The sequence below is a fragment of the Sarcophilus harrisii genome, chromosome 1 (assembly GCF_902635505.1).
Source record: "Sarcophilus harrisii chromosome 1, mSarHar1.11, whole genome shotgun sequence".
Classification (NCBI taxonomy): domain Eukaryota; kingdom Metazoa; phylum Chordata; class Mammalia; order Dasyuromorphia; family Dasyuridae; genus Sarcophilus; species Sarcophilus harrisii.
The window spans coordinates 536,029,678-536,273,364 of NC_045426.1; the positions used below are offsets into that span (position 1 = coordinate 536,029,678).

The 243,687-nt window shown below is 35.6% G+C and overlaps 4 protein-coding genes and 1 long non-coding RNA gene across 9 annotated transcripts; 3 read left to right on the forward strand and 2 right to left on the reverse strand.

Annotated features, from left to right (window-relative positions):
• Nucleotides 1–59,109: 59,109 nt before the first annotated feature.
• LOC116420628 lies at nucleotides 59,110–68,612 on the reverse strand. The gene is made up of 2 exons (XR_004231001.1): nucleotides 66,386–68,612; nucleotides 59,110–60,841 (listed from the first exon to the last, which is right to left on the reverse strand). It is a non-coding gene; the product is annotated as an uncharacterized LOC116420628 (long non-coding RNA).
• A 37-nt stretch (nucleotides 68,613–68,649) lies between these two features.
• On the forward strand, nucleotides 68,650–82,084 carry C1H6orf62 (chromosome 1 C6orf62 homolog). Its single transcript, XM_003760128.4, has 5 exons — nucleotides 68,650–70,066; nucleotides 71,839–72,015; nucleotides 75,494–75,616; nucleotides 77,855–77,989; nucleotides 80,840–82,084. The coding sequence occupies exons 1-5, from the start codon at nucleotides 69,938–69,940 to the stop codon at nucleotides 80,963–80,965; spliced, it is 690 nt and encodes a 229-aa protein (XP_003760176.1). The 5' UTR covers nucleotides 68,650–69,937; the 3' UTR covers nucleotides 80,966–82,084.
• A 372-nt stretch (nucleotides 82,085–82,456) lies between these two features.
• On the reverse strand, nucleotides 82,457–91,127 carry ACOT13 (acyl-CoA thioesterase 13). Of its 2 annotated transcripts, XM_003760129.4 has the most exons (4): nucleotides 90,906–91,122; nucleotides 89,871–90,002; nucleotides 85,862–86,046; nucleotides 82,457–83,666 (listed from the first exon to the last, which is right to left on the reverse strand). In XM_003760129.4, exons 1-4 carry the CDS (start codon nucleotides 91,014–91,016, stop codon nucleotides 83,510–83,512), a joined length of 585 nt encoding a protein of 194 aa, XP_003760177.2. In that variant the 5' UTR covers nucleotides 91,017–91,122; the 3' UTR covers nucleotides 82,457–83,509. The 2 variants fall into 2 exon arrangements, with proteins under 2 accessions (XP_003760177.2, XP_023352083.1); XM_023496315.2 differs by lacking the exon at nucleotides 89,871–90,002 and having other exon boundaries at nucleotides 83,492–83,666; nucleotides 90,906–91,127.
• Nucleotides 90,393–108,917, forward strand: TDP2 (tyrosyl-DNA phosphodiesterase 2). Its single transcript, XM_012541607.3, has 7 exons — nucleotides 90,393–90,614; nucleotides 90,698–90,786; nucleotides 98,137–98,310; nucleotides 99,317–99,408; nucleotides 100,203–100,321; nucleotides 103,613–103,783; nucleotides 106,981–108,917. Exons 1-7 carry the CDS (start codon nucleotides 90,471–90,473, stop codon nucleotides 107,260–107,262), a joined length of 1,071 nt encoding a protein of 356 aa, XP_012397061.1. The 5' UTR covers nucleotides 90,393–90,470; the 3' UTR covers nucleotides 107,263–108,917.
• Nucleotides 108,918–116,362: 7,445 nt separating this feature from the next.
• On the forward strand, nucleotides 116,363–243,356 carry KIAA0319 (KIAA0319 ortholog). Of its 4 annotated transcripts, XM_031946777.1 has the most exons (22): nucleotides 116,363–116,944; nucleotides 145,744–145,861; nucleotides 149,947–150,113; nucleotides 166,532–167,295; nucleotides 175,999–176,191; nucleotides 178,544–178,642; nucleotides 182,235–182,332; nucleotides 183,948–184,035; nucleotides 185,214–185,306; nucleotides 188,126–188,258; nucleotides 194,201–194,429; nucleotides 199,001–199,124; nucleotides 202,221–202,353; nucleotides 204,504–204,652; nucleotides 206,113–206,264; nucleotides 211,801–211,939; nucleotides 215,945–216,104; nucleotides 221,213–221,355; nucleotides 222,959–223,081; nucleotides 226,077–226,167; nucleotides 238,759–238,850; nucleotides 242,669–243,356. In XM_031946777.1, the coding sequence occupies exons 3-22, from the start codon at nucleotides 150,047–150,049 to the stop codon at nucleotides 242,842–242,844; spliced, it is 3,246 nt and encodes a 1,081-aa protein (XP_031802637.1). In that variant the 5' UTR covers nucleotides 116,363–116,944; nucleotides 145,744–145,861; nucleotides 149,947–150,046; the 3' UTR covers nucleotides 242,845–243,356. The 4 variants fall into 4 exon arrangements, 2 of the variants coding, with proteins under 2 accessions (XP_031802637.1, XP_031802638.1); XM_031946778.1 differs by lacking the exon at nucleotides 145,744–145,861; XR_004231003.1 differs by lacking the exons at nucleotides 116,363–116,944; nucleotides 145,744–145,861; nucleotides 149,947–150,113; ... (15 more) ...; nucleotides 222,959–223,081; nucleotides 226,077–226,167 and adding exons at nucleotides 227,451–227,852; nucleotides 228,117–228,225 and having other exon boundaries at nucleotides 242,669–242,796.
• The last annotated feature ends 331 nt before the right edge of the window (nucleotides 243,357–243,687 follow it).

Consider the following 243,687-nt stretch of genomic DNA (forward strand, 5'->3'; position numbering starts at 1 on the left):
AGGGATATTATGACTTATTCCTTTATTTTCTGAGAAAACTGAAAGTCAAAAAAATGAAGAGCCTTGTCCTATGTCATACCACAAATTGGTGGCATAGCCAGTTCTAGGGGTCATGTGAAACAGTGAAAAAAGTACTGGCTTTGGAATTAGAAGAACTGGGATTGAATTCTCCGCTCTATTTATTATTCTATGTATTAATATTTATGTAAATATTACATATTTACATGTAAATATTGATAGAGCTTGGAGGGGGTGAGTAAAAATTTCTCAGGTGAAAAGGAGCTGCAAGTGGAAAAATTTTCAGAAGCCCTGGCTTAGAGGAAAAAATTTTCATCTTCAAGGTACGTTTAATGAGAAAGTTCTGCCCCAAAATGTATATCCAAGACTCAACTCTTCCCACCATAGTAAATATAAAATAGACTCACTTATCCTGATCAATAACAAACAGAACTCAAAGAAAATCTTGAGATAAGAAAATATATTAAACTAGGCACACAGAGTGAATGAATTCTCCTTTTGAGAGTGAAATGTACCAACCAAGAAAGTCCCTCAAAGGGAAATTCCCTCAAGTCTCTATTGTATTAAGCTGGCAATAGGGATGTGATCAGTGCTGGCTCTATCATATATCTGCTTCTTCTCAGAGTCTTTCCCTTCAGGAACCTGAATGGAGTCTTTCTCTTGGATTGAAAGACAGAGGAACAGGCTTTCCTTCTAAGCTCACAACTATTCTACCCCTCATGCACGGATGCAAACATTCTCCACCAGTGAAGAGAGTTTTATGCGTATAAGCTTTGAACTATCGGTTACCTAAGGTAAATAATAAATCCTCTGTTACTTCCAAATCTGAAAACAACACATTTATACGAAAATTTGCTTTAAAAATAATGATTTGAAGATAGGCCACATGCCTGGCAAAAAGTCATCCAGAATCTGCTTGAAGATTTCCAATGAGGTCTTAAGAAGCATAAATATGCTTATAGGAAGCATAGTTATAACCTTCTTTGAGGAGATGATATATTGCTATTTATTTGAAGTTACCAAAAATAGGAAACAAATCCAAAAAGGCAAATGTAATTGATTGGACTGTCCAGTGAGAGCCTACTTCTCATAAGTATGTGCAGCATGCTCTGCCAGAAGAAATCTCCCATGTTGGGGGCATACATAGATTGTCAATGACTGTACCTTTCTTGCTTATTAAGAGGTGAAGAAAAGGCCTTTTTGACTGCCTACTTGAGTGAGAATTCCTAGTAAAAGCACCAACTGGCCAAATTAATCTCTCTGAATATTTACCCAGAAGCTTAAAGGAATTATTTATCTTCTCCCTTGAACAAAGCTAGAGGAAAAAAAATGAGTTTGGCTGGTTAGTGCCATTTTTATGCAAAGTTCCAATTCAGCAATCAACAAAACTCCTATTCTTTACAGGCAAAAGTGGTCTAGTGATATTAAGACAATTAAAATCATACCCAGTATGACAGTTGATTCTAGACAAATGGGATGTAGGTAAACTCTTTTGGCTTTTCTGCTCTCCCTAAGCCACACAGGTCTCATAATTTACTTACTTAGAAGTGAGGCAATGCAAGGGAAAGAACACTGACCTGGCAGCAGGGAGACCTGGTTTCATAGTTCTAGTTCTAACCCTACTATTAATTCTGTTAGACTGGATAAATCACTTATTCTCTGGGGCCTAAGGTTCCTTATATGTCAACCATATGATTTTTCAAAGCCGTCCTCAATTGAGTCATTACATACTTCTCCTTAGACTACTTCTTCCTTCAAACTTTAAGAATAACCAAAGGGTAGTGACTGGTCTTAATCCTACAGAAGGGAAGAATCACAGCCAGTGGCTGTATTGAAAATAACTGTGAAAGCTATTAACAACTCAGTCACTATTTGAATGGCCATTACTGATTATTAAGAACAAACAGTACCATCATCTAACATATTTGGAGAGGCATACAAATCGAACTGACTGTGATGTGATGACAATAATAAACAAGAGGAAAGGAATTAACTTGTACAAAAAGCTTCATTAAAGAAACCCAGAAATGACTATTGGTTAATGACAAATTAGGGCTCTTGATATATGGTAGAAGTCTGAAACTAACCAATCCCTTTTATTATCCCCAGAGTTCCAAGAACTGGCCTTCTTACACATTAGTGGTCATTCTGTTCAATTCTATTGCACTAAAAATAAATTTTTAGTTTTTTTAAATTGTTTTTTTTCCTTTGATCAAAGCTTCTCTGGGTTGGGTATAAAATAAATTCAAAGGAGAAGCATTTTGGGGTGAAAATAACAGAGGATTTGGAAACTGGTATGGATTCAAATCCAGCTACTTTTCCTTACTACCTGTGTTAATTTGGGAAATCACTTATCTTCATGTACCTCACTTGGCCTACCTGTGAAATTAAGGGGTTGGACTAGATAATCGCTCTCAGGTTTCTTCAGGTTCTAAATCCTTTGATCAGTTAATTTATCTGATGAACTAATAAATGTGACCATGGTAATGAGGGAGACGCAGAGGAGTGATTTATAAAATGGTAGGTGATATAAATATACTCAGGGAGTTTATAAGAAGAAACTTCGGAGAGTAGTAAAAAAAAAAAAAGAGAGAGAGAGAGAGATTTCTATTTATCTTTAAAAAAAAAAAAAAGAAAGAAAGAAATTAAACTTGACTAACATTTTATATATGGATTGCTATTAGCACCCTCACTCTGTCCATTTGTCAAGTGGCCATAGTACTTGAGATATCCTGAGAGAAGAATTGAGTGTTCCAAAACAAGGAATGGTTAATAATAGTTTTGTTCACTTTCAGGGTATTGGGAAATAATGTAATTTCCAAGTGCCTGGTTAAGTAGATTTGTGGATTATATTATCTAGCTTTAACTAGATCACAAAATGGAAACATATCTTAAAAGATGATCCTTCAAGCCTTATGCTTCTGTTACCCTGAACTATCTCAGAACGAGAGGGAGGGATCTGAGGCCCCAGCTACAGGAATCTGAGAGCCAGAGCGACAAAAAAAATCTAAGACCTGGAGCAACAAGAAATTCAGAGCCCTGCAGATCCAATCTTAAATTTCTAGTGAAGAAAGAAGAAACACATCCACAAACAGAAAAAAATGAAGGAGCTGAGAAAGTAGCTCAAAAAATTCAAGTGGCAGGCACAGTAGACCATTAGCCACCTGACCACAGAGTATGAAAAGATGAATATAAATGAAATTACTCAATTTTCTGATTTTTACTCATCCAAAAAAATATTGAAAGGCTTGCAGGAAGCACAGTATCAAATGGTGACGGAGATGCAGAGGTATACCATTGATTTTGCTTTGCAAAGTAAAGATGTGCTTGGAGCAGCAAAAACAGGATCAGAACAGGAAAAATTTTGGCTTTTCTTGTCCCTGGTCTGGAGGCAGTATGTCATCTGAGATAGACATCAACAGATGGCCTCAGTGTTTTGATAGTAAGTATCACCTACCAGATAGTTAGCATAGCAAACCTTTGGGAAAAGGTCAAAAAGTGGGCAAGAGTCATGACTTTTCAGCTAGTCTCATTATTGGTGGAAAGAATATGAAACTTCAATCTGAGAGCATCAACCAAATAAATATACTTATTTGCATATTGGTGGCTACTTCAATGTGTGAATGAAACATATTTTCATGCCACCAATCTCCAAAAGTTGATACTTGATGAAGTTGATGGAATCCTGGACATGGGCTCTGCTGACACAATGAATGCTATTGTAGTAAATGTTCCCCCCAAAATGCCAGATTTTGCTTTTCTCAGTGACACAGATGAAGTCTGTGAAAGAACAGGCATCTCTAAGCTTGAAAGATCCTGAATATGTTTGGATCTATGAAAAGGCAAAATATAGTATTTTAGCCATTTTGGACCAGAATTATATCATCTGTGAGCTGCACCAAAAATCAGTGTGCTTTAATCCTTCCCGAGGAGCCATCTGAAAAAACATACCGATTAGGGTTTAAATAAAAAAAGTTAGGAAAATGCACTTTAAAATTTGAGGAAAGATATTACTTAAAGTAAAACATGCAAATTAAATTTTTTTGAATAAAAATTATTTCAAGTTTTAAACATTTCATCCCTATTTTTAAAAAATCATGAAAACAATAATGTAATGGCAATTTACATAAAAAGCATGTCTTCCATTCTTCATGATATTTAATAAAATTGAATATCAGATATCAAAGCAAATTATTGATTGATGTTGAAATCATGCACTAGATCATGTTTCAGATGAATAAGATTACCTAGCTTTAGCTATTTTAATTTATGCAGTAAATCTGACTTATTTTAAAATATTTTAATTTCTTGCTTTTTTTTTTTTTACAATGGTCACGGTATTTCATATTAAATATTAGCTGTATCTGATAAAGCACAAACTTGAGTTCTGTGGACATATGATTAAGCTGTTTCTGCCTATCTTTTCTGACAGCCTTTATTATCTGTTAGTGAACAGTTAGTGAATGAGGAATATATTTCAATAGAAAAGGACAGGTAAATGGCCTTGTAGACACTGCATTAGTCCACTCTCCCTAGAGACTGAGGTAGTATAGGAAAAAGTGTGCTGGTATGGGGAGAATGCTTATAGGTGTTGGAGAAATATGTAACTTCTGTTTTTGTTGGATTTTTGCAATAAATATCCTTTTGTAAAAGCTTAAAGAAAAAGAACATATTTTGGTTTTATCTTTATTGAATGCAAACATAACTAATGGTAAGAGAGTCAGTAAACTTATCTTTTATTGTTAATATTTTGGCTGGGTTGAGCTCCCTAGGCTTCCAATTAGAAATGCAAAATTTATCTCAAAGACAGTAAGATCCTACCATGACCTTTTAACAGTTTTGGAGAATAATTAGTTAGTCCTTCAAAAGATTATATAATTTAATGGTTTGTATGGAATTCAGTTTAGGCTAACTACCTTAACAAATGATTTTTTTCAAATGATTTTTCCTTGTTTTTCATATAATGTGTAGTTATGTGTGAAAACTTGCATCCATTACTCTATGCTAAGTTAATAAAAAAATTGTTAGTAAAAAGGAAATATGACACCATGAAAATATTGCAAATAAAAAAATAAGCAACATGTAGTATTGAAGATGGTTCCTAGCTACCATCCATTAATCTTTTCTGAGGTATTATATTCACTTCTAAGTAGATGAAGGACATTGACAAGCTGGAAAGAGTCCAGAGAAAGCCCACCAAAATGGTGAGAAGACTTAAAAATTCTGCTGTACAAGAACTGAAGGAAGGAACTGATAATGTTTAGTCTGGAAAAGAAGATTGAAGGAGACATATGTCATCAGATATTTGAAGAATTGTCATATGAAAAAGGATTTAAAACTTTTTTTTCCCTTTGGTCCCAGAGGGAGCTAATGGATAAAAGTTACAGAGAGGCAGATTTGTTTTAAAAAGAACATAAAGATGTTGAAGGACTGATACGAAATGTATCTGAAGAAGAGAAGATGCCAAAAGTGTAAAAAAAATCTGATTTTATTAATACCCAAAAAAGGAGTATTAAGAAAACAATAACTACTAACCTACATACTCACTCCTAAACAATGTTATCTAGGCACTTGTCTGCTTTAAAAACTCATCAAATCCAAATGCTTCAACACTTGATATTTGTTCACACTTGGTTGTCGCCTTGGTTGGGCTATAGAAATATGAGATTGGCCAAGGGTATTGCCAATCCCTCACTACTGCTGCAATTATGAAGGGTGTTGTGAAAGATTATCAGGTTGGAGTTCATAACATTGAGGTTGTGTGTTCTGGGAAGATCACAGGGCAGTTCTACAAAATTATGTGGGTAGTGGTGGATATGGAGGACCCCGGACTCTTGGCAGCCCTGCACTCTGGGCAGCAGAGGGCACAGGAACCTAGCTCCTATCTTCACATCCAGGCTGCCCTACCACCAGGAAATTTTGGGGGTAAGGGGGGGACTATAAAGGTCACAGTTCCTCTCAGAAGTCAAAAAGGAGGAGCTGGCTTGGTTCTCTGCAGCTAGAAATCCCACTTGCTCCTTTGGGGAACTGGGTGAGGAGGGATGGTTAAGCTACGGACAGGATATATTCCTTATGGGAAAAATTCATTCGGTACTCATGTTCACCACATTGTGCTTTCTGGAGCCAATTAACATTGAATATCAAGGTGCCACTGTAGATCAAAAATCTTTGAGAGTTCTCAATATAAATCAAACTATGAGCATATTAATAAGGGAAAAGCAGGTTTTAATATTCAACAGTAGACCACACTTTTCCATTTCACAATTAACTAGAAAATGTAGATGATAAAATCCCACTGTGCATATTATTTGTTAATTATGAAAAAACATCTAATTTGGTAGAAAATAATAATACTTTATACGCTTTTTTTACAATAAAATCTCTCAACAATATATCATCATTAAAGATTACTTTAAAGGTATAGCAATAGAAAGAACCTTGTTCAATTATTACCTTGAGATTTTGAATAAAGAACTTCCAAACTATTAAGAGATATTCAATAATGAAATAAGTTGCCAAGGAGGGGTGATGGAGTGCCTTTTCTCCTAAGGTCTTTAAGTGGATGATCATTTTTGTAGGGAATTCGTCATTTTGACATAAATATTAGGTGAGAGAGGCATGAAAGGGGAGGGGGACAAGAGAGTATGCTTGCCAGAAGTATTCACTACTATGATGGAAGATATTCAAAGGAGTGCAATTTGAAAAGGGATTCTCTATGGAATCTGAGGTCCCAAAGATGCTCCTGCCTGAAGATGACATGGTGTTGAATGCATCAAATTTCACAACACTGCAGAGCCTTCTGAAAAAGATTACCTGCCCAAATGAATTTGGCTTGATTATCCATGTAGGAGAGGCCAAGTGGATAAAGAATGTCTCTTGCCCAGAATATAATATGCTTTTGGATGGAAAAACTCTAAAACAGAAATGCTTTATTTAATATATGTATCTGAGAGAGACATATAGAGAAAATAATTGGGACCCAGGGTTGAACAGGTGCAGAACAATGAGCTGGATTGCCTTTGGTGGTTATAGAACCCTTTTAACGACCCCATGTTTCTCATGAAAGATAAGACCCATCTTTTTATTACCAATATTCTCTAATTATTGCTTTTTGATAGGGAGGCATGGAATTCAGAAGTTTTTGAAGAATTAAAAATGAATAAGTAACACTATCTGTTGTGCCACCAAGTTGCTTAAAATAGCCAGTCTTTCCCTGAACTTCAATTCCACATCATAATATGTTTATTAATAATCACATTATTAATTTAAGACTGGGTTTCCTGGATACACTTTAAACTCTCTATCTCCATCCCCAACTCACCCTCCTTCTGAACTTACCTATTTCTGTCAAAAGTACCACCCTTCTTCCAGTCTCCTAGAGTCTTATCTTCAGCTTTTTCTTCAGCTCCTCACTTACCCTAACCTCACATAATCAGTTATTTGCAATCTTACATTTGTATCTCCTCAAGATCTGTCATCTGATTCCTTCTTTTGTCATACAGCCACTGCTTAAGTTCAGATTTCCCACCTATATTATAGCAACAGTGTCTTATAAAGTAGATCTAGTCTCCTCTTATGCCAATCCATCCTCCACACATCTGCCAAAAAATTTATGTATTAAGTGCAGATCTGACCATGTCATGCTTCTACTCAATAACCTCCAGAGATTTCCTTATTTCCTCTAGGATAAAGGATAAATTCTTCTATTTACTTTTTAAAAACCCTTACAACCCCATTCTATCCTAACCTTCCAGTTCCTTGTACATTACTCCTTTACTAGCCTTCTCTGTATTCTTCATATGGCAATCCTCCATTTTTAAAACCTTAAAATATACATATGCACACACAGCTACAATACCCATTATAATAAGATGCCTATATCAAGGATTATAGAATGCAAAACAAAGTGCTACATGAGGGCTGAAACAGTTTTTGTTAACATTAGAGAACTTTTCGTTGAGAAAATAACAATTGTACAGAACTTAAGATGTTAGAATTCAACAACAACAATAGATGAAAAACAGGACATAGCATGTGAAGGGAAGGAACCTTGGAGAAATATACTTAAGGCTCAGTATGATTGATTTAAACAAGGTGTTAACTCAGTGAAATTGATAATACAGTGGTTATCTACTTTAGCATGTGATTTCTCTAGTTCAGTATGATTGCCCTAGTGATATGATTAGTTTATATTCAGTGTACTGTAATGATGTAATTGTAATAAAGCATATAAACTGGGGCAAACTCAGCCAGAGATAGACTCAGAGAAGACAGAGGACTGGAGGCTGGAGCTCAAACTCTCAGACTCAGAGAGATTTCAAGGGAGAGACTTTCCGTCTCTCACCATCGTGATGGCTGGCCTGTCTTCCTTCAATTCTCCACTGAGACCAAGGCCCATCTGAAGGCCCTCCAGAAAGCTAGCCAGGCCTCAGGCAAAGGAGACAGACTATGAAGGAGAAAATAACAGACTGTGAAGGAGATAATAAAGACATTTGGACTTTATCCCTGGCTATTTTCTTGGTGATTACTCTGCTGAAATGAAGGCTGGCCTCAGACCTCCAGAAAGCTAACCAGACTACTACAATAGAGAAGCAAAAATAAAGGTCAGAAAGTATAGGAAATATTTTCTCTAAACTTTAGAGGACAGAGAGTAGCAAATTTTCAATAGGGTATGGATTATGTGAAAATCAATAATGTAATTTCTATATTTGTTTAATAAAAAAGGCTGCTTATTAAGTATGTGGTATAGGAGGTTGAAGTAAATAATTCCCATCTGGGTTTGGAATAAATGATTTCTATTATATCCCAAAGAGATTATAAAGAAGGGAAAGGGACCTGTATGTGCACGAATGTTTGTGGCAGCCCTTTTTGTAGTGGCTAGAAACTGGAAACTGAATGGATGTCCATCAGTTGGAGAATAGCTGAATAAATTGTGGTATATGAAAATTATGGAATATTACTGTTCTGTAAGAAATGACCAACAGGATGATTTCAGAAAGGCCTGGAGAGACTTACACGAACTGATGCTGAGCGAAATGAGCAGGACCAGGAGATCATTATATACTTCAACAACAATACTAGATGATGACCAGTTCTGATGGATCAGGCCATCCTCAGCAACGAGATCAACCAAATCATTTCTAATGAAGCAGTAATGAACTGAACTAGCTATGCCCAGAAAAATAACTCTGGGAGATGACTAAAAACCATTACATTAAATTCCCAATCCCTATATTTATGCACACATGCATTTTTGATTTCCTTCACAAGCTAATTGTACAATAATTCAGAGTCTGATTCTTTTTGTACAGCAAAATAATGTTTTGGTCATGTATACTTATTGTATATCTAAGTTATATTTTAATATATTTAACATCTACTGGTCATCCTGCCATCTAGGGGAGGGGGTAGGGGCGGGTAAGAGGTGAAAAATTGGAACAAGAGGTTTGGCAATTGTTAATGCTGTAAAGTTACCCATGTATATATCCTGTAAATAAAAGGCTATTAAATAAAAATTAAAAAAAAAAGGAATAAATGATTTCTGCAATTCCTTTCATCTCTCATAATCTATAATTATATATTATATCAATTCAATTTTATCATGGGTAAAATGGAAGGGTTAAACTAGATGGCTTTTAAGGTCCCTTTCAGGTCTAAATTTATGAGTCTATAAACCAAAAGAACAAGTCAATAAATTAGTAGAGAACAGAACATCCAAGGAAAGCAAAAGTAAAACTAATTTGTATTTAAAAAAAAAAAAAAAAAAGGAACACTCCACAATGTAAGTAAATGAACCATCTCATATTGTTTTTTTTTTTTTTACTAGAGTTGTTATCTTTTGCTTTTTCATATAATTAACTCTATAAATGTCACTTGTGTCCATATTGGACTCATATCCTGGCTTTTGGAAGATGTATCCTTATTATCAAAAGAAAATGCAGTGGGAAGCAGAGGCAGAAGAAAACACAGCTGGGATGAAGTGGGAATTGATTGCAAAAACACTTATTCCAAAGCTTGTAATTAGAGTATTTACAAGAGTAGACAGAGGCAATGAAGCTGGTTTATGCTTATGTAAACTGGCTTATATGCAGTTAAATAGGGGATGTGGAAAATGTAGGCACAGAGATCAGATGAATCTCAGAGAATCTATGCAGTGGCACCTTTGTTAGGCACTAGGATGTGATGGTTATAGCAACTTACCATGCAATTGGCTTTTCCTCTTGTTATATTTAGGAATTGTACAAAAATAGGACGAGCTAATGAAGCATTAAAAAAAAAAAGTGAAACACATTCACAGATGAAGAGATGTCTCCAAAGGGGGTATATTCAAGCTATTTTCTTTTTAGGACTCATGCAATAGCTTCCTATTTAGTCTCCCTACTTCTAGTATCACCTTATTCTAATTCATCTTCCATATGGTTCTCAAAATGATTTGCTCTAAGCCCAGATCTGACTATAACACACACACACACACACACACACACACACACACACACACGCACATGCACAGGTGTGCATATACACATGCATGTGTATTATAATGCCACTTTTGGCATTTAAAAGTACTCAGAAAGGACAAGCATCTCTGGTGTGAGGCTTTGTCAGGCTCTTTTCAGGACTGCTTATCTACCTTTGGTGTTTACCTGTGACCTCTCACCTGTGGCTCCAAGAAGCTGTAGCATGCACAGGAGCCACACTCCTATAAAAATCTTCTTAACAAATGGGCTAAACTAGGTTGAAGGTAACCCACAGGCCTCAAACAGTTCAGTGACTTAGGGGAGTGTCTGTCTCAAGCATGGGGAGACTTATCCCAGTGGAATGGGAAGATAAAAACAGTTTATTCCAATGACCATGAATGTGGCTGAAGCAGGCATTGTAAAGAGCTTAGAACTTAGCCACACATGAAAGACACCAAGACCATCTGCTGCCTCCTGGGCCATTGTCAGTCATCCTCACTTTTGTCTTGTCACTAGACCTTGATGCCTCTGGAAGAGCTCAAAGGGCTATCAAACTGTGAATACCCTTTGATCCAGCAGTCTCTCTACTAGGCCTGTATCTCAAAGAAATCTTAAAGAAGGGAAAGGGACCCACATATACAAAAATGCTAGTGGTAGTGCTTTTTGTAGTGGCAAGACACTGGAAACTGAGTGGGTGCCCATCAGTTGGAGAATGGCTGAATTATGGTATATGAATGTTCTGGAATATTATTATTCTGTAAGAAGTGACCAACAGGATGAATACAGAGAGGCTTGGAGAGACTTACATGAACTGATGCTGAGTGAAATGAGCAGAACCAGGAGATCATTATACACAGCAACAACAAGACTATATGATGATCAGTTTTGATGGACATGGCTCTTTTCAACAATAAGATAATTTAGTCCAGTTACAATGGTCTTGTGATGAAGAGAACCATCTACACCCAGAGAGGATTGTGGGGACTGAGTGTGGATCACAACACAATATTTTCACTTTTTTGTTGTTCTTTGTTTGCATTTTGTTTTCTTTCTCATTTTTTTCTTTTTGACCTGATTTTTCTCATGCAATATGATAATTGTGGAAATATGTATAGAAGAATTGTACACGTTTAACATATAATGGATTTCTTGTCATCCAGGGGAGGAGGGAGGGAGGGAAAAAATTGCAACTCAAGTTTTTCCAAGGGTGAATGTTGAAAATGATCTATGCATATGTTTTGAAAATAAAAAGCTTTAAAATAATAATAAAGTAGACCAGGAATTTTTAACCTTTTTTTTTTTGTTATGGACTCTTCGGCAATCAGATAAAGCCTATCGATCCCCTCACAGAATAATATTTTGAAAAGAATAAAATAAGATATATAAAATTACAAAGAAAACCAATTTTATGGAAGAAAAGTTATCAAAATATATTTTTAAAAACAAGTTCATTGGCTCTAGCTTCAGAACCCCTGGAGTAGATAATGACTGAAATTCTTCCTTCTCTAAGAGTCTCATGCTGGCAAGCAAAGTATAGTAATCACTTTACCACTTAAGGAAGCAATTCCTATAACTACTGTGGAAGAAAATTCTGTTTTAGGTACAAGCCTACCAGGAAAAACTTCTGTTAATTTGAATTATTCTAATAAGCATTTCTGCTTAGAAAGAGAAGAGCAATGATAGGCAGAGTCGTTCCATGGTTCTGAAAATCTCTCTCCCTCACAAGTTATAATTTTCCTGGACAATAGATTTCACAGTGAGATAAAATATAATTACAGCATGGACAAGCATTCCCCTCACCTCTCCTTTTGTGAACCTTTTTTTTCTGAATATGATTTGGAAGGGTTTTTTTTTTCTGAAACTTAAAAAGATTTATTTTAAAAACACCTTATGACAATGCTCAGGATAAAGTTCAGTTAATATTTACTTCATCAAGTAGAACAATAGAAAATTAACTTTTAACATATTTGGAGAATTATTTCCCTAATACTCCAATCCCTCTTTAACCACTTTTTTTTAAAGAGTTCTAGTTTTTCCTATCTATTCATCTGTAATTTGCTTTTTCACCAAAAAGGAAAAAACAAATCTTGGAAGACATTTAGTGGACAACAATTCCAACCCATTTGGAAAAAGCATTCTTATTATAGCATACCTGCCAATTTTGCAAAGGTTAGTTGTGGCCATTGGTGTTAAATACTTTCTTTTTTTTTCTTTTTTTTTTTAAATAGCTTTTTATGTTCAAAATATGTACAAATATAGTTTTCAACATTTATCTTTGCAAAATTGTGTTTAGCCACTCTTTTTCTTTTGAGAGACAAATGTAGTTAAATGACTTGCCTAGGATCAAACAACTAGTAAATGTTCTATCCGAGGGCAAATTTGAACTCAGGTCTAGGACCAAAGCTCTATCCAGTGAATCATTTAGCTGCCCCTTTAGCTACTCTTTTCAAGTATTCTTCTATCCAGCTGATGAATGATAAAATTGAAAGTTTCTTTCTCTTTCATCCCTTGCCTCTCCTTCTCACTTCCCCATTGTCATATCAAGTAAGAGTTAGCCCTTGCATACAGTCAAGATCATTGGGAATTGGACTAGTAGCAGACAATACATCCACCTGGGAGGGGACTCACCCACAGAAAGTCAGCATCAGAGAGTAGACCCCTTTTGACAGAAATGTCAGCTATGGACTATATATATTTACTGACCATCAGACTTCAGTGGAGAGCTACACCTATAAAGCCCTTCATGCGAAGTCCACAAAAGAACAAAAGGATTTTTATTAAGTAGGTGTTTTTGGAGGGGTTTTGTTTGTTTGTTTTCTGCATGTGTGTATTACTTCCTTTGTGCTTAAATTTTTTGTCCACTCTATCATACAACACTGTTTTGTGAGAAAACATGTCTCCGACTACCAGCTTCATGTAGAAACAGAGGAGATTAATAGTAATAGGAGTAATCCAGGACTGAAGTAATCAAGAGAAGAAAGAAAGTGATAAGGGGGCAAGAGAATCAAGTACAAAGAACACTGTAGAGTTAAAAATGATTAACTATTATTTTGAGGTCAAAGGATATAAACAGACAATTTTCTTTTTTTTTTTTTATTAAAGCTTTTTATTTACAAAACATATGCATGGGTAATTTTTCAACATTGACCCTTGCAAAAATTTGTTCCAAATTTTCCCTTCCTTACCCCCCTCCCCTATCTGGCAGGCAGTCCAATACATGTTCAATATGTTAAAATATGTGTTAAATCCAATATATGTATACATATTTATACAGTTATCTTGCTGCACAAGAAAAATCAGATCAAGAAGGAAGAAAAAAACTGAGAAAGAAAACAAAATGCAAGCAAACAACAATAGAGAGAGTGAGGATGCTATGTTGTGATCCACATTCAGTTCCATTTGTTCTCTCTCTGGGTGTAGATAGCTCTCTTTATCACTGAACAAGTAGAACTGGTTTGAATTATCTCATTGTTGAAGAAAGTCACCACATCCATCAGAATTGATCATCATCGTATACTCTGTTGTTGCCATGTATAATGATTTCCTGGTTCTGCTCATTTCACTTAGCATCAGTTCATGTAAGTCTCTCCAAGCTTCTCTGAAATCATCCTGTTGGTCATTTCTTACAGAACAATAATATTCCATAACATTCATATACCATAATTTATTCAGCCATTCTCCAATTGATGGGCATCCACTCAGTTTCCAGTTTCTTGCCACTTCAAAAAGGGCTGTCACAAACATTTTTGCACATGTGGATCCCTTTCCCTCCTTTAAGATCTCTTTGAGATATAATCCCAGTAGAAACATTGCTGGATCAAAAGGTATGCACAGTTTGATAACTTTTTGAGCAAATGAACAGACAATTTTCAGATGAATAAATTATATTCATTTCAAGTCATATGAAAAAATACTCCAAATCAATATTGATTAGAGAAATACAAATTAAAACAACTCTAAGGTACCACCTCATACCTCTTAGGTTGTCTAAGATAATAAATGTTGAAGGGCATATGGGAAAACTAGAACTCTAAATGCTCTAAATTTCTGGTGGAGTTGTGAAATAATCCAACCATTCTGGAGAACAATTTGGAACTATGCCCAAAGGGCTATAAAACTGTGCATATCTTTGATCCAGTAGTGCCACTATTGGATTTGTATCCCAAGGAAATCATAAAATAGGGAAAAGGATCCACATGTACAAAAATGTAGCAGCTCTTTTTGTGGTGGCAAAGAATTGAAAAATGAATAGATGCTCATTAATTGGAGAATGGCTGAATAAGTTATGATATATGAAAGTGATGAAATATTATTGTTTTATAAAAAAATGAACAGGCAGATTTTTAAAAGGCCTGGAAAGATTTATATGAACTGATGCTGAGTGAAGCAAGTAGAACCAGGAAAATGTGTAATAATCAGCTATGGCAAACAGTTCTTTTCAGCGGTTTAGGGATTCAGGGAAATCCCAATAAATTTTGGTTGGAAAATGCCATCTTCATCCAGAAAGAAAATTATGGAGACTGAATGTAAATTAACACATGCTATGTTCACTTTTTTTTTCTTCTGTTTTTTCCCCTTTCTCTTGTAGTTTTTCCTTTTTTGTTCTGATTTTCCTCTCAAAATGATTCATATAAAAATATGTAAAAAAGATGAATGTACATGTTAACCAAAAAATGTTATTTTACATGTAATTGAGGAAAAAATATTGTAGTTTTTTATTTTTCAAAATACATGCAAAGATAGTTTTTAACATTTACCCTTGCAAAACCTTGTGTTCCATAAAACAGAAAAATCTTTAAAATTAAACAAAAAAACTATCGTTTTGAGGTTGGAGAGGAAGGAAAGTAAAAGCAGAAAATGAATAGTAGAGGGAGCAGAAGTCTCAGTGATGGCGAAAGAATAAAACAAGAACAAGAACAAAAATAGTACTAAGAAGGGTGAAGTATAGGTAGAGGTGGAATCAATGTCAAGTTATGGTTAGTTAGGGAAATGTCAGATTTTCTAATTAGAGAAGTAGAACATTTATAAATAAAGACAGTATCTAATGTGTGACTATCCCTATGTGTGGCTGAGACAAATTGAAGGAACAGGTTATGGGATTAAGGAGGCTAAGGAACTTTGAGGGGGCACCTACATGGTATTAAAGTTCCTTAATATGAAGAAAGCAGTTGGGGAAGATAGAAAGATTGTGAATTAGGCTGTAAATTTCTTGAGAAAGGAAGGAGAATGACCTGGGGTTCAGTTTACTTCAGGTACCATAATTTTGATTGAATGGAAAATTTGTCTTGTGTAGATTTCAAAAAAGGAAAGATTACTAAATGAAGGAGGAAGAGGAAGAGTTTAGAAGTAAGAATGGGAAGAGAAGAATAATCCAGTTGGACTTCCAGGACCAGGGTAATGGGGGTAGAGTCGAGAAGGCAAAGCAATGCTGAAGAAGATAGCTGGGGATACAGAGTCATCAGAGGGTAGCCAAGTTTAGGTGAAGAATAATAGACTGAAAATATGAGAGAACGAAGTTTAGGATGATGGGGAATTTGTTTTTGTGGAAACAGAATTCCAGAAAGTACAACGGAAGAGGTGGTCAGTGTTGGATTTCAACATGAGGAGAGGGGAAAGATTAAATTAAATTGTATAGGGTAAGGATATAGGCATTGCAGATCAGAAAAGATGAGGATAGTAAAAGGAACTATTTTCCCCTAAATAGTGGCAACTAATTCATAATTATGCAAATAGAGAGAGAAATAGGAGAAGCCATAGTAGTATGATGGGAAGAGAAAAAGGTAGATCAGAAAAGAAGTTTTCTAACAGTGTTACAGAGAGAACTGATTTTGCTCTAAATCTGTTTTTTCACCTTGGAGGCTAATGGAGGTGGGTAAATTATCTGAGAGGACTAAGATGTTCCCCATTCCCATCTCTAACTTTAAGAAGGCACCAGTCTATGGCCAGATCTGGACCTTTTTCTCAGCTCAGAATCTGTCACATATGAGTGACTCTGGTCTCCCATTGCTGTTAAAATTTTCTTAGTAAATTACATATTTCAATTTGTTTTCAATATGCTAGTAAACTTAACTAACTACCAATAATATAAAGTTTCAGTTATTAGAATTTTTATGCTAACTTGTTCAAATGACAATTTTTTAAAAATTTCCCACTAGGTGGCAATGCTACATAATCTAATTTAAAGCAATGGCTTGATTTTGGTGAAGCCGTTTTATAGTCTCATGCCCCTGTCCTAACTTTTTGATACCTATGTTCCTAACAACTACTCCTACTCATTGATCAGTTTCCATTATTTTTTGTATGCTGAAGATTTTCCTAAGATAAGCAATACAAAAACTTCAACTACATATCCCATAGAATGACTAAATTCAACTGAATAGAATCATTGGAATGAAATGTGTTCATATTATACACACACACACAAACACACACACACACACATAACACATATACATACATATTGCCAAGAACAAGCAAAAACCCTTGGGGAGGAAAAATCCACATTTTTAGTAGTCAACTCCTCTTTAAAACCGAGTTCTTCCTATGTATCAAACCTAATTTATAGATATTTCTCAATTCAAAATATAATATTCCAAATTCATTTACCATTTATGTAAGTTTGATCTTCCAATTATATATTCAGTTTTATGTAAATTATCTATCTAGCTATCAAGTTATGCAGTCCCCTGAAAGGCACACTATTTTTAATGAGTGATTAATGCTTTCTTAGTTTATTGGGAATTTGATAATGGCTTCTTCACCTGTGATTTATTGGAAAACACACCTTGCCAGAGTTAGCTCAGTGTTTGGAAGACTCCAAAAGAAAGTGTAGGAAAGAAATACTAGAGTACATACCAAACTGAAGGTTTATGGAGCTATTGTGCTGACTTCACTGTTGTATGCTGGTGTATTATGATCCTCTGACTATATGATTTCTAGAGTGATTTCCTATTCTAAATTCTATGATCACAGAAAGTAGTATTCACAATATATTTTGCACTAATCAGACCACAATACAAGAGAACTGTCTAAAAGGCTAAGCCCCACATTTCAAGAGAAACATTGACTGATCAGAACATGGGTGTTAAGGGTGATGATGAGTCTGGAATTTATTTCATTTGAAGAAACTAAGGATGTTTAATCTGAAGAAGGGAAAACTATAGGAAGATGTGATATCTTACCCAATAATTTAAAGGATTACCAATAGAAGAGTCAGATGACTTGGTCTGGATTGCTTCAGAAGATAGAAATAGTATCACTGGATGGATTATAGAAAGGTTTCTTCAGGCAACAGCCTAGTTTCCTGGGCTGGCAATATGCCTTCTGTGCTGGGACTGGTGGCTGCCCTACTGGTCTGCCGTGCTTCTAAGGCAGCATAGAGTGTCTCTGTCACGATTCTGCTGTGATTTAAGACTCTCTCATTGGCTTTCCTGGACACCATCTGAGTCCTGAGCTGGGCTGAATGACCTTTTCACCCCAATGAAACTAACCTTTCTTAAAGTTCTTCTGATCTATTTTGAGCTGGAGAGTGGTTTCATTCCATCTAATTCTGTTCAAAGGCATGGTTTTATGTGTTTTCAAGGAAAACTGGTAAAGCTCAAGCAGCTTCCTGGCTTCACTCCATCATCTTGTCTCTGCCCTGGAACTTAAAACAAACATTTATTAAATACATACTATGTTCTAGGCTTTGTGGGCAAGAAAATATGTAATAATAAAGAGAGGGGGGGAAGCTAGGTGGTGCAGTGGATAGAGTACCGGCTCTGAAGTCAAAAGGACCTGAGTTCAAATTTAGCTTCAAATACTTAACACTTCCTAGCTATGTGACCCTGGGTAAGTCACTTAATCCCAATTGCCTCACGGGGTCAACACTCTGCTGTGATCAAGACACCAAACACAAATGGCATGTGTGTTCAAAGCCAAGGCTCAGAATGACACAAGAAGCTTGGGATAATGCCCTCTGTGCCCCAGGAACAAAGCTCAACCTTAAAAGTCACAAAATAGGAAAAAAGAAAGAAAGAAAAAGAATGAGCAGAAAATAGAAAAGAACCTTAACTATAGAAAGCTACTATGGTGAGAGGGGAGACCAAAACACCCATTCAGAGGAGGGCAAAATCTTAAAGAGTGATGTGAATTGGTCTCAAAGACAAAGAGGCTTCTTTATTGTGCTCATAAAATATTTTTTTTTCCTGAGGCAATTAGGGTTGTGACTTGCTCAGGGTCACACAGCTAGGAAGTGTGAAGTGTTAAGTGTTAGAGGTCAGATTTGAATTCAGGTCATCCTGATTTCAGGGCTGGTGCTCTGTCCATTGCACCACCTAGCTGGCCCCTCATAAAAGATTTTAAAAGGCGAATAAGAAAGGTAAAAGAAAAATTGGAAAAAGAAATGAAAGTTATGCAAGAGAGTCAATAGCTTAGAAAAGGAAAACAATCCCTTAGATGAAAAAGTTAACTGAGGAAAATCATACATTAAAAACTAGAACTGGGCAAATGGAAGCTATTGAAACATCAAAAATCAGTCAAAAAAAAAAAAAAACCTTTAAAAAAAAGAAAAGAAAAAATAGAAGAAAATGTAAAATACCTCATTGGAAAAAAAAGCTGACCTGGAAAATAGATCCAGGAGAGACAATTTTAAAATTATTGTTCTACCCAAAGGCTATGATCAATGAAAGAATTTGGATAACATTCTTCAAGAGACCATCAAGGAAAGCTGACCTGATATGCTAGAACCAGAGAGCAAAATAGTCATTGAAAGAATCCAATGATCACCTCTGGAAAGAGATCCTACAAGGAAAACCCCAAGAAACATTTTTTTGCAAAACTCCAAAACTATAATCTCAAATTAAAAACACTTCAAACTGCTAGAAACCCCCCCACCACCAACTCAAGTATCAATCAGCTCCAGAAAGAGATCACGCACACACACACACACACACAAAACCAAGAAACATTGTTTCCAGAACTTTCCAGAAATTCCAGAATTATAATCTCAAAGGAAAAATTACTGCAAGCTGCCAGGAAAAAATAAATAAAAACAATTCAAATATCAAGGAGTAACATTCAGGATTACTCATGAGCTGGCAGCTTCTACAATAAAGAATCAGAGGGCCTGAAATACTATATTCTGGAAGGCAAAGGACCTGGGATTATAACCAAGAATCAGCCACTCAAAGAAACTGAGCATCATCTTTCTGGGGAGGAGATGGATCTTCAGTGAAGTAAGAGACTTTCAATCATTCCTATAGAAAAAAAAAACCCAGACCTAAACAGAATATTGATTTCCAAACACAGGACTCAAAAGAAATATAGAAAGACAAGGGGGTATATATAGATGGAGAGTGTGAGTATGAATGGCCTTTGATGTGATGAAAACAAAGAAAAAAACATTAAGAGGTGGAAAAAGGATTGTGCTGGGAGAAGAGGAAAACACAAGTAAAATGAAATAAATTAGATCACATGAAGAGGCATAACGACCTATTACAATAGAGGGAAAAATGGGAGAGGGTTGAGCATTGTCTGAGGCTTAATTTCATCAGTTTTTGGCTCAAAGAGAAATTAACATATTCACTCAATTGGGTATAGAAATTTATCTTCCCCTATAAGAAAGTAGTAGGAGAAAGGGGGGAGAGGGGCAGAACTGGATAGAAGGAAGAATAGAAACACTAGGTAAAAGGAACGAGAGAAAAGAGAAGGGATGACAGAAGGGAGTATAGGTTGAGGGCAGAATGGGTTAGAAACAAAATACTACAAGGAGGAACGGGTAGAAAGATAAAACAATAGTGTATACAGGGGAGAAAATAGGATGGAGGGAAATACACAGGTAAATCATAACTGTGAATATGAATGAGATGAATTCTCCCATAAAACAAAAGCAAAAAGCAGAGTGGATTAAAAAGCAAAATCCTACAATATGTTGTTTACAAGAAATATTTGAAACAGAGATACATAAAGAATAAGGGGAAAATGCTGGAACAGAATATGTTATGACTTCAGCTGAAGCAAAAAAAAAAAAAAAAACAGGATTAGCAATTTTCATCTCAGATAAAACAAAAGTAAAAATAGATCCATTTAAAAGAGATAAAAAAGGAAATCACATCTTGTTAGAGGGTACCATAGACAATGAACTAGTATTGATAATAAATGTATATGTACTAAGTGATATAACATCCAAATTATTTTTTTATTAAAGCTTTTTATTCACAAAACATATGTATGGGTAATTTTTCAACATTGACCCTTGTAAAGCCTTCTGTTCCAAATTATCCCCTGCTTCCCCCCATCCCCTCCCCTACTGGCAAGTAGTCCAATACATGTTAAATATGTTAAAATATATGTGAAATCCAACATATGTATACATATTTATACAGCTATCTTGAGGCACAAGAAAAATCAGATCAAGAAGGAAAAAAAACTGAGAAAGAAAATGCTTTGCATTTTCAAAATGCAAGCAAACAATAACAGAAAGAGTGAGAATGCTGTTATGGTCCACACTCAGTTCCCATGTTCTTCTCTTTGGGTATAGATGACTCTCTTCATCACTGAACAAATGGAACTGATTTGAATCATCTCAGTGTTGAAGAGAGCCACGTCCATCAGAATTGCTTGTCGTATAGTCTTCTTGTTGCCATATACAATGATCTCTGATTCTACTCATTTCACTTAGCATCACTTCATGTAAGTCTCTCTAAGCCTCTCTGAAATCATCCTGCTGGTCATTTCTTACAGAACAATAATATTCCATAACATTCATACACCATAACTTATTCAGCCATTTTCTAATTGATGGGCATCTACTCAGTTTCCAGTTTCTTGCCACTATGAAAAAGACTGCCACGAACATTTTTGCACATATGGGTCCCATTCCTTTCTTTAAGATCGCTTTGGGATATAAGTCCAGTAGTAATACTGCTGGGTCAAAGGGTATGCACAGTTTGATAACTTTTTGAGCATAGTTCCAAATTGCTCTCCAGAATGGTTGGATCTGTTCATAATTCCACTAACTATGTATCAGTGCCTAGTTTTCCTGCATCCCCTCCAACATTTGTCATTATCTTTTCCTGTCATTTTAGCCAATCTGAGAGGTGTGTAGTGGTATCTCAGAGATGTCTTAATTTGCATTTTTCTGATCAATAGTGATTTGGAACACCTTTTCATATGACTACAAATAGTGTCAATTTCTTCATCTGAAAATTGTGTTTCATATCCTTTGACTATTTATAAATTGAGCATCCAAATTCTTAGAGAAGAAATTAAGTTAGTTACAGGAAGAAATAGACAACAAAACTATACTAGTGGGTGCATTCCCCTCGCACAATTAGATACTTTAACCATAAAATAAACAAGAAAAAAATTAGGGAGGTTGATAGAATCTTAGAAAACTTAGATAAAATTGAGAGCTCTGGAGAAAATTGAATAGGGATAAAAAGAAATATACCTTTTTATCAGTAGTACATGGCACCTACACAAAAATTAACCATATATTAGGGCATTAAAAACTTCACGATGAAATGCTGAAAGATGGAAATAGTAAATGCTTCCTTTTCAGATCACGATGTAATAAAAAAATTAATTCAATAAAGAGCCACAGAAAGGTAGACTAAAAACTGCAAGGGTACGGGATTTTGCTGAGAGGGAGTACCGAGGCCACCTCGACTCTTGATGCACACAATAAGTTTTCTGCCATGTTGCAGAAATGCCCTTGTTGAGGAAAGAGCATTGATTTGTGATTGTGATAACAAGTGTAAGCTGAGGGTCACAGCCAGTGGCTACATGAACAGGGATGCCTAAATAGGACCTCTCACCTATGATGGAGCTGCTGAATTGGTGGATTGGCTCTCCTCCCATTGGTAGATACCATGCATACACAAAACCCACACGCTGCTTTTCTAAATGGTGATTGGGGATTGCCTACTGTTCATGTGCTGATCACACTTGCAAAAATGTATATCAACAATGCTGTTCGGCATAATAAACTGGAGCTTTTTTCACACTCTGAGTCTCCCACCTCATTTGGCTCTGAGATCAAAGTGATCATATGCCCTGAACTCTAAAAAGATGGACACAACTACAACAACCAAAAAAACAACTGGAACTTAATCTAATTTTAAAGAATGAGTGGGTCAATAATTTCATCCAAAAGAATGATAATAATGAGACAACATACCAAAAACTATGGGATACAGCCAATGCAGTTCTTTAGGGAAATTTTCTTGCTCTAAATAGTTACATGAATAAATGTTTGTTTCTTTTCTTTAATCCATCTTTTTTATACTCTTCTCTTTGTCATGGTCTAATCCTTTTTTGGATTTTACTGGATTGTAAGATAAAATAAATGGAATTATTAATACTTGTCTCAGTATTCTTTTTTTCTTGCCCTACTGTAATAAGCTTCAGGTTGCATTTTTGTAGTATTTATTTAAGTATGAAAAGAAATAACCCAATCATAAAATCAAATTATGTAAAAAGGTTGTTTTGAAAAAAAAATTTAGAGGCACTATTTCCTTTATTCTTCCATCAGATGGCACTGTGGCATTTTTTTTTTTTTTTAGTTCCTTTAGATGACATCTACAGATGATTATAATTCCAGAATCTAAAATATAGGTACAAGGAATATAGGAAGAGATGGGGTCCCCTCACTTCCCTTGTGCTGTTAGGCTATGGATCTAGTTTCAAATGTAAACATAGGCTTGAAAGTAGAAAGAGAATTCAGATCAGTGTAGGCGGGAAAAGGCAAGGAGAAGCAAATGTGGTAAGCTTGCTATTGCTATTTGGATTACATTTACTAGTTATTTCTACAGACATATAAAGAGATATTTTATGAACAAATCCAATAACAATAAAGTGTTTTTCTCATGAATTCTACAGCGTTTAAAGGAGAAAAAACCCATAGATCATGCAGTACAGTATTGTTGGGCCACATGTGGTCAAATGACATTTTCAATTAAACTGTAGGAAAGCAATTAATTGCACAGGACAAAAATGCCTCTGCCAACACCTTCTAGCTCAATCACTAAAGTAAACATTTTGTTATTGTTCACATCCTCTCTTCAGCCCCACCCAGTTGGCCCATTATTTAGCTTCATTTTCTTTCCTCAGTGTTGTCCCTTTTCCTGTTTCAGGTACCAGGGCTCTTTAGTTCCCTATTAGCCTCCCCTCCAAATCTAACAATAACAAAACTATGCAAGCTATGTCTTGCCTATTACTACTTGATTTTTTTTTTAACAGAAATTAATCTGAGTTGCAGTGCTCAATAGTTTAGCCAGACATTTCCTCTTTATTTTGAAACATGAAAACAGGTCAGAAAGCTTTCTTTAGTAAGAAAGGGAAAGTGAAAGGGATGATTCCAGAAATCACCTAGAATTATACTGCATTAAAAACTTGCCCTCGCGGTTAGGGTCTTGAAAATAAGGCTGGCACAAGCCTCTCTTACTCCCACAGCATCCAGAAACATCCTCAACTAAGGTGGCTGAGCCAAAGAACTGCTTCCTTCCTGACCCTTTCTTTTCTTAGGTTTCCTAAAAGAATTAAAGTGATTCAATACAAGGAGAGCCATGTATGTACATATGATTTTATGACCTATACCACCACTCCTTAAAATGTCATTTTAATTATCATCTTAAATAGGGAATTGACAGAGGAAAGAAATATCGACAATATTGTAATTGTAGCATCTTTGATCAAAACTTAGATGGAAAAATTTAATGACATAAGAAATTTGGTGTTTTTCTGGGGATTCTTTTATCTTTGCTATCACCATATTTAAACTATGTTATAATAATAGTTGCATTTGAATATATTATATCACTTACAAAATCATACATCTATAACTGGAAGATATCTTCATTCCAACCCCCTCATTTTGTAGATGAGGAAACTAAAATTTAGGATTAAGTGACTTGCCCAGGATCACATAGATAGTAAATGACAGATGTGAGATTTGAATGTTGGTCCTATGAATCAAAAACCAGTGCTCTAGAATGCGTATGCCTTCAGTATATATAGGTGATTTTTAGTCCTACCCCATCAAAAACTGGTTCTCTCTACCTAGAAGGAAAAGACAAGAGCTAACATTTAATCCATTTACCAAATTACTTAAATGCCTGTCACTATTAGTTGAATAATAGCTGTACAAGAATTAGACTTATAGTGAAATGAAGCAGATCTGAAGATTGAAAAAGGAAAAGGGAAAAGAAAAAGAGTAAGAATAGTTGATAGTACTTAGCATAATGCCTGGCACATAGTAGGCACTTAATAAATGTTTATTGACTGAAATCATAAAAGGAAAAAGAAAGATGAATATGGTATTTTATTTTATTTTTATTTTTTTTGCTGAGGCAATTGGGGTTAAGTGACTTGCCCAAGATCACAGAGCTAGGAAGTGTCATGTCTGAGGTCAAATTTGAACTCAGGTCCTCCTGACCTCAGGGCTGGTGCTCTGTCCACTGCGCCACTTAGCAGCCCCTGAATATGGTATTTTAGCAAATGCAATTAATAAAATAAGATTAAGAACTTCAGCTTTTTTAATAAACTCAATAAAAGAGACAGAAAATACAATAGAGTTTAAGAGGAGTAAATCATCTTCAAAAAGAGAACTAAAACAAGGAAATAGTTGTGTATGGATTCTCCCACAAACATTTTCTGTTTTAATAGAAGTGAGAAAACTTCATTAGGAGGTAAGAAATACATTTTTTCCCTTGATCATGGTAGGCATTTGGTATGTAGAAAAATTATATTTTTTTTCCTAGGTTTACAAAACAGATAATCTCTCAAGTTTTTTTCTAGCTCTATAATTCTATAACTACCCTGGGTTTTTTTTTTTTGTTTGTTTGTTTTTGTTTGTTTGTTTTTAGATTTTTGGAAGTATAATTGACAAGACTAGTAATTGACTGAATGTAAGGAAATAAGTAGAAGAAAGTCGAGTAGAACTGCATGGATATAAATCTTACTGTCTTGAAAGATGGTGCTACTCTCAAGAGAAATAGGGAATTTAGAAGGAGGGTAAGTTTCATGGGGGAAAATGATTAGTTGTGATTTGTATGTGTTGAATTTGAAATGCCTGTGGGACATCCAGATGGGGATGTGCAGTGGACAACTGAAGTAGGATTGGAGTTCTGGAGAACTTAGGACAAAGGATTTGTGACTTGTTTGTATAGAGATGATGAATTATGTCGTTAGGAGCAGATGAGATCAATAGGAGAAGTAATATGAAGAGAGAAGATTTGAAGGTCCTTTGACTCCAAAGTTCAGGACAGAGCCTGAAAAGATCCCTTACTTAGTAGATAAGATATAAATGATCAAAAAAAAAAAAAAAAAAAAAAAGACTGATAAGTAGTAGTTAGGTAAGTAAAAAGATAACCTGGGAAGAAAATATTAAAGTGTGTGGAGTGGTCTTTAATATCTAAAAATTACACAAAACTCAACAAGTATGAGAAGTGAGAAAAATTATGGGATTTAGTAAATAGAGCACTGATAATCTGAAAAAACAATAAAATGAGTAGATCAGAAGCTATTTTTCCTAAGGTCAAAAAGTGAGTGGGAGATAAGATAGTTTTAGTAGTTTGACTTCAAAAGGGAAGAGAGCTAGCTTGAGGTGATTGAAGTTTTAATGAATTTTGTAGAGGAGTTTTGAGCTGGGAAGTACAAGAGACAAGAGAGATCATTTGGATGATCCTGATTTTCTAGAATGAGACTAAGTCCTCTGCTGAACTAGAGGGTAGCACAAATAGCTTGAGGAATAACGTTTGGAAGAGCCTCTTTTGGAAGAGGGTGATGGAGGATCAAGCAAGGAATAATAAAGAGTTGATTGCTCATGATTATAGAAAACTGGTAATGAAGGATGTTTATTATCTCTCTGATAATGATGTGACAGAGTCAGGGTAAAGAATGAAATGTATTTTGAGGCATATGATCAATGCAGGAATTTGTTTTGCTTGATTGCAATTTGTTGCAAGAATTTTGCTTTTCTTTTTTATTGGGGGGCGAGAAGAAGGGCAGACAGTAGGTAGAAAATATTTTTTGCTAATAAAAATAGAATTTAATTAAAAAAAAACTTTAAAAAGGGCTTTGTAGTAGCAACAGCCCATCTATGATTAAACAACATAAATATGTAATGAATCTAGTTGGTGCAGTTGCTTGATATCAAATACACTCAGCAGCACAGGTGTACGAATGGCAAAGATAGATGGTGGGAACATCTGCTGTTGAGGTTTGGCAAGGCCTGATTACTGACTGATGAGACCAAAAAAGGTATAGATTTAAGAGTAGATTGTTCTCTATAAATATATGGTATAAATAATGATGAATTGGTTCAATTCTTCTCCCTCAGTGGAAGGAGAAGAGTGAGATCAGAGGAGGGGTGATGAAATGGAAAAGCAGGGAGAAGGTAAGGAACTGGAGCTAGGAAAGAAAATGAAAAAATAAAGTCAGGACAAAAGAAGCAGGAAAGCTGGGTAGAATGAAGATTATAAACAGAGGAGATTTTCCCAGTTTAAAACAGTGGAGTGACACAGTGAATGTTATTGAAATCTATGTATGGCCACTCCTGTGGGTAGCTGAGATTGAGGTAAATTGTGGGTCATAGAATTTATGAGGGTAAAATTTGGAGACCAGAATATTTGAAAGCACATCAGTATGTATACTGAAATCCCCCAAACTCAAGAATAGGAGTTGGGGTGGAGAGGAAGATTATAAACCAGGTATTGAACTCCTTGAGAAACAAAGAATGGTGGCCAAATAGATTATGGAATGAAGCATCTGGACCAAGAAATATAAAATACGGTGAAATTTAAAGAAAGAGAGGTTTATGAATGATAACAGAGGGAGGGAACCTCAAAGTTCAAAGGGACCTATGCAGCCCAAAACATAATTGAACTAAAGATCTCTCTACAACATACCTGACAAATAATCTTCTAGAATTTTCTTGAAGACCTCCAAGGAAGAGAAATGACCTTCTTCCTGAAGAAACTCATTCTGCTTTTGTACAAGTCCATTATTAGGAAGTTCTTCCTTATATAAAACTTGAATATGCCTCTATACAATTTCTATCCTTTACTATTAATACTGCCCTTAAAGACCAAGCAGAACAAGTCGATCCTCTCATGCTTGAAGATAGTATGACTCCATTAAATTTTCTCCTCTGTAGATGAAGCATACACAGTTGTTGTTGTTGTTGTTTTTTTGATGAGTCCCCTTTTTCTATAAATTTACACAGAATTTCCTTGAGACTGAAATAGACATTTTCCTGACATCTCTTTCTTAGATCTCTGCTTCTCCTCCCCTCCTTGGCCCATCAATAGTCAAGACAACTCATTTTCTATCTCTGGTGAGCCCTCTTTTTTCCCTTATATACTCATTGAACATTGTAATATATAGTTGAAGCATTCTAAAAATGAAAAAGTTAAAGTAAATGTCTTCTCCTTGAACAATATGGAAGGCAATATCTGGTTTTGTTCTCTATATTGTGACTCATGTCTTGCCACTCCTAGTCTCTGGCTCCTGTTTTGGTTACCCAGTTTGGTGCTTACTCTATGACCTAATATATACATGAAGCTTTTTTTCTTATTAAGAGGCTAAGTACTCTCTTTCAACTGTTTTTCTCTCTATTTTTTCCAGTTTCTGCCAACTTTGAGAGTATAGTTCAGGTATTCACTCAATCCACCATTTCAAAAATGCTATCAGTAAAGAAGGGAGACTCTCCAATCTGGCAAAATCTTAATTTGTTTCTTCATCCCTAAACTAACTTTATACATGAAATGCTGTAGGATTGAAGAATCTTGTCCAGATCACACCCTCTGTTATTTTATAACAAGATATGGTTTAGTATGGTATGGTATAGCATGGTTTTGGTGGCATCTCATTGTATAAGGCAGGCAGAGAAGTAAATACTGGAAAAGGGATTACATTAGATGTATTCTGTAGGCTAGAAGTGCAAAAAATAAAGTTTAAGAAAGGCAGACATGAGTGGATACCTTTGATCTGGGCAGGAAAGAAGCTGGGATCAAGTAAGTTGTCTAAAGCAGAAAAAAAAGAGTCTCACCATAAGTCATTCAATAAACATTTTGTTAAGTGCCTTGTTATATGCCATGCACTATGCTGGGGATACAAATACAAAAAAGAGGTTCTCTATCCTCAACAAGAACAATCTAATTGGGGAAGAGAATATGCTGAAAATGAGGGAAGGAGAAGGCCAAAGGAATACAACTGGATGAGGAAAAGATGGGTGGATGACCTCTTTAAATGAAGGTTTTGGGGAGAAGAGCTTTGCTCTGCCTTCCAAACAGGGATGAAGGATACTGATGAGGTTTGAGTACCTAGGGTGATGTAACTTTTTTTTTTTTTTTTTTAATAATTGTACAACTTATATGAGCTTTATTTATTTATTTATTTATTTTTTTAAACAACTTTTTATTGACAGAACCTATGCCAGGGTAGTTTTTTACAACATTATCCCTTGCACTCACTTCTGTTCCAATTTTTCCCCTCCCTCCCTCCGCCCTCTCCCCAAAGATGGCAAGCAGTCCTATACATGTTAAATAGATTGCAGTGGATCTTGGATATAATATATGTGTGCAGAACCGAACAGTTTTCTTGTTGCTCAAGGAGAATTGGATTTAGAAGATATAAATAACCTGGGAAGAACAAAAATGCAAGCAGTTTACATTCATTTCCTAGTGTTCTTTCTTTGGGTGTAGCTGCTTTTGTCCATCCTTGATCAATTGAAATAGGGTGATGTAACTTTAAGGATAATGCCGGATGATGAAATTTCTGTGTATGTATTTCAGAACTCCAAAGGAGTGCAGTTGGGTGGGAAGAGAAGATTAAGACAGACAGATTACACAATCCAGGAGGTCAGAAAAAGTTAACAAGTAGGCATAGGAGATAACAGCTCTGAGCTTTGAATTCTAGGACAGAGGGTATTTGTGCTATCTCCTTTTGTATACTGCTTAACTAGGTGTAGATAGCTCTGAGCCCACAGATATTGATTTATAGGCAGAAAACAAGGTCAGGGTTTTGCTGATAAATACTGATCGAAGCAGGGGCAAAGGTGTTAGGCTCTCTGGGGAGCCTGAACTCTTGACTATTTGTGCAGTGTTCCCTAAAAACCAGCTATGTTCTATCAACTATTTCCATACACAAAATTAAAATAATAACTCACATTGATATTGTGCTTTATAATTTACAATGTGAATTCCTTTAAACAAATCTGTGAGGCATATATGTCCAAGCTCACACAGCTAGTAAGTGGGCTCTTCCAAATGTACAGTCCTTCTTTCTATATTATTTAATAGCCACAATTTCAAAAATGTCTCTGGTTTTCTGGATCTGGACTTTTTTTTTTTTTTTGACAAATCATCTCTGATCTTTCCTGACTTTCACATGTGTTATCTTAATAACATTAAGAATTAAGAAGCTTTCAGCTTCTTTAGTATCTCTTTGTGTGGCCATCAGAAATAGAAAGTTTTTTGAATTTACAATCTGGCAAAATCTTAATTTGTTTCTTCATCCCTAAACTGAGTTGATACATGAAATACTGTAGGATTAAAGAATCTTGTCCACCAAATTAGAAGTCTCTAGATTTCAACATAAATGAAGTAATTCAAAATGTGATCTCTTGTGATAAACAACTATTGTTCCTTTTTGCCATGATCTGATTGAAAAAAAAAATTATGCAACAGAAAACAGACAACAATCCCTTTATAAATTAAATTCATCACAAAAAGTTAGTTCATGATTAATGTAAAAAAGGACTGAGTTCTTAAAGTTTGGCAGTAACATTTGCTATTATATTTGACCAGAATTTTGTTTCTCCTTCATGTTAATTTTATTTACATTGTCACATGTTGCTTTTCTTTCTATATCACTTCATGTGTGTTTTCATGTTGCTCTGAATACTTCACCTTGTCATTCTGGACAAAAGAGTAATATTCTACTTGATTCATGTACCATATATACAGCAAGATTGCAAACTCAATTGTTCCAAGAGTTTCTTTAATCCTTGTGGGTTTTAGAGCTAATCCTGAGTTAGTAGGGATGATTCTCCTGTTGCTATCAGCTTGAGGCTGTCTTTCTGTGTTTTTTCCATTATTAACTGCAAATTAGTATTTCCCTTATATCTGATTTCCTCCAAGGACTAGTGTCCTAATACCATTTAATAGGAATGGCAATTAGTTTTTTGCAAAACCTTTTTAAAAAAAATATTTATGGGGGTGACTAGGTAGCACAATGGGTAGAGCACCAGCTCTAAAGTCAGGAAGACCTGAGTTCAAACCCGATTTCAGACACTTAACACTTCTTGGCTGTGTGACCCTGGGCAAGTCTCTTAATCCTAATTGCCTCAGGGGGAAAAATTTACTAAGAAATCCATAGCAATAAGTTACAAAGATTTCTCCCTTCCCCCGACACTAATGGGACAACCTCTCTCTTTTGGTCTCTAGGCTCAAACTTTAAAAGGTTTCTACACCAAGTGCACTTCCAAATTTGACACAGCCAAAGGTTTTCTGACTTTCTTTTTTTGTTTTTAAGAAGCAATTGAAGTTAAGTGTCTAAGGCCAGATTTCAGATGTTCCCAACTCCAGAGCCAATGTGCTATCCCTGCACTATCTGCTGCCCCTCTTTTGACCTTTCAAAGCTCATAAAGTTAAAGCCCAGAATGTCTTCATTTAAAAGCAGGAAGGAACTGAGAGAAAAGAGACAGAAGCTGCAACGGGGGCTCCTATGGCTACTTGCTCCTACCACTAAGCAACTACAAGTCCATGTGCTCACAGATTAACTTTGCCCCCAGATGGAAGAGTACATAGGGCCCGGCCCCACTCCAGACACATAGCTAGGGGTGTTAGCATCCTCGTTTCCTTATTAAACAGAGACAGATGGAAAAGAGAAAATGCCTTCACTTGTTAGTGCTTTCTGAATGCATTCTCAGTTCTTGCTCACCAGCCAAATAAAAGATTCCTCTTTTTCAAATAGTAAGCAAACTTGAAATAATACTCTTGTTTGCTCTTGTCCGCATGGGGTTAACTCATGCAAAACATTCTCTTACTGTCAAATCCTAATCTCCCATGACGTATAACTTTTTTTAAAATTATTATTATTATAGCTTTTTATTTACAAGATATATGCATGGATAATTTAATAGCATTGACAATTGCAAAACCTTTTGTTCCAATTTTTCCTCTCCTTCCCTCCGCCCCCTCCCCCAGATGGCAGGTTGACCAATACATGTTAAATATGTTAAAGTATTACATAAAACTTCTTTAGCCATTCTTCATTCATTGGGAACATAATTTGATTATAGCTTTTTGCTCTTTTTGTCAATATTTTTGTGCATGTGGTTTTGATTTGCTGTCAATCACTGACTTAGGGTATGATCCTAAGTAGTGATATCTCTGAATAAATATGTTTTCAAAAATATGTTCTTGGAAATTGTCAGAGAAGTTCAGCTCACACTCTTATAGGAGGGCCCCTCCATGATGTGCTATTCTCACTGCACATAAATTCTGATTTTTTTTTCCAGAATGGTAGAACCATTTCATAGCAATAACAAAAATGAGTTAACATGTATACCTAGCCATAGCTCATTCAACAGTCAACTTTCTCATTGTTAATAGTATCTTTGCTAGCTTCTAGGTTTTATGTGTAATAATTTAGACTTATTTAATTTTAATTTCTCTGATAATGAATGATTTTGAATTTTTTCAAGTAATTATTAATAGTCTTTTTTTTTTTTTTTTTTTTTTTTTTTTTGTCCTTTGACCATTTGTTGGGAAAGTGGTTCTTAATCTTTTATATCTCTATTAATTTCCAATATGTGGTATTTTGAAAGTCACACTTCAGATATTTACTGTGAAAATTTTTCCCAAACTATACCTTTTCTTCTAATTGTTAGATAAACTACTTTTATTTGGGCAAAAGTCTTTTAATTTCAGGTAACTGAGATTTTTTTATATAATAATAATATTAATAATAACATTTATATAGTACTTTATGGTTGGAAAAACACTTTACAAATATTATCTCATTTTGTTCTCGACTGTCTCAGAAGGTAGGCATTATTATTCTTATTTCATAGACAGCAAGTTAGGGATTTGTCCAGGATCACATAGGATCTAAGGCCAAATTAAATTCAGGTCCTCTTGGCTTCAAGCCCTATCTTCTATTTACTGCACCAACCATCACTTTTCTATTATTTGCTTAATTACATCTTTTTGCTAGCTAGAATTATTAAAGCTATCTTCTCTAATATTCATGGAATGATTATAGTTAAATAATCTATTTGGAATGCATTATAATATAAAATATAAAGTTTTGCTCTAAATCGCTCCATTTTAAAATTTTTTGTTCAAATTACTTTCCATTTTTTCCCCCAGCAATTCTTGCCAAAAAAGGAGTCTCTTCTCCAGTATTTTGTGTTTTGGATTTGTAGAGTATTAGACTGCTAGATACATTTGTTTCTAGGTCTTGCTTATCTAGCATGTTCCTACTGATCTATTTTCTAATTTTTTAATCTAATACCAGCTAATTAAGGCTTCAGAGTATAGTTTGAGATCTGTTAGCACTTAATCCTTCTATTTTTTCTTATATCCCTTGATATTCTTGACCTAGTATTTTTTTCTAAATGAATTTTCCTACTATTTTACCTAAGTCTATAAAGTATACCTTTAATGTAGCATTAATACAAAATTCAGTTTTGGTAGCAATGTCTTTTTTTTTTTTTTTTTACATATCCCTATCATCAACATAGTATATATCTTTATTTACATTTTCTCTTATTTTTTCTATAAAAAAATTTTTTTTTTATAGTTGCATTTCTAAGTCTTACTTGAATCTTATAGTAGGTTGCTGTCCTAGTTAGCCACAATTTCTTTGTATATTGTGGTTTCCTTTATTACAGAACTAACAATATTGATATGATATTCATTTTCTACAATGATATATTAATTCAGATATTATCAAAGGATCTCACATTTATGGTACCATCAGTTAAATTAATGTTCATACGTAATCTAAAAGTCTTTGATTCTTACCACCTTCTTAATTTCTAATATTCTACCATAATTACTACAGGAGTGAAAGGGACCCTGAAGGACTGGGGTGGGAGGAAGAGGAGGGAGAAGAGAAAGGGTATTATGAGTAGGAGGGGAGAGTCATTTTGTATTTTTCTTTCTTTCATGGATTTCTTTGGCCAAAGAACAGATGAATCAGTGGGCAGCCTTTTGTAATCTTAATAAATTAGCATGATGTTTGGAATAAAGATACAATCTGTACCCCACTAAATTATAATGACAATAATAGTAACACCAATTTCAATAGCCTCAAAGACTATAAATGCTTTTATTATATTTTAAGAGGCAATACAATATTGGATAGTGTCAGCTTCGTTGTCAATTTATGGGAATCTGTGAAAAGATTAAGCATTCAGAAAAAGAGCTCTGGGAGATGACTAAAAACCATTACATTGAATTCCCAATCCCTATATTTATGCACACCTGCATTTTTGATTTCCTTCACAAGCTAATTGTACAATATTTCAGAGTCTGATTCTTTTTGTACAGCAAAATAACGTTTTGGTCATGTATACTTATTGTGTATCTAATTTATATTTTAATATATTTAACATCTACTGGTCATCCTGCCATCTAGGGGAGGGGGTGGGGGGGTAAGAGGTGAAAAATTGGAACAAGAGGTTTGGCAATTGTTAATGCTGTAAAGTTACCCATGCATATATCCTGTAAATAAAAGGCTATTAAAAAAAAAAAAAAAAGATTAAGCATTGAATTCTAATTCTGGAGAATCTGATAAATGTAATAGCTAAAGAAAGACTGAAAGAGCTGAGAGAAATGAATAGAAGAATTTAGTTTCTCAGAATTGATTTTACCTTTAGTTTGCAAAGAAAGATGAAGATAATTTTAAATGTATTTATAGTCCATATTTATATTCTCATAGGAATATTTTTGGATATAATAATTTTTTCTTCAACCATTCAGTGTCCTTCTTATGATGCTCTGTCCATGCTTTTAAAATCACTTTTTATCACATCTCTATATTTACTTAGTATAGTCTAGTTGTGCTACTTGGCTTTGTTTTCTTGTGAAGAGAACTTTTTTATTATCATTATGGCTTTTTATTTACAAAGCATATGCATGGGTAATTTTTCAACATTGACTCTTGCAAAACCTTCTGTTCTAAATTTTCCCCTCCTTTCTCCCACCACTTCTTCCCTAGATCGCAGGTATTCCAATACATATTAAAATATATGTTGAATCCAATATATGTATACATATCCATACAGTTATCTTGCTACACAAGAAAAATCAGATCTAGGAAGAAAAAAAAAATCTGAGAAGGAAAACAAAGATGCAAGCAATCAACAACAGAAAGAGTGAAAAAGCTATGTTGTGGTCCATACTCAGTTCCCACAGTGCTCTCCCTGAGTGTAGATGGCTCTCTCCATTACGGAACAATTAGAACTGATCTGAATCAAGTCATTGCTAAAGAGAGCCACATCCATCAGAATTGATTGTCGCATAATCTTGTTATTGCCGTATATAATGATCTCCTAGTCCTGCTTATTTAACTCAGGATCAGTTCATGTAAGTCTCTCTCCACACCTTTCTGTAATCATCCTGCTGATCATTTCTTACAGAAGAATATTCCATAACATTCATGTGCCATAACGTATTCAGCCATTTTCCAACTGATGGGCATCCACTCAGTTTCCAGTTTTTTCCCACTACAGAGAGACCTGCCACAAACATTTGTGCATATATGGGTCCCTTTCCCTTCTTTAAGATCTCTTTGGGATATAAGCCCAGTAGAAACACTGCTGGATCAAAGGGTATGCACAGTTTGATAACTTTTTGAGCATAGTTCCAAATTGCTCTCCAGAATGGCTGGATTCATTCACAACTCCACCAACAACGTATCAGTGTCCTAGTTTTCCCACATCCTCTCCATCATTTGTCATTATCTTTTCCTGTCATCTTAGCCAATCTGATCAAGAGTGATTGGAACACCTTTTCATATGACTAGAAATAGTCTGAAGAAATTGAAACTTGTCTGTTCATCTGACCATTTATCTATTGGAGAATGGCTTGATTTCTTATAAATTAGAGTCAATTCTCTATATATTTTGGGAATGAGGCCTTTATCAGAACCTTTGAATGTGAAAATGTTTTCCCAGTTCATTGCTTTCCATGAAGAGGACTTCTAAGAGATTTTAATTAGCATTCTGAGAGAGCTAAGTGGAAGGACTGTATTTCCAGAATTGAAAGAAAAGTCAGCAGTTCTAGTAAAGGTTAAAAATAATTTTAGCAGTGATGTTTCTCACAGCTGATACATTGAAAATAATTATTTTTCTTTGTCTTAGTGTTTGTTACACTGCTAATAATTTATATGACCAATAGCATTTTTTAATTAAACCTGGGAAATTAGGAGATTTTACAGGGCAACAGCTCACGGAAAAAGACACTTCTCTAGTTTAATGAATAAATAATATATAATAACCTGGGATAAGACCCAGAGCTAATTGATTATTGAGATAAATGTTTTAATTTCAGTAATTAATAGGGGGGTACAGCACATACTTCCTTAATTTCCCTGGAATCAAGGATAAAAATAAATAAGAAAAATAAACCAATAAAAGTTGGAAAGAGTGGTTATTAATCCCAAAAAGACTACATATGAAATAGCTGGTTTTAAATCCCTATTAAACCAATATAATATTAATTATAATAATCTCAAATTATTTGAAAAAGAAATGGGTATACTTACACTAAAATTGAAAAAAAATTTTTTTAGTTTAATCACATGAATTTAACTAGCAGCCCAATTACATTAAAACAAAGTAATTAAAAATATTTGGAATGAAGTAAAGAATATTTTAGGACCTGCACAAAACAAAGAGGTCATTGCCAAAGTAAAATAATAGAAAGAAAGGTAAGGTATCAAGGAGTGTCTCTGTAGATTGCATCAAACCTCACAATAGTAGAAATAACTTGAGAATAGTAGTAAAGATATATTAAAAGCCACTAGAAGATTATGTTAATGCAGCTGGTATATGTAGATAATTTCAATGCTATGTCTCTCAAAGGCAACAATAAATATGTGAAATGAAACCCAGAAAACAAACAAAAAAAAGTTAGAACTTCTAGATGAAGAAATCATCAAATAAAAGCAAAAGTTAAAAATTTAAGATGATATAAATATCAGCAATCAATGAAAAACAATTTTCTCTATAATAATTTTTTTTATTTTCCAAAATATATGCAAAGATAGTTTTCAATATTCACCCCTGCAAAACCTTGTGTTTCAAATTTTTTCCATTCCTCCCTACCTGCCCCCTCCCCTAGATAGCAAGTAATAATATATGTTAAACATGTGCAATTCTTCTAAACTTATTTCCACATTTATCATGCTGTACAAGAAAAATCAGAAAGAAATACAAAGTAAGCAAACAACAAAAAAATGTGAAAATACTATGCTGTGATCCACATTCAGTCCCCATAATCCTCTCTCTAGATGAAGTTGGCTCTCCATCACAAGTCTATTGGAATTGTCCTGAATCATCTCGTTTTTTAAAAGAGCCATATCCCTCATAGATGTCATCATCACATAATGTTGTTGCCATGTACAATGTTCTCTTGGTTCTATTCACTTCACTTAGAATCAGTTCATGTAAATCTCTCCAGGCCCTTTCTTAAATCAAACTGCTGATTCTTTCTTATAGAACAATATTTCATTACATTCATATACCATAATTTATTCAGCTATTCCCCAACTGAGGGGCATCCACTGAGTTTCCAGTTCCCTGCCAATTCCTTTTTTTTTTTTTTTTAAAGGACTGCTACAAACATTTTTGCACATATGGGGCCTTTTCACTTTTTTGATGTTTGGGATATAGGCCTAGTAGAGACACTGCTGGATCAAAGGATATGCACAGTTTGATAGCCCTTTGGCCATAGTTCCAAATTGTTCTCCAGAATAGTTGGATTAATTCACAATTTCAACAACAATGTATTAGTATCCTAGTTTTCCCATATCCCCTCCAACATTCATCATTATCTTTTCCTGTCATTTTAGTCAATCTGAGAGGTACATCAGAGTTATCTTAATTTGTATTTCTTTAATCAATAGTGATTTAGAGCAATTTTCATATGACTAAAAATTGCTTTAATTTCTTCATCTGAAAATTGTCTGTTCATATCCTTTGACCACTTATCAATTGGGAAATGGCTTATATTCTTATAAATTTGAGTCAATTTTCTATTTATTTTAGAAATGAGTCCTTTTTCAGAACCCCCAGTTTTCTGCTTCCCTTCTAATCTTGTCTGCATTGGTTTTCTTTGTACAAAAACTTTTTTAACTTAATATAATCAAAATTATCCATTTTTCATTTCATAATGTTCTCTAGTTCTTTGACCATAAATTCCTTCCTTCTCCACAGATCTGAGAGGTACACTATCCCTAATTTTCCTAATTTGCTTATAGCATCACCTTTTATGACTAAATCATGAACCCATTTAGACCTTATCTTAGTATATAGGGTGTTAGGTATTGCTCAGTACCTAGCTTCTGCCATATTATTTTCCAATTTTCACAGCAATTTTTGTCAAATAGTGAATTCTCTCAAAAACTGGAATCTTTGGCTTTATCAAATGCTAGATTTCTGTAGTCATTCACTATTGTTTCTTGTGAACCTAATCTATTTCACTGATCCACTACTCTATTTCTTAATCAGTACCAAATAACCACTGCTTTATAATATAATTTTAGGTCTGGTACAACCAGGCCATCTTTGCTTACATCTTTTTTTTTATTAATTTCCTTGAAATTCTTGATCTTTAAGAACAAAATAATTTTACTTTCATAAAAAATCAGACATAAGAAATAACCCCCAGAAAAGAATGACATAAAATTTTTTCAGTCATCTACATGATTACAAATTCAATATAATAAAAATGCAAGTTAGATCAAATGAAAAACAGTAACTTATACATTGTTAATATAATGAATACTAGAACAGTCATGTCCAGAAAGATAACTGTGATGTTAGCCTCTCAACAAAACTGGAAAGCAGTTTGGCAATATAATATCCATAATTATTGGCATATATATATATATATATATTAAAGTAGGACAAGAAATATTAGTAAAGAAGCCTTACCAGCTTCCTTTCTAATCAAGCCAAATTTCACTTAAAAAATATATATCTGCTGCTGAGAGATGTGAACATTAGTAACCTTTCTAATTAAAAGCTACTAACATATTCATATACTTTATACAAAGGGATATACTTATTATATATTTCTGTGTTATAGGTATCTAATGTTTCTACATATATACCTATATAGTAATAAGTCTGTATACATATATATATATATATATATATATATATTATATACACACACATAAATATAAGGAAAAGTATTATGGCTGAGAATGGAAAAGGATAAACCCCAAATTCCCAGGAGTATAAAGAGTTATTTATTTTATATCCAGTAATTATTCAACAAACTGCCCCAAAGTACTGTGATATTCATGTTTACCTTTTTTTGATTATTACACCCTATTTTTATTCTATCTAATTTATGTACTACATGTATGTAAAATCTTCCCAAGTAGTGTGGTAATGTATATTTTGTGTCCACCTGGAAAACTATTGTCTACTTAGTACACACTATCAACAGAATAATGTTAAGAATCTTCATGAAATTGTAGCTTTCCTCCCCCAGGAAAATAATTGAAGTCCATCATAATTCTTCATAGCTTTAAATCCATTGTAATCTCTCATAAATAGAACTAATTATGACTTCCAAATTAAAGACAGCCATATCAAAACATCTTATGAATCACTTGGAGTACATGGATGACATCAGATTTTTTGGCTCCACCAAGAAACACATTAAATAGTATCTTAATCTCGTGGAATCTTTTTCCATGAATATTAAAATGTGGTTTCAATTCAATAGGTATAAAATTCTTAATGTATGACAAGGAAAAACTGAGACAGAAGGATTTGAGCTTGAATGTGGAGGTCAAAGTGAAACAATGGATGAAGGCAATATTTAATAAATACCTTGTTCTCCTTTGATCCAAGACCCACTGAGCATAAAGCTATAAAAGAAAAAGCTGTGGTTGAATATATTAATATACTTAGTGGCATACTGAAATCAAAGGTCAGTAAGAACATGTATTAAACAATAAATAACTATACAGTATCAATTTTAATAAAAACTACTAGTACTATAAAATTAATAACAGGCTAAGAGTTATTCTAGAGGAAAACCATACTATATTAATGTGTCCATCACCCTAAGGCAGTTCTAGAAAGGTGAAACGCTTCTTTATCAAAAAGAAAGAAAAGGATTTATAAACATTTTAGTGAACATAATAGGTCAAAAACCTCCAGATATACTTTTCACTTCACTGAGCCCAAGTGAAGGCTGATAAAAAGATTTACCTTTTAGATTTGTTAAATGTAACTTAAAGCAATTTTCCCCCTGAATGACACCTGTGAAATAATAAAGATCCAAGAATGGCATCAAAAAGCTCTCCAGAGTTGACATCTGTCAGTGATAATCAGAAATACATCAACAAAAAAGTATCAAACAAATGCCAACTGGGAAGATGTTTCTGGTGAGGAAGAAAGGACATCAGAGGTTTTTTCCTAAACTCCATCTACCTGGAAGTGCTTCCTTAAGATCTTGATCTGCTTACTACAAAGGAAAAGGGTTTGGGGGGATTGGATTTGTTGCTATTTTTAATTTTTTGTGTAGTTTCGACTAGTGTGCTTTAATGCTTCATTATCACAATCATTTAAAATTGTTTTCTAATTAATGAATGCCTGTTATATATTTTTTCATTTGAATTTGTTAGGTTAAATCAAAATTAGGCTTTAACCCACCGCAGCTTTAAAAGTTTAACAGAAGACTATATTTTTAGTCTAGAGATAATAGAGAATTACTGGAGTTTAGTTGCTTAGGAGTGACATGATTAGATCAATAGAGTGGGGAGAGCAATAACAGCAGTTAGAGAAGGTTATTTCAAAAACCTAGGCAAAAAGTAACGAAGTCATGAACTAAAGGAGTAGCTGTGTAATAGACTGAAAGGGTCAAGTGTGAGAGATGTGGAAGTTAGAATGTCAAGCTTTAGCTTGTATGTGGTATTCAGGAAGTTGAGAAATCAAGGAATCAATTACAAAGCCTAGACTTACCTCCTTTGTTTTTCTTCTGAACCCCAAAAAAGAATCTGAGAAGCAGAATTCAAGCAGTCTCCACCCTTCACACTGGTGTGTTCAGGTTCTGGCTGTGATTGTGTGTCGTGATATTGACTGCATTCATAATAAACCTTTTATTCTACTTATCAAGTTCTTAATTCAACCTTTCTAACTATTTCTCCCCTTTTTGACATCCTTTGCTACCTCTTTGCTTTATAACCTGCTTTGTTCTCCAATATATAATGTTCTTAAAAGTCAAATCTTGGGGAACTAGGTAGAATGAAAAAATTGTGATACTTTTGATAGAAGGTGGGAAGTTTAGAAGAGTAGATTTGGATGAAAATGAGTTCATTGGGGAGTAGGTTGAGTCAAAGAGGCAATTGGTGATATGGGACAGAAACTTGGGGAAAACACCAGGTTAGATATATAAATTGATTTATCAGCATGGAGATAATAATTAAACCCATGGAAACTGAGAAGGTCGCTAAAAGAAAATGTAGATAAAGAAGAATGGGGGAGCCTTGAAAAGCATCTTCATACTTTTCATGACATGAGAGAGATAATGAACCAACAAAGGAGACTAAAATTGGTTAGACAAGAGAACTAGGAGAGAGTTGTGTTCCAAATGAGGAGAGTACCCAGGAAGAGAGGATAGTCAATGGTATCAAATTCTGCATATAGGTTGAAATTAGATTTGGCAGTTAAGAGATCATTAGTAACTTTGAGGACAGAGGTTTCAACTGAGTGATGTGATTGGAAGACATTATAAAAGAAGAGTAAGAAGTGGAGACAAGGATATATGGAGAGATTTTTCTAAGATCTTGACTAAAAAAGGGAATGATAGCTTGAGGGATTATGTAGTCTAGTAAAAGGGGAGACTTGAATGTTTGAAATTGGAGAAGGAACCATTAGAAGATTATAGGGAAAAGAAGAGATAATTGACATTAAAATGCATGTTCCTTGGAGTAGGAATTATTTCATTGTTAATTCTTATGTCCCCGGCCCCTATCCCAATCCTTGACACATGTCAATCATGTAATAGTGAATAGTGCATTAGAACTTGAAATCAGGAAGTTCTGAGATCAAATCTAGCCTCAGATACTTATTGAAAGTCTTATAACTCTGGACAAGCCACTTAAATTGTTTCCATTTCCTCAACTGTAAAATGAAGTTTAATAATAGTACCTATCTCTTAGGGATAATGTGACCGTGATCAAATGAGATACTCTTGACTCAGTGCCTGAAACATATTAGTAGGTGCTAAATAAATGTTTATTGCGCTATTTGATGTTCCAATGTGCTAGAGAAGAAAAGGGGGGATTTATGTCATGCAAAGTTCTTTGCTATAGACTCTAACTCAAATGATTACATGATCTTTAAGAAATAAGAAAACAACAAGAAGCAGGATGGTGTAGTGTAATGAACTTGGAATCAGAAAATTCTATTATTAACTTATTAATTGATATAACAAGATTCTTATTCTCTGCTTTAAAATGTAACTTTATCAGAGTAGAGAAAGACCAATGAGAGCTTAAAAAAAAAATCTGAAAGCCTCATAGTAGAGCTGGGTCTTAATGGGGAAAGTGGACCTCATTCATAAGGCAAATTTATCCTGTGCCCTTATGATCTACCTTATCACCCATTTGAACTTCAAACCAGTCATACTATGTCTGAAATACCCTTCTAAGCGTTATTCCACCCAAACAGCTCATAAAATTTCACCTTTTGAGGGATTCCAGTCTTTTCTCACCATCTCATTCTCTGGAAGACTGCACACAACTTAGAGAACATACTGACAACTTAATGATTCACTCTAAGAAAATATATTGGATAAATACATTTTCTAACAACTCTTTTAAAACTGATTATTTAACCTTAATCTATGAGACCAAACTCAAAATACCAGTTCCTTTATAAATTTCTCTGAAATGAACTAGTGTGATTTAGCACCCTTGCTTTTTTTTTTTTTTTTTTTTTCCTTCTTACCTTCAAACTTTACCAGAAAAGGTTTCCAGAAACTCCTACTCAGCAAATCTTCCTTTACAGTGTCAGTCCTTTGCCCTTGTAAAATACCTGGTTTTTTCCTTTCAAACAAGGCCACAACATGGCAAATACCTACTTCAGTGCCATCCCAGTCAGCTGGCTGCCTGGCTATTACTTCTGATTTATTTGTCCAGGAAGAGTTGTGATTGAATTTTCTCTGCTCTAGAAGTTGTAAAAGTAAAATTGTAATTCTGTCTCCCTCCCCCTTCACTCCCTCTCTTTCTTCACTCTTTTTTCCTTCCCTCTTTTCTTTTTCTCTTGCCTAGATTCCCAAATCTCCTACACTTATTCCCTCCTTTCTCAGAATCTTTAGCTTCTCTCTTTTCCCATGCTGCTTTTCCAATTATCAATCACATGTTGTTTTCCCATGAAAAGTGAAAATTTTCACTTGATGTAAATAAACTTATGTCCTAATATTTGCTTTTTTGTTTCACTGTTATTTTGGTCCTCTTTGAGCCTAAAGGACAACCAATGGAGTATTTCTCTGCCAAGGTAGGGCTGACTTCTGCTTCTGAGTTCAGTATTTCTTCTTTCTCTGAGAGTATCATCAGGCCAAGAGTTAATCTGCATTTTCCCCCCTCATCAAACTGGCCCTCTAATAAGTTATTCAGGATCCCCTTATATTTAGGTAAGAATATTTCTTTCAACTCCCATCATAGCCCTGTCAATTTGTGTTAGAATTAGTCCAATTGTTCTGAAGTTTCAATAAGCCTAAAAGAGGCACTTAGTAGAGGATTAATGTGTTGAGCAGAACTGGTCATTTTTATTTTCTAATTTCTACCCCTACACCCATGTTACTGTCTCTTTTTAAAATACATCTAAGAGATATGCTATTATTTATTTCTACTTTTTGAAAACGGTGAAGCAAAAAAGCAACTATTTATTGAGTACCTACAAAAGCTTGTCTCTATTGAGGATATAGAAGAGTAAAATAAATAAGCATGGCATTCATGGATCAGAGTAAGTAGACTGACCTTATTAGAATGGAAGATATATACTAAATTCTGTGCCAGTGTTTCCCACGTCTCACATTTTATTCCAAAGTTCTTCACATTGGAGTGTGGGTTGCTATGTCATCTCTAAAAGGATTAAGGCTCAGACCATCTCCAAATCAAGCAAGGGCATTTATTTGGGAATTTACTTGGGAGAAGTAATGATGTAATCTTTGGACTTCCTCTTTAAGGGAGAGGAAAACCCAGCAGAGTAAGGTGAGGGTTTATGTGAAGGGAAAGTAAGAAAAAAACAGGAGAATTGGATGATCTCAGAGGAGATTCTGCAAATGTTTGGGCAATCTCAGATAAGGTATGTATGGGAAAAGCGTCTGTGATTGGATTAAGTTATGCATGGGAAAAAATAAAAGGCCATTTTGTTCCATTGAGGTAAAAGATAAACGGTTCTTTTTTTCTAATGAAGTCCATGGGAGAAAGTGACATGATTATTGGGACTATGACAGCAGTTAAGAGTCTGTCAAGACCTTGAGAAGATCTTTATTATAGCTTTTTCCGACCTCCATGTGAGTGCTTTCCTCGTGAGTTCTCCATAAAATAATCTTTTAGGAAAACATATATTTGGCATTAGAACAATTGACTAGTCTATCAGAATTGTGCTCTCTACAGGTAGAATTTGAGTACTTAGCAGTTCAACTCAAGAAAGGACTTCAGTGTTGAGTACCTAATCTTGCCAGGTGATATTCAGAATCTTCCCAAGACTATTCAAATGAAAGTGATTCAGTTTTCTGGCATGGCACTAGTATACTAATCAGATTTCACAAGCATACAACACTGAAGTCAGCAGAACAGCTCTGCAGACATGCAGCCTAATAATACTCACACTTTCTTTTGGAGCCTCCCAAATACTGTCCTACTTCTGGAAATGTATGGGTCATCTTCATCATCTATGCGTACATTGCTGGAAAGTATACTACTAAGGTAAGTGAACTTATTCATGGCATTCAAAATTTCTCCATTTGCTGTGACCCATGATTCCACATATTTGTTATGGTGCAGCAACGAGAACTTCTGTTTTCTTGGTGATGTTAAGCCAAATTAGTACAAGCAGCAGAGAATCCATTCATTCTATCTTGCATCTCAGTATCAGAGACTACAATGTATATACAATTGTCTGTGAACAAAAAGTCTCTCATCTCTCTTCCTCCACTTTCGTCTTGCTCTTAATCTTTTCAAGTCAAATAATTTGCAGTTGGTGTGGTAACTGACCTTGATGCTATTTTCATCCTCACTGAAGGCATCTGCCAACATTGCTGAAACCATCATGCTAAAAAGAATGGGAGCATGCACACAGCCCTGCTTCATTCCATTAGTGATTGGGAAAACACAAGAACATTATCCATTATATAGAATGCTTGCAAGGATGCCATCATGAAAAGGTGAACAATACTGATGAACTCCAGGCAACCAAATTTTGCCATGATCTTCCACAAGTCCTCAAAACTGAAAGTGTTCGAAGGCTTTGATCAAATCAATGAATGTTGTATATAGACCTGGGTTTTGCTCCCAGCATTTCTCTTGATATTGCTAAGCAGCAAACTTCTTATCAATCTTTTTTCAGCCCTTTCTGAAGTCACACTGACTCTCAGGTAACTGCTTTTATTTGCGATGTAGATTTTATTTGATATCTTGAGTCCATTGCCCCTCTATTAGGAGATAGAGAGTATACTTCATTATCAAAACACAGAATAGTCAACCAGCCAGCTAAACAGGCCCACAGGGCATTTAGGGTATCTCTGAAACTTTCCCTCTTACTCATTAGAATTAGTACTTCTATCATAAACCTCTCTGATTAGGAGTTAGAAAAAAAATTTTTTAATCTCCATCAATTCTTGATTGATACTCTGAAGCCCTTCATTATTATTGTTGGAAGTTACCTTTCAACACACACACACACACACACACACACACACACACACACGTTTCTTGGATCTAAGATCCTGAGGTTTTCTCTAAATTCTGCCCCAAGATTCCTCCATGCAAATGATGAAATGGAGAAAGGAAAGCAAAAACAAAACATTGGAACAGGAACTGGCCTCATAGGTCTCCAGTTTAACTTTTTGTTCTAACTCTTGTCTTTGTTATGTCCATGTAGCTGTTAACACACCTTTCTGGTTAGAGGTGCTCTGTATTTTGTTCCTGTGTGTGTGTGTGTGTGTGTGTGTGTGTGTTTTCTTAATTGCATCAGTTCATAAGTCTTCCCATGTTTTCCTATAAATATTTTAGTATATACAGAACTTTTATATCTTAAAGTTTCTTGGAATGTATTTTCAGTAGTGGGATCACACTGTGTTAAAGAGGATGAACATTTTAGTATCCTTTCTCACATAATTTCAAATTGCTCTGTAAATCTGACCTTGGACACTTACTAGCTGTGTGATCTTAACCATATCACTTTAACTTCCTGGGCCTCACTCTCCTCATCTGTGAAATAAGAATAAAAATAGGACCTACCTCCCAATATAGTTGAAAGAATGAAATGAGATGATAGTCGTAAGGCATTTTGCAAACTTTGTGTTATGTAAATGCTATTATTATTTTTCATAAATTTTTGTTGATATCTTCTGTTTCTTACATGGTCAAAATTATCCTAAATATTCCTCTCATGCTCTCTGAAAGAGACATCCCTTTTTGAAAAGGAAAAAAAAATCAGAATCGATCAATACATTGAAAAACAACTGATACTAAGTGAAGTGAATCAAGAACCAAGAAAACATTATACATAATAACAAGGTTATGTGATGATCAAGTGTGATGGACCTGACTCTTTTCAACCATGAGATGATTCAGGGAAAATTCCAATAGTCTTGTGACAGAAAGAGCCATCTGCATCTAGAAAGAGGTCTATGGGAACTGAATGTAGATCACAACATAGTATTTTCACTTTTATTGTTATTTGCTTGCTTTTTTCCTTTCTCATTTTTTTCCCTTTTGATCTGATTTTTCTTGTGTAGCATGATAAATGTGGAAATATGCTTAGAAGAATTGTACATATTTAACCTATATTGTATTGCTTGCTGTCTAGGAGAGGATGGTGGAAAAGAGGGAGAGCAAAAAATTTGGAACATAAGGTTTTGCAAGGGTAAATGTTGAAAATGATATTTACATGTATTTTGAAAAATAAAAAGCTATTTTTAAAAAATTATATCAAAAAAGTAGTTTTTTTAGAATTCATCTATGAATCCATCAGGACTATGAGTTTTTTTTTGTTTTTTTCCCCTTTGGTAGTCAAATCTATTTCTTTTTCTGGGAAAGGATTAAGATCTCTATTTGGTCTTCAAAAGAATTTAGGAATGTTATGTTTTTGAAGGTATTCCTCTATTTTTGTGTGTTCTTAATTTTGTCAACATATAACTGTACATAATATATTTTGATTATTAATTTAATTCTCTGCCCTTTTCTTTTAAATCAGATTAGCTTAGAGATGTATCAATTTATCAGTATTTTTAAGAAACCAGCTTTTAATTTCACTTATTGATTCAATAGGTTTTTAAATTTTTTATTTTATTTCTCCTCTAGTTTTTATCTCCTCTTTTGTGCTTATTTTAAGATTATTTATCAGTTTTCTAAGCTTTTAAAAATACACATTCAGTTCATTTTTATATTTTATATTTTGTCAATATGTATTTATAGGGAAATGATTTTTTTCTCCTGAGGACACATTAGCTACAAATTAGAAATATTGGCATATTATTTCATCATTTATATGATTATTGTTTTTATAATTTGTTCCGTGACCCAGCATTATTTAGAATTTCCTGGTTAAGTATGCATTTGGATATCTTTTTTTTTGTCACCCCAAACCAATTATTCTGTTTGTTGCATTATCATTTGTAAAAGACATATTAACTATTTCTGGCTTTTTATGTTGTTTGAAGTATCTCTGTGCCCTTGTACACAGTCATTTTTTAAATAAATATTCCTTGTGATATTACTGAGAAATACATTCTTTTGTAGTCCCATTTAGGAGATGCCACATCTTTTAACTCTAGTTTCTACAGCAATTTGTTCAGTTTCATATTTTCTCTTTTGCTTATCTTTCTTTTAGATTTATCTAAAACTGAGAAATGTAAATCAAAGTGTACTGACACTATTTTGTTGCTCTATGTTTTCTTATAGCCCAAGAAGTGCTTCCTTTCTGAATCTGCATACTAAGGCATTTAGCACATAAAGAGGTGTTTTTTTTTTTTATTGTTGTTGTTTTTAACTGATGTTGGTTTCTTGTGTGGTTCCTTTCAGAATTATAGTTTTCTTGTTTATTTTTTATTTTTTGAATTTTTGTTTTTCCTTTGTCAGCATTATTATTACAACTTCTGCCTTTTTGGATTCACTTGATGCAGAGTAATTTTTTTTTTCATCCTCTCAGTTTTAGTTTGTATATCTCTTTGTTTTTTAAAATGTGTTTCTTCTAAACAACAGATTATAGAGTTTTGCTTTCTATCCAATCTGTCATTTTAAAAAATTTTATTGGATTATTTAAATCTATTCAATTCATATTTAAAGTTATGAGTTGTCTTTTCTTCCATTTGTTTCCATTATTGTTTTTCTTTTCAAGTTATGATTATTCCCCCCCTCTTCTGCTGTAAACACAATACTACATTCCTTCAGTTACTTTTATCTGAAGTGGCCCTATTCTCTTTGGCTCTCTTCTCATCATTCCTGATTCTCCTCCCTTTTATTTGTTACCCTTTTCCTTTTGGTATTTTGCTCATTAGTTACTTTTTCTTTTCTATTTTTATCTGGTATCCTACCTTTTTTTTCCCTCTTAAATTTCCCTTCAACCATTTCCTTTTTTTTTTTTTTTTAAATTTCTTTTTTTTTGTGTGTGCCCCATTTTCACTCTCTTCATTATCCATTCCTTCTTTTTCTACTCTAGACCCTAATCCTGTAGTTCATAATTATATAGTTTCTATTCTTTGTATTCCTCATCTAATCAAAACTTCCAGGGTAGCTATTATATATGGGTTTATCCCCTCTGAAAAGTTTCTGCCATTATTTTTGTATGGTTCGCCCTAAAAATTTCCCTTTTTCATTGTGCCTCACTCCCAGAGCTGACATTGATCAGTTCTTGTATATGTCAGAAAGGATCTTGCTCCAGACCCATGCCTTCTCCTACCCTCATCATATATCCTTTATTTTGAGGCCTACCACTTATTTGTGATGTAATAAGGACTTTGTGTCTCCCTGATTTTTGTGGAGAGTGGGCCACCTGGCCTTGGGAAATTCCTAAAAATGATCCCTATCTTCCTACCTAGTTCCCAAGGTAATCTCCCACCTTCAATTAATCTGGGAATCACTTTGGTCTGGGAAACAATCACCATTCTTTATTGATTTGCAAATTAGTTCTCAATCACTCCCTAGTCCCAAACCATGGAAGGCTAATAAAAGATGAGATTCTGTACCAAAACCTTTGCTAATTCTTATCAGGAATAGCCCATTGAGGGAAGTTGTTTCTCAATGTAATAAACTTTTTTTTTTTTTCATGCCAAAAACCTCTCTTGGAGATGTGGACTGCAAATTCTTTCACAAAAACCTGTGATCCTTGTCTGGGGACCCCATAGCTGTTAAGGTATCTCTCACCCCTCATTACTCATCCCTCAAAAATTGTGCCCTACTTCTGTTTACTGTTTCCCCTTAAAAATAGCTTTTCTGGGTCTACGCCATCCCAACTAGTAAGAGTTATAACTCCTCTTGACATAGAATAAATGTTCTTCCAAGCATCAATTCCCCAGACCACTTTCAGTGCCAAGGTCCCTTCATAAAATATCTCTCTTCACCCATAAGAATACTCATCAGTGATACATCCAGCCATTCTGGAGAGCAATTTGGAACTATGCTCAAAAAGTTATCAAACTGAACATTCTTTGATCCATCAGTGTTACTACTGGGCTTATATCTCCAAGAGATCATAAAGAAGGGAAAGGGACTGTGTATGTGCAAAAATGCTTGTGGCAGCCCTCTTTGCAGTGGCCAGAAACTGGAAACTGAGTAGATGCCCATCAATTGGAGAATGGCTGAATAAATTGTGGTATATGAATATTATGGAATATTATTGTCCTGTAAGAAATGACCAGCAGGATGATTTCAGAAAGGCCTGGAGAGACTTACATGAACTGATGCTGAATGAAATGAGCAGGACCAGGAGATCATTATATACTTCAACAACAATACTATATGACGATCAATTCTGATGGACCTGGCCATCTTCAACAATGATATGAACCAAATCTGTTCCATTTGTTCAATAATGAATAAAACCAGCTACACCCAGCAAAAAAACTCTAGGAAATAAGTGCAAACCACTACATAGCATTTCCAATCCCTCTGTTTTTGTCCACTTGCATTTCTGATTTCCTTCTCAGGTCAATTTTACATTATTTCAAAGTCCGATTCTTCATGTGCAGCAAAATAACTGTATGGATAGATATATATATATATGTAGTATTTAACAACAATATATTATATTGTATTTAACATATACTTTAACATATTTAACATGTATTGGTCTACCTGCCATCTGGGGGAGAGAATGGAGGGAAAGGGGAAAAGTTGGAACAGAAGGTTTTGCAAGGGTCAATGCAGAAAAATTACCCATGCATATATCTTGTAAATAAAAAGATATAATTTAAAAAAAAAAAAAAAGAATACTCATCAGTGGAACTACTGGGGTACTTGGTCTTTGGTAGCTAGGTGGGTGTTGACAGGAGAGAGTCTGGATTACTGTCCAAGCTACTTTCTGAGGCAATCAGGGGACAGAACACTGATAGGACTATCTCTTAAAGTGGACCTTTTAAAAAATTTTTTTTAAATTAAAGCTTTTTATTTACAAAACATATGCATGGATAATTTTTCAACATTGACCCTTGCAAAACTTCTGTTCCAAATTTTTCTCTCCTTCCCCCCCAACCCCTTACCCTAGATGGCAGGTAGTCCAATACATATTAAATATGTTAAAATATATGTTAAATCCAATATTATGTGCATATATTTATACAGTTATCTTGCTGCACAAAAAAAATGGGATCTAGAAAGGAAAAAAAAAACCTGAGAAGGGGAACAAAATGCAAGCAAACATCAACAGAAAGCGTGAAAATGCTATGTTGTGGTCCACATTCAGTTCCCACAGGCCTCTCTCTGGGTGTATATAGCTTTCTTTATCATTGAACAATTGGAATTTGTTTGAATCATGTCATTGTTGAAGAGAGCTATGTCCATCGGAATTAATCCCATATAGTCTTGTTGTTGCTGTGTATAAAGATTTCCTGGTTCTGCTCATTTTGTAATTCCAGAGAAACTGAGGCAAGATAGAGATTAGAAAGTTTTTAATATTTTAAAGGAGAGAGTTACTAGGGGCAAAACAGAATCCACATTGACTTCAGCAGGCTGGATTGGACTCATATCTCAAAGCATCCAGCAACAAGCAAGTAATTCCAGAGACTTTTATAGAGTTCCAGTGATCTGAAATCATCCTGCTGGTCATTTCTTAAAGAACAATAATATTCCATAAGAAACACTTAGGCATATGTGGGTCCCTCTCCCTTCTTTAAGATCCCTTTGGGATATAAGCCCAGTAGAAACACTGCTGGGTGAAAGGGTATACACAGTTTGATAACTTTTAGAGCATAGTTCCAAACTGCTCTCCAGAATGGCTGGATCCATTCATAATTCCACCAACAGTGCATCAGTGTCCCAGTTTTCCCACATCCCCTCCAACATTCGTCATTATTCCTCATTATCTTTTCCTGTCATCTTAGCCCATCTGAGAGGTGTGTAGTGATATCTCAGAGTTGTCTTAATTTGCATTTCTCTGATCAATAGTGATTTAGAGCACCTTTCCATATGATTAGAAATAGTTTCAATTTCTACATCTGAAAATTATTCATATCCTTTGATCATTTATCAATTGGAGAATGGCTTGAATTCTTATAATTTTTGAGTTAATTCTCTCTATATTTTAGAAATGAGACTTTTGTTTTTAAGTAGGCTTTTTGTTCTTTATCAAATCTTGGAATTGATAAAATTATCACAATCCCATAGTTACTATCCAATCAGAAAGCTGAGTTATTATGAAGTTATTTTTTTCTCCTTCAAAGAACCTTAACCCTTTCTAACTTCTTTAGGAATTTAGTCTGCTTTGTCTTGGTGCCTTTCCCCTAATTAATTGTGAGTTCCACTAGGGAATTTGTTAATAGCTAAAACAAATTAAGCTGCTATCAACAGCATAATATCTTTGAAAGCTTCTTGATTTGGATAAAATCTAAACCTATCAATTCTTTTGAGACACCTCACAACACCAATCTGAAACCCCCAAATATTTTCAGGGTCTCAAGCCCTGCCCCCAAATTTTGTTGAATTGTGCAGAAAAGTCATGAAACCCCAACATATTCTGGGGTTCAGGGCTTCTGCAACCCCAAACTCTATCTGGTGACCCATACAGAGAGAGCTTAAAACCCCTATATATATATATATATTGGGAGTCCAGAGTGTCTATACCTCTGTACCGCATCAGAACCCTTCCCATCAACAAAACAAGTCCTTTGCCCTTTCACTCCACCTTTCTCAGTTCTTTCCTTCTCTCTAGTCATTACCCCACAGTTTCTTTTCCTGAGTCCAGGGTCATCTTTCTCTTGTTTCTAGCCTCAGTTTTGACTCAGATAATCACATATTCTCCTCTTATCTTCCTGTTCCCTTTCCTCCATCTTAACATACTCTCCCATTTTCTAATTTAGTTATACTCCCCCCACCCACACCACTCCCACACTGATTCACCTATAGGCATGGTGTCACCAGATTTTGTTCATAATGCTTCATGCCCTCTTCTTTCCAGTTTTCTTCACCAGATGGTTTTCCTTCATCCTGTCACCTTGTATAAATTTGGAAAGATGTTTCTTAATACTGTCACTCTGTTGCTACTGCTGATTCTGCAGGACAATAAATAGTGCTGCATTTTATTCACCCCTCCTGCATTTTTGTTTTCTGAGGGATTCAAGAAACAATATCTCCAGTTCTGATTTTCTTTCTAAGAATGTTTTAAATGTCATTTTCTTTTTGAATGTTCAAATCTTTTTTTCTTCATGCTCAAGATTGGAATTGCAGGGTAGGTCACTACTGGCTACATCCTGAGCTTCTTGGCTAATTGAGCACAATATATTCCATTCCCTCCAGAATACTCTGGAGGGTACTGAATAGTCTTGTATTATTTGAATTTTTCTTTTCAATTTGTATTTGAAGACCTTTCTCCAGATCACTTGCAGAGCTTATTATTTCTGAATTTAATCGTTAAATTTAACAATTACATTTCTTGTATTTAATATGTATCGGTCAACCTGCCATCTGGGGGAGGGGATGGGGGGAAGGAGGGGAAAAATTGGAACAAAAGGTTTGGCAATTGTCAATGCTGTAAAATTATCCATGAATATAACTTGTAAATAAAAAGCTATTAAAAAAAAAACCAACCCCCCCCCCCCAAAAAAAAAAAAAAACAACAATTATGTGTCTTAGAGTTTTTCTGTAGGCAATCTATGAATTCTTTCAAATGATTTCTTTTTCTGTGTTCAGAAGTTCCGAGCAATTGCCTTCTATTTTTTACATTATGGTATTCAGGGTTTTTGTCTTGTTATATTCTTCTCAGAGATCTGTGATCTTTAGATTATCTTTACAAATCCTTTCTTCACAATCAGTATGTTTTGTTTGCATAGTGAGAATATTTTCTTTTATTAAATTTTGCTTCCCTTTTTCTAGATTGTTCTTCACTTGTATATATCTCTAGTTCCAATATTTTGTTTTCTCTTGTTTCTTTGATGAGATTTGCTACTGTAGATTCCAGTGTTTCTCTTCTGCCCCTTAGTTTTGCTGTATAGTCCATAAATTTTGCTCTCACAATTATTTTTTTTTTTGGGGGGGGGGAGGGGAACGTTCAATAACAGTATGTTATGGTTGCATGTTGTTATATTCCAGAGAGTCCTCTGCCTCATTAAGTGTGAACCATTTCCCTTTGTTTTGCTGTATTTATTTATAGACTCCTGAACTTAGTTACTAGATCTGGAGGTCATATTTCTCTCTGTTGTTTATATTTTCCTTGTTGATTTATCTGTATAGGCTTTTATGGTTTTTTTCTTTCCGAGATCTTTATTAATTTCAGTCTTTCTTCTCCCTCTTTCCCCCTCATTCTTCTCTTTCTGATTTCCCCTCCTCTGTTTATAGTTTCTTTGGGGCTGGATCTCAAACTTCCTCCCACACTGGGCAATTCATGATTCTAGCCTTAGTTTTCTGTCCCAAGTGACTTTTGGGTGGATAGATCTGGTCCCATCTGGTTACTGAGTTATTTCCTTTAAGCTTAGTGAAAGTATCTATCACACACACACCCATACATCCTGTCCCAGTGTCCTGTTCTGTTCTTCCTCAGTTCTCTGGCTTGGCACCAGTACTTGTTCAGAACATTGCTGCAGGTTGTGTGGGGTTGATTTCTCTAGTGTGAGTCTCTGAGTCTCTGGGAGGAGAATTGTGGTGGGGTGTGGTGTTGAATTCTACTTCAAGCCCAGACATATGTCCTGGGCTTTTTCCTGTGTTTCTTACAGAAATCTTTTACAACAGTCTTTTGCCTACTAAGGTACTATCTGTTATAGTTCAAGTAAGCTTCCACAGCCTCAAGCCTCACTCTCCAGGACACTAGAAAAAGGAAGAGGAGACCTGGGTGTTGCAAAGTATATGTTAGGTACTTGGGTGGACTAGTGTAGCCTTACATGGGATGGGGGGAAGAGATTGTTGGGTGAGTTAAAAGTAGATGTTGATTCATGGATTTTTTTTTATATCTTCTTTTGGATTCCTGGTATCCTAAACCATGGCTGAAATTTATCTTTGTTGCATACTTTCTAAATCTGGAGAAGTTTGAGAGGTGAAGATTAAAAAAAAAAAAAAAAAGATCTGGTCTCCATTTGGTCATGTGATTAAAAGAAAACTATTGTTATTAATGAGTCAAGAAAAACAGTATAATTTATTTATATTTTGCCATTATTTTTGAGTTTGAAGATTAGAGGTAATGAACATAATTGAATGACATTGTCCAAATTCTTCTGGATGAAAATCAGCAAGGTTCTTAACCTTAGATTTGCTGATTCTGACTTTGATATATATTAAGTAGGTATATGGTAGACTAAAAGCATAAAGAAGAGGGGATGGGGCAGCTAATTGGTGTAGTGGATAGAACACCAGCCCTGAAGTCAGAAGGACCCGAGTTCAAATTTGGCTTCAGATATTTAATACTTTCTAGTTGTATGACCCTGGGCAAGTCACTTAACCCCAATTGCCTCAGCAAAGAAAAAAAAAGAAGAGGGAGAAATGGGAGAGAAAAAGAGACAGGTAGAAGCATGAGGGGTGGTAGAGTAAGAGAAGAATGAAAAGAAAAGGAGATCTGGAGGAAGAAAGGAATGAAAAACAGGAGAATAAGGAAGGGAGAAGAAGAAAAATATAGGAAAATTAAAAAGTATCAGAGAAAGGGAAAAAAGATAAGAGAGCATTTCTTACAGCTAGGAATGGTGGGATAGTATTAGCAATTCTATGAGATTTAATAGGTTATGTATCTCTGCCCAAAGGGAGGAAAATGTCTCTGCCTCAGGTAAGTTATGTTTTTTAAACATTCAGTGGCACATTATAAGCCCTCAATAAATATTAAATCCGCAATTTGAAAATAAATGCAAGTTTATTTACCAGGCTTGTAATTAAAACAAAACATGGACAAGTGACATTAAACAACATAACACCAGAATCATTCATTATTAGGAACTTTACACATAAAAATTAGATATTGACCTCAAGAATTTTTTTCTTTCGCTACTTTTAAGGTTTTATTGATGCTTTTTTGCTTTTACATCATATTCATTTCCAAATATACCTCTCTCCTCATCCAGAAAGCCCTGTATTATATGAGGGACATCTATGGAGCATGCTTAGAGATGGCTTTCACATGTTAGCCATATGTTGGCTGAGCAATTTTGGGTATGACAGAAATGATGATTCAGCACTAACTTGGCAAACCCTGGGTGGTTCTTTGTTACTCCCCCTTATTGTCTGGGGTGCTGTATCAGGGAGAAAAAGACAGAGAGAGATAGAAACAGACACAGAGAGTTTACAATTATATTTTTTTGCTTCAACTTTCCCACATGATAAGTAAATACACTTCATTGCAAAAATATTGGAATGGTTTGTCATTTTCTTTTCCTTTCTAAAATATGATGCAATTAAATTGCTGTATTCAATATTCAGGTAAATTTGGAAAACTCAACAGTAGCCAAAGATTAGTTTAGGATACCAATCCTAAAAAAGGCAATGCCAAAAAATGTTCAAATTACTGAAGAACTGCCCTCATTTAATATGCCAGCAAAATTATGCTTAAGATTCTGCAAGCGAAGTTTTAGCAATAAGTGAACTAAGAATTACTAGAAGATTAAGCTGGTTTTCAAAGAGGTATAGGAACTAGAGACCAATTGCCAACATTTCCTGAATTATGGAAAAAGGGAGTTCCAGGAAAAAAAATCTACTTCTGCTTCTTTGCCTATATCAAAGCCTTTGCCCGTGCAGATCATATCAAAAGGTGGAAAATCTTCAAAGAGATGGGAGTATCAGATCATCTTACTGGTCTCCTAAGGAATCTATATGCATACTAAGAAGCAAGTTAGAATGAACTAGAAACAACCTGGTTTAAGACTGGAAAAGGAGTACAAAAATACTGCATTTTGTCACTTGATTTATTTAATTTCTATGCAGACTCCATCATATAAAATGTCAGGCTAGATGTATCAAAAGCTGGAATTAAGGTTGCTAGCAAAAATATCAATAACCTCAGATATGTAAACAATACCACTCTGATACAGAAAGTGAAGAAGTTAAAAAGCTTCTTCATGAGGATGAAAAAGGAAAGTCTAAAAAGTGTCTTGAAGCTTAACATAAAAAAAAAAAAAAAAAAAAAAAAAAAAGCAGCAAACTAAGATTTTGGCCATTGGTTCCATTACTACCTGGAAAACAGAGGGAGAAGAAATTGAAGCAGTATCAGATTTTCTATTTTGGGGCTCAAAGATCATTGCAAATGGCAACTGCAACCATGAAATTAAAAGACATTTGCTCCTTGGAAGGAAAACTATGGCAAATCTGGACAACATATTAAAAAGAAGAGATACCACTTTACCAACAAAACTCTGTAGAGTCCAAACTATGTTTTCCCAGGAGCAATCAATGGCTATGAGAGTTAGATTTTAAAGGAAGCTGAACACCTTAAAATTGATGTTTTTAAACAGTATTATTGGAGAGGACTCTTTACAGTCCCTTGAAAACTCAAATCAAATAAGTCAATACTTAAGGAACTCAACTCAGGTTCTTCACTAGATCAAATACTGAACCTGGAGCTTAAATACTTTGGCCACAAAATGAGAAGACAGGACTCATGGAAAAGACTGATGTTGGGAAAGATTGAAGGTAAAGGAAAAGGGGTCAGTAGAGGATGACATAATGTTTTGGAAGCTATGATCATGAACTTGGACAGCCAGGCATGCTATGGTCCATGGGGTTTCAAAGAGTCAGAGATAAAAGATATATATAAAATTGTATAGAAAAATAAATATAAAAAGAATAAATACAAAGTAATCAGAGAGTACTAGCAATTAAAGACATTATGGGATTATGAATTTAGAACCAAAAGAACTCTAAGCTGCCATTGAATCTGATATGGTTCAGCCCTTAGGATGTAGCAAAAAACCCAAGACTATCTGACCTTGAGAGTGATACAGATAGAAATGAGATATTTCTTTTTTCCTTTAGGCTATCCTGCCCCACTTTACTCTATATGACCAGGATGCTAAGGCCACAAATAACACTAGTAATCAGATAACAAGCAAAACAATAACAGATATTGGTCAGTGGTAACAGGGTTTCTGAAATTAATGAACAACATTAATGAAGTACTTAATGTCAAAGCAGGTACAGAACAAAAAGTGGGTACCTGCCACTTGATCTAGTGACATTTCAGGACTAAAAACATACCTCTAGAAGGTTCCCGCTGGACCCAGATCTACATACAAAGTTAGAATCAGAGCATTCCTCAACTCTACTTCTAAGCCATAAAGTTAGCATATCAATGATATGAAGTACCTTGTCTTTCTAATTTTTCCCTACAAATTTACTTTCTTGCTCCTGTTTTTTTGCTAACTTTTTGGAATTTAGCCCATTTTAATTAACATTAAAATTAAAATAAACTTTGTCCTTTGACTTGGAAATAGATCTGAGCTGCAAATTCTAGAGACATCTCGCAACACTGATCTGGAACCCCAACATTTTGGGGTCCTCTTGATCCCCAAGAAATCCAGTTCTCTCATTTTGATGTAAACTGTGTCCCCTTTAATCTTTGGGGAGGAGGATTGGAAAAGAATCTTTGGGGAAAAGGTGATCAGGGGTCTCAAACCCTCCTGGCCTCTGGGAGGGGCACACCCTTCTGTTCATAAAAGAAACTCCCAGATAAGTAATCTCATTCAATTGGAGATCTTGGTTTGAGGCATAATCACCACCTTCTAGGATTGAAGATTAGTCTTTCCAACTACTCCCCAGCTCTGGGCCAGGACAAACCCAATAAAACAAAAGGCCTGTCAATCCATCTCTGCTAATTCCTAATCAGGAAAGCCCCCTAACAGGATAGAATAAATAAACTCATTCTTGCCACAAACCTTGAGCCTGTATTCATTGGGGTTTGTGAAGTCTTTTGCAAAGCCTGCCACTGGCCAAAGAGGAGGATCCCATTGCAGTCAGGGAAGCTCTCAACCCTCAATTCTCACACCTCAACAATTTCACATATGAGGAAACTGAAGCACAGAGAGGTTAAATGACTTGTCCAGGATCATGGTGCAAGTAAATGTCTGAGTGAGGATTTGAATATAGGTCTTCCTGATTCTAAGCTAGTGCCCTAAACCATGCTGCCTTGTACCTACTCTTTTAAGAAATTTATTATTTATTTTTAACATTCATTTTTAAACTGTTGAATTCCAAATTCTTTCCCTCCCTCTATTCCTTTCTCTACTCATTGAGAAGATAAGCAAAATGATATCAATTATACATGTGAAATCACGAAAATCACATTCCTCCTCCCTCCTCCCCCAAAGCAAGAAAAATAAAACCTTGCACTCATTTTTAACACCAATGTGAATGTATGAACAATGTGGGTGTCATTGTGGAGGGTAAAGTTGGCTATCTGGTATTAGATTTTTTTCTGTGGAACACAGCTGAATTCTTCCCAGACCTTTCCTATCATCTCCCTAGGGAGAATGTCTTTTCTCAGTCTTCTCCTCCCTACCCTGCTCCAGAGCTCTAATCAGCCACACCCAGTTCAAACAATTAGCTTTTTTTTTTTTTTTTTTTTTTTTAAAGCATGGGGCCAATAAAAGACCAAGGACATGTGATTCCTTTGATTTTGTGAAGCAAATAAAGAGGAAATGTACTCAGGATGATGAGAGGATGGCCATTTCAAAGACCAGAGAAAGCATGCCAAAGGTGATAAACAGAGAAAAGCCTTGTTTGGTTGGATCACAGGATATAGGAAAAATGTGTATTCTATAATGAAACTGGAAAAATAGGTGACTATGATACCTGTCTTCTGGAAAAATTGTAAAGAAGCTTAGTTTTCTCTCTGTATTCTGTCTTGTAATCTCCTTACTTATTTGGTTGGATCACAGGATATAGGAAAAATGTGTATTCTATAATGAAACTGGAAAAATAGGTGACTATGATACCTGTCTTCTGGAAAAATTGTAAAGAAGCTTAGTTTTCTCTCTGTATCCTGTCTTGTAATCTCCTTACTTATTTCTCACCAACTACTTGACCCATGTGCCATTGCTGGAGGGTAAACTAATCCAGTTTCTTATCTCCAATTGTATTTCAGGACAGTTAAAATTGGATGTCCATTAGAAATCTTAAACTCAATACAGTATGTCCAAAACAGAATTCATCAGTTTTCTTTCCTCCTTCCAAACTTCCCTATTATCAAACAAAGCATAGCCCCTAGGCTCTCAATTTAGGAGTTATCTTTAACTCCTCGATCTCTTATCTGGCCATCTCCAACTTATTGCTAAGGCCTGTCAACTTTACCTTTGCAACATCTTTCTAATAAATTTCCTATATTATGATACTGCTATACTACTCTAGTGCAGGGCCTTGTATTCCCTGAACTTGGTCTATTTCAGTAGTCTACCAGTTAGTCTCTCCACATAAGTGTCTCCTTCAGTCCATCCAACATTCAGTCACCAAAGTGATTTTCCTAAAATGAGGGTTCTACTACATCATCCAGTAAACTCTGGGAGCTTCTTATCACCTTCAGGATCAAACACAAATTCTGTTTGGGTTATAAAATCCTTTATAACATAGCCTCCTATTTTCTCTTTGTACTTTTTCAATCTCTTTATACTCTTTATCGCTCTCTCCATCTTCTTTCCATTCTCTTTGATCCAGTTACCTGCATAAGATACTTCATCTCTTGATTTCTCCATGCCTGGAATCTTTCTTTCATACAGATGCCTTCTGGTTTCCTTCAAGTTCCAGCTAAATTGTTCCTTCTACAGGAAGTCTTTTCTGATCCCTTTTAATTCTTGGGCTTTTCTTCTGTTGATTATTTCCCATTTATCCAGTAAATAGCTGATTAGTACTTCTTTGCATGTTACCTCCTCCTTTAGACTGTGAGCTAAAAGGAGGTGTTAAGCGAGAACTAGTACCTCTGATATGTGGGCTTGTTGAAACATTTCAGGGCTGCTTATCCATATTTGGTGTCCAACCTGATACCTAGTTCTCATCTGTAGCTTCAAGAAGCTATAGTATGTCTATCCGCCACCCCCTGCTAAAACCATTTTGGCAAATAGGCTAAACCAAGTTGAGGGCAACCAACAGGCCTCAAACCTGTCAGTGAGTTAGGAGGATGTCTACCCAAAGCATGTGATGAGAATAGTTTGTTCCAATGGGCCATGAATGGGGTGAAGCAGGCACTGTGAAATGCTTAGAGCTTCGTCAGACATTGAAGATGTCAAGGTCATCCACTGCATTGCCAGTTGTCCTGACTTTTATCTTGTCCCTGGACTTTGTTGACTCTGGAAGAGAGAAACAGACAGAGACAGAGAACAGAGACAGACAGACAAAGAGAGAGAATGATGATTTTTGCACAACTCTACCTCACTTACATGCAGTTCACTGGGAGATATCCAATTGGTTTGGTTTGTTAAAAGGCAGTTGGGGTTAAATGACTTGCCCAGGGTCAGACAGCTAGTAAATATTAAGTATCTGAGGTCAAATTTGAACTCAAATCTAACTTGATTGATAAGAGCTGATGCTCTTATCTATTGTGCCATTATTTGAAAAGGAAAAATAAACAAATAAATCCTAGAAAGCAGAGACTAGCTTTTTCAATTTTTTAAAATCCCTATTATTTAGCAGTCCTTGTGGAGATATTTAATAAATGCTTTATTGACTGATTAATTCACATAAGGCCTTAGTTGACTATGATTTAAAGGCATGACCTCTTTATGGGGAGTTCCTGAAGAACCAAAAGTCTTTGAAATTGGAATGGTAGACTTTTTGCACTCATAATAGTGAGGGAGATTTTTGTATATGTATCTGAGAAAGTGTCTCCAACCTACTATTATGGCAAATATGTAATTTAAAACAAAATACAGTAGTCTTATGCATATCTACAGAAAACATGACCTAATGAACCTCCAGTTACTAAATCTAAAGGACTTATATCAGTTATCTTTCTCCTTGACCTTTCAGCAATATTTACTATTATTAAATATTCCTCCTTCTCAATATACTTTCCTTCAATTCTGCAGCACTAAATTCTCAATTTCACTCCTGCCTGGCAGCTACTTTTCATTCTTCCTTACTAATTTTTCATCTTACTTCAACAACTTAAATGGGAATGTCTCTCAAGGTTCTGTCTTAGCTCTTTACTTTTTTTAGACATTCTTTTACTAAGGTCTTATCCACTCAGATATCTTTATTACCTACTGGTTAAATGACTCTTAAAACTATTTTCTTTGAACCTAGTCCTACATCTCAAAATAGGGTTTTCTACATAGATGATGGAAATAATTTATAATATCATTTAGAAAATATTATATTGTTTAAATTATTATATTGTTAATTATTATTATATGGTTTAAATCTAAACTTTATGCAATTAAAGATAGTTCATATCCGGAATGTTGCTTGAGTTCCTTTAGGTCTTAGATCTACCCAAGATATTCTTGCTTTGGATCCCCACAACAAGTCTAGCAAGTGCACCCAAACTTATGTTTGAGTTCCTTTGTCTTTTGTTATTTAGTCATTCAGTTGTGGTATCCAGCTCTTTGTGACCTAGCAGACCATAACATGCCAATATTGTCCATGGGTTTTCTTGGCAAGGCAACTGGGTATGCCATTTCCTTCTCAAGTAGATTAAGGCAAACAGAAATTAAATGACACGCCCAAGATAACATAGTTAGTGTCTAAAGTCAGATTTAAATTCAGATTTTCCTGACTGTAAGCCCAGAGTTCTATCCATCTTTTGTCTTTTGTCTTTGCCCAAATTTTATTGAACATTTAGTTTCTCAATCTACCTTGCTTTCAAGTTACCCTCTGCAACCAAATGATTCTAAGGTCTTTGTTCCAGTATCCTTGTCTAAATCCTTTCTAATATAAAACTTCCAGAACTTCCAGACTAGAGAGAGCCTTTCTTTCCTCTACCAAATGACCTAATAAATTTCATTCTAAAACTATCTCAGGTAACAATGTCATGTTGTCACTACAAACTCAACATTTCTAAAACAGAACTCATCTCCTCCTCAAAAACTGTCCTCTTCTTTTAAACCTCTATTTCTATTCTCTAACTATCCAGCCTAAAAACCTCTTGTAAATGCTATGCTTGAAAAAGTTCCTTTCCCTTTCCCTGATCCTCAATTATTTAAAAAATTTTTTTTTCTTTAATGATGATGTAGGTCTGTTGCATCTATTCATATTCCAACCTCCTATTTCTCACTCATTACGTGATTTGTGATCCCCTTATACTACTTTGTTTAAAATTCTCCCATATATATTCATCATTATAACACTGTTTATTTTGTGTTTGTCTAATCTATCCTTTTAGATTTCTTGGTGTTCAGGTACAAGCTTTTTTTCCCCTGAGACAACTGGGGTTAAGTGACTTGCCCAAGGTCATACAGCCAGGATATGTTAAGTGTCTGAGGTCAAATTTGAACTCAGGTCCTCCTGACTTCAGGGCTGGTACCCTATCCACTACACCAATTAGCTGCTCCTCAGTCTTTTAGTTTTATCTGACTCTTTGTGACTTCCATTTGTGGTTTTCTTGGCAAAGACACTGAAGTGATTTTCTTATATATAAGGAAACTGAGGCAAATAGGGTTAAGTGACTTGCCCAGGCAGTATTCAAAAATAGATTTGTTCCTGACTCCAGGTCATGCATTCTGATGTTTTCAGGGGAGTAATTGCTAATTTCAAATGATGTGTTTGGGGTTCATCACCAAGCGAGATTGATATAGCATTAAGTGTGGGGGGTTGGTCATGTGAAAAATTCACAATGACCATTGTTTTTGGCAAAAAATAGTTTTATTTAGGAGCATGGTAAACATCAAATACATTTGAGAGAGCATATACAGTTAGCAAGGAAAGGGGTTTTAACAATTAACAAATGGAAAGGACAAGTTCCTTAGTGGAATTCACAATTAACCAGAAGAAGGATAGACTCCATGAGGTGGGAGTATGCCCTTAATTGACAGACCAAATCCATAATGAAGCTTAGCACCCTAAAAGAGTTAGTTAACTATAAAAAGAGAAAAACACCATGAAACATGGTGGTGGAAAGAGGAAAGACACCATGTGGCATGGTGGGGTGGGAGTGGGAGGGGAAAGACACCACAAGGCAGAGTATGTGGTGGGCTATAACTCCAAAAGGGATTCAGCAAAAATGGCACGTGCTCAAAGCAGATTTATACAGGAAATTTAATCTCAGGGATTTGACATAACTTGGATTTCTGACTGTACCTAGCAAGATGGTACTACCCATAACCTCCACAGAGTACTATAGGTTAAACTGGTACCCATTAATGTCCTTCCCTGTTTGCTTCAGGGAGTAATTTTACTAATACTTCAGGCTCTGCCACCACCTAGGGACCCAGAACCTCATTATATCTACACCTAGCTGCCCCTAGTCCCCTTTTAAACTACAAAAAAAGACAGGATTTGTGTCTCCACTCACTTTTGTATATATACACACTATTGTGTATAGTGCATTATATTATACATGTATGTGGCCATGTTTGCTGTTAAATTTAATTTTTGAACTATCCTCCATCTTTTTGGTTTTGGGGATTTTTTTTTTTTGAGAGTTCATATAGCCTTTTTCTTGCATGAATTCTTTCAGTAGTGAAATCACAAACTTAAATCAAGGACAATTCAGGGAGACATGAATCAGTGCTCAAATGAATCATGTGTTAAGAATGTCTTTTGGATTTTCTCCATACACTGAAATAGTCTGGCTGATTTTTTATTGTTACCTAGAACAGCATTGTGGTGACACTATCAGTTTATGTTTACCAGAGAGTAAAACATACTTCATGCAAGATTCTCTTTATTTTAAATTAGGAGTGGATACTGAAAAACTCATGAGTTCATTTCTTCAGATTGTGGGCAACAGTACATTCAACAAATATTTATGAAGTATGTATTAGTGCAGTAAAATACAATGTGACTTACTCATTTTAGAGGATGAGATGGTTTTCTCTCGGCTAAAGTTAACACCTCCTCTGTCTTTGATCCTATTTTACTTGTTTCCTTGGGAAATAATTCCATTATCATTCTCTCATCACTCTCTTCCTCTCTAGGAGTTCCTTCTTTGCTTACAAACACTAGCAAGTCTCTCCATTCTAGAAATTTATTTCCACCCTTGAAAATGGGAGAACTATGATATTGTATTTCTTGGAAAGAAATCTCTACCAGCTTCCCTTATTTTCTCACTATTTATTTATTTTTTAATTCCCTGTAGTCTGGCTTCTGTCCTCACCTTTTTAATGAAACTACTTTATCCAAGGTCATTAATAACTAATTTTTAGATTAAACATTTGACTTCATTGGTATTGGAAACACCAAATGAGAAAACTATGCCAGTGAAGGAACAATGCACAACTGCTCTGCCTAGGATCCTGAGAAATTAAAGTGACTTATAGTCCACTCAACCAGCATGTATATTTGTCAGGGACAGAATTTAAAACCCAAATTTTAACTTCCAGTCTGGTCTCTAGCCACTAGCTCTGCTGCCTCAAATCAGTTACTTAAAATTTTTTGAAATTTTAATTCTCCTTGACATGTGACTATAGCATTTGACACTATAGATTATCTTGTCCTCTTTTTTTTTTTTTTTGAAACAAAAAGGATCAAGTGACTTGCCCAGGGTCACACAATCAATAAGTATCTGAAGGCAGATTAAAATGCAGGTCCTCCTGATTCCAGGGTTAGCTGTTTTATCCCCTTCTACATGGATCCCCTCCTAGGATTGCCTTCATGACAGCTTTCCTCACTCCCTTGGTTTCTTTGTTCCCTTTTTCTGATTTCTTTGTCTTTGCTGATGTACCTTTAATACTCTGTCCTTGCTCTCTTCTCTCTACATTCTCTTCCTCGTCAGTTTTCATCTAAAGTTTCAATTATTTCAATGCAAGGAATTCCCACATCAAATGAGATATGTTTCGAGTGCTTTACAAACCTTAATAAAGTGATATATATGTTATTATTTTTATTAAATCTATCAAGAGAACTTCAATACTGCCAGATATCACTTAAATATATGAAAATCAATATATCCAAAACTGAACCCACCTTTTATCCTAAACCTTTCCCTTTCCCCAATTATCCTCTTACCAAAAACTTCAGAGGCAACTTTATTCTACTATTTTCCTCAAATTGTAAATCCCTGAAGATAAAGATGTGTTATTGTTCATCTTTGTATCAATGAAGGCTTGCACAATATCTTTTCCCCAGTAGGTATGTTGTAGGATTAAAACATCATGAGTGAAATTTGAAGAAAAAAAAATATAGTGTAGAGCTGATTAAAGATCCTAAAGATTATTTAGTTCAGACCTCCCACGTCGCTGCCACAGACCTCTCACAGAGGAGGAAACTGAGGAACAGAATGGGGAAAAGTGGCTTTGCCTAAAGTGGGGAAGATGACGGTGAGTGAATTTCTATTCAAATTAAGTTCTTTTAATTTCAAATCCAGCACTTTCCTCACTTTATCAGAGCTGACTCATCTGTTAAATTGACTAACATTATTAGGTGCCGGGAAAGATGTAAAAATGATAACACAGGTCGCTGCCCTGGAAGAGTTTAAAGGTAGTAAAGGAGATAGGATATAACTACTTGAATGACTATAACTCACATAAGAATATAAGTATTAAAAAAAAAGTATGTATATTAGGGGGTGGGGTGGGATCATAAAATTCTCCTTAAGTGGACTGATAAAATGGATTAAAGGTTAATCATGTAAGATATTAAGACTGTACATTAAGACTGTAAAAGCTTAACGTTTTGAATTATTTCAGGGACTTGCATAAGAGTCATTTTAGCATTTGTGGTTTTTGTGCATTCACCTCCGTAGGCTCCCGTTAGTGCGGTGACTTGAGTATCTTTACGTAGAAGGTGGAGCCACTTTGGTGTTTCGGCAATAGCCGCTTCTTTTGAGCATCTGTGGGCTTAAAACTAACTACATTTCCCCGCCCCTCCAAGATTGCCAGGTGTACTTTCTCAAAGCCAGCGGGAAGGAGAAAGGCCACTCGATTTACCCTGAGATCCGATCAGATAACAGGAAAACCGAAGTTGTGGAAGAGCTTCTCCATTAAATCGCCACAATTTATCTAGGAGAGTGACGTTTCTGAGCTAGTTTCAAGCACAAAACAGAACTTTAGCCCGGGGCAATTTGGGTGTAGGACAACATCTGATCACCGGCTGCCGACCGGGGCAGGACCTTGACTGTCTTCCTCCTACCCGTCTCCTGCGCTTTGGGATGCGACCCCTTCCGTTGTACAATTTAGGGAACTGAGGCTAGCCCGAAGTCGGCTACTCGGATCATCCGTAGCAGCACAAGCCTAGCCCGGTTCTGACTCCAAACGGCGCGCTTTGCGCAAGGTTCAACCCGCGAGGAAAAGGCCAGCGGCCTGCAGCGGTTTCTGCGGAAGACGGTGAAGGAATTGAACTTGAATCTGGTTACAATAAGCTTCCCTCCGGTCCTCCCCTTCAGCTCCTCCCCCCTCCCTACAACACACCGCTGAGCGGTTTGAAAGTGAAATATCCGGAAGGGAGGGAAGGCATCTCCTCTTGCCCGCTCCCAGGCCCCTCTCCTATGAGTCAAACTTCCCAACTCAGCAGCCCAGCCGTGGACTGATTACTTTCTTTCCCCTCCCCCAGCCGTCCTCTACGGTTCCATCCGGGTGCTTCGTGGGGGGTGGGGGTGGGGAGAAACTGGGGGTGTTCTGACGTCACTAGGGGGAGGAAGCTGGAAGCTACACGCGACCCCTCTAAGGGGGGAGCGGGAGGGAGTGGCGGGGAGACCCTTCACGCCCTTCGGAGAAACCATAATGGAAGGGGGTGATGTATTTTATTAATTTCTTCATCTCCTAGGCGTTTGGCTCATGGTAGAAGCTCGATTTACGACAACACTTCAGTTTAATAAATTATATATATTTTGCTCATTTTAGTTTTTTTTTCCTTTATCATCTTCTTATCCAGAACATCTCTCACTCTTGACTTCCTCCCCCTTTGCTTCGGCGTCAGTGATAGAGGCTGGAGGGACGCGCAGCCGCGGTGGCCTCGGGGCGGCACCGCGGAGGGGCGGGTGACGCAGCGGCCGTCGCTGCCATTTTAAGTTGTTTGTTCTCGCTTCTTTCCTCAAACGCGTTACTGCCCCGGCCCGGGAGGCGCTTGCCGCCGCCGCCGCTTCCGCAACCACCGGTGGGGGTGGGAAAAAAACCCAAAACCGAGGCTGTGCCACCGTCGACGTCTACCACCCGCTGCTGCTTCAGCCTTTTTTTTTTTCCTCCCCCCAACATCAACCTCGTCCTTCTTTTCCTGAGAATCCGGAGCCCGCTCGTAGGGGGAAGAGAGAAGCGAGAGCCGATGCTCGGACAGGAATAACTTTAATCCTTGGGGCTCACTCGGCTGACGGACCTCTTAGTGCAGGATCCCCTCCCTTCCCCTCCCCCACCGCCAGCGCCATTCCCACCCCCCTCTCTCCTCCTCCTCCTCCTCTTTCCTCTTGTCTTCCTCCTCTCTCCCTGCCTACTCCCCAGTCGCAGCCAGCGCCTCCTCCTCAGCTGCCGCCCGGGGTGCCGAGCTAGACTATGGGTCCCAGGTGGGGGCTGAGCGGCGGCAGCAGCGCGGGCGGCCCGGTCACAGTGCGCACTGCAGCAGGGATGGAGGGGCTCAGTTGGCTGGTGGTTTTCTCTTGACATGGCTCCTGCCCGTGCTGCTAGCAGCGCCCCCGCCGCCGCCGCCTCTTCCGCCGCCGCCGCCACCGCTCCGCCCGCAGGCTGCGGTTAAGAAAGCCCGAGCCCAACCCACCCGAGAGAGAAAAGAGAGAGTCGGTCAGTGAGTCCCGGTCTCTTCGGGGACACAGAGGGAAGGGGATCCCAGCCCAGCCAAACTGCCCAAGCCTGCCCCCAGCCCTCTCCTGTTTTTGTTTTCCTAAAAGAACAAAAACAATAAAAGAATCTTTTCCCAGCCCTCCCCGAACCCTAAACCAATATTTGGGAACATGATCTGCCCAACATGAGGGAAGACTAAACGAAAACCGGGATTTTTTTTTTTTACAAGGGGGGGCGGGGGAGGGTCCGTTTTGTTAAACAAATTTTTTTTCTAACTTTTATTTTCCTAATTGTTAACTTTACTTTTTTTTTTTCCATCCACCCCTACCGGGGGTTGGGGGGCTGGAATCGCTTCCACGATGAGATGAACGAAACCCCGAGTGACCCTAAATTTCCCGTGGTGCGAGTGAGTCGCTGAGGAAAAGGGGGTGGGGGCGGGGTAGAGGGCAGGTGGTGGCCCTGGCCATTGCCTGGGACGAGAGAGCCAACCTGCCCTGCCATGCTCACCTACAGCTAAATCGCACTCCTCGCCCCCTAGAGTGAGCAAGGGCTGTAAGACGGAGAGGGCCAAGTTCAGTAAGGAACCCTGGGGAATGTAGCACACTCTTCGCTGGGCTGGGGGGAATCTGGATCCCGGACTTAGATCAGATCTCACAGCAGAGCGGGAATAATCATTCAACGGTATTTCTCTATCCCCTCTCCTCCTGCCATCATGATCCTCCTTGGCAGCAGCTGCAGCCGCCTGAGGGTGAAAATGTGGGTGATGGGGAAGTTGGTAATGACTCCGCTGATTTTTCTGTTGGCTCCTTTGGGTAACAGCTGCCCGCCCCCGGTGTACACTGTAGTTTATTGCAGGGAAATCCTGTACCTCTCTACCTTCTCTACCGATTTCGCACTTTCCTCTTTGCTCTCCACCAAGTGTAATCAATAACAAGCACTGGCGATACATAGCAATAGTGAAATCTGAAATACTAACCATAATTAACTACCACAGCCATGGGTCTGGCTGGGTAAAACCCAATTGGATATTTCAGTTTCATTCACTTACCCTTGAAAAAAAATTGGGGATCAGTTCCCCTTTTACCCTTCTGATCCTCTAACTTTTTAAACGGGCCAAAAACCAAACTAACCCCACCAGATGGATTTAAAGGATTGGGCTGGTGTTAGCTGCGTTTTATTGTACACCTAAATCTTGATGAAAGGCTTCTAATTTTATTTACCTCTCCCCTTTTTATTTTGGCAATTAAGTTGTCTCCCATAAATGTGTGTTCAAAATTTTTGATTCAAACTCTTTCCTCTCTTTTCTACCCTTCCCCATTCCTATCCATTCCAAAATCTTATTGTCCAAGACACGATTGGATGGCAATTTTTTTGTTAGCCCTCTAATATGATAGTCTCCTAATAATTGCCTGGGGTGCATTTTTTGGGTTACAGCTATTTTAGCTATTCAATCATATTAGCAGGAATAAAACGACTTGTTTCTGTTGTACTGAGTCTTAAGAAAAAGTGCCCATAGTTTAGCGACAATTTCCAAAGGCTTTAGTACCATCTGTATTTTACAAAATGGGGGACCCAAACTCCCGGAAGAAACAAGCTCTGAACAGACTTCGTGCTCAGCTTAGAAAGAAAAAAGAATCTCTAGCTGACCAGTTTGACTTCAAGATGTATATTGCCTTTGTATTCAAGGAGAAGGTAACTTAAAACTTTTGTTCCATGAACACTTGGGTGACTTTATAAAAGGATAACAATAAGTTAACTGTTAAAAAGTATGCATACTAATATTTGAAAAAATTGTTTAAAACTGACATTGCCCCTGCTCCGTATTTCTCAGTTCCAAAGTCATTATAGTCTATATCCCAAAACACATGTACTTTGGTTGGGGGGAAAAGGAGATATTTACTCGTGATCAGTTTTGTGCACTTGTAGCATTCTTGAATTCATTGTAAGTTTATAGTCATATGTAAATTACTGAATACCAGGTTAAAAATAACATTTGAATTACAGGTCTTATTATTATTTAAAGAGACTGATTGGCACCAAACTCTTGCTTTACAAAAGCCAATAACTACTTTATGAGAGGATTCCAAGTGATCTTCCACTTAGTATAAAAAGGGAAATATCCACAAATAGCCATTATTTCACAGAAACAAATCAGTACCACAATTGGTTAATATTTGGAAAACAATTGTAAATTTAAAACAATTGCTTTTAAGGCCAACTTCCAGGATTGGGCAGTACAAAGTTTTGGAATACCGAATATTCTGAAGTTTAAACATAACACAATTTAGTTTTAAAAAGTATCTTGGTTTAAATTAAACAAAGTAGCATTTTGAGTGAACAGCCACTGTTGAATTTTAAAATCTTTTTGTCAGGAAATGTTTATCCTCAGTAACAATGCTGTGCACATAGTAGGCACTTTTAACATTTGTTGAATGCCATGTGTGACAGTATATTTATGTTTCTTGCATTTGTCTGTAGATCACAATCCTATTAGCAAAATAAAATTTGGCTTCATGCTCACCTGTAACTCTCCAACAAAAAAGTTCTTGATTCAAGATTAAATATGCATCAGGTGCCAAAGCAGTAAAGTTAGACCTTTTTGATTTTTGAAATGCTTTTGAATTGTTCCAACTTAGGTGTTGGCTACCATTATTACCCCATTTCCAATAATCAAATACACAAGTATATTGAACCTTTCTTTTGGATTATTTCAGGAAAAGCTGCTTTAATATGAGATAAATTAAGAATGAAATAAGACAATACAATCTAGAAACTAAAATATTAGACCTTGAATTTGTATTTTTCCCTAGAAGATGGCTCAAACAGATAAGTTTTGACATGGAAATCTCATCTGGGATTGACCCCTTAGTCTGAAGTATCAAGACAATTACTTTGACTACTATGGTAAATAGTTTGCTTAGGGCCTTTGGATTTTAGCTCTTGGAATAATATTGTAGTTCTTAAAAATGTGCTACCCTTTGAGTTTTCATTGGTATTTGGTGTCTAAAAATGTTGACACTAGGAGCAAAGACCGAAACTGAGCCATCTGCTAAGTGGTAAAAGTTATGTACTTCCTCTTTAATTAGTCTTATTTCTGCTAAGTAGTAAAAGTTATATACTTATTCTTTAATTAGTCTTAATTTTTTTTAATAGATGGAGTTTGTTTGGAATTTTGAGATCAGGTTAAATTCTACTTGAAGGAGGCAGACTGCTGCCTTGCTAGTAATATGAACTGACTTTAATGAAGATAGAGAAATGTTAGGGTATAAATTTAACTGAGTAAAAATAAAAATCGTTAATGTTTTTTCTCCAAAATCTTGAATTTTTTTTGGGGGGGGAGTATTTTTTAGCTATCTAAGAATGTTGCTGGTTTAGAATGATTGTGTTTCACACTAAAGTTTTAATTGTCAGTAACCAAACTGTATAATTGAAAACTTAAGCTAATACAAAAATTTTTTTTTTAGAAGAAAAAATCGGCACTTTTTGAAGTGTCTGAAGTGATACCAGTCATGACGAACAATTATGAAGAAAATATTCTGAAAGGTGTGCGAGATTCCAGCTATTCCTTGGAAAGTTCCATAGAACTTTTGCAGAAGGATGTAGTACAGCTCCATGCTCCCCGCTACCAATCCATGCGAAGGGTGAGAGTCTTTATTTTTCCTTGTGCTTGTCTTGATAATGGGTAAAGATTTAGAAATAAGTTGATTAAAATAAATTTTTTAGATGGAACTAGCTACTTTGTATTTAGAGGAGTGAACCAGGTTCATAGTTGTGCAAATAGTATTTTTGGGAAACCAATTACACTATTGAATGACTAATACTTTTTTAAGCTCAAAGATTACAGTAGTATACCAAAATAAAGGATAGCCTTTTTTCCTCCCTTTTTCTTCTTTAAGCTGTTCAGCCTTCTTGTAGCTTTGTTTTGTACTTACTGGTTTTGAAGTTACTGGTTGTTGTTTTTTTTTTTTTTTTTTAAATGCCAAATGGTCATCCACACAAGGCTTTAGGATCTAAAGTGAAAATCTATTTGGAATAATATGGTCCTACAAAAAAAAAATCTCTTATATAGTAGATAGAGAATAAGCTCTTAAAACTTGGGACACTTGATTTCAAGTACTGCCTTTGACCTTATTAGCTTTGGGATCCTTAACCTACTTAACTTGTTAAGTGCTCCAGGGCAACTCTGAAACTGGAATTGGGGAAGTTTCCATTTTTGGAGTAACTATGGATAAAGTCAGGTCTGGAAACTAATCCTTTCCCCTCAAATAAAAACTTTATACTCACAGGAATTTTATGATGATAGTTTCACATAATTTTTTGGTAAAGAGCTTGCCTGCTTAGCAGGGCAAAAATATTATGGTACAGGGACTCAATGCTTTTCAGACTTTTTAACTCTTCGGCACATGTAATAATTTTAAAAGCATTGATGGTTTATCTGGATTGGGGGAAAGGGTCTCTATTCTCATTAAGATTGTGGCCAAATATAAAATAAATCTTTGCTATTCCCTCAGATGAACAGTACTAACTGTTACTGATAAATGTTTTCTTGTCATTTGTAACTATTGTCTATATCTTTCTCTAAAATTGCCTACAGAAGAGCCAGTTGGTGTCCTAAGAACCTTTCTCTCTAGTTTGTTTACCTTTAAAAAATTAATCTTTTTTCATACTTGGATTTTTATTTTGAATTTAAACACCAAAAATAGCACTTCCATACACAGCAGAACAGAGATCTTATATGGAACTGTTAATTGTCATTTCATAATGCATACTTTAAAAAAATCATATAATAAATTTAGTTTCAAAACTGTTCTGTCTGTGCTTCCTTTTTCTTTGCACTCTTAAAAAAAAAGTTTCAATGGGCCCCTTCCTTTTTTGGTATTACTGTTGCCAACTATCCCCATTTCCAAATTAAGAATCATCCTTGTGACAATAAACATAGCCAAAGTGAATCCACACAGTAGCCATGTTTAAAAAAAATTGTCTCTTTCTGTATCTTTATCACCTCTCTTCTCCCCCCCCACTTAATAGTATTTTATTTTCCAATTACATGTAAAGATAGTTTTCAGCATTAACTTTTTTATAAGACTTTGACTCTTACCCCCTCTCCAAGAAAGCAGGCAATCTGATATAGATTATACATGTACAATAGTTTTAAATCTATTTCCATGTTATTCATGTTGCATTACCTTTCAGAAGATGGATAATATGTTTTATAATGAGTTTTGGAGACTTGGTTAGTTGCAGCAATGAAAGTCCTTTCAAAATTGTTTTCTTTACAATGTTACTGTTCTGTGTAAATTACTCTCCTGGGAGTCTCCAAAATCATCACTCTAACATTGAAGTGATGTTCTTTTCTATTCCATATACATTTCTTTGCCATTCCCCTGTTGTCTAAGGGTTGATCCTAAAGCACAATTTTTTTTCTTTGCTTTTTTAAAAAAATATGTTTTTTACTCTTGGCAGTCTTTCTTGACATTGACATTGATATTGAATGTGTATTATTAGTCAGATACTTGGTTTGTTGATTTATTTCTTCTCCTGCAAGCTCTATTCACCTCTTTTTTTGGTTGTACATTTTTCTAATTCTTCCCTGAATTGTGTGGTAGTTAGTAAGCAGTAGCTTACGATGTAGCTTTCTGTTGTCCTTTGCATAAATTACAACTTTAATTCTTCAGAGAACATTTAGTAAAACTTAAGGTGCAGTTGGATGAATAGTCCAAATAGCTAAAAATGTTTTGAACGGATTTCAGAATAATAATAATTGAGAGGAGCAAGTAGGGCTTAGTTATAGATGGGGGGGGGAGGGAAGAGAAGAATATAGGATAGATATGTGATCTTATTAGTGTATGGAGCAAGGAGAACTTCCTCTATTACTGCAGATTGGGATCCTCTCCGCAACTTAGCCACTCAGTGAATGCTAGTCAAGTCCCTTACAACTGGGTGATTTGTCCAGACATACAGCTGATGTGTAGGACTTGAATTCAACTCATTCTAGTTCTTGCACTAATTGCCTCTTACCTTTTTTTTTTTTTTTTTTTAATAGGGGGAGAAAAATCTACAGGTTTTCAATATAGATTCATATTTAGGTTGTTCAGAACTTTCAGTCATGTCTGATTCTTCATGACCCTCTTAAGACACTGGATTTCATTTAAGACAGTGCTTCCCCTGTTCTCAGCTTCTTGAAACAAAGGCTGTGTTCTTTAACTCTGATATTGGCTGGTGATGCTTTGAAGCTTTGAAATGTGGACTGATGAGCACAATGAGGCTAGGCTTTTATAAATAATATACTCTTACTCTGAGAAGGAATGGAAAAAGGATGAGGTTATGCATATAGAATTTTGAAATGAGAGTTCAGTTGTGCAATAACACTCCTTGACATACATTAGTTGACTAACTCTATAGGAGTGGTTCATATTATAAATCATAGATCACCCAAGTTCGTCAGAAACCTGGAGCTAGGTTATGATTTAGAAATAACTGGACTAAAAACTCCATAATTTTTAATATACATTTATATATATATTTATATATACATTAATATACATTTTCTACTTTTATATCTCTCGGTGGCCCCATTTGTAGTTTTCTTGGCAAGGATAATAATGGTTTACCATTTCCTTCTCCAGCTCATTGTGTGGATAAAAAACTAAGGCAAACAGTGTTAAATGACTTGTCCAGGATCACACAGCTAGTGTTTGAGACCAGATTTAAACTCACTTCTTCCTGATTCCAGGCCAAGCCCTCTTTGCTATCAAACATATAAAAATGTTATATTAAAGAGTAATTGGAGTAAGAGTGATAACAGTGACAGTCTAACTTGGAGAAGATAATTATAGATGTGATTTAGGGATAGTGTTGCTTGTCCATTCAACTCTTGGATAGAGACAGGACTACTACTGTATTTAGATATAAAATAGATATATTAATACATGTAGTGATTTTATTTGCATATAGATTCTGTGGTAAAGCCTAGCAGCCTTTAATATGTGAATTAAGTATTTATGCAGCCCTACTAACTTAAAATTTATAAAATATTATATGTTTTCTTCACTTTAGGGATTCTATAGCTGAACTCTTTTAACAGAGGTGATGACTTAGTGTTTTCTATCTTTTTTATAGGATGTAATTGGCTGTACTCAGGAGATGGATTTCATTCTTTGGCCTCGGAATGATATTGAGAAGATTGTCTGTCTCCTATTTTCTAGGTGGAAAGGATCTGATGAGCCCTTCAGGCCTGTTCAGGTTTTTATTTCCAAAATTCTTTGAAACATAATAACATACAACATAATAAAATACAAGTGCCTTAATTAAGTTTTTTTTTTTTTGTTTGTTTGTTTGTTTTTTTGGATTGAGCAATACTATGTGTCATTTAGGAACAATTTTAAAATATTAGGAACACTTAGAAAGGGAAAGCAATCCCTGGGAATTTTAAAAGAAAAACCTGAGAGAGGAAATAGTGTCTGATTTGTGCCTAGATCTTCCTAGATGAGGGAAAATAAAGGACAGCTTGTTTTCTTAAAGGGAAAAAAATAGGAATCCTCTCAGCAGAGGACAGTGACTGATTGCTGAGGGGTTATATGGGAATATATTTCACATTATTTGTCTGAAAGGTACCTGTTCATTTGAGGAGATTGATCTATTTGTATGTAGGCTCTTCCTAGGTTGGAGGGAAGGCAGGGGGCATTAAGAATGTTGAACCATTAAGGGGGGGTTCAGAAAATGAGTGCTTGTTAATATTAATGAAAATAATAATTACAGATGAAATGTAATTCTCTGAAAAACTCGATACAAGACAGACATATACATTAAAGTTGCCTCTAATGTTAAGATATTTGAATAGATGATAAAACAAGGATGTCTAATAAATGGTCCACTTGACTAAGATTGAATTTTTGTGGGCTGCTCAAAAAGCCTGACACTTGAAGGGATGAATCACTTTGGTTCAGCAGCTTAGACAAAGATGAAAAAATAACTAAATTGTCATTTTGAAAGTTCCATTGATAATTATTAACATCATGATTTAGGAAGGTAGAATTAAATAGTCTTAAATTTAATAAGGTGATTTTTAAAGAATATATTTCTATACAGTAGGGGAAATTGCTTTATTGATGTGTCAATTATAGAAAAGTATTCTCAAAAGTTTCAGAAATCTTTGCCTGTAGTGTTAAAATCTGAGATTCATTGAGATATACAGCACAGCAGCGTTTGAAAAATTAGATTTGGTGTATTTAGTATCCTATTATGTATTGCTACAACCTTTAATTCCAGAATTAGTTCAGTAGACCAAGGCAGACTTTATTACATATTTTTTAGCTCCAATACTATAGGAGAAATGAATGTAAAATTTAGTATTTTTAATTTGAGAATGAGGTGTTTTTTTTTTTTTGTTTAACTTGAAATTACTTTCTTCTACATGCCTATATATGTATATACTGCACACTGTAGCTATAGTGAAATAATAGCAACATAGAATATACAGACATTAGGTTGTAGATTTGGAATTTGAAAACTATTAGGGATCTTCTCCAATCTTCTCACTTGATTGAAGAAATTCATAGTTTGAATATGATTTGCCCCAGTAGCATAGCAAGAATTGGAGCTCAAGTTCTCAAGTTTGAATCTAAAAGCCAACCTTAAGGGAACAAAAGATGGATAATGTCAACTCAGTCTTTTAACCCATATTGGCGCATTTCTTCATGCCCCAAATTCCTAATTTCCTTTAATGTGGTATGCAGATGTTTTAAGCATGAATTTAAGCTTTAAATGTCTAATTTCAATTTTATTATCTGTCAACAAAGCATTTCACAAAATTTATCATAGAACTTTGTGGATAAGAATAGCTGTGTACCAAAGATAATAATACATTTGGGTGGATCTGGCATTGGTTGAATGACTAGATCCAAAGTAGAATCCATAATAATCGTATAGCTCAGTGTCAACTTTGAGGGTGGTATATATTTACTGAGGACTCTTAAGAATCTGACTTTGCTTGATTTTATATATTCTTCAACAATTATGAATGACATGGCTTAAATATAGATGACTTAATTAATTTCCAAGAGACAGCTTTAGAAAGGCAGACATAGATTTGATATAAGGGCAGATTTCTTGATGATTAGAGGTATTGAAGAATGGAATGTTTTAGGAGGTATAGTAAATTCTGCCTTAATTTTATTTCATCTAGCTTTCACTTTTAAGTAATAAGTACAAGTTGGACCAAATAGTATCTGTGTTCCCTTCTGATTCTAAAATTCTGTTAAGAAAAAGCCAGAATTTTAGCTCAGGACCTTTTGCCCCAATATAGTATGCTTTCTGCTGTGTTCTTTCTACTGTGTTATAACACCTTTCACTAAGTCTTTTGATTTGATTTATCAAATGTTTTTCTTAACCCCTCTGGGTTTTTTAGGCACCTTATTTATCACTGTTTCCTGTTAAAATGGAGTGTAATGTATGATTGTACAGCATTCTTTCTTATAATAGGCCAAGTTTGAATTTTATCACGGTGACTACGAAAAACAGTTTCTGCATGTACTGAGCCGAAAGGACAAGACTGGAATTGTTGTCAACAATCCTAACCAGTCAGTGTTTCTCTTCATTGACAGACAGCACTTGCAGGTAAAAAAACTTTGTAAGATTTTGTTCGAAGATCCTCAAAACTAGAGATGTGTCCTTTGCCCTTGAATTAATGTTTTACAAGTAGTTAACAGATGTGTATTTAAGTTTTATAATAATCTGCAGTCCTTCCTAGTATTATGACAATCTTATAAAATTTACCCCTTCTAAAGTTGAGATAAATAATGGTTTGGATAAATTGCAGAGTTAATTGAAACTTAAAAGGCTTAGAGACATAACACAAACTTTAAGGCAGATTTTCCAGATCAGATTTAACACTTCTATTTGCCTTTAAGCTTATATAGTATTAGTTTTTAAAAGTCACCAGCCTGCTGATGACAATGGAGTCAGGAAAATCTGAGTTCAAATACAATTTTACTTAATGTAGTTATGTGACTTTGGCCAAGTCACTTAACCTCTGCCTCAGTTTCCTTCACTGTAAAAGGGAATCAAAATACCTACCTTACAGGATTACTGTGAGAATCAAAACAAGATACTGTAAAGCACTTGGCTCAGGGAATGACACAGTGTAGGTTCTTAATTATTGCTTGTTTTCTCCCTAGAAAGCTTAACTATTAATGTTGAACATATAATTATTAAGAGTTTTACAAGTAAATGGTATCTTAAAAATATGAAGATTCTATTAAAATTCTTGCTAGTGCTTGGTTTATTCCTAGTTATGCAAATAGTCAGAATTTTCTGATTTTCCTATCTTAGGGTGAAGAATTCTATAAGCTAGTTTGTAGCTTTTGGAATTGGAATGAATACTTTATTCATTATTAAGGACATTCTTACATTAAGCTGTTGCCTTCCCACTACTTCTACTTCCCCATTTGATATTTTCTTCCCCTTATAGGTGCCTAGTTATGTCTTCTCCTTTCCCTTTCCCCTTTCAAAAATCTTTCAAGGAAGGATCTAAAATTCATTCACATTAAGGTAAAAATGATTAATATATTCTTCTAAGATAATACAATTTTTTTTAAAAGACAAAAGTTTTATATTTCACCATGAGATTTTTATTTTGGCTATGGCAACAGCAATTTTGAAGCATAATTCTTGGCACATATTAGGTGCTTAATAAATGCTTGTTTGATTTGAGGCAAAAGGATGATTTAGACTCTGAAGTCACCTAGCGTAAGTATTTGCAAGTATATAAGTATCTGATTCAGAAAGTTGGCCCTGAAAGTAATATTTTGTTGAACAAGTTAAATTTTTGGAAATTTAGAATGAAAACTTTTTCATCCTAATATTTGCTACGATTAGCACTAATTACCTAGGATGCACTGCTCAAACTATTTCATTTCTCAAATGTCAAATTAAATCTAGATCCATTTCTTTGTTTTATATCGGCTAATGTATCTCCCTGTCTAGTATTAGCACTAGATTCTAAAATTAATCTCCAGTATCTATTTCATGATTGAAAGTTGTCCTCTAGTTTTTGCTTCTAATAACCTGATTTTGTTGTTGTATATATATTTTTTTCTTCTGTAGATATTATTCAGTAAACCAGTCTTTATTAAGTGCTTACTATGTGCCAGGCACTATGCTAACCACAAGCAATGCAAAAAAAAGACAAATATTGCCCCTGCCCTCAAGGAGTTCTACTGAGTAGATGGGAAGTAGTGTAGCTCTTGGCTAGGCTTATGAGAAGACACTTGTAAGGGAGATTCTACCCTTCTTTCAGAGAGTAGAATTTGAACTAAGTCTTAAAAGGAAACCAAAAGCCAAGTCATGGAAGTGAGGAGAAAGAAGATTCCATGTATGGGGGATAACTAGTACAAAGGCATGGTGTAGGGAGATGGATAATACGTGGGCCAGTGTAACTATAGTAGAGTTCATGAAGGGGGAGTCTTAAATGTTTTTTTGGTGAAGGGGGAGTCTTAAAATATAAGAGAAGTGGAATGGTGGAAAGGGGTCAGAACTTAAAAACCCCTAAATGCTAGTAGAATGTTTTATATTTGCTCCTGGAGGCAATAGGGAGATGCGATTACACACACATTTTTTAAAAAATCACTATAGCAGCTGTATAGACTGGAATGGGGAGACTTGATGCGGAAGTTCAATTAGAAGGGCATTATAGTATTCTGGTGAGAAAGATAAAAGGGATGTATATGAGAATGGTTGTGAAGATAGAAATGACAAGATTTGACAATGGATATCATATGTGTGATATGAGTCAGAAAGACATTGAAGCTGGGAACCTGGATAAGTAGAATTATGATGCTTTGCTTTAAGTAAGAGGGGAAATTTTGAGGGAAAGGGAAGGAGAATGGGTTGTTTGGACATGTTGAGTAAGACCTCAAGTTTGAGTTGTCTAAAATACTTGTGACAAGGGGTTCAAGAGAGACTAGTGCTGGTGTATAGATTGGAGAACCCGTTTGTGTAGAGGTGTGAAAAAAGTCCAACCACAAAACCTTAGTTAAGGAGTTTGAAGTGGGGGAAGATCCATCAAAGCAGATTGAGAAGGAACCATCAGATAAATATGAGAACCAAGACAGACTGATATCAAGAAAATCCAGAGAGGAGTATCTAGGAGAATGAGATAGGAAATGCAGCAGAGATCAGGAAGGATGACTAAGAAAAAGTAATTAGATCAAGCATTTGGGAGATAATAACTTTAGTAAACTATTTCTGTGGAATGATGAGTTTGGAAGCTATACTTTTGTAAGTTCTGTCCTTATAATTAGATTGTTATTTTAATTAAGGCCAAGACAGTTTTAATTTCTTCAATGTGAAGGTCAGTACTACATGGGCTTAACAAATGATATTTGATGTTATTCTTACACTGTAATGAGTTTAAATATCATTTTAAAAAAATTCATTAATAAAAGCCTTTTTTTTTTTTTTTTCCAGACTCCAAAAAACAAAGCTACAATCTTCAAGTTATGCAGCATCTGCCTGTACCTGCCACAGGAACAGCTCACCCACTGGGCGGTTGGTACCGTTGAGGATCACCTCCGCCCTTATATGCCAGAATAGAGTACTGGCCAGCAAAATGGGGAAGATCACAGAATGCAGCAGCGATTTTTTTTCTTGTTTTCTTACCATTTTATTCTTTCAGAGTTTAGAAGAAAATGGACTCATGCACAGAACACTATACATTGTGAAACTTCTTCATCCTGGATCTTTCTTTTATCATTTGTATCTCGGAACTTTAAAAAAAAAAAAAGATGTCTTCTGCATGGACCTTGTGAAAGAAGATGCTTTGCATATTTCTGCATTGCATCAGCATCTTACTAAAATGTGAAATGAAAGGACTGTTGTACACTGAAATGCTTAAATGTATCTGAAAGCACAAGGTGAAATTCATTTGTGATGGTCTTCCCATTTGTGCTGGTTATGCCTCCCCAACATTTTGTCATCAGTATTCAGAGGGTGAGAAGTGAATGTAACAGGTATATACATTTTTTTAAAAAGCAGCCTTAGCTTGCTGTAATCAGTTATAGACCACTGTCCAATTCATTCTAATGAACAGAAATGATTGCTACAATAGTAGTGGGGAAAGAAATCTCACATGAAAAAAGAATCTCATTCATTGTAGGCATTTGCCTCTTATTTTTGCTGGGTCATGTTTCATTTCCTAGCACTTCAATGTGTCTTTTTCAGATCTCTTTCCCCAAGTTGCTGTGTAAAAGAGTATTCTGCTGAGTGGATACAATTATACACATTAAAGCAGACCTGGAGTCTGAAGTAGCTTAAAGCAGCTGTTAAAATTAAGACAAAATATATTTATAGCTGCAAAAAAAAAACAAAAACAAACCATACATGATAGAATTTTTGTTTTCTTGAAGAGATGACACTTTTTAAAAAGCTGGTAAATTGTGCAGGAAATACTGGTTTCTAAAATGTCATAAAAACCCAGTAAGGTGTTTTTTTTTTTTTTTTTTTTTTGGTTGGTTTTTTTTTTTTTTTTGGGTTTTTTTATTTTTGAGTAGAAATTATAAAACAGTTGTGATCTTAAATTGTAAAATAGTGTTTTTGGAGTGTCAAAGTTGGTTCCGACAGAACATATTGTTAAGATTGTGCAATGAACCTAAGGAAGACTACTGTATAGGGATTTTTTTGTTTTTGGGTTTTTTTTTTTTTTTTTTTTTTAAATGAAGAAGGCTTTGCTTAAGGGTTAAGTACTTTATTGGAGTAAATTTGTATAAGCCTGCTCCCTTGGGGTAAAAATTAGTGCTTACCTGTTTCAAATTTATATTTAGCTTTTGTTTGGAATTGGAAAAACAGATCTAAATAAAATAGGTGAGAAAGCTATCTGACTTTGTATTCATGTGAAACATATATATAATGATTGGTTATAGCAAGTAGTTTGAGAAGGCAGGCTGGCATAAGAGATGCCTCCCATAAAAGTCATGAAGAACTGTGTTTAGGTGTTGGTATCTGATGCATAGTGGCTCTGCATGACTTTAACCAGTTTTCTCTATTATTTATATAATGCTTTATAAAAATCATTGGAGCCTCACAACATTGAGGTGTAGGTGCTATTTATTATAATCTTACAAATGAGTAGGCTGATTAGTTTAAATTATTTGTTCTAGGATCACACATATTTAGCATATGAAACAGGATTTGAATTAGTATTTTCCTGACTCCAAGGCCAAAACTCTTATCCTCTTTCATTTACTCTGGCATGTGGTTAAAGCATCAACTTGAGAAAATTGTAATGCTGGCCTTATTGGCCATTACTTTATTATCTCACTTTTTTTAAACGTCAATCTTAAAACATTTCATTTTAGATGTTACAGTATTTCATGTTTAAAGTAAAATGAAAATTATAGTTAAACTAAGTATATATTCAAATAGTTGCTTTTTCTTCTAAAATAGGAAAGCTACTCAAATCTTGTATTAAAGGCTTATGTCGAGAGCCTCAAGGTATTGATTCCACATGACTCAGTTAATGAATTTAAGTGGAAGCTCCAATAGCCATATTTACCTAAGATTTTTAACAAGATTTAAATTATTTAAGGAATGAGATTTTTGAATTTTTCTGTTACACCGATGGGTAATTTCCTACATATAGATAAAATGGGAAATTTGACAGTATATGGGGATAAAATCCCAAAATCTACTTTCCTGTATATATGTTGAGGGAAATGAGAGTTTTATTAATAATCTACATTTTATTACAATCTACATTTTTGACTTGGTGCCCTTGATAATGAAGTTTTTAAAATGGTATCCTTAGACCCTGAACATTTGCAATTTTCACCTTCCACTAAAGTAATTTGTATTTTTTGAGTCATGTAAGGTTGATTAGTTCTATAACTAAAAGGGATCACCCCCTGCATACATTTGTCCAAAACTAAGTTCCATTTTATAGTACCCCACCACAGTTGTCAGCTGGATATTCTGCTTCAGTTTTAGATAGTTTTTGCTTCTTGAACAGCTTTCACAGAATTTCACAGCTAAAATCATTTATTTTCAAAGTTAAGCTTTTACAAATAGGTTACTTGTTCAAACAAATACAATGAAATTATGACCAGCTGCTTTTTGTAAAACCGCTTTAAAGAAAAGGTATGTTTAGCTTCCTAGGTGTTTCGTGTGTCTGCCTTGTGCTACCAACTTTCCGGTGGTCTTGTTTGTCAGGTCCACACTTGCAAAGGCAAGAGTTTTTCCTTGCTTCAGAATGTGAGCAGCAATCAATATTTCTTCTCCTATTTTAGCTGGGGACAAATATCTTGAATAAAAACATAACAGACATAATTAATGGAAAGAGACAAGACTACAGGAATAGTTCACTTCACAACTGCTAGGCATTGTTCATTCTAAAATAGATTTAGAGCAGTAAAAGACCTTTTTTACTTTACCTAGATTGTCATCTAGAACCCAGTTTCTTAAAACTGGTTCATGAACCTATATGGAATCTCTTAGCTGAATGTGAAGGTAGAGGAATTGATTTACTACCAATAGATGTTTGATTTTACATACCTATATATCCATGATCACATGAAAATTTCTCAGGTGAAAAGGAGTTGCGAGTGGAAAAAGTTTTTAAAGTTTTGATCTAGGAAGCCTTACAAAATCATAAGATGAACTGAAGCTCCAGGAGATTAAGTGACTTTGCCTAAATTTAACTGAAAGTAGAACCACAATTTTAAGATATGTTTACCAAAATAACTTTCTAAGAAGGGGTTTTTATACCATTGGGAACATAAATTATTTCTGTTTTGTCCCCATAGACTTATCTTCTTAACCTTAATGCAACAATTCTTAAATTTCTTTGTTGGCAAAGCCCCTTTAAGTTCTTAAAAACTGAGAACCCTAATGATTTATTTCTGTTGGTTATATATGTATTGTGATGAAAATAGTTTTTATATATTAACCTCCCCCTCACCAGAGTCCCTGCTGCCCTATTTCAAAAGCAACTACTTTTTCTTGTCAACAAGAGACTCTGGGGCAAAGTAAAAAAAGATTCCACTTATTATTTTAATTACATTTTAATTTTATAGAACCAATTTAATAAAGAAAAAGTTTAGACTTTTAAAATGGAATACAAACCTCAATATACCATAAAAGTCTTACCGGTGCTTGTGCCACTGTGGCACATTTGAATTTGCTGTTCATTGAAATGACTTCTAAGTACAAATAACTCGGACTAGCCTAATTTCCCTTTCAGGTGAATCAGCTTGACAGCTACCTCCAGAGGTTGCCCAGCTGATATTTTTGGATATGAACACTTTCACAGAACGAAATTATGCTGAAAAATTTTTAGGGAGTAATTTTTTTTTTTTTTTTTTTTTGTAATGAGGGATAAGGGATAGACTGCTTGGTTAAGAACCATGCTCGAGTCCAAGGAAGGAAGAAGTGTTAATACCATTTCTTGCTCAGATGAAATAAAATAAGAACCAAGAAAAACCTTTCCTTCTCAACTTTAGAAACTTAAAAAAAAAAAAAAGCATTAACTTGAACCCTGCCCTAGTGTATTTGTAACCTTAGCCAACAATTTAAAAGAATTTGTTTCTTCCTATTTTTATTGATGAGTGTGGAAGTCCATCCACATTTTTCTGATGTTTAGACCAGCATTTTTCTTTTTTATGCTTGTATGTTTCATTTTAAAAAAAATAATTATTCCTTTATGGGAAAAGGTTTGATTCTAGTTTATATATTTGCCATTTGGCAGATATTCTGACCTGAATACCCTCTCCTCAACGGCAAAAGTATGGATCCTTCTTCTACTCTTGAAATGGATCTTTTAGTAATGTCTACAGATAGCAGGTCTTCATAGGCTCAGGAAAAGATGCAAGAAATCCAAGAAGCTACCTAATTTCTATCTTCTCTTTTTTGCTAGGGATGTCCTTATTTAAAATATTACTATTATTTCAACTATTTCCAACATAATTCTTTTTCTTTGGGATTTTATTTTGAGGTAATGTTCCATATTTACTTTGATAACTTATAGTACTGGATGGATGTTGTGGAATTTATCGATACTTGGTTGTATATGAAGTTATCCTTATGAAAGAAAATAAGGTATCCAACATACACAGTGGTAAAATTTATAGCTTAAATATAGGCCAGTTAGGATTCTGTGGGTGGTCTTGAGATTTTTTCCATTTGCAATATATAAATTAGGGGGTAAGATGGTTGTTTTCATGGGCAGGGTAGCTATTCTTAGACCTAAAGCCATATTGCATCTAGAAATTTATAAAACTAGTTATTTCTCAAATTTAGTTTTATCTTAATAGGTCTTTTATCTCGATTGTTATTAAAAATATACTAAGTGGGGCAGCTAGGTGATCAGTGGATAGAGCACCAGCCCTGAAATCAGGAGAATCTGAGTTCAAATCTGGCCTCAGATATTCAACACATCCTGTGTGACCCTGGCCATGTCACTTAACCCCAATTGCCTCAGCAAAAATATAAAGTACATACGTTATATTCATGTCCACGCTGACTCCAGGTTTTCCACTTTCTGTATTCATCAAAGCAACTGTAGATACAACATCTACCAGAGTTGCTGTTAAACCACCATGTAGAGTGCCCATCCTATTGGTATGTTGTTCTTCAACTTTCATTTCACAAACCACCTTTCCAGGACTTGTAGAAAGGATATTAACCTAAATGTACCAGAAAAATGAAAGCTGTTCACTAAATCAGTGCATAATTTTATCAGATCAAATAATAACAATGTATTTCTGGGTGAACCCAAAGTTGAATCAGGCATTAAATTTGATTCCCAAATATTGCATAAATTTTTAATCACAGATTAAAAAAAATCTTAAGGAATTAAAAATTAAAGTAACAAAACAAAACAGCCTCAACAAAAAATGGTTATATACAATTCTGTTAGACACAAAAGTATTTCTTGTATTAAAGCAGTAAACAAAAGTTATTGTTGATATAACATGTTCATTGCATAGACAAATGAAGCTAATAACAGCATCCTCACACTTACGACCTGTATAATATTTAGCTGTTGCTGGAGAGCTTTGCAAATGCATCCATATTCAATATTGTTGATATGACAACAATCACCATTTATGAAATAATTTTTATGAGCATTTTTTTCCCCACTTCTAGGGTGCCAATTCAGCTTGTCAATGAATCCTCCACTAAACATTTTGTGTTTTAAGTGATGTGCCTGTATGTGGTGTCACAGTATTCCTTACCTTGAGGAACTTACAATCTGGTTGGGATGACAATTTAAACGAATCAGAAAACAATCTTTCTTTAAAACTCTTAAGAAAATGGAATCAAATATGATTTAAAATCCTCAATTGTAAATGGAAATCATTAATGAAATTAAGTTTGTTTTTATACCAGATACCAAATCTTGCGGAAATTCCTGTTTATAGAACTCCTATCTGGTCCTTCAGGAGGGCTAACAAACATATTAAATTTTGGCCATGTTATTTAGAGCTGGTATAATATGGATAGAGAGGTATCTGTGGAATATGCTTAACTGGGGTTTAAGACCTGCTTCTGATACATACTGTCTCTGTTACATGGTTAAATTTACTTGACCTCTTAGGACTCCAGGCAATTCTTTCAGTACAATTGCTAATCTACATTGCTGACTGGGAAGGGGTACTCATCTGGAACTTTTCCTATTTACCAGAATGAAGCTACAGTCTGGATACACTCCAAAGTGTTAAAAATCAGCAAGTAAGCATACATGAGGCACTCTTTACTATATACCAAGGCATTATGTTAAGCCCTGGGGATACAAAGAAAGGCAAAAGTATTTCTTTTGTTTGAACTGTTTCACCAAAGAATCAAGATTTGGAAAAGAGAAGATTTTAGTCAGTATAGGAGTGCCGGCCTGGAGAAATATTGGCATAGAAAGATTATTGGTTTCTTTGAGGAAAAAGACCAGGGTTAAAGGCTATAAAGTATAAGGTGGAAATAGTCAAATATGGTCAAAAACTGACTAGTTAAAAGATTTTCAGTTAGTGAGCATGGAAGTGGTACATTTATGAATGTCTGGAGTAAAGTAGAGAAATAGGTCATGTGAACTGAGTAGATCGAGAATCCTGGAAGCTAGTCATTAAAAGAGAGAATTCATGTTTATTCTGGGGGCCAGTTAGGTGGCAGAGTGAATAGAGTATTGGCCCTGAAGCTAGGAGGACCCAAGTTAAAAATCTAGCCTCCTAAATTTACAAGCTGTGTGACCCTAGGCAAGGCAAGTCACTTAACACTTCTAACTCAAAACCCAAATTATTCTGAAGTCCTATAATATGAAGATAAAAGTTGGAAAAGAGATAGACTGTAAACCAGACACTCAACTCATTGGGGAAAAAAAAATGACTTAAGAAAGAGGCAGTGGTCTGGATTGAGTGATAAATTTGGATATCACAAAATTCAAATAAGTTGATGAATGATGGTGGATGAGAGTCTGGAGGTGGCAATGGGGAACAAAGACTATTTTAAACCCTCTCTTCCCCATCTTGACCAATTAGTTGGGGAATATGATAAAAAGAACGGGTGGTCAGTGCTGAAAGGGTGATGGGAGAAATAATATTGCCAGGAAGCACTTAGAGCTTAGTGAATAATAGAAGACAGGAGGGAGAAAGGAAGAAGTTTAAGATAAGGGATGTTAGACATTGTAGAGCAAGCATTCCAAAGGTCAGAGAGGGAGGAGTGGGCAAATCTGGAGGGGGACACTGTAAGGATAATGGTAGGTTAGAGTTGAGATGGGTAAAATAAAGGGAAAATAGAGCTACAATAGGAATCCATTATCAAGCCTCAAGCACTCAAATTTAAAATGAAAGTTAAAATCCATGTCATTTGACCTTCACCCCTATTATTGGTATTTTTTTTTTTTTTTTACAAAAAAGTAAGCAGGTGTTTTTTTCTAATGTCATCCCCCATAAACGTTCCATTTCTACATTGATAAACAATGAATTCTTTTAACTGCTTAAACAGAATCTGACCATTTTTGACCAAAGTTTCTTTCTCTACACTTTACAACCTTTAATCCTATTCTTTTTCTTCACTGAGATCACTATACCGCTGAGCCCTCGATACTTTCCTAGACCATCACCCTTTATACTTTGCTAAAATTCGATTCAGAAAGTGAATCACGGTCATGGTCATAGAACTGGAATTGACCAGGGGAGCCTGAAACTGAAGGGGGAACCCAGAAACTCTCTCTCTGAAACTCCTTCAAGGAGAAAGTCTTCTTGAATTCTGACCTCTGTAAAAGACCCCGCAGCAACCCTCAGTGCTGAAATGATATTCTCTTTCAGCATTACCCTCTCTTTATCTTTCTCACCTATTTCCCTAACAAGACATTATACTTCTCTGTCGGGATTTCTCTGCTAGAAACTTCACTTCTCTGTCAGGACCTTGCCACCACGGAATTCAGCTGTCTATTTAAGGATAAACAAAGGCTGACTTCTCAGTACCTATAATAAACTTCTTTTACCAGTCTAGCTTTTAGGGTTTGTAAGTTCCTTTAGGAAGGACCGCAGCGCCCCCCCAAAAGGGGTTCCCACAACTCCCTACCCTGCCCCGAATCCTAGGGGAAAGGTTCTCTGGACCCCAAATCTACCACTAACCTCATTATTTGGTTCTCTGACTGGGAAGCCCTTACTTCATCAGAATTAAGAGGCAGGATTCAAATTCAAGTCTCACATGTTGACTCAAGTCACTAACATCCTACATGATGGATGACAAGGTGCTTCCATCTGGAATGTACCAGTTTCCTAGGCTTCTACCATATACTTGATTACTCATGTCTGGAACGGAGTATAGGCAGCCCTTCCATTCGCAGTGATGCAACAAATTCCTTATTTTAGCAGATGATTTATTGTGGTTCCCAAATCTGGTCACCGGGTGACTATTTAGAAGCCTCCCCGTAGGGAGGGTCGCCAGACAACAAAGACACTGCACTGGCCTTTCCCGTTTGGCAGACGTGGTCTCAAAGATGCTAGGGTCACCTTTCTACCGTACTTGGCAATATGGAAAACAGGAGATTCATTGGGTGGTGGAGAAGACATCCCTAATGGAAAAGGGATTCTAGAATCTGGGAGCTGCCACCTCACTGGCCCCCAGAATAAACATGAATTCTCTCTTTTAATGACTAGCTTCCAGGATTCTCGATCTACTCAGTTCACATGACCTATTTCTCTACTTCACTCCAGACATGCATCAATGTACCATTTCCATGGTCGCTAACTGTGAAAATCTTTTAACTAGTCAGTGCTTGACTAAAAATACCAATAACAGGGATAATACCAACGATAAGGGGGAAGGTGGTGCAGAAGAAAGCCATCTGGTTACCGACGAGCCTGGCGCGATAGGACCAAGCTGTGTCGGAAGGAAAGAGGCCTTCCGCGGCTCTCCGGGAGGGATGACTGCTCCGGAGATGGGGACCCCCGGGCCGCAGCATGCCCGCTCCCGCTCCCTCGTGCACGCGCTCTGCCGGGGCTTCCGATACCTTTTCCATGACTCTATCAAAGCCGCGCGTCTCCACGAGAAACTTCATCATCTCCCGCAAGTTCTGCAGAGCCTGAGGACCCATCGCCAAATGCTGCTCAGCTTCTCGGCCCCGCGCGGACGGAAAAGAGGACTGACAAACCAAAATTAAACAAAACCTTTGCAGCTAACCTTCGGAGCCGCGGCAGGTCACGGCCGCAACGCTCCCAACACGACCTCCAGACTGACTCCAAAAGTCAGATGCCCGGGCAAATAAAGGGTTTCCCCAGTGCTACCCGTGTCTTCCGGTTGTGCCCGCAGGCCGCGGCTCCCGCGTTCCGGAGCGTTCCTCCGGGACTCCCGGGCAGCGGCCAGAACCTCAGCCCCAGCTCCTGCCACCCCCGCCTACACCTGCCAGCCCCGCCCGGGGGGCGCCCCGTTCCCTTCCTCCAAGGACGCGGGAGGCGCTGGAGGAGGAGGGAAGCGCTGCGGTTTCCCAGCCGGGCTGTTAGCGCGACTCAGCGCGCCTGCGCAGAAGGGGCGGAGGAGGAAGCGGCGCCTCCGGCTGGAAGCCGGCGGCCCGGGGCTACGCGGGAGCCTGCCGGGAGGCCACGCTACGGAGATGGAGGCCGCGGAGGCGCCGGCGGATCCGGAGGAGCGCGTGGTCCGGGAGCGCCAGCGCCAGTGCGCCGAGTTCGCCGCGATTACGGGCCGCGAGTGCGGTTGGGCCCAGTGGTACCTGGCGGAGAACGACTGGCGGATGGAAGTAAGCCCTCGCCCCCCCTTCCGGGGCCCCGGCCGCGGGCGCCGGGGCGGGGCCCGCTCCATCCCTGTGCCTTTGCTTTTCAGAGGGCGCTCAACTCCTACTTCGAATCGGCTGGGGACGAGGGGGCGCCGGACGCCAGGCCGAGGACGCCCGCCCCCGCCGCGGGGGTCTGGTGAGTGAGGGCGTGGGGCGGGCGCCGGGGGGACCCCGGGAGAGATGTCGGAGGGGTCACAGCGGGGGCCGGGCCGGTGCTTCTCCTCCGAGTCCGCGAGCAAATGCTCGCACGTTTACCTTAGCGAATCCCGTTCCGGCGCTGACGGAGGGCGGGAGATGGAAAGGGGGGAAAACGGAAAGCAGCCCTTGCTCCTCGCCGGCGCTGTGAACCCGCAAGATAGGGTGCATCCGGGCTTTGCTTGTGTATATGCATCACGCATACATAAATGTGCGCACGGAGGGAGACAGCTAGGTGCCGCGGGGCATGTAGGGTGTTGTGCCCAGAGCCCGGAAGAACGGTATTCAAATCTACTCCTAAACACTCTGTGTGGCTGTCGCTATCCCGCCGCTCTAATCTGCGACAGCCAATGGCTCTAGTATTTTCTGCCAAGAAAACTCCGTACAGGTCATAAACTACCGAGCAACGACCGTATATATGTGTATATATGCGTGCGTATCCGTCTTTCCTTGCAGCGAGTTAGGTATATAGGATTACAGCTGATCTGAGAGGGAGAACAGGTATCCATCCATCTTGAATTTTGATTTGGAAGGAGCTTTGGAAAGCAGGGATTCTTAAGTGGGGGGAGGGGAGCACACTCTTAAGTGGCCAAATCAGATAAATTTCGGGGGTCCAGGGAACTTGAATGGGGGAAAAAATTACCTTTTTTTTTTTTTTTTTTTTTTAACTAAACTAACAAATTTAGCATTTCCTTCAATTCAGTAAGTAAACGAAACATTATGAGGGGGGATATATATAGGTTTATATATAGGTTTGCCTAAGCTTCCACAGGGGTTTTTGATCTAGGAAGGGTGTGTAGAGCCCCAATCTATTCCATTCTCTTTATTTTTACTAATGAGATACTTGAACTCTTAAGTTTAAAAAAAAAAAAAAAACTTGGTTAACTCGGGAGGATATACGTTTATCTGTAAGTGAAAGAAGGTGAATTTGAATGTAGGTGCAAATTCATTCTTCCAGATTCACTTCTTGATAATTGACTATTCATACCCATTCTGTTGCCAAGTCTGATTATTCCTATCTTCCACAAAGTCTCTTGTAGCATATGACTCCATTACACTCACACAACTACCTTTGAACTAGATGATTTCCAAGGTTTACACATCCTATTTCACTCTCACTCCTTAATTCCTGAATGGTTGCAGTTGCCTTGGATTAGATTTCTTTTCCTCAAGTCTTTCTCCAAACCTCAGTCTATATTCCACTCCTCTGCCAAAAGGATCTTCTTAAAGCACAAATCTGACCATGTCACCTTTTTACTCAATAAATTCCAGTGGTATGGTTACCCCTAGATCAAATAGACAATCCTCTGCCTGGCCTTTAAAGCTTTTTACAAGCTGTTCTCTTTGTGCTTGCCATTCACAACTTGTCTGCTTCCTCCCTTTTCTGTCTTCTTAGACTTTACTCCTCTCTTCATATTCTTAAGATTCAGTGACACTGGTCTTCTTACTGTTCCTCACAATATTTCATTTCTCTACTGTGTTCCTTTTCACTGGCTTACCATCAGGCCTGGAATACTCTTCTTCCTTGCCTCTGCCTTCTGACTTTCTTTTTTCCTTCAAGGCTTAACTCATATCCTTCTTTCTTTTCTTTTCTTTCTTTTCTTTTCTTTTCTTTCTTTCTTTCTTTCTTTCTTTTCTTTCTTTCTTTCTTTCTTTCTTTCTTTCTTTCTTTCTTTCTTTCTTTCTTTCTTTCTTTCTTTCTTTCTTTCTTTCTTTCTTTCTTTCTTTCTTTTCTTTCTTTTTTCTTCCTTCCTTCCTTCCTTCCTTCTCCTTCCTTCCTTCCTTCCTTCCTTCCTTCCTTCCTTCCTTCCTTCCTTCCTTCCTTCCTTCCTTCCTTCCTTCCTTTCTTGTTTCTCTTTCCTGTTTTTTTTTTTTTTTAATAGCCTTTTATTTACAGGTTATATGCATGGGTAACTTTACAGCATTAACAATTGCCAAACCTCTTGTTCCAATCTTTCACCTCTTACCCCCCACCTCCTCCCCCAGATGGCAGGATGACCAGTAGATGTTAAGTACATTAAAATATAAATTAGATACTCAATAAGTATACATGACCAAAACGTTATTTTGCTGTACAAAAAGAATCAGACTTTGAAATATTGTACAATTAGCTTGTGAAGGAAATAAAAAATGCAGGTGGGCATAAATATAGGGATTGGGAATTCAATGTAATGGTTTTAGTCATCTCCCAGAGTTCTTTCTCTGGGCGTAGCTGGTTCAGTTCACTACTGCTCCATTGGAAATGATTTGGTTGATCTCCTTGCTGAGGATGGCCAGGTCCATCAGAACTGGTCATCATATAATATTGTTGTTGAAGTATATAATGATCCTCCTTGTCCTGCTCATTTCACTCAGCATCAGTTCGTGTAAATCCCTCCAGGCCTTTCTGAAATCATCCTGTTGGTCATTTCTTACAGAACAGTAATATTCCATAATAATCATATACCACAATTTATTCAGCCATTCTCCAACTGATGGACATCCATTCAGTTTCCAGTTTCTAGCCACTACAAAAAGGGCTGCCACAAACATTCGTGCACATACAGGTCCCTTTCCCTTCTATATAATCTCTTTGGGATATAAGCCCAATAGTAACACTGCTGGATCAAGGGTATACACAGTTTGATAACTTTTGAGCATAGTTCCAAACTACTCTCCAGAATGGTTGGATTTCACAACTCCACCAACAATGCATCAATGTCCCAGTTTTCCCGCATCCCCTCCAACAATCATCATTATTTTTCCTGTCATCTTAGCCAATCTGACAGGTGTGTAGTGGTATCTTAGAGTTGTCTTAATTTGCATTTCTCTGATTAATAATGACTTGGAGCATCTTTTCATATGACTAGAAATAGTTTCAATTTCTTCATCTGAGAATTGTCTGTTCATATCCTTTGACCATTTTTCAATTGGAGAATGGCTTGATTTTTTATAAATTAGAGTTAATTCTCTATATATTTTGGAAATGAGGCCTTTATCAGAACCTTTGACTGTAAAAATATTTTCCCAGTTTATTGCTTCCCTTCTAATCTTGTCTGCATTAGTTTTGTTTGTACAAAAACTTTTCAGTTTGGTATAATCGAAATTTTCTATTTTGTGATCAGTAATGATCTCTAGTTCTGCTTTGGTCATAAAGTCCTTCCCCTTCCACAGGTCTGAGAGGTAAACTATCCTGTGTTCCTCTAATTTATTAATAATTTCATTCTTTATGCCTAGGTCATGAACCCATTTTGACCTTATCTTGGTGTACGGTGTTAAGTGTGGATCAATGCCTAGTTTCTGCCATATTAGTTTCCAATTTTCCCAGCAATTTTTATCAAACAGTAAGTTCTTATCCCAAAAGCTGGGGTCTTTGGGTTTGTCAAAGACTAGGTTGCTATATTTGTTGCATATCCCACTTTCTAACAGAGACTTTTCAAGGTTCACTCTTTTCCCCAGCTCCCAATAATACCTTTTCTCATTACCTTTCATTTATACTTATGTGTATATGTATGTATTTACATGCATATATGTATATACCTGTATATATAGATACATATTCATATATGTCTTGTATGTACAATTTTTTTGCTTGGTGTTTCCTTCTTTAGAATGTGAGCTTATTGAGGACAAAGGCCTATTGTTTTCCTCCTTTCTTTGTATTTTCAACCCTCACCTTCAGCATACCTATCTAGCATGTTTGTGAAAGCTTAATAAATTCTTGTTAATTGATTTCTCTTTAAGGATAAGGAACATGTTGAAAGTACTAAAGCTTCAGAAGGAATAACAATCACTTTCATTAGTGCTTTAAAGTTTGCACTTGGTTTAGATTAAGTGATCTCATTTGATCCTCACTACAGTTCTTTGAGGTAGGTGCTATGATCATTCTCAATTTACAGAGAAAGAAATTGAAATCCAGGGACAATTACTTTGCCCTGGAATACATAACTAATAAATAGCTGAGGTTGAATTAAAACTGAGGATTTCCTGATGCCATGTCCAGGACATTGTCTGTTACAAAGCCAGGGGAAAAAAAAAAACCAAAAAAGCAAAAAACTTTGACTTGGTAACTGCGAGGGATACATAGGAAACTGGAAAAATTTCTTTGAAAATAGAGTTAATATCATATATTTTAACATATTTAACATGTATTAGACTACCTGTCATCTAGGGGAGAGGGTGAGGGGAAGAAGGGGAAAATTTAGAACAGAAGCTGTTGTAAGAGTCAATGTTGAAAAATTACCGATGCACACTGATACATTGTTGGTGGAATTATGAACACATCCAGCTATTCTGGAGAGCGATTTGGAACTATGCTCAAAAAGTTATCAAACTGTGCATACCTTTGATCCAGCAATGCTACTACTACTGGGCTTATATCCCAAAGAGATCTTAAAAGGAGAGAAAGGGACCTGTATGTGCTAGAATATTTATGGCAGCCCTCTTTGTAGTGGCCAGAAACTGGAAACTGAGTGGTTGCCCCTCAATTGGAGAATGGCTGAATAAATTGTGGCATATGAATGTTATGGAATATTATTGTTCTGTAAGAAATGACCAGCAGGATGATTTCAGAAAGGCCTGGAGAGACTTACATGAACTGATGTTGAGTGAAATGAGCAGGACCAGGAGATCATTATATACTTCAACAACAATACTATATGATGATCAGTTCTGTTGGATGTGGCCCTCTTCAACAATGAGATGAAACAAATCAGTTCCATTTGTTCAATATTGAAGAGAACCAGCTACACCCAGTGAAAGAACTCTGGGAAAGGAGTGTGAACCACTACATAGAATTCCCAATTCCTCTATTTTTGTCCGCCTGCATTTTTGATTTCCTTCACAAGATAATGGTACACTATTTCAAAGTCCGATTCTTCTTGTGCAGCAAAATAACTGTATGGACATGTATACATATATTGTATTTAACGTATTTAACATGTACTGGTCTACTTGCCATATTGGGGATGGGGTGGGGAGAAGGAGGGAAAAAATTGGAACAAAAGGTTTTGCAACTGTCAATGCTGTTTTGTAAATAAAAAGCCATAATCAAACAAAAAATAAAAACAAACAAAAAAACCCCAAAAGTATAATGAATACAAACACATAAAAAAAGAAACTCTACATGACATCTCTGAATAAAAATTATGCAAACATTTGTTGAGCAGCTATACTTCTAAGAAGCAGTGATATGAAGTAGACATATACCCAAGAAGTTCATAATCTAGTTAAGGAGATACATGACACATATGCAAATACCTGCAATATAAAATAGGAACATAAAATGGTACAAAGTGGTATGTGAATCTGAGAAAGTAAAAATTACTGGTTCCTAGGGAGACAAAAGAAGTTCTTGGAAGAAATGACTTGAAAGGTTTGAGGAGCACCTGATCAGATAAGAAGTTGTTCAGTATATTACTTTTTTAATCAGCTATTTCGTGAATGCTCATTGCTCTTTATTTTATTTTGTCTTTGGGTATTTATTTTTTCAATTTATTTTAATATACATTACTTTAGGAATCATATTGGGAGAGAAAAATTAGAACAAAAGGGAAAAACCATGGGAGAGAAAAACAAAACAGAAAAAGAAGTGAACATAGCCTATGTTGATTTACATTCAGTCTCTATAGTCCTTTTTCATGATGTAGGTGGCATTTTTTTGTTCAAAGTCTATTGAATCACTGAACCATTGAGAAGAACCAAGTCTATTTTAGTTGATCATCACTTTCTTGCTGTTATTGTGTACAGTGTATTCCTGGTTCCGATTGTTTCATTCAGCATCAGTTCATATAAATCTTTCCAGGTGTTTCTAAAATCAGCTTATTCATCATTTTTTATAGAACAATAATATTCCATTTTCTTCATATACCATCACTTCAGCCATTCTCCAATTGATGGGCATCTACTCATTTTTCCAGTTCTTTGTTACCACAGAAAGAGTTCCTATAAACATTTTTGTGCATGTAGGTCCTTCTACCTCTTATATAATTTTCTTGGAATACAGACTCAGTAGTGGCACTCAAAGGGTATGCATAGTTTTATATGCTCATTATTCTTTAACCTTTTTTTATATAATTTATTTTTTTTATTAAAGCTTTTAATTTTCAAAACATATGCATGGATAATTTTTCAACATTAACCCTTGCAAAACCTTGTGTTCCAAATTTGTTCCCTTCCCCCACCCTCTTCCCTAGATGGCAAGTAATGCAATATACATTAAACATGGTCGAAATATATGTTAAATCCAATATATGCATACATATTTATACAATTATCTTGTTGCACAAGAAAAATCAAGTGAGAAAAAATGAAAAAAAAACAACAACAACAGAAAGAGTGAAAATTCTATGTTGTGAACCATACTCATTTCCCACAGTCCTCTCTCTGAGTATGAATGGCTCTCTTCATTGGAACTGGTCTGAATCGTCTCATTGTTGAAAAGAGTCCCATCCATCAGAATTGATCATTGTGTAATCTTCTTGTTGCCGTGTACAATGATCTGATTCTGATCATTTCACTTAGCATCAATTCATGTCTCTCCAGGCTTTTCTGAATTCATCCGATGGTCTTTAACCTTTTAAGTCAATTATACAAGCAAAGCTAATGAATTTTCCCTAAGTTAATCTTTGAAAGGCATGAACAATAATAATTATTTGTTAATTTGTGAAAGTGACCAAAAAATTCTAGTGGATCCAGATTAGTTTATTCCTTATTGTTTTTTCTAACAGATGACAAACATTCCTTTGATAATACACATTGCGCTACCTATCTCATTTTCTAAAGGAAACGTGATGAAGAAAAATTAAAATAGTTGATAATAAGCTCAAAGAACAAGAAAGAAAGTTTGGGCTTCCACAAAAATCTCAGAATTTAATGGCATTTAAACATACTATCGAAGGATGTTCAGATAGCTGTCTACCTAGCATAAATGGTCAAATATGTAGAGAAGACGTTCTTAACCTGTGTTTCATAGTTCCCTGAAGAGTCTCATAGACATGGATGGGGAAAAAAAATATTAATTTTTTATTCTAATTTAAATTTAGTATTTCTTTCAATTATACATTTTAAAAATAGACTAAAAAGGTTCGTAGACTTCACTAGCCTACCACAGATTTAGAGAACATAGTTTAGATTCTTCACTGTTTCTTCAGTCATCTGAATATATTGCATATCTTTAGACAAATGCTTTAAGTCTTTTCTATTTTGATATATTCCTCTGCAAAATGAAAGCAATAAAAGCTTTTAAAATAATTCCTAAATTTCTTAAGTTATCCCTCATTTATAAAATTATTTTTCTTTCTATTCTTGCTAGTGTTGACCTGACAAAAGAACCAACAAATAATGTCAACAGTATCTGTGTCGATGTAGAGAACTGTGGCCAGAAAGAAGATGACAGTACATTTTCTTTGATTACATGGAATATTGATGGATTGGATATACACAATTTGCAAGATAGGGCTAGAGGCGTGTGTGAATATTTAGCTTTGTAAGTATTATTAACTTCCAATTATAGTAATCCTATACATTTGCTTAACAACCTAATATTTTGAAGTATTTTCATATCTATTTTCTCATAGCTGTGAGATATATCAGACATGTATAATTATCCCCATTTTACAGATAAAAATTGAAATCTCTTAGGGAGATTAAGTATGTAAATGTCTTTGGTCACAGAGTTAAGTTAATAGAAGAGCCAGAACTGAAAGCTAATTCCCAAATTCTTTCCACTAAAATGCCTCTCTTTTTGTATTTATAGCTAATACTCAAATACTTACTTTTTTTTAAAGTACAAAGTATAATTATAGAAGGAATATAATGCTTATGAGAAAATTTTTGCAAAATATGTCAAGTGTTCTCATAAGTCAATATCAAAATATCACAGCTTGGGATACAAAATTTCCCATGGAAAAACTTATAAGAGGATTACATTTAGACACATTTTTGAAGTTAACATCTTTAACTACATTTAACATGGCAAGGATCATTTATGTTGCTTACTTGTTTATTGAATATATTATTGGAGAGTTAATAATTCTAACAATTTCAACAGAAGTAATTGCAGGATTATTTTTGAGAATACAGGTTAGATGGGTAAAAAGGTAAAATATTTGGAAGAGAACTGTACTTTTAAATTTCATTTTATTTAAGTTGGAATATTTAAATTTAGATGGAAGGAAAGGAAGAATTGATTCTCTATTGGTAACTTTGATTTTAAACTTTCATGAATAATGTTAATAAAAACCATATATTTTATTTTTCCAGTATTAGAAAAATGAATAGTTGGTGCTATAATTTCTTTCCATGAGTACTCTTCAGTAGCCAATAAATTTCATAGTAAATTGTTAACATTGTCTTCATTCTGGTAACTCTGGTAAAGTGACAGCTTGTGTTTCTCTCAGCTATACAGCAGTAAGTTCTAGTTTGTTTCCTTGAATTTCTTCATGACGTGTTATATTTGTTATTAGTCTTATAATATTCATTTTTAAAATTAGGTACACTCCTGATGTGGTATTTCTTCAAGAGGTGATTCCACCATACTACAATTACTTAAAGAAAAGAGCAACCAGTTACACAATTATTTCAGGTAACACCTTTCCAGTAATTTAGTTTGCCTGTTAAGAGAGTGATTTTCAAAATATCTACCTCTTTAAAAAGATGTTTTACCCCGTTTATTTGGAAAATTGTCTCTTTCCTTAGTTGAAATATTTTAATCATTGATGTTAGCTATATAGTAACTGGGGAGAAGTGTGAGTATTATGTAATTCTTAGAATGGGTCAGCAGTAGCAAATTCTTTTTTTGATAAATGACTAGTTTCTGGGAGCCATGAAGTCGAAACAACTTCATTTTTGAATTGATTTTATCTTTGAAAATAGAGAGTAATTACACTAACAGGCAGTGCTTTTCTTGAAAGAATCTATGTGAGCATTTATAACTGTTCTTTGTGTAATGTGTGATAAAATATGAAGATGAAGATATGTTGGATTCAAGAAAGTACTTTTGAAATTTTAGTAGTCCTTAATTCTAACATTTAGTAATTTTCTAGATCACAAATTTCAAACACAAATGCTCCCAGATGCAGCTGAAGCGTATTAAAACATAATTGAGAAATATTTAACAGAATAAATTATAATACAACAAAGCAGAAACTTTTTAATTTAAAATTTTTATTTTCAGATCAAAATTTCCCCCCTCCTAGCCATCCTACCATTAAAAAGATAATAAGATATCCATTATAGATAATACATTATGTTTTAAAACTAAGTCAGCATGTAGTTCCATGCATATTAGTGACTCCCATTTCTATTTGAATTTGACAACACTACTCTAAATAACTTATTCATGGAATGGAACTTTCTTTTTGTAAAAAATATTTTAAGGTAATGAAGATGGCTATTTCACTGTAGTAATGTTGAAGAAGTCAAGAGTGAAGTTAATAAGCCATGAAATTGTACCTTTTCCAACTACCCAAATGATGAGAAACCTTTTGTGTGTGCATGTAAGTGAACTTGTAAAATATTACCTTCGTTTTTGTAATTTCATTGTGTTGTGTTTTGATAAAAGTTTGCTTTTTACTTTAAAGTAGATTCCTTTCAACATTCCCAAACTTTCCAACCAGTTTAGATGATTGCTACAGCAAAATAAACTTTTGCATATCTCTCCTGAGAGAGATGAATTTAGTTTAAATCCATATTTGCTTCCTGAAATAATTTGATACCTTTATATCAAATGGTAATTACCTTCAGTTAACCAAATAGCTTTTGGAGAAGAAAATATCTGAGGGAGAGGGCAGTAGAGGGGGATAGATATTGGCAAGCATGGCTTTTGTGGCTTTCCTGGAGGCATCAGATGAAACTAATTCAAATGACATTTTCTTTAGGAAGTAAAGAAGACTTTTCGCATTTGGACCTCAAATAGTACCTCTCATTACACAGCAGTCTTATTAATGTTTATTATTAGATTTAATAAACAAAAAAGACATTGGCTGTGTGACCCTGGGCAGGTCATTTAAGCCTGTTTGCCTTAGTTCCCCATCTGTAAAATGAGCTGGAGAAGGAAATGATAAAGTATCTAATATCTTTGCTAAGAAGACCCCACTGATCCCACTGAAGAATGACTTAACAGTTATCCTTTTCAAGCAGCTAGGTGGTATAGTGGATAGAGCATCAGCCATGAAATCGGGAGGATCTGAGTTCAAATCTGGCCTCAGACACTTAACTAGCTGTGTGATCCTGGGCAAGTCACTTAACCCCAATTGCCTTAGTAAAAAGAAAAAAGAACAACTATCTTTCTTCACCTATCTGCTGTCTTTGATACTGCTAGTCACCCTTTTCTCCTGGGTGTTATTATTGTTCAGTCTTTTTAGTCACATTGGACTCTTTGGGGCCTACCATTAAGCTTTTTCTTGACACAGGTACTGGATGGTTTGCCTTTTTCTTCTCTAGCTCATTTTACAGATGAGGAAGGCAAACAGAGTTAAGTGATTTGTCCAGGCTCACTCAGCTAGTCATTGCCTGAGGCCAGATTTGAATTCAGGTCTCCAGGCCTAGCTTTCTATCCACTGTGCCATCTACCTGTTTCTTCTTTTTAAGTTTTCATAATATTGGTCTTTCCTGGTTCTCCTTGTTTTTTTTTTTTCCCCTTACTAATAGCTTTTTATTTTTCAAAATACATGCAAAGATTGTTTTCAACATTCACCCTTGCAAAACCTTGTTTTCTTAATTTTTCTCTCTCTTTAGCCCTCCCCAGACAACAAATAATCCAAAATAGGTTAAACATGGGCAATTCAATTAAACATATTTTTATTGTTCTCCTTGTTAATTTCTTTTTTGCTTGATCTCCATTTGTGATAAGGCCGTTAATTGTGGGTATCTCCCAAGGCCTGAACCTTTTTCTCTTTTCCTTTCTCTTTTCCAATTTCAGTTGATGATTTCATTAGTTCCCATGAGTTCATCTCTGTGCACATGATTCTCAGGTTATGTATCCATTCCTCACTTCTTTCCTGAACTACAGTCCTGCATTATCTTCTGCCTTTTGGACATCTCAAAAGTGAACCTGAGATGTCTTTAGGCATCTCAAACTTCAACATGTCTAAAATATAATCCAACATCTTTCTTAAAAGAAATTTCTTTGGGCTATTAAAAATTGTTTTCTCCCCTTCCATTCCTACCATTGGATGGGAGGAGAAAAAAATTGCTTGTATAAATATGTATAATTAAGCAAACCGTATTTCATACTTGTTATATTGCCACTCTTTCTCCTAAGCTCTTCTCAGATATTGTTACCGAGGGCACCACCATTCTCTTGTCTCCCTGGTTCATAACTTCAGCGTTATCCTTGACTCATATTCATCCCACAAAACCAGTCTTATCAAATATTGTCCTTTCTCTTTCACAACATCTCCATCATATGTCTATTTCTCCTCATATAGATACCACCCTCATATGGGCCCTTGTCACCACATGTACTCTTGCAGTAGTCTTCTAATTGGTCTCCTGCCTCAAGCCCCTTGCCATCTTCTACTCAGCCGCCGAAATTATTTTCTAGTGAACATCTGACCATGCCACTCCTTTTCTCAGTAAATTTCAGTGGCTTCCTCTTATCTCTAGGATCAATAGAAAATATGCTTGACATTTAAAGCCCTTTAAAATCTAACTTCTTCCTCCTTTTCCAGTCCTGATACGTTTCTCCCTTCTATATACTCTCTGTTCCAGTTATATCCCTGTCCTCCCTCCAATCTTGCCTTTCTCTGTATCTTTAGTGTTTAACACAACACAAATAATAATCAGTTAATAATGACTGAGTACACAGAAAGAGAGAGAGAAAAGAGAGGGTGTGTGTGTGGGGGGGGGCGGTACAGGGGCAATGTAGCAATCTATTTTGCACGGGGTAAGATCTGAAATACAAGAAAAGAATTGTAAGTTTTAAGTGTTATCTGGGCTCGGTATGAGAATGACATGGTACCAAAATATCAACATTACCTTGAGCTGCATGAAAAGAGCCATTGTGCCAGGGTGAGAGGGGTAGTAGCTTTTCTGTATCTCTCCTGGTCAGATCCTGACTGGCACTTATGTCTGTTTCCACATTTTAGGAGGGATACCAATAGGTTCAGGGGCATGGACAGAAAAAGGCCTCCAATGTAGTCAAAGACTTAGAGGTAATGCCACATGAAAAGGAGCTGATGTCATAGGAAAACTTTCTTCTTGGCTCCAGAGAGTAGAACTGAGAGTTAGGTTTGATAGAGGGGAATTTTTCCTAATAATTAGTTGTGTCTAAAAGTGTAATGGATTACCTTGGGAGGTTGTGGCTTCTTTTTTCTTCAACGGAATTCGATGATTGGAGGCAAAGCTAACTTCTTGTCAGGGGTGTTAATAGATAAACAGTTCCTAAATTTTGTAATTTTTCAATTTTAGCTTTAAAAGATAAAGGAGTGGAACTCATTGCACTACCTACCATTTCATTTCTTATCTCTTCTCCCTTTCATAGTCAGATCTTATTGAGAAATTTGTTCACTGCCCTTTCTTACTACTTTCTCTTTCCCAACTCCTTATGATGTGGCTTCTAGACCTCCCTCTACCCCAATTCTATTATAAACACTGTCCTCTTTTTATATCCTGTGTTTTTACCTTCTTATCTTTGTTGATGAGGGTTCTAATTTGTTGATAGTAATATTGATTTGATGATTTAGTGAACTTTTGAATAATCCTTAGTTCTTCTCTGGTTAAAATTTAACATTGGATATTAAAGTAGTCAGACTATAACTTAACTCGGGGGTTCTGTTCTGTTACAGGTGACTATATGTGGTAATGAACTTTGCCTTTTGAACTCACACTTTGAGAGTACCAGAAACCATGCTCGGGAACGGATGAATCAGCTAAAAATGGTGCTGAAGAAAATGCAAGAGGTTCCAGAGTCAATTACAGTTATATTTGGAGGAGATACAAATTTAAGGGACCATGAAGTGAGTTACAGTGTATCATTTCAATGTTTCATGTGGTAAACTAGTTGATTTGTTTATCTTTTTTCTCTTATGTGATCATAGAATTTCAGACTTATAAGGAACCTTGGTGGTTTTCTACTTTAGCCTATAACTGAAAAAAGAATCGGCTCTGCAGCCTACTTGACAAGTGGTCATCCAGACTTGACTTGAAGAGCTCCAATAAAGGACTTATTTTCAAGAAAGTCTATTCTACTTTGAAGTAGCTCTAGTTGTTAGAAAGCTTTTCTTATGTGAATCAAATCAGCAAATATTTCTATTTTTTTTTTTTCCCCAGCAAGTATTTCTTAAGCCTTTCTTGTGGGCCAGGGACTGTGCTAAGTATTGGGAATATACATACAAAACAAAGGCAAGTCAGGCCTTGCCCTAAAAGAGTTTACATTCTACTTGAGAGCACTTTACAACAATTGTTTGATAATTTGACTCCTTCTATTAGACCCATCTGTTTTATGCACCTAATTTTGTAATTATTTATTGAGTTGTCTTCTATGGGCCAAATGCTCTTATAAGTAAAATGGGGTGTGTAAGAAAGTATAAGACATGGTCATTGACCATAAAGACCTTATAATCTTGTTATAGAAACAAAATATGAAGTAGGTAATGATCTGAGAGTTTATGAGTAAACACCTAAAGAGCTCATTCAGACAATAACTGCAATAGGGGTTCACAGCATGGAGAACAGTCAATGTGGACTTGACTGTGGCAGTGAGTCCTTGTGGATAGAACATTAGATATGGTGTCAGAAAGCCTGGGCTACCAATCCTTTCTCAAACAAGTCGTGGATGTTTGACCACAACTTCTGGGGCACTAAACTAAGGTTCTTTCTAGTTCTGAATCCATGGTCTTATGAGTTGAGATGGTGATACTTCATCTGAGCCTTAAAAGGATGGGTAAGAGCTGGAGAAGCAGAGAATGAGGAGGTGGGAAAGGATATTCCAAATCAGAAGGGAAGGAAGGAAACAAGCATTATTAAGGGCCTATTATATGCCTTGCACTATGCTAAGTACTTTGCAAATAATATCTTATTTGATTCTCACCCTTGGGAAATAGATGCCAATATTATTCCCACTTTATAGATGAGGAAGTAGATAGTTCTTGTGACAGCCAGTGAAGGACTGAGGCTGGATTTGAACTTATCTTTTGACTTGTGCTACTTAGCTTTTAGGGAAGTGTGTAAGCTAAGAGCTGTAGGTAATGCCCAGCAGGATATGTTTAGGAAAGAAGGTAAAATCTGCCCTGATTGAAGCAGAATTGGTATAGTGGAAGTGAGGGAGAGAAAGCTGAATTAGGTACAGTCAAGCTGGTCATGGCCTCCAAGCAGCCTGAGGGCTCAGACCCTTGAGTTTATGTAATGAATCTTTTATATTTCCATTGGGAAAATGGTGGGGCTTCTACCTCACAATGGAGCTTAAAACAACTGAAACTGCTGCTGTTTCTCTCTAGTTTCCCCCAAATTATAGCTAATCCATTAAAAACTGCTTGAGAGGAATCTGAGTAGGCATGGTATAAGTGAAAAGTATCTCCAATAGAAAGGCTTGTTTTTAAAATATAAACTTCCTAGAAAACAGAACTGTGTTTTTTGTTTTGTTTTTGTTTTGCCTTTTGTCTATTATCTGCCATGTTTGTCATAGGATGAAGACCCCATAAATATTGTCGGGGTAAACTTGGCTTTACTTTTTACTTCTTGATCTGTAGTTTACATAAAAGTGAAATTGAGCCAAATAGTAGGGGTTTATTCACTTGTGCTCTGTTGTAAAAGGGAATTCCAGGTAAATTAAATTTCCCATTCTGTGTCCAGAGGCCTCTTCAAGTAAAACAAATAATTTTCTTCTCCAGTCCCAGTAATCTTATGTCTTAGCTCACATATCTTATACTGTTTCAGACCAAACATTTTCTGGAACTCCTGGCAGTCCTTGTTGCCATGTGTGCTGAACTTAGCATTGGGTTTGACCTGGGGTCAAATTCAGACCACAGCTAGACTAGACTGGGCCTTTGCACATATCACTTAACCAATGTAAACTTATTTCTTTATCTATAATGTGAACATTAATCAAAACAATATTGAGGAAAGTGCTTTGTAAACAAAGTGCTTGATCTCTCCTTATACATTCTCATTAGAGTAGGCTCTGGGTATTGATGCTCTGATGAATTGTGGCTCTCTTCCTAGTTTTCTTCAAAGTTCAGATCAAGTGCTACATCTTCATGAAATTTATCCTGATTCTCTCAGCTTTGTTAACCTTTGAGTTCTCAAATCACCTTGGATTTATTTTGGCCTGACTTAGAGGCGTGCATGTTGTCTTCTTTGTAGAATAGAAGGCAATGATTGTTTCTTATCTTTGGATCCCTATTGTCTAGCATAGTACCTGGTATATAATAGGCATGGAGCATATGCCCAGTAATTGCTTTTAAAATTCTAGAGAATTAAATAGAGTAAATCTTAGGAAAACTGCAGGAATCTTGAAGGAGAAATATAACTGGAGCATGCTTAGAACAAAAACAGGATATCACTTTTTGAATTTTTATTTAAGACGGAGTTGAAGATTTGCCTTTTTCATTCCAGACCATAAAACAAAATACTTAGAATTACACAGAAAATCTATTATTTTGAAATACAATTATCAAAAAAAAAATTTTAAAGCATGTTCATGGACTGTAAGTCAAGAAGCCTATGTAGTACTCTCCTTAATCCCTGCTATTATGGGAAGTTGTGTCTGGTGGATTGCTGAAGTTTGAGAGTTCTGAACTGGAGTCTGCTAAACCAATTGAGTGATGATATGATGATGCTCTGAGCCCCAGGGCAGAAGTGTTCTAGATCACAGCTTCTACATCCATCAGCCTGATTGAGATAGGGAGATCAAGTCTCTTAAAAATAAAAATTAAAAAATAAAAACAACAAAGAATCCCTCCTCTATAATGAAGAAAAGGAAGAAAATTTCACAAAAATTAAGTTTACTTACCCTTTTTTCAACCTAGCTATGGTGCTTTTTCCTATGATTGATTATGTAGCAGAGTTATTTTCCCATTGAATCATCTAACTATTTTGTATGGGTTCATTAAACTAATGTTTAACTGTTTTAATATTAAATGTTGCATCTAAGCAAAGTAAGCAGATTATTTTAGACTACAAAAAATTTGATCAAAGGTTTCCCTTTCTCTTTTAGGTTTCTAAATCAGGTGGCTTGCCAGAAAAAATTTTGGATGTTTGGGAGTTTTTGGGCAAACCCGAACATTGCCGTTATACTTGGGATACACAAGCCAACACTAATTTGGCAATAGAGGCTACTTGTAAACTACGGTTTGATAGAATATTTTTCAGACCTGCAGCAGATGGCTGTAACATTGTTCCACGCAGTTTGGACCTACTAGGGTTAGAAAAACTGGACTGTGGTAGATTTCCTAGTGATCATTGGGGTCTTCTTTGTGGCTTTGATGTAATACTGTGAATATTTTTTCAGATGTATATTTTTAAATTTGTTGTATAGTTTTCTCTCATATTCCTTGCAAAGACTTGATAATGTTTTGAACTCTTTGGAAATGTATGTTAATATCATCTAAGAGATTGGATCTTTGCTGCTATGTAATTATTTCTCTTTGTAGATTTATCCCATAGATTTTTCAAAAGTCCATTCCCTCCCCCCCTCAAGAACCTTTGAAGTAAAAGAACTTTTGGAATTGGCCTTTTGTTCAGCCTAATTGGTTGATTTGAATGAAATGAGGACATGGCTTGCTTAGTCCCCTGCTCTGGTCCTGTTTCTGCCATTGCTGTGAACTTTCTTAGTTGTGGGACTATGGCTTTTCTTGTTCTTCATCTTCATTTTGACCACTTTGTTAATTAAAATAGAGTATAAGAAGAAGAATGGTAATATAAGTATATGCCATTGAGAAATGAGATAACACTTATTTTCATTTTTGCTTACCTAAATTAACAGAGGAAATAACAAGTAATGATAAAAGGCAAATGAAACTTACAAATCACTATTTCCTCTGTAGTGATGGTGTAGGAGGAAAACGTAAAGTATTAATAATAATAATAATAGTTTAACATAAATAATTATATTGGAAAATTGGATAATGCATTTAATCCTAGTCATTTAATAAGCTATGAAGTGTGTTAGAATTTTAAGTTCATGAGAAACCAATCTTGTATTTTTAATTAAAAAGTATAAAAGAACCACTACTGCTGTCTACTTTTGAGTCACAAAGAATCTAAGCTAATCTAAGCTTTCTCCCATTATTTGACCCTAGAACAAAGATGAAAAAAAAAAGATTGAATTCAGGTAGTGTTAAAAATGAAACCATTTTTGAACAACATATTTTGGATAATCTGCTTTCATGGGTAAATGAGTTAGTGACCCTATCCTTCTTTTCCTTCTTTAGAGAAATAGAACCCAACCTTTGGCATGCCAATAGATGTTTTATATTTTAGGTTCTTTGATTTAAATGCTTGTTGACTTGGATCTGTTGAAATTTTGCTAGATTGTCATGTTTACCCAACTGCCTAAATGTAATTTAAGAAACTTTCTTGTTCAACAGTGTTTAGAGATTAAGTTGACTCTGTAGCATAGCACTAGAAATGTTAGTTTTTCTCCTCTTTTCTGACTCAGAGTGGGGAATAAATTAATAAGCAGATCATTTAATTTTACCATGTCTCCCCATCATTCAAGCTGGAATAATATTTTACTGTGTTTCATGAGGCCGAGTCAATTTTTACATGCTTTAAACTATTTGAGAGGAAGTTCACATGTGCAAAAGATACGAAGAAAGTACCTTTCTCTACTGTTTTAATATTTTTCCTTTCTTCTCAATTTAAATCTTGTCTGAGGAGAAAATAATTATTTTTTTGGCTCCCAAACTGACCAAGTGACTTTGAGTAAGTCATCTCAACATTCCATGTCATTTTGTTGTTGCTGTTGTGACTGTCGTCACAGTAACACCTGTGTTGTCTGGGTCTGAAGACTAGGACCAGGGTATGGACCAAAAGAGAAGAAAATTATGGATGAGAGCTAAAAGTCACAATAAGTATATGGTCATTGTGCCTAGTGTTAAGTTGTTTGTTTGTGTAAGGAAGGGAATGGAGGGCAGAACAGAAAAGATAAAAGACAAGATTGACCTTGATGCAGTAGAATTTTAAACTGTTTTGAAATAGTGCTAGTTTAGGAGTAGTCTTTATTAATTGGTTGATAGGTGTTGACTATCTACTACTTCTTTGATATTCTACCATTAGATGTTAATTACTCAAATGAACTTGATAGCTTTTGGCCCTCTGTAGATCTTTACTAAAATTAAACAGTGATAATGAAAGCATAATGTAATGAATGGAAGTCATCCTTCAATTAGGACAACCTAGATTCATGTCTATCCTCTAATACATATTGGCCTTGTGAAATGGGACAAGTCACCCTCTCATTGTCCTCGTCATTCTAAAACCAAATTGTAGAACAATTGCTGATCTACATTTAAGAAGATTTTACTCACTAGGAACTTCTTGGAGAATCCCAGGTCCAGACAAAATAATAATAACTTATCTATATAGCACTCTCCTCCACAACTACTCCTGGCTAGTACAATATTCCTCTCATTGTTATTTTTTACAACAAGGTAAGCTGAAATTGAGAAGACAGTTGGGAAATCCTTTTATCCCTTCAGAGGGAGGGTTAGCTAACACCTTCCTGCGATCTAGTGGCCATCAAGTTGAGATCAAAGCTTTGTGGGAAGGAGATTCAGAAGAAGTGCTTGGAGCAGAGTGAGAGGAGGACAAAAACTAGAGGCTGCACTTTTTATCTTTCACAATTTGGACTTCAGCCATAATCTTTTTAATTCTCAGGTCCCGAGTTATTCAATTGAAAGCATTTTTTAAAATGTCTCCATTTGTTGAGAGGAAAGCTAACTAGTGAGAATAAAGGAAATGTAAATTCTTTCTGATAGAGTGTTCAGAAATCTAAAAAAATGACGTCCATCACAGTTGATCATCACATAATCTTGTTATTGAGTACAGTGTTTTCTTGGTTCTACTCATTTTACTTAGCAACAGTTCATATAAATCTTTCTAGTCTTTTCTAAAATCATTCTGCTCATCACTAGATCGCAGGAAGGTGTCTAATTTCTTATAGAATAATAATGTTCCATAATATTCATATATCATAACTTATTCAGTCATTCTCCCACTGATGAGCATCCACTCAATTTCCAGTTTCTTGCCATTATAGAAAGGGTTGCTACAAACATTTTTGCACACGTGGGTCCTTTTTCCTCTTTTATGAACTTTTTGGGATACAGACCCATTGGAGACACTGTGGAACAAAGGGTATGCACAATGTGATAGCTCTTTGGGCGGAGTTCCACATTGTTTTCCAGAATGGGGTCATTTCACAACTCTTAACAACAATGCATTAATGTACCAGTTTTTCCATGTCCCATTCAACATTTTTTAAATTATCTTTTCCTGTCATCTTGACCAGTCTGAGAGGTGTGAAGCAGTATCTCTGATTGTAAATGAGCAGTCATGTAAAATATTTCAATTGTATAAGTTCTTAATAAATGTTGCATTTAATGGATTTCAGATTGTCTCATTTTCTTCATTTTGTCTAAAATTCTTAAGCAAGAAACAAAATACATGTTGATATTCCACCCTGTATTCCTGCCATAACTTTTATGATCAAATACTTTTATTTGTATTAGCTCTAAATAGTTAATTGGGTTACTGAATTGGGTTTTTTATTATGAAGAAAATATAAGACTGCATTAATTTCACAGTGTCTTTCAGATGAGACCTTAGAAGTTATGGCTCTTTGAATTCAACCTTATGTAAGTGATTTCTACATGTGTGGAAAGAGCTGAAGAAATTTTTGGCATTCAAAACATTGACTTTTGTCTAAGTGTTGCTAATTAGGTAGCTCTGCATTTGCTCTGTTAAGGTTTACTTTGTTCTCCTGTAGAAATATTTAAGATTCTGTGAGAGGGATTGGGGAGCAACAATTTCAATTAAGTGACTTGGTCAGATCACATAGCTAGTAAGTCAGAGTTGAACTCAGTTCCTCCCAACTTAAGGGCCCTAAAAACACATATGCGTTGTCAAATAAAACATTTTTATGTTGATCATGTCTCGTTCTACATTTTAAGTCTATAAGCTTTTGCAGGAAGTGGATTTTAGCATGCTTCATCTTCTGCCATCATCATTGGTCATTGCAATGCTCAAGAATTCTCAAGTCTCTTGAAATGGTTGTTCTTTATAATATTATTATTTACATTATAGTGACCTCTTTGGTGTATCAACTCATATATTTCCAATTTTTCTCTGAAACTGCCCATTTCATCATTTTTTTATGGTACAGTAATACTCTTATATTTTATAAGCCATTTCCAGCTTCTTTGCTATTATGAAAAAACTACAATTAATATTTTTGTGCATATGTCTCCTTTTTCTTTTTTTCTCTGCTCCCTTTGTGCTATATGTCTTAAAGTAATATTACTATCTCAAAGTGTATGTACACATTAGTGACCTTTTGGGTATAATTCTAAATTATTTTTCAGAATGACCTTACCAATTTGCAGTTCCACCAACAGGTCATTGGCATGGGTCTTTCCTCTATTCTCCAGTATTTTTCTGATGGGTTTAAAGTAAAATCTAAGATATGCTTTAATTTTCATTTATTTCATTATTAATGAATGATTTAGAGCATTTTAAAAAATGATTGTTCATAACTTGGATTTCTTCCTTTGAAAATTGTCTTTCTAGGATACAAATACTTTCACCATTTCTGTCTTGAGACATAAAAAGTTCAAGACAGGTTTTGGATAATTAATTGTTTTATGAATCATGTTAGCAATAATAAAACGGGTTTCAAAGACAGAAATTCACTCAATACGTATATGTCCTTGCAAAATTAGGTGTTCCTGAAGATGACAATCAACTCTGGTTTATAAGTAATAAAGAATGAATATTATAAGGAGAGGAGCCCTTGTTCTAAGAGAATGTGGAGGACAAAGTCTTGGTCAAAGAGACATTTCTATACCCTTATTATCCCATCTAAGGAAATTTAAACAAAAGGAAGAATCCACTTTCCCCCAAAACTGTCTGAATAAAACACAATGGGCCAGAATCCATCAATTCACCTAAACTAAAATTTCCTTACCTTTGGAAATTTTTTCAACAGATTTGAGTTTTCTCTCTTATTATCAATCCTGAGTTTTATTTATTTATTAATTTTTTTTATTATAGCTTTTTATTTACAAGTTATATGCATAGGTAATTTTTCAGCATTGATCCCTGTAATACCTGTTCTAACTTTTTCCCTTCTTACCCCCACCCCCTCCCTGAGATGGCAAGTAGACCAATACATGTTAAATATGTTGAAGTATATGTTAAATACAATATATGCATGTATATCCATACAGTTATTTTGCTGCACAAGATAAATCAGACTTAGAAATAAGGTAAAATTAACCTGAGAAGGAAATAAAAAATGTAAACGGACAAAAACAGGGATTGGAAATGCTATGTTGTGGTTCACATTCCTTTGCCAGAATTCTTTCACTGGGTGTAGCTGGTTCTATTCATTATTGAACAAATGGAATTGATTTGGTTCATCTCATTGTTGAAGAGGACCACGTCCATCAGAATTGATCATGAACCAAATCAGTTCAAATAGATCAGTATTGAACTGAACCAGCTACACCCAGTGAAAGAACTCTGGTAGATGACTATGAACCATTACATAGAATTCCCAATCCCTCTATTTTTGTCCACCTGCATTTTTGATTTCCTTCACAGGCTAATTGTACACTATTTCAAACTCCGATTCTTTTTGTACAGCAAAATAACTGTTAGGACATATATGCATATGCTTTAATATACTTAACATGTATTGGTTAACCTGCCATCGGTGGGGGGGGAGGGGAAGGGGATGGGGGAAGAAGGGGAAAAACTGGAACAAATGGTTTGGCAATTGTTAGTACTGTAAAATTACCTATGCATATAACTTGTAAATAAAAAGCTATAATAAAAAATTAAAAATATATATATTAAAAAAAGAATTGATCATCATACAGTATTGTTGTTGAAGTGTACAATGATCTTTTGATTTTGCTTATTTCACTCAGCATCAGTTCGTGTAGGTCTCTCCAGGCCTTTCTGAAATCATCCTGTTGGTCATTTCTTACAGAATAATAATGTTCCATAACATGCATATACCATAATTTATTCAGCCATTCTCCAATTGATGGGCATCCACTCAGTTTCCAGTTTCTGGCCACTACAAAGAGACCTGCCACAAACATTCTTGCATATATAGGTCCCTTTCCCTTCTTTAAGTTCTCTTTGGGATATAAGCCCAGTAATAACACTGCTGGATCAAAGGATATGCACAGTTTGATAACTTTTTGAGCATATGGCTGGATGTATTTACAATTCCACCAACAATGTATCAGTGTCCCAGTTTTCCTACATCCCCTCCAACATTCAGCCTTATCTTTTCCTGTCATTCTAGCCAATCTGAGAGATGTTAGTGGTATCTCAGAATTGTCTTAATTTGCATTTCTCTGATTACTAATGTCAGTTCTGTACTTTAAAGGCTACCTGAATAATCCATGGGTTGATTTCTAAATGAGGAAGTAGAAAGGAGAAAAAAAAACCTTGTTTATTAATGTAAGAGTATCATTTCTCTGAATCTTAAATCATATAAATTTGTATCAGTTCCTTAAGTATCTTAGATTAAGACCTTACCAGAGAAACTTGCAGGAAAAAATTTTTTTCCCCAGTAACATCTTTCCCTTTTATGGACCAGGGGTGAAAAAAAGATTAAAAATGGAAGGAAACAAGCATTTATTGAATATCTACTATGTGTGGGGGATACAGATACAATGATAGTTCCTGCCTTTAAGTAGTTTGAATTCTGATAGGGAAGGTCAGCACAAGAAAAGGAGCTGAAAAGTCAGATGGTGTCCGGCATGGTTTTGAAGTCTGGAAAGAAGTCAGGATCAAGGGTTGAAACAAACCAGAATAGAGACCTCCGGGAGAACTCAGCAGTAGTAGAAAAGGGCCAGCATGGTGGAAGGACATTCCAGGATGAGAAGACCACAAGGGTTGTTTGATATTTCAGGTAAGGGAAGTGCTGAACCAAGTTCTAGGATGAGACAGCAATTGGCCTGGTTTTTCCAAGTCTCAAAAGATGTTCGGTGCACAGTTGGAAGCAGAATGTTCTTAAAAGAGCATTCTTTAATTCCATATGATACTGCCTACCTTAGTAGAGTACCAACTCACTTATTCAGGGGCCAGATTTCTGATAGAAAAAGAGAAAATACCCAAACCTCAAAAGTTAGGGAAAGTTTTTTGAGTGCCAAAGCTGATCAGGGGCTACTACCTCTACAAAAATTAGAAAAATTCTCAGCTTGGCTCTTGAAGCCCACCCCAATTTACCTAGCTTTCCAGAGATACTTTTCATAACCAGCTAAATTGGCATATTCTTAGAAGACCTAATATTTCACCTCTCATCTCTCTTTTCAATGCCTTTGAACAGGTCCTCCCCATTCCTAAAAAGCGCCTTCTCTTCTCCTCTTAGGATTCTTAGCTTCCTTTGAGAATTAGCTTCTATGATATCTCTAAAATAGCTCTTCCAGATCCTAGCAGGTTTGCTCTTTTTTTCCCTCTAATTATGTTGTATTTTCTTTCCAGTGGAAAATAAGCTTATGTACAAAGATCTTTTTTGTCTTTCTCCCCAAGTACCTTATGTTGAATATAGTAGCTTTTAATGTTGGTTGAATTAAATTGTTACAGAGCCTTTGCAATAAAGCCAAACTTGTTTCTTTGTGTTTTGTTGTTGTTGTTTTTTTTAGAATTTTATTAACTTCACACTTATATGGTTGATCAGCTGGAGAGAATGTAAATCTTAGAGTAATCACTGTTGTGGTTGTTTAGTCATGTCTAACTCTGTGACTCCATGGATCATGGGATTATCTTGGCAAAGATACTGAAATGGCTTGCTATTTCCTTTTCCAGCTCATTTACAGATGAGGAAACTGAGGCAAGCAAGATTAAATGACATGCCCAAGGCCAGATTTGAACTTGATCTTTCTGATTCCAGGTCTGTCTAGCTCTTTTTTTCCCCTCAAGCCTAGTTGAGCCATCTAGCTGCTTCTATTAGCAATCATTGCTTGATTGCAAAACAAGTACTTGTATTATTTCCATTGTACAGATGGGGAAACCGAGCCTGAGAGAAGTTAAGTGACTTGCTCAGGTCACACAGCTGCTAAGTGCCTGGGAGACCTCTAAGTCCAGTACTTCATTCATTGTTATGTAGAAAAAAAATTTTTTTGAGTTTAGGGGCTATTGCCTTCTCTGTTTTCTTCCCACTCTATGATGTTGGAAGTGTTTGTGCACTTTGAACCTTTCACATTTCAATGGGAAGCATAGAAATGGGAAGGAAATCAGTGCCATTTTACTGTGGAAGAATTTGTCCACTTTTCCATACTAAATTATTGTAATGAGTTTTACCCTCGACCAACAAATATTTAGTCACTTGTGATCTGAATCTCTTGCTCATTGTCACTTACTATAATGTAAAAATTGGTACTAAAACAGCACCGATATATAGACTATCTATAAAACAGACAGTTTAATATAGAAAGGAATTTAGAAATGACTTCTGATTCTAGATTCCTTCCAGAGGAGTGGGAGTATCTAAGGCTTGATCTAAGATATGGAATTCTAGAATATAGAACTAGAAGGGACCATAGAGATCATTTAGTCTACCCTCTCCTACTTATGAAAGTTCCAGACAGAAAATTTTGCTTAAGGTCACAAATGAAATTCAAACTGGATTCAAAATGGATTCGTGCTTATCCAATATCTTGGGTGCTTATGTGTGTGTGCATCATTTTTTTTTTTTTTTTGCATGGTTGTGGTGTTTATGTGTATTTTGTATGTATATGAAATAATGAAAATGCATTTACATGCTTATTAGATACCCAACACATTGCTCAGCTGCTAGTATCACAAAAGATAAAAATAAGATACAATCCTTGCCTGAAGAAGCTTAGATTCTCACAGGGAGACAAGTATAGAGGGGAAAGGTTTAACCTTAGAACAACCATTTAATATATCTTTTCTTTCTTCTTATAAAGTTTTTTTAAATTTTTAAAAATGTTGAGTTTCAAAATCTCTCCCTTCCTGCAACCCTTCCCTGTCTTCTCCCTCCCCCACTGAGAAGGCAAGCAATATGTCTACCATACATGTGAAATCAAGTAAAACGTATTTCGATATTAGCCTTATCAAAAAAGGTTAGAAAAATAAAATGAGGAAAGTACTTCAATCTGCACTCAGAGTTCATCAGTTCTCTTTGTGGAGGTAGATAGTATTTTTCATCAGAAGCACCTTTTCCAGAAACAATGTTAGTATTGATTTGATGATTGATGATTTAGACCAGAATTGGAGATGGTAATAGTAGAGAATTTGCAGGGGGGGAGGGAAGGGATCTACTGAGAGAGAGGGAGAGGGAGAATGTGCGTGTTTGTGTGCGCGCGCGCGCGTTCAGGTGTGTTGTGGTTGTTTCTCTGGGCTTTGAGACAGTGTATCTATAACTGGGTGTGTGCTTAGGGCTGGAGGGGGGAGAAAAGAGAAGCTCGGCGTGCTCGTCGTCTTGGTAACAGTGATCCAGGCTGCATCTCGCGCACGCAGGCCGGCATCTGCTAAAGCTTTCGCGGCTAAGGGGTTCAGGACGCGGACTGCATCCTTCTGCGCCCCGGAGCTCCCCCCTCCCCAGTTGTCCAAGCTGGTGTGGCCGGCGCTGGGGGAGGTGGGGCGGTGCCCCTGCTGCAGCTGCTGCTATCTCGGTCTCGGCTGCTGCTGCTCCCCCTGACCTAGGTAAAGACAGCAGCTGCCGCTGTTTTAGCACCGCGGGAAAACTACTCCGGGGACCCGCCAAAGCAGCCTTCCTTCCAGAAGGAAAGACTGGGGAAGAGGAAGCGCGGGTTGCTAACTCCTTTAGAATTCTTGCCCGCACCTGCACGCGAGAGTGTATGGGGAGTTGATGACGAGGAAGGAAAGGAGCAGATGCTGCGAAGAATGACGCTTCCAGGCCTGGAGGTTCAACAAGGAAGAATATCCTCTGACTGAGCAGCCCAGATGTTCAGGTACAGTATCGGAACCCCCTCCCCAGTGGGAACTCGCGAAGTAATGAATACGCGGAACCCTGAGAGTGGAGGGCTACTCCAGAGATGCAGAATAGTTAAATGGAGTATAAGCCTAGGAGATGGGAGCAAGCGCTGTGGGTTGTTCTGGTACCTGACAGTCATTAACTCCGAGTAGAGGCGCTGATTGCTGCAGAGAGAATAATTGGGAGTGGGGTGGAGCCCAGTACATGGAAAGAGCTCAGCGGGCTGCCCAACATCGTGGAATTAATTATCCTTAGATTTTAGTTGTTTATTTTTTCTTAATGCTCTTGTTTTGTTTTACTTGTCTCATCTTGTCACACTGATTGAGAAATCAGGAAGCCACTGTGATCGACGCTGGTGTTGGAAGCTTCCACACCGATGGAATCAAGGATCCATTGAAGTATCTCTTGTCATCAATTAACTTCATTGCATTCTCTTTAGCTTAGCCCCCGCTGTAGCTTAGAAATTTGTAAGATTTTAATTTTTCTGCCTTTGAACTTCATAAACTATTGGGACATTAATCTGAAAAGATGAAAGACACCATTTTTTCTGTGAATTTGTATTTCTCTTAATGATAAGGAAGGAAAATTATGATTACAAGTGTTTATGTATAATTATCATCTGTTCTGTTTCACTGAATGGTTCTACAACATGGTCGTTTTGTGAGAAATACGAATTCAGAACAAGAATAGGAAGGTTATAAGCAGGATCCACAGAAAAATAATTGAAACCACCAAATGTATATTTTCAGATATGTATTTTATTATTAAAATAGCAGCCTCTGCAAACAGTTATTCAAATATATAAACCTCTATCAACACATATTCACATGTACAAAAAAAAGAAAAATAGAAAGGATTTTATTGTTGCTATTAAAGGCAAAGGCATTTACTGCTATCTTTATTGTTTTGTATCTAGATGCATAATTGTTGAAAATATTTGCAACCTGTTGTCTAGAAGAGCAGAACAAAAGGAGATACTGGAGAGGCATACCCAGAATCCAGAACTATTCTTGTGATTATTATTTTAAACTTATGTTTTGATTTAAAGAACCTAAGCACATTGAAAGTATTAATTCAGATTAAAACTGGAAAGATAGCATATGCATGTAGAAAAAAGAGCAGGCAAACAGCATCCTAGGACTTCTTGGGGTAAAAGCTGTTTTAAATATTCATCATTGCCAACTCATAACTATGAAAGTGACATACTTTCATAAAAATGAGTACAGCTTAGTATATTCTCAGCTAGAATTTAAAATAATATGGCATCCATATAAAATATAAAAATCTATAATTGTGTTGTGAACTTAAAAAAAGATGAGCTTGTTATTTAAACTTTCATAATTTACTCAAACATTTTTGTTTCAACTAAATTAAAGGAAAATCTGCAATTTAAATTTCTGTCTTTAAAGACTGTGCATTTGAAATGGACTTTTCCTGACACCATCAGTATCATTTATTAATTATGCCCAAAGCTTGGTCTCACACAATCTGCATATCAGATCACCTTAAAATGTGTAAATTGGTTGGTTCCTAGAATGTTAATTAATACAGTTACGTTTACTAAATATAATGTCGATTACATTTTAAATGGGGGTGAGTTGGGGTGGATTGGGGAGGGCAGTTCTTGCTTAGGTAAGGAAATTAATCTGAACAACCTGTTTAAAACCTTTAAAAAGTCTATACTTTAAAGTAGGCTCTATTTTTATGAATGCCTAGTGGATGGTGATTTCTGTTCCATCTCCCTCCATTTTTATTTCCATGTTAGAGTAAAAATGGTGGAATCCAATTAATTTTTTTTACATTGAATAATATAAATTTTTTTTCTAATAGTCTAAGATATAGTCTGTCTCTGGGATTTAATTTATAGTTAGATTAAATAATACGTCTGAGTGTTTCACTTCCTTTCCCTCCATCCTTTCCTTCCAATAACAGTATTTTGCAAAAGAATGAGGTTGTCTTGCTGGGAAAATTCTGATTTTTTTCAACCCACCTTCTTGTTTTTGACCAAAGGCCAACTATATTTAGTAAGGGGCAATTTTGACCATTATTTACACAATTTATTATTTATTATTTATGTTATTATAGAAATAAATTGATTGGGACTTTTTAATTGTCTGTTTTAATTAAAGTATCTTCACTGTCTTTATCTCACTTTAGTTTGAGAGGCAGTGTGGTATAGTGGAGAAGAGTTGAGGGTCAGGGAGATTCGATCAAGTCCCATTTCTGTCATATATTGACTGTGACCCATATCATATCATGAAAAGATTAAATGAGAAAAATATGTAAAATGCTATGTAAACCTCTAAACATAAAGTAAATGCCAACTATTAGGTAGTTAGATGGAACAGTAATAGAGCATTGGGCATAGAATCAGGAAGACCTGGATTCAAATCAGGCCTTAGACACTTATTAGTTACATGACTCTGGACAAGTTACTTAACTGCTGTTTGCCTCAACATTTCTTTCATCTATCACATGGAGGAAATAATAGCATCTATTTCTCAAAGCTGTTTTGAGGATAAAATGAGATAATATTTGTAAAGCAGCTTATAAACCTTAAAGTGCTACATATAAATGCTAACTATTGCTATAAATTATGATTACCTGTATATCCCAACTTTTCAGCATTTTCTTCTATTTTGGAATCAGTGACCCCTAATCCAGCTATCTTTCCTTTTGAGCCATTGTTCTAAAAGAAAGTGAGAGGTGAGTTGCCAATATTATGAGATTTTTAAGTCTTCTTGTTTGACTTCCACGTTTGCCATTGTACCAGAAACTTAAAATCATAGACTTTTCTAATTCAAAGGGAACCTTAAACTAACCTAAATCTGTTTCCTTAGATGGATTTCTGGGTGTTAGATAATCAAGATTTTGTTTCAGTGTAAAAATATTTATATACATATGAATGTTTAGGCATAGATCACTTGGTACAATCCAAGGAAAGGAAGAGCTATTAGCAAAGGAATTAAGATATCGCTCACATTTGCGTTACTTGGTCTAATCATTTATAAATAAGATCATTGAATAAAAATGTGCTTTATAGATTCTTTACTTGACATTGTCAAATATCCTTTGACAGAATTGTTACCTGCAACATTCCCAAGTGTGGCCTGAACCACATTAAAATGTAACTGGGAAATATTTAACGAAGTAGATAAAATATAATAAAACATAGTTAATATGTAGTTTTCTTAGCCAATATGTAGCTTTTGGAGATCTTTATGTATAAATTAGCAACTCCAGTTTCTGTTTGCTGTTGTTACCATATCTAACTATCCCTCTGTCTCAGTAATCTTTTCTGTACCATTTAAGCAGCATCAGACTGAGCAAAACTGGACAACTGTTATAGGGCATTATTCTATAGACAATTCACCATCTCACAAGTATGTACATTCTATAACATTCCAAAATTGTTAGAAAGTTTTTTCTTTAATACTAAGCCCAAACAGACTTCTTGGTAATCTGCCAATTATTCTATCTGATTCAGCCCTCTGGAACTACCTAGGATACCTTCTTCTTTTTGATCATGTTTTTGATTTTGAATCTAGCTCTCATGGGTTCTCCTCCCCTTAAGTCTTTTCCCCTCCAAACTAAATACCTAACTCCCTCAGTTATTCTTTACATGGTGGTGTTTCAATCTGTCTTGAATATTTGTAATCTCAGTTTTTTTTTTCTCTCTAACATAATCAAACCTTCTCAAGCATTGAGTTAATAAAATTCAAAAAGAAAACATTTTCTTTATTTTTACTTTTAGGAATACTTTATTGATATCTTTATCTTCTTTTTCATTCAAAATTTTTTCCAGTTATATGTAAAAGAATTAACATTTATTTTTTAAAATTTAAAATTCAAATTCACTGCTTCCCTCCTCTACTTGTTTTTTTTCTAATCTATCTCAGCCATACTCTTCCCAGAGAGCCATCCCTTAAAACAAAGAAGATAAAAAGACAAAAGGAAATCAGCAAAACTAAGCAATACATCTTACATATTCAGTGATGGCTGTAGAGCCACAGTCCTCCATCTCTGCCAGAAAAAAGAAAAAAGAAGAGTTAATGTCATAGTTTTTTGGAGGAGCCAGCTTTGGACATAATTTCAAAACATTCAATTTTGATTGTTTTGTCGTTCTTTCTACTTACAGTGTTTTAATTTTGTGTTTTTTTTTCTGGTTCTGCTTGCTTCACTTTGCATTAATTCATATAAATCTTCCTGCGTTTCTTTGTATTCTTCATATTCACTGTTTCTTATAGCACAATAAAATTCCATTTATATTCATAAAATAAATCTTTTCTTTTTTTTTGGCCACTACACAATCCATAAGCATCTACTTCGTTTTCTGATCTTTGTTACTATAAAAAGCAATCTTTTAGTGTATATGAGATCTTTCTTTTTGTCATTGCTGAAAAGTTTTATTTTATAGGTCAAAGAAAACTCAGAAGGGCTTGTGGAAAACAGCACTTGCAAAAAAATTACAATTCTCTTGGCTTCTGCATAGCTTCAGCTTCTTAGAGTCTTGCACTAGATAAGGCTTCTGGCAGTTATTAGTGGCAGGCATTATGGAACCACCCCTGAAATTCTCTGTAACTCCCAGTAAGTTGCTTAGTCACTACCAGACCTATACCTAGGTCAGGGCAAATGGAACTTTGCCCCCAAGTGCTGAAATTTTGAGATTTTCTATGTCTGTATTTCTTCAGCAAGTATAAAGAAATGAACTGAGTGCCTAGGTAGATAAGAGTGATTAATTAAAACAGAAAGTTGCTTTATGATACAATTCCTCTCTCATAAGGGAGTTTTTCTCTAGTCTGTTCCCACCTTTTTTTCTTCCCTCATGGTCCCCCTCCCAGCAGCAATCTCAGTGACCTGGTTCTTCTGAGTCTCTGCCTTCCTTTGAAGCAATGCCCTGAGATTAAAATTTCTTCAGATCTCTTATCTTTTGTCCTTAGCCTCCCTGCTGCCCTCCTCAGTTGAATTTGTCTTTAAAAAGTTTATTTGTGGTTATCCTGTCCTAATGTGCTTTTTTTGTGGTATTTTCCCCAGGTGCTAAAATGAATAGTAATGATGGCTCTGGATGTTGCTCTCTTATGCTTCTCTACATGGTTCCCAACTGATGACACTGGCATTACTTCCCCTTGTCACTAACCATTTTTCAGAGCTTCTTTGTGGTGATCTGAACCACAAAAGGGGGTCAAGTTTCCCTGTAATGGCAGGAGACACAGTTCTCTCTGAATATATAGCTCAGACATGTCACCAAATGTGGCCTGTTTTCTGTGTTGGTTTTCCCCAGACCTCTGACCTCACCTCTGTAGTCAAAGACGCTTCTGCCACTTTCATTTCCTAGAAAGTATCTTTTACCAATATGAGACTGGAATATGATTATTCCAAAACCTAACATATTCTTGCTCCAGGCACCCCAGGCACTATGTTTCATGACCAAGGGCCCTTTCCCCAGAGGCTCAAGGCTTTCTAAAGCAGCCCAGTTTCAACTCAGTTTTTTCCCAACTCTTTCTGGGAGACATCATTTAAATTACCCAGTACTGCTTCTTACCAGATTTAGGTTAGGAGTGATGGTCTGTGGAAGCTACCCTGCTTTGACATGAAGAATTGTGGAAAGAAGTAAAAAACATAATCCATTATTTGTGTTCATAATATATCCTCTAAGATAAATATGAGGTCTTTGAGGGGAGAAATTGTTTTATTTTTGTCTTTGTAACTATAGCTCTAGCACTTTTTCTGGTACAAAGCAAGTTCTTAATAACATTCCTTGTTGAAATAAGATGATTGATATGAAGTACTTCTAGATGTCGATGGTTGCAATATTTGCTGATCTTAAGATCCCTTGTAGCTACAATATTCTTTTTATTATAATTATATATATATGTATATGTGTGTGTATGTGTATGTGTGTGCATGCATATATACACACACATACACACATGCCAGTTTTGGTGGGTAGCATCAGAAAAAGAAAAGATTCCTTTGATAATATGGATTTTGGGTATCTGACATCAAAATGATGGTTATTCTTCCTTATACAAAGCATCCATTATTTTATCTGTTCTCTTACTCTTAGTTGCTTTCTTTTTATGGAAATACATTTTGGGGAAGGGATTGAGTATAAAATTAAAGCCCTTAAGTGATGTTGGAGTCAGTCACATAGAACATGTACATTCTCATACATTTTTAATTTTGCCACTTGGCACATATTATATATTTTGTGAAGAGTTGCATTACAGTAGCCAGCATTTCTTTTTGGCAACATATTCCACAAAAAAGCTTCATAGTACTGATCTCATTGGTAGATCAGGATTCTGCTTTCTGGAATCCTCTTCTTCTCTTTATCTCATTCTTTATGTTTCGGAGAGACTCAGCACCTTCAGTTTCCTTCTACCTAGCTCCAAGTTCGGTACCTAAGTGCAAGAGTAAATTTAGATAGCAGTTCATCTGAAAAAAAAAATGTAATGGACTTGAAGAGGTAGCTGGATGGTGTAGTAGATTGTTTTGGGCCTGCAAGTTAGGAAAATCTCAATACAAACCCAACTTGAAATATCTGATAGTTGTATAACTCTGAGCAACTGTCTTAACTTCTGTTTCTTTGAAATATCTGATAGTTGTATAACTCTGAGCAACTGTTTTAACTTCTGTTTCTTTGGGTTTTTTCAACTATAGAATATCCAACTCCATTTGGGGTTTTCTTAGCAGAGTGGTGTGCCATTTTCTTATCTAGTTCATTTTACAGATGAGGAAACTGAGTCAAACACACCTAGTAAGTATCAGAGGCCAGATTTGAACTTAGGAATTTGAGACTTCATGACTTCAGGCCCAGCAATCTATCCACTGTGCCACCTAGCTAGGCTAATGGTACCTAATTTGTTTTTGTGAGGTCAGATGAGATAGTTGTAAAGTGCTTAGCACAGTGCCTGGTACATAATAGGTAATATATAAATGGTTATTTCCTTTTCTCCCCACTAGAAGTTGTTAACGGTATGATATAGCAGCTAAAAAAGCTCTAGTGATTTAGGCAACATTAAGAAATGTAGGGGCTAAGAATAAAGAGATGATGGTCTCCTTGTACTCTGCCCTGATCAAATTCCATTTCTGGGGGCACATTATAGGGGGGACTTTGATAAACTGGAGAATATCCAGAGAAAGGCAACAAAGATACTGAAGGACACCATGATCATTATATTTAATTTAATTTAAATATATTTAATGAGAAGTTGAAGAAACTGGTGGTGTTTAGTCTAAAGAAGAGAAGATTTTGGGATAGTGTTTATATGCTATCTTTAAGTAGTTGGAAAGGTTAGCATGAAGACTAGTAGAGATTCAGAAGAACCAGGTCACTGAGGGAAGAGGACCATAGGGGAAATAGATGAAAATTATAAAGAGGTATGTTTGGGCTTGATTTAAGGGGAAACAAGTACAGCTGTCCCAAAGTGGATTGGACTACCCTCGAAAAATAATGGCTTATTCAAAACTGGAAGTCTTTAAGCAAAGATTGGATGATCATTTGTCAGGTATGTTGTAGAGGGGATTTTTCAGACATAATTGTACTAGATAAGTCTTTTCTAATACTGAAATTCTGTGCTCTGATCTGTACAAAGCTCCTAGAAGTTAGGTAGGGAATAAGAGCATTAGAGAGTAGACATTAAGAAGTTAGTGGGTTTTTCTCCATCATTCTTCCTTTCATGAGGAGGGACTGATGGTGGTCTTTAATCTTTTCTTCCTCTGTGGAGGAGCCTGGTGGGATTTTCATTTATATGGAATTTTAAACCTCCAAAAATTTCATATGTAATCAATTTCTATTCTTTTATTGATTTTTCATTGAGAAATTCATGGACTTGCAAATTCATAGAACCTCAGTTTGAGGGGATTTCTGAGACCAGTAGGCCTACCCCATAATTACAAAAAATCCTCTTTGCAATTCTGTTCATTCTTAGTCTTTTTTGGAGAACACTCATGGTGATGATTCTGAGGATGATTATAGTGATAATGACAACCATTATTGGTTTTGAATCTATAAAATGACAATTCGATTTAACTAGCATTTAAGTGATTGTTTGGTGCCAAGCATTGTCCAGGGTGCTGGAGATGCAAAAACTAAAGTAAAGCAATCTTGTCCTGAATAGCTTATATCCTAAGTCATCTGTTTCTAGGGTATTGGATATCTATGAAGTGTTTGGAATCTATGTATATACTACATGATCTATATCTGTGGAATACCAAGGATCAGTTTTGAATGTGAAAACAACCTCTTCTAAAACATGTTCTATGGGTTTTTTGCATTTAATTCGATGGGAAAAAAACCTATAGTACATTTTTTAAAAAATGATCCATTTATTGCGTTATCATCAGGAAGATTGGTCTATCAATTCAGTTTTCTTTCCCTCACTTCTCTTATATCATTTCAGGTAAGCCAACAATAATTTCCTTGCCCAATGTCAGGGAGTTCTATTTTTAGGTGAGAACTCTCTGGCTATTGATAAGAAATCAGGAATATAATGTAAAGAGATTTGAAAAGTTTATGAATACCTTGCTAATTTCAGGTCTAATTACTTTGTAGATATTTTGGGTGAACAAAAATTCACATTTCTTAACATTTGCATCTATCATTCCCCTTCCCCCCAATCATTCAAAGAAGTTTAACATATAGTTTGCTAAGTTCAAACTTACAACCTATTTTTTTTAGCTTTTTATTTTCAAAATACATGCATTGATAGTTTTTAACATTCATCTTTGCAAAACCTTGTGTTCCAAATTCTTTTCTTCCTCCTTTTCCCCACCCCTTCTCTCTCACAGCAAGTAATCCAATATATGTTAAACATGTGCAGTTCTTCTATATATAGTTCTGCAATTATCATGCTATACAAGAAGTCAGATCAAAAAGGGAAAAAAAAGAGAAAACAAAAAGCAAGCAAACAACAACAAAAAAGGTGAAAATACTATGTTGTGATCCACAATCATACTCACATTCCTCTCTCTTGATGCTGATGGCTGTCTCCATCACAAGTCCATTGGAACTGATCTGAATCAACTCATTGTTGAAAAGAGCCACGTCCATCAGAATTAATCATCACATAATCTTGTTGTTGCTGTGTACAATGTTCTCTTGATTCTACAAACTTCATTTAGCATCAGTTCATGTAAGTCTCTTCAGACCTCTCTGTATTCATCCTGCTGGACGTTTCTTACAGAACAATAATATTCCATTACATTCATATACCATAATTTTCCCAACCATTCTCCAATTGATGGGCATCCATTCATTTTCCAGTAGCTTGCTACTGCAAAAAGGGCTGCTACCAGGGCAGTTAGGTGGTACAACGGATAGAGCACCAGCCCTGAAGTCAGGAAGACCTGAGTTCAAATCTGATCTCAGACACTTAACACTGCCTAGCTATGTGACCCTGGGTAAATCACTTAACCCCAATTGCTTCAGAAAAAAAAAAAGGGACTATTACAAACATTTTAGCACATGTAAGTCTTTTCCTCTTTTTTACGATCTCTTTGAGATGTAGGCCCAGGAGAGACACTACTAGGTCAAAGGGTATGCACAGTTTGATAAGCCTTTTGGGCATAGTTCCAGATTGCTCTCCAGAATGGTTGTACCAGTTCATAATTCCACCCACAATGTATTAGTATCCTAGTTTTCCCATATTCCTTCTGACATTTATAATAATTTTCTGTCATCTTAGTCAATCTGAGAAGTATGTAGTGGTCCCTCAGAGTTGTCTTAATTTGCATTTCTCTAATCAATAGTGGATTTAGGGCATTTTTTCATATGGCCAGAAATGGTTTTAGTTATTTCTTCATCTGAAGATTGTCTGTTCATATCCTTTGACCATTTATAAATTGGAGAATAGCTTGTATTTTTACAAATTTGACTCAGTTCTCTCTATATTTTAAAGATGAGGCCTTTATCAGAACCATTGTATGTAAAAATTTTCCAGTTTTCTGCTTCCCTTCTAATCTTGTTTGCCTTGGTTTTGTTTGTACAAAAACTTTTTTCAATTAAAGATTTTTATTTTCAAAACATGTGCATGGATAATTTTTCAACATTAACCCTTGTAAAACTTTGTGTTCCAAATTCCTCCCCCTTATTCCCACTCCCTCCCCTAGAGGACAAGTAATCCAATATATGTTAAAATGGTAAAAATATTTGTTAAATCAAACATGTGTATACATATTTATACAATTATCAAGCTGCATAAGAAAAACCAGATCAAAAAGGGAAAAAATAAGAAAGAAAACAAAATGCAAGCAAACAACAACAAAAAGAGTGAGTAGTTATATTGTGATCTACACTCAGTTCCCACAATCCTCTCCCTGGGTGTAGATGGCTCTATCCATCACAAGACCATTGGAACTGGTTTGAGTCATTTTATTGTAGAAGAGAGCCACGTCCATCAGAATACATCCACATATAGTATTGTTGACGTGTATAATGATCTCCTGGTTCTGCTCATTTCATTTAGCATCACTTCATGTAGGTGGCTCCAGGTCTCTCTGAAATCATCCTGATGATCATTTCTTTACAGAACAATAATATTCCATAACATTCATATGTCGTAATTTATTCAGCCATTCTCCAATTGATGGGCATCCATTCAATTTCTAGTTTCTTACCACTATGAAAAGGGCTGCCACAAACATTTTTGCACATGTGGGTCCCTTTCCCTCCTTTAAGATTTCTTTGGGATATAAGCCCAGTAGTAACACTGCTGGGTCAAAGGGTATGCATACTTTTGACAACCTTTTGAGTGTAGTTACAAATTGCTTTTCAGAATGATTGGATCAGTCCAGAACTCTACCAACAACAGTATTAGTGTCCCAGTTTTTACACATCCCCTCCAATATTTATCTTTATCTTTTTCTGTCATTTAGCCAACCTGAGAGGTATCAAGTGGTACCTCAGAGTTGTCTTAATTTACATTTCTTTGATCAATATTGATTTAGAGCATCTTTTCATATGACTAGAAATGGTTTCAGTTTCTTCATCAGAAAATTGTCTGTTCATATCATTTGACCATTTATCAATTAGAGAATGGCTTATATTCTTATAATCAAAATTATCTATTTCACATTTTATAATGTATTCCAGTTCATTTTTGGTCAAAAATTCCTTCCTTTTCCACAGATGTGAGAAGTAGACTAACTTTGTTCTTCTTAATTTGCTTATAATATATCATAATATCATTCTTTATGTTTAAATCATAAACCCAACTCGATCTTATCTTGGTAAAGGGTGTTAGATATTAGTTAGTACATAGTTTCTGCCATACTATTTTTCAATCTAAGTTCTTATCCCAGAAGCTGGAATCTTTGGATTTATCAAACACTAGATTACTTTAGTCATTGACTATGGGGGTGTTATAAACCTAACTTATTCCACTGATCCACTACCCTATTTCTTAGCCAGTATCAAATGGTTTTGATGATCACTGCTTTATAATATAGTTTAAGTATTTACCTTTTTTTGCAAAGGTTTTCTCTGTGATAGCCTTTCCTCTTACGTCTATCTTTAAGCTTCTGGCTCAATCATAATACTGGATGTAGCAAAGAACAAAGCATCTACTCAGCCAAGAGTCAATATTATATCTATAAATTTTATGTGTTTAGATAGGGAGAATTTAAAGTGAGTCTATTGAGAAATAAAAGTGCTGAGATGATAAAAAGCTAAGCATTTCCGAGAACCGCCAATCCATTTGAAGGCCTAGGGTACAAATGCAAGGTTTCATCTTTCAGCTATTTCCTTCTTAATGTGAAAGCAACATCTTCAGTAATACGTAATCCTGATGTTTTATAGTATTGAGACTCTCATACAGATAAATTAAATAATTAACCCTTCTCTATAAAATGGTAATTATATTTCTACTGCCCACTGACAATGTTATTGTAAGGAAAACACTTTGGAAACTTCAGAGTTATGAAAATGTGAATTATCATTATTAATTATTATTGTCATTATTTTTAAATTTTAAGCTGAAAAATGCAAGCTGAAAATTTTCACTTGAAATCTGTTGGTTTTTCCCTTGCTTTCATTTCAATGAAATGTACTGTTGCTTCTTTCCAAAAATGACTCACAAACTCATCCTTTTCCATCCATTTCACTCCACTGCATAAGTTTGATCCCTTGTCACCCTCTTGTTTACATTACTGTGCTTGTTTCCTAATTGATTCCTCAGTGTTATTCTTCCTGCACCCACTAATCAAAGCATACCACTATCCAATTAATCTGCACAGAATACTGCTTTTCTCATGCCACTCTATTGATGAGAACCTCTGGGGATGTTGTTACTGGAATGGATTAAGTCCAGACTTCTTGACCTTATGAATAAATTACTATTTTTTCCACTTTGCCCCGCCCCCCCACACCCCTTACCCATTCAGCCTTAAATTTTTTACTGTTATTACTTTTACACAATTGCTTTCTTGCCTCTCTAGCTATTATTTCCTTCCACCTCCAAATTACCTTTAATTCATTTTGCCTAAATTTAGTGAACATGTCTCCCCTGAGAGAATGCAAACTCCCTGAAGAGCAGAGGCCAGAGAACAAGAGCTTTATAAACATTGGTTGCCTAAGTTGATCTCCTTGTTGCCCTCAATTTTCTACTGTCCCCTACTCAAAAATGATTTCTTCTTTATTTTTCTTCCAATAAACTCAATACTTGGCACTTCCTTCAGGTCAATTCCTTCTTTTCCATGAAGCCTTTCTTAGCTATCCTAGCACATCATGAACTTTTTTTTCTCTGGATCCCTAGAATATAGCCCTAGCATTTGTTTACCTACTATACAGTTCTGTGATTTTATTAGAGTGATTTCACCAGTGTAGATCTCAAACTCTGTGTGAGAAGTAGTCAGGTGAAGAAGGAAGGATCCTGGAATTGAGATCAAAAGACTGGGGTTCAAGTTTGATTATTTTACTTACTAGCTATGTGATTTGGGTAAGTCAGTTTTCCTTTCAGAGCTTCAGTTTCACCACATGTAAAATATGAATGGTCATACTTGTGGTATAGTAGAAAGAGTATTGGGATGGGAGAAGTGGAGAAAGAATGCTGGACTTAAAGCTGAGAAGCCTGGGTTCAAGTCTCTCCTCTGACATTTACTAGCAAAATGTGACTATAGTATCTACCTGACTAGAAAAGAAGATATATGAAGTGCTTTGGAAATGTGAAGACAACCTATAAATGTCAGCTATTATTATCTACTTTTTATTATGTTACTTTATGGAGAGTTTTTTGTTGCTTAAGGCCAGATTTGAATTCAGAAAGATGAGTCCTCCTGACTTCAAGTTCTGCACTCTATTCACCATGCCATCTAACTGCTTTTTATGGAGAGATAATATGACAATGGATAGAGGATCTGCTTTGGAGTGAGGAAGGCTGAGGTTTAAGCCTGTTGTTTTAACTCTTGCTCTCTTTGAACTTCTGTCTTCCCTTTTCCTACATAGATCAAAACTAAACAAATAGTTCACTCTGGAAGACTTGGAAGGTTTAGATAAGTGATTGAGTATGACTGTAGTATTTTTATAAAGACTTGGAGGTCTCCGATTAGCTATCCTAGTAATATAGTTATATTGTAACCGTAGTTAACATAGTTACATTATAATGTGATATAGTTGACTAATAATAAAAGCTAACATTTATGTAGCACTTTAAAATTTTTGCCAAGTGCTTTGCATAAGTTATTTCATTGGTTCTCACAACAACTCTGTGAGGCAGGTGTTAGATATGCTTTATCTATAGATATCCATAAGAATATGCTAGATAAAGTAGAATACAGGAATAGGCAGCAATCATTTCCTACAATTTTTGGATGTATCATTAAGAATCCTTTTGGCCCCTGGGCCTTTAAATCCAACAGAGGCTTGTTTGGTTTTCAGTTGCATGCATGTTTTGCAGCTTACTGTGGAGAGGCAGAATAGTCTATACACTAGCAAGACCACTTAGATTTAGCCAACTTAAGGTGTGTGTGTGTGTGTGTGTGTGTGTGCGCGTGCGCACTAAAGATGGAAGTAAGAACTACCAACCTTGACTCATGTGACCTGTATGACTTTAGACAAGTCACTTCTCTCTGGCGGGCTCATATATAAAATGAAATATTGAACAAGATGATTGCCAGGGTTCTTTTCAAGCAAGAGTTGTCCAATTCTGTGTTTTCCAGGCTGCGGACTGCTTGGTCAGACCCATGTCTACTATTTAGGAGCTAATATAGATTAATATTTCTCTGCCCCATCCCTCAGAGCTCCTATATAAGCTAGCCATGTAAACTAGAGCTTAATCATCTGGAAGGACTTAACAATATCTGTACTCAGTAGAGTATCTTCTGTTATCAGATGAGTGGCTGTAGAAGTTCAGTAGGGTATGCCTTTCTGGCAGTAAATGGAACAATCAGATAAACTCAAGAGCCAGGTGGGTCCTTATGGGTTGGAGCCCACTGGGCCAGCAGAGAACGAATTATCCCTTGATAGAAGGCTGTGTTAGCAGTGATATGTTCACTTGGGATGCCAAAGGTTCACCCTAAGATAGTGACAGACATATAGAAGGTCTCTTTGAAGTCTTAGTATTTCAGTTAGTTTTAAAGCTTAGAACTACTTTAAGACTTTTGGGACACCCAATATAATCAGTGAGGGAGGAACAAAAGAAAAGAAGAATAAATGATGGGCGTACCCTGACTAGTGATGTTAATTGATGCCTTTAAATACTGCAGTGGCAGGTTGTTATTTAACGCCATAGGAACGACGTTATATATATTGTCAGTGTGAGAAAGCATGCTGCCCACCTCCTGACAGAGAGGTGATGAATTCAAGGTACTTAAGGAGATATACATTTCTGGACCTTGGGCAATGTGAGAAATTATTTTGTTTTACTTTTTTTAAATAAAATACTTTTTCTAAAGAAGATAGCAATATAGTTGCCTCCCTCTCCTCCCTCCCCCCCAAAAAAAGGAAGTAGAAAAGAAAGAAAAGAGGGTTATTGAAGCACTATCTTTTCCTAGGACTACCTACATTCTCCTATATAGTTCCACGTTATGGTGGCCCGAAAACTGAAAGAGGCCTCCCTTCCTGGGGGTATTGGTGTGCCCCACTATATTGGTGATAAAATCTTGATCAGGTCAGATGAAACTACAGTGGCAGAGGTAATAGATTAGATATTGGCCCATTTTGGAGACTAGAGGTAGGAATTTAACCCTTAGGAAATTCAAGGTCCAGCCAACTCAGTCACTGAAATATAGTGGAGGGGGAAAGCCCAGAGGATTCCAGGCACAGTCTGGAATAAGTTACTGACACTTGGGTTCCCTACAATTTAAGAAAGACACCCAGGGACATATTGGACTCTTTAGATTTTGAAAAATCCACATTCCCCTCCTAGATATCCTAATGGATATTCCATTCACTTAATCAACTACAAGTCAGTGTCTTTCAAGTGATATCCAGAACAGGTTACAGCCCAGAAATATGAAAAGTCCAGCAGTTTTCCCCCTTCAAGATCCATGTTTCTGAGATCTCTGTGAATATAAGTAAAACAAGGGAGAGCTTTTAGCAGACACTAAGGATGGTAGCCCCTCAATATATTGCTTTGAAAAGCATTTGCTTGCTTCTTACTTGTTGGGTCCTAGTTACTACTGATTTAGGTGACAGAGCGTCATACAATGACCTTTTGTCCAGAGTTATCTATTATAACTCGGGTAATGCAAAATGGTCTCTTTTAGCAAGATAAGTAAAGCATATGATGTTTCTATTGATAAATGAAAATATATTAGAAGTCATGCTCACTTAGGTCCTTCTAGTATTAGTGCTCTTCACAAATGGGTAGTAACTAGGCCAGGGAATGAGGCCTCCAGTATAAACTCTATAATCTTGCCTCTAACCTATGAGGACCCAGCTGGCTGCTGAGGAATGCCATTTTTTACTGGTTGTCTGATGGGTCCATTTATTACCAGAGTGGACATACACAACTGAACTTCAGTAAAAACTAATATGGTAACAAGCTAATGAGTCCAGGTCTTGGCAAATCCTTCCAGATAACTAAGCTGGTATATGAGAAAACTTTGAGAGATGGGGCAGAGAAGATATTAATCTATACTAGCTCCCAAGCAGTGGCTACAGGTCTGGCCAACCAGTCTGGGGCCTGGAGAACACAGGATTGGACAAATCTTGCCTGCTAATTTAGTAAAAATATGTTATTTTGAGCACTTAAAATGTGCCAGAGTGCTGTTATAGGTATTTTCAGCCATGGCCTCAGCCTTTAAACAGCCTCATGGACCAGATATTTGTAAAGCTTCTGATTACTTGAGGAAATTTGTAAGATCCTCTTTCTACTATACTGAAAGCCCAAAGAAAAAAGGTCAGAATCTGTTGATTTTTTTTTAAAAGCATCACATTTTACATTCCCTCTTCCAATATTAGGATCTGAGTCGTTTAACATGTGTTTTCCCTTGGTTAATGGAAAGGAAAATTCCTGTTTGAATGTTTATAAGTTTGGATTTGGGAACCTTGAGTGTTTTTTTGTTTTTTGTTTTTTAGTGAGGCACAATGATATTGTTTTTATTGAATAATATCAGTTATGATTAGAAGTAAATATTATATTAATGATATCTTGATGTTTGCCTTCAGTTTATACTTCATACTAATATGCAAATTAGCATTTCATTATATTTTCAAAGGTTCTGTTATACAGTTCATTTGCAAGATTTGTATTTCAGTGGTTGTAAAACTGAACAGTAATTATGTTTGCTTAAATTTTCAAAAGAACAATCACCCCGTTCATTGATTTCATTCATTCATATATTTTAGATAATTTTTCATTCATATTTCATATAATTTAAATAATTTTCTCTTTGGTAAACTAAAATATTCAAGTTAGGGATTGTTATTCCTAAAAACTCTGCTGGTGAATATCCATTTCACAAACACATTCATCTGTAATTCTGCTATTTTTGTCCCTTCATTGAATGGTCTTAAAGCACCAAAATGTTAATGATCGTTATTACCATAGATTCCTCTTTCAGATTATCTTTGGTATGTCAGCCAAAGATATTTTACTTGATACATAAGCTGCTTAGACAAAATGAAATGAGATGATAAAGGCCTCTTTAATATTTTTTATTTTTCTTGACCTTCTTCCCACAATTTTTTCCTTGTTTTCATATCAAATTAAATTTATACATAGTAGATTAAAAAAAAAGCTTTTATGGTCACAGCATTTTAAAAATTTACATTTTTTATTTTAGTTTATCAGAAATTTTTTTTTAAATGAATAGTGCCAATTAAAGAAAGAGAGTTGAAGCCACATTGGACATCCTCTAGCTTCTCTGGAGCAAAGGAATCTCTTTTCCAGTATCTCTGACACAGTTTGTTATCTAGCTTTTCCTTGAACAGATGTAATGATGATGAGCTCATTCTCTTAAAATATAGTACATAAATGCTATTAAGTTCCTTTTTATTGAATAAAAATCTACTCTTTTGTTAGGGAGTTGGTCCAGCTTCCCATCCTGGAAGGCACTGAATGTAATCACAGAAAGAAAAAAGACAGATTGAACAAGGTTATTAACTGGAAATATGTAGCTACTCAGTGGTGGTCCCTTTACTGAAGCATGAAAAAAATTCTCTGATTGAAAAGGGAGCCTGGTCATTGGTTGGGCAAACTATTAGCCACGTCCTCAGGTGACCCTAAAAGACAAACAAACAGTTTGAGAACAGATTTGAATCAGTCCATGCTGGAAACAGCTTTGTGTTTTTAGGAAGTGGCAAGTGGGTCAAGGTTTATCTTTTCTTTTCCCATGTTGACTATGGCAGCTAGCCAGCAGAGCCAGTAGGAGGTACTCCATCTACAATTTGAGAGCTTGTCATTTTGGGAGAATTTAGGGAGAAGCCATCTATAGAGCAGACATTCTCTAGTTGTATGCAGTCTGTGTCTCCAGAAACAATGGCAGTCACTTAACAAGAGACAAAAATTTCAGGGGAGAACTCGTACTTTTAATCAATAGAGGGACTATAGGAGGACTCCATGCAAAGAGAAAGAACTTTCAGGCCCTGCAGTATGGGCAGTATGAGTTGCCCCATATTTTCTTTCCACAGCCTTTAGGTTTATTTGAGGGAGGTTGTACCTCAGGTTAATGAGGAAGGATGATATTTTATAGTTACTATTCTTACTATCCATAATTTATCGCAGTACCTGGGACACAGCAGGTGGTTAATAAATGCTATTTTACTATATCATTTTTAGTAAATGTCATAGCTTTGAGTTAATTGTGTCTACTAGCTGACTATAGTTTTGGCTTACAAGGTATCCTTTGAGGCATGGTATAGTTGACTCCTTCCAAAGAGTAACCAAGAGGGGATATGACACTTCAGTCGACTGTTGCTTATTTTTCCACTTTGGAGCTATTTAGAAAAATTTATTCTTTTTTTCACCTCACTTCTTTTAAGCATTTCAAGATAACTCTATCTCCCTATTCCAAGTTTCTTCTTTTCCAGGAAAAGCACCTCTAATTCCTTCAACTATTGATATGACATGTTTTACAGATCTTCCATTTCATGAGTGTTCCTGTATTTATCTTAAAATGTGGCTTATACAACTTAGTACAATACTCCTGATTTTCTACCATTGTGAAGTTCAAGGGCAATATCATGTCCTTTGTTTGAATAATATATTTCTATTATTGAAGGCTAAAATTAGGTTTTTTTATCAGTCACCATTGAGTCATTGAACTTGAAGGCAACTAAGATCCTTACCTTTTTTGCACATGAAATACAGTTAAGCTATGTCTCCCTATGTTCTACTTTTATTTTAGATAAATATTTTAATTTTTTCCATTATTTTAAAAAAATTATGTTAATTTATATTGTTTGTTAACTTATATACACATAAATATAATTACAATTTTGATATGCTATATTTTGTTTGGATATAAAAGCACTCTTTAACTCTCCCCCACCGAAAAAAAAATTTACCTTCCTGAAAACAGGAAAATCTTAAAGAAAATCTTCTCCTCCTTTTTCTTCCTTCTCCTCCTCTCCTTCTTCTCCTTTTCTTCCTTCTTTTTCTCCTCCTCCTTCTCTTTCTCCTTATTCTTTTTCACGGATGCAATGGTCAAAAAAAAAAATTTGTCATTGAATGGACAATCTACTGATTACAAGTTTCTTGATATAGTTAGTCTGGTCTTTAGAAAGCATCCATAGGCTGTTGCCAGAATTTGACTAAAAGACTTTTTTTCAGAAAGTTACAAACTGCCAGAACCTACATTCCACTGACATAATTTTTGAAAACCTTCACTTTGCAATTGGAGTAAACATTGGAAAAGTAGCATTGGAGTAAGACTTGGAAGGAGCATGGGACTTAGGAATCTACAGAGAGTATTTGGGCCCAGTGCCTAGACAGAGGAGGGGGGATTCCTAGACATCGCCTTCCTGTGGTTTCCCTCTGAAAGAGAACAAACTGGAGGTTGCTAAGGAGGCACCTCTTTGACCTCCACAACCCTTTGCATTCCATTTACTCCCACTTTCATACCAGGGAAATATACATTCCCATAATCTTATGGCACTATCTATAGTAAGGGCTTAAAGTCCTCCCAGAAAGGAAAACCAACTTGGGGCTGCTAAGAAACTTTTTTCCTCATCAAACTTATACTGTCTAATTAATTCTTGATAATGGCAGAGAGCAGAGTCCTCCTCTTTCATTTTCACATATTTGTCTATTATTTTGTTGCTCATCTGATTGCAAGGTTATGGACAAGAGCCTCTTCTCTCCAAGAGAAGACAAACATGACAAAATACACAGAAAAAAGCAAATGAAAGTTCAGATGAGGATACAGACAAGCAGGGAAATATTATTACTATTGTGTTAAATTTAACATTTATTTGTTAAAAATCATGCATAGTATTTCATAAGATCATATAATAGTTTCCTGGAGCTGCCCAGGAACTTATCCTCTCATTAAAAGGTCTTGTTTCAGAACTCTAGAAATTGGAGTTGCTAGAGAGTCTATCATAAGCTTGATCCTGCCAAGCATTCCCATATTCTTTCTCTAGGAAGCTGAGATATGAAACTTTCCAAGAATCAATATTGTCTGGGAAGTTTTTCCTTATCATTCTAAAAAGCTGGAAACTATTAGACTGGAATGTGAGAATAATATGAGAAAAGCAACAAAATTAGACTGTTTTCTCTGAGAACTATATATAGATGAATATAATTAGTTTCTAAATTTATCAATCATAGAAATTCAAGCTTTCAGTATGTATTGGTAATATGTTCTAAGGTTTTGTTAATTAAGGATTAGTTGAATTTCTTACATAAATTGTGTTGCTAATGGTAAAGAATGTGAAATTATTTTCCTATTTTTTAGTATCTATCTGATAATTTTAAAAGGAAGAAGAAAAGACCATAAATGAGCTTCCTCAGAAAAAGCACTAGAATCATACTAATCTACAAATAAATTCTATAAACCATTGTGTCAGGTACAGGATTTAGGTAAGGATAGAGATAACATGATATATTAACTGAAATGCTCTAAAGTTTCAAATTGGAGAACCATATTTAAGTGATTGGATTAGATTAGGTCAAAATTTCTAAATGTGGAACCAGAGAAACAAAGTCCCTTTTAGAGTTTTCCTGAAAATAAAGCATATTGTTCAAGAAAAGATAGGTAAGGACCAGATAATTATAGGAAACATCTGGGACTATCCTTCCTATTTTTTTCTGTTTCCTTAACCAATGGTTTCTGCCTGCTTAACTCCAGCTTCTGCAAACCAGGAGCCTTTTACCTGTTTCTGTCCCACCACAGGCTAAAAGAGTGTTCCGTTAGCTCATGACTCTATTCAATGGGACTTCATATTAATGCTTAAGTTTTCTTGGTTACTTTGGTGAGTCCTTTTAGTAATTTGATCTGTATCTGACTTAATGTAATAGTGTAATTATGAGAATTGTGAGAAAAGACTTTATATATTGTTTAAACCTATCCCTGTGTGACTGGGAAACTAGATGATCTGAAGAAAGTCCCTGCTTCTGAGTGGACAGACCCAGAAGCAGCTAACATCCCGATGAGACAGCTCTTCCAAGTATCCGGACAAGGGTTGAATCTTCTGTCCAAGTTTCCCCTCCCCCCTCCCCCCTCCCCTTTTGTCATGTATCTAACCACTAAGGTCCTGATTCAAGCATGTATTGGTATTTTCTCACTTGAACATTCTTGGTCCCCCAACCCCCAGTCCTTTTCAAACAATGGTTAGCAATGACACCCCCAATACAACCCCCTGAGCAATATCTCTTGGTATATACTTGCCTCTTTTTTATTACACTCCTGTTCTCATCACAGAATTCTGATTCTGTACCCCACACTGTGGGCATGACCCCCAAAACTTGAGTTAATACTGCTCCCACAGGGCCCATAGGAACAGTAACTTAAAACCTAAAAATGATTTTGTCAAAATCTAACCCATTTGTGGTATAGACTTACCTTTGGTTCATCATGTCAAGCCCTCCTTCTTAGGAGGGGGAACTTTCATTTGTAAATATCATTTTCCTCACTCCGAAATAAATTAAACTAATGTTTGTGTCCTGATTTTCCTGTCTCTGTCCTGTTCTACTTTAGTTATGGCCACCCACAGGTTAGAGACTAATTTTGGTCTGGTTGAAAACAGAAATAAGTAATATGAAATAGGATTAGTCTTATGGAGAGGCACAAACAGTATTAAGGGAGAAAGATCACTTATAAATGAAAAGATTAGGGAAGATTTCATAGAGGAGGTGGCATTTAAGGTTAAGTTTAAAAATTTTTAATAATAGTTTTTTTTTATTTTTCCAAACACATGCAAAGATAGTTTTCAGCATTCACCTTTGCAAAACTGTGTTCCAGTTTTTTCTCCCTCCTTCATCCTGTTCTTGCTAGACAACAAGCAATCTACTATAGGTTAAACATGTGTAATTCTTCTAAACATATTTCCGTATTCATTAAGCTGTACAAGAAAAATCAAATCAAAAGGGGGGAAAAAACACAAGAAAGAAAAAAAACAATTTAGCAAATAAACACCACCATCACCAAAAAAAAAAAAAAAAAAAAAAAAAAAGGTGAAAATACTATGCTTTGATTCACATTCAGTCTCTGTAGTTCTCTCTCTGGATGCTTATGGTTCTTTCCATCACAAGTCTATTGGAAATTGTTGAAAAACAATTTTTGTTTTTCATTATTGAAAAAATTGTTGAAAAGAGCCAAGTTAATGTTTTTTTTTTTTAATTTAATAGCCTTTTATTTACAGGATATATGCATGGGTAACTTTACAGCATTAACAATTGCCAAACCTCTTGTTCCAATTTTTTACCTCTTACCTCCCCACCCCCTCCCCTAGATGGCAGGATGATCAGTAGATATTAAATATATTAAAATATAAATTAGATACACAATAAGTATACATGACCAAAACGTTATTTTGCTGTACAAAAAGAATCAGACTCTGAAATATTGTACAATTAGATTGTGAAGGAAATCAAAAATGCATGTGTGCATAAATATAGGGATTGGGAATTCAATGTAATGGTTTTTAGTCATCTCCCAGAGTTCTTTTTCTGGGCATAGCTGGTTCAGTTCATTACTGCTCCATTGGAAATGATTTGGTTGATCTCGTTGCTGGTCCATCAGACCTGGTCATCATATAGTATTGTTGTTGAAGTATATAATGATCTCCTGGTCCTGCTCATTTCACTCAGCATCAGTTCATGTAAGTTTCTCCAGGCCTTTCTGAAATCATCCTGTTGGTCATTTCTTACAGAACAGTAATATTCCATAATATTCATATACCACAATTTATTCAGCCATTCTCCAACTGATGGACATCCATTCAGTTTCCAGTTTTTAGCCACTACAAAAAGGGCTGCCACAAACATTCGTGCACATACAGGTCCCTTTCCCTTCTTTATAATCTCTTTGGGATATAATCCCAGTAGTAACACTGCTGGATCAAAGGGTATGCACAGTTTGATAACTTTTTGAGCATAGTTCCAAACTACTCTTCAAAATGGTTGGATTCGTTCACAACTCCACCAACAATGCATCAATGTCCCAGTTTTCCCGCATCCCCTCCAACAATCATCATTATTTTTTCCTGTCATCTTAGCCAATCTGACAGGTGTGTAGTGGTATCTTAGAGTTGTCTTAATTTGCATTTCTCTGATTAATAATGACTTGGAGCATCTTTTCATATGACTAGAAATAGTTTCAATTTTTTCATCTGAGAATTGTCTGTTCATATCCTTTGACCATTTTTCAATTGGAGAATGGCTTGATTTTTTTATAAATTAGAGTTAATTCTCTATATATTTTGGAAATGAGGCCTTTATCAGAACCTTTGACTGTAAAAATATTTTCCCAGTTTATTGCTTCCCTTCTAATCTTGTCTGCATTAGTTTTGTTTGTACAAAAACTTTTCAGTTTGGTATAATTGAAATTTTCTATTTTGTGATCAGTAATGATCTCTAGTTCTTCTTTGGTCATAAAGACCTTCCCCTTCCATAGGTCTGAGAGGTAAACTATCCTGTGTTCCTCTAATTTATTAATAATTTCATTCTTTATGCCTAGGTCATGAACCCATTTTGACCTTATCTTGGTGTACGGCGTTAAGTATGGATCAATGCCCAGTTTCTGCCATATTAGTTTCCAATTTTCCCAGCAATTTTTATCAAACAGTAAGTTCTTATCCCAAAAGCTGGGATCTTTGGGTTTGTCAAAGACTAGGTTGCTATATTTGTTGACTGTTTTATCCCTTGAACCTAACCTATCCCACTGATCAACTAATCTATTCCTTAGCCAATACCAAATAGTTTTGGTAACTGCTGCTCTATAATATAATTTTAGATCTGGTACAGCTAAGCCACCTTCATTTGATTTTTTTTTCATTAATTCCCTTAATTCTTGACCTTTTGTTTTTCCATATGAACTTTGTTGTTATTTTTTCTAGGTCATTAAAATAGTTTTTTGGGACTCTGATTGGTATAGCGCTAAATAAATAGATTAGTTTAGGTAGAGCCAAGTTAATGTTAAGACAAACATCAACAGTATGTACAAAGAATGGGAAAGAAAAGGATTGCATGTGAGATTATGCAATATTATTTATAGTTTTAAAAATAAATGTTAAATTTAACATGATAACAATATTTTTCTGTTTGTTTCCCCATTTGGATTTCCTTCTATTTTCTTCTGTGTATTTTGTAGTGTTTCATTGATACTTTTCTTCTTCTTTTTTTCTTTTTTTTTTCTCTTCCTTATTTTTTTGTTATCAGGATCACAGTCCATCCATTTCCCCTACAACTTCCTCGGTAGAAACACTCTCTTGTAACAAAGTACAATTGAATAAAACAATCTACCATATTGACCATCAATTAAAATGTATGTCTTATCTATAACTCTAGTTTAGTCCATTACTTTTTGACCAAAGGGTAGGTAACATACTTTGTTATTAGTCTTTTGGCCCTGTGATTGATCATTCCATTGATCAGAGTTCTGAGTTGTTTTCTTTTGCATTATTGTCACTTTATGCTTTGTCTCTTGGTTCTGTTAAGTCAAATCCTGAAGGATAGGTTTTTAAAAAGTATAGTTGGAGGGAAGATAAAAGGATTCTAGACTTGGGCAGTAGTCTAAGAACCCTCTCTATCCTTTTTGTTTTTCTTTTTGACTCCTTTCTGCCCTTATGAAAGATACTAATTCCTGAAAAGAAGGCCCAACCCATATTTCTGACTTCAAAGTGTGCAGTCCTTGGGTTGGACATGTGCCAAGAGAATGCACATTCTAACAAAGATCTATAATCAGAATTCAGCAAGGAGATAGCCCATATATAGCCCATATACAGATATGCAGTATTCAGTTGTTTTTTTCCTTAAATACAAAGCCTTGCACTGTTTTTTTCAGGCCAGGCAACAATGATATTGTCAAGCATTTGATTTTCACCCTTTCTGAGGTCCCTGTCACTGTGCATTCCTAAACCAACAACTAGAAAAACAAAATCTGCACAACCGGCATTTGCTTGTTGTGGCTTTGGACCAAGTGCCCTGGAGTAATCTTAGTCTATTTTCTGTTCTTATGACCTCTGTTTGCTAGTGACACTGAATGGCAATGACTATCAAAGAAGAAAAAAATTGAGTAGAAATGTAGAAAAAGAGACAAAGACAGAGAGAAATGTGAGTCATATATTTTTCCCAAGAAGTAGTTATTTGCCTGGGACTCAGCTGGATAATTCTGGCTAGAACCTCCCAAAACCCAACATGGTTAGGAAGCAGCAAGGAAAAAACATGAGATTCTGGCTGCCAAAGAAGAGATTTCGTTTCATACTTTTATCCCCAACTGAGATGAAAGCTGTCAACTGGCTCTGAAAAATAATTGACTTTCAGAATAGAATGGAAATTCTGTCCATATGAAATGGGACCCATTGAAAACCCAGAAATAAAATGAGATTACTGACTTGGGTCATATGAACAAAAGTTGCAAAATCTAATCCTAATGATAACTTTTTTAGTCCTTGTGCAGTTTTAAATTTAGGGTCAAAAACCCAAATTGTTCATCTCTGTCTTAAAATGATAGCTTTTTTTTTTTTTAAATAAATCAGCTTACATTTCAGTACTTTATATGCTTTTTTTTGTTTTCATTTTTATTTACTGTTTCAATTAAGTTTTTCTTTAAAGTTTTATTTATGTCTTCTGATTTTCCATCAGTCATTTCTAGAAATAATATCTTCTTCCTTTTGTCCCAATCAAATTCTCCCTTGTTAAAAATAAAGTTTAGGGGAAAAACCCAACTGAGTATCTGATAAAGTATACAACACTCAGTCTTAGTTGATTCTTTCTCCCTTGCTATTCTCTACCCCTTCTTAGAGGAGAAAGGCATGTTTAATTATATATTTACTAAAACCATTGTTGATTTTTCAGCTACTTAAGAGTTCAGACTTCCTTTTTGTGATCTTTTTGTTTATTGTAGTTGTTGTATACATTTGTTGTTTTTCCTTTAGACTTGACAAAATGGTTTATCCTTTTTTTTTTCAGATCCTCTTCCATTACTAATTATTTTGACTTTGTACAAATCTGTTAACCTGTCATTATAAAAAAGGGAATAATAATAATATTAGCAATTGAATGGACAGCTAAGTGGTGCAGACAATGAAGTTCTGGACCTGGAGTCAGAAAGACTCATCTTTCTGGGTTCAGATATGGCCTCAGACACTTATTTCTGCATGATCCTGGACAAGTCACTTAACCCTGTTTGCCTTTTCAGTATCTTTTCCAAGAAAACTTCCAAACTGGGTCATAAAGAGTTGAACATAGAGGAAATGACTGAACATTAACTTGTTTGATCCTCACAATAACTCTATGAAGTAGGCACTGTCCCCATTTTACAGTTGAGGAAATTAAAGTGAACAGAGGTTAACTGTCTTGTCCAAAGTCATACAATTAAGTGTCTGAAGTAGGATTTGAACTCATCTTCCTAATCCCAGGTCCAGTGCACTGAGTCACTTAGCTTTCTTATTTATAAGAAAGCACAGAAAAGAGCTATCTAAAAATGTGTAGCATGGATAGGTAGGGACCCACATCTTTAAGAGGAAATATAAACATTGATGAAATCAACATTCTTTTCAGTTATTTAGTACCTTGATTTAGAATTGGAAGGGACCTTCCAATACAATCTTTTGATTTTACTGATTAAAAGAATTGGGGTATAGGACAGAGAAATAAGTTATTTTAAAAATAGAATTTGAGAATTTCATAAAAGGTAAGCAAACAATGTTATTATGTTCCTAAGAAGGGATGATCATTTGTGAATGGAAGGATCGATAAGACTTAATTGAGGGGGTGGCATTTAAACTGGTTCTTGCAGCAATATATAAGAACTCAGCTGAACAGGGCACAGTGGATAGAGCATTAGCCCTCAAGTCAGGAGGACCTGAGTTCAAATCTGGTCTGAGACATTTAACACTTCCTAGCTGTGTGACCTTGGGCAATCCCAGTTACCTCAGCAAAAAAAAAAAAAAAAAAAAATTCAACAGGAGGAATTGGAGTGAAATTTGAGACAGAGGGTGTTCTAGGAATCAGGATAGCATGAGCTCTCAGTGGTTTTTGTCTTGTCCTCCATCCTTTTCTTTGTATATTCATATGTACACACATACATACATACAGGTGTATATATATATATATATATATATACACATATATTTTGTTTAGTTAAATGCTTCTCAATTTGATATACTTTTCATGTAAAACATATTTTCATATTAGCCATGTTGTAGAAGAAAACACAAACACATACACGCAAACAAGAAAACTAAATAAAGTTTGAAAAGTATGCTTCAATCTGTCCTCAGAATTTATCAGTTCTCTTTCTGGAGGTGGAGACTATTTTTTATCACTCCATCCTCTTCTGAGGAAGCCAAATGAGGGACAGAAAATGCTTTCTATTCCTTGAAATGCTACCTAAATATGTTTTGTTTTTGTTTTTGCTATTAAATTTGTAAAAGGAGTCTTGCCAAAAGTTATTTCACACTTTAGTGACCACAGTTCTTTATGCCATACCAGTTTTGTAAGTTTTGTAGATTAGTTATTTCGACACTACTCTGAACCAAGTGAATAGAGGACTGCTGAATCTGACTATCAATGTGGGGGGTGGTATAGGAAATGGCTTTTGAAATTACTATATGATATATCTTTTGTTCTAGATTTTATTTTCATCATAGTGTTGGCTTTTCTTCCTTCTCTTATTATTAACTTTTTTCTAATTATATTAAGAGTTCACATAAATGAATATTGTACTGCTCAGGTTCCTGAGACAAAATTGGCTTGAATTGTCAATCAAGTTGAGGAAGCTATATTCCATCTTGAATCTTGCAATCTTCTTTCTTTGGGAAGGAAGGGATCATAGATAACATAAAATAAATAAATAAACATTTCTCTTGTAAAACAGGTATTCAAAAAGGAATACATGAGCACATGAAAAAAAAGTAAGGAAAATAAGCATCACAATATAAAAACCAACCAGAGGATATAATTAATGACTGTGCCCATCCATCTTTTTGCTAACCTTATCCAAAGATTATCCACTGACTTTGGTTACTTTTCTAAGAACCAAGAAATGTTGATAAAACCTATAGTGAAATAATAAGCAGTTGGTAAAATACCCTTCCTGGTATGAAGATCAGGAAATGATTATTCTATTCCCACTTTACTTTACTGCCAATGTCCGGACCAAATTCAGCTTGATAACTCCCTCCAACCCCAGGTCTTCAAGTAGCACTTTTTTATTTGGCCTAGGATTACAAAACTATCTTTTCTGTTATATTTGATCCTTATTATGATAGAATCACAGAAGTTGAGAGTTGAAAGAAGCCTTAGTGTTCATCTAATCCAACCCAGACACAAAAGGGATTTTCTCTTATGATATATATATTTAAATATTTTTATTTTTAATTTATGGAATAAAATATTTCCATAACATATAATAAAAAACATGATTGCACATGAAAATGTAATTCTATTGTGTACAACTTGCTACTTTTAAAAATATATAATAAAGTTATCATGTACATTATTTCCTTCACTCTTCCCCTCACCCTAGAAGTGGCTACCTATCATTAGACACATATTAAACAGAACCTGTCTAATCTCTTCTTGCAATGACAGCTGTCATGTACTAAATATGCCCAGGACCTTCAACCTATGCTCGAATATCATGGAATCAAAGCCTTTCACCATTCTGGTTATGTTCCTCTTGGCACATCCCAGCTTATCAATATTTTTCTTAAATTGTGGTATCCAGACTGAACAGAGTGCTCCAGATGAAGTCTGATGAAGGAAGAATGTAGTGGGACTCTCATGTTCCTGTATCTGGAAGCCATGCAGGCTCTTCTTAATGTAGCCCTAAATCACATTGACAGGTAACTGTCAACTTGAAATAAGTCTTTTAGTGGTATGTCTTAAGGACCTGTGCTTGCCTCTTTGCTATGATTGCTATTATGAATGACTTGGATGATAAGCATGTTTGTCAAATATATATATATATATATATATATATATATATATATATATATATATAGGTTATATGCATGGGTAACTTTATAGCATTAACAATTGCCAAACCTCTTGTTCCAATTTTTCACCTCTTACTCCCCACCCCCTTCCCCAGATGGCAGGGTGACCAGTAGATGTTAAATATATTAAAATATAAATTAGATACACAATAAGTATACATGACCAAACCGTTATTTTGCTGTACAAAAAGAATCAGACTCTGAAATATTGTACAATTAGCTTGTAAAGGAAATCAAAAATGCAGGTGGGCATAAATATAGGGATTGGGAATTCAATGTAATGGTTTTTAGTCATCACCCAGAGTTCTTTCTCTGGGCGTATCTGGTTCAGTTCATTACTGCTCCATTGGAAATGATTTGGTTGATCTCGTTGCTGAGGGTGGCCAGGTCCATCAGAACTGGTCATCATATAGTATTGTTGAAGTATATAATGATCTCTTGGTCCTGCCCATTTCACTCAGTATCAGTTTGTATAAGTCTCTCCAGGCCTTTCTGAAATCATCCTGTTGGTCATTTCTTACAGAATAATAATATTCCATAATATTCATATACCACAATTTATTCAGCCATTCTCCAACTGATGGGCATGCCATCAAAGGGCTGCCATAAACATTCATGCACATACAGGTCCCTTTCCCTTCTTTAGTATCTTTTTGGTATATAAACCCAGTAGTAACACTGTTGGATCAAAGGGTATGCACAGTTTGATAACTTTTTGAGCATAGTTCCAAACTACTCTCCAGAATGGTTGGATTCATTCACAACTCCACCAACAATGCATCAATGTCCTAGTTTTCCCGCATCTCCTCCAACAATCATCATTATTTTTTCCTGTCATCTTAGCCAATCTGACAGGTGTGTAGTGGTATCTGACAGTGTGTAGAGTTGTCTTAATTTGCATTTCTCTGATTAACAAATGACTTGGAGTATCTTTTCATATGGTTTGTCAAGTATATTAATCAGATTTGTTCTCTACTCAAAAGTGGGAGAGGTTGACAGAGTCAAGATTCAAAGAAACCTCAATAGGGTAAAATAATAAACTAAAAGTAAAAAGATGAAATTTAATATACATAAATATGAAGACCTACTTTATATTAAAAAAAATCAACTTAAGTACAGAATGAGGGAGATGTGATTAGCCAATAGTTTGTCTGAAAAAAGTCTGGGAATTTTAGTGGATTGTAAACTTAATATAATGTCGACATAAAAACTAAGAAAGTTAATGTGATCCCAGCAGCATTAAGAGTGGCAATGTGTCCAGAACACAATGTATTTTGGTTGCAGTCAAACCACACCCAGGCTGTTATTGCATTCATTTGTGAGTTCCATATTTTAGAAAGGACATTGAAAATCTGAAATGAATCCTAGACTAGGTAGTCAGAATGATGAGGAGACGTAAGACTTCTGTAAAAGAATTGGTTGAAGGAACTAACTGGAAATGTTTGGCCCTGAGAAGTTGGGAGCAGGGCAGTGATAGCGATCTTCTGGTATCTTAGGGGCTGTCATATGGAACATGCTTGGCAAAACAGGGCAGACTAAGAGAAGTGACTAAAAGTCAGCAATTGGCAAATTTTAACTTGATGTCAAACCAGACTTCCTAGTGATCAGAATTATGCAAAAATCAAATGAATTATCTCTGTAGGCAGTGGATCACTTTTCCCTAGGAATCTCCAAACAGAAGTTGGATGATCCTTTGTCTTCATAAACTATAGTTGATAGACTTGGGGAACATGTTGTGAAGGGATTATGGTGTAGGCATTTATTCACCCAGATGATTCCAATGGTACTTTCCCAACCTCAAGATTCTGTTATTTATAGTTTTGGTACATGATCCCCTGGTTTAGATGACTCTAACAACTGGATTGTATTATGTAAACACCTCTGTTACTAAGATGGGGGACAAAAAGGCCATCTCCACTCCCTGTCCTTATGTTTCATGGCAGTTTTTGAAATAATGAATGATTAGCCTTCTTAAATGATCTTCAGATAATTGCCTAATGGACTTAGTCTGCCTTTGGCAGGTAAGTGGCACAGTGAATTGAGTGCTGAGATTGGAATCAAGATTAAGTCAGCACTTTTTGTAGTAGCAAAGAATTGGGAACAAAATAGATAGCCTATCTACTGGAGAATGACTAAATGGATTATAGTATGTGAATATTATTGAGCTGTAAGAAACAATACATATTAAGAAAAGAATGGTTTGGTAGAGATGCAATCTGTGGTAATGAAGAGAACAGATCTTCCTATGAAAATGGTCTGCTTAGAGATTGAATTGTGATATCTTCAAAGCTAAATGTTATTTTTTTATGTCTTGTCAAGAGTGGATACATATTTATATCCAAGAGACTACCATCACATATAGTCTCATAAAATAAATAACATATTGTGTGAGACATGTCTCAACTTTTCCAACTTTGTTTCCTTTACTCAAACTATTCTAGGTCTGGAAAAATGGTCTCTAGACTTTCTTTATTTTTTTTTTTTGAAAAGGGATAAAACTTTGCATATGAACTTCCAATACATATATTTACATAATTATAAATTATATTAAATATATGATTCTAAGTTCATTTTATTTTGATTCTTGGTTTGGCAAGTGGAAGTGAAAAGAAACTCAAAAATATAGGTAGCTCCAAATAGAAGAAACACATAATTAGCTGTACTTACTAGATTATTATAGTAATTTTTAAAAAATCCCATCCACCAATTATGCAAAAGATTTTATTGAATTCTGGCTGATAACTGTCCTTCTTAACAGTAACCCGTTATTTTTACAGACTAACTTGAAGGCTTTTTTTATGTTTCTAATAACCTACTACACTCTTCATCTATAAGATTTTAAACAGGTTAGAAAATTTTGTTTCCAAATTTAAGTATGGCTCTTGAGTTTTATAGGTAACATGTTTTTAGCAGCAAAATCTTATATATTTCCCAACATCTATATTTTATATGGATTGTGTATATTATTTTTGACTCCATTTCACTCTGCATTACTTCATGTAAGTCTTTGCATGCTTCTCTGTCTTTATCACATTTGTTATTTCATTTTTAAAACATTTTAATAATAGTTGTTTATTTTCAAAATATATACAAAGATAGTTTTCAATGTTCACCCTTGCAAAACCTTGAGTTCCAAATTTTTCTCTCTTTCTTTCCCCACCTTCTCACCTAGACAGCAAGTAATTCAAAATAAGTTAAATTCTTCTAAACAATTTTCCACATTTATCATGCTGCACAAGAAAAATCAGATCAAAAAGGAAAAAATGATAAAAAAAAGCAAGCCACAACAAAAAAGATGAAAATGTATGCTGTAATTTACATTCTGTCCCCATAATCCTCTTTCTGGGTGCAGATGGCTCTCTCTATCACAAGTGTATTGGAATTGGCCTGAATTACCTCATTGTTGAAAAGAGCCACGTCTATCAGAGTTGATCATCATATAATCTTCTTGTTACTATATACGATGTTCCCCTGGCTCTACTCACTTCACTTAGCATCACTTCATGTAAATCTCTCCAAGCCTTTCTGAAATCATCCTGCTGGTTGTTTGTTATAGAACATTTGTTATTTCTTACAGCACAATAATATTCCATTACATTAATGTGCCATTTTTTCCCTCATTCCCCAATTGATAGTCATAAACTTTATATCCAATGTTTTTGTTATCACAAAAAACCATTGCTATAAATATTCTGTATATATGTCTCTCTATAGCACAAACAGAATTAGAGTGACAGAGTTGTAGGCTCACACCTTCTCTGAAATTCCTTGATTACAGTAACAAGATACTAATGGTGAACAATGTTTCTTCTACTGCACCATACTGTGATACAAATAGGGATTTTTGCACAGGTATAAGTAACAGAGACAATTTACCATGCTTTTCCATTCAATTACTCTTCTGTTTCTTTCTTGTCTCTTTGTCTTTACAGTTGTTTACGGCCAAAGTTATATATTAAACATCATTAAAGGAAACCATCTACTGTGTACTCTCCCAAGGTCAGGAGTCAGAAGACTACGGAACAATTGTCTATGCAGCACAGAAAGATTATGGATTCAAGTGTATGTTATGCATTGTTGTTGCTGGGAACCATTGCAGGTAGGAAGCATTCACTTTTTAAGACCCATATATACATCATCCTTGAGCATCTTGAACATAGAATAAAAAGTAATTTTTTTTAAACTGAATTTTATAGTATTTCCAAGCAAAGATCATTCACCTCTCTCTCCTTTCTACTCTCTCCTTCCCTACCATATTGGGAAAGTAAGAAAGACAAAATCCTAGTTACAAACACGTATAGTTAAATAAAACAATATTGTTATTGGCCATGTCTTTAAAAAAAAGTCTTCATCTGCAGTTTAAATTTATCATCTCTGTCAGATGTGGGCAACATATTTCATCATGAGTCTTAGGAAATTGTAGTTCATCATTGGTTTCATCAGAGTTCCAAAATTTGTGTGTGTATGGGTGTGTGTGTGTGTGTGTATGTGTGCATACAAATACATGTGTATATACATATATATGTACACACACAGAGGAAACATTTTCTTAATGTATATGCATGTATATATAAATAAATATGAATTTTCTTTGTGAATATTATACACAAAGCATTTATATATATAGATACAAATGTAGATATACAGATATGCCTACAATATATATATAATGTGTGTGTAATATGTATTATATTAATGTTTCATAAATCAGTCAAATTATACCTTCTTACTTTCCCACTCCAATCTTTTGAAAACATCTCAGTCATTGAAAACACAAGAAAAACAAAACCTATTACACATGGGTTGTCAATCAAAATAAATTATAATAGCTTTTTATTTTTCCAAATACATGAGAAGATAGTTTTCAACTTTTGCCTTTGTAAAACTTTGTGTTCCATTGTTCTCCCTCCCTCCTCTAAATAGCAAACAATCCAATATAGGTTAAACATGTGCCATTCTTCTAAACATATTTCCATATTTTTTGTACTGCATAAGAAAATTCAGATCAGAAAAAGAAAAAAAAATAACCAAACAACAACAACAATAAAACATGAAAATATTATGCTTTGATCCACATTCAGTCTCCATAGTTCTCTCTTTGGATGGGGATGGCTCTTTCCATCACAAATCTATTGGAATTTCTTTGAATCACCTCACTATTGAAAAGAGCCCACTCCATCACAGTTGGTCATCACATAATCTTGCTGTTACTCTGTACAATGTTCTTTTGAGTCTATTCATTTCACATAGCATCAGTTCATGTTAAGTCTTTCCTGGCCTTTTTGAAATCAGCCTAGTCATCATTTCTTATAGAACAATAATATAAAATAAATTTTTCTCTCAGATTTCATTATTTATCACTTCAGAAAGAGTTATAAGTATTTTGTACATCTTTAGAATTTATTTTGTTTAGGATTAACCCCTTCCTTAATTAAACGTACCTCTAATTTCTCCTCTCTATTTCTTCCTGTCCTCTCCTTTAGTGTATGAAACAACTTTCCTCAATTTGCCTCTCCCTTCTTCATTATTCCTCTTCTCAATCTCTCCAGTGCATCACTTTTTCTTTTTTTTTCCTTTATTAAGATCATCAAAAAAATAACAGAACAACTCCCCAGCTTTGTCAAATTAGACGCCCTTTATAAACCTTGGTAATAGGGATCAGAGTGACAAATGTATCATGTAATGTAAGCAGCTTTTCTGTTCAGTCATTTATCATTGTTCATTCCTTTTAATATTTCTCTTCATTCCTTTGTTTGTACTTAAAAGTTTTTCCACAGCACTGGTCTTTTCAATATGAATGTTTGGGGGGCAATTAGGTAGTGCAATGGATAGAGTACTGGCTCTGAAGTCAGAAGAACTTGAATTCAAATCTGGTCTTAGACACTTCACAGTTATTACCTGTATGACCATGGGCAAGTCACTTAACTCCAATTGCTTTGCAAAACAAAGAAACAAACAAACCTCTCCCCCCTCTCCCCCCCCCCCCAATGCTTGGAAGTTCTCTATTTCATTAAAAATTCATTTTTGTAACATTATACTCAGTTTTTTGGGGTAAATTATTCTTGATTCTAAACTCATATCCTTTGCCTTCAGGAGTATCGTTTTCCTCTTCTTTATAGTGGGACCACCACTATAATTAGACAGGTAGGTGGCAAAATAGATAGTCCTGAGCCTAAAGTAAGCTCATCTTCCTGAGTTCAAAAAATCTGATCCCAGGCACTAGTTGTGTGACTGGGCAAGTGACTTAACTTTGTTTTCCTCATTTGTAAAATGAGCTGGGGACATTTCTTTGCCAAGAAAAGGTCATGAAGAGCCAGAGTGACTGAAATGAAGAAAAATAACTATTGAATGATGAGGAAGGTGGCACAGTGGGTGCAATGCTGGGCCTAGCATTAGAAGGACTTAAAATCAAATCCAGCCTCAGGTACTAACTGTATGATCCTGGCTAAGTCACTTCATACCTGTTTATCTTAATTTTCTCAACTGTGAAATGTGGATAATAATAGCTTCTACCTTGCAAGGTTGTTTTGAGGATCAAATGAAATAATTGTAAAGTGCTTAGTACAGTGTCTGGCACATAGTAAACACTATATTAATTATTAGTTATTATTATTACTACTAAATTGTGTGTGATCCTGACTATGGCTCTTTCTTTCTGGCTACTTGCAGCATTTTTTCTCTGACCTAGAAGAGCAGGATTTTAGATATGATGTACTTGGGAGTTTTTATTTGTGGATTTCTTTCTATTTCTATTTTGCCTTCTGATTCTAAGATTCTGATCTGGGAAGTTTTCTTTTAAGAATTTTTTGAAATATCCAGATTCTTTGTTGTTCTTGTTTTTCATGGCAATCAGTTGGGTCAGTGATGATCAAATATTTCTCTTTGATCTGTTATGTAGATCATTTGTTTTTTGCTGTGCAATGCTTTATGTTTTCTTCTAACTTTTATGCCTTTAAATTTAGTTTTAATATATCTTGCTACCTCATTGACACATTGTATTCAGTAATAAGTACTCTCATGACTAGAATTTGAATGGAGCCTAGAAGGACCAAGTTTAGAAGCATTTGTTATGAGAAGTGTTTTTTTGAATTTAGGAAAATATATATTTCAGAAGGTTATTCCACTAATAAAGTAAATGCTACCTGACCCTATAAATTATTTTCAGTTCTGAGTCTAAATCTCTTATAAAATATGTGGCTGATGGATAAATTAGATGACAATTAACATGGCTCAAATTTAATGGTAAGAGATGTTGAAGAAGGGACCCTGAAACTGTAAAACTCTTTGAAGGAGAAAATCTCCTTCAGCTCTGCCTCAGTGAGGGACTCTGCTAAGGGAAACAAGACAGTTTCATTCTGTTACCTAGAAAGAAACTCATTCAATTCAAATTCAGCTCAAGCTGAAATCCAGCTTGCAGATGAGCCAACTTGGGCTGACCCAACCCCACTAGGTCTGACCTACTCGGGCTATCTCAGCCCCCACTAAGACACTCCATCAACTAAAAAGTCTTTTGCAGATTGACCCTGGTAGCTCCCTTTGCTGCTAAGATTTTCTGTCCACTGAGAACTGATTCTCAGTGCAAAACTCCATTTTCCAATAGATCTGCCATTATAGTCTCTTGGTAAACTGATTTCTATCTAACAATAAACTTTCATTTTGCAACTAATAATTTGGGAATGAGAGAATTCTTTCACTCCTAAAATCTGCGACCTATTTAAAGGGGATTCTTAACAACTCTCTTATAGCCACTAATCTAGACCACTCAAATAGCATCAATGTTACCTAAAATTAATATTTTAAGAATGAATTAAGTGCAATACTCTTTTTTCTTTCTATCTCCATTTTTTTTATGTTGAGAATGTTTTACTCCTTTCTATGAATGTTTGAAGTGTCTTTTTTATTACTTAATGCTCCTCTTTCTTCATTTGTGATTAAACTTAGATTTTCTAGGTAGGTGGGCTACATTCTGAATTTCATTGTTCCATTCTCTCTTGAGTTTTCTAGTGAGTGCAGAGTACTTTATAGTGTTATTTGAATTTTCTTCCCTTCATATTTGAAGGTCATTTTCTTGATTGCTTACAAAACTTGTTTCTGAATTGAATTGTTAAAATTAATCATGTATCTTGTAGTGTGTAACATTGTGTTTTTTGTTTTTTTCCTGGAGGTAATCTATGAATTCTTTCAATTGGTATTTCATTTTCTGTATTCAGAAGTTCTGGGCAATTCTCTATTATTTTTTGCACTTTGGTCTTTGGAATACCATCATGTTCTTGTGGGAGACCGATGATGCTTACATTGTTCCCATATATCCTATATTCAAATTTTGTATGTTTTGTATGTAAAGTTTATTTTCTTCTTCTAGATTTTCCTTCACTTCTGTGTATTTGCATTCTAGATCTATTGTTCTCTCTTTTTCTCTTTGGTGAGAATTGCCATTGTTGGTTCCACTTTTTTAATTTTGTCCAATAATTCTGCTGTGCAGGCCATAAATTATACTTTCACAAGTATCATTTCTCTTTTGAAATGAGAAACAGTGTGTTGTGTTTACATGTTCTCCTCACTTTCTGTTGAATAATTTTCCTTTGTTTTGTGTGTACTTTTGTACATAATAAACACTTCATCAATGCTTTATCATTCATTCATATCATGAAGTAAATGATAGTACAACTTTTAAAGATTCTGGTTTGTTTCTGCAATAGTATACACTGCTAAATAAATCATTGTATGTAATTACTTGGTTTCTTTATTCTACTGTAAAAATAGTGGCAATCTTCTGTGCTACAAATGATTTCTGAAGGTCAGTAGAGAAACAGAGGAAAAGGGACAGAATTCAGTGTCACATCACACTCTTCTTCCAGAGAATTGAAAACTCAAAATACAAAAATTAACTTCATAGCACCAGTGCAGCAACACTGAACTACCAGTGCTAGGTCAGAGAACTAAGGAACAGAGGGAGTAAAATAAAACACCAGAACAGAACACTGTGTATAACACTAAATCTGAGGGAAAGAGCTCAGCATTCAATTGAGACCAGTTCTTTTCCTGGCCCCACAAAGTCACTTGAGGTAGAGACCTATGCTAGTGAATAGTGAAGTAATTGCTCATTATAGGAGGAGGCTAAAATTCTTAGATTTAGCCCAGAAGGAAACCATCATCAAAGGAAAGGATGTTAGAAACTGAACAAAAGGGGAGAATAAGAAGGGTGATGGGAGTGTAAAGGCTAAAATTACCAAAAATCTCAGGAAGATGAAAACTCAAAAATCTTGAATGTACACAGATATATCAAAAATGAAAACATTAACAAAAGGAAACATGGCTTCCAAATCTAATAAGTGAGTTCAAGCATCTATCAATAATAAATAACCTCCCCAAACCCCCCCCCAATTTTTTTCTCAAACTATAATTACACACACACACACACATATATTCTCACACACACACACACACACACACACATATGTGTATGTATATTAAAAACAGACACATTTCTGGACATATACACAGTGTCTATAAAGTAGAATAATATGTATTTGGGAATTATTTGGAAAATATTTTATTTCCTAAAGAGTAGCACTTACCTGCTGTCAGCATTTAAAAACTTGAAATCAGGTATATTCATTCTCCACATCATAGCCCACATATCATAATCCCATGTTTCCATCAATGTTATAAAGTTGAATAAAATCAGATACACAGGGTCATAATCTCATGTATTCTCCAGAGAGACAAATCTTGTTAAATAGGTTCTATATGTACTAATCAAGCCATATACTAATTTTAGAGGTGAGATTTACATATTGGCAAAGTAACCAAGAAAACTTAATAGATATAAAATGAAATAAAGATGAAAGTAATATTATAATTATCATCAGTATTCAATAATTTCAATTCTCCTTGTAACCTACTCCCAATATTCATTTAATCAGCATATTTCATTTTGAATATACATCTGGTTCCTGGAAACATCTTCCCTTAGACATTTTAGAATAGGTCTCATTCTCAAAGCAGCTTTGTATCGGTCTCTTTCTAGTAGGCTTTTTTTTCCCTCTGGATCCAAGACACTTGCAAAGTTCTAGATAATTCTACTAAATTCTATAATTGAGAATACCCTCCTAAATTTGTTTTTTCCAATAACTAGATCATATGGTAAAAACCTACTCAAGCCTTGTGATTCTAATCCCACTAATAATATAACTATATATAAAAAAACATCAAATAGGAGCCCATAGTTCACTTGAAACTTCAGAGATTTCAATTATTATATACCATTGATTCTATCTTTCTTCTTTACAATCATTAATGCAATCCTGAACCCAATTTTTAGAACTTATTATACCATGTTCAAGAATTGTATACATAATTATATGACCTTTTTTCTGCTTTCTTTCTGCTAATTCCTCTTATAGGAAGAGGAGAGACTTTAAGAATCTAATTTTATACATAAATATGTAGCTACCAGTACTTACTGTAAATAGGTGCTGTTTATCCCTAAATTCAATGTTATACAAATGAAATGGTTTAAAAGAAGTTTATTCAACTCAAAATGTAACAAATAACAAAAGATATAGGATGGGATATTTTAAAATTACCTTTAGAGAACAGTTTATTTAAAATGAATTATCTGTAACAAAATATGTTCAGTTGTTAACTATGCTTAAAAGAAATAGATTTTATACAAAAAATACAAATCTTAAAAACCCTTTAAATATGGAAATGATGAGGTTTGTGTTCCTGGTGGTCAGGGAGTTAAATGATGAGGTTAGTGGCAGGTTTGGGGTTTAGGGAACCAAATGAAGAGGTTTGACTCCCCTAGATTCCCCTAGGATTTGGCTCAGAACAGGGAGTTGTGGGAACCCCTTCTGGCGGCACAGAGGTCCTTCGTAAAGGAATTTACAAACCCGGAAAGCTAGGCTGGTAAAAGAAGTTTATTATTGGCATTGGGAAGTCAGTTTTTACTGTGCATGAATAGACAGAATTCCGTGGTGGCAAGGTCCCAATAGAGAAGAAAAGTTTCCAGCAGAGAAATCCCAACAAAGAGATATAAAATCTTGTTAGGGAAATAGGTGAGAGAGATAAAGAGAGGGTAATGCTGAAAGAGAATGTCATTTCAGCAAGCAGAGGCTGTTGCTATGCCAGAAAGATTCCTTGGTATGACATTTTAGGTCCTTTGCAAGGACTGAGCCCCAAGTTGGCTCATTTTATGGCTAGAAGCTGGGGGCAGTTCTTGATGGGGGTTGGGTGCAGCCTAGGCTGGAATCAGAATAGAAAATCTTGGAATTGAATGAGTGTCTCTAGGCTGATCTTCACCTCAATGGGGAGCTTAATCAGTAGTGAGTGATATCAGTGGGGGTGGTGCCCCATCTCTCAGGATAACAGAATAAAACTGTTTATCCGGTTTCCGGGAGGGGAGGCTTTTACAGAGGCCAGAATTCAAGAAGACCTTTCTCTTTGAATGAGTTTCAGAGAGAGAGTTTCAGGGTCCCCTTTTCAGTTTCAGGTTCCCCTTTTCAGTTTCAGGCTCCCCTCATCAGAAACATAAGTAGTTTAAATGCATTTAAGGATATTCCAATTGGTCATCATTTCAGCACACTATATAGTTCTGTTGTTTTTTAGTTATGTCCAACTCTTCATGATTCCATTTTGGTTTTCTTGGCAGTTTGCTAATTCCTTCTCCATTTCATTTTATAATGAGGAACTGAGGCAAATAGAGTGACCTGCTCAGGGTCACACAGGTAATAAGTGACTTGAGGACAGATTTTAATTTGGCACTTCCTGATTGCAGATCTTGCACTTTATCTACTATATCATTTAGCTGCCCTATATGCTCTATGCACAGGTTTTCCTACAATTAAGTTATCTCTACAATCAGTCATCTTAGTGGAAAGTAATTTATGAATTGTCTTGTATTATCTAAATAGAAAATCCTAAATCAGTTTGTTATTTAATATATAGAAGTTTAATTACTGGATTAAACAACAAACTTAAATAAAATAAGATTTCCCAATAAAGTAAAAATGGGACATATGAAAAATCCAAGAGACATAATTTCTGGGTAATTAATAATTTTATTAATTATGACTAGTGAATTATTAATAAAAGTCTTGCCATTTAACTTTCTCTCATAACCTAAAGACAAATCTTGGAGGTGACTCATGGTTATATATCCTTGGAAGAGTGGGTGTTTCCAACAGATTGAAATCAACTCTGAATGATTAATAGTTATTGAGAGAATGAATATTATAATGAGAGATTTATTTTTTTAAAAAAATAAAGCTATATTAAAAAAAAACATTCATAGAAAGTCTTCAACATTCATAACCCTATGTTCCATTTTTTTTTCTCTCTTCTTTCCCCTTCCCCCTCCCTCATATAGCAAGCAATCCAATACATGTTAAACATGTACAATTCCTCTCTATATAAAAAATTTTAATGGGGAACTGAAGGATTGACTTGATTTCTTTCTATTCAGATCTTCTCCAGCTTTGGGCAAAATAGATAAAGGGATCTACCCTCTACCCAAGCCTGTCTGAGTAGAACACAATGGGCCAGAGTTCACCTAGATTAGATTCTATTTGTAAGTTTTTGTAGTTGATTAGGGAAAGAATCCCACCTAGATAGAACAGTCTAGGTGATTTGTTACTGGGCAAGGTCAGAAATCTTGAAAGAATGGACTTTTAAGAAAGAAATAAAAATGTGGATTCCTCCTTATATAATTGGTTATTAATATGAGAGAAATAATTATTTCTCTCAATGAGAAAGTTTTTCAGTTATTCTCCACTAAAATAACTGATTAAAAATATAATTTTATTCCTTAAAACAGAAATTCCTGACTTAAACCTCACAAATTAATAGATTTGAATATTTTTTTCCTTCTTTTTTATCTAATTATCACCATATTATTCTGAAAGAATAAGATGTTTCAGGGACCTACCCATATATATTTATATAACAAATTCAAGCACTAATTTAACTCTTATTTAGGACATGAAATGATTATAAATTTAGATAAAAAACACTAAGATCTTTCCCATTTATAGCTTCTTAGAATAAATTAGGTAATTTAGTATTAATCTAATAGATTTAATATTGCAATACAAACTTTCATTATTTACCTGCTGTAATAATAGGAATTTTCTGTAAAAAGAAGTAGGGGTATGATTATGATAGCCTGAAAACTGGTCCTCCAGGCCTAAGCCTAAGGCCATAGAATGACTCTACATAGCACTAACACCCAGGACACGCAACAATCAGCCAGAGTCAGGGTAAGCAAAAGTCCTTAGTCTTTATTCTTGGTCCTTAGATGCCGAATTGAACAGGATCGAAGCAGAATCTCTGCAACCACCTTCTCCCTCATCTACCACCCAAGTGTGACTCTGGCCAGTCTTACTCTATCTCCCTCCTACAATCCTCTGTATACACCAATCATCGAGCCAGCACAGGATAGTGGGAAGGACCATTTTCCAAGCATATGCCCATAGAGTATCATCCAGTTTGTAGTTAGCCTCAAGTGCTTGGCTTGGCAGTCCTGACCTCAGTGCATCGACTCAATAGTTTCAGCCCTCTGCAAGTATACAAGGATTTAATTCCAGATAAAAGTCAAAATTAAGTTTTTCGAACATCCAATCTTATGTAATTTACCCTGTAAATGAGATGGAACTTGTCATAAAAAGAATGTGCAACTGATTGAGTACAAAGGTATCATCCCTTATCTACCTGAAATGTTATTTCCTTTTTACCCCATAATTTTCCCAGACCATGCTGAGTCTCCCCTCTCAGATGTGGATTGGATTTTCCCAAATGATGGCAATTTTTCTAGTCCAGGAGTTCTGTTCCTTTTATGAATACTGGTATTTCCTTTCAAATACATTCAAGGCCCATAATTACTGATTTTTCTCCTTGGGCCTTTCCTTCTTCATGTGCAAGTGGGGGAAAAAAAATCAAAGATTGGATTTTGGAAATTTATTTCTTTTATCCATCCTGAGCTTGGGGTAGCTAGATTCTTTACCACTTCATAGCTTAAACAACCCTAGGGATCTCAGGTAGTGGGCTTCATTGCCAGCTCGAGTGAGTTTGGAACAGGCCTGACCACGATGATAACCAGATGTTAAGGTCCTTAAAAAGACCTAGCTTTTGCTTGCTGTTTGTTAAGAGGAAAATGCTTTGTTCTGCCTTCCATCCTGCCCTGATTAACAAAGGAAAACTCAGGACAATGAGAATTAAAAGTAGTTTATTTAAGTACATCAAGTTGATAGGCTAATCATCGAAGTTCAGTAAAAGATTCAAGATGTAGCTAGCTTCTGTTGATACCTTTTGTGATGAAAGAAAAACAATTCTGAGAAGTCCACATCAGCAAAAAGGGGATGGGTTATCACATCTCAGTTCCACTGCAATTTATGATGTTTGTCAGGTACAAGCAGGTGGGGTGATTTGGCAAGGGATAAATAGCAGGTAATACAAAGCTGTAGACAGAGTGACATATGGGACACTGAGTCAGCATAACTTTCAATACCATCCACCATAGAACTTATCACACTAACCAATCTACAACATTCTCTTTTATTTTCATTAGTCAATGAGACTAGACTGCAATATTGTATACTGGCTTTTGGCTTTTTTCCAGGACAATATACATCCCCGCTTCAAGTCAGCTTGAGATTTTTTGGTTTTGTCTTCTGAAACTTTGAAAACAGAATAACAAAAAATATTGACTCAAAAGTTAGAAATTAAAGATTGTCTGAGCCAACCATTTTGGAGTTATGAAATTCTATGTGGTAATTCACTTCCAAGAAGCTTTACAGGATTTTTAAAACTTTGTTGTGCAATGAAGGTTCACTCTTTATTTAACAATTGTTCACCCCAGACTTTTCCTTCCCAGCTATTCTCCAATCTTAGATTCTTCAATTGTCTCTTCTTTCCATGATCATTCATACTTCTCTTGGGAGGAATCTGTATCTTCTTCGCTCATCCTTCAGATAATGGGCCTACAATAGTATATTCTTAAAGCAAAGCTAAACCTCACTGCCCTATTTAAATATTTTCTCAAGAATTTTTGTAGAAAAGTTCTGTGCCTTAAGTTCCTTTAACTTTTACTAAATTTACCACATAATTAACTTCTAGAGTCTGGGCCCTTTCATCATTGAAATTAAAGTGAATTGAGAGACAAGGTTCTAAGCATAGATCAATTTATTAGTTCGGTTGTCAGTAACCAATAAATTGAGTCAGTGAAGTCTCTAGCAGTTTCACCTTGCCATGCCCTCTGAGAAATCCTAGTCATGTCCCCGAATTTAAATTTTCCCTATAAAATCTACTTACGGGCCATCCCATAATTATTGCCCTCCTTTGGGTCAGTCTGCCATGGTATCTGCCTCATGGTGTCTTTCTCCTTATCCTTTCTCCTTGCCACGTGGTATCTCCCCTAACTCCACTCAACTCCCCTTCTCCTCCTTACAGTTAACTAACTCTTTTAGGGTACTAAGTCCCATTCAGGATTTAGTCTGCCAGCTAAGGCATGCCTCAACCTTAAGGGGTGCTCCCTTTCTCCTAAGTAATTGTGAGTTCCCTTGAGAAACTTCTCTTTTATATGCTTTCTCGCTCTATTTCATATTTACCATTTCTGGTATCAATTGTATCCCTTCATTTTGTCTGGAACCTATTCCCCTTAATAAATCTACCTTTTGCCAAAGAGAATGGCCATTGTGAATTCTTCACATGACCAAACTCTAATTTGGTTCCTATCATCATCTAATGTCTACAACACTGACATAATTTTGGTCCTCAAATCATATTAATTGCACATGTGTATTATGCATTTATATCACCCAGCTCCCACTCCCACCATCAATATGGCCATAGGTAGCTCCTTCCCAGTGAAAATAGTGGTGCAAAGGAGTGTCAGGTTGGAGCTCATGAGACTGAGATTGTACAAGTTGGTAGGTAAGTTCTGGGGCAGTTCCTGCAGGATGATGGGGCTGCAGTGTATAGTCTTTTGGTTCCCAAAATAGTAGTACTGGAGGGGACACAGAGCTGCTAGCGAGCTTAGCATGAGGAAAAGCAACAGGAGCAGGAGTTGGAGCAGTGACAGTGCCTGAGAAGCAGTTGTGGGAACCCAAGGGAAACACCCGGGACTCCTGGCAACCCTGAGCTCTGGGCAGCTGAGAGCAAGGGACCAAAGCTTCCACCTCCACATTCAGGTTCCTCCACTCACCAAAGGAAGCTTGTGGAATAGGGTTAAAGAAGAATATAGAGATCAAGGTTTCTCTCAGAAAGTGAGTTAAGACAAGAAGAGAGGGGCAGGGCTGACTTGTTTCCCTGGGGAATAGGATGGGAAGGGATAGTTAGGCTGTGGATTGGAGATCTGCTCCTTATGGGAAAAAAATCACTGGTACTCATCATGCCTTCCAATGACTGTTATTCTCAGATAATAGGTTTTATTTGCTGACATGCATCTTTGATCAAATCAATTTGAATTTTAGTTAAGTGGGTAAGGTTACAACTTGGTTCAGCAATGGGTGAGATTTTGTAAGTAGATAATACAGTGGTGGAGATTCAATTTACAATAGAATTGAGTCCTGAATGGAAGGAATTACGTGATAAAAGCTTGACTTTTTAGGCAAGTTTCAGCAAGTTTCTCTGGAATGTAGGTGAAGTATAGAGTTATAAAAATAATGAGTTTGTATTTACTTGGTGTGGGAGAATAGTAAACCCATGCCTGTTTGATTGTCATAAAAATAGAATTAAATTTAATTTTCAGTTTTACTGCATTCATTTTATTCCCAGCCATTTAGCTGAGATAATGTCATCCCATCTCACTGTTACAACTACAAACTGCCTTGAACATATTTAGACTGAAGTATATTTCTGAAAGATGCCTGGTAATATCTCCTTGGGAAAAGTATCTGGGTAGCCAAAGCTTTCTATAGCTGATTAGAAAATTTTGTTGCCTCTGTACAGTCATGTAAAGCCTGTGCTTGGCTCTCTTTGTTGGCTGCAGCTCCCTTGTTGTTTCTTTTAGAGCCTCTTATTAAATTTCCCTGCTGCTTTTCAAGTTCTCAATGCCCTCAGTTTCTCCCCACAATAATTCTCAGTGGACCCATTATAGATGGGCAGAATGGGAATGTACTTTAGTTCATCTAACCAAGTAGATCTTTGAGACAGATGTAACCTGCAGACAAGATGTTTCTTTTTCTAAGAGGCAAAGGTGTAACAGAAGCTACCTGCTAGTGGCTGCTGGATGTTACAAGAGCCACCTGTTAGTGGCTTCTGGGGATCTAATTCTGACCAGCAGAATAGATTTCTTCATGTAAGAGGAAGATAACAATACAAGGACACAGAGGCAGTTGTGTTCCCTGACCTCTCTCCTCTTCCCTCTTGCCTCCAATTTATTTCATTCCCAATTCATTCCCAATGCAACATCTGCATCAGTAAAGACTGATTTGTAATTCCTTCAAGTGTGGTATCATTCACAGCTATGGGGGTTTTTGGAGAACTGGGCAGCCTCTTAACGGTACAGTCTCCTTTAACCTTTTACAGCCTTTCTGGGTTGTGGTATGTGTGTAAGAATTTCTTAGGTGTGGTCCTTAACAATTCCCCACTTTTTGTTTTATGGGAATATGATTATTTTCCGCCCAACAGCATGGTCAGTAAGTTTGTGTGCTGGCTGTTATCTGAGTCATGCAATTGAGGAATGCAAACAGCATTATCAGAGTCTTTTCTGACCTATTCCTCTGGATGGTTGCAGGGGTTCCTTCCCCACAGGTTACTGAAGAAACTCTCCTGGGAGGAACCTAGTCACAAACAGCTCTTGAGAGCTGCTGCTCTTTGTTTCTTGTGCTCTACATTGTGTGCCATTTGGTACAGGAGCCTCCTGTTAGTGGCTGCTGGGGATCTAATTCTGACCAGCAGAATAGATCCCTTTCATGTAAGAGGATGATAATGATACAAAGAGACTGAGAACCAGTTGCATTCTCTGACCTCTCTCCTCTTCCCTCTTGCCTCCAATTCATTTCTTTTCCAATTCACAAGGAACATCTGTGTCAGTAAAGGCTGATTTGCAAATTCCTTGAAGTGTGTTATAATTCACAGCTGTGGGGCTTCAGAGAACCAATCCACCCCTTAATGATACAGAATCCTTTAAGCCTTCACAGGCTTCCTGGCTTTCACTCTTAGGTGTGGTCCTCAACACAAAGGTTTGTGAATCAGGACTCTTTCATTGACTGAAATGTCCTTAAGTAATTTTTCTCTAAAGCAACAGGAATTTCAAGGCTATTTGGGGACCTGTGGTTTGCTGAGAAAGGATATTTGGCCCTAAGGCTACTGTTGTCTATATCTAACTGTTGATATTGGGAAGGGGACCCCAAAAGTTGGGGTCACAGACCAGTTTCTCAAAGTGTCTCAAAAGAATTTGTAGGTTTGAACCCATTCCAAGTCAAGGAACAAAATGTATTGTAATGCTATTACAAGTGAGTTGAATTCCAAAAGAAATGAGCAAAGTGCTAAAGACTCCTTTATCCAGCTTTCTATCATAGACACACTAATTCTATGGCCAGGGAGTGGTCTCCAAAATTTGGTTATCACCGACTAATAGAGTATCTGATATTTGGCAATGTACTGAGGAGTGTTCTATTCACTATTGTCTCAGGAGTTTGATCTGTGGAACTATCTTGAGGCCCAAAGCTATTTGACTAAGGAGTGGTCTATTCAGAATCAGAAAGATTATCAGAACAATAGCATTCCTAGTTTTTTTTTTGGGGGGGGGGAAGCCAGAGGATTTTGGAATCAGATGATCTCATAATCATAAGCCCTCCAAAATCATCGCTAATTTCCCTAGAAGTTATACTCCTTCATATCCATTTTCCCCATATGAGAAATGGACGGGCATTTATTCGGTTTTCCCAATTGGGAAAATTAAATTGGAGAAATGAAAATTAAATTAGAAAATTGAAAACCACAGGGACATTGAAGAGTGATCAGTTATCTCCCCCCAAAGAATGTAAGCTCCTTAGGGACAGGGACTGGGTTTTGTAATCAGGGTTGGTGGTCTGAGATTTTAAAAGAATCTTTTCTTTGCCTTTCTCTTCTAGAATGGAAGCTCTTTGGGGGTGGGTGGGGCAGGGAGTGGATTGAATGGGAAACATCCTACCCTGTTAAGCATTTGAAAGTCTCAAGCTTTCTTACTTCACATTTTTAGAAACTGAACTTTAGAAATTCACTCAACAAGTAAGCAGCTGAGTCAGAACTCTGGACTGGCTCTTCTGACTCCAAGCCCAGGACTCTTACCTTTGCATTGTGTTGCATTGCATTTCCTCCTATTGGCTAAACCTCCATTTGAATATAATATTTCAAACTCTTTCAGATTCATCCTAAATAGTCCCAAAAGAATTTCCTTGGCTTCTGTAGAGGGCCAGAACTCTGGAAAAGTGTACTTGAAACAAGGATACTTACAACAAGGTGTTAATCAGTAGAATTGATGAGATGATGGTTCTCTAGTTCACATATATACTTAGTTCTTAGCATGGTGATGTAATGGTTCTCTAGTTCACATATAATCAGTATGATGTATGAGGTAATTGTAATAGGACATATAAGGGTCAACAAGGACTGGAAATGAGACATTCCATTTTTAACCATCCTCCTGGTGGCTCTCCTGCCCCCTGCAGTCCTCCACTAAGATCAAGGCTGGTCCCGAGATCCTTTAGAAAGCTAGTCCGAACATTACAGGCTTCTTTTAGGCAGCAGGTTGGTACAATATATCAAGAACTGGGCCTGGAGTCAGAAGTACCTGAGTTCAAATTCAGCCTCACTTAATAGCTATGTGACTCTGGACAAATTATTTGATCTTTGATTCAATTTCCTCATTTGTAAAATAGGGATCATAGTAGCACCTACCTCACAAAATTGTTATAAAGATCTCTCAATTAATAAATATTTATTTAGCACCTACTGCATGCCAGGCATTTTGTTAAGTGTTGGGGATACATAAAAGAATCTTGTATCTGACATTCCCGGCTGGATTCTTTGAGACGGTAGTCTCATTCAGCTCTGGGACCAAACCATGGATCCATTTGGTCCCAGTAAATCTCTCCATTTAATAAATTACTAAATTGTTCTCTAAAAAAAAAAAAAAATGTTGGGGATAGAGGTATGAATAAAGACAATCCCTTCCCTCAAGGAGTTTTCAATCTAATCAAGAAGACAACACACACACAAAAAAAGCTGAAAAGCTTGAGGATGGTATGAGAAAAAGTATTATCCTGAAAGAGAAGAAAAGATCTAATGCAGGGATGTAATGGAGACGTTCAGAAGCAGTTCTGCCATGGGAAATGGGATCAAGTAAGTTATAAGTTCGGCTTAGTACAGTGTCTGGCACACAGTAGTCATCTAATCAATGCTTATTTTTTCTCCTCCTGGCAGAAAATGGTTCCTCCTCTCCCTCCCAGGCTTGTACATTTGTTTGTTTTGCTATGGGATGCAGGCGGGGTGAGGGTTCCTCTACCTAACTTCAGTCTACCTTGTTTACAGGTTACCTCTGCGAGCAATGCAGGGATGGAGGAACCTACTCAAATGCGGTTATTTCCCCCAACCTGGAAACCACCAAAATCATGCGGGTGCCACAAGCCAGCTCTCTGGCTGCCTGCACAGCTGCCTGCTGCGACCTGCCCAGCTGTGACTTGGCCTGGTTGGTCCAAGGACGGTGCTATGTTGTGAGCTGCCAGCACCAGGACAGCTGCGAGCCCAGGATAATAGAGCCCGTCAAGTCCTATCTTACTTTTGTGCTGCGGCCAGCACAGAGACCCTCCTCCCTGCTAGGATATGGGCAGGGGATTTCCAGCAGGGGTCATCCCGTGGTGATTCCGGGAGGCCCGTCTGAGGAGGCTGGCAGACTTAGGGGCTTCCCCTTCTTGGGGAAGGGCCCTAACTTAGAAGAGCTGCCTGAATACACAGATGACTACAGGGAAACAGAGCAGGACACCTTCCAGTCCAGTGGCAAACAGGCGGCAAAGGCTGGTGCTGACTATATGGACTGGGGTCTGCTGCCAAGCACTGAAGGTCCTTTCAATTCTTCTGTGGAAAATGGCCGTTCTCTGGCAGAGAAAGAGAATGGGAATGTCAGGTTAGATCACCTGGGTAGGGGGAATGAATCCGAGTGGGCCACTGTCCTGGATCATTTTCCTGAGGGAAAATTGTCGCCATCCCCAGAGAAAATCCCATTTTCTGGGAAGACACGGGAAAAGGAGGAAGCCATTCAGCCTCCTGGACAGGCTAGCAACAGATCTGGAGAAGAGGTAAGTGCCAAAAGAAGTGACTGAGTGTTGTGGGTTCTGTGCTTTTAGTCACTCGACAGGATGTAGAGAATGTACCACACTACCAGGGTTTGTAGTGGCGGGGAGAACAGTTGGCAGAAATGAGCCAGACTTGATAGTCATCTAGGTCTCATGTTGTTTAAAGATCCGAAGTGCAAAGGAGAGCAGCCTCAGATTTATGAGCTTATAAGAAGCAAAAAACCTCAAGGGGAGGGTCCTTATTGCTATAAGCACTAGTTGCACAGAAGCAAAAAGCCAGCCATTAGTTTCTTATCTGGGAATTACCAGAATGTCCTTAGGCCTCATGCTGCCCAAGATATTATAGGGAGTTAACAAAGAAGAGAGCTGATTGAAAAACAATCCCTAGAGGTCTAAGAGAAGGGGGAGCTTGCAGTAATTTCCCTGTCATGGGGCCAACAGGGTGTGCCTGCAGCGGGAGTGAGCACAGGATGCAGAGTTTGTGCTTATCTGTTGTGCACAAGGGGTAGAGACCTATCAGGGGTTTTTGCACAGGACTAAGAGGATGTCTTGGTTGTCCCTGAGGTGGGTTAAGTCATGCAGGCTACGGTGAAATAGCAGTTTTCTTTTCAGGCACTTGTGGTTTCACTGTACTTTAAGTTATCTAAGCTTCCAGGGTTAGGCAAGGGTTACGTTAGATGTTAGGATGGCATTTTCCTTCCTTTCCTTCCTTCCTTCCTTCCCTCCTTCCTTCCTAATGGACTATTATTTAAAATTCTTCTGCCTCCACAATTCCATTACCTTAATAGTAATGTAGCAGCTCTCAACAGAAGTCCTTCAGGCAGTATTTTAGGAGGTACCAGGATTTTGTAGAGGTCAGTTCCTGATCTCTCAGCCAGTTTGCTTTCTTGCCAGCATCACAGGGTTCTACATCCAAGGAGCTGGTAGGACTTACCATAATGAAGAACTAAAGATTCAGGAAACTCACCTATAACCTTTTGAAATAAAAAAAAAAAACAAAACAAAACATGAATACAGTTGCCTGTTTGAAAGATGTTAATGTAAAATATATATTATACAGCTTTTCCTTAAAACATGGGTAAAGTCTTGATTTCTAATAAGCATTTAGCAAACACTATGTGCCAAGCATACAAAACAGTTAATATTTTCTGCATCTTTCAGCAAAGGAGGTCTATAACATATAAACTATTGTGCATCTTTTCACTAAAGTTCAGTCAGCAGTGCCTGTTACATGAATAGAGGAATTGCTGCTAAAAGAGATTATTTCCTAGTGGAAAGGGGATAGTGGAAAAACCCCAGATTTATGAGCAAAAGTTGAAAGGAGAGAAGCTGAAGCAAGATGGACTGAGTGCAGAAAAGAAGACATAGGGGAAAATGTAGAGAGCAGATGTAGACTTGAAAGAAGAGCAGAGGAATTTGAACTTCTTAGAACCACAGATCTTAACAAAGTTGTTCGGCAGCTAAGTGATGCAGATACCATGCTAATCCTGGAGGCAGAAAGATCTGGAGTTCAAATCCAACCTCATATACTTACTACCTGTTTTACTGTGAACAAGTCACTTGATCTTTGTTTATCCCAGTTTCCTTTACCTTAAAATAGAGATAATAATAGCTCCTGCCTCCCAGGGTTGTTGTGATGGCCAAACAATATAATAATTACAAAGCACTTACACAGTGCCAGGCACATAGTAAGTACTAGGCAAAGGTTAGCATTATTATTATTATTATATCTAAAGATAGAAGGGAATGCAGTTTGAGGTTCATCCTCTTCATTTTACAGATGAGGAAATTCTGAAACTATGACTTGTTCATAGGTTACAAATATTAGACGTGATGTTCAAACATAGACCCTCTAATTGTTATCTTTCTACTATACATGTTCCGTTGTCTTTTTTTCTTTTATTTATTATTATAGCATTTTATTTACAAAACATGCATGGGCAATTTTTCAACAATGACCCTTGTAAAACCTTCTGTTCCAAATTTTTCCCTTTCTCCCCATCCCCTCCTCTAGATGGCAGGTAGTTGAATAAATGTTAAATATGTTAAAATATATGTTAAATCCAACATATGTATACGTATTTATACAGTTATCTTGCTGCACAAGAAAAATTGGATTTAGAAAGAAAAAGACCTGAGAAGGAAAATAAAAAATGCAAGCAAACAATATCAGAAAAATTCTATGTTGTGGTCCACACTCATTTCCCATAGTCCTCTCTCTGGGTGTAGATGGCTCTCTTCATTACTGAACAATTGGAACTGGTTTGAATCATCTCATTGTTGAAGAGAACCACGTCCATCAGAATTGATCCTGATATAGTATTGTTAATGATCTTCTGGTTCTGCTCATCTCATTCAGCATCAGTTCATGCAAGTCTTTCCAGGTCTTTCTGAAATCATCCTGCTGGTCGTTTTTTACAGAACAATAATATTCTGTAACATTCATATACCACCATTTATTCAGCCATTCTCCAACTGATGGACATCCATTCAATTTCTAGTTTCAGCCACCACAAAAAGGGCTGCCACAAACATTTTTTGCACATGTGTGTCCCTTTCCCTTCTTTAAGATCTCTTTGGGATATACCAGTAGTAACACTGCTGGATCAAAGGGTATCCACAGTTTGATAACATTTTGAGCACAGTTCCAAATTGCTCTCCAGAATGGTTGGATCCATTCACACTTCCACCAACAATGCATCAGTGTCCCAGTTTTCCTGCATCCTGTCCAACATTTGTCATTATCTTTTCCTGTCATTCCTAGCCAATCTGAGAGGTGTGTAATGGTATCTCAGAGTTGTCTTAATTTGCATTTCTCTGATCAATAGTGATTTTCATATAACTAGAAATAGTTTCAATTTCTTCATCTGAAAATTGTCTGTCCATATCCTTTGACCATTTATCAATTGGAGAATAGCTTGATTTCTTATAAATTTGAGTCAATTAGAGAATATATTTTGGAAATGAGGTCTTTCTCAGAACTTTTGAGTGTAAAAATGTTTTTTTTCAGTTTAATGCTTCCCTTCTAATCTTGTCTGCATTAGTTTTATTTGTACAAAAACTTTTTAACTTAATATAATCAAAATTTTCTATTTTGTGATCAATAATGATCTCTAGCTCTTCTTTGGTCACAAATTCCTTCCTTCTCCACAGATCTGAGAGGCAAACTATCCTATGTTCTTCTAATTTATTTATAATCTCATTCTTTATGCCTAAGTCATGAACCCATTTTGACCTTATCTTGGTGTACAGTATTAAGTGTGGGTCAGTGCCTAGTTTCTGCCATACTAGTTTCCAGTTTTCCCAAAAGTTTTTGTCAAATAGTGTCTTGAAGCAGTTGGTAAGCGCAAGTACAAGCAGGATTGGTGCATTTTTGTTGTTGTTGTTGTTGTTTTGTGAGGCAGTCAGGGTTAAGTGACTTGTCCAGGGATGCACAGCTAGTAAGGGTCATGTGTCCAGTAAGGGTCATGTGTCTTAGGCCAAATTTGAACTCAGGTCCTCTTGACTCCAGAAATGGTGCTCTATCTAATATATAATCTAGCTGTTCAAAGACTACTTTTTTGAAAAATCTGGAAACTGCTCCTTAAAGTAGGAGAAGGTACAGTTCTACTAACTTGAACTTGTATTAATTTCTCATTTTTTTCTTTTCTCTGGATACTTAGCAGCAAATACATTGGAGAAATGTAAAACTTGGAATGTTTTCTACTATTTTTTTTTCCAGAAACTGTTCTAGAAATTAGCAGAGCTTTGTGATTACCTGAGGTGATCATTCGATATTGTTACTCATGTCTATGTAAATGGTTTAAAATATATATATATATATATATATATATATATGTATGTGTGTGTGTGTGTGTGTGTGTGTGTGTGTGTATACATATCTGTGGTTGGTAGGAAACATTAGTGAAGAAATTAAGAGTGGAACTGAAGAAAGGAGCTAGATTACCCATGAAGGCAGAAATGTGATTAAAAACAAGAAATTGAAAGTAACAAAGCAGGGGAGAGAATTGTTAGATAGAACAGGTAAGAATGTTTAGTGTCAAAATGAGAAAGACCTGCAAAAGGAAAGAAATGGAATAGAAGAAGAGTATCACAGGACCATAGTTTTAGAGCCTTACTTACACATCATCACATTTAACCTCTTTATCTTACCTATGAGGAAATTTGAGGCCCAGAAAGGTTCAGGAAATAATTTGCCCAGGATCACATAGTAGGTGTCTGAAGTAAGATTCAAAGTCAGTCTTCCTGATTTCAGATATAGAACTTTATTCAATATCTCACAGAGCAATTCTTTGAGAAGAATTAATGCAGAGATGACGAAAGCAGAGAAGTTGGTGTGTATATATACACACACACACATACATATAAACATGTACAAAGAGAAAGAATAATGTAAAAGATGTATATTTATATATAATTATATGTGATTATATATAATTATAATATATAATTATATATTTATATGTTATATATATAAATATACATCTTTTATATTATTCTCTTTCTTTCTCTTTGTACATTAAGGGAAGCTAGGAAACATAGTGATTAGATCGTCATTCCTGCAATCAGGAAGACCTTACACATTTACTATCTGTGTATCAATGAGCAAATCATTTAACCTTAGTTTGTCTCAGTTTCCTTGACTGTAAAATGGGGAAAATAATAGCACCTACCTTTCAGGGTTGTTGTGAGGATAATAATTTTAAAGTTCTTAGCATAGTCTGGCATCCTGTAGGTGTTATGTAAATGCCAGCTATTATATTTATATGCATAAATGCTTAAGACTTTTGAGATACTATATAATGAGAATAAAATTAGGTTGTTGGGCTTAAGGATGAAATATAGTTAAAAGGTTAGTAAGAAAAAAGTAAAAGAAAACAGGAAGGACATGACTCAGTTATACAGAATACAATTTGGAAGGATAAGAAAGGAAGGTATCCTACAAGTAAGCAGAAGTGTGGAGAAGATAAACCAAGGTTAGAAAAAATTATTGAATTGCACATGTTTAACTTAGATTACTTTCTGTCCAGAGGAGGAGGGTGGGGGGAAGGAAGGAGAAAAATTTGGACACAAGATTTTGCAAGAGTGAATGTTGAAAACTATCTTTGCATGTATTTGGGAAAATAAAAATTATTATTATATAAAAAAGAAAAAGTTCTCCAGGATTTTATTTATAATTATCAATGAGATAATTTTGAAGTAAAAAAATGTATCTTAGACCATATCATTAACTTTTAAAAATAACCAGGTTATCAGATGTCAACTGTGTAATGACTGACAACACTTTTGGCTCATTTATGTTACCATTGCCACATCTTCACTGCCCCAGTTTATAAAGCTTCTCACTTCTACATTACTTATGTGATTGAGAGAACATAGACATTTGCCATATATTCAGAATTCATTCTATTAAAACTTTATCTAAAATAATTTGACTTTCCTGCCTCTGGGAGACTAATTACATTAGCATCTGCCTTGCTGCTGACTTGATTGACAGAGAAATCCCTGAGACTGTTGACATATTAAGAAATATCAATGTATACTACAAAGTCTAGAATGATATGTAGAAATGAAATGGTTACTGCTATTTTCCCCTTCTCTTTGGTCTTATTGAAGTCCAAAAGGTTCAAATATAAAGCAGTTATATTAGGCTTCTAGAAAAAGAAAATGTAATCAAGACTATTTGTGAATATGATAAAGGAAATATTCTGAAGAGAAGTTTTCAAGTGGAAGGTTTAACACAGATATCCTTTGTATCATAGAAAATGGAACTAAGAAATTTGAAACATTTTTTCTTGCATGACCAGGGCCATGCCTTCAGATATGAGAGAAATAGTCTCTCTTTGTTATTTCTGTGAAGAATGGAATCTTAAGTTTTCATCTTAATAATTAATCAGTATCCTTTTTGTGGAATTATTGTTTGGTAACTGGAAAATCAAGTCAAATTCATGTGTGATTTATTGCTATTCAGGTAAAATTGCTTCTGGAAAGGGCATAAGTCATCACTTTATTAGGCAGGCTGGAAATGTGGGTTTTAGTGCCCTTTCAGTCTCTTACTTGCTTCGTGATGCTAGACAAAGCACATAATAGCTGCTTATCTTTATCCTTTATTTCAACTTTGTAGATAATTTTTTTAAGAGATACTTTTAATCAAGAAAACAATTATGAAGAAATATGCAAGGAAAATCATAAAAAAGGTATATTCCCCTAAAATAGTTAAGCAAAGAAATACAAGAGTGAAAGAATTATGACTCCAAAGTCAGAGAATGGGAGTAAAAGGATTTGAATCCTGATTCTCTCTCACTGCTTGTCAGTTTGAGCAAAACATTTCAGATTTTTTTGAATAATACTTAGTAATCTCGCCTTCCTTCTTTCCTTTCTTGCAATTGGGATTAAGTGATTTGCCCAGAGTCACATAGGTAGTAAATGTTAAATGTCTGAGGCTGGATTTAAATTCAGCTCCTCTTGACTCTAAGGCCAGTGCTCTATCTATTGTGCCATCTGGCTGCTCCTCAATTATCACTTTTATAAAATGAAAAAGTTGGATTAGATAATCATTTCTTCCAGCTCTCTTTGTTAGAAAAATTATATGCTTTAAGCTTGTGGTGGTGTGGACACAATTGTTTTATTTAACCTGAATTTTGCTACCATAGTTGTAGCCTTTGTATATATTGCCCTTTTGAAACTGTTATCTCATTCTGCTGCCTGACTTCATCTAAGGCCTTCATACTCTTTCCTGGTAATATTAGATTTCAAAAAATTTCCCAGGCCACATAAAAATGAGCTCAGCCTGCAGAATTTGCATGGGCTCCACCCAACTGACCAATATCACCTATTTCCCAGCACTGGCTTGTCCTGATTCCTGATTCCACATTATTTATGTGATTAAAAAAAATTAGTCATTTGCTCATAGTATAGTTTCTTAGAATTAATCCATTAAATTTGTGCTCCTTATAAAACCAAGTTAAATATTAGTCCAATTTTAATTTTTGCTTCTTGACTGATTGATCTTATATAATACATATATAAATACATATTCACATACATAAATTCACATGCATATGCTTCATGTACATACAAATATGAAGCCACAATAAATATATACACATATTTATACATATATTAAGTTTGGATAGCTTGCATTTATATATTGTTTGCAAAATGTTTTATATACATTATGTCATTTAAACTTCACAACCATCTGAGGTAGCTAATATTATATTATTTTCATTTTACAGATGAAGAAATAGATAGTGATGGCTTGGAGATAGTGAAATGGCTTGCTAGGTCACACAACCAGTAATTTTCTGAAGGGATTACAGACCCATATTTTTCTGACTCTTAATCTAGAGCATCATTGTGACTATAGTCAAGATAAAGTATGACAGACAAGCCAGAAAGCTGCTAGAATTAAGGGAAAAATATCCATTGGGTGAAGTTGCCCTATAATTCACGCACATCACTGAAGACTTTTACTGTGGTTTTCTTTCTTTCTTTTTTTTTCCTAGAGCATTGAACTTACCTACCAGTGGCCTCACCAAATAGCCACAGTTCCTGGGCAATGTTTTGGGGAGTTGCTTTGCTAACATTAATGGAAGATGATACTGAGTCTTCCTCCAGTTTCCAAATTTCAGAATGCCCCCCCCCCCCCAACAACAGAAAAGATAAACCATGTTTTTATATAATTCTACTGTCACCCATCTGAACTTCTGGAAAATTGATTTGAACTTGAACTCATTTCTCTCTTAGTAGGCTCCTCAAACTACTTTGATTCACTATTTTGCCTACTTTTAAACAATATGTCTGAAAAAAAGACTTCTTCCAACTTCCATTTTATAATATTAAAACATTTTTCTTTTTGACATACATGATAAGAAGTCCCTAAGCCAGCACCATTTGATACCACCTATAACTTAGTAAATACAATCTATAGAGAGTCCTCTATATTCATTCATAATCATTGAGTATCAGAGAAGGTGTCTGATCCCATGTCTTCCCCTAGTCTAGCACACTATCTATTATGCCATACTATTTTTCCCTGTTTGGCTATCATACTTAATTTCTTCTTTCCTCCTGTAGGTTTAAAATTTTTTCATTAAATCTGTTAGAAGCATTTTGAGATGCAGTTTGCATCTTATGATGGGAATAGAGACTATGTGCCAAAGAGATCTCTTTGGCCATTCCTAAATCATTTATATAATTTTCAACTATTGTCATACTAGTAACTTCAGGAATTATCGGAATTGTGCTTTTTATCCCTTTTTATACATCACTTATCATGCCACCTACACAATACACTTGTGTATTTCATTTTAAACTAATAGCAATTGAGTACCATGGCATTGTGAAAAAAGTTGGACTTGGGGTCAGAAAAACAATGTAAACCCTTATTCCAGCGTTTGTTAACAATCAATCATGAGCAAGTTGTTTAATCTCACTCTAAACCTTGATTTCTTCATCTATAAAACAGAGGTAATAATACTTGCATTACTTACATCATAAAGTTTGTGCAAGAAAAATTTTGTAAACCTTAAAGCAGATATATAAATGTGTAATTGTTATTATTCAAAGACAGTATGCAGTTCCAGTCTTTGAAACTCATGTTTGAGTGAGTACATTTTAAAGAAAAGGTAGGTACCATTATGATGTGTGCTTGTGTTCAATTGGTTTATTCATAATAATTTATCCCTATGGTTGATCTCATAGGTTCTAATGCCTTCCCATAATCCTCCTTCAGCCAACCTGGAATTCAGTCCAGTCACTGAGGAGAAAAGCCCAATTTTAACATTAACCCAACACAGCTCAGATCATGGAATTGAAGTGTTTCCTACTGACACTGGCCCCTCTCAGTCCATCCTACCTGAGCAACTCACGTCTCTCACTACTGCTGCAAGCACAGGTAAAGTTAAAAAAACAAAAAAAAGACTGAAAAAGATTTAAAGGCATCGCTATCATGGACTATATTTTGTGTGTATTACAGTAGACATTGAAATTTGGGAATCCTCTCTGACCTTGCTTATTTTTTAACTTCAGTAGAAGGACTAATATTTTAGAGAGGAAGTTATAATTTAATTGAAAGAGCTGTGGAGAAATGAGAAGTACTAGTACTTCCTAGTACTGGCTAAGCACTTCCACTTGGGCAATTAACTTATTTTTTTTCAGTAGTCTTTTATTTCTCCAAATACATGTAGAGATAGTTTTCAATATTCATTTTTGTAAGACTTTGTGTTCCAAATTTTCCTCCCTAATTTACTTCCCCCATTTCCCAAGAGAACAAGCAATCTGATATAGGTTAAATATGTGCAATTCTTTAAAAAAAATATTTCCATATTTGTCATGATGTGCAAGAAAAATCAGATCAAAAGGGGAAAAAAGACATGAGAAAGAAAAACAAATAAAACAAGATTTAAAATTCTATGTTTTGATGCACTTTCAGTTTCCATAGTTCTTTCTCTGGATGCAGGTGGCATTTTCCATCCCAAGTCCACTGGAATAAGTCACTTAATTTTTATGAACCCTTAGTTTCGCCATTTATAAAATGTGTGTCTACGGCTTGATAAGTAAGATACCTTCATTTTCTCATCTTCTCCCCTCAGAAAGATTCATATCTATACCATAAATAAATAGCTAACACTAAAAGGAGCTAGGTGCTCCCCTTTTAAGCCAACTGTTGTTGGATTTTTGGAAAGCACCTAAAGAAAGGACTATGCTTGTTAAGAGTTGAGAAGTAATGTTTAGCAACTTCCTAGACCAGATGTGGTGAATCCCATCTCCTTGAAACAGTGAGAATCTCTGGTCTATGCATGCTTCTATGCTGCTGTTTTGCAAGCTGTTTTGATCCCACTTAAATTTTATGAGTGAAACTAAGGATACCTCAGTCCTGCCAAATGGAACATTGCTTGAATAAATTAACAGTATCCTGGTTACAAAGAAGGTGAACAAGAATAGCAAATGTCTGCTTTGGGTGATAGAGTAAGTTTTAAAAATTCTGGCTAGAATAGCTTTTTTTTTTTTTTTTTTTTTTTTTTTTTTTTTTTTTTTTTTTTTTTTTTTTTAAACATTGAGTTTGGGTTTTGTTTTGGACATTTTCCAAGGGGAAGGCTATTAAAAGACATTCACAAGGTCACTCACTGTTAGGAATACTGTTTGAATAATGACACAGAAACATACGCAATTACAATGAGCCTTCCAAATAACTACAGTAAGCCTTCAATATGGCACATATGGGAGTAGGATAAAGCAAAATCTGTTCGTGGCCTTGAGTTTGCAATGCCTCATCAATTAATTGTGTTATTGTTCAGATGTATCCATCTCTTTTTGACCCCATTTGGGGTTTTCTTGGCAAAGATACTGAAGTAGTTTGCCATTTCCTTTCCCTGTTCATTTTACAGATGAGGAAACTGAGGCAAAAAAGATTAAGTGACTTGCCTAGATTCACCCAGCAAGTGTGGTCAAATCTGAACTTCAGGCTTGATATTCTATCTATTGAGCCATCTATTTATGTACACTGGTAAATCAGAATTCTAAACAACTGATTCCTCTTACTTTGCTTAGGTAACTTGCGATCATGCAGTAGAAGTGACTATGGAGTCATAGATTTAGAGCTGGAAGAGACTTTGGGGGTAATTGAATGCAACACTATTTTTTGAAGATGAGGAAAATGAGGCATAGAGGGATTTGTCCAAGATCCCAAGAGTCCTACAAGAGGCTGAAAGTTTGACCTTTCATATTTTATAAGTATTTCACATTTCCCTACTCTTAGTCTGGCAGTCTGTTCAATAAGTCAGGATCTCCGAGTTCATTTAGTATTGTCACCTCATTTTACAGGCAAGGAAACTGAGGCTTCGAGAAGTGAAACAATTTGCCCAAGATCAGGCAAGACAGAATTTGAACCAGATTCTCTGAATTGCTATTTCAAGTTGTCTGATTTTAATTGACAGAGTTCCTGCTGCTTTGGAGCTTGAGAAATACACAGGAAAAACTTATATTTTATATTTCAGTTACATATGTCCCTTATATTAAAAATTAAATGATATCTATCACAATTGGCATGGATAGAAAAATAAATGAATGTGTTAATATATTATATATTTATAATAAAAAATAATTATTGTCTGATTTTCTTTGAGTCGATCTAGTCAATCAGCCTATATTAAGCACTTACTGTGTACCTACTTACTCTGTATTACTGTGGTGAATACTGAGTGATTTTTAATATGCTATTCACATGTTCTTTTTAATTAATCTGTAGTCAAAGAACTCATGGTGTTTGCTGGAGACAATATACTGATCACTTTACCCCAAAATGATGTTGAGCTGAAGGCCTCTGTGGTGCCAGCACCTCCTTCAGGTGAGCTGGATGTTCCTTTATTTGGAGACCCCTCTCTAAACAATTAATGGATTGAGAATGATTAAATATTGGGGTTGTGGGAATCTGTATCACTTTTGAAGGCTGACAGAATAGAGTTAATATCAAATAATAATCTATTACCTGCCACTCCCATTAAATAATCCTAGTAAAACCTGAATTCTAGTAATGTCCTTGCATTCCTACTCTTTCCCTATTTACTTTTGATTAAGTTGAGCTAATGCTCCACCCTAAACCTTGAACCTTATCTTGTAAGCAAACCTAGTTTGAGTTCCTAATGATCTTTCCCTTTTGTTGGGATGTGACATTAGATCCCAGATGGTAAAAAACAAGTTGTTTTCTTGCTCAGTTTGCCAAGGGAAGGGGACCAGGTCTCACCTTTCCTCCTGAAAGAAACTCCTGTAAGTTTTATTATTGGACCTCCATGTATTCAGACTTGGGTCACTCTAAGGCTACAGACTTAAAATCCTGTTATCTTGATTAAAGACTCCTTTTTCCTCCACTTATGAATATGATTTATTTTGGCTCTGAGATGAAAAAAAATTTCTTTTGTGAAAACAGCTACTCTAGAAGAGCTATATTACCATATAAACACATAGATATATGCCTGTATATGTATGAACATGTACAGTAAGTCTAAAAGATATTCAGACTGCTTAAACAGAACTGATTTCTTTGCCTTTAGGGGTTCTTCAATCTTATTGTTAAGGTTTTTTTCCAGATGCGTCCAACTCTCTGTGACCCTGGTGGGGTTTTCTTGGCAGAGATACTGAAGTAGTTTGCCATTTCCTTCTCCAGCTCATTTTTTATAGATGAGGAAACTGAAGTAAATAGGGTTAAGTGATTTGTCCGTTATCACATAGCTAGTAAGTGTCTGAGACTGGATTAGAACTCAGGTTTTCCTGACCACAGACCCAACACTATCTACTGTGCCACCTAGTTGCCCATTTTTCTAGTCTATGTAATAATTATTGCCCTGTGAAAATCCCCTGTAGGAATCCCCATACATAGGAAGTGAGAAGGGAGATGTGGGGAGGGAAGTAGTAGAATCAGTCAGAAGGATTCAGTGGGAGTTTGCAAAAGCTATGGGGTAGGAGGAGTGGCTCTGAACTTCCTGGATCACTTAACACAAGATCATAGAAAAGGCTTTGGCTGAGAGCACTAATTCTACCATATTACTCAAACTTCTGTTATGATGGGCCAACACATCAGTTCATCTGTAAGCTCTATGGAACGTTTTTTAAAAAAAGAAATTTGAATATTTTTCATTCAGTTTACTACCCAAGTTCATTTTTCCCCTTTTATTGCTACTTTGTGAGATTTGTGAATCTTCACAAGCCAAGAAGATAATTTTGTTCAGGCCCCCTGAGCTGAGGTAGGGATTATGTGAAAAAAAAAAAAAAAAAAGTGGTAGTATCTTTTTTGCCCTTTTTTAGAGGTGTATATGGAGTGGATTTTTAAAAATGTCTTCATTTTTTTCCCTGGGGGAATAAAGATGGCAGTAATAATAGCTGATATTTATACACCACTTTAAAATTTGCTACTTAACACAATGGATAAAGAGTCAGATACTTAGTAGCTATGTGACTTTGGGCAAATCACATAACCCTGTTTAACTTCAGTTTGCTCATCTGTAAAATGAACTGGAGAAAAAGATGGCAAACTACTTCAATATCTTTGCCAAGAAAACCCCAAAATGGGGTTGCAAAGAGTCGTACATGACTGAACAACAGCAGCAGTTAGGGTTTGCAGAGTGCTTTGCATACATTTAATGCTCACAAAAATCTATACTATTAATATTCCTCTCTTACAGATGAAGATATTGAGCCTCAGAGGAGTTAAATGATTTGCTTAGGGTTACACAGCTAATAAGTGTTTGAGGAAGAATTGGAAATTGACAGCAAATCCAGCATCAAAGTCCTCTTCCCTCCCCCACTAATCAGGAGTAACTTTATAATATAATATATCATATCATATCATATATCATATATCATATTATATTATATTATATTATATTATATTATATTATATTATATTATATATAACCCAGCTAGTTGCAATGGAGATCTCCAAAATCCTTTTACCCTAAATCTTAGGATCTGAGCACTTATCTAAGTAGGATCCCCAAGCTGGTGGGGGGCATAGCAAGTGCTGGACACTATGCTAAATACTGAGGATACAATGAAAGGCAAAAGCCAGACCCTGCTCTTAAGGAGCTCATAGTATAATGGGGGGGGGAACCTTCAAACAACTCTACAAACAAACTATACAATATAAATTGGAAATAATCAACAGAGGGAAGGTCCCAGCATTAAGGGAGATTGGGAAAGGCTTCTTGTGGAAGGCAAAGTTTTAGCTGGAACTTGAAGGAAGGAAGGCAGGAAAGCTAAGAAAGAGGTATGGGGGACGGCCAGAGAGAATGCTTAGAATCAAGGAGATGCAGTGTTTTGTGAGAACAGCTCATGTTGGGGGAGAGTAGGGTATAAGAAGGTATTAAGTACCTCCCAAGACTGTGAGGTTTGTGAATCTTAAAGTGAATCTTAGAAATGAGGAATTGGGAATTAGCACAGTTAGTCCAACTTAGAAAGACAGCTTTAAGATAGATCTAAAACAGATATTTGTCACCATTAAACTCTTCCAGTTCTGTATGGGCTTTGTGTGAGCTCTGCAGGAGCAGCTGCCTCAAGTCAAATACTTGTGAACAACTTTATTCAGTCTGTAATTAGAGTAGGACAATCAGAACTTTGGTCCAGGGTGCCAGAACCTTGTTCTGCCTTGGTGCTTTGCCAGCCTGCAGCCTTCAGCTGGACCTGTACTGATCACTCTTGTCATCTGTTATAGTAGTTCCCTTCCCAGCTCAAATACCTTGGTAGGAAGGCTGAATGAGGGAATTAACTTCCCCTGGTAGAGCCCCTTCTGCTCTGCACATCAATCCTATCCCCCATCTTTTTCTGCCTTCAAAACCCATTCCATGTTCCAGTCTCTCTCACTCAGATGACAATAGTAGAGGCAAAATCTTGGGTGCTAATGTGTTAGTTCATCTAGTGGAACCAGAGATCAGCTAGGTAATCCTTTTTTTTTTTTTTTTTGGTAGTAAACAATGGAAAAAACAAAAACAAATCCTTTACTGCGAACAAGGTTATATAACTGATTCAGATCTCTGTGGAGTTGAGAATATCAGCAGAACTTGTAGCCCGAGGTCATATTGTGTCCCATCTGGGGGAGTTGGGGACATCTCAAGTTATAAATAAACATAGGAATAAAGAAAAATGATCTGTTTTTGTTTTTGTTTTGTTTTTAGTTTTAGGGTGTTTAGTGTATTTTTATTTAGTGTAAGGATTCTTTCAAGCTTTCTTGGAAATCAAATGGGAATGATATAGATCATCTCATTTTGGAGACGCAAAACCTTACTGTTCTGTAATTGGAAATGAAATCAAAGATTTGAGGCCAGTATCAGTATCAGGCCTTTTGGCTTGACATCATTGATATCACCGTTTTTTTCCTAATGTGTAAATGAACTGTCACACAAAGAAAACCTAACAACTCCTAAGTATGGATTTTTTTTTCCTTTTAGAAACAAGTTACAACTATGAGTGGAGTTTGATAAGCCACCCTGTGGACTATCAAGGTGAAATTGAACAAAAATACAAGCAAACGCTTAATCTCTCTCAGGTAAGAAGAATATGGCCTACTCATTTTCTCTTAGTCCTAGCCTTCTACATTGTCTGGATTCTTGAGTTCTTGAAGGTTTTGTTTGTTTGTTTGTTTGTTTTTTGGAACTCTGGCTATTGTAGATTTCTATTATTTTTTAATTTAATTTTTATTTTTTAACATTTATTTTTAAATTTTTTGAGTTTCAAATTCTTTCCTTCCCTTAAGCGTCTTCCATTGAGAAGGCAAGATATAATATGATACCTATTATACATATGAAGTTATATAAAACATATATAGGTATTAGGCATTTTTCAAAAAAACAAACAAACAAGAAAAACATTTTAAAAAATACTTGACTCTGTATCCAATTTTGCTGTAGATTGGCCAAAAAAAAAGTCAAATGACTTTGTTACTTATTTCTTTCAGTATTATTACTTTGCATGCAGGTAATGTTGAGTTGATTCTAGCTATTTTGTTCAGTTGTGTCCTTCTCTTCTTGATATCCCATATGGGGTTTTCTTGGCAAAGATGCTTTATCCATTGTGCCACTTAGAAGCCCTAAATCTAGCTAACTAAATCTGATTGTTACCTCATTGAAGTCAGGTATGGAACATTTATATTCATTGCCTACTTTTCAGTTATTCATTTGTAAACTGAGTTAAATAAATTCTGGGACCTGGTATCCCCTTTCTCCATTAGGCTCATTTCTTCAGTTTGTCAAGAAATTACAATCCATTAATCTCATTATATGGGGCAGCTAGGTGTTGCAGCATGCCAGGATTGGAGTCAGGAAGGCTCATCTTCCTGAGTTCAAATCTGGCCTCAGATACTAGCTGTGTGATGCTGGGCAAGTGGCTTAACCCTATTTGCCTCGGTTTCCTCATCTGTAAAATGAAATGGAGAAGAAAATGGAAAGCACTCCAGTATCTTTGCCAAGAAAACCCTAAATGGGGTTATGAAGAATCAAACAAGTGAAATGACAGAACAATAAATCACATTATATAGCTCAAATTATCCTATGATGTATTTAAGTTCCAAATAGAAGAAAGGATATGGAAGTGGACACCAACTGCTTCCACAAACTAGAAGCCTTTTTTTTTTTCAAACTCTCTAGTAGGTGATAATGAATTAAGTTGCTTTCATACCCCTTCTTTGCCAACACTCCTCTATTTATGTTATTTCTTCCTAGAATATAAACTCCTTGAGGGCAAAGCTTCACTTTTTTGTAACTGTACCTCCAACCCTTAGCATAGTGCTTGACACATAGTAAAAATAGTATAAATGCTCACTCATTCATTCATTCCTCTTTTATGACTGTAGCTAATTTGAACATCACACCAACTAGTCAGATATTTATGCACAATTTCTTCTTTATTTGTTTAAATGCCCTAGAGCTCTGTTGGATTTTTATAAGAACTCCTGGGATAATCTATCTCCTTTAGGGCTCTGGTGAGTTTCTGAGCCTGAATTAAAGACTTTTCAGTGAGTTCTTCCTCAGATTTCATCTTTGAGAAGGTGATTAAGGCTTTTGTGCCATGCCTCCAGCTAGATAAGATTTATGACATTTCTAGGTGATGAATCTTCTGTTTTTTAAGACATGTTTGTGTAACTAGGTACTTTTCTGGTATTACAGTTATCTGTAGGCCTCTATTCTTTCAAAGTGACTGTTTCTGGTGAAAATGCTTTTGGAGAAGGATTTGTAAATGTCACTGTTAAGCCAGGTAAGTCAGTTTAAAAAATCTAGTTAAGTAGTCCATTTGGTGAGGCTTCTTATTGGTGTAACCCCATATATCATTTCCATGAGCTTGAATGACTTAATAATGTATTCATTTATCTTTCTGAATTTGTTCTTTGGTACTGAAATAGCAGTGAAACAAAAATGTGTTTTCCCCCTAGATTCTCTCCAGCATCTGCTACTTTATTGGCACTTGGGTAATATTTACAACAATTGGCCATCAGAACTTATAATTGAACTAAATATCAAGTGTCTTTGCTACCTATTTCTTAAATTGATTTTCTCCCCTTTTCCCACCAACTCTATCTCCATTCCTTATTATTTACCCATTCTTCCCTACATAGTGACTTTTTAAGTTCCTTCCCATGTGAGCAACATGCTTCCAGGGAGATGTGAGGAAATTTGTACAGTTTTCAAACCTGCCTTAATTTATCCTTATTTATCTCTTCCTCCTTTAGCCTTTGCACAAAATAAATCAAGTAATAATAACTATAGCTAGAACTTATATAATGATTTAAGATTATCAAAGCAATACAGATATATCTCATTTGATCTTCACGACAACTTTGTGAAATAGGTGCTTTTATTGCTCTCCTTCCCCCATTTTATAGATGAAAAAATTGAGAATGGGAAAGGTTAAGTGACTTGCCTGAATGTCGAGAGAGGATTTGAATCCATGTCTTCCTTGAGACTCCAAGTGTTCCACTTCCATACTACCTACCTGCCTTAAAAAGGCATAATAAAGACTATAACTTTTAGGATGGCTCTGAACAAAAGTAATTATTATATGAAGTTCTTATTTTGAAGTCCTGTGACACAGGGATCTCACCAAGTAACTCTTAAGCTTGATCCAGAACTTAAGACCCCTGATTTCCATGATCATGTTCAATGGCTAAGGACTTGAGCATCAAAAGACTTTGGCCAATATTGAGTGGGAAAGAAAAGGAGAGACTCTAAAATCAGCTAGAAATGGTTTCTGAACTTTATGCAGAGGCCCTAAGATTTCACAGAGACCTTCCCCAGATGGAATTTACTAGGCAAGCATCATCTCCAATAGGCTATGAAAAGAAAATGTAACACTGTTTTTTTTTTTTGTGGTGATGAATGTTATACATAAATCTTGCACTTAAGTTGGTTTCCTTTTTTCTTTTCTTGGTCACAAAGCAGTGAGAATCAATCAATCACCAGTAGCAATAGCTTCTCCAGAACTACAGGAGCTCTCCTTGCCTACTACTTCAACCTTCATCGATGGCAGCCGTATGTATTGGTTGCATCATCTTTTAGTTCACATTCTCTGAATAATACAATTGTTGTCTGTGGGGTCATTCCTTAAGCACAATAGTCATATACTATATACTATACTTAAATAGTTCTGAAAAAAATCTATAACATCTTTATTATCTAGTCCTGATTAAAAGCTATATACTAAATATATATACTATATATACTAACTAAATAGATTTTTCAAACCATGAGACATTTTCCACAGGAGCATGAGATTCAGAGCTGGAAAGAAATTGGGCTTTTCTCTTTCAATTTTATGTTATATATTTCTACTGTTTTGCTTGACGCTTAGTTTTATTCCATTAAAAATTTTTAAAAATTTCTTCTGCCAGGAAATTTTGGTTCAAATCTTTGTTTCGGAGATAAAGCATTTGTAACTAAAATTACCTTTCCCACTGATTTTCTACTTAACTGTTGGATAATGAATCATGAGAAATGTTAGCAGTATTGTTCAGTAGAAAGTAAGTTCCTGAGGGCAAGGAATCTTTTATTTCTATTTTTGTATCCCCTATTATCCAGCACAGTGTGTATTAGCATTGTGGGCACTTAATAGATTGAATTGAATTGCCTCTGAAATTCATTTTTTGTGCTATAGTCATTTAATGCTGTGTACATTCATGTAGCATCCCAAATGTTGGAGTAATACCAAATGGGTCTCCAAGGAGGCTGAACAGGCAAACGAAGATCAATTGAGCATGTGTTGTCTTCATGGCTTCATTAACCAAGCTAAGATTATAACCTGTGTTAGCATTTGATGTCTGTTTGATCAAAAAGCTTTTACCTAGCTGGTAAGCTTAGTGAGGCATAGTTTCCTTGATTTGTTTGGAAAAGATTATTCCCCCTTAAACCACCCAACAGGATGAATGTGCAGTTTGACTGTTAATGTGTTTATATATTTTGATCTGGCCTTTAAAACAACAGAAGCCAAATTTCTAGGGGCCAGACAATTTAATTTGAATTTGATATATGTATTGACAAATTTTTTCTTTATAAAAACAAGGTCTATGTTGAATAAGAATATCAATTATTAAAAATATTTAAATGAGGAAAATCACATTTGATGTTTGTAATTGAAAGGGTAGAATAGAATTTGAGAATATAAAGATTGTAAAGAGCATCTAGTCCAACTTCAATACTTTGCAAAATGTGGAAGCTGAAACCCAGAAGGGTTTAAATTTTTGTAAATATCAAAATTAAGGTATGAAGATTTGAAAAATAGTAATAACAGCAACTAACATTTACAATACTTTAAGTTTATCCAGTGCTTATAAATATGCTATATAATTTGGTCCTCATACAATCCTGAGGTAGGTACTATTATTATCCCCATTTACAGATGAGGAAACTAAAGCAGAGAGAAGTTAAATGACTTGGTCAGAATCCCACAGCAAGTATCTAAAGCAGAATTGGAACTAAGGGCTTCCTGTCTCCTGGCTCACTCTTTACCCACTGTGCCATATTTAGTGCTCTTGACACTACACTATAATGGAGCTGAATAGATCTTAAAAATAACCAAGTCCAGCAACATCATTTTTTAAAATGAGAAAATTACGGCCCAGATAGGTTGTCTTTAGCTAAGGTTGCAAGATTATGTCCTACAGCTGGGACTAAAGCCAAGTTTTCTGGCTCCTAGTCCAGTGTTCCATTGAATCCACAAAAAATCTCCAGGAAAACTAAGGCAAAGATATCATTGATAATTCTGTGCATTTGTAGTTGGAGTAAGGACAAAAGTTAGCTCTCTACTAGAGCCTTGTTCTGGTGTCTCATAGAATCAAGAGTTGAAAGCACTTCAGAAGCACCTAGTCAGTCTTGCTATTTGAGGCCCAAACAGGTTAGTTTGCCAAGGTCACAGGCAAAATTTGAACCCAGATCCTCAAACTTTAAATCCCATGACTCTTTCCATTTTACTATGTTCCCTCTCATGTGGCACAAAGTTGACATTTGAGTTCTTAAAGTTTTCTTGAAGTAGAAGAGAAATTCTAGTTGGTCCTCACAAGCTGTGAAAGAATGGATCTGGCAACATTTCTCTCTTCCAAGGGTAGACTTGAAAGGATGAATCTGTGGTGACGCTTGTTACCAGAATATTGACTACAAGAAGCAATGAATCATTTTTTCTGCCACAGCAACTAGGTGGTCTTCACCTGCTAAAGAACTGAAGGTTTTGATCCACAGCAGTGGGGAAATCCCTCCACTAATTAAATATTGGATCTTTGACTAGATGTATTACACAGTTATTTCATGTTTGAGTAATTTTATATCCTCATATGAAGAAATATATGTAAATGTAATAATAACTAACATTTATAAGCATTTTAAGGTTTGTAAAATATACATGTTCTATCATTTGACTCTGTGAACCCCATTTTTCAGATCAAGAAACATTAGTGGTGAGAAAGTTGCATGAATTCCCCAAGATTTCATACCTAATAAATATCTGAATAAGGATTTGAACTCAAGAATTCCTGATTTTAAAGGGTAACATCTTATTTATTCTGCCAAGTAGCTATTCCACCATGTACATACCAAAAGCCTGGAAAGGTGGGAAAAAAATCTTAACTGTGGAATCATAAATTGTAGCTCTGAAAAGGACTTTAAAAGTTATTTAGGTCAGCTCTGTCATTTTATAGAGGAAGAAATTTGAGACCTTGAGTCATTAAATGGTTTTTTACTGGTTCATGCCATTATTGAATAGCAGAGCCTGGATTTTAACTGGGGCATTCTAACTATTACTATCTTTCTATTCAGTTCTTTCTTTTAATGTTAGTTCTGATTTTCAAAAATGTTTTATATAGAAAGCACAGATGATGCTGCAATCGTGCGTTACCACTGGGAAGAAATTAAAGGGCCCTTAAGAGAAGAGAAGGTATCAGATGACTCTCCAGTCTTACAGTTGTCTAATCTTATTCCTGGGAATTATACTTTCAGGTATGTGGGCTCCTTTTCTTTCTTAGCTTTTTCTTTATTTTAATTATCAGTTGACTTTTGGTCACATTGTCTTGTATAGCCTGATTTTCCTTTCCAAAGTCAATTATGACAAAATATTTTACTTCTTTTGGTTTTCTTTAAGGATTATGGAAGATCTCTAATGGTTTTAGAGAGGAAGCTATGCTTCAAAGTTTTTTAGATGTGCCCACCACCACTATTAAAATCACAATCATCCTCAATTCATATTCACCATATGTCCATTTATTAGGGGGCAAAAGATTCAGACTAACCGAATTCAATACAGTGTTGTCCTGGTTTTATTCTGTCAGATTCAATGAAACAAAATCAGTATTTAAAACCAAGAAATTTAAAATCAGTATAAAATAGAATTATATTTATTTATGGGCTAGCATAAAAAATGTATATGGCTTTTACTTGACTATTGCACTATTGCAGAGTTCTTGAGATTGTTTTATTTAAAGTAGGTTTTTATTGGATTGTAAAGTTCTAGCTTAAGAAATTTAAATTTATTGTAAGAGCTATATGATTTAATGAATTAATCAAATTGCCCCACTACACTTGAAGTAGGTGATAAAATGCTATACTCCAATATCTTAATGAGTTAAGAACACAACTGAATTGAATCAAATCAAGCATAAGCTTTAGACTAAGCAGAGAAGTGTTGAAAGTCTTGGATAAACAGAGGGTAATGTTTTATGGAAATTGTGTTTAGACTGGCTCAGGAGACCTAGTTCAATGCTATGGCTCTATAAAATAAATTGAGCTTCCACACAAACATAAGAAAGCAGCAGCAGTAACTTCAAATCTCTCAGGATATTAGGGATACTAGGGGTTTTATCTTCAAAAGATGCTTTCAATCAGCGCTAGATAATAAAGATGTTATAGATGTTTTTTTCAGAACTAAAGTATCTCAGACAGCAGAGGGACCTCAGAAGTCATTTAGTTCAATTCTGAACAAGATTCAGACCTACAACATCTCTGATAAATAGTGTTTACACCCTGTTTAGAGACTTTTGGTGAGAGGAAATCTACTACTTTCCAGATATGGACTGGACTTGATGACTTCTTGACCCCTTCCTATGAGAGTTATGATTCTTAATATCTTCTTGCTTCAGAAATCATTGACACTCAGGTATCTCATTCATCATGTAGTAAGAGTCCCAAGAACTTGATTTACCCTTGAGTCAAGTCAACCAGGACCTGTTACGTGCCAGTCATTGTACTAAGCACTGAGAATATAAAAAAAGAAAAACTTGCCCTGCTTTCAAGGGGCTCACAGTCTAATAGAAGAGAAAACATGCAAACAATTAAGTGGAAATCATATATATATATATATATATATATATATATATATATATAATGGGTAGAATGGAGACAGTCAAATTAGGGGACCATTGTTAATTCCTTTCTTCCTTTTGTTTTGGCCCCATTAGAATATAAACTCATTGAGGATAGAGATTTTTAATTTTCTTTGTCCATTTATATTGTGTATGGGACCATAGATCTAGTAATGAAAGAGACCTTAAAGACCATTTCATCTGACCCTTTTGTTTACAGATGGAAAAACTGAGGGTCAGAGAGATGACACAACTTGTTCAGGGTCATGCAAAGTAGTAAGGGACAGAGTGGGAATGGATGTATCCAATATAGTGCCTGTTTTTAAGTGCTTAATATGTGCTAAGCACTATTCTAAGTGCTAAGGACATAAATATAAAAGCAAAAATAGCCTCTACCAGAGTTCTTTGAAGCAGAAAGCTTAATGATGCCATCCAGGGTTATGACTTTTATAAGATAGGATTGAGGTCTCCTGAAGGTGCTTGTCCCTTGTTTTCCATCTCAAATGTCATAAGCAGGAAAATATTAGAGCTTGGGGGTGTGAGGTAGGGGTTGGGGGAAGAGAGATTAGAAGAGGAAGGGAATCCTCTGTGTTGTATAAGCACAAAGCTAGGAAGATTACAGTAATTTCTGGAAAAGATAAAAAAAAAAGCAGAGGCAAGGGAACTTAGGCTCCCTCCAAATAAAGATATTATATATGTATGTATATATTATGTAACACAAACTCTGTGTACATAATATCCATATATAATAATATATATTGTATATGAACCTGCATACAAATATACATACAAACATATACACACAAAATTATATAGTATAAATTATTATACATAAACATATAATTGTTGGAATATCAGTATGGAATAATGTAATATAATTATATATGAAAACCATAAAATGAAGTAGAAAAATTTTTATGATTCCATTAGTAATGATGTATTTCAGGAATGGGGAACCTTTTTTCTGTGAATGACCATTTGGATATTCAGAATATTATTCATGGGCCATATAAAATGATCAACTTATAGAACTCAAGCAGTGGAAGGTTATTGTACTTAGCTTTCAGTTCATCATTGCCTGCAGTTGCCTTAACAAATGATTTCACAGGCCTCATATAACCTGCAGTTTGAACGTTTCCTACACCTGATATATTTATATGTATTATTTGCTCACATCCCCAGCACCTGACACAGTGCCTAACACATAGTAGGCATTTAACAAATGCTTATTTTCCATTTGTACTACATGGCTGCACCTTCTCAGTCTTCTCAATCTCAGTTCTTCATCCATTTGTCACCTTATAATCATGGGTTTTTCCCTAGGATTTTTTCCTAGGTCCTCTTCTCTGTTCTCCCTCTGCTATTTCATTATCTCACTCTGCTACTTCACTTAGTCTCAGTAGCTCCTATGGGTTCTATGCAGATGATTTTCAGATCTAATCCTTTTTCCTGGTATCCATTTCTACATTACTACCTGTCTATTAGACATCTTATATTAGCTATCCTATAAACACCACAAATGTCAAATCAAACTTATTGCTATTTTTTGGTTAGTCACATCTCATTCTTTGTGACTCCATTCGGGGTTTTTTTGGTAAAGATACTGGCGTGGTTTGCCATTTTCTTTTCCAGCTCATTTTACAGATGAGGAATCTAAGACAAAAAGGGTTAAGTGACATAGCTACTGTATCTGAGGCTAGAGTTGAACTTGGGAAAATAAATCTGGACTCTAGGCCTAGTACTCTTTCCACTGCATCATCTCTCTGTCCCCCAAAATCCTCTCCTCTTCTGGCCTTTTCTATTACTTTTTAGATCAAGGCTTCTTAAAACTTTTTCCTCTTGCAAATCCTTTTCGCCTGAGAAATTTTTATGAGATCCTGGACATAGAGGTATATACAACAGGTATACAAATCAAATTTTACTGATAATAAATCTGGGACAGTCATTTTACTTGCTTTGCTCTTGTTTCCTTACCTGTAGATTGAAGAAGAAATTGGAGAAAAAAATGGCAAAATATCCTTGTCACACATGTTGCTATTACTGTGTACAGTGTTCTCTTGGTTCTGCTCACTTCACTAGTGTCAGTTCATGTAAGCCTTTCCAGGCTTCTGAAATAAGCTTGCTCCTCATTTCTTATAGAAAAATGATATTCCACATTACATTCCTATACCATAATTTATTCAGCCTCTTGGTTCATTTTTATCTCAGTGATATAGAGCGTCACTGTTTTTCTGTGCAGTGTTCTCTGGATATAAGTGAATAAACCTTTGTAAATTTTTGTCCCTCTAATTCCATTTGCTCCTCTTTCATTCAGGAAGTAGTAGTAGTAGTTGTGAGTGTGACAGGAAATTTCTGGCTAAATGCTGCTGTTTTAGGAGCCTTAGCCTTGGGCTCAAGATTAACTGTGGCAACTGTGGCTTTTAACCTGGCAGTGGGACTTGTGACTGTAGGGTCTTTGGCCTGGAATGTAACAACCACAAGATAGGACTAGCACGCTGTGGACTGACAGTTTATTTGTGGACAAAATTTAAAAACCTAGGAGTGGTTGGGCTGGTGATCAGTGGCCTTTTCATCTGTTTTGGAAATAAGGTGATGCTCAAGGCATTAGCTCCTTTACGTGTTGGCTTCTTTCCAGATTCTTTCTCCTAGACCACCAAAGACCTCTCCCTGAAGAGAATCTGAAACAGCACTGCTCTAAAACCTTTTAATCTAATAAATTCTGAAATAATTTACCTCATTCTCAGCTTAGTTTATTGTTTTCATTCTGTTGTCAAGATGTCCTTTGATACTATTTTCCTTTAACAGTGTTGCAATACTACTACACACCTGTCAGACTGGCTAAGATGACCGGAAAAAATAATGATGATTGTTGGAGGGGATGTGGGAAAACTGGGACATTGATGCATTGTTGGTGGAGTTGTGAATGAATCCAACCATTCTGGAGAGTAGTTTGGAACTATGCTCAAAAAGTTATCAAACTGTGCATACCCTTTGATCCAGCAGTGTTAATACTGGGCTTATATCCCAAAGAGATCATAAAGAAGGGAAAGGGACCTGTATGTGCACGAATGTTTGTGGCAGCTCTCTTTGTAGTGGCCAGAAACTGGAAACTGAGTGGATGCCCATCAGTTGGAGAATGGCTGAATAAATTGTGGTATATGAATATTATGGAATATTATTGTTCTGTAAGAAATGACCAACAGGATGATTTCAGAAAGGCCTGGAGAGACTTACACGAACTGATGCTGAGTGAAATGAGCAGGACCAGGAGATCATTATATACTTCAACAAAAATACTATATGATGACCAGTTCTGATGGACCTGGCCATCCTCAGCAAGGAGATCAACCAAATCAGTTCCAATAGAGCAGTAATGAACTGAACCAGCTACGCCCAGAGAAAGAACTCTGGGAGATGACTAAAAACCATAACATTGAATTCCCAATCCCTATATTTTTGCCCACCTGCATTTTTGATTTCCTTCACAAGCTAATTGTACAATATTTCAGAGTCTGATTCTTTTTGTACAGAAAAATAACGTTTTGGTCATGTATACTTATTGTGTATCTAATTTATATTTTAATATATTTAACATCTACTGGTCATCCTACCATCTAGGGGAGGGGATGGGGGATAAGAGGTGAAAAATTGGAACAAGAGGTTTGGCAATTGTTAATGCTGTAAAGTTACCCATACATATAACTTGTAAATAAAAGGCTATTAAAAAAAAAACCAGTGTTGTAATAGAAGGTAAATTATTGCTAAAGCAGAAGCTTTGTCTGGATGACATGATATAGTGGAAGGAACATTAGATTTGGAGGATTTGGCTTTGAGTTCTAGCCATGATACTTTCTACCTGAGTGACTTTAGAGGAGTTACTTAATATATCTAAATTTCACCTTTTCACTGGATTCAAAAGAGAAGTTTGTAATAGACAACTTCTAAATTCCCTTCAAGCTCTAACTATGATGTTAATTTTCTTTGCACAGGACAGCATGTGAAATGAGATGCTATCTTGCTCTGTAGCAGTCAATTGTCAAGCAAAGATCTATTGAGTGCATAATATTGTTTGGATGCAAATATTTATTTCTTACTCTGCTGGGACCTAGAACATTGGTCCTAGAATTATTATTATTTAAACAAAAGACTATCTTTCAGAAACATCTTTTCCATTTTTATAATTAATCACCTTTTCCTCAACCCTATGGAAAGTACTTCTTTACGTTCAAAATATCTTCAAGCTTTTCCCCGCTTTTGTTCCATTTTCAAATTCTTTGTTTCTTTTACCTCAATATATTCCTAACAGAATTACTTATTGTATAGTCTAACTCTGAAAGCTATAAATTATAAGTAGAACAGTCATCTAAGTTTAAAATTTGGGAAGTAGGGAAGTTCTCCCAATACCAACATAATGGATTTTCTCTTTCTCCTTCCTCCCCTCTCACTCCCCTCCCTGTCTTTTTTTTCCCTCCCTCTCTCTCTTTCTTCCCTCCTCCCTTTTTCCTCCTCACTTACTTTCTAATTCTTCTTCTTTTTTCCTTTTCTTCCTCTTCCTTTTTCTCCCTCTCATTCTCCTTTCCATAGGTTAACAGTAATAGATTCAGATGGAGCTGCAAATTCTACTACTGCATTACTAATAGTCAACAAGCCTGTGGACTATCCACCTCTTGCTAATGCTGGACCAAATCAGATGATAACTTTACCACAGAATTTCATCACCCTCAATGGAAATCAGAGCAGCGATGACCACCAGATTGTTAGCTATGAATGGTCTCTGAGCCCACATAGTAAGAGTAAAGTAGTAGCCATGCAGGTAAGTTCTTGTCTATGGGTGTCAGAAGAATTTGCCTCAATTTTTCATCAATTGAATCTAGATTTTGTTTTGGGGCCTATAAAAATGAGTTTAGAAATGTCTTTATTCTTATGCATTAGGAATGTTGCAAGAGGAAGGCAGCATTCCTAGAATTATGAATGTATGGGACTGCAAAAGTTCCACATGTAAACGGTTAGCAGTTTTAGTAGCTCAGTCCCACCTGTCTCCTCAATAAGTGAATGAATGAAAAAGCATTTATTAGGCATTTTCTAAAGTGATAAGCATTGCGATTATAAATTATAAATTATAAGGCAAGATACTCCTTGCCCTCAAAAAGTTTATATTTTAATAGCAGAATACAGTGTATATTGGGGAACTTGAAGTAGAAAGCAAGAGATAGGCTAGATTCAAGAATATGGAGCTCAGCATTGGTTAACAGCTTAATATTTCAACCAAGAAAGTTATATAGTTATAGACTATATAAAGATAAGCAAAATGTCCAAGTCAAACTGTATTTGAATTATTGTACTCAATTTTGGACTTGGTACTTGATTGCTATTCTTTGTTCTTGAAGAGAACTCAAATGACATCAATATATTGGGGTCAAAGTAGCCATGTGGCTGAAGGGGCTCACCACCGATTGGGTACAAATAGTTTATATGAACATTTGGAGTAGGGATGTCTATAAATTTGCCCATATCACTTTTATTTTGAGCTATTGCAATTTTGTTTTGCTCCTACAGCATAGCACTTTCTTTGATTAGGTCATAGTATTCTGAATAGTCTTGTGCCGGTGTCTCCCATGTCTCACAATTGTTTCTAGGGTTCTTCAGAGAAACCTTGAGAGTAGACAGTTTTGGACATCACACTTGAGGAAGTCTATTGGTAAACTAGAGACTGTTCAAAGAAGGATTAGTAGGATGGTAAAGGATAATGAGTTTATGTCATATAGTAATTAGTTGGAATTAGGGAGAAGAAAAAACTTCTAATAGCTGCCTTCAAATATTTGAAGGCTTGGAAGAGGAAATAATATACTTTGAACTGCTTGGAGGAATAAATAGAAGTAATAGGTATAAGTTGGGGGGGGGGGAAAGCTTGATGTAAGGAAAAACTCAATCATCAGAGCTTACCAAAGTGGAATAGTTTGCCTTGGGAGGTAATGGTTTGTTTCCTCCTTGAGCAAAAGCTGAATGACCGCTTTTCAAATATGTTGCAAATGGGATTCTTATTCAAGCACAAGTTGGAATAGATGGCCTCTGAAGTTCCTTTCAATTCTGAGATTCTGTGATTCTGCCATTGGGACCCTCACATAGAGATTCCAACCTCACAATCCCCAAGTGCTCTGTGAAGAAGTAGGAATAGCACTTGGGAGCATGAGACCATGGGATTTAGAACTCAAAGGGACCTTAAAAGTCATCTATTCTAGCACTTTGTTCTTACAGATGAGAAAACTGAGTCTGAGACAGTGAAGTGATTTGCCCAGGATTACAATGAGAACAACATAATCAGGATTCAAATCCACACCCTCAGACTTGAAATCAAGTCCAATTTCCCCAGTAACTTGTCATTTCAGTGTTATGAATTTGTGAGATGGTATAAAACTCTCTTTTCAAATCTTAAGGAAGAATTTGAAACACTTTTAGGTCTTCCCTTGGTCTTATACAGGGGTAGAATTACAACCTATATCCTCCCTCATTTTGAAATTACATTATGAAGTGAGCTTTCTTAAACTGCATGCTGTTTTAAGATCTAAACCCTATAGGAAAGAAAGAATGGAGGGAGGGAGCAGTGGAAAGGAAAGGAAGAGAAAGCAAAGTATTTAGTCCATTAGGGTGACTGCCTCAAATCCATTCTTTAGGCCCTAGTAGATCTACCTCTTTTACCCTCTGAGGGAGCTTTTGCTCTTCTGTCTTATATTTTTCATCTTCAGTTTTACTTGAGTCTTCTTAATACTGAAGAATATTTAAATAAGGAATTGTACCTGGATCTTTAGTTGTTGTTCATCCTTCATTCTTGAAGAAGAGCAATGATATCACAATGCTGAGGTCTTGACTCACATGAGCAAAGATGGAAAGAGCAGTTGAACTAGGCTTGTTACACAGGCAGGGACAAAGCTGAAGTGGCACAACCTTGAGAGTATTGAGGGATCAAACTGAAGCTTTTTGAAAGAAGGAAAGATACCAAAAGCTCAGAAAAAATCATGGATATTATTACTATTGAAAAGGCCTCTGAGAGAATATCAATAATGATTCATTTGCCAATTCTCTCCACATCTTAAAATATTTTTACATGTTGAGAACATTCTTGTTAAAGGGATACAAAGGAAAAAGGTATTATTGTGAAAACTATATTCTCTCCTAGCATAGCAGAATGAGAACTACATTTGAAGGCAAAAAACTTGACTTCAAATCCCATTTACTATCTTTAGATCTTAGTTTGAGCCTCAATTTCCTCATTTGTAAAATGAAGTTTTTAGACTGACAGCTGAAGTCTGTTCTAACTCTAAATCTCTTCCCTTGATCCAGCATCCCTGAAGAAATATAATTGTACAGAATATAACATTGCACTGTGTGTATTGATTTTTTGCTATTAAAAATATTTCATTTTATAGAACAAAATGTCATTCCAACAAGATGCTGGATGTTAAAATCAAACGCACCAAATATAACTTTGTTCCTTAACCCCTGACTATTAACCTCAAGGGAAGCTTGAAACAGGGAGTAGCATGTCTGCCTAAGTTGTTTGCCATTAATACAGAGTCTAAATGGAAGAGGGATTCTTTAGAGATAGAGAGGTTTGTCTTATGGATGGTATTGTGCTGATTATATCAAGCCCTGACATCAAGCAGAGCTTCCTCAATGAGATTAATAATTGCTTAAAATATTTAGGCTTAATTTCCTGAACAGAAAGAAAAAACATAGGGTAAAAATACCTTTTGATCAGACTATGATATGCAGTTAGATGGACAACTCATACAGCTAGTCTGTCAATGCATTTATCTTGAACAGACATTAGAAATAGACAATGAGTTGGACCTGTTGAATTGGGTAATGCAGCAATCTCAGAAGAACTAAAATGATTGACCATCTAAATGGCAGTGGTGATTTGCAAAGTAAGCTTGAAGAAGTTGTACATTGCATTACCAGTGAAAAATCTTTAGGAGTAGATAAAAAAAAAATCATCAAAGGGATGCATGATTAGGAAAGGGGGACTGATCATATGTCAACACCGAGGGATGGACAGTTCATGCACATACATTCATAATGGTAGGATCTATAGATAAGAACCCAGCACATTGGATGGACACCCTCTGGAATATTCACAGAAAGATATGGACAAAAGGTATACAGGAAGAGAAGGATTGGATGGGTAGTGATCTGTACTATTGGAGAGATTATGGATCTACTCAAGCATTAAAGTCAGCATTAAGGAAGAATTTTTTATTGAGTCATAGAATGTCCTAGATCATCTAGCCATCTAATTTTACAGAGGAGGAAATTGAGGTTCACAAAGGTTACACAGATTCAGAGACAGAGAGCAGAATCGAGGTAAAATACAATCAGATTGAGACACAGAGACACATATAAACAGAAACAGGGAAATTCAGACAGAATGACAGAGAAACAGATTGAGAAATATAGACACTCAAGGAATAAAACACAAATATAGAGAAAGATGTAAGTATATACATGGCTGAGGTATTCACCAAGAAATTAAGAGAAATACCAAGCATTATGGTGGAAGGAGTGCTAGACTTGGAAATCTGTTTTAATTTCAGCAGCCAGAATTACCACTAACTAGCCATGTGACCCTAAGCAAGGTAGTACACCTTTTTTGACCATAGTTTCCTGATCTATAAAGTGAGGGGATTATGCTAGATCATCTTTAAAGTCCTTATTAGGTCCAAAAGTCTATAATCTATAAATTTCTTGGTATTGTTTTCAAGGAAGAAATATTTGCAGGGGAAACAAGGCAGCTGGTTGATATAGTGGATAGTCAGGATGACCTGAGTTCAAATCCTGCCTCAGATACTTACTAGATGTGTGACTAGTCAAGTAATATAACTTCTCTCAGCCTCAGTTTCTTCCTTTGTAAAATGGCAACAATAATAACACCTACCTTATATTGCTGTGAGAATTAAAAGAAATAATATGGGAAAAGCATTCTTCAGTGCTTAAAACTTTATATAATTGTTCTCTTATTAAAGACAATAAAGAACTTGTAATAGGAGTTGAACAATCAGACAATGTAAATATTTAATAGTCATTTAACATTTAGATGGGAGAAGTAATTGGTATTATTACTAACAGAAAAGATAACCTCTAATAAAACTGAAAGTGGTCATTTTAATTATTTTAGCCAAATGAATAAAATGCTGCCTCTGAAAGTTTCTGCTGCTTTGGATTTTCAGCCCCAATTCCCAAAAGACATACAAACATCCTTTGCTTCAGCAAAATATCTTTATCAAATCTGTCAATTTTGTATAACATATTTTTATGAGATCCTTTATGTATATTGTCTACAATTCTACATTTGTCTTTTATTTCTTTTTTTAATTGTCAAATGCCCAGGGAGTGAGGACACCATATCTTCATTTGTCTGCAATGCAGGAAGGAGATTATACATTTCAGCTGATGATCACAGATTCATCAAGACAGCAATCCACTGCTGAAGTCACTGTAATTGTCCAGCCTGGTACGTGAGAATGGAAATATCTTGGATTTGATTCTCATCAGAGAGGAATTCACCCTAAACCCTTGAGCTGGGCAGTCAATTGGGGCAGTAGACATTGGGTCCTAAATTAAAAGCAGTTTTTGGTTTTAGATGCAGAGTTCCATTATAATTTTAATTTCCAAATCCTGAGATGAAATATCACTGTGTAACTCTCTTCAAGGTCACACCAATCTCAGATTTCACATATAAAATGAGATGATTAGATCATATGTCCTCTAAAATCTCTTCTAGCTCAAAATCTAGAATCCTTTGATATGGATATAGATATTTTACTCTTCTGACTCAGTGATACAGGCATTTTTCAGAAGGGTCTCTTTAAGACACTATGACCAGACATTGAGATGTTCTGTGACCAGATAGAAGTAGACTGACTAGATAATTTAGCTTCTGTTTGTAAGTAGGTTCCTGAGGATTATCATTCTACTGATATCTAGAATTGTACTTCCTTTTCCATCCTCGACCCCCCAAGGTCAGCTGAGCCCTTGTCCAATATTCTGTATTATAATTTTGCCTTTGATACTTTTAAATAAATGGCCTGTTGCTGGAAGAAACTGTGCCTTTCCTTCTGATGTCCTAAGAAGGTAGCCAACCTACATCTAATTAATATACCTATTAAAATAAAACTCACTTTTTCTTCCCCTTGCTACTTTTTGGAAAGAAGCCAAATATGAGTACTGTAATGATAACAACAGCTAGCATTTACTTGTATTTTAAACACTTTACAACTATTATCTCAGTCTTCCATATTTCTGTCTGTCTATATATTTCTTTATATCAGTGTTACACACACACACACACACACACACACACACACACATATCATTGTTTTAACCCTTGAGTGTCTATATTTCTGTTTGTTTTTCTATTTGTCATTTTGTCTTAGTTTCTTCATTTCTGATGTACTGTCATTAGGTAATCTCAACTTCATGACATTTATGCATGTGAAACCTAAAGAGTTCACAATACAAAAATTTGCAAATTTATGACAGTAAAACAAAGGGAGGAGGAAACACAAATCTCCACTTAAAGGAGCATAGCAAAGGAAAGGTGCAATAAAGGTGGGAAAAGGACAAAACCCTTTCCAAAGAGGAGAAGTAAAGTGATGGTCAAAATCTCATTCTTTTGTCTTGGACCTGCTAGACCATAATGATAGTATGTTCTGTTTATCTACAAAGGTTCCAGTTGCACAAGCCAAGTGCAGAATGTCTGGCACCTGTCTTGATTACCAAGAACACACAGGGAGTTCAACTTGGAGTGCAAACAACAAATTATATCAGCTGGAGAGGGGTGGCTAGGGACTTTATCCTTGATACATTCAGGGCCTCCTGTATACCCTGGGTCCAGTATTTATGGATAATATGGCACCTCAAAAAGACAAGTTCAGGGCACCCCTTAATAGTACATATCTCTGTTTTCTCAGTCTGTGATTGTATATGACCTTAATGCTAGATTTTTGTCTCTCTAAATCTAAGTACAAATATTATTATCTTACTTTGTTCTATTTTACAAGGGAGGAAACTGAGGCAGACAGAAGTTAAGTGATTTTCTCAGTCGCATGTCTGTTAAGTGGTTGAAACTGGATTTGAATGCTGATCTGTCTCACTCTAAATCTAGGACTCTAACCCCATGCCACTTGGCCACTCTGAGTTACTCCATTTCTTAAATACTTTATAATATCTCAAGTGCTCTGCTGCCTTAAATGGGCATGTGGAGCTTTTTCTTTTGGGGAAGAAAGGGAATCTACTTCTATTCCTGTTTTCTTAGTGAATCCTCCAAAGGAAAGGAGAATTCTCATTTTATAAAAAAAACAAAAAAACAAAACAAGATACAGAACAGTTAAGATCTGTTGACCTGTCCTAGACAGAAATGAACAAAATCCTACTGGAGCCCAGTCCTCGCTAGTTCACCCAATGATCAGTGTGAACTCTGTACTTCCATATTTTGGATGACATATCTGATTGCTACTGTGGCCCATTTCAGAGTAACCTACTCTCTGCCCTTGTCCGGAAGAAGTCCAAATAGCTATTAGATGTAACAAATTCCCAGATTATCTTGAAGTTAGAATCTATTGTTAGTTCATCTATCTCCTCTCCAATCTAGTTAAAGACAGTCACAGTAGCCTTTGAGATAACCTTGATGGAAACTTACTTTTCACAAACTGTCTTATTAATGCAAGTTAATTCAGTCATAATGTAAATTCCATCAACCATGATTGCATAAAAAAAGGAAGTTAGCTTTCTCAGACTATTTTGATTGCCATATGTTTAGACCAGTTGGGGACCTGGTTTGCCATGTGCACTCCATCGACCTCTGATATATTCTCTATATCTAGAATTTTCTCCCTCCTTGACTCTGCCTACTGACCTCCCTTGCTTTAATTTCCACTTAAAATAACATCTTTTAGTGGAAGCCTTCCCTGGATAGAATGGATCTGGAATCAGAAAGACTCATCTTCCTGAGCTGAATCTGGCCTCAGGCACTTACTAGCTATATGACCTTGGGTGAATCACCCAACCTGGTTTGCCTCAGTTTCCTCATCTTTAAAATGAGTTAAAGAAAGAAATAGCACTTCAATCCAGGATCTTTGCCAAGAAAACCCAAAAGGGGTCATGAAGAGTTGGACATGACAGAAATAACTGAACAACAACAAAATTCCCCAAATTCTTTTAATTCTCATATCTCTTCTGTTAATTGTTTCCAATCTATCCTGAATATAACTTGCTTTGAATATGTTTGTATATTGTGTCCCCCATTAGATTATAAGCCCCTTAAGGACAGAAACTTTTGTTTTCTTCTTTTTATATCTTCAATATTTAATACAGTCTCTGACACATTGAGCAGACAATTAATAAATGTTGATTAGTGTTTTTAAAATATATTTTACAGGACTTTTATTATTTTTTTCACATGAAACTGTATGCTGGTGGTTCTGAAGATTCAATTACTATGTGAATTGATGTAAATTAATTCAGAACTAAATATTTTAAAAAGAATCTGAGCATTGGTAATATAGTTTTAAAAGTACTTGTTTTCACATTCTGGTTTTGTTTATCATAGAAAACAACAGTCCCCCTGTAGCTGTGGCTGGTCCAGATAAAGAGCTGATATTCCCTGTGAAAAGCATGGTCCTTGATGGCAGCAGAAGCACTGATGACCAAGGCATCATTTTCTATCACTGGGAAAATATCAGGTAACACATTTTAAATGCTCTAAGGGGGGAGGCAGGTCACCTGGGATATAACCACCTGGAGGGAGGAAGCACATCCTGGGAAATTTCTACCCTGGGACAGAGTGTTGGTTTTCTCTAAAGTTCATTTCTCCATGCAAAGCCCTAGCTGCCTCCTGGTTTCACTGAGCAATAATATATTTCATTTCTTAATTCAGTCTAAGTTGAAGAATTAAACAGAGAGGTAAATGCTGGTGGAAAGTTCACAGAGAATGTGGATGAAAATTAGAGGAAGTAGGGGCAAGTAGGTGGATAGAGCATTGGGCCTGGATTCAGGAAGATCTAAGTTCAGTAACTCTGGGCAAATCACTCAACCCTGATTACCTCCCATAAAAAGAAAAAAAAAATTAGAGATAGGAATAAGTGAGACTGAAACCTTGTCAAGGCTGATCAGAATAAAGAGAGAAGGAAAAAAAGCCATTATCTTTGTAAGTTAAGGAGCAAGGGAGGCCCTGAACAGATTGGGCAAAATGAAATGCACTGTGCCTCATTGTAGCATGATAATTGGGGCCCATGTAATTCATTTATGGTTCCAGGCACAAGGAGCAGCAGGTGTGGTGACCAATGAGCTAGTTTCAGATCCAAGAAAACCTGGAACAAAGTCCTACCTCTGACCCATACTGGTTGTATAGCTAGACCTTTAAAGGCTATGTACAATTCTGTCTATCTATAACTTCCAGAGAAGTAGGGTAACTTGCATTTCCTTCCCTGGGAAATCCCTATGCTGATAAAAACCATGGGGTCCAGTTCTTACCCCTTCATTATAGCAACAACTCATCTTTATATAAGAATCTAAAAAATTCCCAATGTGATTCTTTGTTCAGACCTAGAAAAGACAAAATAATTAATAATTAGACATTAGAATCATTGATAGATGAGATTGTTAGAACAATAGCATCCTAAAGTTAGAGAGATTTGGGATCACTAATATATCTTCCCTAAAGTTTAAGGGAAGAAATATTATTATATTCCTAAGCCAGAAGAGTTTTACAATCATTGACAGAACAATAGCATTCTTAGATCAGAGGGTCTCAGGATCACAGATTCCAGAGCCAGAAGATTTAGAATCAGTGACAGATCGTTAGAACAGAAGCTCCCTAAGGTCAGGGGATCTTAAAATTATTGCTGTCTCCCCTAGAAGCTATATTCCATCAATAACATATTACTGGAGAAGAAAATGGCAAAACACTTCAGTATCTTTGCCAAGAAAACCCAAATATAGTCATGAAGATTCAGACATGGTTGAACAACTCTTTCCCCAAATCTAGGCTCCTTTTTATATTTCTCTCCTCTTTCCTGCACATATGTCTACTGAGTTTAATGTATTTTTAGATTAAATTGCAGGTGTATGTCTATGTATTGTGTTCAACTCTCTAGATAAAAGCAAAGATACTGGAGTGGTTTGTCATTTTCTTCTTCAGTGGATTAAATAAGCAGAGGATAAGTGGCTTGTCCAGGATCATATAACTAGTGAGTGTCTAAGGCTGGATTTAAACTCAGGTGTTCCTAATTCCAGGCACAGTGCTCTATCCATTGGACCACCTAGCTGCCTCTAGTTGATGCTGGTTGAGAAGGTAAACTTATTTTCATCTTGACCTTTGGTACAAGAAATTTTACTGACTGACTGCATAACTGAGAATGTGGGAGACAATAGTATGTACCATTATAACCTCAACCTGAAAAGAGAGAATTGTAGAACTTGAGAGGAGAAAGGAGAACTTTGAGATCATTTAATCCAATGTTCTCATATGCCCAGTCACAGAACTAGTGAGTGACCAAGCCAGGACTAATATCTAGGTTGTCAGATTCCACTCCTTACATTATTCTCATTAATTTTCTTGTTTTTATTTAGATGAGAAGTCTCATTATCCAAAGGACAGATCATTTTACTAACAGTCCATTAGGTACCTTATTTCCAGGAATCCAACAGATACGTTCTAATGGCTGATGAAACTTGGAACATACAATTCAAGCCACCATCTTCTTTCAGTTGAAGCCCATTATGAATTCTCTAGCTAATGTATATTCCCACTGAAAAATAAGAAAGTTTAAAAGGATAATAATACCTGGCAGAATCAGAGCGCCAAGTGATTATTTCTATCATTTTCTTCCAGTGGCCCAAGTGCTGTGGAGATGGAAAACATTGACAAAGCTGTAGCCACAGTCACCGGACTTCAGGTTGGCACTTACCACTTCCGACTGACAGTGAAGGACCGCCAGGGCTTGAGCAGCATGGCCACTCTTTCCGTGGCTGTCAGGGAAGGTAAGCTGAGATGCTTCTTAAACTTTGGTCCTAATGTTGTATTGAGGCATTTTGATCATCAAGGTATGGGAGATGGGAGAGGGAGAATGAAACTCTGTCTGCTGTTACTCATCTTACTCTTCTAAGGGAATTAAAAGATAATTAACTAATTCCAGGTCTCAAATTCATAGGGAATTTGGTATTAACTTGCTTGTTTCAGAAAGATAATGGTGGAATAACAAGACATAGTATCACTAATCTAGAACTGAAGGCACTTCAGAGATTATCCTATCTGACTCAATTTACAGATGAGAGAACTGAGGTCAGGGAAGCTGAATGCATTCCCCAGATTCACACAGATATATGATTTTGTAAAAGGAAAGACACATACAGGAACTTTTCTGGAGTACAGTTAAGAGTCAAGTTCATCCCAAGGAGGAAAATTAGCCTTGAGTCTTTAGTCTCCTTTTCCTCAGTACTTCAACATCTAACCTTCTAGGACTTGGGGACTTGGCATATCTCTATTATTCCTTAGCATTCATTCTGTCTCCTTTTACTAAGCAGTTTTCCCTTCACCTTCCCCAAACACACATTTAGGAGTCTCAGTTTTCATTTTCACAGGGACTTACTGACAGTCAATAAGTCAGTCAGTCGGTAAACTTTTATTAAGCACCTATTATGTTCAGGCCCCATGCTAAAGCACTGGAGATACAAAGTCATGCCAGTGAAATGTTCCCCCAGAATTCACATGGAGGATAATAGCTCATTCTGGGGAATCATGTTTTAGGAGGGACAAAGAAAGGTCAGTTCACATGAGGGCAACCAAGAAAATGAGGGAACAGGAGAGACCAGGCCATGTAAAGAATGGCTGCTGGAGCTGGAGGCAGCTTAGAGACGAGAAAAAGCAAGGGGGATATAATGTAATATAACCATTGTCGTCAGATGGCTGAAACCACACCAGGGGGCAGGAGTTACAGAAAGACAGATTTAGGTGGCTTGGTGGCACAGTGGATAGAACTCAGGCCTGGAATCAAGATCTGAGTTTAAATCCAGCTTTAGATACCTACTACCTATGTGACCCTAAGCAAGATATTAACCTCTTATTAGCCTCAGTTTCCTCAATGTAAAATGTAGATAATAAGAGGATCTCAGGGTTGTTTTGAGGTTTAAATGAGATATTTTTAAAATGCTTAATACAATGCCTAGCACAGGATAAATGCTATATAAATGCTAGCTATTATCATCATCATTATTATTTATTTAGCTAATGGAAGGAATAGTTTCCAAATAATGAGAGCTGTCCAAAAGTGGAATCAACTACCTAAGGGAGTAGTGGGTTCCTTATTACTGAATGTCTTATATCTACAGAGCTGTAAAATAAATTAAGCATGGATTTTTAATGTGTTCTAGATGATTATAATTTCCATCATCAATGTTTTGAGTGAAATAATTTTGCTTCCATTTTATTCCACGTGGCTTAGAAAACAACAGTCCTCCTAGAGCCCACGCTGGTGGCAGACATGTCCTTGTGCTTCCCAATAACACCATTATTCTGGATGGTTCAAGGTCTACTGATGACCAAGGAATTGTGTCTTATCTATGGATCCGAGATGGTCAAAGTCCAGCAGCTGGAGTAAGTATTTGGGTCATCATCCTTTGATAATGCCATGAGTGGTATGGCAGAGCCTTTGTGAATTTGCCTTTATCAGGACAACTGGACATAATGATTTTTTTCTTTATTAATTGTTTTATTTTTTCTGGTTATACATGAATATTAACTTTTTAAATTCACATTTCTTTATGAATTATGTTGGGAGAGAAAAATCAGAACAAAAAAGAAAAAAAAAACAAAAAAGAAGTGAACATAACATATGTTGATTTATATTCAATCTCTATAGTTCTTTTTCTGGCATTTTCTGTCCAGAGTCTATTGGGACCTTGGATCACTGAACCACTGAGAAGAACTAAATCTTTCATCCCACAATCTTGCAGTTAGACATTTTGGGCATGAATATCCTGGCAATGTAGGTGGAAGGGCTGTTGGGCTAAAGAAAGAGACAATACAGTATAATAGAAATAACATTGCAATTGGAATCAGAAGGCCTGAATTTGAATACTGGTGCTGACATTTACCAATCATATGACCTTGGGCAAGACATTTAATCTTTCTGAGCCTAAAAGTCTTCATTGTAAAATGAAGATCAAATGTTCTACTACCTACTTTCAGAGTTGTTAGAAATCCTTATTAAACTAAGTGCTACATTCGAGTTATTATTGTCCCAACTTTTTAAAAGATCTGAAATTTCAACATTGTTAGTATTCCTCCCACAGATGCAGATCACAACCCCTCCTTACCTCAGTAGATAGTTTCATGAGTTGCTATGACAAAGAAGAAAAAAGTCATTACTTTGTGGCCAGTAGTTTGGTGATAACAGAGAACTCTAACCAGGCTGACGTACATAGGACTCTTACCTTGGCACAGTACAGAAGATGGTATCAAATTGGTTCTATGGACATAGGACAAGTAGATGGCAGTCATCCTCAGGAAGATGAAGATTAAAAAGAGTTTCTTTTATCCCAAAAAGGAATGAAATGGCTCCCTGCCCAGAGAGAATTTATAGAAGAACTCAAAAAAGAATTTTAAAATCAAATAAGAGATATTGAGGAAAAACAAAAAACAGAACAAACGAAACAAAAAAACAAGAAAAACAAGATTATGAAAAAAAATTTATCAACTAGAAAAGGAGATACAGAGTCTCAAAGAGGAAAATAACTCTTTGAAAATTAGAATTGGGCAAGGGGAAGCCAATGAAGCTATGAGAGAACAAAAAATAATGAAAGAAATGAGAAAGAATGAAAAAATAAAACAGAATGTGAAACATCTTATAAGAAACATGACATATCTGGAAAACTGATCAAGAAGAGAAAATATAAGAATAATTGGACTGCCTGAAGGGACCAAAAAAAAAAAAAAGAATGTTGACACAATAATGTAAGAAATAAATCCAAGAAAATTATCCTGGAGTGATAATAGGAGGGAAAAGTAGAAATAGAAAAAATCTACCTATCACCACTTCAAAGAAATTCTTTGTGAAATATGTAGGAATAGTATGTTGCCAAATTTTGAAAACCCCAAATCAAAGAGAAAATTTTGTAAGAAACAAGAATAAAACAATTCAAATATGCTAGATTAACTATTAGAATTGTACAGGACTTATCAGCAGCCATAATGAAAGACCACAAGTTCTGGAATTATATCTACCAACAATCAAAAGAACTAGGCCTATAGCCCAAAATATCATATTCAGCAAAAGCAGCTATAATATTGAATGAGAAAAGGAGCAGAATTAAAACAAAGAGAGTCAGGTGGAAAATAGAAAAGGAGAACTCTGAATCTCCCTAAATCATGAATTGTTAAAAATAATAATTTCTCTCACTTCTCTCTCAGTGATCTCATCAGTTCCTAAGGGTTAAATGATGACTTCTTTGCAGATAACTCCTAGATCTGTAAATCCAGTCCTCATTTCTTTTCCTGAGCAGCTCTCTATAGCTTCTCACCCATTGCCTATTGTGTATCACCAGGGCGAGTGGAGGTTAAAGTGGCTTGGTTCAGTCGTCCTGGGATAGCAACTGCTTTTAACCCTAGAGAAGGTACTGCTCATGCATGAAGTACAATCTCACCCATTGCCCATTGTATATCACCAACTGGGTATTCCATAGGTATTTAAAACTCAATATATGCAAAGTAGGATTGATTATCTTCTTCCTCTATGTAATTACCCCTTCTCCAAAACCCTGCTTATATCTGTTAAGGGCACTATCCTACTTGACCCTTCCTTCTCTTTTATCTGTGATTATGACAGATAATCCATAATCTTCTTAAAGATTATGTTTCCATAACATCTCTCATCTAATTTTTGCCACAAAATGGTTACTGCTGTAGTTCCTGACCTTGCCTCCTCTCATCAGAACTATTGTTAGGAAGATCTATTACACACACATGTATTACTTTGAAAACCTTATATGTTGTGTTAGTTATTATTATGCCCCTTCTCCTTCCTATCAAATTGGCTCTATGGACATAGGACAAGTAGATGGCACTCATCCTCAGGAAGGTGAAGGTTAAAAAGAGCTTCTTTTATCCCAAAAAATAATGAAATGGTCCCTGCCCAGAGAGAATTTATAGAAGAACTCAAAAAAGAATTTAAAAATCAAATGAGAGACATTGAGGAAAAAACAAAAACGAAACAAAACTAAGCCTTCTCTTTTAAATTTTTAAAAATAATTTTTTGGGTAACTTTTTGGATAACTTTCATTGTAAAAAATTAGTTAAACCAATCAACCAACACATTGGCTTCATTACAACATCCCATATCCATAGTCCCCATATCTCCTGCAAAAGGAGAGAGGTATCTCATTTTTCATCTCTTCTGTGAGGCTGACAATGATTATTATAATTATCCAACATTTAGTTTTGCTTTTATTGTTATTTTTATTTGCACTGTCATAGTCATTATATCATATATATATATATATTTATATTTTAAAATATACCCATATACCTACATATGTATATATATATATATATATATATGTATATATGTTTGTATGTATGTATACATATAGATAGATAAGATAGCCAGAATCAGGAAGATCCTCTTTCATGAATTCATAAATGCCTCAAATATCTATTAGCTATGTGACCCTGGGTAAGTCACTTAATCCTGTTTGCCTTGGTTTCTTCATCTGTAAAATGAATTGGTAAAGGAAATGGCAAAGAATTCCAGCATCTATGTCAAGAAAACCACAACTAGGGTCATGAAGAGTTGGACATGATTGAAAAAATGACTAACAACAAAAAATTCTGTTTATATGTTGTAAGCATGAGATAGGTATGACCATTGAAGATTCTTGGACAGGAGGATCACATGATCAGCTTTTGGGCTTAAAGATTTTTTCTTTTTTTGGGCAGCAGAGATGAGAAACTGAAAGCTGGGACTTTAATTATCATTTTACTTCAGAAGTCCCGGTGTAAGGTGATGCAGACCTGAATTAGAATGATGACACTGTTGTAGAAAGAAGGAAACAGTTATGAGACATGATATGGAAACAGAACTGTTTTGGCAGTTCGTTAATGATATCAAGGGAGGGATAAGAAGAATGAAGGATGACTTTCAAGTTGTAAATTCTTTGAAGGGAAGGATTGTTTTTCCAGGGCCTAACAGAGTAACAGACACTAAATGTTTATTGCTTGGATTGTAATGGATTGTAAGATACTAGATGATCCAAAGGAGAATTCTGCTCCCAACCTCATGCAGAGGCAAGGATCTCTGTCTCTACCTTTTCTCCCATTGCTGCTCATTTTTCTGCTTCTAGCTTCAGATGCAAAAATTCCTAGTTATGATTCCAGGTGGATGGACCTCAGCATAATAGAACCTACCAGCAAATATACTCTGTTAGAAGATTTTAAATTTTTTAAAAATTGCTTTTAATTTAAAAACATTGGAATCATGCCTTACTTCCTTTCCTGGCAAGATTTTGGATGGTGTGGAGACTTCAGCATGTTATCCTTGCAGCTAAGGAAAAGGATATAAAATTGTCATCATTCTCTTAGATTCTTTCAACTCATCATCCATTACATTGTGAGTTCTTTGAGGGCAAGGACTGTCTTTTATCTCTTTTTATATTATTAGTGCTTAGCACTGAAACATGGTAGGTGCTTAATAAATGCTTATTAATGGATTGAACATCCAGGTATGTGTGTTTTTGTGTGGACTTTATCATCATATCATACCTGAAAAGCCAAGTGAAAAAGGGATTATCATTCTATTTTCCCAATCTATCATTGACAAAACCAGTTTTAGTCATTGGCAAAGTCAAAATTAGAATGAAAGTCTTCACCCTCCCAGGTGAACTCATTCAATAGGAAATTTCTTCTCTGAGGCTTTAGTTTTGATTATAAATCATGACTTTTTTTCCCATTTGGCTCTTGGGAGATACATAGTTAAGTCCTCTGAATTTTACTTTTAAAAGGATTATAATAGTAAAGAATTTTTGGATAATAATGCAATTCATTTATTCAGTTCTTTTTTTGTTTTAACCTTATAGGTATGGCAATTTATTTATTTATATTATAGCTTTTTATTTACAAGTTATGTGCATGGGTAATTTTACAGCATTGACAATTGCCAAACCTTTTGTTCCAATTTTTCCCCTCCTTCCTCCCACCCCTTCCCCCAGATGGCAGGTTGACCAATACATGTTAAATATGTTAAAGTATAAATTAAATACAATATAAGTATACATGTCCAAACAGTTATTTTGCTGTACAAAAAGAATTGGACTTTGAAATAGTGTACTATTAGCCTGGAAGGAAATAAAAAATGCAGGCAGGGAAAAATAGAGGTATTGGGAATTCTATGTAGTGGTTCATAGTCATCTCCCAGAATTCTTTTGCTGGGTGTAGCTGATTCAGTTCATTACTGCTGCATTGGAACTGATTTGGTTCATCTCATTTTTGAAGAGGGCCACGTCCATCAGAATTGATCATCATATAGTATTGTTGTTGAACATTTATTCAGTTCTTTAAACCTTTCAAAGGCTGGTGGAGCTTATGCTTGAAGGGGTTTTAGTTTCTTAAATAGAAACAAAATAGAACTTTCCATCTATACCTATTTGATTGCTTCTGAAATGTTCTATTTGAGAGAGAGCAAAAACTCTCCAACTTTGCATAGAGCTTCAATTAAAAGACAACCGTTGGCTCCAATCCTTGCCAACTATGTGACCTTTAGGAAGGTAGCTCTTTCCTCATGCAGAATTTTAAGCAATCATAAGGAATTCATTCATTCATAGGAAAATGCTATTCAAAGGTAAACTGTCATGGTTATTGTGTCTGCTTGCCTACTAGTATATCTCTGGGATTCTCCCTATCCTGGCTCCTCAGGACCTTTATGGCTGACCGAGAAGAGTGACTCTGCACACTTAATTCCAGGAGAGGCTTCTAGAATCATCTTGGAAATTAGGATCCAGATAATTCTATTAAAGGATTACTCCTTTAAACGTGATGATGATATAAGAAAGGATGAGGAGCCTAAGTCTTGATAAAGAGCCCCTAACTTGTTTAGAGTTACCGTTAATAAATAATACACCGAATTGTGCCTGTTTTTTAGGATGTAATCTACAACTCTGACCACAGCGCATCTCTGCAACTCATCAATTTGGTGGAAGGAATCTATACTTTCCACTTGAAAGTCATGGACCTGCAAGGAGACTCTGACACTGACACTGCCACAGTGGAAGTACGGCCTGGTATGACACCATTCCGAAGCTGTCTGTTTCTTTGGGGTCTGTTAGGTTAATTTATTACCTAGGTGGTCTACCCTTGGATTCCTGTGCAGTTTAGCAATCAGTTCTGTTGTTTTTGTTTGGATTTGTGATTTCATCTGTGAGGGAGTTCCCCTTGCCAATGCAGGCCTATACCTGTTCTGTATAATCTTAGAAAGTTGCCTGGGGCATTGCGAGGTTAATTCTTATCTAAGGATCTATAAGTGTTTGTCACTGAAGCCAGGTCTTCTGGAAAATGAGATCTGTTTATCCCAGGGCCTATATCGCCTCCCTAAACAATTTCTAATTGGAAATTACTTGCTATGAAAGAGTAAGTTTTCTTTTTCATTTTAGTTTATTTTTTCTCTTTATCTCTCCCCATTGGGAAAAAAAAGGGGGGGGGGAGAGAAACCAAATTCTTTAAATATGCATATTCAAGCAAAAAAAATTTCCATGTTGGCCATGTAAAAATGTAATTCTCATTCTTCAGCCTGAGACCATCACTTCTCTATCAGGAATGGACAGCATTTTTCATTATGGTTGTTCTAGAATACTGGTTGGTTATATACATTTGTCAGAGTTGTTTTTTTTGTAAAATTTAATTTATTTATTTTAGTTCTAAATTTTATGTCTCACAACCCCCTCTACCCACTGAGAAAACAAGAAAATCAAAACCTATTACAAATATGTATAATCAATCAGAACAAATTCTCCCCCTTCTCTCACACACATACAGAGACACACCCCAACAACAACCAACACACAGAGTCAAGTTTTATTCTATTCTCTGCCGCAGAGAGCACAACTCCGTTTACCCAGCCACATTGTTCAAATGCCAAATGTACACTTTCCAAAAAAATATTTTATGGAGAACCCACACAGGCAGGCACTTATAAGGCAGTCAGAAAAAGTGATACAAGGACACTCTCAAGGTCTCTTAAGAACTTTTTACTTCATTGTGAGACATGGGAGACACTAGCACAGGATGGTCAGGTATGGTGCGCCCTCAACAGAGACGGTGTTGGGCTCTGTGAGCAAAGCAGAATTGAAATAGCCCAAAAGAAAGACGAGATGCACAAAATTAAAGAAGTTACCCCAAATCTTTATATGCACTATTTGTGTCTGACCTATGACAGAGCATTTTGAGCTCTGATTGGTCTGATCAGCCACAGTCTGACACACTGGCCCTCGACTCTAACATAGTGATATCATTTTGGTATTCTGAATCCAAAGAATAACCAACCAACACACACACACACACACAGAGTCAAACTTTATTCTGTACTCTGAGTCCATCACTTCTCTATCTGGAAGTGACAAGACCTCCAGTCCTCTGAAATTGTGATGGGTCATTGTGTTGATCATAGTTCCTAAGTCTTTCAGAGATGTGTGTCTATTGTTGTTATTGTATAAATTGTTCTCCTACTTCTGCTCATTTCACTCTGTATCAGTTCACACAAGACTTTCCAGGCTTCTTTGAAACCTTTCCTTTCATCATTTCTTATGGCACAATAATGTAACATTATCTCCATATAACATAATTTGTTTAGCCATTTTCCAATTAATGGACATCCCCTTAGTTTCTTCTTCTCTGCTCCCCTACCCTTCATTTTTGTACACAAGTATTCTTTTCCTTTTTCTCTGATCTCTTTGAAGTATAGGCCTGCAAGTCATATTGTCAGGTCACAGGGTATGCACAATTTAGTGACTTTGAGGGCATATTTTCAAGTTGCTTTCCAGAATGACTATACCAATTCAGAATTTTACCAACAATGCATTAATCTGCTTGTTTTCCTCCAACTGTTCCAGTGTTGGTCATTTTTTGGGGTCATCTTTGCTAATCAAATGGGTGTAAGGTAGAATTTCAGAGTTGCTTCAATGTACATTTTTCTAATTATCATTGATTTGGAATATTTTATTTTATTTTTGGGTTTGGACCATTTATTATTTTATAAAATAGTCTATTCCACTGTTGGAAAACTCTGAAGTGGGATACTTCCACTAATTGGGAGGCATGGGAATGGGCAGACACTTTTTTTTTCCATAATTGCTTCCTAGGAGCAATTTCCTAGGAAATTTCCTAGGAAGCCCATGGTTATTTTTATTTTATTTTTTTATAGTAACTTTTTATTGACAGAACCCATGCCAGGGTAATTTTTTTACAACATTATCCCTTGCACTCCTGTTCCGATTTTTCCCTCCCACCCTCCACCCCCTCCCCAGATGGCAAGCAGTCCTATATATGTTGAATATGTCGTAGTATATCCTAAATACAATGTATGTGTGCAGATCCAAACAGTTTTCTTGTTGCACAGGGAGAATTGGATTCAGAAGATAAAAATAACCCGGGAAGAAAAACAAAAATGCAAACAGTTTACATTCATTTCCCAGTGTTTTTTCTTTGGGTGTAGCTGCTTCTGTCCATCATTGATCAATTGAAACTGAATTAGGTCTCTTTGTCAAAGAAATCTACTTCCATCAGAATACATCTTCATACAGTATCATTGTTGACGTATATAATGATCTCCTGGTTCTGCTCATTTCACTCAGCATCAGTTCATGTAAGTCTCTCCAAGCCTCTCTGTATTCATCCTGCTGGTCATTCCTTACAGAACAATAATATTCCATAACATTCATATACCACAATTTACCCAACCATTCTCCAATTGATGGTCATCCATTCATTTTCCAGTTTCTAGCCACTACAAACAGGGCTGCCACAAACATTTTGGCACATACTGGTCCCTTTCCCTTCTTTAGTATCTCCTTGGGGTATAAGCCCAGTAGAAACACTGCTGGATCAAAGGGTATGCACAGTTTGATAACTTTTTGGGCATAGTTCCAAATTGCTCTCCAGAATGGCTGGATGTGTTCACAATTCCACCAACAATGTATCAGTGTCCCAGTTTTCCCGCATCCCCTCCAACATTCATCATTATTTTTTCCTGTCATCTTAGCCAATCTGACAGGTGTATAGTGGTATCTCAGAGTTGTCTTAATTTGCATTTCTCTGATTAATAATGATTTGGAACACTCTTTCATATGAGTGGTAATAGTTTCAATTTCATCATCTGAAAATTGTCTGTTCATATCCTTTGACCATTTGTCAATTGGAGAATGGCTTGGTTTCGTATAAATTAGAGTCAATTCTCTATATATTTTGGAAATGAGGCCTTTATCAGAATCTTTAACTGTGAAGATGTTTTGATTTGGAATATTTTAAAAGATGATTGTTGATTGTTTGGATTTCTTCTTCTGAAAATTGCTTTTTCATATCCTTTGATCTTTTATCAATTGGGAGGGTCCTCCTTTTTAACAAAGCCATTAAAAAAATAGTCTTGAGTTCTACAGCATTTTAGCAGCCCTACCCAAGAATGTCCTGCACCCTTTCTCTCTCATTTTTGTTACTCTTTTTTTCCTTTCTTTTTTTATATTACTGTGGGAGACCACAGTGAAATAAAAAAACAAAAACAAAAATAACTGATTACAAATGGTTGTAGTTCTGTAAAGGCTAATCAAAATGATATAATTCTTACATTTCATCCTTTTAAACAACTAAAGGCCAGGTTGATGACATTGATAAGTAGAGCACCATGTTCTCACAAAGCCGTCATTAGGAATAGTTGCTAGGGGAGTCAAAACACTGCTTCTCTGCTTTCTGGAAAAATACGAGGTCTAGGTACTGGTTCAGAGGTCAGAAGGCAGATATTTAATGGGATTTTGGGATGGATTCAAGTAATTTATGTACTATATTGTGGTACAGAACCAAGATAGAAAGGACTCTTTAAAAGTGCTATTAATGGTCAAAATTGTATGAATAAGAATGAATGGAGAAGAAAAGGTGAAGACCTTGTTCCTTTGAGTCCTCACTCCAAAACATAGAAATCATGCAACAGATTCCAAGCCTCTACTAGACCCAAAGTATCCATGTTGTTTCAGCTGTATCTACATATTTTCCAAATGGACATTCTATACCTTTTCTTTTCCCAGACCCTAAAAAGACTGGCTTAGTAGAACTGATATTGCAGGTGGAAGTTGGACAATTAACTGAGCTGCAAAAGGACATGCTTATGAGGCAGCTGGCAGTGCTGCTGAATGTACTAGACTCTGATATCAAGATACAGAAGATCCAGGCTCATTCTGATATCAGGTATGAACTAGTGTGACTAAGGTAAGCACCTGTGCAGAGTGCCTAGCCATTGTCCTGTGCTGCCCACATGATGGCTAGGCAAGAATCTCCATGAGATTTCTTTAGGGCAGGGATTCTTAACTTTTTTTTTTTAAATATCATCTGGTTATCTAGACCTATCTTTTCATTTTAAAGATAAGAACACTGAATCCCAGGGAAGTGAAGGAACTTGTCTTGAATCATAATGGATCCAGGATTTGAATTCAGAATCTTTGTCAAATCCAAAGTTCTTCCTATGTATAAAATGTTGTTTTAACTATTGAAGATACAAAAATGAAAAGTAATGTAATCTCTACCCTCTTTAAATTCAATAGAGGAACGTAAAGGCATATAGACAAACAAGAAGGACAGAGGACATAACATGAAAGGAAAAATCATTTTCAACAGGACAGATTTTGATGGAGAAACTTGGCCTTGAAAGAAAGAGGAACATTTCAATAGAAGGAGATGGGAGAGTATGGTTGCTCTGGGAATAGGGTACAACCTGAATGAATGCACTAATTCCAGTAAGCACAGTTTGGAATCCAGGAATAGTTAGTAGTCCATTTTGTTTGGGGTGAAGAATTCTTGCAGGAAAATAATGTAAAATAAGGGTAGATTAAAAAGATTAATTTTGTAGTTACATGAAATGTGAGTTAAAGAGAGGAGGGATTGGTTAGAGGTATGGAGACCAGTGATGAAGTTATCATAATAGAGTAGGTTAATGATGATGAAGACTTGAGCCAGGATTGTTGCAATGTGATTAACAATTAAAAGGAGATAATTATGAAAGACAATGCAGAAACAAAGTTGACAGAATTTGGTACCTGATGAGATGCATATGATGAAGAAGAGAGGGAAAAGTGAAAGGTAACTGTTAGGTTTACATACTGGATGAGACTGGAAACAATGATATATTTAACAACACTAATGGAAAGAATCGGTTCTGTTGGGAAAATTATGAGTCAACTCATTCATCTTTAAAATGATATAGAAATTTGGATGATTATTATCATCATCTCATTTTTCATACTTTTAAAATGTGGTTTCAATAGAAATGATTCTGGGACAAGTCATTCTCCTGCTATTATCTTATATTTAATCTCCTACAGAATATTTGCAAAGATGGCTAAAATACCTTCTTTTTGTAGTTGAATAAAAGCATGAGGATGTAAATTCATCTGCTTTAATTAAGCTCATTAAAAACATCTTGGTACAACTCTAGAAGCAGACAGGGATCAAGAATAATACAGATTTTATCCTGTTAATGCATGATTTTAAAAGCTCATTTATTTGAAAAAACTTTTTGCATTTTGAAATCTTTTTGTTCCATGTAACTTGGAGATTATGAATATTTGGCAACTATTTGAAATGTTGTTTTTCAGTTTTTATGTATATTCATATATCTGGAAAGCTGTGAGCACCAGTTTGGCCTGTGAAAATGATCTAGTTCCTTTACAATTTATTGGTTCAATTCTCTAGTATATTTTGAGATTTGTATTTGTACTTTGGGGATTTGTCACCTGTCAGTCAATGAAAAAGAATGAGTTTTTTGCTGTATAATTCTATCTACTAGATCATGTCTAGCTAGGTATACTATAGGTACTAAATTTTTTTTGGGGGTATTAATACTGAATTTATTAATGAGGCTAATAATCAATAACTTGATGATCATTGGCTTCTCAACAACTGAAGACACCCCCCTACCCCCTCCAATGAAGATCGCTGAATGTTGCTAAATTTTTGCAGCATGTAACTATCAGAAAATTGAGACAGTTTCTGTTATATTGATAATCAATTTATTAATTAGTTTAGTTGGGCAATCAATAAATTGATAAGTCAGTAGTTTTTCTTGGTAACCAAAGATAGCCATAGGAGATTCCAAATGAAAATCAATCCTTATTGGTGGACATTCAGCTCCTCCATCTGGGAATGTGACTTGATTGTGAGACTCAGCTGCCTCCAGCAATTTGGATGGGGAGACCTATCTTCACCCAGACCACTCTAACTTGATTTTCTCCTTCATCATGGAGTCACCCTAAACTTTAATAGAAGGGTACTAGTATAGAGACTCCTTTCCCCAGGGTAAGGATTTTTCTAGACTGGATTCTGTTTATATTCTAAACAGAAGTTAGGTCTCCTATTAGGGTAAGATTCCCCACCCAAGTTTGAAGAGCATATTCCTTGAGGGCTAAAAGCAATCTCATCAATCAGTCATGTCCTTCAGAAACTGACTTTAACTAGAGTTAAGCCTTAATGGAGGAAAAAAGAGAAAAGCCTTGATCCCAATTTAATAATTGGTTGTTAATATAATATAATAATTTCTCTGGCAATATTGTATTTCACAGATTCCAAAATTTCCTTGAATAATCTACATGGCTCAATAACTCTAGGTCCCATAAGGATAACCCTCCTATAATATTTGGTGGCAATTACCTGTTGCTGAATAGTCATCATAAATTCATCCATTGCCACAAACAAATCTTTATTTCTTAGTCATAAGTTTGATATTTTTGGCTGAGTGCATATAGGCATGTGGGCCAGGGAGGGCCTTTTGATTCTACTTTAAACTCTATATAGAGGTAAAACTTTTAAATATATAATTTTTTATTATACAAATTAAATTATTTCTGATATCATGCCATGAGTAATCTTTATCATTGTAATTTTAAGTAGCCTTTATTCTTTTATTCACATTGAGAAGCATCTCAGGAAATGCTTTTTCATATTCTGAATTTTCCATACATATGAATGTTGTTACTTCTTCAAATGACAAAACTTAAAATAAAAAATTTAGCCCTTCTAAAATGGTTAAAGTTATCATTGCAACACTTCAATCTTAAAAAATTTTGTTGATTTTGTTTTTACATTGGAAACATTTGACTACTGAAAGAGTGTGTAGCACTTCACATCTAATCACCTCTCTATTATAAAAAAAAAAAAAAAAAAAAAGGAAAAATTAACAGAAATTTATTTTCTCTCCCTCTTATTTCCCATCACATGGGGCAAAATAAAAATACATTTTTTGTAACAAGTCTAGTCATTCAAACAAATTTCCTAAATGTCTATGTGCAAAACTATATACATGTCATATATCTCATACATCATTTTTCAGTGATGGATAGCATGTTTCATCATTGGACCTCCAGAATAATGAATAATTATAATTAGTTCTTAATACTTTCAAAATTTTTCATTTTTTTAGTATTATTGTTATTATACAAATTATTTTTTCAGTTCTTATTTCATTATTCATTAATTTATAAAGTTCTCAGAATTGTATATTTTTATAAAATTAGTGGTATAGAATAAATTGCCTTTCCATTTCTGTTCATTTCACTCTACATCATTTCATACAAATTTTCTATATCACTTTAAAATCATCTATTTCTTTTAGCATAGTAGTATTCTATTACATTCATCTATTATGATTTATGCATTCATTCCTTATGCAGACATCCCCTTGGTTTCCAGGGTTTTGTTTTATTTTCTTATGATTTTCCCATAACAAAAAGAACTGTTATAAATCTTTTGTATACAAAGACAAAAAACCCTCTTTGACCTCTTGGGGGTAGGACCAGTACTGGTTCATATCTGGGTCAGTGGGCACCTATTTCTTGAACATAGAGCCCTGGAGAACCAAGTACTTTTTTTGGATAACTTAATGCCATGATTATGAACATCAGTGATTATGTTATTATTTAATATAGAGTTGACCTTGGATTCTATCCCCCTTTTCCCTCATTCAATTCTCCCCCAAAGAACTATACTACTACTTCTTGTTATTCTTTCTTCTTTTTTTCTAATCAGTCTGTTGGTTGTCACTGTGTCCTACTTTTATCAAGTTCTTTCCTCCCTTCTGACCTACTTCTTCTCATCTGGCATAGGCCAAAAATAATATGATGACTAAACATATTAAAATGGTATTTTTAAAAAAGAATAACTAACCTCCAAAGGACTCTTTGATGAATAAAAAATAAGTGTTATAATTGTATTACTTGTATCCCGTTACTTCTTCACATCTGTTTTGATTGTTCAGAGATCTTTATAAGTTTCTATTTTTGGACAGCATTCTAGATAGAAGAGATTATTAGATAAATTATCTACAAACAAAGTGTGTGGAGTACACATCCGACCTCATACACAATACTTCCTGGTTGTGTGACCCCACTTGTCTCTCAAAAAATCAAAAACAAAAAAAGAAAACAAATAAAGAGGAAGAGAAAAAGATGAGCAAAACTGAGAAATGCAATGAAAGAAATCTGACAATATATGCAATGTTTTAAATTCATAAACTTTCCCATTCATCTCCCTACCCCTATTCCTTCACAAGGGGTGAAATATTTTCTCTTGGCTTTTTCCAGATCTTCTTTGGGCTCAAGATGATTCTTTATAATTTTGTAACATTCTTTTTTTTTTTTTTTATTGCTTTGTGATTGTTCCTTTTGTTACCATATTATAGTCTTTGTGTATGTTGTTTTCTAGTCCCTGCTCATTTCACTTTTCATCAGTTCACATAAGTCTTTCCATATTTCTCTGTATAATCTTTAAGCCATTGTTTCACATGACATATTAATATTTCATTATTTTCATGTACTACATTTTGTTTAATCCCCAACAATGGCCATCTACTTTGTTTCCATTTCTTGGTATATATAAAGGCTTTCTTTTTTTGTCCATGACTCCCTTATCTATAACAATCTACATACACACACAGAGTATATATGTGCATGTATATAAATATATAGTTATAGCAGTAAAATCTCTGGATTAAAGGATGTGGATATTCCATATTTCCAGACTTCTTTCCAGAATAGTATACTAATTTACAGCTTCATCAACAATACATTAGTGCAACTACTTTTGCATGTGTAGTTGTTTTAAAATAAAAATGTATGACATGAATAAAGTGCCAAATTATCAATTGCTTTGTTCATGCAAAAACATATGGGGTACTGACTGAGAAGGGATAAGACTTGTAAAACTGTTTTAAACAGTTTTAAAACTTCACTTCTCAAAGTCTACTGCTAAGTTCAAGAGGAAACAATAATTGTTTGACAGTGAGAGGATCTTTCTTGTCTTTTCTGCAGCACTGTGATCATATTCTATGTGCAAAGTGGACAGCCAGTTAGAGTTATCCAGGCTGTTGAGGTGGCCCGGACTTTGCACGCTCAGCTCTTAAAGGAAAAGGCAGACTTCTTGCTTTTTAAAGTCCTGCGAGTTGACACAGAAGGTGGGTCTCCTTATGTAAATTGTTTTTTCTCCTTGTAATATTAAACTTTCCAACCACAGACACTCTTTATTTATACAGGAAGAGGATTAGAATAAATAAAGGTTTATAGTGCTTGGTCTTAAGATGTTAAGCACTGCTTTTACATCAGATTTTCTGGCCAGTTTCCTAAATAGCATGACATTGAGACAAGACTCAGGTTTGCCAAACTTGTATGTCTGAGGGAGACTGGGATATATCATATATCATCATATATATGGAATATATGTGATATACCAGTTTTTAAAAGCTTTTAAAGCTACTGATGAAGAATTATCATTGTTGCTTTCACCTTTGAATAGGAGGGATGGTGGAAGATAAAAGTTAATATAGCTGTCAGGAATTAAGAAGATATCATGTTTAGATATAAACTATGCCTTATGCCATCAGATTGAAGAGCACAATTGTAGTTCACAGTAAAATGTGTTAAATAGTTTAAAATGATCAGGTAATTCTCACTTGCATTTTAAAAAAAATTATAGGTACCCTCATAGGTACCCCTTTCTTGGCAAAAAAATTGACTTAGATTTAGTTTAACTCAATTCAGCAAACATATATTAAACACTATGTTTGAAGATACTGTGCTATATGTAGAGAAAATAAAAAATGAAACTGTCCCTGACTTCAGAGAACTTACTTTCTACTGGTATATAGCTCTGTACAGTTATTCCACACAGCTTGGGATGAGTGTGGGGAATGGTGCCCCTGCAATCTGGCATTAACATTTTTTTGGCCCTCTCTTCATACCAGAAAAGAAGTCTGAATTATTCCGGTATTAGAAGAGAAAAAATGTTGATATTATATACTACTGTACATATATTTTGTGCATTTCTGAACTGCTAAACTTTTTGTGTGTTGTCTGTTGGCCTTCTGTTGTCTGAAGCTTCTGCAAATCCCAACCTCCCCAAATTCCCATTTAATTTCATACACTGACCTGCAATTTATCAAAACCAGAATGGATGAAGTAGCCATGTGGAAGGGATTACTGTAAATATGTTTGTATTTATGTTAATAGATATTCTAGCCTAGGACAAATAATATTCCTAGGACCACTTTGTCCTTTGAATATAATACTTACTATGTGGAGGTAGCACTTTTGCTCCTGGGGGAACAACAAAGAACATGATACACAATTTTGATAATATAATATTGATAATATTGATTATACGACTTAATTTTTTCCCTGACTTTGAAGTTCATGTGTGAAATTTTCAATGGCAATATTCAGCAACCTTTCTCTGTCATTTGCCTAATAGAATGTAAGCTCTGTTGAAGGCAGGAGTTTTTTTTTTTGTTTGTTTTGTTTTTGGCTTTTAGAGTACCTTATACACAGCAGGTGCTTAATAGATATTTGTTAATTAATTGCTCTTAGTTGAGATAGTTGAGAGCTGAGGGAACACTTCCAATATCACAGGACATATAACAGAAGAACATCAAAATGATTACGCATTTAAGAATCATTGCATTGGGATGCAAAAAAAAAGTAAAATATAAAGCCTTTTATTTCTGAGGAATTCAAGATCCATCTCTCCTGTGGTAATTATTACTTCTCCCATTCTGCTCCCAGTTTGTCATTTGAAATGTTCTGGCCATGGCCACTGTGATCCCATTACTAAGCACTGCATCTGCTACCAGTTGTGGATGGAAAATTTGATCCAGCGCTACTTCAGTGATGGAGAAAGCAATTGTGGTAAGTTCAGATGGAGTAGCTATGGAAAGATAGTCTGGGTTCCTGCTGGGAAACAAGTCTTCTGGATGTGTAAATGAACTCTATCCCCAGCCTGAAGTAAATTGAGAAGCCAGCCCTGTGAACCAGCCAGTTAGAACTTTCTAACAACCCACAGTGGTTGAAAAAGAATTCCTGGGCCCTGCTTTGGCTCCGTAACATAGAGTTCACTTACATCTTGCCATTGCTGACAGATGTCCTGGCACAGTTTCTTAATTGGATGTTGTTCCCCAGAGTTTGTGGCATTGGAACCTCAAGTAGAATGTGCTCCTAGGCTCTAAATGGAAAAACCCAAATGCCCAAAACCATCAATAACCCTTCCCTTGCCACCTCTCTCAAGCTAATTATGCTTTGGGATTTTTAAAAATGGAATCCAGTTTCTTAGTCTATTATATCCCATCCCATAGTCTTGGAACAAGAAAAGGATTACAGTATGAGAGTTTGGGGGAAAGGGAGCACAAAGGATAGTCACATTTCCTTTCATTGATCATATGTCTGTCAGCCATAAGGCTTTAACACTAGCCAGGACTCCAATCTTAGGTGAGATCCTGCTACTTACTGAGAGTTAATTAGAGACAGGAAATGGATTGAAATGAGGCTGATGCTTCAAGTTCTAGCAAAGAACCTGTCCCGGACATTGGATAATTTCTGGCCTTTTAATGGCACTGCAGTAGAGTAGGAAGAATATCAGTATCATCCTGGATTCTCATGTTAGCTCTGCCATTTATTAACAGTGTGATTTGAAAAAAGCCTTTTCATCTCTCTGGGACTCGGCTTCTTCATCTACAAAATGAACATAGTCATGCTCCTTGCTTTGTCTCTCTGGACCACATTCCCCTTCCCCAACACCTTCAAATTGGCTTCTGTGTGGGGATGGGGCAGGGAGGAGTGGGTAATGGATTGGATTAAATTCCCTGAACGTAGGAGCCTCTTCTAACCCTAAAATGTGTTTTTGTGAAATGTTGAGTCTTTTCCCTTCCCTCACATCTACTTCGTTATTCTTAATAATTGCAGTTTTGTCTGCTTCTTCATGTCCCACTGGAAGTTTCCTTGGCAAAGATACTGAGGTGGTTTGCCATTTCCTTTTCAAGTTCATTTTATAGATGAGGAAACTGAGGGAAAAACGGTTGAGTGACTTGCTTAGGGTCACACATCAAGTAAATGATTGAGCCATATTTGAACTCAGGTCTTCCTCACTCCAGGCCCAGTGCTTATCCACTGCACCATCTACCTACCTGCCCATATATTTGCTAATGGTCAGCTACTAACTTTGGTAGAAAACATACCATCACAGGTTACTGTTATTTCCCTGAAATAACTCTTTTTGATTTTATGGGTGGCTCATTCAAATAGGTCACTTCAGAAATGACCCACTGTCCTGGTTTTGGCTCAACATTCCAGTTTGACAGACTATGTTAGGATCAAAATAAGAAGTCCACACTATCAAACCCATCCATGCATGGCATAAAGCTGGCACTAACAGAACTGGCCAGTGCTCCAGGAAGAAAATGATTTTACTTTGGAAAGTAAATTTGGGGATCAGATAAATAGATGGGCATAGTATTGGAGCCAGCTCAAATTAAACACAGAACTGATTTTTAAATTTTCAGGCGAGCATTTATTTATACCTTGGTAATCAGCAAGATGAAAATCAGGGTCTGTTTTATTACTTTGTTGTTTGTCTTCATAAAAGAAAGTTTATACATTATACATATATATGTAAGTTTATACATTATACATATATATGTAAGTTTATACAGTTATACATACATATATATATATATATTTATGGAATCCAGTTTCTTAGTCTATTATATCTCATTCTGTAGTCTTGGAACAAGAAAAGGATGACAATATGAGAGTTTGGGGGAATATATATATTTATACATATATATTATTAAGCTTATTAATAAGGTAGATTAAACCTAAAAGTGTGATCTACATTTTTGGAGAGTTTATTGTTAATTTATTTATTTAGCATACCACTCGACTAGAGTGGATATGAAAGAAATTAGTATTTTTAGTTGTTACATTCCTACAGATTGTGGAGAGAACCATGAGTTGAATTCATCTCTTGTGTAGTACAGGCAGGTTGTGTTTTAGGCCTTTTTTGTTCCCCTGCATAATTTTTTTATATTTGGAGTTTATTTCATGCCCAGATATGGAAGGAATGTGAATCTGATCTGTTGTTTGACTCAGTGTTCAGTGCACCATGCATGCCACAGACATTTTTTCTGTCAACTAGATCCAACAATTTATTTTTATTTTTAATAGTAATTTTTCCAAATGCATGTAAAGATAGTTTTCAAAATCCATTTTGTAAAACTTTACACTCTAAATTTTTCTCCCTCCCTCCCTTACTACTCCCCTCCCCAAGACAACAAGCAATCTGATATAGCTTAAATATGCGCAATCCCTTTAAATATATTTCCGTATTTATCATGTTGTGCAAGAAAAATCAGACATAAAGACAAAAACAAAACACAGAAAGAAAACAAGCAAAAAGGTGAAAATACCATGCCTTTTGGACATAGTTTCAAATTACCCTCCAAAATGATCCAACAGTTTCTTTAGGACCTTAAATATTTCCAAATAAGGTAACTTTTGAATTTCTTATGGTTGTCAAACAAGTGTTCTCTGTGAGATACATGTATTTATTTATAAGCTATCAGCAGAGGCAAAGATCTTCTGGAATCATAGAATTTTGAAATCCTCTATTCTCCTTGGCACAATAATCCTTAACATATGGAGAGAGCAGTTTTCAGTATTAATTATGTGACCTTCAATTCTCCTCAGAGTTGTATACCATCATCTTGATGGCCCTATGTTAATCAGGCAGGTGGAATTAACAGCATGAATCTCTGCTTGTAGAGCCTTAAAAATATTTATTCAGTGTGAAATAGCATACATCAAGTGCTTTCATAAAGTGTAAAAACATTTTGGTTTTCTTGTTTTCCAGAATGGAGCATTTTCTATGTGACCCTGCTGGCTTTTACTCTATTTATGTTAATGGTGGGTTTCACCTGGCTCTGCATCTGTTGCTGCAAAAGGTACTTGGTTGGCACATTTATTTTTAGTAAATTAAAGGATATATTAAATGTGACTTGTTGACAGCCCTAAGGTATTTTGCTTGGGACTTAAAAATCACTTTGCTTGACAAAGGAGATATGATAAAATACTTTATAAACTACTTCCTTGAGGTATCTTAATAAATTGCACCCCTTTACAAAGACTTCACATCTTAGAAGAGACTAGCTGTGTTATTCTAAATTGGTGAGTTTTAATCTAGGAACTTATGTTTTTAAAAACATTTTGATAACTATTTCAATATAATTGTTTCCATTGTGTATTTAAAAAACTATTCCAAGAAGCGATCCATAGTCCCAGACTGCTAAATGGGTCCATAATACAAAAAAAAGAATAAGAACTTATTTTTAAACCTATTTTCTATCTTCTCTCTTCTCTTCCTCTCCCCCATCTCCCAAGCCTCTTATTTCTTCTTGGTGCTTTTTTAGGGCTTTGCTAAGACATTCTTCAAGGTAGGATGCTAAATATCATTATGAATTGAAGGTTGATTATATTTATTGCATTTGATAAAAACATGACTTATTTTGACTCCTTTTAATAAAGATAAAGTCCCCCCCCCACTTAATAGGATTTCATTTTTTTCTAATTACATGGCAAAATAGTTTTCATCATTTACTTTTATAAGATTTTGATTTCTATTTCTTTGTCTTCCTTCTCTCTCCCCTCCTCAAGACAGCAAGTAATCTGATATAAGTTTATATACATATATTATATATATAATTATATATATATAATATAATATATATAATCTGATATAAGTACAATCATATTAAACATATTTCCACATTAATCATGTTGTGAAATAAGAATCTGAACAAAAGGGAAAAACACTAGAAGAAACAACAATAACAAAAAAAGTGAAAATTGTATGCTTTGATCTACATCTCTATTCTTTCTTTCTTTGGATATGGATAACATTTTTTGTCATGAGTCTTTTGGAATGTCTTATATCTTTGTGTTGCTGAGAAGAACTAGTGTTTCATAGTTGATCATTACACAGTGTTGCTGTTACTGTGTACAGTGTTCTCCTGGTTCTGCTCACTTCATTCAGCATCAGCTCATGTTTTCAGGTTTTTCTGAAATCTGAAAGGTAAAATTTTAAGGGAGATCACCTAGGCAAGGAAAAATTATACTTAAAGTTTTACTTTGTTTCCTGTTCCTGCGAGTGGTCCCTGGGAAGCTCCTTAGGTTGTCATGACGGCAGGCTCATTTCAGAATTCTTTGTCATACCTATTGTGAGGAGAGGGAACCATCACAGAATGTCTCTAACTGCCCTTAAACAGAGAGTGCTAAGCATTTTTCTTAAGAGACAGTATACGTGCTTGTGCCAGACACATGTGGCCAAAATGAAGGGTTTCACCTTAAAGAAATTTTTTTTGTTTAAATTATGCTGCTACAAAGGTGGCAGCACAACAAGTGTGGTGCCGGTCTATATCCTACCACTAAATAATCTCGACTTTGATTATGACTAGGCTTTCACACTTTCTGAAAGGAAAAGCTGGTACAAGAAGATAAGAACAGTTATTCAGCCACAGGTCAAGTGTTCCCTGAACTGGATCCCACAAACACCTGAGAAGGTTGCCATGATCTGGGTTGTTCTGAAACTACTACGGCTCTATGTTGTACAAGTTGATGAGAAAATGATGAAGTTAGTGTTTTGTTTTTACCATAGGATGCAACATGATATGAAAGTGCTCTTTGCTCCTATTTAGCATACATTTAACTTGGTTTTGTTATATGTTTGAGAAATAATTTCCCCAAACACAGAAAGAGCCATATAAGGGCAGTTCAGTTAGTGTGTGTGTATGTTTGGGAAAAGAATGACTAGTCTCAGTTAAGCTTATTGATTAACCATAATTTTTCCTAGAACTATCTTCCTAATTTTTTACTGTTCATTCATTACCTCATTGAGCATTTATTAGGTGCCCATTATGGACTAAGTTCTGGACCTGAAAAGTTGAAAAATGTAAAGTCCTTCCCATCAAGGAGCTTATAACCTAGTAGGGGAAATGAAGCAGCAGGTATGCAAATCATTATAATAGACATTAGAATATATTAAAATACATATATATGTGTATATAAAGATATACTCTATTGAGAGCCAGAGACCTTGTCTTAATTTTGTATATTATTTAATGTCTCGCATAATCATAGGAGACAATTGATAAATGGTGGTTGGTTGGATAGATGGATAGATTGATAAAATGCTATTCAATTCAATAAACTGAATTTAAGAATTTATTTAAGCCTGCATATGATAAAAGGCATTGGGTATATTAAGTCCTGCCCTCTAGATGCTTCTGTTCTATCCAGGGGTGAAAGGGATATAACATGTATAAAAATAAGTATAATACAAGGAAGAGTGTGATGAAGTCAAAGGAGAAATCTAGATACTTTAGAAACATTTGAAGAATGAGATTTTTGGCTGAGTAGATCAGGGAGGTCTTTAAGAACAAATTGAAAACTGCATTAAGACTTGAAAGAGATTCTGAGCGACAAGTGGAGGAAAGATTTTTATTGATTAAGACAAAAGATGGCATTGCTTATCAAGTTTGGGAATGACACATAGCAATAGAGAACAGAGAATAGCTAACTTTCTACATGACAGAATCAGGTTACAAAAAGACCTTGGCAGGGTTAGAATGTTAGGCTGAATTTATTAATTATTAAATTTTATTGAATAATAGCTGTGAAGTCTGACTTGAGTTAAAAAATCTACTTCATGAATGTAATGATGGGAGAAATATGGCTGGACAGTGATATGTTTTTTTTTTTCTTTTTATGGGGCTTTTGGGCGACTAAAATATTTATGAGACCACAGTATAATGTGGCATACAAAAAAAAAACAAAAACACCCCAAACCGAATGTAGTCTTGGGCTCTTTTAAGAAGAGTCATGTATAGGATTTAGCAAATATCTAACTTATTTACTAAGCCAAGATGGCAACTAAAAGCAAAACTGATTTAGAATATATTTCATCTGTAAAATCTTACAAAAAATGATGAAAAGTTGTGAACAAAATTAGTTCAGAGAATGGATGAGCAGTGGAGGGTAAATCTATTTTAAAGAAACCTTAGAAAGAGATCTATGTAAAATCAGTCCTATGGTATTTAAGGCCAAAAATAAAAAAGAAACAGGACAACAAACAGAAAAAAATGAAAAAGATATTCAAGGATTACTAAAACACATTATTTTCTCTAAGGCAGTTAGGTACCACAGTGTATGGAATGCTAAGTCTGGAGTCAGAAAGATACGGAGATACTTTTTAGCTAGGCAAGTCACAGAGCCTTGTTTGCTTTAGTTTCATCATCTGTAAAATGATCCGAAGAGGGAAATAGCAAACCATTTCGGTATCTTTGCCAAGAAAACCCCAAATGGGGTCATAAAGAATCAGACAAGACTAATTAACAAAATAATGACAACAAATTTTATTATTTTATAATTTTGCTTAAGTTACTGTTTAAGTTAAATTTTTAATTTAGGATTGTAGAATTGCCTAAGTATTCCATCATATCATCTTTAAAAAGCAATAATTTAGTTTCTTGTGTTGATTTCTTTTTCTTGTTTTATTGCCATAAATAGCATTTAAAATAAAACCAAGATTACATTAAAATAGTAGTGCTGACAATTGGCAATCTTGCTTTACTCTTTATTTTACTGGAAAAGTTTTTAGTTCATCCACATTAATTGTAGATATATATATTATAACATATTAAGGAAAAGTTCATTTATTCCTGTTTCCTAGTTTGTATGTTTATGTTTTTGTTTTTCTTGAGGCAATTGGGGTTAAGTGACTTGCCCAAGGTCACACAGCTAGAAAGTGTTAAGTGTCTGAGGTCAAATTTGAACTCAGGTCTTCCTGACTTCAGGGCTGGTGCTCTATCCACTGTGCCACCTAGCTAACCACCTAGCTGCCCCTCTAGTGTGTATGTTTTAACAGAAAAATGTATTGTATTTTGTCCAAAGCTTTTATTTCATGTATTGCTATAATCATACAGTTTCTGTTCATAGTTTACAAATATTAATCAACTAACCCTAAATTACTAGTATAAATATATCCTGGCCATACTATATTATCTGTTGCAGATTAAAATATTTTACATAATTTATTTTTCTGTCAGTCTTCACTATGAGAATTGTCTGTAGTTTTCTTTTTCTATTTTGATTCTCTTTTTAGGTGTCAAAGAATTTGATAGAGTCCTTTCTTATGCTATTTTTTTTAAAAAAATTAATTGTTCTTTGAAAGCTTGATAGAATTTGCTTATGAACTCATCTGGTCCTGGCTTTGTTAGTTTTTTTTCCCTCTTTTTGGAGTTCAATTGTAGTTTGTGCAATTCGTTCTAAGATTAAGCTATTTGACTTATTTCTTGTTCTGCTCATGTAGTTTATATTTTTGTAAACATTCATTTCATTTAAGTTGTTAGATTTATTGACATGTGATTGGGCAAAAATTTCTAATGATATCCTTTTTTTTTTTTGTTATGAATTCTCTTTTAAAATTTTTCATACTAGAGCAGCTAATTGGTGCCTGAAGTCAGGAGGAGTCACATCCAGCCTCAAACACTTAATAGTTACTAACTATGGGACCTGGATAACTCACTCCCAATTGCCTTGCCCCCCAAAAAAATTAAAAAAAAATTTTTTTGATACTGGTAATTTGCTTTTTCCTTTTTCTCCCTTTTAATCAGATTATCTATTGGCTTGTCTTTTATTAGTTTAAAAAAAAACTTTCCAATTTTATTCTTTTTTTTTTTTTTTTTTACATTTTCAATTGTTTTAATCTATTTGATTTCAAGATTTCTACTTTAATATGAGACCAGATGAAGTTTTCTCACAAAGTTACAAAGATGGGAGCAGATCAGACTTTGGGCCTAAATCACATAATCCCTATTCCCAGAGGTCTGCAGGTTACAGAAAGTCACATGATCTCAAGGCCTAGTGGGGTCTCAAGCTCAGACCCTAGGTCAACTTCAGGAAGAGACAGGAAATGACATGACCCACAGGAAGCAGACGTTAGTGACTATTGTCAATAAAGGTCCAGTGAAAAGACTTGGGTCTTTTGCTATTTAAATAGCTTTACAATTTCTGGTTTGTCTCAGACACCTAGGAGTGCTTGGGCCCCTCCCTGCAGGGACTAAATAAATACTTTCTCTTTGTGCCTGAAGACGTCTCTGATTAGTTAATTTGGAGAAGGGATCTAGCACCGTCCCACACAAAGTGTTTTTTAATTTGTTGGTTTTCTAGGTTTGTTTGCTTGTGGTCGATGGGCAATTCCTTGATTTATTCTTTCTCTTTTATTAATGAAAGCGTTTAAAGACTGTCATGAGTGAGATTTTGCAAAAAAGATAAAATGAGGCATACTTACTAGAGGCAGTAACCTTCAAATAAGATCATGGCTGCCTCAGTTTTCAGACAGAGACCTTGAACAAAGAATAATTCCTTTTTTGGAGAGTACAGAAGAATAGAACAGGGTAAGTGACATCGTGGAGTTGAAGGCAGTATGACTCGTTCTGTAGCTGAGGCATGAGGAACAGAATGATTGCTTGGAAGTTAATACTAGGGGTAGTTAAAATACTCTCCTCTTCCTTCTGTGACTAAGAGATGTTCATTGTTTGGGCCTACCTGCAAGGCCAGAAATAAAGGCCATATTTTGGACGTAAACTAAACATCTTTGAAGGACAGCTTGGTGATGAAAGATATGAGTCCCAACTCTCTTATGGCAAGCTACATTCTCCAGTAGCACAATTCCTTGGGGCAAAAATGTGATTAACAAGGGAGTTACATTCTAAACTTAAACCATTATAGACCAGCTGAATTCTGCATTAAGTTCAGAGAAAAGGAACCAGGATTTAGGCTAAAATCAATAATTGTAAAGATCAATAAGAAAAATCATATAAGATCAATTTTAATTTCAGTTCTAAGGACTGCACTGGCTAAATCCACAAAATGTTGTTATATTTTCTCATTGTAGTACTTATATTTAATGTATTTTCTATTACCTCTATGATTTAATCCTCGATCCACCAATTATTTAGAATTATTTAGCTTCCTGTTGATTTTCAATCCTTTTTTGATGGTACTTTGTTGAAAAAAAAAAATATATATATATATATAGGTATTTTGCATTGTGATCAACAAAGAATGTATTAAATGTTGCCATTTCCCTCCACTTGTGAATTTTTGTATCCTAATGAATGGACAATGTTTTTTTAATTCCTTGCATTGCCAACAAAAGTATAGTTCTATTCTCATTCAATAACCATCAGAGACCTATCATATATAAATCTTCTAAAATTGTACTTCACGGAGGACAGCTAGGGGATGCAGTGGATAGAGCACCAGCCCTCAAGTCAGGAGGATCTAAGGTTAATTCTGACCTCAGACACTCAATACTTCCTAGCTGTGTGACCCTGGGCAAGTCACTTAACCCCAATTGCCTCAGCATGAAAAAAAAATTATACAATTTTAAAAATTGTATTTCCATACTTAATTTCTTTTGTGTTTTTTTAATACAGTCTTCTAACTTTAAAGGGGATATATTGAGGCCTCCCATTTTATATATATATATATATATATATATATATATAATATAATATATATATATAGTCACTTTATATATATATAGTCACTTCTAATTGCTGTTGTATTTACTTTTCTTTTAAAATTTAAAAATTTAAAAATTTCTGTTCAGCTCTCCTGCTTAGCATATAAATTAGGAAACTGACCAAGTTAATCACTACAATTATTCATTTGAAGGATTGTTGATACTTCAACTATTTTCTACTGCTTGAGTTTATTAAATGTGGATTTCTATCGAGTCAGTTAATGTCAGCTGTCAGACGGCTATTGTTGAGAGAGGAAAGGAAGGGAAACAAAGCTGGAGAGGGAAAAGAAGAGGGAGAGGGAAGGAGAGGAAAAGTGAGGAGAGAAGAGAGAAAATGAATATGGGAATTTACAGTATTGGAAGGCAAACTCTGGGCAAAAGTACTTTAACAAGTTAATTTTTTAAATGACTTTTCAGATAATGTGGGAAAGTTTAGAAACTTTTCAATTTATGTGGGATAGTATGGACCACAAAAACAATCAGAGACTCTCAAGAGTAAGAAAAAGCAAAAAGGGATCTATTATGATCTCGGGAGAAAGGACATCTCCCAACTGACAAGGTGTTTGCCAGTAAAAAAGAGTACAAAATAAAAACTGCAAAACACAATATTAAATATCCTGAACACAGAAGATCCCACCCCCACCTGGGCCTTTTCTCCTATTGTTTAGAAGAGTCTGGGTTTACATTCTAAAAGTGGAAATCTAACCCAGAAATAAAAGAATAAATTACCTTTAAAAGAGATACTTAAATGCTAATTAAAAGTTGATGGGAAACAGAAGGGGACAAATACCTGCAACTTTTTAGTTATAGCTCTATTTGTTATTATGAAGTTTCCGGTTTAAGGTATATTCCCTTATATACAAAGAAGAGTTTAAGGTTATATTCCCATGAAGGTGTCTTCACTCAATTCCTCACAAATTTATCAAACACTAGGCTACTAGGATTTTTTGGTCTGTTTGTTGTATACTTAATTTGTTTCACTGACTGGGGTTTCTTGTTTTAACTATCCCCTATTATTAACTTCCAACCAATACATTCTGTTCCCCATGCCTCAGCTACATAACGAGTCATATGCCTTCAACCGCAAGATGTCACTTACCCTGTTCTATTCTTCTGTACTCTCCAAAAAAGGAATTATCCTTTTGTTTAAGGTCTCTGTCTGAAAACTGAGGCAGCCATTAATCTTAAAATTGATCTTAAAAAAATGATTATTACTTTGTAGTATGGTTTGAGATTTGGAATTACTAGGTGCCCTTCTTTCCCACTTTCTTTCATGATTTTCCTTGAGGTTTCTTTTTACCTTATGCCAGATGCATTTCATTATTTTTAGGAACAAAATTTATTTCAATATGAAACAGAATTTATCTCAGCAGAAAGATATGAAAACCAATTTCTATCAGATATCTCTGGAATAAGTAATCAGGTCCTGAAATAGAGTAAACTCCTGCTGTCCCATTTAGCTGGAAGCCACAGGCATGCCATTGGCTAGTTGACTGGGCAGACCACTCACTTGCTCTGTTCCTAGCTTCCCCCAATCAAACACTCAAAACAATATATGCATTTAAAATGATGAGGTTTTAAAAACAGTATCTTTCCAAATATGTTAACATTTAAATTGTCTTACATCAGGATTTTAAAATATATATCTACCACATTGTCACTTTTAAAGAATCTCATGTACTATTGAGAAGGAGCATTGTGTGTGTGTGCTTGTATGTATGAATATGAGTGTATGTGTGCCTGTAGTGTGCTGACCATTTTATTCTGTCATTGTTGAATCCAGGTGTTCCAAGTTCCCTACAAAGAAAAAATCTACTGTAGCATCCCCTCTTTCTTCTAAAGATGCATTTCATTATTTCACTCTATAAAGCAACTTTTTGGAGTTTGATTGGTATTGGTATTGTGTGTGACAAGACCACCGGCTCAAATAAATTAAATAAATTAAGGAGATTTCTCAAGGCAGAAGCAGAAAGGAATTTTATTCCAATCTTGTGAGAAAGAGCATCTCCCTCCCCACAAGCAGTAAGGCAAGGAGAGGCAAGGCCCAGTTAACAAACAAAAATTATAGAGGGACCTGGCTTACACTCCCTATAGACTGGATCTTTGCCCTGATTAGCCAGGACAAATAACCTACATTGTAAGTCACAAATGAGGAAAAACTTAAGCAGTGTTAACCCAACCACATCTTTAGGATGACTAAATTTCCTTATATGGCAGTTTCAGTGCCAAGCTGGTCCCAATTTAGTCTCACAAAGAAAAGGTCCCAGTCCTTGTAAACCATGTGATTTCTGGAGAAAGAAACCTGGCCTGGGACACAGCCTACCCTCATGCAATCTTTAGAACACCATCCCCATCTTGTGAGACTGCTGTCACAGTTCACTTCATTCAGTAATGAATAAATAAATTAATTTAGGTAGTTTGGGTTTGTCTTACTCATGAGGAATTATCTCCAATTATTTACATTTGTATTTTCACAAAATATTTTAAAATTATATTTCTATAGCTCCTGTATTTTGGTAGGGTAGGCTTACTAAATATTGCATCATTATTTTAAATGGAATTTTTCTATTCTTGGCAGGTTTGATTCATAATACACTGAAATGCTCATGATTTAAGTGAATTTACATTACATTTCATCCTGTGACTTTGCTGGAGTTATGTTTCAAATAATTTTTTAAATTGATTTCGTGGATTCTCTGAGTAAATCATATTTTGTGAAAAAATTATTTTTTTTCTTTTTTGACTATTTATTCCCTCAATTTCTTTTTCTTGCTGTATCTAGCATTTCTAGTATTAAAGCAAAACATACTGGTGATAATGAATATTCTTGTTTTACCCCTGATATTATTAGAAAGATCTCTATTACATATAATGCTTGCTTTTGGTTTTAGATGGATGTTAAGAGCAGTCTTGTTTTCTTTGGTTTTCAATACTATTCTTTTGCCAGATTTGTGACTTGAAAAAGAAAAATAGTATTTGGCCTGGAACTTATTCTTGTCATTATTATAATTAGGTTAAATCAATCAATGTTGTTAATTATCTTTACCATTGAACATTCCTAAACATTCTCTTTTGAATTGAATCAGTTGGCAAATGAGCAAACTTTGCTTAAGTAGCATTGTGAGAGATTCTGAGGATACAAAAATGAAAATTAAATAGCTTCCACCCTCACAGAACTTCCATTCTGTAACCTTGACCTTATCCTTTTCAGTCTTCTCCAATAATTTGTCCCTCAGTGATAACCTGTTTTTTTTCCCTAACTCATCCAGTTTCTCCCTAATTACTGGTTCATTCTTTGTTGGCTAACATTCCCAAGTCTCCCCATCCTCAGAGATAGCAAGAGTGGACTTACTCTTCTAATTCAGACATGCTAAATTAGTATATGGACTTCCAAGCTTGGCTAGCTATGTTGCTTTCTCAGGGTGCTAGGATTAAGAAAGCTCTAGGATTCATATAATAATAACTTGACCTCTCATTCTGGCATATTCCCATCAATTGAGATCACTTATGATTACTGCCTCTGTATCATTTATCAGTGCCATAGTAGTAACTCCTCTATATCTTTTAATCAGCTGATGTCTTCTGGTTATAATCAGTAAACAAAAACATATTCTCTAAGGTTACCAACTAGCAACTGATTTTAATGTATCTTAAATATACCTACAAATATACAGTTGTCTTCATTATAAGAATGTAAGCTTCTTGGGAGCAGAAACTGTTTTTAGTTTTTGCATTCTTAGCACTGTACATGGCACAGAGTAGGCACTTTAAAAATGCTTACTGATTGATTCCAAACCTCTAAAATTCTGCTCCAGAATTGTATCTCTGTACAACTTACATGCCTATTTTACTGAGTCAATTGGAGGAAGAAAGTCATCTAGGGAATTCCTTGAAAGGAAGTCTTACTAAATCTTAACTTCCTATCATTTTAACCTTGATTTCATCACATTACTCCAAAATCTTTAATTATATCCTTTTTTCAATTTTTCTCTTTTTTTGTTAGTTATCTGTTTTACTAAAAACATGATGAAGTCTCTCCTATGCCGAAAATGTATTGATTTAGATATCTTGACTTAGATATCCCATTTCAATCTACCATCTAATTCTCTATGACCAGATTTTTTCAAGTACATGAGCCATGTTCAGTCTTCCTTCACCCTTCCTTTATTAAATCCCTAAAATATAGCTTCCATCTTCACTTTCACCACTGAAATTGTAAGGACCACCGAATCCATGACTTTTTCTGAGTTCTTATTCCCTTTGCCCAGTTAATTTCATTTGATTGTTGTGATGTGGCTGCTCTTGTTCTAAGTGGTTTCTCTAAAATCGGATACATTTATGCATTTATTTCACATGGCTTATGTCCATGTATATGCTATTTCTTTTTTTTAAAAGTATTTAATATTTTTTCCAATTAACATGTAAAAATAATTTTAACATTATTCCCCCCAAAATTTTGAGTTCCAAATTTTTCCTCTTCCTTTCCCCTCTCATTGAAAAGACAAGCAATTTCACCTAGGTTAGACATGTATTATCTACTTGTAAAGCTGATATGAGAGATTGATGTCATGTAGTGGGAAGAGAGTTAAGATTTCAAGCTAGGAAAAAACCATTTTATGAACTTGGGCAAGTGACTAAATCTATCAGAGCCTCTGTTTTGTTATCTATAAAATGGGGGAAATAATATTGTGGGTATCTACTTCATAGAATCTTTGTGGGGGGAAAAGTGTTTTGTAAGACTTCACATGCTACATGTAACTGCAACGTTTGCTTGCTCCTGGGCCAAAGAGCAGGTAAGGCAGAGCTGCTGTCAGCCAACTTTGTGTGGGATGGGTGATTCCACTTTTGAGGCCTGACCCTCCCTCTTTCTTTTCCCCCACTTCCCTCCCTTTCCTTTTTTCTCCTCTCCTCCTTTCTCCTCTTTCTTTTGCCCTCTTCTTTCTCTTTCTTCCTTCCCTTCCCTCCCTTTTCCCATTTCTACTTTCTCTTCCTTACTCTATTCCCCCTTGTTGCCTACAAAGTCTCCCCATCCTTAGGTAGCAATACTCTGTACTAATTCTCCAACACACTGGCATTCTGGTCTCCAGATCTCCATCTCTTGTCAGTTTTGCTCCCCTCTGTAAGAAGATCTCTGTTTAAACCAGGCAGTGTGACCCCAAGTCTTACCTAGCCAATTAGCTTCTTGCCATGAATCTGACTAGTTTTGAAGCCCAGAAAAACCCTGATGAATGTGTCCTGGAAAGCTGTTACAAAATAAATCAATAATTGTCTAAGAGACTTTGAACCTTCAGTGAGAGTCTAGTAGACATATCACAAATCACCTCTCCCCTCTCATACACCTCATGCACAATTCAGTTAAGCAATAACATAAAAAGTTTAGCTATTCAGTGAGTCTACAACTTTTATCACATTTTTCAGGTTTCAAAAATAAAGAAAACCCTTAAATATATTAGGGAAGATGGTCCACCAAGACATGAGGTCAACCACAGATTTAAATAGAGCATCCTGGAGAAAGGGGGAAAGCAGAAGGGAAATGTAGGGCTTTTTCTGCAGCCTAAATTCAAGCAGCTCACCCCAACATAGGTCAGTGTGTCTCACTGCCCTCCCATCAGGGGTTCTGGCTGCCGGTGACCCCCAAATACATTACTCATGGTAATAGTTACTCTGTTTCCACTTTCTAGATTTCTTGCTCCATTAAGTCACAAAGTAGGAGAATCATGTAGGGAGTCAAAATTGGTATGCCCTAATGCCCAAATCTCTGGAATTCTCTCCTCCCCTGAAGCCTGCTCAAAGTTTCATTACATAGATAACTGTAAGATATTATTTAAAAATGGGGATTAGATTTTTAAGACATGGTATAGCCACATATTTTTGTGTACCTTTTATTAACCTTTAGAGCACTTACCTTTCTGAGAATTTGATTTGTGCTTATTAATTTTTTTTCTTTCAGACAAAAACGGATGAAAATAAGGAGAAAAACAAAATATACCATCCTGGATAATATTGATGACCAAGAAAAATTGGAGCTAAGACCTGAATTTGGTAAGAATTTAACAAGATGATTTCGTACTATCAACACATTTAATTCAGATATCTGTCCCTGAGTTATCACAGGTGAATTTGAGGGCAACAGATCCCTGTCAGGAGACTAAGTTGATGTCAGTTCTGTCAATGGCTCATTGTTTATTTCAGCCAGGATTATGCCCCTTTGGGCATCTGGACAGAATAATAGTTGAGGTTATGCAAGGTTATACAAAGTTGGTGGGGTAAAGGAATGCAATAGCTTATAAAATTTAATTAACAGTTGGTGAAGAACTATGAGAATATTTAGGAAAGACATACTAAAAATATTTTTGAAGGTTTGCATTATATTTCAGAATATATCGTATTAAATTAATTAAATTAAAAAATCAAGAAAATTAAGATTAAGCATTAAAATTAAAGAATTAAGAAATTAATTAATCAAGAAAAGAGAAACTATTTTCAATTCACACTTAACCATAGAAACATATACAGCTCAAAACACTCAATTTTCCTGGATTTGTGATGGTTGAGTGCAAATAAATATAATGTTCTGGTGCACTCCAATCTATTTCTGAATGCCTTTTTCCTTTATGTCCCCCCCATGCATTTTGTATAGTAGAGCAAATGACTAGATTGGAAAGCCAAAGCTCTGGATTCAAATCCTGACTAGCATTTTCTGTGTCACTTTAGGTACAACATTAAACTCAAATTCCTGTTCTGTAAAATAAGAAAATTATACGACATGAACTCTTAAGATTCCTTCTGATTCCTAAAATCCTATTAATCATATGGATATTTTAGAATGAACAAAAATACTTCAAAAATCAGCAATAGATACTATTTATATAAATACAGAAGCAGGGAGTTTTTCCAAGATTGGTTTGTCCATAGTGTATTTAAACTCAGGCAGCTTACTTTTATTTTAAAAGTATTCTATACTTAACCTTAAAAACCATTCAATATTTATGAAATATAGAACAGTGCAGAGCAATGTGTTTAGCATTGGGATTTCATTTGTCTTTTCCTTTAAAATAATTATATTTTACCTGAGGGATATGTAAACTCAGATAAGTAAGTACAAGTTAATTTGAAGAAATGGCATATTAATAATTGAAGGGGAGGTAGTGTTTGGTTAAGAAAGTCTTTAATAGGAAACAGCACCTGAGCTGATGAAAGCCAGATTCTAGGAGGGGAGAATATTCCAGGCATGAGGGACAGCCTTAGCAAAGGCATGAGGGTGAGAGATGTAATCCCAAATTCCCTAAATCAAAGCTTCTTAAACTGTGAGTTGTGATCCCATATAGAATCACATAGCTGAATGTGTGGGTCGTGAAATTGTGATTTATTATCAATAAATGTTTGATTTGTAAACCTACTTTATTGAAGACTTATATTTTATATTTATATACCTGGGGCGTTGTAAAATTTTGGGGGCAAAAAGAGATCACCAGTGGAAAATTTTAAGAAGGCCTATCCTAAATAGCTAATAAACCAGTTTACGTAGAACATATCAAAAGAGAATAATATCAGATATCTAAAAAGGTAGATTGTGAAGAGATTTCAGTGTCATACTGTGGGAAGACACAGAGATGAGGAAATTTGAAGGCAGAGTGAGTCAGTCAATCTATGCTATGGAGGGCATAAAGGGGATTAATGTGAGTAAATCTAGAAAAGTTGCGATGAGATTATGCAGGATTTGAAATACCAGACTCAGTGGTTCATATTTTAAAGGTAATAGGGAGCCAGTGAAAATTTTTGAGCAAGAGAATGGCGTGGTTAAAGATATATAAGAGAAAATGATTTTGGCAGTAGGTTGGAAGATGAATTGGAAAAAAGGAAAAACTGGAACAAAGTGACACCAATTAGGAACTGATTGCAATGGTCTGAGAGAGTAGTGATAAGTACCTGAATGAAGATAATATTATGTGAGTTTGGGGTGGGGGGAGACAACAGATGTAAAAAAAAGACTGTTGTAGAGGTAGAATCTCTAAGATTTGATAACCAAGTAGACATGAAAGAGGATCTAATTACACATCCAGGATTGTGAATTTGAGCGACTAAAAGGATAGGTGGGAACTACAACAGAAAAGGGATTACTTTACTGGTAAAGGTTGAGAGTTCTGTTTTAGAAGTGTTGTGGTTTGGGACGCGTCCTAAGTATGCAGCTGCTGATGGTGGGAATGGAGCTCGAGAAGCTAGGGCTAAATATGCAGTCATCTGCATGGACGTGGCCACTAAATTCATGGGATCTGCTATGATCATTAAGTGAGAAAATATAGAGAGGAGAAGTTTTAGGATTGAGCCTTGAGAGACAAGGCTTTGGATTCAGAGAGGAAGTCTGCTTTTGGCTTCTTTTGATTACTGAGAATTAATTTAAGCAGCATTTAATAAGCAAATTCTGATTCTGTGAGGGCACTTGAATTCCCATCCAAAGAACAACAATATAGTTAATTATGACTCTTCCAAGCTGCCAACTCTTGATTCACAGCAAAATTTATTATTGCAGTTATATTTAATTATAATTGAAGTTCCGAGGGCAAAAGATAACCTTAGGTTGATGTAGTCTTTGTGCAAATACTTAAAATGTTTCCTCATGTATAATATCACACTACTTTTATTACATCTTACCTAAAGTCAGTTCCCAATACTAGCTTCCCTTTTGCTTTTAACAGAAACACCATTCTGCATCTGAACCCTCCTTATACACTGTTTCCCCATTTAAGTGATTACTCTAATTGTATAATCAGAACTTAGCATAGTTCTGTATATATAGTGTTTAATAAATGCTTTAAAAAAATCCAATTATTCTCTTAAGAGTCGTAGTCATTTATGACTCTTCTCCTTTGACTCCCATACCTTATCACCAAGTCCATCCTTCCTCCATAATGTCTTCTGTATCTGTTTTTTTTCTACCAGCACTACTCTAATTCAACCTCATCACCTCACATCTCTGCTACTGTAATAGTTTCTTAACAGTTCTCTTTGAATACAGGTTCTTCCACTTTTGTTTTTTTCTCCCCTATATACCATGGCCAGATAAATCTTCCTAAAACATTCAGTTAATCACTGAATTTTCAGTAGCTCCTTGCTGCACACAGGCTAAAGTTCAAACTTCCCTGATAGGTATGCAAGGCTTTCTACGATTTGCCCACAACCAATTTATCCAAGTTTATCTGTAACTACTGCTCTACATAAAATTTCACCTCAAAACCTCTGTTTATATACATAGAATCATAAGATTTTAAAGGTTAATAAAACATTAGAAATCACCTTGTCCAATCTCATTTTACAAATACATAGTCTGAGTAAAGTGCATAATTTAAGTAATATTAATTTTATATATTATTGTTGTTCCATTATTTCACTCATGTCCAACTTATCATGCCCCTCTTTGGGGTTTCCTTGGCACAGATACTGGAGTCTGGCTCATTATGAAACTGCAGCAAACAAGGTTAAATGATTTGCACAGAATCACACAGCTAGTAAGTGCCTGATGCCAGATTTTAACTCAGGAAGATGAGTCATCCCAACTCCAGGCCCAGTATCCACTGTGACACTCAGCTGCCCAGTATTATATATTAATATATATTACATATAATATATATTAATGTTATATTAGCATTAATATTAAATAATAATATTATCACATTTAGTTTTAGTATTACATAGTAATATTTAGTTATCACATTTATTTTTTTATCATTTATTACTTATTTGGCATAACTTTAGTATTATATTTAGTTTAACCAGAAAAGTGTAGAGAACTAAGGGTAAAATAGAGTTTCTGCCCTAAATTCCTTTTTTTTTTTTTTTTTTTTTTTTTTGCTCATCCTCAGGAATTAAACACCGAAGCATAGACCAGAACTCCAGTCTGATGGTATCAGAGTCTGAATTTGAAAGTGATCAAGATACAATCTTCAGTCGAGAACTTGGAATGGAGAATTCAAAGAACTCTGTGTTTGGATCCATCAAAAATGGAATTACTTTCAATTATTGCTCCAAGGACAGATAGTTATGCTTGTTTTCAAGAGGGAGGAAATACTGAGCTGCCAGAAAAAGAATTTAATTGAGACTTCCCCCAACATGTTTTTTGGTTTTCAAAAACAAAATCTTCTTGTACAATAGGAAACAGAGACATAGTTCAGAGGAGGTTGGAACAAAAAATTAATTCTTGTTACCATTAAAATAGGAACAGGGAATACTAGCACATTTAACTCCTCTTTCATTGTGCTGAATATATAGTCCCACATTTTAAAGACTTATTTGTTGGGGATTTTGACACCCCAAATCATTAATTAGGGTGGTTATTATTGGAAAGAAAGATAACGTTAAGCTTTAAGCTACAATTTGTACCTTACATTTGGTTTTCCATCATTAGAAGCTGTGTACAAAGTTGGTACAACAGTGTTTTAAGGCTTTATATAAAATAGCCTATATTTAAATAGACCTTAACATGTAATTACAGCTCCATCTTCAGAAATAGAGCTTTTTCAAGTTAAATAAAAACAAGGACTGTAAAACAGACTTTATTTATTTATTTTTTATTTTAATTTGCCAATATGTTGTCTACGGTAGCACATATTAGATTTGATTGTGAGTCCAAAAGAATACTAAGACATTACCCCAACTGAGGACTTCTAGGCCCCAGAAAGAAGCATCATTCAACTTGCTCCCAACTACACTTATATTTTTACATGTCCCTAAATTATTTTTGAAACTTGATTAATAATTAAAAAAAAAGGCAAATATTGCTGAATAGAGATGAGGAGTGAAAAGGGAGACAGAATTTAAACCTTGTTAATTGGAAACTAGAGTGCCACAATCTTAGGAGAGAAAACTATAACTGCTTTAGGTC

Excerpts from the sequence above, each read along its gene's own strand:
- ACOT13 (XM_003760129.4), bottom strand. The coding sequence starts at position 91,016 with ATGCACCCTATCTTGCGGGTTCACAGCGCCGGCGAGGAGCAAGGGCTG. Across the intron at positions 90,003-90,905 it reads CCGGAACGGGATTCGCTAAG|TCCTCTTTTCCGTCCGCGCG; the intron begins GTAAACGTGCGA and ends TTGGTTTGTCAG. Across the intron at positions 86,047-89,870 it reads TTGATAGAGTCATGGAAAAG|GTTAATATCCTTTCTACAAG; the intron begins GTATCGGAAGCC and ends TGGTACATTTAG.
- TDP2 (XM_012541607.3), top strand. The coding sequence starts at position 90,471 with ATGGAGGCCGCGGAGGCGCCGGCGGATCCGGAGGAGCGCGTGGTCCGG. Across the intron at positions 99,409-100,202 it reads CAGTTACACAATTATTTCAG|GTAATGAAGATGGCTATTTC; the intron begins GTAACACCTTTC and ends AAATATTTTAAG. Across the intron at positions 100,322-103,612 it reads GAAACCTTTTGTGTGTGCAT|GTGACTATATGTGGTAATGA; the intron begins GTAAGTGAACTT and ends GTTCTGTTACAG.
- KIAA0319 (XM_031946777.1), top strand. The coding sequence starts at position 150,047 with ATGCAGCACAGAAAGATTATGGATTCAAGTGTATGTTATGCATTGTTG. Across the intron at positions 204,653-206,112 it reads TTCCGTGGCTGTCAGGGAAG|AAAACAACAGTCCTCCTAGA; the intron begins GTAAGCTGAGAT and ends CACGTGGCTTAG. Across the intron at positions 221,356-222,958 it reads CCTGCGAGTTGACACAGAAG|TTTGTCATTTGAAATGTTCT; the intron begins GTGGGTCTCCTT and ends TTCTGCTCCCAG.
- C1H6orf62 (XM_003760128.4), top strand. The coding sequence starts at position 69,938 with ATGGGGGACCCAAACTCCCGGAAGAAACAAGCTCTGAACAGACTTCGT. Across the intron at positions 72,016-75,493 it reads GCTACCAATCCATGCGAAGG|GATGTAATTGGCTGTACTCA; the intron begins GTGAGAGTCTTT and ends TCTTTTTTATAG. Across the intron at positions 77,990-80,839 it reads TTGACAGACAGCACTTGCAG|ACTCCAAAAAACAAAGCTAC; the intron begins GTAAAAAAACTT and ends TTTTTTTTCCAG.